The following is a 288,358-nucleotide window of genomic DNA, read 5'->3' as shown; positions in this document are numbered from 1 at the left end:
GGGAGTGGGATTTAAGTAGGTGTTTGTTTTCTTCACTGTCACTGTTAGTTTCACTTGTGTATATATATAGATACGGGCGTGTACCACCCTTTTATGTTTTTGTTCAGTTTAGAATAGTTAGAGTAGTTAGTTAGGTTCGGAAGATTTTCGGGTTTCAGTTAGTTAGTTTCTTTTATTTCTAGAATTGTTAATAGCTTATTTCTGTTTGTTATCTTCTTTTGTTTGGTACCGCCCAGTGTTTCCCCTCCCGTTTGTTCACTGTATAGGTAATTGTGTAAATAAACTTTAATCTTTAATAATCAGTCATTTTGTTACTCCCCTGTACCCCTAGACCACAACGGGGACATAACAATATATATAGCAATAAACTAGGACTATAATATGGAAAGTTCTAACATGACTTTTAATATGCAGTTATTTCAGCTGTTTGTGGGTGATATCAAAATGTACTTCCGAAACTTATCGTTGTCTGTGCCAAAAAAGTCCACTGCTTTACACATTTGCCATATATTTAATGATAACATCTAGATTAATATTCCCTATGCAAAAATGAAGTTTGTGAGTAAGACTGTTTCTAATTTTGTAGCAGTAGTGATTGACAAGTTGGAAAGGTGTAGGCTATTTGTCATTTTGCATAACCAGGTATGAGTGCAACAGAACTTTACTACTGTAAAATTCAGAAGTGATGTTATTTTTCTAAAATGAGTAAGCAAGCATTTTAGCTTCTTAGTTAATATTGCTTAAGCTATCTTCCATCTGCTTTCAATCATCACACAAAAGATAACATTAGGCTCCATGTCCAGGGTTCGATCGGATTCATTTAAACATGTTTCTAATAAGCTTATGTTAACTATGAAGAAAGCAGTCCACACATCTAACAATGCTTTAGGAAGTTAGCTAGATAGCTGTTATAATCACTGTCACTGTTGTAGGCAGCGAATGCACACTATGCTCTGCTTCACGTCATGCCTAAGATGAAGGCTCTAGTGGCATTATCACTTTGGACTTTGCTATGGCAAGTGTGTTATGGCAAATCTCATTTGAATGACTGCTGCTGCTAGATAGGGGCTTCTCCACCTGATGTTCATTGCTCAGTCAACCAGTTACGTTACCAGATGTCTCTTGGTTTCAAACAATATAAACACAGAAATTCAATAATTTTATTGGTTGATATTTACACTCTATAAGCCAACGTTTGATTTGTATGACATTTATGATTGGATTAGCATATAAATATTACAACTTCATTGCAATAACTTCTGTTAAGGGTTTTCAAATGGGGAATATATCACTGACTGGGTGTACCAGGTCAGCTTGCTAGCTGACTGGACAAACTGGATAGCTAGCTAGCTTGTTACTAGAATGATTTAGCAAGGCTATTTAAGTTACCAATATTCCAATATTATTTTCATGTTAAACACACTGTCAGAAATTCTCTTGATTCAGCAATTTTTCATCACGCTAAATGAGACTTGTGATGTTAAAAAAGCATTCAATGTTAGCTGCATTCTTTCTCGATTGATGAGGTTACCTCATTTTTGTCTCAGTTTCTTTTAATGGTAATCTTGATTTTGAATTTTAAATGTGATCCTAAATAGAAGTGCCCTTACAGAAAACTGTAAAAACCTATTTTAATTAAATATGTTTGGAATCTGTAATAAATCTGCAAATAAATAATTTGTTAGTTGTTGGGAGAAGCAATGAAGTAACTGTTGGGAACAATGCAATAGTACTTTGGGTACTGTAAAGGCATAACACTGATCACTTCACACTATTTCATGCATTGGCAAGACTAATGATATGAGCATTATTAATCATTAATAATTAACAAACACCTAGTTTATATATTTGCCTCATTCTCACTGAACACACTCGACATTCCATTCCAGCACTAGAGCAGCTAATGTTGCATACCTCACTTTTGATTCATTCCAGTAGTGGAAGAGGTCACTCAGTCCTAAGTTTCCCCCTATATGTGCTGACTTAATACAACCCATCACAGGGGTGATTGCACATACTCCTGTAAAGACCAGGTTGTTGCCTGGGAGAGATTGCATACAGGTAATTGTGCCACAGAACATGTATGTTATTTTGAATTAACTGTGTAAAGTCCTTTTTTATCATTCTTAGGAGCTAGTTATCCAGATTTTAATTAAACCAATAATGCCCTGCTTTCTCCCAGAGATTTCTTACATAAGCATCTATAGTCATCCAAAAAATATTCACAGATGGAAAAAGAGTGGTAGAGACTTTGGCAACTTTGGTTGCCTGCGGGCTTAAATGGGTTAATATCAAATCTATTTAAAAGGCAGCAATGATATCACATGTAATGATTAAGTGTAGTTCTCTAATAATAAGTTGATTATGTAAGACAGAGAATGTGGGACATTACTAAGGAACCATATTGTGGCAGCAATGTTATGCAGTAGTTTTAACATGTGGACTTCAAACCCAAAGGTTGCAAGTTTCAGTCAGTGTTGTATTGTGTAAATACAACAAATATATCCAGTCATTGTTGCTGTATTGCTGAATCCAGTCTGAACACCCTAGCATCCAAAATTAAGAGTGTCTTATGTATGCTGTCTGCGGTATTTTTAAGATATAGCACTCACTATAATATTTCAATATAATATAATATAAGTCTATAATATTCAAATTGAAGTTTGGCATGAGTTTACATTTTTACTGGATTCATTAAATATGACCAGCCGTGTTTTATAGAAGGAAATACTGAACTAATTAAAGGCTTGTTCAGTGACCCAATGGCAGTTTATACTGATCTTTCCTGACACATTGGCTCTCGTCTTCCGTGTTAAAGATTTCTATCACAATTTCAAATTATTCTTTACACTCTTTAGAAATTCTAATTGGAAACATTCTGCAGCTACTTAACTTAAATATTTTGAAGTTGACTTTTTGGTATATGATAAAATTGATGTAGTGTCAGGTTTTCTGACATTAAATACCTCATTGAACTTGCCTGGAATAGTCTGGAACATTGACCTCTTGGCCTGGCTGAATTCCCTGATGATAGTCTGACTGAAAGGAATATAAACGTCTTCTGCCAGAGCTCTTAGTTAAGGGAGAGAGGAGGCATCAATTATTAATAACTATATGATTGAAATTTCATATGCATTGCTGGAATAAAACACCTTGAAATAATTCATTTTTAAGAGGCCTAAGTATTTTAAATGTGCTGCTGAGATACAGTGATTTTGAGGCAACACTAAAGCAATTAGGGTTTTATCTGGAGTCATGCTCCATGTTGCAGGATAACTACATTGAATCTGACAATCTTCACAATGATTTGAAAAGCCTTACTCCCGAGTGGATCACATCCGCTCCGCTAAGTCCGCCACTTTCTCTTCTTCTACCCCTTTCCATCTCGGGAACTGGAGAGACTGAGAGAGGGGGGGCGAGTAGGATCAAACAGTTTGTCAGTGGCACCATAAGTCCCACGGCAAGAACACTGCTAAATTGAATATAACGCTAGGCCCCAAACAAACAAGCATGTAAATGATAGCATTCACCTGGATAGGCAGCGCCCTGACTGTGCTTTGAGTCCCTCGCCAGGGCTCCTGCTCCTGCAGAACCCCCGGAACATTACCGCGTGGGCCTGGCGGTTCACAGGAGGTCATGGCCATCAGTCACACCAAGGCCTGAGGGCGGCCATATACTCTTTCCTTTATGGGCAAATAAAGAAGCTGAAGTACTGAACCGTGCCTGATTAGGTGCTCTAATATGCTATTTGTGACTAATTTCAGAGCCGCTAAGGCACAGGTGACGCCCCAGTCCAATAAATCAACCCGCCCACCTCCCCCCCCACTACCTCCTGGGGCCAGACCATGGCCCAGCTGTGAATATTCAGTGGTAGTTTAGGTGACAGGCCAGATATAAAAGTAATGGATGGAAGAGAAAGCCACGCAGGCCAAACTGATGGGTGAACTTGAGCAAGGACTGGTTTGTTCTCTTTGCTTTTATAATTACTGTGTGCCTGCAGTGCTAATGTAATTATTTTACTCTCCAGAACAGTTTTTTTATGTTCTTAAGTATTTCTCTTAAGGATTTTTTTCACATCTTATGCGCAGTGGTGGGTTAATGTTTTGCAGAAAGTTGAAGGAGAAGTGGTTAATGGCTGACAGGTCCTGGCTGTTCCAGTACAACTGGACAGTACACTCTTAGTGTGGAACATTTGGTTTTGTGTGTTCTCTCTTCAAACAGGCAGATTTCACATTCGGTGAATGTTTATAAAATAATTAACATTTTAATCAAGGATAAATAGAAAATGAAATTTTATTTTGGTTTACTTTCAAAACCTAATCGATAACTTTTTGTTATTGATATAGGTCAAAGGGGTTTATTAATTAAAGAAGTGTAGTGCACAATTTACATGAACGAAAGAAGGCTAAGAATTCTATTCTGTGTGATTTATCTTTATTTAATCTATTTACCCAATTCACTGTAAGCTTTGTGCTTTAACATTAAAAATATAATTTTCTCACTATTGCATATTGTAAGTTCTAAAAGGTCCTGAATATAATCTGCAAAGAATCTAACAATACTGACGCAAATATAAAAACTCTAACTATTTGCATAAAGTCAGGAGACTTAAAATATTTTCAGCGCACTTCAGAAAAATAAAAGCCAGAGTGTTAAAGCGAAGGAGCTTCAGAGAGTGGCAGGCAGTGCGTATTTTTATTCCTGTTTAAATGTGTCAAGAGTTCCCTGTTTCAACTACTTTTCTATTATCCCCCCAAATGCTGTTTTCTTGACCCTCAGTTGAGTTTTGACAGGCGGGGAGCGCAAGGTTGCCTGGCTAATGCGGACGATGCGCGGGCCTGAGTTGGGGGGGCAGGGGGGGGAGGGCCCATCTGGGACCGGGGCCCGGGAGTTAACAGCGAAGGCTGGAGGGGAATACTGTCAGCCTGGAGGACACACAGCCAGCGCAGAGGTCGCCCGCACAGACACCGCGTGTCACGGGGGATCCGGGGGGTTTCAGCGGAGGCACTGATAACATCGCGCCATTTACAGGGAGGTGGGAGAGGAGGTTGGGGCCAGGTCCAGCGCTTTTAAAGCTGGAGGAATTATACCCTGCACGTGCGCACACACCTTTTTGCAGAGGGAAAAAAAGGCTAGGGTGATTTTCAATCTTAATTGCATGATCAATGCCCCCCTGATAAGTAAATGGCTACCGGGACATTTTTCGGCTTTCTCTTGGAGAACGCTTAAAAAATAAATATGGAAAATGTAATGTCGAATTGACTGCATCCAATATTTTTTCCCTCTCTGATAAACTCAATTGTTCACAGATCATTCATGGGCAGCCTGGGAAAATAGGAAACGGTAGCTCATAAACAAACTGGTTTCACACAATTAAACACCAGAGGTTAAAGAATAGTCAAAATAATAGTATGCAGGCTCTCGGTCTAGTAAATGAGTGTAAAATGCTCTTCCCCGCAGCCAAATTCGCTGCCCTCTGTGGATCTTTTGAAATCATAGACAGTCCTTTCCCATATGGTAATGAAATGCAAAGTGGTGTGCAAATATCCCATCCCGCCTTTTTCCTTGGAGGAGACCTCAGAAATGTGGGTCACATCACGCACCACAAACAGATCCTGTCAAAACCACATTAAAACCATTAGAAATCAGGAACCCAGAGCCTGGCAATTATTATACCTCTTTTTAAGCTAGGGCTACTAGAGCAGCAAGCTACCAGTGCTCAATGTCAATTTTTCTGGGTAACAAATATATAAAGGTCAAAGTCCCTTCTCTGAGGGAATAAGAAAGACTCAGTGGTGCTAAATGATCTGTATCTTGGAGAAATCCACACCCAGTCCCTCTTGTCCTAAGTCTGCACTGCCACCTACAGGCTTGGGTATGGACCAGCTGATGGAGAGATAGACCCTGCACTTATAAAAGCACAAATGTATTTGTACAAATATGACATTATATGCCATAATGAAACTTCAGGTGCTCAAATACTGAATTCAAATTCATCTAGTTTGCCAATTGGTTTACCATCACCTTCCAGACATTTATTGCTTCTTGGTGAAATGTCATTTGTTGTTGTTTTTTCCTCTCCTGGAAGGGTGCTTATAAGAAAAGGCACTCACTTCTGATTTACTAACACTCTTGATTTATTTTGCTTGATACAATCATATATTATACAATCCATACACCATATAAGGATGACAGACTACAATTGCTGATTGTGATATTAAACCAGGGTACCTCATAATATATCTGAAAAACAAACACATTTTTGTTATATTCAAGATCACACTCACAACACATAAGCAAAGCTTGGATCATGCCATGATTTTCTCTCTGTGTTGATTTACTAAATAATAAATAATACAATGCATATTTGAACACTTCAGTGTTGTGCACAGAACTATGGCTGTTTAACCATTTTAAACAGCTGAAGGGTATTTGTAGAAATTTTTGCAAACAGAATCACAGTGTAAATTGTTATAAAAGAAATAGAGCTGTGCCTGCTGGGAAATAATATTCTTCCTGCATAATGTCAGTTTATAGACTGGCATTAATGGTATACAATTTACACATGAAGCATGAATAAAATGGGGGGAGATATTCTGACTTGTGGCTCTGTGATAGTTCAATAATATGGTAGTGGGATTAAACAGATACTTTGTGAAAGCTGAATTTAAAGCTGGACTTTAAGGAACAAACTATCCAAATTTCTCTCATTACACTTTTGTATTAATTACATTAATCCATTTGGCAGTGAAACTGGATTTACAGTAACCACCCTAGTATATTTGCAAAACAGGTATCACTAGTAGTCTGAGCTAAAATTGTAGCAGCAGCTAACATTTCAGTTGTTACATTGTTAAACCTGCAAGACTATGAATACATGGGAGCAACAATCTCGTAATAAAAAAATATTTTACTCCTTTTAAATTATAGAAATGCTGAGGTTTTCTAACAAATCTACCTGCTACAATTTTAACTTGATTCAACTTGATTAATCAATTTTTCTTGGTGCCTTTTCCCAATTTCCCAAAATTTCTTGTCATTGTGGAAATATTTATATGCCAATGGATGTTAGTCTTAAAATATATATATATATTAAATGACTGTAATTGTCCATTTGGTAGTTACTTTTACCAAAGCTAATCAGTGATTGTTATCTTTGTAGCCTGTATACATTGTAGGAAAACAAAGATATGTGTGTGTGTTTGTGTGTGTGTGTGTGTGCGTGCATGTGTATGCATGTGAGAGAGAGAGAGAGAGAGAGAGAAAGAGAGGGGGAGAGGAGGGGGGTATTAATTATTTTTAAAGGAAGACGCTTATTCAAAAATGCTTCATATACACTTTGTTACAGACTTTAAAGAAAGCAATATTTTCAATATACCAATAATTTGTTATTAACGGCACCAGTGCCTGGGATAAAAACCAGAGACAAACTGAGCAGAGATATAATAAAATACAATAAAATAACTGTACTCCTCTTAAATTTTGGTCTGGAATTCCCAGTTTGTGTTTGTGTTCTTATCCCTACAACCCCCTACCATCAATTCAGGACAGCACAGACAAGCACACTCTTTCCTCCAAAACACAATGTCAGGCCACTGTTTCTCTTCACTCCACAGTTAAATTTGCACAGACACTGAGTCAGAGAAGCACACTTTATGTGTAGCTTGTGCAGGCTGACTGTGATCACCCAAGGAGGCCACTGCTGAGTGACGGGACACAGACGTCTTGTTGACAGATCCCATCCTCATCAGGTGATGCCGCGTTCAATTGTGCCCCACCCCTGCGAGGTTGGTGGTCCAGCCAGTACTGGCATGGTCTGGATGCAATATCTGACCAGTGTGTCACTGCTGTCATGCATGAGTATTGCAGCTGGAAAGAGCAACAGAAAGATAAGTCCATGTTAAATATTATCTGTCATCTTGGGGGGGGGGGGGGCAGTACTTGAAAAGAGAAAATGTATATTATTCAGTGTACACAAACGCATACATCTCATTTTCCCAAATCCCAACAAGGTCCACAGGTCCTTATCTGAACTTAGAATAAGCGTATCTCCATTTCCCAAGTGAAAACCTGGGCAGTGAAATGTGTGTAACTATTGCTCAGCTGCTCTAGTCAAAATCCCCATCTACAGAGACCAGAGAATTTTGAATCAGATGGCAATCACCCTTTGGAAGGAAGGAATGAAGAAAGCACTCTGCTTCCTTCACAATGCTTCTGCCAGTAGCTGCCTCTTGTGGTTCAAGTTTGCCAATACACTATGTCTTCAACATGATACACATTTGCCCATATGCATTGTCTCTTGTATATACTGCAAGCTGTCTTTTATGCTTTACTTCTTGTATATGGCACAAGCATTCACAATAAAATAGTTGTCCTTGATTAATCATTTTGTGATATAATACTAGATTGGTGAATGGCAATACCTGTCATTTTCTATTTGTGTTTTAAACATAAAACTATCACCAAGGTATTCTGAACCAAGAATTCTGCATACGCAGTCACCAGAGTTGTCAAGAGAAAGCCTAATGTCTGACCTTGGTAAAAATATAGAATATGAAAGTACCAATGTCAGTCCAATTAAAGAAATGGGATAGCAAACACAGTAATGGCACAGTGCCACTGATGTCACAATTAAAATGGCGCTCCTTCAAAAGAATTCTGTTAAACAATGCCTGTTGTAAAACAATATATTTCTGTTGTTGGACTTGCAGTAAGCAGTGAACTTTCAACTGACATTTGTACTGATGTGGTAAGGCTTAAAGCAATACTTTAATTAAAGCACTCACCCCAAGAAAAAGGTGATATTCTTTGTCATATTTTGACAAGGCCTCGAGCACTAAGTAAAGCAGAACAGTTACATGCTTGGTAGCAGCGGAGAGAAGAATGGCTCAATGTTTGATTGCCAGGTAGTATAAAGAATCTCTGAGCTGTTATTTTGCTGACAGGAACCCAGACCCCTGTGACTGACGTTTTATTAACTCCTTGTTGGTAGAATGAGGTGGTTTTTTAATCAATCATACTTATTTTATTTCACTTTATTTGTACCAATGTTATCTGATCAAATTGCCAACAAACTTTATTTTCATCTGCTGAAAATGAACACTTGGTTCCATTATTTCTTATGAGGTTTACATTTTAAAAACATATTTCAATTTCTATAATATTTCATGGGCATATTATAATAGTATCGTTGCATTATTATTAGTATTTCTTGCGAAAGCTGTTTGCTTCTCACAGTGCCTGATGGGGTATAATTAAAATAATATTTCAATTTCTCCCATATATATTTGTTATCAGCAGAACATTTCAGCCTATAGATTATATTAAAAACCTCTGTATGAAAACAGATTCCCAAATTATGTTCAAAGATAAGCTTTTAATGTTACAACCTTTCACCAGACAGTTTCTGTGGAAATCCAATATAAAAATGAACCTGTCCATTTTTTGTATCATTTTTTATGCCAAAGTATATTTTTATTAGTCTGATATGTTTTAGGTCCTTGTATTCTGCTGGGTACAACAAATATTGATATTTCATATCATTAATTTAGACCCCAGCTTAGACACACAATTTTTTAATTTACCATGAAAGTTTTAAGAGCAAAGAGATATAGAATTTGAGTCTTAAAGGGGAATTTTACTTTATAACACTTCAGGGGTCATTTTCACACCTGCCCAGGCTTTTGTGTGCACCCCAGACAGTTTATAGGTTGCTTGCTTCAATATTTAGATATTTAGATATACCCGTGTAAGCAAACCCCCCCACCCCCCCATCCAATAGAAGCCCATTCAACATCAAACTCCACATTAGACTCATTGTAAACACACGTCCCTGCTTCTCATGACTGATATTGTCTTCCTAATAAATGTGTAGGCCTTCATTTTTCGAGAACTCACTGGTTCATTCACATGTGGAATATTCAATTGAAATGTTATCTTCGTCAAAAAAGAAATAGATCACTTGTGTTGCATGTAAATAGCCTCAGTGTTTCATTTCTAATCCATTATCATGCTATTAAAGGTAAACACTTGATTTAGCTTTCTCCTGTTTCATAAAAATGGTTTGATCAGCTATGATTGTTAAGAGTTTTCATACCTACTGAAAAACTCATTCATTCACAATGAAACACCTCTACATAATCTATGATTTTTTCATGGTGGAACATAAACCATGTGTGCAGAAATGAAAAGAAAGAGGGAGGAAAAGATAGTAATTTCGAGAAACCGAATGGCAAAATTCTTTTAAAACGAGGGGGAGCAACATAATGCAGTCATAGCCGACTGTAGCTGACCCTTTGACCCACAGTAGCTAGCGAGCCACCTATCATAGCTTCTGTTTTTGAGTCAAGCTAACATTGAAAAGGGTCAAGAAAGTAGTTAATAAGTTGTTTAACAGCAGGTTGTCTAGTTTTGTAAGCAGTTTGCAAATCACATCAAGTGAATATGCTCAGAACTCTAAATTCCATAAATGTATCAGGGGCCCTCAGCTGTACCGCATAACGTAATAAATGCTACATTATAATAACAAATAACAACATATGAATTGCTAACTTGCCAAAAAATAATGGTTGTTTGCTTTAACACAATGTTAAAAACTAGCCACTTCCCTTGGCATGTGATCACTGTCGTTGGGGGAATGCATCATCGTCTGTGCGACTTTTATGGTGGGGCTATATTTTTCTCTTCATAAACATGAACCAGTATTTAGTGGTATTTGTACAGTAAAACTAATATACTGTATGCAATTACTCGTATACTGTATATTATTATGGTATGCAATATTTAGCACTCTGAAAACACTATACATGCCAAAACATCTCACTTTCGAACCTTGCAACCCCATGGCTTCAAAATTCCATTGTGGGACTTTAATCGACCAGGCTCATGTCTCATTTTTTACAGTAATTTTAAAAATACCCATTTGTAAAACTAAAGTGCTATGAATCAGACTGCAGACAAGGTGAAGATATACATGTGAAAATCTTGTTGTTCAAAGTAGGTTTCCCAGTGATTTAGCCACCATTTGGTGTTTTGACTATGGTGGTGGAGAGCGCTGTCTAACACATTGTTTCAAAATCTCCCTTAGGTGTTCAGCTACAGTAGGTTGAGCTCTGGTGACTGTTAAGGCCATAGCAAATGATTCACATCATTTTCATACTCATGAAACCATTCAGTTATCCCTTGTGCCCTATGGATGAGGGCATTGTCATCCTGGATGAGACCACTCCCATCAGGATAGAAATGTTTCATCATCAGAATAACTTTGTATTGAATGCAAGGAGCCTTTCCTCAAAGGGGACAAGTGGACCCAAACCATGCCAGGAATATGCCCCCCCTCCCCACAGGATAACAGACCACCGGACCCCCACACTGTAGGGATCAAGCATTCAGGCATGTACCGTTCTCTTGGTGTACACCACACATGCACTTGCCCACTTGTCTAAAATATGGTGAAGGATGACTCATCTGACCATATCACTTTTTTTCACATCTCTGTAGACCAGTGCCTATGGTTTTTGCACCAATGAACTTGCAAATATACATTCATCTTTGTAATAAAGGGTGTATGCACTGCAACCCTACTATAATATCCCTCTCTATGTAGTTGTTGACAGACTGTTCTTGCTGACCGTCTGATCAGGTCCTGCATTGACATTCTGTGGTCACCTGAGGAAGAGTTGCTCTTCTGTTTTTCTTTACATATCGCACTAATACATAAGCATCACGGTCATCGGATGTTCACTTCCAATCACAATTTCCAGCCTTATTTACTGATGTCTTTCCCACAGATCTACAGTAAATGCAGATGTCACTTTAGTCACTGTTTCTATTCAGAATACTAGCCAGCTGAGTAGTCTTTGTGACTGCCATCCTTGCCCCAATAATGAACCGTCTTTCAAAGTAATTTAGATCTTTTCCTATTGCCATCTTGATCTAAAATCCAGGCCAACTGGGCCTGCTCAGCATTTTTATACATGCCACAGAGCAGGATAGGATGTTAATTGCATAATTGAATCATGCAGTCCACCTGAATGGAAGCATCTGCATTCGTTATGTTTCTTCATTCTTTTATTCATGTTTTTCCTTGAATTTGTCACCCGTCTGTAAACAAGTAAAAATATTGTTGTTCAAACTATGTTTAGGTGTTTAGCCATGTCAGAAAACATTTTATAGTGCCTCTTGCCCGGCATGACAAATCGCAATTGAACAATCGGAATAATGTCAAGACACGAGTTGGCCACAATATGATTGCCATTTCCTTTCAACAATACAAAATCCCTTCTGGGGTTACAAGATAGTGAGGCACCATTTGTGATGGGTGCTGGAGAAAAGGTCCGCAAATCTTGCGCTAGGAGGCAAAAAAGGTTTTTTAATTTTAAAGTTAAAGTGTTGAAGAAGTCACTCAATAGAATAAACAACATTTTTAGGGTCACTAAATACTTATAATTTGTCAGCAAAGTTGGCTTGTTTTAGTGATTCTTACAGCCCGGTTTTGGAGGCGTGATGGGGGTGCAGTTTAATTAGCATGTTTGATTTTGTTGGCTATTGTCACTTTGTTTCAGTCAAGCCACCGCCCATAAATAAAGCCGTGTGGTAGTAGCCTATGTTTGTTTACTCTGTGAGGTTGCTACAATGGCGGATGCTCAATCAGTAGGTGAGAGTATAAGCTTTCTAACGATGTATAACATGTCTAATTTTGCTTTTGGAATAGCGTTTTATAGGTTAGCGTAACCGAACATTTTCTTACCATGGCATTCGCTCTATATATGGTAGCATTAAAAGACGTTGCACCTAACAAAATGTTGTCAACGATTTTTCGTAATTCCTTGGAAAATATTATTGAGGACTTCTGGGCATAGCTAAGCCATATGTTTACTGATAGACCTATCTGACATCGTTTTCTGGAGCAAAACAGAAGCGGATAGAACTGTCATTGACTAACTGTGTGTGTCTCCATCTACTGATCATAGATAAGATTTCATCATTGCTATGTGAGTATTACTGCTCAAAATATTTTGGTTATATACGTTATTTTAGAAATTGAGTGTCTTTAAATAGGTTAGTGGTATTATGTAATGTTTAAATTATATCTATGTTTCATCTTAAACCTTCATAAGGGGCTCATATGCTTTACAATGGACAAAAAGCATTATATTCCTTTTTGGAGATATTTTGGATTTGTTTCTGGACCCTTAGCTATTTTAGACCAGTGTTAATAATTTAGACAGTTTGGGTAGATTTGGAGATGCTGGGTACACTGCTTAGTTTTTGCTTCATAGATCTTTAGTAGTTCTACATATCCACCCTTAGATTTTATGAACTTGTGGTCAAGAAGTTTTTGATCCAGGACATGTATACTTTAACCCGCAATCTCACAGTATTTCATTGCGAACTAAAAAAGGAGCAAATTCATTTTAGATTTTTTGCCTTGACCATTGCATTTGTGGCACTTTATTTCTTACAAAATTATGAATATAAAGTAATCTAAGCTAGTATTATAAATGGTACAAATGTATTGCTTCATTTAAGACATTTTTCTAGTCTCTGTGGTGTTCACATCTGGAGTTATAAAGCTTTAAATAGGGCAATCCCTAAATGGACAAGGATTTACAGGTACTCTAGCGGGGGAGTGGTTGGGGTGGAGTTAACTAGCTATTGTTCCCACCCATTATCTCCCTGTGAGAAGTGTGAAAAGTTCAAGATCGTTCAAGGGGATTTTCTCTGCTACTTGATTTTAGGAGTACCAACATTCAAATAAGCATATCTTCTTCAACTATTTTCAATTATGACACATCATTTGAAAGTTTATAATCTGCACTTTCATAATCTGTAAAAAACTGAAAAATGACCTTGCCCTACTTGACGACCAAAACACCAGCACCTGTCAGATTTTATTTTTGGTGCCATTTTGCTTCTGAAATAGCAGTAGAATTCTAAGTCTCTCAGGACACTGGCAGCTGTAACGTATTTAGGACACCTAAACATATGAATGTATGAATAAATAATAACCAATTAACAGCTAAAACATTTCACTGTGAGTTTTTCTTGTGATAAAATGTGTAATAATGTATTCAATGTAGTTAGATTTTTTATAATATATTAGGACGGAGTGTAGCACAGTGGGTAAGGAACTGGGCTTGTAACCAAAAGGTCGCAGGTTCGATTCCCGGGTAGGACACTGCCGTTGTACCCTTGAGCAAGGTACTTAACCGAAATTGCTTCAGTATATATCCAGCTGTATAAAATGGATACAATGTAAAAATGCTATGTAAAAAGTTGTGTAAGTCGTTCTGGATAAGAGCGTCTGCTAAATGCCTGTAATGTAATAATGACCACATTCATTTTGGTGAAGCATTAAGTGCAGGCACAAATGCTTGTAAACAGTTAAATTAGAAAAATGATTTATTCTAAAGTAAAAAAGTAACTTTGCTGAACTGTCAGTGCACTTTTGAAATTATTTAATGTCTGTATCTACTCTACTTTTGGATATTTCCTTGATATATGTAGAATGACCTGTAAAAAGTGAGCCCAAATGCCAGTTTTGTTTTGTTTTATGGGTGGAATGCCCATTGTGATTACATTGAGGGCAGAACATTTGACCTCACAACCTTTATTTTGGTAGTAAAAGTTTGCAAATAAAAACCGTCAGCCTAAAATTAGTCTAATACAAAAAAAATTCAAAGAATGTCAGTGTAAATTGGTCATTGTTTCATTAGATAATGCCACTCCACATGAAGATGGATTGAAGATGGCATGGTTGAAAATAAATGAAAATGCTGATGGTTGATTATGGATGTGTTTATTATTTCAGTGCATGGATGCTGTATTAGAGTGCAGAAATCTGTTAAAACCTGTGGATGAAGAATATAACAGCCTGGTCCTTTTCACCACATTGACACATCTAGGGATGCGGTCAGTGCATTAAAGCAGACATGTACGGAAATCAAACTTTAATGTGAACTCTGAACATTTAAAAAAATGTATCTCCTTTCATTAAAGACATTAGTATAGGTTAGAGTTATGTACACCTTCCACCTTGCTTATAGTCAAATATAAGTAAAGTATACTAAATCACAGCCTGATAATTACAATGTGTTTTAAAATTTAAACATGAAATTGCCTTCTATTGTAAGTCATTTATATGCACCATGCTTAAGCCATCCCATAATCTGGGAGTTGTCTGATTTGGAAGATTTATCAATCAGCTGGCTACATTAAAAGGACTTATTAATGAAAAAAAGTCTTTATAGGGATTATCCCACCTCCTGCGAGGTGCCACCTGCTCAACAGCCGTAATTGGCAAAGATGGCACCATCGCTATTGGCTTAAAGAAAGTGAGCGAGGACACAGTAGTGAGATGCTTGACCAGCAAAAGCAATGAAAATGATGTCACTTTGTGTTTCCCTGTCCAAAACGGCCATAATGAGAATCCAAACAGAAGGTTGCCAGTCTTCAGCTCCAAGACCTTGACAGGGCTCAGCACTCCAACCCTCAGCTGCAGATGTACTGCATGCCTTCTAATGAATGCAGCTGTTATGAATCTGCATCATAGCAGAGTTTATTTTCATTCATCAAGCAAACTGGAGACACCAAGGCATCTTATTAAAGACGTTCTTAGTACACAGTTAAAATCATTTCAGATATTCATTGTGCATAATGCACTACATTAATGCAAAGGATGAATCTATTTGCTTAATGAATAGTCATTTTTCACAATAATGAAATGGAATTAATAATTAAATCTGAAAATGATGTGAAAACATCAGATTGATGATTCCCCGCTGACGGACTCAAAACATACTTGAATTTGACACAATCAAGAAGTCTAATTGACATCTTAACATGAGTGTCCCAGAACAACTGTTTCTGTGCTGCACAATTCTTTTGTGATCAGTGAGTGATGAGTTTGTTCCAGGGTTGTAACCCACTGGACTTGAAAGTGATTACATCCTATGTGCCAAAAGCTGGGTCTGTTGGCATGGTGAGCTTGTCACTCATTCCATGGGGTTCCATGCCACAGCATGCCAAGCCTTACACTGAGGACAGCCCACATGAGTGTACAGGCTGTCTGACCACTGTGCCAGTAGCACAATACGGAATGACTTTCAAAAATGAATTGTCTACATATCTACAAAGCATAATCTATTGTCCATGGAACACAGGAGTCAGAGCTGCTAACATCTGACATGAATTTGGATTTGTAGTTCCCTAACCATTATGCTGCCAACAACAGAACCAAATATTTCCAACAGCGAATCGTTTGTGTAGTTCTGTAAGTGTGGGGTCCATTTTCCTGGCGTGGTGTGGAGGCAGTCTTACCCTTACCCTTAATGGAAGGCTGATATCAGTTATTACTGTCACGGTACGGGGGTTAGGACCCAGGCGCAGAGTGGGAAAAAACACGAAACTCTAAAATGTAGATACAAATAAAGACTTTACTAGCAAAACAAAACATAACAAACAAAAGGCGAAGAGGGGCAATTCCAAAAGAAAACTAAAAAAAACCAGGAAACACGTAAAGGAACTCAAAACACAGGGAACAGAAACAGTACGGGAAGAACACAGACAGGGCAGAACACAGGCAGGTCCGAAAGCAGGCAGGACCACAGTCAGAAACACAAAAGAAACGCAAGGTACCAGCACCCAAGACAGGAAACAAAGAACTTAAATAGACATGGGTAACAAGACACAGGCGAACTCAAAGAACAATCAAACAGAAAAGGAGGGGATAACAAGACACAGGTGGGAACAATGATAGAATAATTAAAACCAATAATACAATTAACACAGGGAGGGAGAACGAACTGAAACACAAAACTGAAGTGCCACCATCTAGCAGCCAAAAGGGGAAAAACAGAAACAGAAAATACAGAACCATGACAATTACTCAATTGTTTTGAGTGATCATTTCACCCAATGCACAAGCATTACATTCCTGCAAAGGCAAGTCCTTGCCTTTCAATGTGCCTCATTCACGAAACATGCGTACCATCATATTTGATTGTAAATTGAGATCTTTCTTTGATCGTTCTTATTGTGTGTAAGAACGTTTCCATGAACATTCCGGATTTATCTTTTTTTTCTTATCTATATTTGTTCATGGCTGTTTCCTTATGCCAATCACGTGAACTGGATTGTGCATAAAATGTATAAATTGTCAGTTTTCATTATCTCATACACCTGGGATATGCACAAAAACAAAGGGCTGCCATGTCATGAATCCAATATTGGTTTTTCATAGGAAAGAACAAAAGTAAGAATAATTTAATAACGGTTTTGTGATTGAGGCCCAGTGCATTATTTGTTTGAATTCATCCTTTAAGTGATGAATTGCCATATGAAATAGGATATGCCATTGTACCACTGTATTTCACTTATGTGTGACAACTCTGGTGTAGGACCCATAACTAAGTTAAAGCAAAATGTATACTAAATGTATTTATTTATTTAGAATAGTATGGCACTTTAAATTTGATGGTAACTTTATTTTTTGATACTTTTATTTTGATTAAATGTATTTTTACTAACTGATGTCCAGGGATTAGAGTAAATAATTTTTGCCCATTTAACAAAGTTAGACCCAAAACCAAAATGATTTAGAGTTGAAATAGATATTCCCAGGATACAATAAAGGCCTCCTCACCATTTCCCTAAGCCTGGGTTATAACATTGAGGAGTCTGTGGAGGTTGTTCTTAGAGTAGCGTCCCATTATTAATCCAGTCTCTTCTGGTTGCCATATTCTATTATCATACTTATTCTCATCATTTATTCTCAGTCATATTCTGTGGGCTAGTGTCGATGTTAGTACTTTTAGATCACAATTGAGCAATGATAAGAGGTTATATGAATTTTGTTGGGTCCTTACAGGATTGAAAAAATCTGCCAGTCATGGGGGTGCCAATTTATGGTTGCAGGTAGCAAGAAAAAACAATGATATTTCACTTACCCAGGTGTCGATGTGCTGCTGAATTCAGTGTGTTTCTCCTGCAAATTTCTGTTTCTTCCCAGGACTTTACATGTTGGCTACTGATTTGAAATGAATGTTTGCTATGTCTTACAGATTTTCATGGTTGTGGTGTTAAGATAATGTTGGTATTTCTAATAAAGAATTTTAATGATTAACCAGATATGGTACAGTAGAGAATGTAAATTAGTGATTAATGATGCAAAGATGGCTACCATGAATAAGAGCAATGCCCTTATCGCCTTTCCCTTATCGTCATTTCCAAAGACTTCATATTGAAATTGGGATTCTCTCTAAACTTTGCCATAATTGTTGCCATTGATTTGTTGTTAATACTAGTATTTATCTGCAGATACCCTACTGTTAATTTTATCCAGGGGAACCAGGCTGAATTCAGCAGAACACCAATCTAGAAATCTGAATGAGAAGAACAGTGGACGAAATGAAAGACATTACATCCATCTGAACGAACTCAGAGGCTCAAACCGCCATCGACTCTGAAAGAAAACCCCTGCTGGTGGTGATGGTGCCTTTTCTGCTCTGGCTAAACTAAATAGTACACTACATGATTAAAAAATAGGCTTTAAGCATTATTTTATGAACACATAATTTCACACAGACTATTTACTGAAATTATTGTTTTCAGCTGCTCCACTTTTGTTTGTACTGTGCTGTGAAAAAGTATTTGCCTTATTTCCTTTATTATTGCATATTTGTCGCATTGAATGGTCTCAGATCTTCATACAAAATGTTATAGGCTACTAGACAAAGGAAACCTGAGTAAACACAAAAAAAACATTTTTTTATATTAAAATAAATAACCGTCTTTAGTAGCAATAACCACAACCAAATGCTTCCTATAATTTGACATCTGTCTTTTACATCGCTGTTGTGAAATTTGTGGCCCACTGTTCTTTGCAGAACTGCATTAAGTTCATTTTCAGTCACAGCATCTCTATTGGGTCAAGACTTTTACTAGGCCACTCCAAAACTTAAATTTTGTTTCATTTGAGCCATTCTGATGTGGACTTGATTTTCTGTTTGGGATAATTGTCTTGCTGCATAACCCAATTATGCTTCAGCTTCAGCTCACGGACAGATGTCCGGACATTCCCCTTAACAATGTTATGGTACAGAGCAGAATTCATGGTTCCTTCAATAATGGCAAGTCATGATGTTCTTACTTATTTATTTATTTATTTCTTGTTTATGCCAGACATAATGGGACCTGTGTCATCCAAAAAGTTCCACCATAGATCATTATTCCAATGTTCCATGAATCCAGTTTTTACCCAGTCTTTCTTATTGTGGAGTCACAACCCTTCAAACATGAACACTGACCATAGCTGAGGCTAGAGAGGCCTGCAGTTTTTTGGATGTTCTTCTGGGATATTTTGTGGCTTCCTGGGAAGATATGTCACTGTTCCAAGTGTACTCCATTTAGAGATAATGGTTCTCACTGTGGTTTGGTGTCCCAGAGCCTTAGAAATAGCTGTGTAACCTTTTCCCGACTGATGTATTTCAACAACTTTTTTCCCATCTCTTCTGGAATTTCCTTTGATCGTGGCAAAGTGTGCTTGTAGAAACTTTGTACTTCACTCTGATGGTAAGGTTCAATAGCAGTGAGGTTCAAATTAGGGCTAGCTGCAATCAAGCTTCTGTTCTATCAGCTGAATCTAATTTTCAATTTTATTTAGTTAATTAGTTGATTTGAGCAACTAAGGGGGCAATTACTTTTTCACATGGGTGATGTGGGTGTTTGATAACTTTTGTTCATTAAATCAAATAATTTTAAAAATGTGTTGTGTGTGATAGGGAAGATTTCCTTTGTCTAGTAATACATTTTGTTGAAAGATCTGAAACCATTTATTATGACAAAAATGCAATAATAGGAAGGAAGGAATAGGAGGAAATCAGGAACTTTTTCATGTTAAGTAGCCTATAGGCAGGCTTACTAGTTATGTAGACTCTGAAGTGAGTCGATGAGTCAGCCCGGCCAGCCCAACTATTTCAGGCCAGCAGCCATAGCTACAGCTTAGATGACATTTTCACTGCAAGACCTGCCTAGAATCACAGTGAACAACATTCACAACATAATCCATTCAATGACTAGTACCCTGATTAATAAAAAGGAGAAAGTAACTCCTGACAGGCTCTGCTGACATAGCAATGCATGCCACTCGGCCACTCTAGCCAGAGAGCCTAGCACTATATCCATTTGAAAAATGTTTATTTTGTCGATTTCAGTCATAGATGCATATTCTAAGAGCATCTTTTCATCAAATCAAAGTCCTATTCTTTTTGGGTAAAACTAATAAATAAGTAACTAAATAAAATTGATCTTCATAGTGTTGCTTTGAATCGAGGATGTGGTCAGATGCCACTGGAGACGAGCACAGTGCATTGCTGACCTTTTCTAGACACTGTGGATAGTGTGAAGACTCCAGAAGACATCATTTTAGTTGCAGATGCTGCGGCACCACAGGGATCATGGCTCATGGCAAGGGTCATTGAAACCATGCCAGACTCAAAAAGGGATGGTTCACAGTATACGTCCTCAGATGAAAACAAACCAACTTCAAAGACCAGTGAACAAGATATCTCTGATGAACATGGGTCTGGTTAGCCAGCTGACTTGCTTGTTTTTAAAAACAGTATTTACTGGCTTTCTCATTGTATAATTTATAGATATATCATTCTAGCAATTGACTGATGGGCAATAAAATTTGCCTGACTAATTACAAATGTACATGACACATGGATAGACAATAAAACTGGATGAACTCGCCATTTATGCCTCACTTGGTAGAGAGTTGCTCTATGCGTCTGCTGCCATCTCAGGCTATCAGCTGGAATCTTCATTCCTTTTCACAAAGATTTATGATGATTGGTTACATGTAGAATTGATCACATCCATGTTCTAGTCATTTTTCCATGGTGCTCTGTGCATTTTTGAAAGCTGAATTTTTAGAAACAGAATTTGTCTAAACTGATTTTGAGGCATTGGAAAAATGGAACCTGAATTTTTTGGAAACTTGGTTTTTTTTATTTTGGGAAGCTACCTTTTTTAGATGTACTGCAAATTTTGAGAACTTGCATTTTTTATAATATGATTTTTAAACATTTGAATGCACACCCAACAAATTCAAAAACATCTAATTCTGAGTGAATTAATTCAAATGTATAGCATTCAGTTAAAAGTTAAAAATCAGCTGAATTAAATGTGTTCTTAAATTCTAATCTTTTTTTATCCTTATTTTCTTCCATACATTCTGACCTGCCATGAAAAATTGAGGGGGGGCTTAGTTTTTTTGTTCTGTATTCTCTTTCCTTTGTATAATCCCTCTTGGGTTAGGCGTGGGCAAATTCGTGTCATTATACAATGACATTGATGTCCCCTTATGGTCCCAGTATTAGCCTCCAGAATTTCAAGCAAGATACTTGGGCTTGTGTTATTACAGGTGATCATCAAACAGCATCATTAAACTTCACACATACATTCTGGATGAAACATCAAAGTCTTTGTTAAAGTTTAGCTAACCAGTAGGAAACAGTAAACCCTCCTTTAACACCACAATAATTGTGCTCATGAGTGAATAAGAGGCATTCCTAAAAGGCCTGGAGTCCTTAACACCTCTGCCTGCTTTACCATTCATGCCCACACATGCCAGTGTCCTGGATGTGATAGCAATCCATGGCTTTGTAACTGAAGCACAGGTAGCAAGCTTTCAGTGAAAATCTCACATAATCTCTCCAAAAAAGTGCCAGAGGCTTGTGAGAGCAATTTTTATACTTACTAATTTGCTTCTTAAATGAGAGGCATTGTTGCATAAGTGCTTTCACTGCCGTATACTGTATGTATGTTGAGATTCATCCCAAATATGTTACACCACTACAATAATAAGGACCACCTGTTTTCATTCATGCCGTAATATTAAATGTTCTTGTCCACAAATTTTTGTTGACTAAATGTGCAAAAATGCTAAGTGTTTTTGAATGTGTTTCATAAAATACAATTTTCAGAAAACATTTATGTAGCTGGCCAGTTTCCATTTTAGTAATACTGAAAGTGTCTACACACAGTCATGAACACAGTATATCACAGACTACCTTAGAAATTAAGGAGAGAAATACTGCCGTCCAAAGGCTAAGCACAGTAACATTTTTGGTCGAAATTAAAAATGAACTTCTTGATATCTGTTTTATCTTGTGACAAAGTTTCAGAGTTCAATTTTGCTTTGTTTTAGTGAAAAAACTGTATACAAATTGCAGTAACTACAAAATCCGACTCAAAACCATGTCAGACCGCAGTAACTTACTACCGGCCGAACTTACTGCGGTCTGCTTTGGGATCCTACCGGCCGATTTCACGCTCTACCCATCTAAGTTACCTGCGACTGCTTTGGGATTCTACCACCAGCCGATTTCACCCATCTAACCTCACACAACAACTCTGTTTGAGATGGCACTATCCAGGGGAAAGAGGATGGTGGAACTGGCGTTGAAAAGAAAATACCCAGGTAGGCTAAGTAACGATGACATTAAGCGTTGAGAAACTAGCAATCACATTATAAAATACCTTACCTGCTCCCTGAAAGCTGTAAATTATCATCTGTAACTTCACATCATCGCCGATACTGTGTCATCTACGTTTTGTCGTTCACATCACAAAGTTAATCCAGGCAGTGGTGGAAAAAAATATATAATAAAAACTCAAAGGGCATCATGTATCAAGTTAACCCACAACAACCAAGCAGCCATGAGAGTGATCTCTCTCTTCTTCTAACATGAACAGCATCTTCATTTTCTTCATAATAATTCTCGGCGTTGTCCGGCAGGAAGATATTGTCCATATGTTGCCTATTTCAGTAGTATCCCAACGCGTTTACTTACATTTAAATGCCGATAATGTAACAAACTGCCCCGCGTCAAATAAGTTAAAAACATGCAGCGGTGACTGGTGAGCTGAAAATTGGTGGGGCGCCAAACTTTCCTTTAAACGAATCATTGATCTCAACCAGTTTCATTAATTTTCCTTTATTATCAAGCGTGCCAACGATCGGACTAATCAAGTGACGAGTAGCCTAACACACAGCGTCTTCATACCGTGTTGGGGGATGATAAATAAAATTTATCCGTTAAAAATCACCAAGTTTTAATCACCAAGTAGTCTATACTTAACAAACACCAGTCTGTTATCTACCGTGTTAGCTTTCAGAATAACCAGCAAAATCAAAACCTGCACTTCAAGATTGTTTACAATCTAGCCTATGCATTGCGGATATTTGCCATAAATAGCCTACGAGTGCGGAGAAAGAAGTGCATGTATCTGCAAATAATGTTGATTAAAAATGTGCACAATTTCGTACTGCAAATGAAGATAAATGTAGGCTACACTCCCTAGGCTACTCGCTAAAACTGCCTATTTGGGGAGAGCTGGCTATATGATAGTATTGAGTAGCCTATTTTGTGGATTAATTGTATTGATACTCAAGGGAAATCAGGGGAAGTTTCTGCCACTGCTTAGTGATTAAAACGGATTTTTCTAAATCGCATTTATCATTTAAGCTCCCTAACACAATGAGAAGAAGCTGTGTGTCACTTTCTAATTGATTAGTCAGATCGTTTGCATGCTTGTTAATCACTGAAAATTAATTAAAAGTTTGAGATCAATGATTAGTTTAAGCTTTCGGCTTTATTTAGTCAATATGTGTATTTTGTCATTAACTGGGCACATGGCTCAGTGTATTATGACACACATATAAAGTTGTGGTTTATCCTTAAGCAAGTGTACCTCTTAAATGTTCAATATGTAGCCTACTAGGATTCAGCACCCACACTTGAATTCATTAACATTGCTTCATATTAACATTGTTTTTTACTTATTCTAATTATGACATGTTATCAGATGATGATATGGTGATTTCAATTTTAATTTGTATGCATATGGATAGTTTTTTCTTCATACCTGCTTCATCTGCTAGCATGTATTCTCTGTGAACAAAATTTGAGTTGAATCTCTCCAAAACAGTGAGGCAAAATGATTGTGTGTAGCAGACACTGGTTCTCATTTCGTATTTTTCTAAATTGTGAGATAATCCCTGGATGATGAGAGTATAAACAAAGGTGGCATGATGGCTCATTTCATAAAGTAGAACCTGGCTCACAACTCTCCTCCATGTCTGTATTCTGAAACAACCCAACATTCACACTCTCCTCCATCTCTATATTCTAATGTAACCCTATGTCAAAACTCTCCTCCATCTCAAAATTCTAAAACAGCCCAACATAAAACATCTCCTTCATACCTATATACTAAGCCAAGCCTTTTTTATACTGCCCTACAAAGCCTAACTGCAGTAACTAGGTAAAGAGTAAAACCAGTGGCATTGCTAGGGGTCGGCTTCCGGGGCTGAAGCCCTGGATGTTTTTCGACCAGCCCCGGACCTTTTGACACCAAAAAAAAAATAAAAATAAAAACTTGACACCCGAAAAAAAGAGATACAACACCAAATATCATTCCATTGAATGGAGCCCTAACGTAAACAAATCACCCCCTTCAAATCGAGCAGTAAGTAATCTAACCGACTAGAAGGCGCAGTAGGTTGCAATCAGACGATTCAATGGCTAGCACGGGTACAGAAAAGTTCAGTCACAGAGTTCTGAGTGACAGACTGACAGTTCCACTTGTCTGACAAACGTATGCAGACTACGCACTAGTACGCAGCAGAGTTCTGTAAACGAGTCAGAATATTTCTCATTCAATAACGTTAGTGTCAGTGAACTGTCTGAAACAATGCATATCCGCAGATTTTTAAAAGAAAATATTGAAGCAGGTTGTTGAGGAGGAGATTCAGGAGAATAATGATGCAATTGAGAATGTAACTAACATTACAGCGGATGTTGAGAGACAGTCAGCAGCTCAGCCGGAGAGTGCAGAGCAGCTAGCTTTCAGCTAGTCTCCAGCTTGTGCAGAATGCAGCTGCTCGTATCTTGACCAGAACTAAGAAGTATGAGCACATTACACCAGTACTAGCGTCGCTTCACTGGCTACCCATTAAGCATAGGATAGATTTCAAGGTTTTGCTCCTGACTTTTAAAGCTCTGCATGGACGTGCACCTGTGTACATATCTAACCTGTTCCTACCTTATAAGCCCACAAGGTCACTCTGATCCCAAGACACAGGCTACTTGGTAGTCCCAAGAATTTTCAAAAACCTAAAAGGTGGTAGGGCTTTCTCCTACTCTTTTCTCTCCACTACTGTGGAACCAGCTTCCAAAATTTATAAAGGAGTCAGACTCAGTCTCAATATTTAAATCTAGATTAAAAATGCACCTCTATGCTCAGTCTTATAATCAGTTGTAATCTGGAGACAGGGTGCGAGAAGCCTGTAGTCATAGAGCTTTGTAGGTGGCAATCCTTTCCTTACTGTCACTTGTCAATCAGCTGTTACCCGACTTTACATAGGCTGGCTCTTGATAGGCGAGTATGGTTGTCTACCCCTCATGACTGCATGGGCTCTCCATCCCTGTCCTAGTAGCTATGCAGCCATATACTACTCCTGGCGGGGTCCCCCCAATACATACTACTGCCACTTTACCTACTGTCTGCTATATTGCAAATTCCCTAATTGCCGTTTCTACCTTCTTCCCCACGCTGCCGGCGGGGCTCTTGCCCCAACCCTCGAGAGTGTTTTGAGAGTCGTCTGGTCTCCCCCACCTCTGCGGTCCAGCCCCTCTTTCCTCATTGCCTCCACCCTGCACACATCTGTCACCACCTGCTGTTCCCCATCACCGCCACCCGGCCCCACCCATCATCTGAGCCACATCATAAACCTTATAAAACTGACTGACATGTTGCCAGTCGACTGGCACAGGGGCCCCTTGGGGCCCACTCCAAATCGAGGCCTTAGCTTGTGTGTAGCCAGGTTGTGTAAGCGATTGGAAACTCGCTGAGCCGACTAGAGGAGGATGGGTTTCCCCCTTGAGCCTGGTTCCTTCCAAGGTTTCTTCCCATCTGCCACAGGGAGTTTTTCCTTGCCACTGTTGCCTTAGGCTTGCTCCTGTGGGGGTTTAGGCCAGGGTTGTCTGTAAAGCGTATTGTGACAACTGCTGTAAAATACGCTATGCAAATAAAATTTGATTGATTGATTGATAGCTTCAGGTTTTGTGCAGGGCAGCACAGAATTGATGATACTGGCTATATACATGCAGCTAATTGTGATTAACTAAAATTAGGCTATTAGCGAGCTAAAATCAGATTCAGAAGTGTAACGTCAGCAAAATAATTATTTCTGATGCAGGCTCGGTAACGTTAGTACAGCTAATGTTAGCTAACAATGTTAGCTAGCTAGCTAATGTAACTGGCTAGCTAAGCCAGCTAACGTTGTTAGCTATGTATTCTTTTTAACTTGCCGGTCCAGTGCCTTGCTAGTTTACATGCTAGTATGAAAGATTAAAAAAAAAAAAATTTTTTAAAGCCATTACATATCATCACTCACAGGTGCATAGGATTAGCAGCCAGTTAGCTAGCTATTTATGGCTAGTATTTTGTTTATTAATTTAGTTACAGTATATCTTATACATATTCTGGTATGTGTGTTTGTATAGCCAGTTATATTGAATCACGTAGCTATTTACTCTGTTAGTCTGTTTCTCTGCTGTAACCAGTTACATTATCTACATCTAGCTGTCTTCATTCTGCTTTGAAATATAGCCACATAAATACATATTATATTCATTCAACATTATATCCCTATACTAGCCAGATTAGTATAGCACTGCCACTATTATTTTTGTAATCTACAGTAATGCTTGTATGTGTAGTAATATAATAAATGGGCCCCAAAAGTTTCCTAACTAAAACTCCCATTGGGGCTAAGCCCCTGATGTCTTTGAAGCATAGAAACGCCCCTGGGTAAAACTGAGAAAAAATGGCTTTAAATTGTTTTAACTGACTGGCCAAATGGGTTATAGGTATATAAGTGATAGTGCACTAATTGTACATGTATTCATGAGGTAATTTTTATGCCCAAAAACCATGACGGCTGATTTGACCTTTGGCCCCAAAAATTTAGTTACTGCACTCTGCCTTTGCATTGCCTTAAATGGTTCTAATATCAATGCAAAAGCAAAGTGCAGTAACTATAATATTATTGTTTTCTTTCAGCTTTTATATTGTTTTCAGTGAACAAAAACTATTTTGACATTGATTTTGTTATAATTGTATTTAACAGTATGTAATAACTCTACTTATGGATTTGTGCATGTTTAATTAAGTCTGGACAAACTGAGAATTTTAGATGTCATATTTTAGTCTTAATATTACTTCATTTCACTTTTTTACTTATTCACCTATCTAGATAATAATTTTCCTATCAATTGTACTTTGCATTATCATCTTCATTTTCATCATCATTGTCACCGCCACCACTGTTGTTGCCTTGATGACAATCACATTAATAATTTCCATTATCCTTGTCTTTACAATTTAACACAATGAATAAATACAAGGCTACACTGAATCACAATAAAATTTGTTCATTATATTACATGTTTTAAACAGCGGCGACTGGTAAGCTAAAAATTGGTGGGGCACAAAACTTTCCTTTAATCTACATTCCATTAAATTTACCTTTTTGTCAGTACAAGAAACATTAACACCTGTACAGTTAGCAGTAATCCTGAAGTTGTAGAAGATATATTTGCAAATTGCAATCAATGAAATTCCCTGAAACACTTTTTGAAAATAATTTGAGAGTGAAAATGATCCATGTCATTTTCATGGAATGAGCCCCTAGATGACTACATGAAACTGAATCTTTCATGCAGAATGGAGTGAATAACTAAAAGACTAAAATTTCACTTAAATAACATTAATGGGAAACTGTCAAGAGATCTACCAATCTAGTCAGAGAAAGGTAGTCATTTTTTTTAAGGAAATGTTTATTTCTAGCTTACATACAGCTGTTCAAATTGAGTTCAAATATTATGACATCCATGAAATTCACCATAATGTAAAAATAAACCTTAATTAATTGGCTAACTATTTATTTATTTCCAATTATATTAGCAATTGATTTTTGGACTTTTTAACAAATATGATTGCAGATGGTGAAAATGTATAACCTCCTTTGGGTCTTAAAATTGGCACAGAGGACAACATTGTAATTATGCCACGACAGTGTCTTGGCTTTATAAGGAGACTTAAAAGATTTGGCATGAACAAGATTTGTTTGAACTTTTGTTGTTGCGCTAGACTGTATTAACTGGATGCAGCACCATTTGGTACAGCAATTTGGCTGCAGAGGATGAAGGAAATTTAGTTTGTAGAGAGAGCACACAAGAGAACTACCACAAACTTCTCATCAATAGAAAGTATTTATTCTAGTAGGTGCCATAGCAAGTCCAAGACCCCAGCTGCTTTGGGACTTTTTACTCCTTCCAACATGGCGGACCATACCAAAGCTTTAAACCTGACAAATAGATTTCAACATAATCCAAATGTTGTGCGCCTTTTAAATATGTGAATTTGCTTTTTCAAAATGATTTAGAAATAGCTTTTTGGCTTCATATTACAAAAATGAAAATATGAAAGTTCAAACAGTTAAGCTCTGAAACTAGATATGATAAACCTTACATTTGTGAAACAAAAAATAAAGCAAAACATACAGTACATGTTCACTTAAATCTACTTTGATGATGATGTCATGCATGGGGTCCAATGCATGACACCCACATTTCTAAGACCTTGTGGAATTAACATTTCAAAGTAAGATTTCGACCTGTGCCTACAAACACAGGCTCAGTTAACACAATGAGGATTAAATCTTATGTAATATGAAACTTCTAACAGCAAAGCTACAGAAATGTAATTTGTTTTGATCTGAGTGTATCTCATGCATTGGTAGGAGATGTAATCCTCTTGTGTAGCAGTTAGGCTAATCCCACAATATGAAGAATTGCCCCAGGCCCTGAATTTTTTCACCCCTATTCTTTTTGTCTTGTATGAAAGACAAAGACTCCTGCCAACTACAAAGGCCCACAGGAACCCATCATGCAAAATCCTGGATTCCTGTGAGGACTAAAAAGTATGTGCGAGAGAGAGAGGCAGTGTGTGGGGGAGGAGGTACATTGAGAATAAAACTCAGTAGCTGTTAATTAGACCAAAAAAGGAAGTCATCCCAACATATTTTCCATGTTTTTTTTTTTTATTGGGGGGGCTTCCCAACAATAATTAATGTGAACAGGTTTTGGCCACAGCTGGGTATCCTACCACATCACAACTACCTGCCGTAACACCACCTCCAGTGTCCAGAGCCAGATATACCTGGGAAATGATCTACTAATTATCTACTAAATATGTTTGCTCATGTCAGAAGAACTACTTATTTAATTGCGAGTGCTATTTCCATTTTCCTCCAAGGGGGAGCTTAGCTGAGGGGCTTATCTCAAAGAGCTCATTATATTAATGCCAGTAATTATGTGTTTTGCTTACTTTTGATGTGCCTCTGTTCAAATGGGGACTTAATAAGAGGATGACTGCAAATATGTCAGAAGACCTTTACACTGTTTTTTTCATGTTGAAAATCCTGAGAGTGCCAGGGCACGCAAGTATGGTATTACACAGAGGTTACAAGAGCTTACGTTCAAACCGTCTCTTCTTTTCTTGTATTATTCATTTGTGTTCCCTCTTGCCCTCATCCCCCAGGCCCAGAGATCAGAAAAGGGTGGAGCATTCAGGGATACAGAGTTTCTTTTTTCATTTGTTTGTTTCAATTCACAGCAAAGTTACTCCTGGCAAGATGAGCCACAGCCGCGTCATCCCCAAGGAGGAATCTGACAGAGAGAGGATTTCGAGCTAAATAAATACACTCCTTAATGAGGGAAACAGGAAAAAAACAAGCACAATTTGCAACCAATCACATTAGTATGGAGAATTTCAGGTTCACAAGGTTAGATGTGACACTGTTAACTAGAATAGGCTAAGCTGCTTAACAGACAGATGGAGGTGTTCTCTCACTTACAGGGTATTTTCATTTGCGTTTTTAAAGGATGCATTTACCCAAAACAAATCTTTTATCAACGCATAAATCAGCAAATTCCCAAATTTAAAGAAGTTAATATTCACTACACTGCAGCAAAGAGATAAGGATTTGAATGCATATTCTACTTTTACCTTCGCTGCAATAAGTTTGGAGAGCCTGAGTGCAATGTGGGGTCTTATAGTATATGTGCCCTGAATGTATTGAGCAATTTACATTGCAATGAAGACATCAAAATTCCATTACCATTTATATAAGATGGCCAGTGATCCTTTATTATTGTTTCGCCACTGCCTCATTTTTCCAAACTTCAATGTGTGGTTTTTGTGTCATTATGGAGTGGATAGAAAGAAATGCATTATGGTATATTGTAGTTTCAGTGAGCTCACTGGGAAGCAGCAGAAAAAAACTATTTTTGTTCAATGTAGATTTAATGACTCAAACTTGTATATTGTATATGCTGTATTTGTGCTACACTTAAAAAAAACATACTGTAGAGCCAAATATGGTTAGAATTTTTCTTTAAGGCCATGATGAAACTGAAATAACAGCTTCCTTTCATGTATGACAGAAATATATCTCTAAATATATTAGAATATATTTCTAAAGTATGTGCAGGGACTTGACAGACATATACACCCCATAAATAAAATAAAGGTTTAAGTAGAGTATACTTCAAATACCAAATATAAATCAACATAATTGTACACATGATCCATGCATGTTTCATTTATACGTTTCATTTACAATACATCCCTGAGTTTCTTTAAAACCAAAATTGACAACATCCATCAGCAGCTGTTTCTGTCCCACATCCCCACTTCCCTGCTCACCTGGACGACCACCCCCATGGATCCCTCCTTCCTCATACCAAAGCTATTTTCCACTTTCAACCCAGTTACTACAGCACAGTAAATCCTCCACCTGCCAACTGGACCCAATGCCTACCCCTCTGGTTAAAGCTGCACTCCCTGCCCTCTTTCCACTGGTCACCAGGATTATAAACTCATCCCTGATCTCTGGCTCTGTTTCTTCCCCAGTAAACCTAGCTGCCATCACACCAATACCCAAAATCCAGCCATTGATTGTAACAATCTAAACAATGTATGTCCCATCTCCAACCACCCATCCCTGTCTAAAGTGCTTGAATATGTAGTGACAACCAAACTCCAAACTCGCCTGGACTCAATCCTCCTTACACCTTTCCAATATGGCTTTCAACCAAAAACAGCGCAGAGGCTGCCCTTATGAAGATCACAAATGACCTCCTCCATACTGCAGACTTTGGACTCCTCATCACCCTCTATCTCCTCTCTTTCAGTGCTCCTTTTGACACCATTTCCCACCCACTTCTCCTGGACCGCCTGGCCTACCTGAGGGTCATGGGCACAGTGTTAACCATGCTAATGACCTAACTTGACAGAGAGACAACAGTTTACCCAGCTGAAAAGCCGCAAGTTAGCTGCAGCTACCCAAGGTGTCTCCTGAGGGTCAGTGATTGGTCCACTACTATTCATTCTGTTTGTAATTTTATTTGAAGTTGTGTAAAGGTATGGTTTTTATCATGTATATTTTGTGACATTTTTGTATATTCTGTGTTTTTTTATTCCTTTTTAAGGTGACCTTGGGTGTGAGTTCTGCCTGAAGACCCAGTCCAGGAAAGCTGAAAGTAGCAAAATATCCTTGCTGTTACCAATGGTTTAATATATACTGTATATTGTATGTGTATTTTTGTTTTTTTTGTCAGAAAATGTACAGCTCCAATGTTGTGTGTGTCTCAATCTTTCAAATAGAAAAGGAGAAAATTTGTGAATTAATATGCAATTTTAGCAACTTTCCAGGGATCAAAGATGTAATTTGCCTTTCACGAATATATTGATACTTTTGTAGTATCAACAGTTTATTCAGACTGTATGGGGAATGCCTCTAGCAGTGCCCCTTTCGTTTCTGATAGCTTTTGCCCCTCTAAATGTCCTGTGTGCATGGCCCTGTCTGCAATAGCAAATTTTGAATACCTATAGCTTTTTATCCATTGTATATTTAATTTCAACACACCTCATATAGCCCATGATGTAATATTACACAGAGCTTCACCCTAGTATGACCTGAGGAAAAGTGTAAAAAGAAAGCAAGACGAGATGATCCTATTGGAGCTCAACATGGCTCAGTACAGATGATTTGAAAAGGATATCTCTATTCCTATTTCAGAGCTCAGTTGTTCTTGCATTCATTTTGCACAACTGAGTCTTCTTTGTATATACACTGCAGGAATCTGTTCTCTTACCTGGTGTGCATAATATTTTTTGTTGCCAGAGTTCTTTCCCTATCCACAGCATTACTTTTGGCTGGATTTCAAGAAACAGGTCATACAAAATAAAGTTGAATTCTAAATGGGTGAACACGGGTCTTGCAATCCTGTTTTTCTGATCATTTTTTTTTTTTTAAGTCTTGTAAAGTTTCAATTAGATATTTGAATGCTTAAATATGTATTATCCATAGAGCTACTGTATATCGGCAACAAAAAAACTTTTTAATGTCTATTTTTTACATTGTTATTTAAAATAATGAAATCATACACATCCACAAGTCATTTGGTTGTCAGTAGTCCATTTCAGTGGCAGGACATTGGAGTACATAACCCTTAAGGAGAACCTATGTGTTGAATTTGGTTTCAAGGTAGATGCAGAAGGAAATATGACAGAAAAGAAGTTACTCTTTGCTGTGCAAGAACACTAGAGCTAAACTTTGTATGAGAGCAAGTTCAGCATTCCCTTACCATTGCAAGAAGGCTAACTGAATTGAGAAACATTTATTTTGTGACGTATTGAAATTTCAGGAAAATGTGTTTTGAGCCATGTGCGATTCTATAATGAGTGCCAATGTGCTGGAATTTAATAACAAACAGCATAAAAATAACTAGAAACTAGAACATCAAATACACGAATGAATTAATCATATAGATATACGAATATGAAAAAATTAGATTGTTGATTGACTGACAACAAAGCATATGAATGCGTGCTCGTTGGCTCTCCTTTTCAAACTACTCCAATAGCAATTATTGTAGTGTATGTAAGAAATTACACTTTGTAGAAAAAAGTGCCTTAGTTTAGTTTGCAACCTGCTCTCAGTAGGGTGAGACACATCACATCACCCTCGTAAATCTGTCAAAGTAGCTCACTGTCACTGCAGCAAAATCTTATGCCACCATGAACAGGAAATGTTGACAGCTTTAGGAAAAACACTGTCTGAGCATGGTTGTCACAATAGCTCAGTTATACTTTTAAAAAGTGAACATTTTCCTCTCAATAGAGTGCAATGCAAACAGGCACCTGCATTTTAAACCTGAATTTTTATTTATTTTTATTCTTTACTATAATGCCAGTGTTACAGTGGCCCAGAGGTGCAATCCACATTCTAAAAAGCAATCCTTCTTTCTAAAAAGAAATCCTTATTTCTAAATTGAAATCCTTGTTTCTAAAAATGAATCCTTATTTCTAAATTGAAATCCCCCTTCTTGAAAGAAATCCTTTTTCTAAAAAGAAATCCTCCTTATATAAGAAATACTTTTTCTAAAAAGAAATCCGCCTTCTTAAAAGAAATCCTCCACCTTAAACCATATTTCTAAAAATAAATCCTCCTTCTTAAAAGAAATCCTATTTCTAAAAAGAAATCCTTCTTAAAAGAATGCTAAGCTATTGTTAAAAGGGTTCGAGTTATGTGGGAGCTGAGCTCCCATAAGGAGGGGTCTGAGCTCCCATGAAAGCAGTAAAATCATACATTTGTGAGAGTCGCTAATACATTACCAACAACCGTTATTTTAATCACAAATAACGCATTTTTCAATGAAATGCATATTATTTACGTTACCAAGATAAATAGGCTAAAAGGAACATGTTTTCCAAAAGAACTAAACGCACCATATTCTCTTGTGAATGGCAGTATGGCTGCACTTCACCACCAAGCCACCATGCGCAGTAGAATATCGCGTGAACTATGCCTGTTCCTGTTGAGAGCGCACGAGCCGCAAACGTTCAAACCAAGCGGCCAAAACCAGACTTCGTTTTTGAAGCTCATTTCCTGGTGTTGTAGTTCCTGGTTGCTCACTAGCGCCACTACGGATGGCTCCAGTATAGGTGTTTTCATATCCGGTTTACATGTAAGTCTACGGTACAAATGCGATCAAAATACAAAGTCAATAATTTTTTCTCACAAGAACAAATAGTCATAATAGGTGTATTTTATTTGTCTTATGACTATCCATGGGTCGATTTCATGATTTATTGCGTCATTTGGGCACAGTGCCAATATTTGTTCTGGACCAATGAGGTACAGCTTGCGTCACTTTCGGATTACTGCGGAGGACTGAGCTACAGTAGGGGCTACAATCTTGGCCTTGACATTGCGGCTCCGACCACGGTCCACCTGTGCGAAGTCAGAAAATGCAGGCATCCCATTTTGTAGTGGTTTCATTATAGCGTGTGCTATTTACAGCTGCACTAGACGACCATAAAATAATCCTCCTCTGAAGTTTTGCGGTAGCCGAGTCATTTTTACCATTTCCTTTAGCCCACTTAACCAAATAATTAGTTGGCAGAAAGCATAATCAGCTAACGCTTATTTGCTATATGTGGTAGTCCAGTAGCCTATGCTAAAACAGTTTGCAACTTCGGCTACCAAGCCATTTGACTAGCTAGCTAACCCTAACCGGCAAATATTCCATCTGTCAAACGTGTTTGATGGCTTTTCAGTCGTGTACATTCCGTAAATGTCTACCTGGGCTATGCTGCACGAATGTGACAAAGCTAGACGCTAGCAAGAAAATAATAATTAGAAATTCAATGTACATTATTTTTGTCTTTATGCAACAGGTGGAAAACTTGCTCTTCAAAGTGCGTTGTCATATTTACACGCCTGTAGATCAGTTATTAAAATACTTGGTAGATTTGTTAATCACCGCTGACAGTGTTAATTTTTATTCGGTAAAAAGTGACTTGCGAACGATCGGTCAGCTAGCGTCACCCAGCAAGTAAACACCACAAACGGCGATGGAGTAGTAGCAGTTAATGGCTCATTAACTGACTGTGGCGAAAACCTACGACGATAACTTGCTTGGTTAACAGCAGGTCTACCAGACAGTTATATGAACATTAGCCTAGTCAAATCACCAGTAGTCTACACATCTCTGATTGATTGACCATCAGTGCAGTCGATGTTCTTCCTCTGTAGTTCATATTGCTAATGCGTGAGCTAACCACGGATAGCTTACCTAGCTCACTGGCAAGCTGATATGCTAGCTAAGCATATTTGTTTTGCCGAGAAACATAAATTGAAGATAACTGAACATAATTGTATTATTAATGTCATACATATAACGTGATTACATGACACAGTACAGTCACGGATGGAAATTAAACTCCGTAAACATTTGATCATATATTTTAAAACATAACGGCAGACAGTCAGCTAGCCTCAAGTTCGTTCTGCAATCGTTCGTTCAGGTTGATGGGCTTTTCCGCACCGGACTGTCAATCACATTGTAAAAATCACAAGACCGCTTAACTCTATGGTTTTGGCTCCAAATCGAGAACATGGCCGCGCCCGCCATTGAGCTTCAAAACGTGTTTTACAGACCCACGGAGAGGCAATGGGTGACGTCACAGTAGCTTTGTCCATATTTTTTACAGTCTCTGGTTCAAACCCATTTGGAAGAAGAAGCCACTAGAGTGAGAGCACCTATTATCGACCACCTTCGTTCGACAGACAGGAAAATGTAAACTGATTTGCAAATATAAATGCAAAATATCGGTTAGAAAAATGTCCTCGTTATTCTCTAGTGGTTATTTTTTTTAAAGTAGGCTACTTTCACGATTTTTTATGTGCCGGCATATAACTCAGAGGTGGTCGAGCTCTAGCTTTTGGTTTCTAAGGGGACGTGTATCGACCACCCCATATAAATGAATGGAACTTAAATTTGCTAGCATACTGTATAAGTGTCCTGTCTTGCGTATTTGAGGTTGATATTAGAAAGGGTGGTCGCTATCAGCACGTCTAGGAATCAGTACATATTCACTGTAGTAACTCAAGTCGCAGGATGCAAAATAGCCATTACGAAAGCAGTTTGAAATTATGAAGCAAAATCTGCGCAATTGGATTTAATGGATCACGATGAGATAATTCTGGGAGTGTTGCTCGTCTTAAAGTTGATATAGTAAATAAGGCTGTATTAATATAACTAAATGTATATGTATGACGTTAGTTTTTTACATTTAGACACTGTATTGTGTGTATTTTTACAGGACTTACATTTTAATAGGTAACGATGTCCAGTTCTCTCTGATAAATACGAAGTAAATACACTGGAGGTTAAGGTAATCGATACATGTCCCTCGATAATATGTGCTTTCACTCTACATGTATTAGCCAACATTATCTTTATAATATATTGAATAGAAAGTAGTAGTGTAGACTAACTACCATAGAGACAGAGCGCAATTAAGTCCCGCCCAACCCGGAGGGAAAAATAATTAATTGCTCTCCATTGACTTTGTATTGCGTGAAGGTGCCCACTCCTTGTCATTTCCGTCTGCTAGCAAACAACAGAAAAATGCCTAAAAGCTGCTGTGTGGTGGGATGCACTACCAACGGGGTAAAGAACCCAGAACTAAGCCAACTGAGCATGTAATGCATAATATACATTAAGTTCGGAGCTAGCCACCTACATGCAGCGATCGGTAAGTAGGCTAGCTAGCTATAATGAATGGTGCATTAATGCTTAAAGGAGTAACATGGTGGTTTTCACACTTTCTCGGTTTTATGTGCTATTTGCACAAGAGGCATTGAAGAATGCGATGAGTGAAGTATTAAATATTTCCGTTCTTTATTTTTGGAGAAATATGCGTTTTAAATTTATCGTCCTATTTTCAACCGGTTGAGAATGTTACCCAGATAGCAAACAATCATTGAAATTATGTTAAATCAACGTTCCGCTGTCAACCTTAATTTAATTGAATCAACGTCAAACTCCGATGTTGATTCTTCATCACTTTTGCACCCTTGGTTAACACTGAAATAACGTTGATATCATAACTAAAGATCAACGGGACTTCATTTGTATTGCAACCATTACATTACATTATAGGCATTTAGCAGACGCTCTTATCCAGAGCGACGTACAACAAGTGCATAGGTTTCATGATGTAGAGGCGCAAAAGAAACAACCGATATTAAACCACAGCAAATTACTATTAATAAAATATTGTGAAACAAATATGTCCTGCTTTATCTACGACCAGGATAAATGTTATGAAATATATCTCAGCCCTATTAAACTATTAGATAAATTTGGCTTTATCTAATATCTTATCTTCAATTCTAATAGGCTACACAAATGACAACGGACAACTTTACATCAGTTAAAAAAAAAAAACAAGTTTATTTAGTAATTTTATTCTTTGCAAATTCACTCCTGAGCTGTCTGGCGTCCAGCCTCACCCATCCGGTCTGGAGCATAGCGGAGCCATTTTTGAACTACCTGGGCAAAGGCAAATTCAGAGACTCCCCCTGCCCCATTTGCTGAGTCAGGACATCTAAAACAGAAAACATAGAAGCAAAAAAATAGTTATAAATTTCAGATTAAAAAAAGGTTCAACAGAAATTGCACTTAGAAGTGGAATAGGCCTTCGTGTTTAGTAGCCTTAGGCGCGTTAGGTAAGAAGCCGGGCAACTTGACAACGCCACACTGAGCACATACATTACTGTAGCCTAAAGTGTGTAGTCTAATTACCAAAATAATCCAATAGTGGCGTTAATATAGGCAAGTGTTCGATGCCATTTTATATTTACTTTATTGCACAATATTCAAGCTCCATCGGTAATAGGATAATTTTGCTAGCATAAAAGCAAAATGCTACTTTATCATCAGAAGAAATAATCCTGCGTTGAGGACTGTAATTCATGAAAATAGCATGTATTTTATCTTTGTTCAGATTTTGGGTTGTCTACGAAATATATGCATGCCCCTCTCTTCCTCTCAACTGATCCTAGCTAACGTTAGCCTATATGTCATCTAACGCTAACTTTAAAGTTATCAGTTAGGCTACGTTAGCGAGCTAACATCTGCATCTTTCAGTCTTGACATTTTTATAGTAACATCCCAAATATTTAATGTAATTTGCAGCTACCACAAATATAATAAAACACAACAGTAAACTAAGGTTAGCTAACTGACTAAATTAACTTAGTATAGGTGTTTATGAAGCTGTAGAGTGAACTTATTATAGGCTAGTCTATGATGTCTCAATTTGCCAACTTTGACAGATGTTAACGTTTCAACGACATTTTAGAGGTGTCTAAATTATCGTAATGACCGTGGCAGGCACGAATGTAGGCTACGTATGACTGCATATAATGTTAGACAATGTAAATCAATTATATATTCAATTTGGTACAATTCAACATTCAAACATTAGATAAATAAATGCATGCTTACCTGATGGATTCACAAATGAGATGTGTGGGGTGCAGTACGTTGGTCTACCACACGATGGTCTCCCGGTCAACTGTAATTCGATGACTTTTCGATCAAGGCTATTTCCCGGTCAACTATAAATAGATGACTTTTCAATATCATTGCTATTCCCTGGTCAACTACACATCAATGCTCAATCAATTACAATCAGGACAACTATAAATCAATGTTATTCCAACGTCACTGTCATCATACTGTCGGGTTTCATCGGTATTGTAATGGTGGTCCAACATTTATTTAGCATTGAGATTTCAATCTCAACCATAATGACGATTCAGATGGAAAATCAATATTTTTTCGATGTCGTCTTGCTATCTGGGTTATCGTCTTAGTGCGTCACAAGTATAGTAACCACTCCCCTGTCCACGCCCATAAATAAATTTGACTGGACACAGTCTTGCTACAAGTGTGCTGTGAAGTTTAGGTAGCAAACACCAAGGCTGAATCCTTCTGACGTAATTTACATGGAAACTATGCGCTCAGATCGCCTAGTTTCACTTACTGTAGCAAAGCGGAATCGATAACGTTTCAGGAAATATATAACATTAAAAGGTTTAATTCAATCTTCTACTGGGACTTTTGCTGTTTATTGAGGGTGTGAAAGAAAATTTTGGTGCCTCTGTCTATAATCAAATGTTTTTCATATTTACCGTTCGATTGAGCAAGTACCATTCAAAGTACATTTTTATGGGTTAGTGCTGTCCGATTGTGCTAGCTACTTCACATTAACCTTGTACGCCGATCAGTAAAGGCTAACAGCACAGCTCCACTTAATTATTGTCATTTCTATAACCACTGTAATGAACTAAAAAAAGGCGACAAACTACCTTTTCTGTGAGAAATGTTGTCGAGCTCACGCACTGTTGGCGACATTCTGAAGCTCCGTTTTGCCGTCCCTACTCAGTCAGATTGCTGTGATAGCTCATTCCAAATCATATTTGGGGACCCATGGATAACTTGTGACCCATAGTTTGTGCCGCTGGCTTACAGACAAGACAATGCAAATATTTGACTAACGTTAGGTTCACTTATTAGAGTGCCTTTTAAGGACTATTAGACTATCACTGGTTGGTTATATTAATTTATAGCTAGCTAGCTAACGTTAGTTAGCTATGTAGTTTGCTTTTATAATGTAATGTTATCGATAACGTTAGCTAGCGAGTTTGCTTTCATAAGGACGTTATAGTTGTGGTTTTATCTTAACTTGGCTAGCTAGCTAGCAAAAATTATTATTGGATATAAGTCAATATCCTTAGCTATCGATACTTGATATACTAAGTTAGCTAGCCTGTAAAAATTCAGTCACTCAAGATAAGCGCATATCATGGAGGTAGCTATGGTAACGGGGCACGGTCTGTCAATCATAGCTAACTGACAGTTCTCATTACCACGCCCAGACAGTTCGGGTGAACCTTTATAGTGGGAAATTTAGGCTTAGAAAAATACATTTTAAAATTTTTAAGTACATTTAAATGACTGAATAAAATAAAATAAATTATGCACATTTGTTTTGTTGTTGCCTAAAGACTGGCAAGTGTCACATTCAACCACCATGTTACTCCTTTAACTAGTATCTCTGAGATGTCTATTTAATCAGTTTGAGTACATATGGTACATATAGAATGCAGTGTGTGGTGAATCTATGATAGCCTACATTAGTATAAAGCCGGTGGTCAGGCTACTTTCCAGTTCTGTGTTAACAGTAACCAAAATGAAGTAGCTAGCTAACCTACCACAAGATTACCACGAGACATTTTTGTAAGGGTAGAGCTAGACTAACGGTATAGCTAGCTAGCTAGCCAGTCATCGATCGGGAAATCTGGCCAATTTCCCGATAATTTCAGTTATTTAATGTCCCCAAGCCAGCTGGCTAGCATGTAACTAGGCGTGTAACAATCGGGAAATTGGTCAGACTCAGCTAAAATACACACCTAGGTAGCTGGCTAGTTATGAACAAAATAAATCCATAGCCAGCCATAACAGTTGCCTTAACTTCAGTGGGACACTTCCGAAGGTACGTCGTAAATTGGAGCTCTGGCCTTCACTGTGCTGCTGAAAAGTTTACCAATCGATGCCAAGTGAATTGATTGTCTCACTTGTAAAGGCTTATGAATGATGTTTTAATATAACAAGTGTTGTCATAATCATTTTACATCAATCTAATATTGCAGAAGATGAAGCTATGCCTACTAAAGATCATCTGCTAATCTCTTTAAGAGTCAATACAAGACTTTGTGATAGTTTCAATAAATGAGATGTTCCGCTTATTAAAAAACCATACTGTATGCCATTGGTAAGCATATGTATTTCCTCTTTCTAAACCTTTTCGAAAAGTACTTTTGTATGTCCATATTGGATTGCATACCATTTTAGATTCTGTATAAAATGTTTAAATAGCATCACCACTGATACCATTTATTGTGTAAGCAGTCTGTGTAAGCTGTTTTTTTAGTTGCATGTAATTGCGTCAAAAACTTGCCTGTGTTGAATATAATGATCCTTAGTACAAGGGTAAACCACAAAAATATCTCCAAGGTTCTTGATACTTTTTAAAGTTTATTTATTTAATTCATGGCCATATATTCCTCTTTAGCTATGATTTTTGCTTAGTGGCAAAGGACTGAGTTTAATGAGTTTCTTAGCTCCAGAAGTCCAGCCAGAGCCTTGGTATATTGCCTCAGTTTACATTTCTTCTAACAGTTTTCAAAGGTAGCTTATAACCATTAAGCCTTGTGGAATAAGACACAAGTCTGCAATGATTTATCTTGACATTGCTGCTCAACAGGGCCTCAAATGTACTTCTGTTAATGCTTGCTGTTCTAAAACAAACTGTTTGCTGGCAAAGGCTGTTATATGTCTGGTGTTCAATCCTGGGGTTTAGGATTTGAGTCTGGCAACAGCCTTTTGCAGATAAGATTGGCTACCTCTGGCCCAGGCTATGTACCTATGTGTCTATGCATTTTCCAAAGAAAAATACGTGTACATTTTCTTTTAATGCCAAACACTCGATCTCAATCAAAAATGTGAAACTAGCCTGTTCGGTTTAAAAAAGCAATTCTGGCAACCCTGCTCCCAGTTGCCAGATGGAGTCATTCATACTAATTTTATCATTGTAGCCAATCACCATCATCATCATCCAGTTAGGCAATACAGCAATTATCAGTTGGATTTGGAAATTCACTGGTTTATCAAGGGAATACTTCCAAGTGTATTCCGAAAACTGTAAAACCCAAGCAATGGCAATGAGTAATGTTATTTGAGTAGTCTTGTTTGACAAAAGCATTACATGGTAATGCTAATGCAACATTGAATAAAGACAATCAAAATTCTACATTGAATTCAATGCACAAACCCTTAAATAGCTGAAAAAAGCCACAAAATATATTTTTTTAAATGTTGTACTCAACTTTAACTGTTCTTTAACAAGATCTTCCAAATTAAAGCCCATAGTTGTCATCCATTGTCCCACAAGCTGGATGATGCCCTGATTTATTTATTTTTTTTCAGTTGAATTTTTCTAATGATTGTGTAGCATTTCATCTAGACAATTCAAAAGTGTCATTCTATCTCTGATGTGTTTTTGGTACTGTAATTTGTTTTATTGCAACATGAGGACATATATAATAAATATAATTTTAAAAAATTATTAAAGCATCTCGCCTACTGGATTATGTCCTCTAATTCTCATATTTATTAACTTTTAACAAGTTGTTTAAACTCAAGATAGAATTGAAGGCTTTTTATTATCGCAGCGCTAGGCTATTATTTTAACTGCATATTACTGTCAAAAGAGACAGAACTCCCCTTTACCTCCAACAGTGTATCAGTGTATACAGAATTTTACTGTGAAATAAAACAAGGAGTTACTGTTGGGATTTAACCTTGAATTTACAACAGTTTTTTTACATTTTAACATTTGTATATAAGACATCTTTATATTTTAAATCATATTGTGGTATTTTAATCATGTCCAGGTCATAAACCAACTTTTAATTTTTTATTCACTGCCACTTTTTTTTCTTATGAAGAAGTACCCTTCCACATATGGCCAGCTGTTCCAATTGTCTTAACAAGATTGTGCTTCCGATGTATGAACTGTGCTGTGAGCCAGGGCTCCGTTTCTCATCTCTCGTTGGAAATCAATTGTCTGGCCCTATGGAAAAACGTATTTGTGACATCACCCAGTAAATTTGACATGGGTGACTGGAAGTTGTCTTATCTGTCCCCAGCTGTTGTCTGCATCACACTCGGTGCATGGAAATGAAGAGCTGTGGTCACTTTAATTGGTACAGGGATGACATTCCTGTGTCTTGTTTTCAATTCTGATCCAGGCTGCAGCATGTAGCAGGGTTGTTATTGTGTCTGCACCCAACCTGTATTGATGGAGAATTTGTGATCTCAACAAAAATATCTTTGAACTTACAACAAATACCAAAAGTCATATTTTCACGTGCCTTTCGCATGCAAAAAAATTATTTTCAGATATCTGAAAAAATGTGTGAATATGTAAATGAAACTAACAAAATATTCTAATCACAGAGGATTGTAATAGGCCTTTTTTCTTTCATCGCTGTATGAAGACAATTACCAATATTTGGAGAATTTATCAAAAATTGCAAAGAAACCATATTGTCAGCATTCAGAGGCAGAATTGGTAACTAAATAAAAAAAACACTGTATCAGGTGAAATAGATGAAAGTTTCACTTTGAGATTTTCATGGACTCATTCATGTTAGCAGTACCCTTCCTATCCCAGAGAATGTACAGGACTAGAACTAAGTTTTCCTGTTGTGCCCAATAGAATCACCATTACTCTTGCAACTGGACTTTGTAGTGCTTTGCACAAAATCAAAAATAGGCCCAATGTGATAAAAACAAAGAGGCGCAATGTGATGAACACCTTCAGGTATGAAACCCAAAACACCTTTTTTGATGTTAACAGATATACAGCTGTTTCTTATGATATAAAACGATGATATTTGTCAATTTCTTCTTATTTTGAAAAGAAAAAAGGGACAAACATCACAGGATATTACGTTCTGCTGTACCTACTGTATGGTACTACGTAATGTATATGTTATTTGAAAATGTAAAATACCCAACAACATTTTACATTAAAAGTCACTTCAGTGGGGATCCTTGTGTGTAAGATGCCTTACAAGGCAATCAACAAAGAAATATTATTTTTGGAAGCAACTAAAACTTTTTGCCACTGCCTCCATTTTGCCACTGTTTAAATGAGCAAGGACTGTTTCTACTTGTGACCTATTTTATTGTCTTGAAGGCAAGTAAAAGTACATAAGAAAGCAGGCAATAGGCCTATTTCACATTTCCGGGTATGAAAACCGGATGTAGGGGTCTCTCATTTCCGGTTATCTTAACAGCCACCAAAACAATGGCAGCAACGTAGAGCAACCAGTTTTGTTGCGTTCACCTGTGTACCTTTGCCCTTTCACAGCTTTCCCACAGATGTGCTCCAAAATAAGAAAAAAACTTGCTAGGTAGCATGACTGTCATAATGTTGCAAACTAACATAAACTAACTCATTACGATAGCTAGCTAGTTAGCTACTGCTTTGTGAATAAGATTACACTCGATATTGAACGTTTCTCCTCACATACATTTGGGTCCAAAAGTCTGTGTCCACTATCAACTCCTTTGTTTTTTATCGTTCATTGAGAACTAACGCAGTTTCAGTCATGTGGTATTTGTTACTCAAGAATGTCATAAAATCAGTTAGCTAGCTATATTTAATGTTACGATTAGAAAATTACGTTTTAGCCAGCTAGCTTGTTAGCAAGCACATATTTGGATATTCAATGTTGAAACTGCAGATGCACGTTTATTTTAGTTGTTAATTGTAATTACAAAATGTATTGACAGACATCGCGAGAAGCCTACTTAAGATATATCAGCTGATTTAAAAATGTGTGGGTAGTTTTTATCAGCGATGAAAACAAACAGCTCGGTAGTGAACTGAACACCGGCATTACACAGGCAGTTTGACAAGCAATAAAAATCTTTATTAGAACAAGTACAGCACAAACAACATGTCACAAAATAGTAACGGTAGTACAAAACTTAGTTCAGAGATATTTCACTTCGTAATAACAAGTAATTTTGTGGAGCCTAACACATTGTACTTACATAGCTTTGCCTCCCCTGCTGACCGTCAACGTAAACAGAATCGCTTTTCCTCACAGTTGTCAGGCTCCCTATTCATTCATTTTTGGGACAACCGAGAGGAACAGAGACGCTGTTAACGAACAGCAGATGTTGCTTCACGCTACGAAAACACAATGGAGTTGCCTCCAGAAAATAATTTATGTTATGTAAAAGTGAAATATCTCTTTAATCTCTTGCTGTGGTTAGGAAGCTAGCTATTTAGCTTTCTGGCGAACCAGAGCTAACGTTATACTTACCTTCATAACCAAATATAAACTTCTCAAAAAATAATTTATAGCCCTTGTCTAGTTTAGACCGCTTAACGTTCACTGGCAATGCTTCGACAATGCGGATAACATCGGACAGTGAACTTTGGCAGAGCTATTAGGGACTGTGAGAACACACGTCGCTGTTTAGACTCAATTTTTCGCTGTCAGAAATGGACTTGCGTCCGTAGTAACGGTAACCGGAAACAAAGTATCCCTACATCCGGTTTTGGTCGCCATCTTGTGAAATAGGCCTATCAGGCCTATCCTCATTACACTTTGTATGAATATACAGTTGTAAATACTCAGACAAAATGTTGTTCATGACATATAGGGTCGTATTTACTAAGAATCTGTGGGACTTACATTGACACCAGCGAGACAAATAGCATTTGTCCATATTTATTAAAGTGCCGCAACGGAGATCTGCACTGGTGAAGTGAGAGAAAAGCAGCATACCTAAAATTTGTGTGTTTGGGTTAATACATTCTATTTGCTTTGTAAAAGCTTATCTGGGTGCTAAGAAACAAACAACATTCTCACAACTCACTTCACGATAAGTTACAAAGTTGCTTGTGTGTCTGTGTTTATGCAGTCTTCTTCGTGAATAACGCCCCATTCTTCATAATCTGAGGATGCAGCTGGTCTGACGTTACTATTGGAAATGTGTTTCCTTGATTAATAGCATGTGCAAGAAAAAATCTGCATAAAAACATAATAATATATTATTACGTTATGAATGTAATTGAAATAGTTAATGACTACTTACGTGTCAAAGCTGTTTGGAGTAAAAATTTCATAGTGCTAGGCTAAATATTTTCTGAGTAAATTAAAGAAAACTCACATCTTTTGGCAACTTCCCCTAATTATTGTGCAGTTTGTCTGAACCATCCCATTAATTAATGATCTTATTATGTGTGTCACCTGATGACTTGCCAACATTTATTTATGTCAATTATAGATCTTTTCAGGGTGGAAAGGTGGTGCAGTGGGTAGCACTGTTGCCTCACAGCAAAATAGTCGTGGGTTTGAATCTCGGCTTGGGCCTTTCTGTGTGGATTTTGCATGTTCTCCCCGGCTGCGTCCGAATAGTCAAAAAAATCACGTCCTATGTCTTTTCCTAACCACTTTTTCTTGACCTTGATGGAAAACGTCATGAGGTCAAGGAAAGATGTGAAGGAGAATTCATAAGGACTTAGGAAAAGACAACCACGGTGCTAAGAGAATCTGACTGCACTTACACTAGGCTAAGTAATTATGCGACGGCGGATGTTATTGACGTGGGTCTGCCGTGGTGAAACTACAATCTTCCGAAGATGGACTACTAAAAGCGCATCTTAGATACTTCGCCCTGTGCGTTCTTACCGTGTTTCATGCAGGTTATAAAAACGTGGACAACCCGGTGAAAAATATTACTTGATTACCAAGGTTGGAATTGAAATAAAAAAAGGAATATAGGCTACCAGTCACAAAAGTGAAACTAAATGGTTATCACATTGACAATTGAGGGTTGCTCACGTTCACCCTCCTGTCCACTCATATTTATCGACATGAATCCCAATTAGTAATCCCAAACATTAAAATTGAACATTGAATTAAAAACATCATCTGGCTAAAAACGTCTCATATCCCTTTTTCTTGAAAGACAGACTTCTGTGTTATGGTTAATACGCTGATTATGATCTGATTATAAGCCTATGCATATAATAGCCTAGCTTAAGAACCACTACACAACTCAGTCGTTGTTGTTTTTGTAAAGAATAATCCAGTGTACCCTATGCTAAAGGAGATAAGAAAGGAAGCAATGAAGCAACTTTCCTTAGCATTTAGAGAATTCGACCAGCTCTTATCATGGCTGCCACTTAGATACTTCCGGGTTATTTCACTCAGTTAGGAACCTTCCTAAGCAAAAAAGACTATTCGAATGCAGCCCCCGTGTCTGTGTGGGTTTCATCCGGGTACTCTGGTTTCCTCCCACAGTCCAAAAACATGCAGGTAGGCTAATTGGAGACTCCAAATTGCCCATAGATATGAGTGTGTGAGTGAATGATGTGTGTGCCCAGTGATAGATTGGTGGCCTGTCCAGGGTGTAATCCTGCCCAGGATAAGTGGGTATAGATAATGGATGGATAGATGTTTTCACTTCGCTGACAGTATGTACTTTAGCTGCAATTTCCGCCCATACAGCTTTTCTTCTCACTGGAACAACACTCCATGACTGCGGTTCTGAAATATGTTTAGTGGTGTCATCAAAACTTGTATTCTTTTACATTCCATTGCTTTGCTTTCTGATCCACAAGATGCATCTTAAATACAAACATGCGGCAACGAATAATTTCATGACCCTGACGGTAATTTGCAGCATGCTAAGTAAATACGGCCCATAAAGTCTGACAAGCAACAAGACTTTATGACAAGCATAGTACTCTGAATTACATCTCGCTTGACTTCCATCAAAAGAAACTACAAATGACATTCATCTCCATTCAGTTTGGTTTGGAGAAATATTGCAGTGACTTCTAGCAGTAACCTTTACTAGATGAGTTGATATAACAATCTTCTTAAATATGTAAAGTATATAATTTAAAACCCAATGAAATACCATGGCTTAAATCTAACACTCCTCTCTTGGGTATGCACGACATGGAGATCCTTTTAAAATCACTGCCTGATCCAAGAGTTAAAATGTGCTAATTATTCAGGAGAAAATTCAAACCTAAGATCCTGTAAGTAGAATTAAAAAGTTAGATTAAAAATACTGGCTGATATAGTTCTTCAGATATTTGAAGTAAGGAAACTTGTACACACAAGAAGGATAGACTTTTTAATGTAAAAGATATTCACATAGATCTGAAGAATCTGCTGTCTGTTCATATTAGTGAAAGTCCTTTGATCTGCTGTACCCTGTGTCCACAGTTTCCTTCCTGTAAGTGTGTCTGTGTACGTGTGTGTGTGTGTGTAGGTGTGCATGTGTGTGCGTGCATGCGTGTGTGCTCAGTTGATTATTCATAGGGTGTGCAAGTTCACAGGCTACCAACTAAGACAGTGGGGATTACAGTGGGAAAGGACTGAAGTTGTCATTAAGAAAAGGTAAAGTACTGGGTACACTTTAAGGGTGCCAAAGCGTATAGCCACTAGTGCTCGTTGGAAGCAGAAAATGGGTTTAAAAAAGTTTAATGCCAAATTTTAAAATCACATGGATGTTAAAAAGTCTTTATTGCACAGGTTAGGATATATTCAAAAGCTATTGTTGTGGCTATACAGCTTTCACCAGGGTGCTTGTGCACAGCAAGAATACGCAATTATATGTGTGGCAATGCAAACAATCAGCAGAATAATAAGTGAATACTATTATAGTCATCCAGTTGTAACACTGTAAAACCTGATGAGTTAGTTAAACTCAAACTGTCTGAGGAAACTGATTGCCTTAAACAATTTAAGTTTATTAACTCAAACCATTTAAGCATGAAAAATTATTTAATTTGCATACAAGTAACTCAAGCATTTATTATTAAGGTAACTTGGGTAAATAAAGTTAATAGTACCAATTCCATTCAGTTTATTGAACTTAAAACTAAGTAGTTTACACTCATATGTAGCATTTCTCCAAACGTATTAAAAATGTGTTAATAGAATTTATCTGAATTAAGTAAGACTAACTTAAATGGATCTTTACATAAATGTTACCACTTAAGTTTCATTTACTCAGTTTTCTTCCACTAAAGCAAATTATTACATTTTAGTTGTGACAACTTAAACTTTGTTGTAGCTACTTAATTCATTTGTGGAAACGGATTGCCTTAAACCTTTTAAGTTGGATTAACACAATATAAACACGTCTGACATAACTTAAACAATTTATTTAGTTGAATGCTGAACACTCATAAGTGAATACATAACATTTCAATGTAAAACATTTAAATGTTCACAGCTCTCGAAATAGTTTACTCCTCTCCACTTACTTTTGTTTTTCTTTAACCTATTAATGAAGTTTTCAGAAAAAAACACCCATTCAAAGTTGAAACTTAAAAGTTCAGTAGACTTCACCCTCACATTATCATCAGTATTTGCAGCCTCTGATCTAAGTCAATCAAATTGACATAAAACAATGTGTATGTGTATTGAACAGGAACCCAAAGGGGTCTATGATCTGTTATGACATTTTACTCACCAGCTTAAGTAAATATTTTGAACAATGATGACAGAGACCACAGATCCTAATCCTCAAACAAGTTTAAGCCTAATTAATCTTTTACCACTCACTTATAAAAACACTTAAAAATGAAAAACTACACATTAAAAAATGACTTCACACTACAATAAAATAATTCTGAAATGCACAGTCAAATTTCCCATATATATGTGCACACTTTTTGTGGTACATGGCCTTACATAAACTATTATGTACAATATAATTCAACTATAGTAATGATGCCAATGATGCTAGGAAGACCTTCTGAAGCAAACACCTGGTGGTTGTTGCTGGAGCCTATCCCAGTGTGCATTGGGCGAGAGGCAGGAATACACCAATCTATTGCCAATTTATCACACACACTATTCACTTACACACGTATGCTTTACCTATGTTTCAGTTATTCCCCCCAGTTGCCAGGTTTCCATTCAGGTACTCTGTAACCTTAGACCTTTGTGTTTCCCAAAATTTACACATTTTTGGTCAAGTTCTTTTGGTGCTTTTTAAATGTTAGTGTGTAATAAATTAAGCCAGGTAGAAGACATATTGGAGAAAAAGAATTTATTTGCACAAAGGGTTATAAACATTAAAATAATCATTGGTTACAGAAAGATGTTGGTTCTGTCTGAAGCTTTAAAACCAAGTGAATGCTACTTTAGGAGAAAAATGATTTGAATAGATGCGAAAAAGCTAAATAGAAAGTTCAACAAGCCTTATGAGTTTCTTTTTCAAGAATTTAAATACAGCTAATACAAGCCCACATAGTAAAAGTTTGAAACAAAAGGTATAAAAGATGCCTAATTTTAATATTTCATTCTACACAGTGAATGCAACTTCAGACACAAAAATACTTTTTTAGAAGAAGAATGAGTGAGATGTAAAATGCCTTCTAGTTCCAAGTTGCATGGATTTTGTGAAGGCTTTTGTCCAGAAAAAATGGCTGCCGCTGTTGTTCCCTGCAGAAGCTAAAATGCTACTCTAAGTGGGGACATCAAGAAAAGGGAAGCAAGGGGGCAGGCCACACCCCTGAACAGCCCCCACAGCCCTTGTCACAGCTCTGTTGCAATACAGCAACAAGTATCCTGCTAGGCTAATATCAGACATTTCCAGTGAGACCATTCAAGCCATAACAGTTGGGGGCTTTGTCAACCGGAAAACTGCAGAGCATGAGAGTTTCAGTGTTAGCAGCAGATACCCAGCTTAAAATAAACAAGGAAAGACCTTTTCTTAAATAAATAACAAATTAAAAATACCCACCATCATGATAGTATTTTTTTTTTCTTCATTCATATTTCTTTTCTTTCTCCAAAATCTCTAAATTCACATTGTGATCTTTATATGACATTAAGGTGTCTATGAGGAGTTTATTATTCATTTATTCATTTATTTGGAATGTACTCTTTTGAAAATTAAAATAAATGCTTACAATTTTGAACCCTTTGAGATTCATGTAGTATTTTTTTTCCTGATGATGAGATTTTCAAAAAATGGCTGAGAGTTGACCTGAAAACAGTTCAAGCTTGCAAGGCCATACGGTTAATCAGATATTACAAAAACCTCCACACACTATGGGATGCCATGTAGGGAAAAAATAATCCATATTGTGTACAAATGTTTTGGCTGCTTGGCATATATATCTATTGGTTTGATATGCGCATGTATTGGTTTTTCATTGACACATCTGTTGGTTTGTCACTGACGCATTTATTGGTTTGTCATTTATGCATATTGGTTTGTTATACGTATGTATGAATGAATAATTAGTACATATACTCGTTTGTTGCTTACATATATTTTAGTTTGACGTAGATACTTGCATATTGGTTTGTTATTTACGCATTTATTGGTTTGATTTGTGCAAATATTGTTTTGTCATTGTTGCTTTTATATTGGTTTGTTATTTACACATCTGTTGGTTTGATTGTCATGTATACTGGTTTGCTTCATGCATATATTGGTTTCCTATTTAGACATACATTATTTTGTTTGTTTATGTTTATTGGTTGGCTTCACTTTCATTTTGCATTAATATAGGCATGTATTGATTAGTCATTTGCGCATATATTGGTTTTTACTTTATGCATCTATTGGTTCAATTATGATGTATATTGGTTTGATATAGGCAGGTATTAGTTCATCATTTGCACATTTATTGGTTTATTTATTGGTTTTATTTACATTTAAATGTATTTGGTTAAGTTTAGGCAAAATGAAAATTTAAGGTTTACATAATGTCTAATAAACTATATGGCCTTATACACATGAAATATGGTCAGATCAATTATCGCTCATTATTTGGAGATGTTATTATTAGGGAAAACATTTTGCTATATACGTTTTAAAAGGTTCAGAAATGTAAGCATTTTTTCAATCTTTCAGTAGTAATCATTTTAATCAAACATTAAACATGGGAACATTAAAAGATATAAAGCTCCCAATAGACATCTAACCATCCTTTAAATGCTTAGTGTATTTTCTGTGACCTTGTAATGACTTTTTTATAGTATATTTAAACATATATTGTACAGTAGAGAATAATTCAGTTAAATTAATGTACCTTTTTTGAATAACAAACCAAAGTACTAGCATTTGTTTTTATTTCTACCTACAATTGCACAAAAAGATTACTTTTACTTAGAAATAATATTAAGACATGACCTCAAAATAGTCTTCTTTGTCTTTGGTTACAATTAAATTATTTTACAATGTGGGAGGTGGAGGGGTGGGAGAGAGATGGAGTGGTAGTTAAATTGACTGAAATCGTATCTAGCTTGTTATTTTTAAATCACCATTAGCCTAAAACCTTTAGCCTGTGTAAGTAAAATAGGCACTAAAGTTGAGAGAAATAGGCTTAGATGTGTGGAGCCAAATAAGCAGAGTGTTGCAAGTTTATTCCCAGCAAGCAATTTCAAAGAAGCTTAAGATTTCCAGGTTCAGTGTTCAGTACACACTCTGAAGGGTCCAGCTAATGGGCAGTAGTGTTAGCAGGAAAAGACCAGAAAGATCAAGAGGCACAATACATAATTAGTGATGTCTAGCAAAAGAAAGCATCATAAAACTGCACCACAACTACAAGAACTCAATGCAAATAGAGTTAAACCAGTTTCGCCATTACAGCGAAATGGCGACTTTGATCTGCTAGTCTAAAAGGATGTGTATCTGCAAAAGAGCCCTTTCTGTGTGCTGTTAAGAAGAAGAATTCAAGCACCATCAACACTGGACCAAGAAAGATTGTGAAAAGGCAGATAAACATCCTTTTTCACCAGCAGGTTGTAGTTGCTATTTCACTGTAGTCAGAGAAACTGGTTTCTCTCTAGTTACATTAAGTTCTTCATATAGTGCAGTTTTGTGATGGTTTATTTTGCTACACCACAAGATATTTGTCCAACTGGTACCTACTAATGGTAAACAAAAACAGAGCTCAGTTTACCCTGTCCAGAATAGGGTTACCGGGACCCATCCCTGGAGCCAGGCTTGGGGGTGGTGTCCGCAGGCGTTCACCTCGTGCCCGGGCAGCCCACGTACCTCAGCCAGGCCAAGCCCAAATAGATTTCGAGGGACAACCGTGTGGGCCCACTACCCGCACCAGAGTAAGAACTCAATGCAACTAGAGGGAAACCAGTTTCTCTGACTACAGTGATATGGCAACTACAATCTGCTGGTCAAAAAGGGTGTTTACCTGCCTTTTCACAATCTTTCTTGGTCCAGTGTTAATGGTGCTTGATTCACCGGAGTCTTTTCTTCTTCTTAACAGCACGTAGAAAGGGCTCTTTCACAGATACACATCCTTTTAGACTAGCAGATATTAGTCGCCATTTCGCTGTATTGGGGAAACTGGTTTAACTCTTAGTTGCATTGACTTCCTGTAGTTGTGGTGCAGTTTTATGATGGTTTCTTTTGCTAGACAACAGAAGTTATGTTTTGTGCCTCTTGATCTTCCTGGTCTTTTTCTGTTAACATTACTGCCCATCAGCTGGACCCTGAGTGTGTGTTGAACAATGCACCTGGAAAACGTAAGCTTCTTTGCAATTTCTCTCTGGGAATAACCTTTTTTGCCACAATATGTTTACTTACTCACATCAAGCCAACTGACAACTGCTCCTTATTTTTTATATTTATTGCAATTGTAGGGCCTATTTTAATTGCACTCGACGAAATTGGATATTGGGTTACCTATGGTTTTTTAAAGAAAACTAATGGTAGATAACATTTCACTCTTTCATTACCTCTCCACTTCCCTCCCACCCCTCCACCTCCCAATAAAACAATACTGATCAATTGTATTTGAAGCCAAAGGTGGCTATAGTCATGTCTGGGATTATTTTTTAAGTAAAACTAATCTTTTTGTGTTATTGCAAGTAAAATTAGAAAATAAATGTGTGTACATATAATCTAATGGTTTGTTATTCAATAAATTCACACATATTAACGGCATTCCTTTTTTAATACTACAGGTGGCTAATTACTTTTGGCCTGTACTGTAAATATATATACACATATATGCACATACACACACAGTGAGCTCCATACTGTTTGTGACACATTCTTTCATGATTAGTCCACAATTTTGGATTTTTAATCAAACTACATGTTTCAACATGTAGAAATTACAACACTTTTTATACATAGTCCCTCCATTTCAGGACACCATAATGTTTGGGATAAATGACTTCACAGGTTTTCTGATTAGTCAGGTGCTAAAAGGGCTGTTAGTGCTACAATGCTGACAAGCTGCACTTCAGTGGCATGGGAATTGTTAAATTGCAATTCTGAAACTGAGTACAGAGCCAAATCCAGAAATACATATATATGTCTCTGTCCCAAACATTATGGAGCTCACTGTATATAATACGATCATGATTGTGGGTATTATTAAAAATGTCTTTCCTTGACTGGGTATCTGCTGATGAAACACCAAAACTAACACAGCTTTTCAATTTGTCGGTTGACAAAGACCTCAACTGTTATGGCCTGAATTGTCTCACCTGAAGTGGCTGCTATTGGTCTAGCTGGCTTCCTGTTGACTTGTGGTAGAAGAGCTGCTACAAGGGACGTGGGCTGTTCAGGGGGTGTGGCCTGCTCCTATGCAAGCATTTTGAAGCAGACTTAGCATAATATCGCATCTTCTGCTGGGACCAAGAGCTGCAGCCCTTTCCTACAGACAGAAGCCAAGGAAAATTTATACAACTTTAGCACTAATAAGTAGTGTGCATTTCACTCACTCTCATTCTCAAAAAGTGTATATTGTTTAAAAGAAGCCTTCACATTGTATTTCAATTTACTCAAGCTTCATTCATTTAAGCATGTTCATTTTTTACACCTTTAATTTTAAACCTTGGTCCTTGTTTTAATTGTCATGTACTTTTTCTCAAAAGCATTTTTGTTTGTAAAGTAATATTCACTTTATATTAAAACCAGAATCCTTAACAACCAGAAACATTTGCCATGTTTACCTAAACCTAATGGTATTTCACTCTTGAAGTACATTTTTCTCTTCTATTACTGCAGGATAGTGATAATCACAATAACAAATATTCACTTTCTTAATCATTTTAATAAAAATATTTCTGATTCCCTCTACGGGCTCTGAAGGCTGGCTGTCTCTCTTGGCGGTATCGATCCACTGTCTTTCAATTGTAGGAAAAGGAGGGGAAATTCATGTTATTTTTTCATCAAATAAATCAACTAAGAATTGGAAATGAAACATTTCACAGATATTTAGTGTCAGACCACGCTAATAACTGACTAATTCAGACATCCAAATCCATTCAAATGAATATGTTGGTTCAAATGATGACTGCACCTCCAGTTGTGATGCACCACCAATTACGATGAATTATATGAATTAATCACAGTTATATTCACTGATACTGTGTTAAAAAAAAACTCACCGATCTTTCTGAATTATACTGAACACCTCCCTGAGCAGTGGAATCTGGAAGGGACAGATCATAAAATGACCAGGGAGAAGACAATAAATCTTAAATGACAATTTATTAAAGTATACGGGAAAGACTTGAGACCAATAACAGACTTCAACCGCCTGATGACTTGCATGCTTGCAATGACACCAGAATTATCCTGCCGACTGAAACCCGCCCTGGGTGACATTAAGCCCAGTTTGTTACTGCTCTGTGGATATCCCAGTACATGGGACACAACCACACAATGGAATCCTGTATCCTAGCAGGATGTACTATTCAACAGGGCCCAGAACTCACCTAGAGCCAACTTTTCATTCAGTGCATCCAGTCTGAAAACCAACAAATGCATTTCAGGCAAAACCCAGTATTTACTATGGATGGGGAAAAATTGATTCAGTTATGAATCAAAACCATGTTTTGGCTAATGTGATGTAAAGGTTTTTTTTCGCATGTTAACATGAGGTAATTGTTTGTTAGTGAAATTAAATTGCAATGAAGCAAAATTGCGTGTTTCAGCCTCAGATTCTTTATGTTCTTTCTGATTTCTGTCAATAGTCTTTACCCTACAAGAACTTTCAGCAATTTGGAACCCAGTCTAGTCAATTCATACTCGCCACCTGACTGATTGTATTCAGCCTCTGATTAACAGATTTAATCATTTGTTATTTGTCTCAGTATTGGTCACTATACAGTTTCAGTGGAATTCTCTACTGAACCCACCTTCTCTGCAGATCTGCTGTCTTTCTCCTTTCCCTGGCTAGCTGATTCTTAGCGTCTCGATAAGCCATCTGGAGGCATAGAGAGCGAGGAATTAACATCCGGCTATGGTCAGATGCATGAAGTAGCTAACCTGCTCATAAAAATGTGATCATGTCCGGATGTCTTACCAAATTATCCTGTGCTCTGCCCTGAAAATGTCTAATCTGAAAAGAGAGAACTCACCGGATTAATTCATTCTTGATTGATTGAATGTAAGTCAGAACATAAACCATGGAGATGAATATGGAAATACAAACTTCTGCACTTGGTTAATGTATACACTATGGTCATGAAAATCCCTATTTCATGTGAAAAAGTTAAGTAAACTGCTATTACACTGGAAAATATGAAACAAATGTTATTACACTGTCATACGGCTGTTAGTTCTGGGTAAATTTGCTCACCTCATTCTTCAGAAAATGTTGGCGCTCTTTAGTGACTTTGATTAAGTCGTCTTTATACGCTACGAATTTCCCATTCGCTTGGGCTGTTCTGGCCTCTTCTTCAGCCAGTTTCCTGTGACATACAAGAGTCCAAGAGATTCAGCAAAGCACAAATTCCAACTTTCCACTGTACAATTCATTTTTAAGGAATCACATTTCCTTAAAATAGCACGATGCAGTACACGTTACTCCAACCAAATTTTTGTATTTGGATAATGCCTCCAAACAGTTGGTGCTGTCTTTTATAGCTAGCGGTGGAAGTTTCGCACAGAAACATCAGCAGCACTCAAATCTGAGATTTCTTTGTACTCACTCAATTTCTTTATGTCACTGCAGCTAACATTATTAAAACGCCAAAACCTTTTTTTACGTCTGTCACCTCAAAGTCCATCTTGTGCATGGTCTTTTTGCTTGATACTTACTGCAGTAAAGCGGTCTCCTTCTCATCCATCTTAATGGTCATTGTCTCAAGCTTCTTCTGGAGGGTCTCAATCTCATTCTGATGGATGCTACGCTCCTGCATGGTGTTCTCCTTCAGCCCAAGCATCTCCTCGGTCGAATCTTTCACCATTTGCTGGAAGGCCTTGCAAGACTCCTTTTAAAAATATGAAATCACTTAGTTGCTGCATTTTTAGCACTTTTTGATCTTTTCGGGCATCTCACATGATAACAATGTTCATACAGCATTATTGAAAATGTTAGCATTTGGGCCAAAAAGCCCAAATCAGCTTCTTACCTTCAGCCCTTCATTTTCCGATTTGGCAGAGGATGCTATTTTTTGTGTGCTTGCCAGATGTTCTAACAGTTCCTTGATCTAAATTGGACAAACAAAGGGAACATGAAAACCAATAAATTATTAAATCAAATCCAAAATAACACACAAGTGATATTTGTACTGGAAGAAGTACTACACTAGCATTTTATGTCACCTGAGCCTTGTCTGATCTCTGTTTCTCTTCCCAATCCAAATCAGTTTCCTTTAATTTGGCCTCTGTCTCCTGGAGGAGGGCCTTCTCCTGAGCAAGTGTGCTAAGAGACACAGACCACAGCAGAGCAGGGAGAGTTAAGTGCACAATTATTATCAATGTTATATTGCTACTCCTGTACTCTCAAATACTTTCATTATGTCCCATAGCTAGTTACATCCTCCATAAATTTTTGAACAAATTATGAATTTACAATACGAAGATCCAGTTTCTAGAATTTTGCATGACAAATCTAGGATTAAGTCTGTTTTATCAGTTACTTTTAATAAGGACAAACAGGTTTAAATAAGAGTCATTACAACTATTATTATTACACCACCATTACCCTGGATTGATTTTTATGTCTATCACGTCAAAGTCCATTTTTTACAACAGTTTTACTTGATATTTACTTCTGTAAAGTCGTCTCCGTTTCCTGCGCCTGAATGGTGACCATGTTTAGCTGGGTCTTGAGGGCGTTCGTCTCTTCGTGGTGTGCGCTACGCTCCTCTTCAACGATTGTCTTGACCCTAAAGATTTCCTTAGCCGAATTCACGGCCATTGCCTGGAAGGCCTTGCTGGATTCCTGTTTTAAATATGAAATTGTGGAAACAAGAAATTGCTGCATGGCAAACACTTAACTTTCAGCCATTATTCACACGATCAGAAGGTTAGCAAAGTGCTATTGACAATGTTGGCTTATGAATTAAAGGCACATTTCAGCTTCTCACCTTCAGCATCTCATGTTCAAATTTAGTGGAGTGCAGCAGTGTTGTCATGTCAGTCCAACATTTTTTGAGTAGCTCAAACTGGAATTGGAGAAGCAAATGAAAGGACACATGATGATCGGCACTGTTCCCAAATCTTTTTCAGTATGTGTAGAAACACAAAAACAAAGCGATTCATGCAATGGGAAAAGAACTAGAGTGAATTTGGATTAGCTGGACTTGTTCACCTGGTTCTTGTATGAACTCTCTTTTTCTTCATGTTCCATGTTCATTTTCTTTATCTTCTGTTCAGAAGCTTTAAATTCTGAGTTCAGTTTTTCTTCTGACTCCTGACGAATCATCTTCTCCTGAACAAGTTTCCTAAGAAATGCAGACCACATCAGTTGTGTTGAGAGTGTTGAAAAATAGTGTTGAGACTATTTTTACAGATTATTCTTTAAATGCCTTTATTATGTCCAATAACTGTATATATCCCTCACCACATATTTGAACAAATAAAAAAATAAAAAATTCAGTACGGACACAGTTTCTGCCATACTGTAAGGCTTAATCCAGAATGAAGACTTATCTTATCAGTTAGATTTATATATTTACCAATATCACCAATATCATTGCAACTAAAATATAAAAACATTATAAAACCATTATCCTGTCACTTAAAAGCCTATCTCTTCCATGCTTGAAACTTACTGCTGTAGAAAGCCCTCCCTCTGTTGCAGCCGTTTGGCAGTCATCTTCAGGCTGTTTTTCAGGATTTCTGCCTCTGTTTCCAGGTCTTTCACCTTGTTCTCCATGATGATCTTCAATCCACGATTCAGCTTATCTGAAGCCAAAGTTCTCTCCTCGTATGCCTTGCACGATTCCTTTTTGAAAAGTAAATTTTATAAAAAGAAATGGTCATTAGATATTCAAATTTTGACATATATATATATAATTGCATATAATATACAATGCATACAATAAATTCAACTAAATGTCTAAATGATGAACACAATTATTTCAGCCATGAATTACATGTAAAAATCACAGCTATAAAGGTATTTCTGATATAAAGATTTTGCTGTAGCACAATGCTAAGTATTATTGGAAATCACAATGTTCACTCTACTTTAAGAAGCCTGTTGTCCATCGTGATGGAGGTTATGGTGTTCTGCATGCTCTTGAAATGGTCTTCACGGTCTTCTTTCTAAAATGTGCAAGTGCGAGAAATAATTAGTTTAAAGGTATACCCAAAAAATACAGCAAAAGAGATTCTGAAACTCACCTTTTTCTGCAGATCTAAAATTTCATTCATGGCAGCGTTTCTTTCTGCAGATAGTCTTGCAACTTTCTTTTTAGTCCCTAAACAAAATGAAAACCCAAGGTTAAAATCAAACCTTGTTATTCACAAAAGTGCTGACATGTATAATCAATCCTGTAAGGTGTTATAAAATATATTAATGTGCTCAATAAATAGTTTTGAACTTACATTGGTATATCCTGTTTTTTACCTGGGGACAACAGAAGGGAGACAGAAGAGAAAAAAATAGTCAATACCCTTGACATAAACTTCACTGTATAACAGTAGCTGAACAAGTTTTGATCATGTAATCATCGAGAAGGTCATAGGTAAGGGCTCTGAGACTATTTGCAGGCAGCAGACATAATAAAAGAACAGCTTACAGTTATCCCGGTGCTCCATATTGTCAACACCCATAGCAGGAGTAGGATGGTCTCTCGCAAGCTATGACCTGGTCTCCAGCCCTCTGGAAGGTGGGTGATGAGCTGAAAAAGATAAAAACAATCCAGGTAAAACCAACCTGAGTCAGTCACAATGCAATTTATACAACAACAAACTGAATCAACATTAATGATTTTACATAGCCTAAGCTAGGTATATAATAGGCCAATCCCCATCAGTTAAAATGAATATTGATACCCTTCATCACTAAGGTTTTTTGAGGAAGAAATTTCATGGCAACTTTGAGTGCGCATTTGACACCAATTGTTTTTTGGTAATATGAGTATATCACATAATATAAATACATGCTCTAATTAATAATAAATCCATTATAAGCTAGCATATTGTACCGAGTCGGACAGCTGATGAAATTCTTCCATAGAGAACGTAGGGATCACCGGGGAAATTTGCACTGGGGAAAAAATGAAAGAAATATTATTGAAATCGCAATTCAGAGAACAGCACCTTCTCCCAAATACAAGCAAAACAAGGTGCTGTACATTCCCTCAGAGGAAATCTTACTATTCTGGTTATTTTTGGAAAGGCAGGTTTCTTAAACCAATATGGGAGAGATGGTTAGATATTTAACATAAAACTTATTCTGTATAATATACTTATGCCAATACATTATTATTCATGACAGCTGTATTCAAATTTAAGATGAACAACAAATGTGTCCCGAATAATCTTGATAGGAAAATAATTTTCTCTGATTGTTTCTGTTATAATTGATTGCCTTCAATATTCTCAAGTAGCATCATACAGATATCATCAAATTCAAACAAATTCACCCCTCCTCAACTTACCGAAGTTGAAAATGGTCACAGGTGTTAGAAAAAGGAAAAGGGAAAGGGAAAAGGGTAGGCTAAGCAGCCGCCAGTGTGAAAACACATTGGCTGGCATGCTCACATGCTATGCTAAATATATTTTTTCAACAACAATTCCTGAAAAAGAAGTACAAGTAACTTAACAAATTAAACCAATTATGTAACCAATACAATATTTCAAATATTGTTAAGAATAGCAATTGTGTGTAATTGAATCAGAGAGTTGCATATATAGTGAAGTACATCCATTGTGATTTCATAATACACAGACCTAAACCTAATTAATAATCATTTAAAACATAATATTTACTGGAATTCTACAGAGCAGAAAGAATTTTTCAAATGGCACCTACTGGCATCTTTGTTGCCAAGGCAACAGTATGCACTGTATTCCATTAGGCACTTGAAATTCTATACTTGGAATATCAGCATTGTTCTCCATGGTGCTAAAGTTGAAAGACTGTAACAATAATGATTAAAAAAATTATATTGTTGGCTTCCAACTTGATGTTTTTGCCAGTTAAAAAACAGAATATGACTTTATTTGCCCTTTTAAAGGGAATTTGTCTTGCTCAGAAGAAACTTTAGAATGTGTCTACTTTCTGCATGTTTGGAGCATATATAATCCAAGTATCCTTGACAATTCTCCCAGTCTGGAAAAATGCAGATGCATCTCTGTTAATTTGACGTTTTCATCATGTGATCTTCATCAAAGATATATTTGTTTTATTGCATGTGACACACATACTGATCACATCTATTGTAATAGTGCATCGCGATTGGCTGAAGACTATGGCATAATACAGCCCTAGCCAAGTTGGGATCAAAAACAGAAATTAAATGTAATTTTGTGGAAGGAAATGTGGATGTTTTTTCATGTTTTTTGAAGTACTGTAACTAAGAAAACTGGTTGTACCATTTTTAACTTAACATTATCATGAAATGGTTATTTTAAGTGTCAATATGCTATGCCTTTTAGGCCTGGATTGTCTGTGAAGCGTATTGTGAAAATTGTTTGTATAAAAAACATGATGTCCCCGTCTGTATAAATGTTACAGCTGTTACAGTTATGCCAACTCTGAGTTGCTATACAAAACAACCTTTTTTCACTGTTATATGATCACAGAACACCATCTAAAGAGAAAATATAAGGGTTGGTACCCAGGGAGGTCATGGAGAGGACTTCAGATTTGGATGTTAGGGACACTAGATGGTATTGAAAGCCATCTAGATGTAGTGTCCTTTTGGGGAGACCTTAGGCATTTTAAATGGTGTTTAATTTCTTTAATGGATATAAATTTTACTCATCAATGTGTTTGACGTTTTAAGTTGGTTTAGTGTTTAATGTTAATTAACGCAGCTAATTTGCTTGCTGCGTTGACATAACATCATCTTCTGGATTATCAAAGTGATCAATGAAAATAACGGTACCTGTAGGCGATTTTATAGCCACGTCATTGGTTGGTTGGTCTTTAGGATTTAGATTAGTTGTGGTCCTTGAGAGAGATACAGTGAATCGTGCTGGCCTGGCATCCTCGTAATAAGCATCATAGCAAATGTGATTGGGCATTTTTAAAATCCCTGATACCTAAGATAGGCCTGACGTGCTCTATGGGTTCTTCTGATCACCTCTCACCTCCTCAGAAGAGACAACCACGAGCACAGAAGACTATATCAAGGTCATAAACCCTGCATGATACTGCCTAACATTTCCATTACTATAGTTTGAATTCAATCTTAGGTAGGCCAGTCCTTTGTTCTAATTTAGTCTGATCCCCTTCTTCACTCCGTACACCTTCATGGCATCACCAATCAGGCAAATCATCTCTTAATTTCCTATGCTGTGCAAGGTATTTATAGATTTCCAAGAAATTGGTTTGTTTGTTGGCTTCTGGTCCTGAAGAGTAAGTTTTTTTTTTATATTGTGGTGGTTCCCTGGTTGTGTATTTCTACTGTTCTCCTCATCCTGTGGCTGCTATGGTCGGCATACTTCTGCAGGTCTGGTTTATCGCTTTCCTTTCTTTTCTGGTATTTCATAATCAATTGTGTAATTTTTTATTGTATGTCATCTATTTTGTAATTTAGGTATGTCCTGCATTCAATAATATTGATTATTAAATTCATTTCTATTGATCTATGTATTGAATTTAATTTTAATCTTAACCTTATATACACTTGTTTTGACTTGTACTTATTATATTAATTAAATATAATAAAAATATATATTAAAATTTATTTGAACTAATAAAATCACTGTAAATCAATGTGTTGTGTAAAATCATTGATTTCATTTGAAAGGTAATTAGTCCTGTAATAAGAGGGATAATCCACTCCAAGGTGGTTTCCCCCCAATAGCTGACCACCTCATTGTGGATTACCCCTTACCTAATAACTTCTCTTTCACACCCTATTATGTCCCTCTCAGCCTTTCAACTATGCAGCCAAAAATCTGGTCACGATGCACCCTATCATGTCGGTGACAAATGTTAATATTAACTGGGAGATATGGGAACAAAGCTTAGAAAGGACAAATCTGATCAAGCCATGGCAGGTGTCAAACTCCAGTCCTGCAGATATTTGAAATTTCCTTTCTATCAGCAGCCACTTAAGGCCTTGAGTACAAGGTGTGTGGACTCTTTAGCCAATCAATGATTTAAATGAATAATCTGAAACTGAAACACACCAAAAACCAGCAGACTTTGGTCTTCCAGGACTGTTGATACTTCAACAGCTGACACTTCGTACTCGGCAATCAGCATCCCAGAAATGTCCCATTTAAGTTGACACATTCACAATATATGGAAAATATCCAATATAATTTTTGTAAATAATGAGAATAAAAATCATCATGAGCTAGCTTGTTTATAGGTGCTAGGACACAAAAAGCTGTTGTTGGAACTACGTTCATAGCAGAAATGTACGAAAATGCCTAAAATTCAATTTGAACATTATTTTGTGGAAGATAATGAATTGCTTTGGCACCTTTCACTGTAATTATTTTGAAACATTTTTAAACATTTTACTTGTTCACTGTGCATGTCCTTTACACATTGACTTCATAATTAAAGGAAAAATACATTCATTTGTGTTTAGTATTCTGTTAAAGCTTTCTGGGTTTGATTATTTTTTGTAGCGATCAAAAACTATTTGAGCTCTCCAAATCGTAATTATGAATAATTTTCAGCAGCAATGCCAATTAATCTGAGCAGAACACAAAGCAAAATCTTGACAATGGCTCTCCTAACCTCTGTCTGTTTAAAAAGTATTGCAATGTTTTTTTCATGGTGTTAGCTGCAACAGGAACTCTAAAATAACACTTGAAAACTTGAGTGCTGAAGTGAGAGAGAGAATAATCATATTGGGATCAGATTTATTTCAAAGAGGGCAGAGTGATTTCTTTTTGCTCTGCCCGTCTGATTGTGAAAGGAGACATGCAATGAGGTCGGGGGTCAAGCCAAGAGGAGACAGCATTGTGTAGAAACTGTCACGCTTCGCCACCTATTTTGACATGCATGGGGCCGTTTGTTGTCTGTCGAACATGCAAATTGTAGCCCTGCTGTCATAAGACAGCAGATAGCTGTGAGGGGAAAATGAGACCACCTGTAACCACTGAATAGAGTGATGGACAAGCATTCAAGGCTTGTCATTTCTAAAACGCCATTCACAGCAGCTCCTGGACCACATATAACATGTAAAATTCTATTCTTAATATTCACAAGCAGGAAGTGTGGGGAATTATGGAAGAAACCACAGCCTGCTGCTTCTAATGGGTTTCTCGGTGCAGACAGCTGTGGGTCACCCCTTGTAACGAGGTGTCTAGAAATACACCCGTATATGTTTCACAGGAGATGTTATTTCACATTTATTTCATATTTGTGTGTGTGTGAGAGAATGTGTGTGTGTGTGTGTGTGTATTTGCGTGCATGTGTGTGTATTCTCTGCATTTCATATGCTGTCAGTTCTGTAATGCCAATTGATTATATTGATTGTGGCAGACAGTAAGTGGCAGTTAGTGATTTGTTTCATTGATACCAAGACTGTCAGCTTTGAACACGAAACAGCCATTTATAATTAACTTATTAGCTGTTCAATGTTTAATTCTGTATCCTTAATTATCCATGAAAGGTTTAATTTGCAGTGAAGTTGGTGAGTCTGCCCATTTGTAAATTTGTGTTTTGTGATTTGTAGGTGCTTCATTACCAAATTTTAGTCATTATTTTTAAAAACATTCTCTGAAATGATTAAATGGAATTCATTATGTTTCTGTGGTTTGAAAAAGTAAACAGTAGAGGCTATGGTGACACCTAAGAAAATGGCAAAAAAATTAAAAAGTGTTGTGAAGGACTACTTTAGTCTCATTTTGTCATCAATCTGGACCCATAATCAATGCACAAATAGCATACATTTTTTCAGAATTATGGATATATCTGTACAACAGTGAAAATCAGAATTAACCTCAGAGAAGCAAACAGCAGCAAATGATGCTACAGATGGGCTCAATTAATGAGCAAATAATGCTTCTGTAGTATTTCCAATATGGTATGGGGGTACTGTACTATATAGAGAAAAGCAGAATAAACTGTGCCAATCAATCATTTTGCCAATGGCACAGATGTTGTGAAGACTTAAATATAGTAATTTTCCCATGCCAATTAATCCATCTAAAATGTTTTATTGTTATAGTGAGAAAATTCCTGACTTCACCGCAAGTAAGCAAGTTGTAGATTGATTCTAGAAATCTGCTGCTTTAATTGACCCATTAACAGATGGAGGTTTAAATCTGAATTATCATCATTTGATGTATTTAAATTTGATTAAAATTTTAGTTTATGGAAGACATTTAGGAAGTCATCCTTCATAGACAGCACCAATTACAGTGTAAGGCACAATTAATTGTAGATTGTAGCTGGATTCAGAGCTGAGTATGCTAAACAGTGACACCTGTAATTTGACATAATCAGCCAACATGACACATCAAGCTGTGCACTGTGTAAACTGAGGGAGGGGTGCCTGATTATGTGCGTGTGTTTCTACTGGAAAATTCTTAATGAATCATTTGACAATAATAATACACACACACACACACATACACACACATGCTCAGATACCCCTCCCTCAGTTTATATAGTGCACAGCTTGATATGTCATGTAGGCTGAAGGGGCTCAACCCCCCCACCCAGCAGAATATTCTTAGAAGTCACACCAGATAATAAGCATATCAATAGCAGTGGCTAGAGGGGTGTGAGAGGGGCTTTTTCAGCCAGACTGTCACTCGGGTAGAACTTCATATGCACTGAAATATCCTAGATTAATTGGCAAGGTCCATTACATTATGCCGTAAAATCTGAAAGGAGGGGGTGGGATGAAGCAGAATTGCACTTAAAGCCTGTTAGTTCAAGTTCGCTCCACTGTTGTTTTCAGTATTCTTGATACAGCATGTTTCCTTGTTAGAACATGAAATAATCCTATAATTTCTGACTGGCTATAGGCAGTAGCAACAGCAAAGTCTACAGAAGCTAGCTAAATACGTATTGTGGCTTCATTTGGTGTTGTGCGATTCTGAATCAGGAAAGGCTCATAAGTAGTTTCACTGAAAATAAAAATGTTAAAGGTCTAGGAAACTGAAATCTGTGAATTATTTTTTGGCGTGTTGTTTTAATAGTTTTTTGCATTCACAAATGACCCAGAAATTTAAAAAAATGATTTTTGAAAAATAAATTGGAACTTGCCTTCCCCCTTGGCTAAACAGCAGGTTTTCAGTGGGTGGGGTTAACTGGGTAGAATGTACATCACTATGGTGTGACCAGTGAAATTGTTTCTACTTGTAATTTGTAAATGATGCTATTGCCATTTTTTTGCCGGCAAGCTAACTTGGAAATGCCTAAGCATTGTACCTTCTATGGATGCAGAAAAAGCAATATGCTTCTTTTTTTTTCCAAAAAATTAAAAGACCCACAAGAAATGGGTTTCATTACTGGATGCCCACGGGCACTGCAATATGCAAAACTGTAATGGTAATAATTGAGTTAAAAACCTGAAAGAAATATTAAGAAGACAATCAATTGTCACTTCTGGAGAATATAACCACAGTTTGAACCCAATTTCCTGGACCTTGAAAAGGTAAATATAATGATAAAGAAATATTTTTTTATTTTGATGAATGGATGTATCTTTGTATTTTAATTCATGAATAGACTCACTTATGCAGGTACTTTTCAATGTATTAAATAAATGCATAAAGTGTAATAAGGTCTCAGAATGACTAAATAGTTAGTCACCATTATGACCTTTAAGAAAAGCTTAAAACTAAATCAATCATATTTCTTACAAAAATGGAAATGAAGTAATATCAGCACATTTTGCTGCCTCATTTATCAATTGTGCATGCTCTACTTTCCATGAGCTTTCATGATTATTCAAATTAAACTGGACATAGAAATATACATAACTTCACCTAAACTTTAGCTTCATTGGCTGAAACGTGTTACTACATGCCAGACATATTCTTTTCCTAACTCATGAAATTGTTGTTCCACTAAACTGTAGTTGTTCAAAGGAAGCCAATTTTCTTCAACAAATCAGGTTAAAAGAATCAATCAGCAGACAAAGGTGTGATGTCACATAGCCATAAATCAAAATGGTTATGTATGAATAATAGATCAAGCATCACAGTGAGAGTGTGGTGAAATAATATTATGCATCTTTTGAAATAAAAGCATGATCACGCGTGGACAACCACAAAGTAAATATATGGTAGGCTAATGCAAGGAACACAAATTAATAATGCGAAGTACACTTCAAATAAAACACAAATTCATCACTTGTAGCCTAATCAGGACGTTATCTGGCCAAAGTGCTATTATAGGTTACCCCAAGATTGCCTCATGACTTACAAAACTTTTTACATAGCATTTACGTTGCATATGTTTATACAGCTTGCAAAGCAATGCAAGTTAAGCACCGCAGTAAGGTCTTCCATACCACCGGAATCTTACTTCTGGCCTCAATCAACTTTTGTCCTTAATTTTGATTAACAATTGAAAGGAATATTTTATTAATATTTTATCAGTATTACAAACTCACCAAATTGAGTTTGTCAAGAAAAAGTCAAACACTTGTGTTAACTTGCAAGTTAAAAAAAGGATCAATGTCAATTGAATACAGGCCTTAGAGGGCATTATTCACTTGATACCAAAATACGCTGGGTTGCACTGCATTGCCAAGCATCAGGCTGTCATGAAGAGATAATCTGCAGAGCTGACAGGGTTTCCCCAAAGTCATCTGGGCACCATCAGCAAATTAATTCAATTATCTGAATTGGAAAAAATTCCATTCAATTAAAGTCACGATGCTCATATGGCATTATACATGTTGTTACCCAATGGCCTGAGTCTACACTAGATGAATTTATCCTCCACCACAGTAACATGGGACATCATCTCCAGGCTGAGGCTGTCAGAGATGGCTAGTGCCCTGGTGAGTGACTTGAATTAATAAAATTCTTAATGGAATGTCACTGCAGCCCTTTTGCCTCACCAGTGACGTGCACATTGTCTTTGCCTAGCCGATAAGGCATATCTCATGAGGCCGTGGTTGCTCACCCTATTCAACACCCCAGAGACTGCAGAAGTCATACTACAGTGTGATCCGTAGTCACGCACAGTCAGTTGTGAAGGGCGGTATATGTATGGTGAAGGTCAAGTGGCTTGACATTGATGCAGCAGGTGGGACACAAAAGGTAAGCAGTTAACAATTAAATAGGAAAGAGGATGTGCTTAATGGTTATGACATCTTTCTTAATCACTACACTCCCAAATATGTTTTTTTTTATGTAAAGCAAGTTTTTGGTTTTATATTATATTCATTTATGTTTTTGCAGCTCAATGACACAAACACATAAATGGCTGAAAGGTGCTGCTTATGTCAACCGATGAGTCACCAATATTTCGTAATTCTTTCACCGTGTTCTCTCAAGTTTTTTGGACCACATAAGGCAGTACCTTTCCAGGAGCTTTCAGCAGTTGTTTGCTATCATCTCCCAGGCCTACGCCTGACACCTCTGCTACCTCTGCCACATCTTTCTGGTACAGCCCTTGACAAAATGCACCACAATTCTCCTTCTGTTCAATTGTGAATATAAATTGACAACCATTTCCATTGTCATTAATGCGATTATTGTTTAACTTTTGGAACAAGTTGGTACGGTTGCTTATATGATTGTGACTGGCTTACAACTAGTATATTGTATGAACGTTACCAGCATAGCTGTTTTCCCATCTGGGATCATCCTGCCACTGCTGTCTCACCAATGGTAGACATGATACATTAGTCATGACGAGAGGGATCCAGTTAGCTGGTAGTTTACACACTGGCCCTAATTGCTGCAATGTACCTTTTAGTATCAACTTTTTTGGCAAACCATTTTCTTTCTACTTTAGTTATAGAGATATGTATGTAAGGTCTGATGATAATTTGAAGATATAACGTAGCAGTCCCTATAGCTGCCCAATAAGCTAGCACCCAGGTTTGAATCTGAGGTGAGCTGATATAGGTAGCCAGTGGAGAGAGATGAGAAGGGAAGTGACTTGGCTAAGTCTGAGTAGGTTGTAGATCAGATGAGCAGCAGCATTCTGGATGAGGTCTGTTGGCAGAGACAGGGTGGCTAGCAAAGAGGGAGATGCAGTAGTCTGGGCACTGATCATCTCCCATCTGGACTATTGCAATTCATTGCTTCCCTCCGTGCTCCCTCCCAGGCAAGCCAGAAAGTGTAAACGTCAGCAAGTGTCATAAATGAATGCATGAAGGTAGTGAAATGTGAAAATTGTGCTAATGTCTAAATACTTTCTTAAATATATGCAGAAGTCAAGGCTCTGGATATATTATATTTTTGTACTGGCAACACTAAAATAAAAAAATATTAATATTAAATATTAATGGAAAAATAATAAAAATGCATTTCGTAAACATCAGCCATAGTGATACATCTGAAGTCACCCATTCAGGTTTGCTGGCTGTGAATGGAAAGAAATTAAAGACATTTTATTGTACAGCTGTCTTAAACTTGTTAAAACAAGACCGGACACTATGATTTTCTCTATGAAAATTAAGTTTTCAAGTTAACCAAGTTGCAACAAGATGGAATTTACTGATTTTATCAGGTCTTTTCTGTAGATAATTCATTGACCTCTACTTCAGTTAGGTCGTTAATAAAGTTGAGTACCATTCTTTTGACTTCAGGATTGATTACTTTACACCAATATTGAGAACCATCCCCATGACAGTTATCTTATACTGTTGTCTTTTAATTTGCAGGTACTGAATTTGACGAACAAATCCACTGGTTTGGATACTTTTCAGAAAGGCATCTAGACATAGCCGTCATAGAAGAATCACATCTAAGATAATAATGACAACCAAATTTGCAGAAAGATATCATTACATGGTGTGTACGGTACCTGCTGTTTACAAGACCATTTGGAGTAATTTCATGTAAAATAATTGCTTTAAGCTTTTATGCCCCAACCACTGTCTGGTAGATCTATATCATGATATTTTTATTCTGTCCACATGGAAATTCACCACCTTCATGCCTAGAGGCAGGATTTACTTGAGAATCAGCTTGGATTCATATTGGTAAATGTTTCACAATACTTCAACTTCCCAACTGAACAAAATAGCCATCACTAAATGTAGAAATATAATAAAGGCTACACACCCCCATTGCATTGTTTAATTTTTTATTGTAATTTTTAAGTAATAACATTTTGTGGTTCAATTTCATATTGAATAGAATAATTTCAACATTCATGGCATCAAGGAACTCAAACTAGTCAAGTGTTTTTATAGAACTCTTACTTAAGCCCTTATTAACCCCTTACTGTAAGTTGCTCCGTATTCAAAATTTTCAGTCCTCACATGATATATCTTTTGAAAGTGTTGAAATTCAAAATTCTATCTCTATTTCATGATGCTAATGTTTTATGGTTCCTTATTTTGTAATGTGGAATGGCAAAACTTTGGGGGTCCTCACCTTCTATGCGTTTTTCACAGATGACACACAGTAAAGTCGGTATTGTTATAACAGCAAGGATCCAACAAATAAAATCGATCTTAATTTTTTGGCCCAAAAATTGTCCCAAACATCCATAGAATGTTACTTTTTTACTTAGCAATTCTCCAATGGAATTACCTTTGTTGAACATTTCACCATTGCATACACGCCAAAAGTAGTTCCTTAGTATAACCAATAGGACCTGCAATGACTCGACAGTATAAATTCTGCACTGTATACAGCCAGCCAATGGCAAGCTATTATTGTGACAACTGGGCATTTTTTGCATGAAGTATTTCAGCCTTTAAAATTACTGTTATAATGGTGTATAGGCTGTTAGCCTTGCATAAAAGGACACACATTGTTTCTCCTGCATAAACAGACCATAACTTTTTCAGTATGCATGCTGAAAACATTACACACTGGCAAAAAAAAAGTTCTTGAGACTATGCATAAAAAGGTTATTATTTTACTATAAGATGTATTTTACAATGCCTAAGTCTATGAAAGACTCTGCATTTGGAGGCCTCCGAAGAAATCCCTCGTCTGAGTGAATATATCTGAGGAGTACACAGTCCACAGCAGAGCCCATGTTCAATGAAGGATTTTATATCGGTGAGCATCTAAATACATTCTCTAAATATTTTTATTATTCGGTACGCTTATAAATAAGGAGTAGGCCTGATTTTGAATAATAAATGTGAAGAGAAATTGTGGGATGTGTTTTACATGTTGATTCAGGTGGAGTCCTTGATGAAAATATAATCAATGGACCTGTGGATTAGTAAACTAGATAGCTAATGTACTTATTTTCTTCCAGACCTGCTGCTGTCAGAGGGGAGAGCAAGGAGAGGGGGCAGTGGAAGGGAGGATGACAGGCAGGGGGAAAGCAACCTAATTTCAGCACACATCGTCCACGAGCATATAGTATATAATATACAACCATACGCATCTGTATCCACTCAAACAAAAAATAATTTTGGTGAGAAAAAAACCTCCACTTTCACTGTGTTTGAGCTTCTGTTACTTTGATTCAGTAATATTTTGAGTAATTTGGAAAACAAAGTCCTAAGGCTAGCCTTTCAGAAGAGACCAGGGTCATGACTACAGTCAAAAGGGTAGGGTAAAAGGTAAAATAGTAAATCGTAAAAAAAAAAGTTTTATTTGGGGTATGTCATTATTCAGGCTTGTGTTAATAGGGGGCGCTACAGAAGGGGTCAAAAATATGTTTTGTTGTGGTTTTCTTACACTACATGTCTATGATGAGTGCATATCACAGCTCCTATCTTGCCTACCTTGTCTATCTACTGGTTTTTCAGGCTGAGGAAAATGGAAAAAGCTTTTTAGAAACCAAGGTGGGAATAGGTACATTTTTTCTTTATCCTTCTATTCCACTAGGGTGGCTGTTTACACTCTAGACAGCCTTCAGTTGGTTAATTAAGGTGCCCCAACAGGTATGTCAGATTTCTTTGTTGACGGCTAAGGGAATAGGTCTCATGCTACCAAAGTAACAATTCTTTTATTTCACAGTTCTTGACCTTAAAAACAAACATATACTGTATGCTGTAGAGCCCAGATCTCATAAAAAGGCATGTGCCTGACAAATAATAGCATCTATAAATAAGGTTTACAGTATTATGTATGCTTATGGACTGCCTTGGGTAACAAACCTCACACACTACTCCATGCTGATAGGGCGAGTGGGACAGAGAACCTTGGTCTCCACATTCTTATAAGTCTTTAATAATCCAATTTTAGAGCTGATATCTGCCTAACATTGATTTACTCTAGGACATTATTTTAAATAATCTGCTTATCACTTCAAAACTATCCCATCTATTAATGTATGTATTTAATTCTCTTCAGAGTATTTATTTAATTCCAAGAAAGCACTTCTGTGCCAGTTATATGCTAGGCTTTTACTGTCCTCTGTGAGTTTTTGAGGTGTCTAAGGCTCATAACCTTTTGGCTCCATGAGTCTGACCAGGTCTGATGTGAGAAGTCTGCCCAAGTTTCAGTTTGTTCTTTTCTAATAAACCAATGGTTAGTGTGTACTTCTGATGAATAACGATCTGGGGTACTGTGCTCCAATTGGAGGTGGTTGTTCAAACAGCAGAATTTTTAGGTGGCACATCAGTAAACTAATTACCAACCACTGCTGGATATACTTGCTAGGACTGGTTTGCAGGGTTTTAGTGAAAACAAAACTCTGCCAAACTTGTTCTCCTAACAGTGACTTACAATTAAAGAAGTTTAAGCCGCCAATTTTTTTAACTTGTGCTTTTTAATGCAATCCTAATGCAATGTAGCCTTCAAAGCCAGCCTACTAATATCTTGTTTGTGGAGGAACACAATTAACTGTGCAAAAGGGTCATAGGTAAGACATGTAATGGCTGTGTAGGCTGGTTTGTGAGCTATGAGCTTGGTTTGAAGTGTCACTTCACCAAAGCTTCTCAATGCATGTGGAATAATGTAGAAAAGAAAGGCTAAATAAAAAGCAGCTGTCACTGGCTGCTAGATAATACTAAGTGAAATTATATCAACATAATGTGATATTTTGTGCCTTTGCCATCCACTTCTCTGTCAACCAACCACAAGTGAATTAAATATAAACAAGTTATTTAAGAGTATGCTGCATGGAGTAATATTTAATTTATGAATGTATATCACAGAAGTCAAAGAACAATTTTATACCCCCTTACACATCTGAACTTACGTAAGGGGAAAGTGTATAAAAATTTCCATTGCAAGTGCATTCAAGCCATATCTTCATGTAGACACAAGCTCAATAGTGTCTTAAGTTGTCAGTTGAAGAGGCATTCATTTTATGGAATGATCTATTAAAATGAGGGATTTGGCTTACTTCTCTAATGACACGAGTAGAAAGCCTCATTATATAATTTTAGTCCCATGGAATATGTATCAAAATGCCACCTTTATTACCCTTAAAGTCCTTTGCATATATTTAATAAATATATTACATTTTCTGTGAGACTCAAACATATCAAAGGTTTCCTGTCTTTGATGTGTGGTATGCTTTAATTCTAAACCAGATTTTCATGATAAATAAATGCATAATTTATATTAATCGTGAGAAAAAAGGACATGAAACACTTCAAGCTTCCAGCAGGGGGAAAATGTACTACGCGTTTCCTCAAACCCACAAGCATTTCATAATAGTTGGCAAGTGTGCTAATTAAAAATGCAGACCAACATGGTGGCACTGAAACAAATACTTATTTTGGCTCACACTTAGGCATTAAGTTGGCAGGAAAAATGGTCTGCAGTTATGATGCAGAGGTGATAAAATAGGGATAAGACTGTTAAGATGTCACCCAACCCAAAAAAACATAGGATGATTCCCTCCAATCACCGTGAAAATTGGTAACAACTAATAAGGCAATACCATCAGTGATTTGTGGATGTTTTCTAGCATACTAATTGGTATTAAATTACAAGAGAATGAATCACATACAGTTTAGTGGACCAAGCCATCCATATTTCTGCCAATGGGCAGTATGAAGCACAGGAAGTGTTTGCCTGTACTCATAATAAAGTACAATTACACTCCATTACAAGTCAATGTAAAATATTTTGACTAAAATACACCTCTCTCATTTTCTCAATCTTTTTTTAATATAATTTAAGCTTTGCTAAGCTAACTGTTAGTTGATACATTTGACTTGTCCTCTCAGTTCAGCTTTGTCATATTGTTGCATTGCATTTGAATTTTGTTTTTGTGTGTGCCTGTCAACTGCACTAAACACTCCACATCAGTTGTCTATTTTTCCATGTGTAATTTTATTAGGGGTTGTCTTGGTGCAGTAAAATGCCATTTTCAATAGCTATTAAGGGTTTGAATCATGCACAATACATTTAAGGAGTAGGTTTATAACTATAGCAAGTACAAGTCAATATAAGGAGTAGGGTGAGAAATATATATTGGCTTCTTGAAATATAGGCTAATTCAATTTCCAAAACATTGCTCAATATTTTTGAGTGAACTTAATATAATATATATTCTATTATTCTATATCCTCCAGGCAGATTTTCGACATAATAAGTGTCTTGGATGATTAAAAAACATGTTGCAGTATTTTAATGAAAATGTTTTTGAAAAATATTCATTTTATTTTTATTTACTGTCCATCATAGTGTAGGTTTCAGCATAGTACAAAATATGGTTCTTGAGATTAAGACCAGAGACTTTTGTCCCCTATTGGGGACAAAATGAATTGTCAGGTTTTTGGAGGACATAACATTTGAAGATCAAAAGCCTTAAAATAAATAAAACAGTTTTTGTTTGACCACTGACAGATGCCCCTCTTTTTCAATTACATGAAATTCATGAACATGATCAACAAACATAGGTTCCAAGTCCAACACAACATTCCCTACTTCTGAACTATTTGACTAGGGCAATACTCAACCCATCACATTTGACCAAGGGTGTATTTGTGAGGTGGTGGCACCTCTCTCTCTGATTTCTGTGGGTTAATTGACCCTGACGAGGGGCAGGTGTATGAGTTCTATGGTGAGGTGATAGCACCTCACAGGTATTTGTCTGAGCTAATTATCCCTGATGAGGGTCAGGTGTAGGAGGCCTATATGTAGCCCCTGATTTCTGGGGTTCAGCGCAGACTCATTGTTTGTCAGACTCTTAGTGTGTAGGGGTGTGAGAATCGGCAGAAGTTACCGTGTTGATCCTATCTGCCTGATTTGATCACCGTTTAGTTTCTTCTCGAGTTGGTTATCTCTCTGCGCTGTGGAGGACATTTTGTCCTCGTCTCTTAGTTTTCTTTTTGTTTTCTACCCGCCGGGCTGCGAATATCCTTTTTCTTTTGTAAGTGACCCCACTCTGTTTTTTCTAGTGGGTTTTCTTTTTGGGCAGCTACGCTGCGGCGGTGTTTAATTTCTTTTAGTTTTCTGAGCCCGCTGACAAGTTTCAGTGAGTGGAGAGAGCGATTACTTCGCTCTTTATTATTTGGTTTTTCCCCTTCCCTTTCTATCGCTCAGCGATTTGGTGGTTATCCCTCAGGGTTAACTTTTAGATCCCCTCGGTCCGCAATTGCGTCCCACCCTCCTCAACCGTGACAGTATTACTCTATTACAGTTTAAAATGTATTTGAATTTGGGTGGTCATTCATGTTTATCTTTACATACAGTATATAGCATTTCAATCCTTAAACTGGGAACATTCTTAATATTTTATTGTCACGTGTCTTTCATTATGTTTTTAATGACTAAATGATAACCATCATGAAATGTTTGTGTGACTTTAAAACTAGTTTGGAACAATAAATACATTCTAAGATGGCTGGGGAGCATTATCATCATAATGGTATCTCATAGCGAAATAAGAATAAAACCATGCTCTGCAAATGGGTTATGTTATCTGGGTGGATGTCCAAGGAAATCTGGAAAGTAATATATTAACATATTCACTGTACCAGCTACCAAAATATGCAGGCTTATATTCAGTACACCAGTGGTATGTCATCCTGTTTTATACAAACCCATGTAGCAAATCCGATTAAGTCACAGGAAATAGACAGAATACACTGTGATTGTTTAATTATCTTTCCAACCTTGTAAAAAAATATTTCTCATTACAGTGTTGTTGCTCTGCCCTGAAAGCAATCTAGAAATGGAAAGGAATAATAAGGATCCAAATGATCTAGGGTAAACAGAATGCAGTGTTTTAGAATGGGACCTGCCCCAGATAAATAATGGGGAAGCACCCCCGTGCGCGTTCGCTTAACCTGTGAACCGCAAGGTTATTTCTGTTGCTGTGCTGCGTTCTACCCAACCCGAGATGATTTATGAGGGAGAATCCGTCTTCATCATCTCAGCTCCCACCTTTGCCTCCATCAACATTAATTAAAGGAAGGTCATTGTCACCCTTGTGCTCTCTTTTACATAATAAATCACCCCTTTTCACAAAGCGAGCTTGTTGATGCAAAAAGAATGCGACAAAGACGGTGGCGAATGTTACCACACATCTTTTCATATTTTTGTACAAAACAAGAGACCCCTTCAAGCAATGTGCAGTGTTAAATTGATGAGGGTCTTTGAGCAACCTAAGTTTATCATGAAGTAAAAGCGCACACCTTTTTTAGCGTTTTACCTTTATTTTGCTGAGAAGAACAGTATATTGAACTAAGAATGAGGTGACAATTAATTAAAATTGTAAAGGTCGGGTGCATAAGCACATCTGTTATTAATGGGGACAAGTGCATCACACTCACAGTAATAGATACATAAGACCAAAAAGGCAAGTTATGCTACCATTTTACCAATTTGCAGCCTATTGTCATTTTTATATGCCAACAACCATCATCCAGAAAAATAATCTAATCTATAGCATAATATGTTTGATAAAATATAAGTTACAATCTACAATTGACTACAGCTAAGGAAGCAGGACTGCTATGCACAGTTCAAGAAAAATTATTGTAGGTATTTTGATTTAAAGGATTTCCATCCCATATCCCCCTTCATTTCCCTCAAGTAAGATGCTCGTATTTGTTGAAATAACAAAATTGATTATAACTATTAAAACAACAATAATATGAAGAATAGCTCTACGAACACAAATCAAACTCAGTATAACAGTAACAGTAGACAAGACAATCAGGTAAGGGGATTTTTTAAAGTGTGGCCTTGATTGGTTGCAGCACTTGGGTGCCCTAGATGAGCAGAATTGGGTCTATGAAAATGTTTCGCTCATTACAAAACAATAAAACTCCATATTGAGGCCACTCCACGATTAGAACATTTCAGAACTATCTCAGTGGGTTTACACTTTAGACTATGGCGTGACCCGCCACCTTCCAACTTCTCTTTATATTGGAAAAATTACATTATTTCATTGCTTAATTTAGAAAAAACACGGATCCTCCCTAAAAGGGTACTCCATTGGTGCTTCGAGCTGCTGCTGGCCCTGCGACTATAAGCAAAGCCCATTTCTAACCCTTTCCTTCATTTAATTTTATTTGGAGTGGGTGGAGATGGGAGGGTTTAAGGGCTGTTGTGGGGTAGGGTTGTTGTTGTAATGTCAAATCAAATGAAATGAAAATTTAAAAAACAGCTACATTTTATACGGCAAGTTTTATAGCTAGCAAACAAAATCGTCAGTATGCTAACTAATGATACTATAGTTTTAGCAAGCAATTAGCTATCTAACTAGTTTATCTATTTCACATTTGTTAACAACTGGCTAACTAGTATTACACAGAGGGTGAACGATTGGAACCCATTTTCTTAATCAGTTTGATTATTTCCACAGTAGCACTCCTAACTGTTTTGAGAGAGGTATTTGTGTTCATTTTCCATTAAAATGTTTTTTCAATGAAACTGTTTATTTATTATTTATTTAGTATTCATATAGATATGTGAATGATAATGTGATCTTTATTTTGGTTACAATCCATTAACAGTTCGTTGGAATTATTTGTGCTCAGTATGAATTTCAAGCAATATATTCATGTCACGCCAAGAAACAAAAATTGTTCCGTTTCTCTTTAGTCAAAGCCAGCTCACCTGATATCCAACCTACAATAGCAGAAACAAAGTTATTGTAGATTGTGGCCTGGAAACGTGAGGCAAGTGCCAAGAGAATGGCTGACAGTTGGTTTAACAAATTACATGAAGGTAGACCGCATTTCCTATTGGAAATAGCATGTTTAAATAGCCTTGGCAGCTAGCTAGATAGCTCGGTCAGCTAATTAGCTAGCTAGCCAGCCAGATTGTCTGGTCAATGAGCTTACTGCCCCAGTCAGTCCATCTTATTCCCCATTCACAAACAGTGAACACAGGCAAACAGGGATGTTCCGTGGCCCATGAGGGCCCGTTTCAAAACTCTACCATGAGGCCCCCTTCTCTCCTTTCACAAATACCTACAGAGTTGCGGTAGAGCAGCTAGTTATCCTCTCACCCAATTAAATCAGAGGGGGAGGGGGCTATGGATTCGTCTCCGTCAGTTTATTTGTTCGTTCAGCTACTGCTGCAGAATTAATATAATTTCTGTCCTGTCCTGACTGCAGGCTTCCTTGGGCCATCTTTGCTTTGCACATAGTATGGTAATCTAATAAAGAACAAGAAATCATGCGGCAATGTCCTCCTCACAGCCTACCTCAGTTGCAATTTTGACTGGCATGCATGTTTTGCTGGTAATCCTTACATTGCTAACATTTTAAAAATGAAATGATCTAAACATATTTCACATTTGAAACATTGCTTATGTTCTGTAACCAGCAAAACCATACAAAGGGCATGTACAGGGCATTAAAATAACAGCAGAGAGACAAGCCATATGACAGTGCATTGACGATACAAAAGATAATTAGTTTTGTGAAGGGTTTGTGTTGAACACACCTGTTGACAAGTGTGTTACCGCACCAGATTAACAAAAGCTGGCTTGTTTCTTTTCTAGTTCATATTACAGTTGTGTGAGCAGTCCACATAGTAAGAAATCTGAATATTTTGATGTTTAACGTCAGTTAATTTAATTTACTTCCTAGCCTAGGCTACTAATTTACAGATAGAAATGAACTAGATTGGACCTTAAAGGAAGTAGAAACTGCATGTACGGTTCTCATTGAACAAGTTCAGGAAAGTACCCGGATGTAGCTGCAAAAGGCAAATGCATGGCTGTTTAGGTCAAACTTAAAAATTAAAATCTTGCTTAACATCTAAACATTTTTCAAAAATTCCCCTCTACTCCTCTGTTTCATTTGAAACTACCACAGCCTGCTCCTGCTGGCAAACCATCTTCGTTCTATGATCAAATTTAGTTGTTGCAACACTAAATTATATGTGAATTATATGTCTGAATTGGGTGCACATAGTCAGATTACAGCATGTCATGTCTAGAAAAGGTACATTAAGGCACATAATCTCAAAAATGTAAGAGAGTCTATTTCCACTTACTTGCAAAGCTAATAGGCATTTACTCTAAGATATTTGATGCACACAGACAAAGTTGCTATATTCACATTTTAATCCAATCATAGATCAGTGCCATACAAATCAGGTGAGGAAGAGCAGTGAACACTCACCTGGACTCATCTGTTGTGAATAAGACAAACCAAGGCATGTCTTCCATGTATAGGGCTACATTGGAGTAACTTTGATTAACTCTGGTTATGTACGATAATTTTTCAGGAACCCTCTTTGAATATAGTACTCTTTTAGGGTACAAGCTGAAATGTCAAACATGGAAACATCTGTATATTGCACGCAACTCTTGTGTTACAGTAAACAGTTACATACACACAACACATTCATTCTTAAAGTGAGCTTTCAAATCTTTCAATACTAATATGCGTTTTGAAAAAAATAACTGGTTCAATCTTAATAGCAATGAGAAAGCAGCCAAACTATTCGGGAAGTATTCATTTCTATTTTAAGCCAAGCTATTGTGGCCTGGAGCACTATGCCCTATGGAAATACAACTATGCCACCTTGGACATTGCACCCAAGGAGAACACAAAACCCCTACACAGGTGCAATATTATAAAGGAGCAGATAAATTAACTTTATTTAATTTCACATTAAATCATTCTGCACAGGAACCACCATCTTGTCCAAGTTTATAATGTCCCTGTATTAAATGCACCAATTGTAAATGCATTTCAAAGGACAATTGCTGATACCTCCAACAGGAGGAAGCATTGGGAAGGAGAGGTGACTACACAAGAGGGCACATCAACAGGGAAGAACAGAGCTACTTACCACACCATGAATGCTTGTGTCCAGATATGACGCACACGTGACAAGTGTTTGGTGGACAATTTAAATATCACAGTGAGAAGGGGGAGGGGAAACCACGTATCATGTCACCCACTGCACATACAGCTTGGTTCCCTCCAGAAGCTCCCACCCATCACTACGTACACACTTAACATGAAAAGATAAAATGGTCAGTCAGTTGGTTCACCACAAATGAAAGAAAAGAATGGGCATTACAATGAAAACAATAAGAGCAGTTATTCAAAGTAACTAAGTTCTAACAAGCTGAACTTCAGAACTATTTTGTTCAACACATGCACATGCACCACACCGCCCGGACAGAATGACAGATAGAACAATGGTGCACCACTATCGCTGAGACCTGCAACAGCAGTCTAGACAGGGTTCCCATGAGTATGTCTACACTAAGATGATCTGGCAAGTGGCAACCATTAATTTCGGAAGTAAGCAAAATCAAAGAAAAAGGCAAAACAGCAGTTGGTATTGAACCTCACTCAGCTAAAGTGCTAAGGATCACCATCAAGATACCACCACTTCTTTATGAACACCTTCCATTAACAAGCCCATAAAGTGGTGACAGGAAAGCAGCTTCAAACAAAGGAAAGCTCCTCCACCTACCCAGTCAGCTAGCTATATATAGGCCAATGAACAGGCACCTGGTGAAAATACTTAAGATAATTGTGGACATTACCAGATTCCACAGGCTAGGTACAGGGTTTGACGGAAGCGTTTATTGACAAAAAACAAAATCTTTTTTTTCTGGCTAAGTATATTTAATTTTTTCAGTAAGTATATGTTTTAGTCAGACTCACTACTTACATTATTTAAAGAATTCTAACAGGTTACATAGTCAGAGCTTCTTAAAGGAGGCAATTACTTTAGAATTACTCAGTGGGTACATGCATACTTAATTCTGCTCTTCCAGTGACCTGCTCCCTTAGTCCCTTTTCACTGGGTAGCATGTGTGTTCCCATCGGGCAGACAGAGTAATTGGGCCATTGATATAATTGAACGAGGCCTAAGCCGACAGGCACAGCAGCAACTCAGCAGCTCAATAGCATATGCCCTGAGCACTCAGGACAGGAGACTATAGCGCACTGTTACCATGTCAATAAATTTCAATTCCACTAATTGCCCAGAATTCATTACTTGTATTTTAAAGATAACCAGGCCCCAAAAAAATTTTAGTTTGCAAAACCCAGTTGTAAAAGGCATTGCTACATAGAAGCCTTGTTTTTTATTCATTTGTTTTTGTATTTTAATTGAAATGTAAAGGAAATCCATTTCAGGCGTGTTAAGGGCACTTCCTGAGTGTACTATTCATTCTATTAGAGTGTTATAAACCCAAGCAAGTGGTGACATTTTGCAAATACCCCCATATTTGGAGGAGGATGTGATTTTTTCCTGTTTCCAAAACCAGAATCAAATGAGGAACAGCGTAGCCCGTGGATAGAACATAAAACTAAACCTCATTCACGAATGAAACACTTAAAGATTACAAAGCACAACTGTCCGCCCCAAGGTAATGTGGCTGCACCTAATCTCACCACCTCTGCAGAACTTGTACATTTAATAACACATTTTGAAAGAAAGCAAGTATGTGTTCCATTTGGAAAGAAAGGTAAGACAGAACAGGTAATAAACCAAGTGTTGTGTGGCCTAGTGAAGTTGTACCTGACTGAGTTAACGCTTGTAAGTGAGAGTCTGTGGTCATTACACTTATTCCTGTGGGAAACTCTAAAAAGTGGCAAACACTCAATGCTGTGTATGTGTGGCACATACTGTATGCCATCTGCTAATGTCATAACTGCTATATAAATGAGAACCACAGCACCTATAGTGGTTTAACTGATGTCACTTCCTCATAAATTCTTATATATCTTGTATACATCTCACTCAAGTATGTACTTGTCCTGAATGTTTTATTGTATTTTCGATATATTGCTCATTGAGTCTAGATTTTATAGATTGTCTTACCAACATCTTCACCTTTCTATACTTATTCAGTATCTAGATGCGACACACTTAACTCCAGCTTCCTACAATGTACTCTGCATGGTGTTTTCAGAAATGCTTGTTCAAATTTAGAACATTGTAGCAATGTGGCTTAAGAACCATTAGAAAACATTAAGTTCCATTGTTATTAGGCAACAGGGTATGAAACATTCTGTGAACAGGTGTCTTGTTAATGTGTCATGGACATGGTAGGTTGGGAGGTAGAGTTGTGGGAGGGAGGTGGAGGGGTACAGTGAAACAGCAACTAGCATTTGCAATGGGCCAAGGACCATCAATACTGGACCAAAAAGATTGGGGAAAGGCAGATGAACATACTTTTAGACCAGCAAATTATAGTTGTTGTTTCACTGTAGTCAGGGAAACTGGTTTCTGTCAAGTTGTTTCTGTAGTTGTGGTGCAATTTTACAATGATTTCTAATGCTAGACACCACAATAATTTGTCTACTGCCACTTGATCGTCTTGATCTTTTCCTGTTAACATTACTGCCCATCAGCTGGACCCTTCTGAGTGTGTACTGAGCACTGCACCTGGAAATCTTAAGCTTCTTTGAAATTTCTTGAAAGGAATAACCTTGCCACAATATGTTTACTTGGCCCCACACATCTAAGCCTTCATCTGTTCATATTTCTTGCATGTGTGTGTCTATATTTAAGCAATAGCTCACGACAGGCCATAGTATATGGTTATTATATCCGCTTTGCGTCGGGCCGAACAACGCCCCTTAGCTGTGATATAATAACCATATATCACGGCCTGAAGTGAGCTATTGCTTTTATAAAACGGTCACCAAGTATGGCACACTCCAATTTAAATAGTTTTTAAATACTGAATTCTGAATTGTGCAAAGTACAATTATTTTACCGTTGTCAAGCAAAACTCTGGTTGGTAGTTCTATTTGGACCATTGTTATTCAAAAACCTCTGGTTGTTAATTCTATGAAAACAACGATTCCATCGAGAAAAACAGTTCCTTCTCATTTTATACCATACAATTAGCACCGATTTTTGTCTTTTTTTTTTACATTACATTATTTTAGAAAACAGCATGAAACCATAACAAATCAATCAAATTAATCTCCCTAGCCCTGTCTTGCTTTTTCAAATGTTGCTGTCTCGCAGTGTAGACAGAGCGATTCTCCAAGACCCTCTGAAACCGGGTTTGAATGTCAGCTATCTTCATGATAAGTTCACCATCACTTGTCACCTAGCCAATATTAAAATTCTGGGTTTTAGGTCAAAATGGTCTGACGGCATGCTTGTTATCCCAACTAGCTAGCTAGCTAGCTGACTATTGAATTGTATTCAAAACAGGGTTTACTACAAACGCAATCGTTTACAAAGATACGGGTGAAAATGCATCCCGTAGCTATGACTTAAATACGGAAGGCCTATTCTACTGTCAAAATAAGGGACGATTCCGTATTTTGCGGTATGGTTGGCATTCCTAAATGAAGCCAGTAACTAGAACCGTGATTCAACATTCCCATCAATTGCGAAATTGGACATTGAAAAGGGGAGGGTAACATAAGGTGTCCCTTTATAATTAATTAATCACGGCCTGAAGTGGTTAATATGGTTAGATATACTAGTATGAACCTCAATAATGTTAAACTTCTCTCAGACTGATGATTTGAGTTAGACCACGTGGTATATAATATATATATAATTGCTATATATTATATATATATCGTGCAATATGTTGTGTGTAATACACTATGTGTTGAGTTAAATATGTGTTTCAGTGTTTATTCATTATCTCATTTTTTGAGCCATTTGCCTCACCTTTACATTCGTGGTGAGCATGTTTACCAAGTTTGATGCCAATAGACAAAATGGTCGCAGATATATGACTACTTTTCCTTTATAGTGCCTTCACCATTAAATTCATCAATATCTTGGCAAATATCTGCTGTTGTTGCACAGTAATCAACGTATACATTTTTATATATGTAGGGCCCCCAGGTGGCCAAATTTGGACGAAGGCCCCTTGGACAAAGAGTACAGAGTTAGGCATCAGTACAGCAAAGTATTGCAGAGACATGGCTCACTTTCTGGCACATTCACATTTAAATGTGCTTGTTTACAGTGGCCATAATGTTTGACTTGGCTAGTGTCTTTTAATAGCTTTTGGTCACTTTACTCTCAAGATAATGCCACATTTTGTGGTGATCTGTCAATTGCTTTAGGAGGACTTGTCTTTTAAATGATTTTCTAAATATTCTGAATGGTGAGAAAGCATTTGAGTTGTCCATGAGGAGTGACATATGTAAGTTGAATACAAGTCTCTTGCTGAAAAAGGGTAAGAGTTATGATTGCTTCAATATTTCAACTTCAAATGACAGTTATAGTGCCACCAAGTAGCCATTCAGTGCCAATATCTCTCAGTGGCCACATGGACATGCCCTGTATGAATCAAATGTTTAGGTCAAAATTGGAGAAAATTGAGATTGCTAATTGTATTTTCAAAATGGCACCAATCCCAAATGGCAATGATACATAAGGTACAGATATATGTTCCAGATGAGGAGTTTTAACACTACAGCAAGTTTTAAATGTCTAAAAGGCAACAATGATTTTTCATTAATTTATGAATCAAAAGAATTGTACTCTATAGCACCACCATATGGTTTTAATGGACCATTATTTTATAGTTGAGCTCATGATGTGAGTGGCAATCCCAAAGGTGCTCTATTGGATTGAGATCTGGTGACTGTGGAGGCCATTTGAGTACAGTGAACTCGTTGTCATGTTCAAGAAACCAGTTTGAAATAATTTGAGCTTTGTGACATGGCACGTTATCCTGCTGGAAGTAGCCATTAGAAGATGGGTACACTGTGATCATAAAGAGATGGACATGGTCAGCAACAATACTCAGGTAGGCTTTGGCGTTTAAACAATGCTCAATTTGTACTAAGGTGTCCAAAGTGTGCTAAGAAAATATCCCCCACACCATTACACCACCACCATCAGGCTGAACCGTTGATACAAGGCAGGATGAATCCATGCTTTCATGTTGTTTACGCCAAATTCTGACCTTACCATCTGAATGTCACAGCAGAAATCGAGACTCATCAGACCAGGCAACGTTTTTCCAATCTTCTATTGTCCAATTTTGGTGAGCCCATGCCAATTGTAGCCTAATTGTAGCCCATAACTACACATTCAATAAAGTTTCAATGCAAACAAGTAGTTCAGGTTCCGGGTTCTGCATGTTTACTACCGCATGTCCTATCAGACATAACCCAAGATGTCAATCATTGGTTTTGCAAAAGCATCTTCATTGCCTTCAAATATCTGGTTTCGTTTGCCGCATTTTGATACAGCAGGAAAAAAAGTCTGTTTATAGCGATAAGCTGTCAGATTGATCCAAGAAAGTGTTTAGGATTGATCAAATCACATTTGCGAGTTCCTTAATGCAGGCTAGCAGTTTTGACTGAATTGTATCGAGAGGGGTCATTCTAGGTTAATAAGGCATATTAGTGAATCATTGATCACAGCATTCAGAATAGGTCTGTGTCATCAAAAAAGTAAAATATCATCTAAATACATCAATAACTTTTTTGCTTTTGATAATATTTATTTATTTATGGGGGGGGGGGGGGGACGACTAAACTTCAGTGTTCAGTGATTAAAGTTTTGAATGTCATGGTGCCTCCTATTTGGAGGGCTGGCTTCTCATCATGTTTGATGACAGCAGAACCATATGCTCTTTTCTTCACTAGGGCTGTCTGCCTTTGTCTGCCTCACAGCCATTTGGCCCAGTGCCAGACCCAAGCCCATGGCATTATGGGAAACTGAGAATTGTGGGTGCGGTACTCAAGTGCAGGTTAGCTGTACATATAAATCTGTCATAAAAAAAGAACTCCACACTGGAGTTTGGAAATTAACATTAAAGTCATATTTTAAGATTAAACAATTTAGATACAGTATAGTGAGAAGATATGTGCTACCCTATGGAAATGACCCATACAGCATATGCAATCCTTTGTCTCTAATAAAGGGCTTCCTTCCTATGAAAGCAAATTACATTTAAACCTTTGAGAGTATTATATGCAGACATCATAGATTGGAGACATATAAGCTGGCCACTCAATGTGTCTCCATCACTGCCTCAAACAGTGCAGTATTTAACATTCCAGTGTCACCTTATTGGAATCACTCCACAAACATTGAGATTGGATTAGATTATGTTAGATTTTACTGTCCACCTTTGTGAAAATTTTGTTTTTGGCCTAACCAGAAGTATCAACTGATTATGATATCTGCTGTAAATCTATCACTTTTTGCCATGAATTTTAAACACATTTTGATGTAAACTAAAAACGATACAGGAAGTCCTCCTCAAAAAGGATGCTGTGTGACCCTAGCGTGTTTCGGCATGTAAGAGGAATAGAGAAACACTGCCCTCATCTGGTCACTTAAAGTCATGACAGTTCCTCAGATGCAGCTCCTCCAGGACAAATGGGGTAATTAAGACCCAGCCAGGAAGACACACTGAATTCTTTCATTTCCCCAATTTACAATGATAACTGTGAAATTTACCCAGCTCACAAAAGAAAAAAATAATTTCAGTAATAGCCTTAATGGGTTTAAGTGTCTTCTTTGGACAGCAGCCAAGTGAGACTAAGACATTGCTGTGTGGGCAGGGTGAATAAAGGCAGCCTACTGTGTAGCTTCACTGTCAGGAAAGGGGGGGGGCACATTTAACTGAACTCCTCTGCAAAGATAATGCTGCTGATAGTGACTATTTTATACAGTGGAGATTTGCTGAGATTTGCATGTTATTTTTTATGTGGGGGGTTCTGGGAGGGGAGTAATTACCATGCACTAGTATTAACAATGGGATAAAATGCTGGCAGATATAATTATAAACTGCTTATGCAGGGTCTGTGTGCTCTTTATGTAAAAGCCTCCTCCACACCTATGGTGGTCTACCATGTTACTGTGGATTTAATATGTGGAGCATAGACTGCACAACACTAACATTGATAACAATGAGATTTCTATTTTACCTTCTTCCTCCTGAGTACCTCAAGCAATCAGAGTAGGGCCTTTCCAAACACATACACAAACAATGCACGTACAAACACATGCATACACACATTCACATACACACGCATACATGTGTACACACACACACATGCATACACATGTTCATACATACAGACACACAAACACACGCATACGCATGTTCACACATAAAGATGCATGCACTCACATGCTCACACATGCACACACCAAGGAAGGATAATAAGACAGTCTGAAATAACTTAATAATAACTAATTCTACTATATTAAACCACTTATTCAATTATATACTGTTGCTAATAAAATAATATATACCTACTAAAACCAAATTGTAATCTTATCCATAAAAATTAATTTTTCAAAGAAGCTATATTAAACATATATTTTATATCAAATGTTTGTCTGTCATAGAGTATGTATGTTGCATTCCATAAATGCCAATTGGTTTTGATGAGGTGGAACTCTTTGTCAAGAACACCTGTTTATATTTGTTAAATTTATATAAGCATGTAAAATATTTTTAAAAAACAAATGTATTGTGCAACATTAACAGATGAATAACTAAGAATACAAAGCTTTGGGACTTCTACAGTAGAGATGCCCTCTCTTGTTCTAATTTCAAAGCCAGACAGAACACTGAATGACTTAGCATAATTTTTGTGATTATTCTCATTTGAATGGAGAAATCTGAGAATTATATTACCAAAATACTTTCACATGCAAACTGTTTGATAAGAAGTATGAGTTTTACAAATAAAATAAGTTTTGTATTTTTTCTGTGCCCCTCTGAAGCATCACACAGAAGAAAATAACTTTAATCGCAAATGGATGAGGAGAAAAGGCAAAGCTCATGAGTTTAGCACCATTTGAAAAATAAATATGAATGTGATATTCCCTCTGGCATTTTTAAGGGTAGTATTGAATTCATGAACACTTAAGGGTAGCTCTCGGCTGATTCTCTGAAGGTTATCTTTAGAACTCTCAAGAGAGGGTCCTCGTGCAACTGTGAGTCCTCTCCTGGGTCTACCCGTCTGGATTGCATGATCACTCATAAAAACCTAATGACGCTGCTCAGAATCCCATAAAAGCCTTGTTAGGCCTCTTGATACTTTAAAGAATGAGACTTGCTGGCTATCCTGAGGGTTATTTTGAATGAAATGTTAAGTAACATCTATTCAGAATATATGGTTTGAAGAATATTGAAACTGCACCTCTTGATAATGAATGGCTCTGGGAGGATGAGACCTAAACGAGATCAGACAGCTTTCTGCCATTTGCAGTGTGTTAAGGAACAAGCTGCATGCCATTCTCATGAGAATACTGTGAAGACATTAACAGTGAAAATTAGATTAAAGGAGTTCCACCAAAGTCTGTCATTAAGATGTGAATCGCTCTATTGCATGCAGGCAACAACATATAAAATGATATTGAAAATTGTATAAACACACCAAAATTATACCTTTTACATTTTCTGTTGATGCTGTCCTTGTATAATAGACCTTATAGCACAGACACTCAACAATAAAAGTAGACTGATGCAATATATAATTACTTAATTGAAGTAAGACTATTAAATAAAAGATAATATTCATATATTATATGAATATAAATATATATATAATCATCATCAAAATAAATTTTATGAATATTATCATTACAGTAAACATAATCCTTTTGCTTCTATTGTGTCTCACAGAAAGGTTAACACAAACTTTATTTCAGACACATGAACTCTACATTTGTCAAATATTGGTGTGGTAGTATTTTGAAAAGCTGCATATTACATTATGAATAATTCAAAAACTTTGGAGAATTTTATACTAATCGCACACATCTTTATAAATTATAGCATGGATTTTCAAATTCATGATAGTTCCTGCTATTTCTCATGCTTGAGAGGAATTTATTACTTCACAATGAATTATTAAGATGTGCCAGATAATGGAGTGTGTGTCGCTATCACACAGATTTGAATATGTGTTGTACATTAGTCTGGACTGACAAAATAGCTTGTACTTCTGTACATGGTGTGGGCACTAGGCTTGCAGAGGAAAGATGGTGGTGGGATTTGGAGACTATTGAAAATAAATCTATTCTTCTAAAGTTTTAAAAGAGAAAATAACATTTTTACTTAAATCATTGTGCATCCTCATAAAATGGGGTTAACACTTAATAATATGCCCAGCTATAACAGCATTGATAATTGTATAAAGATGTAAGCAATGCATTGTCCAACTGTAATAAATGTTAGTAAATATGTTATTAGGTAGCAGACCTGAATTTCAAACCCAAAAATAATACATAGTACTGTGACACTGATTCCTTTACACCTTTAATAAAAATTCAGATCATAACAAAAGAGTGATATGCATCAGTTCAACAAACCTCTAGTTACATCTGGACAGCAAAGTCTGGCCACTGGGGATTATTTTGGGGATTATTCTTGCGGATGGAATAATTCAAGAACAGGTTATTTAATTCTTTATCGCACTGCAATGGTCTTTGTCTTGTCTGATTATTAGACATTGGTTATTAGACATATTACATTCGCTTAGCAGATGTTCTCATGTAGAGTGACTTAAAAACAAGGAGCCCACCAGTGTTACTCTCAGGATGACAAAAGTGTGATATCACCAAGAAGGCACAGAAAGGCCATTTATAATCAGATTATAGGGTTTTAAAGTAGTGGTTTTGAAGTGGTATTTAGACAGTATAGGAACTTTAATGTGTGGCGACAAATGTGAGTTCAGTGCGTGCATGCGTGCGTGCATGCGTTTGTGCCTGTGTGTATGTGTGTGCATGCTCAAATGCATCGTGTGTGTGAGGAAGTTCATTCATACTGCAAGACTAACTTGAATTCCTTCTTTACTGCTGGAACCTTGTCTGTCTGTGGGAATAGGATTTAAATAAATGTAGGTGTGACCTTAGTATTTCCATCAATCTGTTTCAGGTAAGTCTGTCATGTAAATTGAAGTCAAATATTTTTGTCCATAAATTTCAGTTGAAGTGTCAATCTTCTGTGGACACACTTTATGTTAATCAAACATGAATCAAATACAGATTTAATCTGCACTGAAACTATATTTACACGCTGCCTTGTACATTTCCCTGTTTAAATAATTACTGTTCCCTATATATTTAATATGGATCCAGATTTGCCTGTATACAGTCTCAGCTCAAACACATTACACACATACTGTAAAGTCCTCCCAGTTTCACCAACAGCCATGTGCATTTGCATTGTTAAATGACTAAAATAGATTCAACATGCCTCTTTCTGATCTGCTCTAGCCAGTTCTGTATCTATCCTTAAGATGAGGTGCCTAATATTCTTTAACCATTATTAAATTAGAGTCATGTATTTGGACATTTGTGCCATATTTCCAGGGCATAATTGTAAAATACTTTTTTTGTCAAAACAGTTTTTAGGTCATTTTTAGGCAAGTGAATGTGCATATTCCACAGAGTTGAATATGCTAACCAAAGATCGGATTGTAAATTTTTACATGATAATTATTAAGGGCCAAATTCAGACCTGTCATTTTGTGCAATTTCCACTTAGCCCATCATTGTGAGTGGTGCATTTAAAAAATGCATTTAAGTACAGGCTTAAATTCAGCCCTAAGAATGTAGGTTAGTTTATTATGCTATATATATTGCCCCATACACTCCAAATTAAATACTTGTACCTGCACACCATTGTATATGGGGTAGCACAAATCTGAATCTGTTTCTCCATTTGATTATTCAATCAATCATGAATGACTGGAAGTCAGGAGCACACAATTTGTTCCAAAATTCAACTTACAAAAACTTGTCACAGACACAGTTTTGTGACTCATTTCAGCACTTACAGAACTCAACACATACAGTTAGTGGCATCATGCACATTCAAACTCAGATGTTTTATTTTGTGCCTCTCAGACAAAAACATGTACATTTTATTTAAATGGGTAATTTGTAATATTCATTCACGATGATTTCAGATTATACCAGTTGAAAGTATTCCTCTAAATATGGCACAGAAAATAATTTGTTGTGACATGATATTACCTCAGTGGGACAGGGTGGTACGTTCACCCAAAATACACATTACGAAGGGTTGAATAGACACCTTAGTGGTCAGACCATTCAATTAACTTTTGGTTCCCTTTGTAAAAAATGTAGTTGGCTTGATTGCTGCTTATATGGTTAGCGAAATGAGCTTACTCTAGCTCCTACCCTCTGGTAAAGTGGTTTACTAGTTTGGGGTTAATATGTGCATGTTTTGCATGGCCCCTGGAATTTGGCACACTGGTTTTCCAGTCATGAAGAACTGTGGAAAATTAGAAAAGTAGAAAAAATTGGTCAATGATGCCAACAAGATGAAGCAAAGCACTACAACGCTGGAAGTTTGGGGTATGTTCAATGACCAAATAAAAGTCACTCTAAAAGTAGTGTGAAAGGATTGGCGTTGTGAATCACATGTGGCAGCAGCTTTTCTAGCTAATGTGACAGGGCAGGGGTTTTTAGAGAAACTTGAGGAAGTGGATGCTGTGCTTAGTTTAGCTTTTTTCCTATTTTTTTCTGATGTGATAGTATTGCAGTTGAGGCAGAGAGGACCAAGAGATAATGAGGGATGCAGTCATATGGTATGGCAGGCACCTAAGACCCTACACTTAAGCCCCACACACACACACAGTTTATTATAAACATCATTCTTGCAGCTGTTTATCTTCTGGAAAGAAAGTATGGACTTGAGATGCAGAGTACAGTCCAGATCCACTCTTACTCTTCCCTTAGCTTTGCTAATTAATGTGAAATAAATATTATCATTGTTGTCCTCATGCATTTATTGCACCACTATTTAGCACATAATATGTTGTTGAAATATTTCCTGTGTTTTAGAATGTGCACTGTTACTGTTGGAAGTGTATTGCTGTCACTTTTAGTGATAAAGTAGGGGAAACAAATGATTGTAGAAAAAACATGAAGCATCCACATTTTGTTTGAGTTTGGACCCCCTCAAAAATTTTGGATTCATTGCACCGCTGCTTGCATTTCATTTATTTGTAAGATAAAGTTTAGGTCAAGTCTGACATAATCCAGGCCTGTCTGTCATGCACTTAGCGTTTACATGTCTCATCAGAAAGAAATAGGCATAAGTGATATAGTATTAGCACATTTCTCAGATTAACACATGTAAAAATGTATTCTTATGAAATCTCTCTACTTGTCCAAAAACATCTATTAAAAGTCTGTTGGCTGAGGGTGCTGTTTTTTAAAATTATTTTATATATGATCCATCTTTTTAAAAAATCTAAAACTAAGAAGCTCTGCCCACAATGGCAATCTGTGTACCTCAGATAACAAGTGAAAAATATTGGAGGCAATCCACTCTACCTCTGTAAGACCTTTCCGATTCCCCCACTTCATTAGAAGGTCTCTAATCTCTTCACTTGTGGAGCCTGATAAGCTCCTTCACAAATGCAGGGGAGTCAAAGTTCAAACAACATTCAATGTTTTGATGCTTAACTTACCAAAGTTCCTGTCTGTTCATTAGACGGTTTTATCAGCAAATTCTTCTCTTACATTCTGCAATACCCATCAAGATGGAGAAGCTGAAGAGCAGTGGTCTGGTGCTGATAACGGGTTACTCGCTTGTCAGAACAGAGTTGACCATCTCCTCCTGCCCTCTAAAGCTTATTTCTATTAAAGATTTACCCCTGACTAGAGTGTGCAAAAGCCCCTGTTTTAAGTCCTCCACCCACCCCCTCCCTGACACAAAGAAGCAGGAAAGCTCTCCGGCTGTTGTGACTCGCCTTGATGTCGTCGCATGGATACATCTCCATTTGCCTCACAACAGCGGGCCCTGTAGTCATCAATTTTGCATTGCTATTTAAAAAGCCCATAAGAACTTTCACAGATTCCACTGGCCCATGGCACACATTTAAAGGAACTATTTATACAAATCCCTTTCTGAAAATTATTTTTCAAAGGGAGGATATTATTTTTCATCCTTCTGGTATCAAGAGGTTGAGCTCACCCGGGGAACACTCACTATTATTAAAATAACATCTGGGCTTGAAGACAGTTGAAGGGACATTCTGTTTTATTTGGTAGCATACCAAATGGGATGCTCTCCTTTCCATTGTCTGATAATATGCCTGAGTAGCATCCAAACACAACAAACAAAACTCATCATTGGTCGGTGTTGATTGGTTTCATGATCATTTGAAAAAACATACTTTACCTACTCTCTGGCAAAGCCCATGTGTAATGTAATATTTGTAGAATTTAAATAGTACATGAAATGTATGTTCAAAAAGCATCCTCCACGTATAAATACCCGAGTACAAACATGAAATGTGGTTTATTTCTCAGCAGATCAGTCTGTGTTTGAATTATGTGCACTTCTTTATCTAATATGCTGAGAAATGTTTATTGTAAAGGGCTTTTTGGTTAGTGGTGCATACAGAACATTTGAACTTACAGCACCTTTCTGAATACAAAATAGATGCCAATTGACTCTCATAAGGCCCGATAATATAATATTCTATCAGAAAATACAGCCTTCAAAAGAGGTGTCATCCTATATCTGTAACGACTTACATAAAATCAAAATCCAGATGGCTTACTGTTCACATCTGTCACTGCTTAGTCTTATATCTGACAAACCAAACAGAGCAGTCTCAAGTAGCCGGACCTTCAACTTTTATGGCCAGATCTAGTGAGGTGAAAAATGCAAAGCAAAAAAAAAAGCAGCTCAATGCAGTCATTGTGATGTCAAGCAGGTAATTTCACGTCAGATTAAAGAAACACCCCTTTGATGAGTTAGTGACAATCATCCCTGAACAAAATGGGCAAACTGTTCCTTGGAATAAGTCATAATAGCACATGAAAACAAGATTGTCAGTTTAAAAAGTATTTATTGTGAAAATATTAACTATGAGAGCAGAAATTGGAATCTGGTCATGAATAAAATAAATTACTAAACCGAATTACAAAAAAAGTCAAAGTAATGAACAGTCTATGCACTAACAGAAAAATGTGTGCAGTCAATACAGTGACATAATGTATGTGATGTCATTTTATCCTGACTACTTTTGGTGTACTGAAGAGTCATTAGGCTGTTCAGAAATTCCAATTACCACACTTACGTGGACAATATTTAAACATATGTAAAAAGATCTGCCATTTACCGATGTACAGTGCATAAAGTGATATGTAATTTAAATGAGCAATAAATCGTAAGTCAGATAGGACTATCACATTAAATTAACACACAACATGGCAGACATTTGTTTCTTCTACAAGAAATCTGCTCTTTAGAACGATAATAGATAGCATATTGCAAGGCAGCTTTTTAAACTTTTGACAGTTTAGAGGCTGAATGTTTCTTTGCCAAGAGTTCTCATGAATTTTTTAAAAATTCACATTTATTTAGATAACTTAATATTCAGACTATTGAAGACTAATAATTCTAGAAAATTCACTTTATGAGATAAAGCTGCTGCACCAAAAGAAGCAAGTACTTGACATTGTGGAGTGTCAAATTGTGCAGAACTGTAATATCCAGATTTTATTTATTAACCAGACTTTAGACATAACCCCTCCTACCTAAGCATGGATGTGATTGCTGAAAGGTGTAAACTGTGTGCATACATGTGTGCATGCAAGAAAGACTGTGCAACTGGACTTGGATGTATGTGAATTAAAACCATGAGCTACATATAGCAGAGTACCAGCATTGAAAGGATGTGGTATCCAAATGACAAGAACCTGCTCTGGTTGTTGGCACACAGGACCCTCTTGGCAGGGTTTGCAGGAGTTCAGCATTGTGAGTCTATGACATGCAAAACCAAACAAAAAAAATATTTAATGTACTGTGGCACAGTGGGTGGCAAGTGGATGGAAAAGACAACACATAAACTAATTGGCTAATTAAACACAGGTTTTGTTACAGTAATTACTGTAGTAATTCAGGACTGATTACCAATTAAAGAAGCCCCCACGGTAACATCAAACATTTAAAAATTCCCCATGCCAGCATCAAAGTGGCTTACTTGTGGCTCATCCTGTTAAGGCACTGGAAGGGCCGGGATCGAATCCCAACCATGCCAGTGCCGACTGGCTGGTAGTCCCGCAGGGCAACACATAATTGGCGACAGCATCACCCAGGGTTAGGGAGGGATCAGTCTGCGGTGATCCATGGCTCATCGTTCTCTAGTGACTCCCACTGATCACTCGGACACCTGTGGGCTGCTTGCGAAAGCTGCACATGTATAATTTTCCTCAGATTCAAGAGCTTCACTTGTGGGCTATGGTGTGAAAAGAACCAGCGATGACATCACGCTTCTGAGAAAAGCATGTGCTTGCCTACTATCCCTTGTTTTGGCTGCAGAGATTGTGGCATGAGTGTGACTGTTTGCAATTGGGCATCCAAACTGGGAAGAAAATGGAGGAAAATCCTTTAAATTAACCAATACAAAAGTTATTTTCTGTATATTTTCTTGCTATACAATCATTAAATTCATGGTTTTAAATGACTAATGATGACCTAAATAACAGCACTACAAGCAGTTTGACATTTGGTTATATATATTCAAGAGCTATGTGTAAGTTAAACACACACCAATTAGTATTCAAAACTCTTACAAGTAAGAATATATCAAAATATCAAATGATGTGCAAATTGTACAAAATAAGGCAACTGCCAACAAGTCATAGTTCTTAGTTTGTATGCAACCATATGTCTCAAAGCAGTATAAATTAATATCAGCTGAGCAGTTGTGCTTAAAAAGCTGAGAATTAGAAGCTCATAATTTTTACCATTTAATTCTACTGTATGAAAGGCCTGCCTGCTATGATCAAGTCCTTGTTGGTTAAGTAGCCATTACCACAGGATAATGTGGTAATTAATGAGCATAGTCAAAGAAATTGTGGTGAACAATTCAAACTTTGAAACAGTATTTTTAAAGAAAAAATACCAAAATCAAGCTAAAATTTTATCATTCTGCCATTTCAGGAAATTAAGATATGGTTTCATCAAACTGACAATTTCAATGAATTAATGTATTCAATAGATGAAAAGTATCATTTCAAGAAAAATAAACCTTATGCAGTAGAGTCTGTGTGACCATGTTTGATTAATATTATGATAATCATCTAAATTGAACTGGATAACAAAAACTTTTGTGTTCTTCAATTAAAGTTTTTGTATCTTTGCTTGCCAGAATGTCCCTGCACAATGACTTTTTTCACTACTCTTGACCGTAACAGCATGTTGACAGTGTGTAGTCTGTGCAGCTGCCAAGAGACAAGCAGGCCAAAAGACATGTAGGTGTCTTTTTATAGAGTTCATCTTTCTCTCCAATTTTGAATGACAAAATGTGCCTCTTGAGCCATCACTGTCCCACATACACACCTGCATAAGGACAGCATGCTTGAAGGGTGTTAACTAAAATGGTGCACTCGCCTGTGACAAGTGATTATTTTCCATACTACAGGCTACACAGCACCAATGAGAGGTGTGCTTCTCTCAGTGATGACAGCTGCAAACCTGTAGATGCAGTTTGATTATGGAGCAGTGCTCCATAGGTGTACATAACCAACCTGCTCTTACCTTATAAGCCTACAAGGTCGGTCCGTTCTCAAGACGCAGTCTACTTGGTAGGCCCAAGGATTTCCAAAAACCTAAAAGGTGGTAGAGCTTTCTCCTACAGAGCCCCACTACTGTGGAACCAGCTTCCAAAATTTATAAAGGAGTCAGACACAGTCTCAGTATTTAAATCTAGATTAAAAAATGCACTTCTATGCTCAGGTTTATAATCAGTTATAGACTGGAGACAGGGTGGGAGAAGCCTGTAGTCATAGAGCATTGTGGGGTGGCAATCCTTTCCTTACTGTCACCTGTCAATCAGCTGTGACCCGACTTTACATAGGCTGGCTCTTGATAGGCGGGTATGGTTGTCCCCTCCTCACGAGTGCATTTTGAGAACTGCTGCAAAATACGCTATACAAATAAAATTTGATTTATAAGGACCCATAGCCTACCCCAGCGGGACAACACCAACTCTGCCCGACCAGTAGAAACTGCTGGTCTCATTTAGTTAATTACAGCTCAGAGGGACTGCATTTACAGGCTGATTCACTTTGGGAAGTCAGAGCATAATTGTTCAACACATTTAATTTCCTGATGATATGCTTCAGTGGTGTTTGACCCTCTTAATGTGAGATGAGCTTTGCATAATGAATACCCCCTGAACCACAGGAGGTGGCTACTGTGTTTAATTTCACCTAGTCTTATGGAACCCTCTGGGAGCCTTCATTATATATCATTAGACTTCATAAGGCTTTCATGAGGTACTGCGCATCTGGTCCAGATGTCCATGCAAATTTCAGGCTGCTTATCCAACACCAGACTCACAGTGCAATCATCCTGATGATTCTTTTCAACCCCCAAGGGTTTTGCTACACATTATCCCCAGAATATGCACTTGTTCCAACAGCACTCTCTTCCTCCTGCAGAAATAAGGAAAATACTCCTGATGCATGTTTTCTATTGAGGACTGCAGTTTCCGCAGCTGGTAGAAATGCCTAAAACAGGACACCTTGAAGTGCTATTAGAAATACAATCTGAGGAAGCTTCTTGTTGTCTCCTTGGGGCAAGGGGGCTAATTTCTTCATAACACGTTTGCCTTTATTCATTGTGAATATCACTGCTGATATATTTTGGAGAGTTGCATTGAATGCCTTTAAAACTATGATCTGCTCTCCAGAGTTATCAAATGTAGCTTAAATCTAATGCAAGTGTACTCACATACTTATATCTAAATCTCAACAGGATTGTGACTGCTATTTCATTTGTTAATATAACCAAGGAGAACCTGGAAAATATTACCAAAATGTAAGCCCATTTATCAGAATTTTAGTTATATTTGGCCGTACGATATTTGGCATTTAATCATCATCTTCATTAAATATGCCATAAAAATGTGCCTTTGTTCCTTCAATTGATTTGTTCTTAAAATATGAAAACATAGTTTCCTTTTTAAGCAATATGGCTTCCATGAGCTAATCTGCTTGCATATATTTAATAGTAGGACTAAAGGAGGACTAAAATTCAATATGCAGTTAAACCCAACAGTGATCTATCTAAGGTATAGCCACAATACATGATTTGGATTTTTAAATAATTTTTATTTTTTATTTTCAACATTCCATATACACCTGTTGTGTCTGAATATTGTTTACTTATAGTTAGTTAGTACTCATTGACACTTTTCCATCACAATCTCTGATTTAATCTATGAAAAAGTTGACAACTATAAACAAGTAATGACAACCATAAACTCTGAGCAATGGGTCAAAAGACTGCCACTCCTGGTTCCTTCCCAAGGATTACAATAGGAAATTGTAGGGGGAAAATAGAATAGAATTGTAGGGGGAAAATACAATAGAACATTTTGAAGGGGTCCCACACCCCAACCTGGAGAATTTTTCAGTTCAATAAAATTACAGCATTGGAGTACAATCGTCAAATACCACCACTTCACACTGGCTTTTAGCAAGGGCTTTGAGGCTAAGGGGATTATTATTCCTTATATGGAGCAATATTAGGGTCACCTACATTTCCTGTGAGTGCCAGAGAAGACAGGAGGCTAATTCCTTCCAAACCAAGACAGAAGGGGAAAGCAGTGATGCAGGTGGTCACTGTCCTGACAGAAGCCAATGGTCATAAGGCGGGGAGGCGACATATTGCTGGGAAGGTCAGACCTTTGCCAGGATCAGAAGACACAAGGAATAAGGAGACATTTTATGACACACTACCAAGGTCTTCAGAGGACATACATAGACACGCTGAGGAAACTGTCCAGGCTGGTGTCAGCAAAGCAACACAACTGTTGTATCTGACACATCACTGTCCCAAAACAGCAAGTGTGAGAGCAATCGCAATATGCACTTATCTTCAAGGTGTTTGGAGCTTTCCAGTAAAGGGACTGTACACAGATTGAGGAAAACACAATGCTCATTTAACTGTTTGATTTGAGTAGTTCCTGATTTTTTTCTTTTCTTTTAGATCTAAATAAGAATTAGAACTTTTCTTCCCCTACTTGTTTGTGTGCCGCCATTCCCCAGACAGATGGTGTCCTGGGTGACTGCCCATGTTTCCTATGTCTAGAATGGAATTTGGGGTGATAAAGTGATGTCATATACAGTACAGCGTGGATTAAATCTGCCGCATGCCAATACTGATCATCTTTCAGTATCCTACAGGGTGACATATAATTAGCCTTAATGTCACCTTGGAAGGGACGCTTCTATCAGCAGCACATCCCTCAATGCAAAAAGACAATGGGCTAGTTTCATGGACACAGATTAAGCTTAGTCCTGGACTAAACTGAGTTTTGTATGAAGAATCTCTATTCAAAACTGAATTTAGTGTCGGACTAGGCCCTATATGAATTAAACATTTGAGATGAAATTTCAATGAAGTTCACCCGCATATCCAATCCTGTTCGGACTGAAGGTGTGTAAAATATGTTAAAAGTTGGATAACTGGACAAAATGAAAAATAAGCACAACAGCAAAAGTGGCTTGAAAGTGGATTTTAAAAATCCTTGGTAAACATTCACTGATGGGTGCACTTTTTGGTTGCTGTGGTTATCAGCCCTCAAAAGAGTCTCAGACATGTCAGCTTTGCTATTATACCACCAATCACAAGTTATTCTTGAGAATGATCTAAACATTGAGGTGTTTTCCTTTGCTTTTTACAACAGCTGGGACATTTTATCACAGACATTGCCTGATTACATGAGCTAGAAGCATTGAATCATGTCTTCACTGTCATCCCACTGACATTGCCATTTGAGCTGCTATTCCACAGTAGGGAGAAAACATTCACATCCAAATGATGTCGGATTATCCAGAATGTCAGATGTACAGGTGTCAGATATGCAGCAGTATACTGTAGTATCAGAGCTTTACAGATAGGTTGAAGGAACATGCTAATCTACTCAGGTTCATAATGCTGCCTTTTAGTGCAGATTAATCAAATCCTTATCCAATTAATCACTGGATGACTGACTTGATAGTTGGTGATGTCGGAACTATTTATATCCAGACAAATGAACATCACTGCATAAACCAAGGTATTGCAGAAATAAATGTCGCCACTCCTTTGGCACCAGATATTGGCAATCGGGCTGGCCACCCACTGCCCCACCATTTGTCTGTGAGTGCCCTCTACCTGCAAAAGCCATAAAAGTCCAATGGAATCAGACATCTAAGGTTCAGAGGCGGATCGTCAAGCCTCTTCCTGTTTACAGTGTTGGTGACCTTCAATATGGGAAGGTCAGCAGAGAAGGAGAGAACAGTTTGCACACACTCCTCCTTCAACTGCAAGATGTTGGGGTTGCCATATCCCCCAATCATAGCCCTGTGCAACCTTCAGAAGTTCTCTTAATCAAAGTGCAGTACTCTGGCTAATCAAAGAACCTAAATAACTCGAGCTCCTAACACAGGCCACAAGAGGATTAAAAATCCACTGCAAGAACCAGGTTCTTCGATCCGAGCTTCAGCGCCTAATGAGAACTCCCCAAAGCCTCAGATCACAGCAAAGTCCTGGCCTACCAGCAAGCATGGTGGAAACCCTCTCTAATTCCTTTGGAGATCCTATCTGGCCAAAGGAAAGTAGATATTGGCCTGTGTGTTGGATGATTAAAAGAATGGCTAAGGATTAGGGGAGATGGAACTAAAAGCTTAGAAGTGTCTCATTTACATGGTATTAGCTCTGACAGTTAAGTGCTAACGGGACAGAATAACCTGAAGGCAGTGTAACATGTGAATTAGCCTTTTTTTTTTTTTTTACCTGACAGCACCTTGTTTACTGTACAACTAACACACATGCTGTTCAGGTCCACGATGACATAACTCAAATTATTACTCCATAATTACCAATATATCTGATATTCAAACAAATGGTTCCTAGCAGGTAATTATTTCACATTGTGTCATGTATAACATATTTCTTGTAATATCTACAGATAAAGGAAATTTTCATTTTTTCAGTATTGTCAACATCCTATGAAAATACCAAAACTGAAAATATTTCTGTCCAATTCTCAATGCTTTTCGTCATTTTCCTACCCCATTTAGCGTTCAACCAGGAAAGCCATTCAATTCATTCATTCATTCAATTGTGCGCAAAAGTAATTAAATACAGCTCAGAAAGACATATTTTAATTTTCAGAAAACGCACACAATTATCACTAAAACATGGACAGTGTAGTTTTTACCAAGTTTATTTAAAAACGGAGCAAATTGTCCATTTTGATGGGGACTACTTTCAGTATTTTGTTAGCACACCAAATTACTTTCTACATATCGAAAAAGCAATCGTCACTTTATGAAGTTTCAAGTCCTTCGTAATGGAGAATTATGTTAATCAAAGCAACAGTATGCCTCTTTGACTTGTTTTTATACTTTTTTGGACAGCAAAGGAGTTCTATGACTTCGGATATATCCTCATTGGCTAGATGGATAATAATTGTTCATAAGATACATTCATTGAGAGTTGGACAGAAACATTATCGTTTTTGATCATACTGAAAACAATGATAATTCTCGGTGTGATTCTTTAAGCAAGTAGGACTTCTTTAATCTCAAAAAACATTGCATTTTAGTGTTGCTGCGCATAATCTGATTGTGTGAATGACATAATATATTATATAAATATAAACAACTGTATCAAATAAAGAAGTTTAAATTTTAATCAACTAATAAAATTCTATTAAAAATGATTATTTTTAAATTCCAGGAAAAGAATTACAGTGAAACTGACGAAAGATTTAAAATCTGCATTTTGAAATCAGGAAACAAATCAGGAAAACCTTCAAAATGTGAACTCTCTTGTGTGCTAAAACTGCTACGTAAAAATATACGTATGGCTGAAAATTGTGTCAGTATTAATAACAACAAAAGTTGTAGGATGACAATTAGTCATTTCCTTTCTCCAAAAGTGGGGCAGGAAGAAAGGGGTTTAACTAGATTCTAATGGAGATCTGACAACAAAGGTTTCTGTCAAGTTGTAACTATGTAACTTTAACATTTTCACATCTACTTTGGCAGCTTATTAAAATAAATGAGGGAGCTTTGGACTGCTATGGCACTATAGCCTAATGGGAGATGAAGGATCTGTAAGCCAATTCCGGTAAACTGTCTGGTGGTGAGGGCTGAAAGGAGCTGGTTAAAGCGGACAATTAGGGTGAATATTCTTGCACAGCAGAATGAAATATTTCTTGTTAGTTTAATAATGCAGGCGCCAGTTAATTTCCACAGCCTGATTTTGTCAAGGTAATGTGCTTCATGCCTGTCCCTATGTCAGTCAAGCCCAGCCATTCCTATGGCAACCTAGATTACAGTGAACACTTCACAACAGGGATGAGGAGAGAGAAAGATGTTTTCCCTGACTCTTTTGGTATTTACATGAATGAAATACAAATAAGAGGGAGTCATTCTACTAATGGGCTATTCCAGTACATTTTTCAGGAACTAATCTGGTAAACATACATTGAATAACCCAATAGAATGCTATGAAGAACAAGGAGGCAGATAATATATTTTTTATCTTTGTGCAAATATTATGTTATTTAAAATGTAATGGGTAACTGCTGGGTAGTTCACCCTGATAAGCCATGGTTTGAGTGAATGGATGAGCCCCACAATCTAGTTTTATATCCAGACCATGCCAGTGCCAACTGGCTTACAGCCCCACTTGTCAACACACAGCTGGCCAGAATCGTGATATCTCATCAGGCTCAGCAGAACTTTCATTCCACCATAACAATATATTTTGATTTGAGTATGTGACATGCTATTCTTAAATATGTCTCAATATCAAACAATGTAACAAAGAGTTATGATAAATGGTGCATATGTTTCTCATATCACAAAATTAAATGACATACATTATATGACTAAAAGTACGCAGACACCCCTTTGGTCTGGGGCTGTTTTTCATGGTTTGGGCTAGGGCCCTTAGTGCCATTGAAGGCTAATCTTAATGCTACAGCATACAATCACATTTAAGATGACTGTGTTTCTCCAACAGTTTGGGGAAGGCCATTTCCTGTTTCAGCATGACAATGCCACCGGGTACACAGCGAGGTCCATATTGAAATGGTTTTGTTGACAATGGTGTGGAAGAACTTGACTGGCCTGCACAGAGACCTGACTTCAACCCCATCCAACATCTTTGGGATCAATTGGAAAGCCAACTGTGAGTCAGGTCTAATTGCCCAATCACTGCCTAACCTCACAAATGCTCTTCAAGCTGAATGGAAGCAAATCCCTGCAGCAACGCTCCAACATCTAGTATAAAGCCATCCCAGAAGAGTGGAGGTTGTTATAGCAGTAAAGGGTGGACCAACTCCATATTAAGACCCATAACTTTGGATGAGATGTTGGATGTCAAGTCTCCACAAAGTTTTGGCCATGTAGTGTATACTGCAAGATTTTGCAGTATACTGCAAGATATTGGCAAATGCCTTCCTCTTCACTTTTTGGACCATCTCTGAGGTTAATAAAATAGCTTCTGAAAGCTAATCAGGTTGTGGAGTTCATGCACATGCATATTGCTGAAGGTTTAAAATGAAGATGACCAGCATGAATTATCAACATCAAATGTATGTTCATTATTAAATGCACATATCTGACTGTACATACACACACACACATTTTATGTACAGTAAGTAGCTTTTTCTGAAGGATAGAAATGACTCCCACAGGATATATGCATTCACACCTCAAAAGGCCTGTAGGTTGGTCAGATACTTCAGGTACTGTAACCTCTTAGAGGAAAAACCCTCCATTGACCTTTTCTTACAATAAGGAATATTTACTTTTTAATGCAGTCAAATTAGCTTCACGGTTACATTTTTAGGTATTAGGTGCAAATTGTAGCGTTAATACCAAATTTGTGAGAAGGTTGTGAAATAGTAAAATCACATCTGGAAGCTCTATGAAATTACAGACTGTGAAAACATTGAAGATACTCTTGTAGTTGTTTTGTTATGGTTCTAATGAAAACAAGTTTTACTATGCAACACATGTAATTTATTATCCTTTTCTAATAGCCCCCCTCCTCCTCCCTAATATACTAAATACATCCACATAATTGAAAATTCTAGGACAAAAGTTTTCCTAAATTTCCTAATTTTCCAGCTTTTGATTTCTAAAGACCTGATTTACTAAGAACATCAGCACGTGCAAACAAGCAAAACCAATAACATGACCAATGATTTGTCATGGTTTTTTTTTTTTCACCAATCATTGGTTGTGTTATTAGACCCTAAGATTCTTAGGGTCTTGGGGTTACAATTACTTATGTATGTGTCTTGAAAATCATACTATCATACCAAATCATAATATTTCTAGAATGGAATTTTCACTTAAAAAGTGTTTAAAATTTCCTCTATCAGCATAAAAGTGACACAGATTCATGCTTTTGGAACAGATGCATTAGGCTGCTGCATTGCCTTTCTATCAGGCTGCCTGAATGTTGCAGGATCCTAACAAAGCAAAAAAAAAAAAAAGGTATTAGACAGACATAGGGACAGGTACCATCTGTGCAGACATAAGGGGAAGTACCATCTACACAGGGCTGGGGAGATGTACAGTGTGCAGATATAGGGAGCACTTTTGTGCATAATATTGCACAGTACCACTGTGTAAAATAATGCCTTTACATTTACCCTCGGCAACACACAACCACATGCTGCTTTAGTAATATTTCCTGGATCACAATACCATATGTGAACCGGAATAGCAGAAAACGCACACCCCAGCACAGTGCAGATAGGGACATTGTGCAATAGATGTTGGCTCTAGCCTGCTTATAGCAAAAATAAAATATGGCAATATGACCATCCATAGTTTAAACATCTCAATAATTGCAACAATCCACTACATGATTACATGGTGAGTGATCTTGTGCAAAATGGCTACTGTGCACAACCCCTACCTCCCTCCTTTAGTGTTAGGTCAGTACTAACTGACAAATGAATCAGAACAATTTACTGACTGAATCATTAATCAAAGGATTATTTTGAAAGAGGTTAATCAGGGTTTTCTTAAAGTTCATCCAATATATAATATTCGTTATAGAGAAATATTGGCAACACAAAATATTTTTTTTTTAAAGGCCATTTAAAATAGACCACAAACACCCAGTGTCATGGATCAGTTCCCTAACAAAGCCATGTTCCGCCAGTGGGGTGCTGTCAAAAATTGGACTTTTGGCAAATTGGTGAGCTTGTTTACTTTAGCAAAAAGGTTGAAATGATCTATCCTGTGAATAAAATATTCCTCATCTTTCAAGGAGGGCCAATAAAGTATGTAGAAGGTGTAGAAAATACATAAATTGTCATTAATTCATATAGTACCAATGGTCTGCAAACATTTTGACAGATTTTCAAGCATATAACTGGGTGGAGAACAGATGGGTAGACATGTCCTTGAGTTTAGAAAATGGAAAGAAAACACTGTTGTTAGCACACTAACATTTTAAAAAAACTTTTTTGACAGTTTAAATTTTCAATAAAAATGTGCAGTGTTCTGTGAACCATTAGTATGATTCCATAATCAATCAAATGCCCATTTGGAAATATTTAATAAGAACAGATTAAATAACACTAAGAAAACAACTATATCTAATGAATTTACTAATTAATCAAATGAATAGGCAAAAAAAAATGAATCAACTAAATTGATCAACCGACAGCCCCAAATGTATTCATCATTGGGATCCTTCAGTATGTAACATTTCTAAGCTGTGCACATCACCTTTCAGTGAATGCAATTGGAACCCCTAGATAGAAGCAATATAAATACCACTTCAGGTATGAGGAATACTGGTGGAGACATAATATTGACCTCACATTGACAAAAATCACCTCAGTTTCACCTCCTTTAATTGATTATGGGTTTAAATATTAATGTGTCAAAAGTAGGGTCACCATTTTTTTCTAAAGCCGTTTTCTTGCCTGCATTTCAGTCATCCCACAGCATCAGGTGAGTAGAGACTTCATTGATTACAGGTGTTGAATAATTATCATATTGCATCTGCCAAGACATCCATATTGATAAGCTAATTGCTGCTTAACAATGATTGGCAGCAATGATCTCACAATGCCACATGTTGTATTCATTGCAGTTATCAGAACTACTAGAACTGTAGCAGCAGCAGATTTTCATAGTGCATTGTTTTTTCTTACAGAATGTCTTACATGTCGTTCCATGTTGTTGTATTATGATGTTAATAATTATTTGGTACTAGAGTAGTTGTATGTCTATCCTGTCAAAGCTTTGGCCAAATAATTAATCAGTAATATATTGTTACCTGCTGTCATGTTCCTTTATCAGTGAACTTCATGCATCTTCTGATAATGCATTTTAATTTCCTTCAGATAAACACCCCTTACCAAAAAATAAATATTAAAATTAATTGTATTGTGAAGAATGCACACAATGATTTAGTGATCTGAGTAGGAATTACAGCCCTGTCTATATACAGTCCCCCCATTTTAGGGGAGCAAAATTGGCTGGTTGACTGTTTCTTGGCCAGCTGTTTGTCTTTGCATTATTTGTTCATGAACAAGAAAGCTAAAAACAGGTCTACAGATGATTTTGGGAATGGAATTTGCATTTGAAGTCTGTTGCTGTTGTCCCTCCACATGAGGACCAAATAAGTGTCAGTGAAGAGGCCATCATGATGCTGAAAAATCTGACCAAATCGGTACACCATTAGGAAGCAAGAATGTACTGGTCAGCATTAGAAAACGACCTGGTAAACCACAAAAGACCACTGTAGTGTATGACTGAATAATACTTTCAATTGTGAAGAAAAAAACCCTTTCCTACTGTTGAACACATCAAGAAAACTCATCAGGATGTAGGCATAGAAGAGTCAAAGACTACCAGAAAGAGAAGACTACACCAACATAAGCTCAGGGGGTTCACCACAAGAAGCAAACTACAAAAACATCTCAAGAACAGAATGGCCAGGTTCTTGAAACATATTCTTCAGACTCTGTAGAGTTCAGGACAGATGAGATGAAAATGAACCTGAACCAAAGTGATGGAAAAATAAAAGTCAGGAGAAAGTTCTTGATTTTCTTGATTCAAAGTACCCCACAACCTCTTCTGCGAAACATGGTGGATGTAATGTTTAGACTTGGGCAATTACGGCTGATACTGGAACTGGCTCACTTGTCTTGACTGATGATGTGACTGCTGACAGCAGCAGCCGGATAAATTGTGAAGTGCACAGAAGTGTACAGAAACATTTATGATCCAACCAAATGCCTCGAAAAATATTTAATGGTGCTTTACCTAGCAGGACAACGTCACCAAACATACTGCTAAAGCAACTAATGAGTTTTCGGAGCCAAAAAGCGGAATGTTATTCATTGGCCAAGTCAGCCAACGACATGAATCCAGCTGAACATACATTTCACTTACTGAAGGCAAGACTGAAGGCAAAAATCCCCAGAAACAAACAAACTGAAGATGGCTACAGTACAGTAATGCCAGAGCATCAACAGGGAAGGTACCCAGCGTCTGGTGATGTCTATGGGTCACAGACTTCAGGCAGTCATCAATTGGAAAGGATTTGCAACATTATAATTTGTCTGACACGGGTCTTACACAGTATATTAATTTGTCTTACACGGGTAATGCTTTAGATTCATAATCAAACAATTCACATGTGGTTTTAGTGCATACTCTCAGCTTTTATTTACATTTTTTTCATACACTTTGGTTTCACCATGTAGAAATTACAGTGTTTTTCAGTCCCCTCATTTCAGGGCACCATAATGTTTGGGACATATTACTGTTATGTAAATGAAAGTAGTTATGTTTAGTGCTTTGCTTCATATCCTTTGCATGCAATGACTATTTGGAATCTGTGACCCATAGACATCACCAAATGCCATAAGTTTTTTGTTCAGCATATGAAACGTACAATATGTTCAACTGGATTCAGATTGGGTTAATGTGTTGGCCAGTCAATAATTTTCCAGTTTTTGGCTTTAAAAAACTCCTTTGTTTCTTTACCAGTATGTATGGAATCATTGTCTTGCAGTAGAATGAAGCGCCGTCCAATGAGTTTGAAGGCATCTTAACTTGAGAAGATGCTTTTGTACACATCACAATTAATTATTCTGCTGCAATCAGCAGTTACATCATCAATGAATACAAGTCAGCCATACATGCCTGAACCATAACACCCATGCCACCACATCACTGATGAGGCTGGGTGCTTTTGAGTTTGGGCAGTTCCAATTGGCCACATGTTGCTCTTGCCATCACTCTGATACAAGTCAGTCTTGGTCTCATCTGTCCACATGATCTTTTTCCAGAACTCTGCCGGCTCTTTTAGTTAAGGTACTGCAACCTAGCCGTCCTGTTTTTGTGGTTGAAAACTAATGGTTTTTATCTTTCAATGCAGCTTCTGTAGTTCTATTTGTGAAATCTTCTGTGGACATTAGTCACTAAAACATCCACACTTGCCCCCCGAAGAGTGGTTCTGATCTTTCAGACAGGTGTTTGGGGGTTTTTCTTTATTATGGCCTACCAGTCCAGCCAGGACCTTTGCAATTTCTGAGCTCATCAGCGCTCTCTTTCTTCTTAAATGTTTCTGTACACTTCTGTGCACTTCACAATTTATCCGGCTGCTGCTGTCAGCAGTCACATCATCAGTCAAGACAAGTGAGCCAGTTCCAGTATCAGCCGTAATTGCCCAAGTCTAAACATTACATCCACCATGTTTCGCAGAAGAGGTTGTGGGGTACTTTGAATCAAGAAAATCAAGAACTTTCTCCTGACTTTTATTTTTCCATCACTTTGGTTCTATTTGTGAAATCTTCTGTGGACATTAGTCACTAAAACATCCACACTTGCCCCCCGAAGAGTGGTTCTGATCTTTCAGACAGGTGTTTGGGGGTTTTTCTTTATTATGGCCTACCAGTCCAGCCAGGACCTTTGCAATTACTGAGCTCATCAGCGCTCTCTTTCTTCTTAAAGATGTTCCAAACAGTTCATTTTGGTAAGCCAAAGGATTGGCCTGTTTTTTTTATTATTATTTTTTCTTTTCTCTCTCATTTTTCTATTATTCCTCAGCATCATAATGGCTACCTTGATTTTCATTGTCACAACTCTGGTCTTTATGTTGACAAATGCCAATAACAGACTCCTCAGCAATCAAAAGCCCAGAATCAAGACTAGATACTGAAAGCTGTCTTATACCTGCACTAAGGAAGCAATTGAACACACCTATTTTATGTATCTTTTTATCTTTGTACAGCACTTTGGTCAACTTCTGTTGCTTTTAAATGTGCTTTATAAATGAACTGACTTGACTTGACTTGACGAATCAGAAACACCTGTGAAATCATTTGTCCCAAACATCATGATGCCCAGAAATGGGGGACTATGTATAAAAAGTGATGTAATTTCTATGAGGTGAAATCAAATTGTATAAAAATGCCCTTTAATAAAAGCCAAGAATCTGCATATCTTTATAACCACATGTGCATTGTTTGGTTATAAGTCAATGTCCCAGTGTCTCTGTGGCACATACAAAAATGCTGAGCAGGCTCAGTTAAGCTCGATTTTGGATCAAGATGGCAAAAGGAAAAGATCTAAGTGACTTATAAAGACGGTTCATTATTGTGACATGGATGGCATGAGCTTCACTCACAAAGACTGCTTAACTGGCTAGTGTTTCCATAGGAACATAGGACTGAAGTGACATCTGCACTTATACCTATGTGAAAAGCCACGTTTCCACCCAAAGTACCCAGAACGTTTAGTCACAGGAACTACTTTTCAAGGAACTAGAAGATTCCTTCAGCCCGTTGTTGTCTGCGTTTCCACCGCGGTCTAAAGACCTGCAAAGATTAGGCAAATTAGCCCACTGACGTATGAAAAAACAACATCGTCGTCGGTCCATCTGTCGTATGATTTCTTCTGTAACCCCATACCACGGAAGTAGGCCTACATTATTTTCCAATAACAGCACGAAGGGGTTTATTCAACTTATACAACAGGTTACCAACAATCACTATATATGGTTACTTTAGTATTTATGGAATTTTATTGACTTAATCACCTGAAATTGAAATATTCTTCCATGGCCGTTTGGGCATATTATTTTACCGTTGTCAAGCAAAACTCTCGTTGGTAGTTCAACTTGGACCGTTGTTATGCAACAAATAGGATATAACAGGCCAGTATACAGATTGTAACTCTTTTATATATCCTCTCAAACACATTCATTATGTTTTTACGCGAACATTCACTTTCATGTCTTGACATCCGAGGCGACTGAATGCATTCACATTCCACAAATAACTGGTAACAACAGCAGAAAACATGCACATGATATAAACAATTTGCTGTTGAATTGATTAATTAGACTCATTCCATATAGGCTAATCGCAAAATGACAAAAATAAATAGAATGAAAACTCAGACTTGCGTGAAAATTTAAATTAATATTGCAGTGGTACAGCCACCGTTTGCTTTCCTTCAAAGTTGCTTGCGGAGCAGCGAAGTGTGCCCTCCATATGCGAACCTTGCACCGTAAATTAGTCCCTAGTCTTCCTGGTCTTTTTGTGGAATTGAAGAATCGCAGAGTAAAATTATGGCAGTCTGAAAAAGCAAAAGGGACGATTACTATAATTAACCTGTTATTTTACCCTGACAAAAAGTGTGGAAGCAGATTTCCAGTTTGCTTTTACTGTATCCCCATGGTAAATTACGCAGAACTACCACATACCTCACATAAATGTATCAAACGTTTTGAGTCAATATAACAGGCTAACAAAGAAAATCCGGAAGAAAATATTCAGCAGCCGAATTAAACTGTTTGAATGTTTTGGTAAGTAATATGCTGTCCCAGCACAAATGCTTAACATTTTACAAAACAAATACTAAAGCAAGAAAAGAACAGAAGAGCACACGTTATAATCCTCAATCTTAATTTCTCATCTGTTCCAAGACGTTGGCAGGCTATAACCAAAAGTAGGCTACTGCGCCGCATAACATACAAGTTTGAATTCAAGTTATTATTATGAAAATAAATCGGTTTGCGGCTGCAGATTTTTAAAAATGGCGGTTGAAATAAAATACTGCGAGTAGTCGACCAATCAGAAATATTCAGCGCTTGCTCCCCACCCCAAAAGTTCCGGTACTTTTGGAAAGTACTACCCCCAAGCAGAGACTTTTTTGGGGGTAAAATAAAGTCCCCGGAACTTAGACCCTGGTCCCTGCGGTGGAAAAGCACTGAGTTCCTCAAAAGGTTCCTAGTTCCTGGGGACAGTTCCTGCGGTGGAAACGTGGCTAAAGACATCAGTAAATAGGGTAGAAAATTGTGGTCAAAAGCACACTCGTGCATTAGTGCGATATGTAAGGAAACATAGAAGAGCAACTCTTTCTCAGGTGACTGAGAATGTCAATGCAGGACATGATCAGACGGTGTCAGCAAGAACGGTGTGTCAACAACTGCATAGAGAGGAATATTAGTTTAGGGTTGCAGTGCATAAACCCCTCATTACAAAGATGAATGTATATTTGCAAGTTCATTAGTGCAAAAACCATAGGCACTGGTCTACAGAGATGTGAAAAAAAGTGATATGATCAGATGAGTCATCCTTCACCACATTCTCGACAAATAGGTACGGTACAGGCCTGAATGCTTGACCTCTACAGTGAGGGGGTCTGGTGGCTCTGTTGTGCTGTGGGGGGCATTTTCCTGGTATGTTTTGGGTCTACTTGTCCCTTTAGAGGGAAGGGTCACTGCAAATAAATACAAAGTTATTCTGAGTGATCACCTTTATCCTATGATGAAACATTTCTATCCTGATGGAAGTGGTCTCATCCAGGATGACAATGCCACCATCCACAGGGCACGAGGGGTCACTGAATGGTTTGATGAGCATGAAAATGATGTGAATCATATGCTATGGCCTTCGCAGTCACCAGATCTGAACCCAATTGAATACCTATAGAAAATGTTGGACCAACGTGTTAGACAGCACTCTCCACCACCATCATCAAAACATTAAATGAGGGAATATCTTTTGTAAGAATGGTGTTCCATCCCTCTTGTATAGTTCTAAAGACTTGCAGAATCTATGCCAAGGCGCATTGAAGCTGTTCTGGCAGCTTCCATCTGTACACACACACACACACACAAACACACACGTACATATATTTATATAATGAAAATGAATTTGTGCCTTTGTAATTGCATTTATATGTACATATAAACATGATGTATATCTATTGTATGCTCTACCACATGTTTTACTCTCTGTTTCATGACAGAATACAATTCAGAATTTTTCACAGAATACAAAGATGTCTGTGCATCCATGTTCAAAAATGTAGAGGCTGATTTTTCACATTTTTAGCTTAAAGCTTGTTATATAATGGCTTTCCAAGGTATCCTTAACTGAAAGTTTGACAAACCAAGGCACATTTATTTTTGACCTGCTCTACCATAATTATTTGTTCTAACTGTGGTAATCCCTGTCCACCCTGCATGGTAATGTCATAACAGCATTCAAATAAAGTGATTATATCTACCAGACAGCACAGCCACAGTACAGCTGATGTTGAGTATCATTATTGATATTGTATCTCCTCCCACAACCCAGCACTCACTCAAGAATGCAACAAAGCATTTCTGCATTGTGAAACATTGTCAGCCAGAGAGAGGGGGCGTCACCTCCTGAGCACGTATTTGAGATAATGACCACCATTTCCTCTTACCAGTCAGTGATGACAGCTTGAGCTAACCGATAATGGCATGCCAGCAGTGGAGAGGGCCACTTATGTTATTTTTTCCTGACAAGGCTCGGGGGAAGGCTTCATTTTTTTGACATTTGACCATGCAAATTTGGTTCTGCTATAGTATTCCACATTTACATCCTCTTAGACTCGCCAAGCCACCAGGAGCCCCACTAATAACAGCCTGGAGTAAAAGGCACAGTTAAATATGAATGTAAAAGGTGATCTAAATGAAGGGCCCCGTGCTCATTTCTCTCACGGCTAAGCTTTTCAGAGGGAATAAACTGGTCAAACGGAAACCTGTTAATGCACAAGATGAGGTAAATATAAGGTGGAAACCACAAAATAATTAATCACCAGGAAATTATGTTTCTATGTTTTTCCATTAATATCAAATGCTCACAAATGCTTGTAGACAACAGTGCTTTCAGGGGAAAATCACTCAGGTATTTCAAGACTGATTAAATGAAGTGGAGAGCAGGTAGGATGTGTTTTGTGGCAGAGGAGAGTGCATAAAGTGAGGTGTGACGGTGTGCTGCTGCAAGCAGCTGCAATACCCTAAAACAGAAGCAGAGTCTTTTGCTTGTGACAGTTTCACTTTTCTGTGCTAATAAGGTAACTCCTTACGTCTGGTATTTATTTATTAATCAAGTGTGTTAGCAGCATGTTCATTTATTAATGCTGTGTCTTCATTGCTTGTTTGGGAGAGCAGCTGTCTTGGGGGCTGATAGGCGGAGACGTGAAGCTGTCTAGGTCCTAATTGGATGGGTCCTGGTGGGTCAGCACACCTGCTGAGTGTACAAGCAATCTGGAATCACTAATGTTCCAAGGGCTGACAGGACTCCAGTTTTATGTCTCTTCCAAAAAAAGATTGCCCTTGTAACTGCTAATAATGTGCCACACCGGGCATTAATAAGAGAGACTTTGATAGGTTGCTAAGCTCACCCCACTACCTGTCTCCTGTTTTACCACATGACCGTGGTCGTGGGGGAGAAGGTGAGGAATCTCTCTCGCATTCAGCTCGAAATACAAACGCAGCACCCACTGCAGTGCTATTCTGCAAAAAAATTACTCTTAAACAATGCCAAACCTGTCAGGAAGAAAAATTATGAATACAACACTTTGTGTGTGTGTGTGTGTGTGTGTGTGTATACAATAGAATCTCATAGACACTAACCTCAGCCTACTTATGTATTTGTTTATTGATGCTGTAATACATATTTTAAAAAGATCAAAAACAAGATATACGAAAAATAATTTTTTATGCAGATGTGAGGGCAGGTGGGGGCATTCCCGCTCCCCAAATCTTTGCTCTGACCCCCCAAACTTTGTCCGGTCACTTCAATTAACTGGATCACTCCAATCAATTATTTTGATCCATCTCTAGAAAAAATACAACTTAATATATAATAATATTTAATAATATCAAGTTCATATTTTTCACTTTACTTCCCACTGTTTCTCTACTCAGGCTTAGCCAATCATAAAAACTCAAAATAACAAATAAAATAATTTAATGTCTGATAGGTTGGTTGGGTACGAAAAAAACTTGGAGACTATACCCTGCCTCATGTTGCTCACAGCAAAACAAAAAAAAGAATATATAGGTGATTTATATGTTTAGATTTAAGTTTAGATTTATTTTTGAGTCTTGTTCTGTTTTTGTTTTGTGCTTCAGTGTTGTTAGTTTACTGAGGAGCTTTGCTGGAGGTGGTTTTATGCAATGTTGCTAGCTAACGGTCCCAATTTTAAGCAACAAACCTTCTCTCAGTAATAGCACCTCAGCGTTGCTGCTGCTAATCTCAGCAATGATTTAAATAATAGTGCAGTCATTGAACATGGGGGAGTGCCATTCCCCTTCTCAACCAAAATTGAAAATTCCATCCCTCTTCTTAAGATTGGCAATTCGAAATTCACATAAAAGGAAACACTCTTAGCAGAACAAAGCAACAGCTCAAATGTTCAATGTCTTATCGGAAGGTTGAAGCTGGTGGGGGGGGGGGGGGTGAGGGGTGGGGGTGCGTGGAAATTGTTACTACTAATTTTATTTATTTATTAATTTATTTGACAGGGACAATACACATTGATCAACATCACTATTATGTGATCTAAATGTGGCAGATTTAGCTAGATCGTTAATTTCTATCTGTTGTAATTTCTATCTGTAAGGGATGCTGCAGGCAGTATATCTTAAAGTGTACTTTAAGTTCAGTGCATGCTTTTGATTGTCAAAAGCCAGTTTGGTAGGAAGGGCTATAATGTTAGCTAGCTAATTGCTAAGGCTGGTGTGGGGCACGGCCAACAAAAGAATGCTGAGGGACCAGGAGTTTATTCAGGTCATCATTAAAACAGGAGATTTACAGGTAATTACAAAGGATTATTTTTTTGGTATTGGGAATATGCTGCATTGTCCAATGCCAATGTTTGCTAGCTGGTGTGTCAGCCACAAATATGTTGATATAACTTGAACTTTTCAAATTGACAAATTCAGCAATCTGGAGTTGAGATTGCTCGGGTTAAATTGTACAATATGTTATGATACAGCAAGCAAGCTCATTTATCTGTATGGCTTTATTTTAAATAGGGTGAGTTTTTGGAAATTAAATGTTTGCAAGTTGTCTGTCAGTGCATTACGCTAATGATAATGCAGAACATTAACCTAAATGCTTTTAAGTGGCCGTAATCGATGTTGGATTAGTAGTAAGTCACTTGATTTAATAATGTCTAATTATCTAATTTTAGTTCTTTCTTTGGTGTAGTGACCTGTGAGCCACTACAGTAATACTTAAATTGAGCCACATCTTTTTGGAAGAGTAATTCAGTTTTTAACTGCTTGTATCCATCTAACTGTTACGTATTTAAGCAATATGGCACAAAAGGCCATGCTGTATAGTGAATACAGTTACAGCTGCAGAGTTGTTGTTAGGCACAATGCAAAGCTCCTTGATAGAGGGTGATGTCTCTCCTACTGAGGAGTTGTCTAGGGTGAGAGGCACTGGGCAAGAGTGGGGATACTCACTATGTCCCCACAAGCTGGGCTCCACCAAGGGTGCACCTCGTCTTCCCTCCTGTTCCTGGGATTGATGGACAGGATCTCAAGGCGCAGCCAAGGTATGGAGTGTGTCCAGTTTGGGGACATAGGGGTGGCATCTCTGCTGTTTGTGGATGATGTCAGCCTTTTAGCCTCATCATACTGTGACCTTCGATGCGCACTAGAGCGGTTTGCAGCTGAGTGTGATGCAGCTGGGATGAGGATCAGCACCTACAAATCTATGGCTATGGTCCTCTCCAGGAAAAAACTGACGCACAAACATGCATAACAAATACAACCACAAAGTCTAATGGACAGGTTCACAGGTAAATCTCATGTATGCAAATCCTTTTTCAGGCACAAAAAGAGATACAGAATTCTTGTACAGATACTGAATTGTATCATTAATGTCCAAATGCAAGTAAAATTAATCAACAGGCTGGTGCATTTAACCACTTCAGTCCATCATGAAAAGAAATACCTTTTTTTTTTTTGCCTCAACAAAACGTAGTCTGAAACAGATCCAATCAGGAATTAAATTCATTCAACTAAGCCTTAAAATAGGCTAGCCTATCTTGAATCATGATATTAGCCCATGTATTGCTTTCAAGAAAAAAAATTTATATATGCCTTGATGTTTGGATAGAATCATTATCTGTATAAGGTTTGTGCAATTAAGGTATTTGGTTTTGGGCACACCACTAGTGTGGAGACAACTCCTTTATTGTGGCAGACAGAAATATCCATGTTGTGTCTTTTTATTGAGATTAAATGGCAATTTACACATAAAAGCAATTGCCAACATGCATACCATAATAAAGCTTATGGCAAATAATTCCAAGGAAAACAGAGAACCTGCAGAGAATCACCAACATCACTGCGTGGATCATTGTTGTTGTTGGCAAGGAGGAAATTGGCTGTTGGGTGTCTTCTCATATATGAGCAGCTACATGGACTGAAAGCTAATACTTGAGTTGTCATAACAAGAGTAAACTGACCTTAACATCAACAATGGATCTTAACTTGTTTCCCTAATACTGCATCGTTGATATGGAGAGGATAAAGAAATCTGAGGCCAAAATCCAAACTATTATTTAAAATATAACAATTTCACAACATACTATGAACAATAAAAAAGAGAAGTATTGCTAAATGCATTATGCTTGAAAACATCTTCATACTGAAGCTAATCCTAATGGTTCATATTTGATAAGAGTATTTTTATTAGAATTTGTATTAATTTCTTGTGATATTGAAGCATCAAAAGTACCCACACGGTTGGACATTTGAGTGCTAATTCAATGAGAAATTCTGAATTATGGTGTGCAGAAACAAGTACAAAGCCTTGAGGATATGTTAAATTCATTTACATTGAATTGGTTCAATTCCATAAATCAGTTGAATCCAATAAACCTGTAGCTCAATAATTAATGACTAACTGGAAAAATGCTTTGGACAAACTGATAGATTCCTGTTGTAAATGAATTGCTGTTTAAAGTATAGGAGCTGCTGGATAGCACATTCATCTGAGGCACCACAACGTAGATGAGCCTCAAGCTTTGGATCGAATCCAGACTGTGACTGGAGCCGGTAGCTCCATTGGGCAATGGACAATTGCCGGACAAACTGGGAAGAATAATTTCTGTATAATTTTCCAAGTGTTTTCAATTACAACACCGTTTTCTGACTCAGCAAACTTATTTTGGCAATAATGGCTTTTGGCTATCTTTGTAAGATGGTAAAATTTATTTCTGGATTTAGTACACCTATTAAACCTTTTAGGCAAGGGTTTTATGAGGCATTGTTTATACAGCTAGCAAATTATCTTATCAACACCTAAGCCAAACTTTGGTTTGGTATGGAAATGATTAAATAAAAAAACATTGTCAGATTTTCTACTTAATGCCAAGAGAATCCAGAAAGACTGCCAATAAATTTGGTGACATAATGAACAATTTACCATAATGTGGGCTTTTTTAAGTAGAGTGGGCGGTGAATAATCCTGGAAGTTAATGTGATGTCTGAAAAAAAGAATCAGATTCCCCTCCTCACCCAAACTGCCAAAAAGGCAGACAGATTCACAGGCTGTTTTCCACAAATGTCTAAAAATCCACCTTTCAGACTGCAGCTGGATATTTTTTTAAAGAAATGAATCCTTCTGTCCCTTTATTTCACAGAAATAAATTTTTGTCAGATATTTGGCTAAAGAGGCCTGCCAAATGACTAAATTGTACAGTAAGTACTCGCCCTGTAAGTCTCCCTGTCCCAGAAACCACAGCACACTGTACAGAGGTATCCAATCATTCTCTACTGTGCAGTGGTCACACATTAAACCTATTTTCAGAACTCCTCTCTGAATCCAGTACCTGGCCCATAAATACATTATATTATGCTCATCACCTCATCTAATTCAAGTCTAAGTTAAAAAGTAAGATATGAGGTTAAAGTGAGAAAAGTTTAAAAGTTAAAATAACAATGGTGATTATATTTACAGTATTACAACAGCTCTATATTGTGATTTGTAAGAACAAAAAAGTAAGCTCTCATTTCAGTCAACTGTCATTGTTAATCTTACAGTTTCTATCAGAAATATTTCTCATACTTATCTGAGAGGTGTAGAAACACGTTTACAGATGATGACACAAACAAAAAAGCTTGTTGATTACTGTTCTTAAAACAACAGAAAAACATGTTGAACTGTTGTATTCACCAAATCATTCATTATTGGGGATAAAGACTCACTTTGCTCAATGCTTTAAGATCAGTCAAGTAACAGCTTTCAAAATTCAAAATTGATATCTGACCTATGAATAAAACATATTAAAATACTAAAATGCTGCTTCTGAAATTATCATACAAATGGGGGAATCACTGCTTATGTTCTTATACAAACTTCCATAAGACCTTTTAAAAAAGTGGTGTTTTTTATGAATACCATTTTAGTATGATTTTTCTGCATTAGTGAACTGTACTCTTGTGGTTTTTCTGTTGTCACTAATGAGCTTATTTTGCAATCTGCCGATGGGTGGTGTCCCTGAACAGGAACACCCAAATGGGAATTATGTCCCATGTTCTTGTAAAAGCTTACTCTTTGATGCTTATGGAATTTTGTTGTCCTAAACAAGTACATTAACCATTGCAATCTCTATAAATTCCCGTACGGATGCTGGTGAAGCTACACTTGTGGAATTAAAATGGAAAACATGTAATCATCCTTTTAATATTACCACTTTTGTAATAATATATCTTACTTTTATTTAAACTGATGATTTAATGATTACTTAATGTTAATTTTTTTTTTTTTTTTTAAATGTTGTTTCAAATGACGGAGTGGTTAATAAAATATAAGGAAAATTTAATCTCTAATGTGATCTCTTGACAGTACTTTTTTACCTTGTACTCTGCATGAAAACTATTTATGGGAGGATGGGAGACACTGAAAGTTGTTTCAAAAGTTATGGTTCAAAAACAATAATAGCTTCAGAGGACACTGTTGTGGGCTATATTTCTGCCATATTTTAGGCTACACCATCTGTTTCTACCGTGGTAAAATAAGGATACAAAATAAATTCAGCACTTACAAATGAGAATACAGTGAAAATGTACATACAGCAACATTTACCCAGAATGTCCATGCTTTTCTGCAATTCATGAAATGGGCACCACATGCCCTCTCGTGGTCAAAGTAAGAAATTTGTGCATCCTTTTTGGGTGGTTCAAACATTCTGCTCTTACTAACTGCATTAGGCATAAAAGAATATCTGGTGGTGACTATGCACTGAACTGTATTTACAAAGGTAAAAAAATATAAGTTGTGGGTTTTTCCCCCATTCATTCAGTGACCAACATATGATTCTTACAGCACAAGTCACAAACAAACACAAACAGCACACTTTCCATGCATACTATCTTCATTTTTGGAATGCTTTTCATCTTTGTATTCACAAGCTACAAGACAACACAGACAAGCATGCATATCTAAAGCATGTGATGTCAGCCAGTTGGAGAAAGACCTTAGTTTTCAGCTTCAGCAAGCAGATTGATTTGTGCCTGATTGACCAGCAGAGGTCACTGATGTATTATGAGAAGGTAATCCTCACCAACTGAATCACTCTTCTTTGGTAATGCTATGGTCCATTTTTTATTGCCCAGTGGGGCTACCAGCCATAGTCGGCTCTTGGACAGTTCAGATTCAAAACCAGACCGTGGTGCCCAACATACTGAAACAGTGCCTAAACAGGATGAATGACCCAGCAGTCTCCATACTAATCTCATGGACACAGTAGTCACCAGTATGGAAGATCTGTGAGAAAGAAAGACCTGACTGGTGAATGGAAAGTAAAGCTCAGGTAAAAATATTCTCTGTAGCGGTATTTTTCAAAGATGTCTGTCTCTTGAATTTGAAATATTATTTTAGCAATGATATATTATTTATTCTTCAAAGCAACTTAAAACTGTTATCCAGGACCAACACAACCGATTTTCAAGTGATACATGTCAGCACTGGAAATATGGCATGAAATAAGGCATATAGAGCATATCTTCCAAGAAAATGCCCAATGCCCACTATGGGTTCTATGTTGACGTTGTAAAAGCAGGTGCCAAACACAATGCTGGCGTAGATCAAAAAAAGGTATGTCCATTTCAGTTTCAGTACATTTAAGGACACTAGTGCACAAAGCACAATGTGGGTATGTTTCACATCAAGGTGATTTTTCAGTCTCTACTGAGTTTCAGATGTTGGAGGTGTGACTGTGCACCTGCCAATCAGGGAGCTTTGGTTATATCCTTGTTTTCCATTTTTTGATTATGTAGTGCATGCTCAGCTCCTACAGACTTGCTACTCTCATTCAGTACTCTCATGTTTATTTGTTCATTATGGCACAACATGATGATTCAAATGTTTTTGCTAAAGAATTACGGATAAAGATTGTTAGTTATTATTCATTTCTACAGATTTTTTACATTTTTTTATTCCATTCCCTAAGCCAAACACAAACTTGGAAAAGGGTCTGTCCTGGACAAAGCTTTGTGGACGACCACACTTATAGTTTAACGTCTATACCAGTGGTTCTCAACCTCTGTCCTGGGGGCCCAACAATTTCTGACAAAATGTGGCTTAAGAGGGTAAATAATTCCTCGTAACATGAAAAGCACCTAATTAAGAAAAACGATCAGCTTGTTAAAATTCTGATATTGCAACTGTGGTTGGAGCAAAAACCAGCATACACAATGGGCCCCCAGGACCAAGGTTGAGAACCACTGGTCTATACCATAATGTTTTGCTTCAAAGGCAACATATAGTCTGCCTATTAATAACATCTATTAGTCTATTAGCTGTAGTTAACTGTTAAATGATAGCTAAGAGATTAAATCAAATCAAAGTTTATTTGTCAAATGCATATTTACAGCAGATTAACAATACAGCAGACAGGCGGTTGTACTGAAAATTGAATGTTAGCCTGCAAGTGTCTTTGTGTATGCAAAAGGAAAACCAAATAAAAACAAAAAAAGAAATAATGAAATAAGAAAAGATAATAGTTAGTATAAACAGAGCTGCCAAAATAGGCAGATATTGCTCGTGATTAGGCTATGCAGATTCAATATCCCACAGTGGTGTAACGCAGTGGTCTCCAACCCTGGTCCTGGAGAGCTACAGGGTCTGCTGGCTTTCATAGTGACTGCACTTCATGAATCAATTAGAGCAGTTGATTACACAGTTAATTCAACTCACCTGGTGTCTTGGGTCTCAATTGGGTGCTGATTTTAAGGTGAAAACAAAAACCAGCAGACCCTGTAGTTCTCCAGGACCGGGGTTGGAGACCACTGGTGTAACGCAAATGTGTCATAACCCTACAGGTAATGAAAGTTAGACTAATATTAGCTCACACTAGCTCTAGAAGCATACAGTATCTAACATTATCGAGTGCTTCTTGGGCTAAAATTACTTTTTTGCAAGCCTTGCAGTAGTATTATTATTCCAACAACTGTTCAGTAGCTAATGGCATATAATCTTTTCCGGTACTTTATCAATAGAAGACCAAACGATACCTTCCCCAACCCTGTGAATAAGAAGAATGATCGCCACACCACACCATCAAACAATCTTAACCCTGTTAAAAGGTGCATAATCGTTTTTCAATATGTGGCAGGGCTCGGTTTGCGGGAGGAATTTATGGCAATTAGAGGACCACACCTACTGGTTAAGTAGGCACACACCTGGATGTTGTTAAAATTCACTCCAGGATTTAAAAGTGTGTTTCTTTCCACAGTAGGCGTCTGAGACCGAGATCCCCCACGACGGCGAGAGAGAGCAAGTAGGGGAGACCGGGGGCAATTGTAACATCTCAAATTGCACCAATCAGAAACAAAACAGAACCATGAAACTCATTATGCACATGGTCTGTGATGATCCCTGTCTGCCTGCTAAAGGACAAACTGATGTCTCATACTTGTCAAAGTTTTTCTGCCAAGACTCATGTTTGAGGTATGAAATTAATTTTTTTCATCTACAATGTTTTCCTCATACTGTCTTAACCTTTAATGTCTATAAATTTAAATCTGTCTAGTTTTGATGACCATTCTGTTGTCTAACATTTGATATCTTTGTCAAATGTTTTTGTTGTTTCTAGCCAGCAGGGTAGATTCTGTCATGGGTGGTACGGTTGGGGGCAATTGTAACGCTGTGTTACAATTGACCCTGACACCATCAAAACGGTGTCCGGCTTAGTAACAACATCAAAATAATTGTTGTTTTCTAATAATTTAAGAAAAGTGTTTTATGTTCAGTTTAAAATGTCTATGTATACTCTATTTATTATATATTTTGTGGCATAGTCCAGTGGTTAAGTCTTTTGCTTCTCAATCTGGGGACCCAGGTTCAATTCCTGCCAAGAGCTAATTTCTTATGCTTTCAAAATCACTAGGTTTTTTCTGATATTACACTGGCTTCGAGGTGTGTTAGCTGTTGATAGCATAGCCAAGCCAGTTAACTAGATAAGACCAACTAGCTCATTAACAGTATGAACTAGCTAATGTTAGCTTCACGTTAGGAAGCAGATAATTACATGTAAACAGATATGACATATTTGCCTATTTGTTTACAAATGAAATGATTTGTAATAAAGAGAAATGCCAATATAAACAATTTGAAATAATATTTCAATTAATTCTGTATTTGTTCATTCACTCATGCTTTAATTTATTGTTGAGTTCAAATTGAACAAAACAAACAAAAGATCGGTCTGATGGGTGTCCGCTCCAGCACTCCAGTACACAAGTTATTTCGTATTTAATGACATAAATAGCATTTGCAATGCTTACAGTGCAAATGCTTAAAAAATCCCAGTTCCAAGTAGGCATATGCCTGTTGCTTACATTTAGATAATTCTGTCTACTGTGTCTACCCGACTTGGTAGTGCAAACTCATTCTGGATTGATTGTGTGTTGAATGCACCGAATGACTCAATTGAACAAAATGAACTGTATGTACTGAAAGCTCAATTTACAAAAATGAACTCATTGTGCTGACTGTACTGAAAGACTCAAATGAACTGAAAGATTAAATTGGTACGAAAACTTGAAAAGCAGCCTACTGAACGACTCGCCGTGTGTATAGCATGGGCCTACTAATGCCTCATGCGAGCAGCAGCAAGACAAACAGTAACAGGAAATGCTATATGTTTGGCGAAGAAGTGATTTAGATTTGTGAAAAATAATGTCACAAGGATGTTTATAACAGTGCGGGTTATTTCTCTAAACAAAGCCCAATGGATGCAGCCTAGCAGGTTATTTTGTGCTTAATTATATAATATGAACAAATCGTAGCAACTTGTATGCAATTGACATAAAGTGATGTTGGACTTAACTGGAAGTCTTTATGACAACAACATATCAAAATGAACAGAAATATATGAATATAAAATATAGATCAAATCAGAATTGAAAGTAAAGGTAGACTATGACAAGATCAACAAATGAGAAATTAGTCAAAAAAGGAATAAGAATATGAATAAAGAATAAGAATTATTTAAATAAATTCATAAATAGTAAAATAAATAAAATGAAAATACAAAACCCATCTGGGACTTGAGTTGTTTACACTAACAAATGACTACAGCGCCTATATATTTTACATACTCCGTAATTTGCAAATTGACACTTCATGGGTGCTTTTTAGGTACCTATGCACCAAGCGGCCAAACCAAGCTTCGTTTTAGAAGCTCACTTCCTGGTCTTGAGAGACGTTGCTCACTAGCACCATTGCGGTTGACTCCAGTATAGGTGTCTCCATATCCGGTTTCCATGTAAGTCTACCGTACAAATGTGGTCCAAATACGAAGTCAATACATTTTTCCCTCAAGAACATATAGTCACAATATGTGTTTTTTGTTCGTCTTATGTCTGTACACGGGCCGATTTCATGATTTATTGTGTCATTTGGGCACTTTTATGTTTCTGTTAAAATTCTGGCAAAGTATTGTGAGAAGCTTGTGGAAGGCTACCCCAAGCGTTTGATTCAAGTTAAGCAATTATAAGGCAATGCCACCAAATACTAACAAAGTTTATGTAAATGTTTGACCCACTGAAAACATGATAGTACATGAACGCTGAAATAAATCTGTCTCTTAGCTATTATTTCTTATGGAAATAAAGTAGATACCATACATTTCCTGTGTTAAGTCAATTAGGGTAACCTGAAATGTGTGGAGTTGTTAAAAATTGAGTTTGAATGTCTTTAGCCTAGGTGTATGTAAACTTTTGGCCTTAACTGTATATATATATATATACATATATGTGTGGAGAGAGAGAGAGAGTCATCATAAATGCAAGTGTTCCTAGATTTAGCTTACTTACTCAGAAAATATTTAGCCTAACAATATGAAATATTACTTCAATTAGCTTTGTCAGTAGTCATTAGTTGTTTCCATTACCTTCATAAATTAATCTAGTTGGGTACAATGAAAACCAAAGTCCCAAAGTCTGATGTTACATTCATACGACCTAGTCAGTGTGATTGTGACAGGTGCAAAATAATTGTAACAGTAAATGAAAATTCCCTATAATCTGCATAGGCTGTTTTTTTGTGTGCACATACTAATGTTAATCAAGGAAACACAAGGAAAGACCGCACGTAAACACTGACATGCAAGCAACTTCCTAATTTACCATGAAGTGAGTTGTGGTGATGCCCAAATTGATGAGTTAAGCTACTTCTGTTTGTTTTTTTAATACCTAGGTAATACACATATATATGTGTGTGTATGTTGTATATTTTATACATATATATATGTGTGTGTGTGTGTGTGTGTGTGTGCTCCTGTTTTATATATATATATTTATAGTACATGCGCACACACACACACACACACACACACACACACGCCTGTATACATGAAACATGATTTTGAACATAGGTAATGCCATTAACAGTTCTCACCGTGAATATTCAGTGGCTAGTGATTAACAGTGGCTCCTTATCCCCCTTCAGGGGAAAGAAATGCTTGACCATCAGTGCACTACCAACCCTTTCTGATTACCCAGCTAGATTGCTGAGACGGCCTGCAAAACCAAGGATGCAGGGCTGTAAGATGAGTCTTAATGCAGAGGTAAGTGGCTCTACAGTTCCTTCTTTTAAGTGTTTTCCATGAGATGACAAGGCTTCACAATCCAACAAAGGTATTTTAGCAGTTGATCACAACAGTGTTGTCATGATGAAGGATCGTTTCATCTATGATTCCTAGGTTGACAACATTTATGTGGCAGCTGATGAGCATGTAGATGTTGGTAGTGAGGCCAGTTGGTAGTGAGGCCAGTGGTGTTTCAAGTGGTGTTTGCAGAAGGGAGATTGTTGGAAAGAGAGATCCAGTGGTGTTACAGGATCATGACTACTCAGCCTTACCAATCAGCTGTGTTGATGATCACTGTCACGCTGTTGTGGGGTCTCCAAACACACTCAAGTGGAAAGCAGAAGCAGTAGAGGAGATGCTACAAAAATTTCAAAACAAGTTTAGGATGCACTCGCAAAAGACCAGGTGACTAAAGAGAAAAGTGTCCTCTTTGAAAGACATCAGTGTAGTGCTGCAGAAAAAAACTCCTAATTTCAACTGAGTGTGCTGCTGTACTGGAGTCCTTCAGTGAAGTGCCAAGATAAATTCAGACCAGGATACAACAGAAGAGGTCAGACGTTTTCTCTGAAGAACTACACCAGTCTGCAAAGGTGTATGAGTATGTCAGAGAGAAGTTCAACTTTGCTCTGCCACATACTCAGACAATACAGAACGGGTACAGTAGCATCTCATCTGATCCTGACTTTACTGTGGCTTCCTTTACTGCTCTGAAGAACCATGTCGCAGAAAAGAAGAAAGAGGGTAAGGAAATGGTCTGTGCTCTGATGATGGATGAGATGTATATACATCAGTAAATGGATTTCGGCTCAGACCAGATCTGTGGTTATGTGGATTTTGGCACTCGTGAAATTGACAACACAGTAGCCACAGAGGCCTTGGTAATCCTGGTTGTTTCCATCAATGAGTCCTGGAAAATCCCCTTTGCCTACTTCCTCATTGCTAGCATGACCAGACAAGAGAAGGCCAACATCATCAGGGACAGACTTTGTAGACTTCATACCATTGGTGTGCGAGTGGTCTCACTGACATATGATGGACCTTCACAGAACATTGCAATGCTAAGGGAGCTTGCTGCTAACCTCAACATCTTGGACATGAGACCTTAATTACCCCATCTGGAAGACCCAACTCTGAAGGTTCAATGCCAGTTTTGAGAAGCCTACAAGTGCCTACTACAAAAACTCTGCAATCAACTCATCGCAGGCTTTGTTGTGAAAAAAATTAAGGAGAAGGTTACCTGCATGCCTTGCTCACTGGCATTGACATCAGTGATGGCACATCCCTTTGTGGCTTTGAAGGACAGAGGTGGCCAGCTGACACCTTCACCAGGCATGGTTGTAGTGTGCTAGGCCACTGAGAGATGTTTTCAGAGGCTGCTCAGAAAAAGCCACCACAGGGCCGTGGAATAACATTGGCTGTAGTCACTCAGGTTCTTGGAGATTGTGCAGAGAAAAATCTCTTCCCTGACCTGCACAACCACATGTTTGACGTGTGCAGAATAGGGCTGTCAAAAAATATTAGAAGTTCGAAAAATATTCGAAAATCTTTTTTTTTTTTTTAAGTTCAAACCTAAATTTGAGCATTCGAATATTAGTTTTGGATCCCGCATTTTGTAATGAACATGAATATACAATTTATTTAAAAAACTAATAAAACCAGAGTAACGATAACAGCGTCTTTTACTGCTACCAGAGTGAATGCGATAAGAAAATTTTCGGTTACGCTGACCTATAAAACGCTATTCCAAAAGCAAAATTAGACATGTTATACATCGTTAGAAAGCTTATACTCTCACCTACTGAATAAATGAATTGTCAATCAATTACTACTAAAGGGCGACACCGCCGTAAACGACACGTGTGGTATTACACACAGCTATTTTGGAAGGTACCCAGGCTATTATCTTAGATAATAGCTTCCCTTCCTAGCTAGCCAGATAGCTAGCGATCTCTCACCATTGTTAGTAACCAGCAGAGAACGCATGGTAACCACGCAGGCAAGGTGGTGAAGTTGACGCTAACTTACGCATCAAGGAACGTAACCAGAAACGTACTCCTGGAAGGGAACAGGGGGGATGAAATTTGATGGGGGGATGAAATAGCGCTCCATGGCGGAGCTATTTTTAGCTCTTCAATGGAACGTCGATGACACTCAATAACCGGAAGTCAGACAACAAAGCAGTCGTGTTTTTACATACGTCTATGGAGAAGGTGCCAGAATTGGTAACGATACAAGCTTCAAGTAAGAAATTTTGTAAGAAATCATGGTTTATATTAAACATTTCTGTTATGCGACATGCAATAGTGACACTCGGTACACAGACCAACCGTTTATGGCGGGTGTAGGATTTATAAACTTCCCGAAACCCAAAACGCAACTGGAGAAGTGTCAGCGTTGGATTAGTGGCCGTGCAAAAGTGCAACTGAGTGTGGAAAAGGTGAATAAAAGCACGTTCATTTGCACAAAACCTTTTGTTGGCGGCAATGGACCAACTGATGATCACCCTGATCCATATCCCTGCAAGACATTAAATCGAACAGGCACAATCTGAAATATATAGCCTAACCATTGTGGGAACGGCAAGAAGAGCTGATTTAATTTGACTTATTTGACTTTCATTGATTTATGAAAGCGTCAGATGTTTATGTGACTAATGCCCACTTAGAATAATTATGTGAAACAACACCGAAAGTCATTGATGCTGTTTAACACTAAAACCGAAAGATTGACAGTTGTCAGTCACTCTCTCTCAACCAGCGGCGACTGATGAGCTGAAAATTGGTGGGGTGCAAAACTTCCTTTAAACTAATCATTGATCTCAACCTGTTTTCTTTAATTTTCCTTTATTATCAAGCGTGCCAACGATCGAACTAATCAAATGTCAAGTAGCCTAACACACAGCGTCTTCATACCATGTTAGGGGGATTAAATTATAAATTCAATTCAAAATCAGTTTTAATCACCAAGTAGTCTACACTTAACAAACAAGATACACCAGGCTTGTTATCTACCGTGTTAGCTTTCAGAATAACCAGCAAAAACAAAACCTGCACTTCATGATTGTTTACAATCTACGCATTGCAGGTATTTGCCATGAATATGAGTGAATATGAGAAGTGCATGTATCCGCAAATAATGTTGATTAAAAATGTGCACAATTTTGTACTTCAAACAAAAATAAATGTAGCCTATAAGGTCTAGGCTACTTGCTAAAACTGCCTATTTGGGGAGAGCTGGCTATATATGATAGTATTGAGTAGCCTATTTTGTGGACTAATTGTATGGATACTCAAGGAAAATCAAGGGAAGTTTCCGCCACTGCGTAGTGATTAAAACAGATTTTTCACATTTATCATTTAATCTCCCTATCACAATGCAAAGAAGCTATTGATTAACTCATCCTTCTTTCCACGGCATTTTAACCATTGTTTCATTGCACAACATGAATGAAACTCAAGCTCAGCAGTAGGGCTGTCAAAAAATATTCGAAAACTATTCGAAAATCTTTTTCTTTTTTTAAGTTCGAACCTAAATTTGAGCATTCGAATATTAGTTTTGGATTCTGCGTTTTGTAATTAACATGAATTAACAGGCTTTAATTTCATGCGGAGAATCATGTTCATGCAAGCAAAGTTCATTTCCTGTGCTAACGTTACTTCCTCTGTCAACAAAAAGCGTTCTGCCCAGGACCCAGAGCAAGTGGATCATTTGGTTTTCCTCGCCAATAACCTCCAGTGTTACTTTCAGGTCCATGGACACCTAACGTTACTGGTCAGCTAGCCTCGCGAGCTAGTCTCTTTTTCACTTCGTTCAACAGATCTGGTCAGCTAACAATTTAGGCTAAATAATGTTCCAATGGCAGGCTATGTTTCCTTTCTGTTCTGAAGATTTTGATTAAATTGGATGATGAAAGAAGTTAAATTCCTTACTCTGTTTAGTTTGTTTATGTTGTTTTATGCTACAGGTATTGGCTGTTTGAATTGTTTTTGTGTTAAGAAATAAACAGGCATTTTCTATTAACAATCATTTCCCTATTATTGTGATTAATAAATGCCGAGTTGTGGCAAATTACATACACGAGAAAGTGCTTTATTCATTTGCGCATTAGGCTATAGAAACTGCAGGGGGCTCATTTATAAAATGAACTTGCGTGCATACGCCAGTGAAGAACTGACGTAGAGCCACAACCGTTTCCACGGTCAAATCGAGTCATGTTGAAATTTTATAAATCACTACTTTGGCGTGATTTTCTACATACGCGCCACACAGTTGATCTAAAATACGTTTTATAAACGAGGCCCCAGATGTACTAACCTACTATGAAAGTTCACCGATGTCCTCTATTCTACTGCCCGCTTGTGGAAAATAACGTGCGGGCCAGTTTAGAGGGAGCGTCACGTGCATATTGCGCCCAACAATAAGCATCTTATTTTTGTGTATTATATGCAAATGATACTCCAATATATTCGAACTCTAACTAATTACAAAAGCTAATATTCGAACTCAATTTCATGGCACTTTTGACAGCCTTACTCAGCAGTAAATTGTGCCCCTGGTACCTCATCGGGTGTTAAAATTGTTGGATTTATATTAGCAATTAGGTTGGAAGTTGGTAGAACAGCCATTATGACAATAGGCGCTAAGCCAAAATGCGCATTTCCATGTCTGACTTCCGTTCCGCTAGTAGAAATATGACGTCACCAGTGATGTTGCCACCGCGGAGCGCTATTTGGCGTGACAGCAAGATGGCTGCCACAGCCCGGAAATAGAATTATATGATGAGGCAACTGCCATGTATTTCCAATGAGAGTTTTATAAATTCAACAAACTTGCTCCTGCGCGAATTAGACGCCAAAAGCTTACATTGAGGTAGTCAGTAGAACCAGGCAATAACATCATATTTTTCTTGGAGCAAAAACTCCAAAATAGATGAGATTTGAAAAAGGGCCTTGAAAAAACCATCGCTTCATCACGTGATGGGGCCTAGTAGCTTCTTCACAGAACTGTGGGTAGGCCCAGGGCTGTAGAGCTCTATCAATGGCTCTGGGTAGGCCTAGTACAGTTACACGATAACTACTTGATATCTAACAGTTATGAATTTTGCTAGCTTTGCTGGCTAGCAACTGTTGCCTATGTGTGTTTACTTTGCTCTTAATAATACGTTTCAAAGGCTTTGAAGTGAGTAATATTTCCCAAGACAGAACATCTCAAGGGACATGTTGTCACTGTTAACTGTAATGGGGAACAGCATCTATAACCTGTTGGCTACACGGTAGTCTGCTAATAGCCTAGTCTAACTATCTATATAGCTAATGTTAGCCAACAGTTATAAAGGCTATTTCGATGATATCTTGTACATAATAATGTTATGGTTTCATATCTCAAGTGTTGTTAGACTTTAACGTGACGATGATGAAAAGTATACTGACCATATAGTTAGGATATTTAATTTGGGGCAGCAGGTTTGTTTGCTAAATCGGTTACGCCAAAAAAATGAAATAGTCTACAAGTTAAGCTGTTTAACTAAAAAAAAATTTTTTTAGCAACTTGCTACCCCTCGGCTCATTTCTCCCATATCATGATATCGGCATTTCTGAATACAGAACTGAAAACTTTTTTTACTGAAAATGAATTTTTATTTATGTCAGATACATATTGCCATTGGCACAGGGACGGATCTGGCAGTCGCTGGTTAGCTATTAGGCCCCTGTCTCTGCCATGATTTAAACCGTTAAAATCAGCCTTATACTCATTTACAAAACCGAAACCAAGTTCCCCATACCAAATGTAGCCTACCTATCATGAGTGGCTTATTAAGCTATGCCTGTTCAGCTATTTTAGCATACTCAGACAGTTCTCCATCATGGTGATAGCATTCATCAGAATCTGCTGGCTAACTAGCACCTGTCTTCCTGCCTAAATGGTTTGCGCAGGTAAAATGAGCCTTTATAGCCATTTAAAGAAGCAAAACCAAGTTTCCCCTGTGAAATAGGTTTAGGCCACTTCAACTGAGAAATATCGCAATGTCTGGGATAGGCTACCAGCAAAACATGCATGTCAGTCAAACCTGCATTTAAGGTTGGGTACTGATTTAAACATAGGCTAACCCCGCCTGCAGTAAACTACAAGATGATAGTTTATTCTGTCAATAATAAACTTGTGGGTAGCCTGTTCAGAACTACCAAAGACGACTGATGGATTACGAAAAATCTACAAGGATTTCTAGTCAGAAAATTGACGGTATTCATGTATACTCGTTTTAAGTGACCTGTGAGAGGGTAGCTATATACTAGCGTTAAAGTTTGCGGGTAGCCTTATATACACAGACGGTGATGGTTAGTTTGGCTCATTAAAGTGTCTGGAAAAAACCTACAGTGATAGATTACTAGCAGCAGATCCGTGGGACAAAAAAAGTGCACACTTGTGATTGACTGACCGTCAAGTAGTTTGTGGTAACCGAGTGATATTCTGCCCTATGCTACAGTGCTAAGCGTGAACTAACTGACTTAGCTAGCTAACAAAGCTTGCTAATCTATTATAAATTAGCCGCTTATTATGAATTAGCCACTGTCGCTAGCTGGAAATTACTTGGCAGCTATGACATTATGCAAAAGACACAAGCTGACCATGTTCACATGAGATGTCACATTGGCCAATCAAAGAATTAACTATGGGCCGTGGAAAAAGCTCCATTTTGAGAAGGCAATTTCCCTTCTAGTTCTTATGTAGTTCATTGTCTGGCATGGACTTCATAACCATAGAAGGATACTTCCTTTTCCCTACTGCACAGTCTCTGGCTGTGTCCCAAACTGCATACTTCCATGCTCCGAGTGCACATAGCGAGCACACCTCCATCTTGGAGTGCGAGTCCAAATGGCAGCGCGGTAGTGCGGAGCAAACAAAGTGCACTCTGTTAAATCAAAATTGAAAGTGTGCATCTGTGCATGCTTCGACTGGGAAAAATCCCATCATCCCTTTCAAGAAAACTGTTGGAAGAACAAAGGTAATAGCGAATAACAGACGTGAGGTCATCTCTCTTGAGGCCTTCTACAAATGTAAGTAATTTATCAACAGTTTGTATGCTAAAAAAAAAAGTTTGAAAACGTGGTACAGCATAATTGCTGGTAATATGTAATATTAATAATCTGGCTAACTATCAATCTCCAGTTTTCTAACTAGCTAGCTCACTATCTTATCCATATAATAATGGGGTTACATGTACATCGAGAAATAACACCATTGGGGCAAAAAAACTGTATTTAGATCAAACCTACTATGAATAAAAAATTGTAAATCATGCTTAACCTGTGTATAATGCCGTAATGGCGTGGTGTGTTTAAAACCGTACAGTGCTGCACTCCTTTAGAAAAAAAAGTTCAAAAGTAAACCAAGTAAACTTTCTTTTAAGAAAGTATGCTATATTATTGTTTTTATCGGTTCTACCAAACCAAGGATCCTGCCTAAAAACGGTTATTTAAGTGGTAGACCTGTCATATGATACCATGAAAGACATCCCAGCACCACTCCATCATATAATTCAGGAGAATTCATAATTAGTAAATAAGAAAACTGAAGTGAGCCTCAGTCTTGTTAGCAACTTACTTTTTAAAAAGCACAGAACAGCTTCGAAATCCACAGTGGCAGCACCAATGGGTGCAATCCATCTCCCAGAACAAAACATGAAATTCTCCCAGACCCACGTTCACCACAGACTTTATTTCGGCAAAATACGAAATCCCTATGGGGAAAATGCATTGAAAATCTGACGAGGGAACCCATGGCTCAAAAAAGTGAACTTACTTCTGGGTTTTAGGACTACAAACCATAAACCAGCTCTCATGAGCTCTCATAAATAAGTTTGTGTTTTTTCGTGACCGGTCAAATATTGGCACACACCCAGTTTTCCATGAGTCAGTTTTGAGTGGAAGCAGGACTTCTATCACCACAGAGATGACCAGTACCGTTAACAGTAGACCATACCATATTATTGTGTTCGGAGCCTCGGGATTCACTGAACAGTTTGCTGTTGAAGAGGTCACACATTGCTTGTCTCTTTAGGTGCTAAACCCCACAGGGTTAGCACTGAAAGGGGTGAGACCACTGCTGCATCCTGGCAGTGGTTTGCCGTAATGGAAGAGGCAATCGGGTGGAGGTCGTCCATTACGCCTCCTGTCCTAGTTGCCTCAGACAGTGGCGAAGGGGATGCAGTGGTGGGCTCCCCTCAAAGCAGAAAGCAGGCGACAGCAGGAAACGGAGGAACTCCAACCTGTTGGAGTTTCTCCAGAGGCAGGCTGAGGTGGAGGAGGAGAGAGAGAGGGAGGCATTAGAGAGGGAGAGGCAGAGGGAAGCGGAAGCCTTGGAGAGGGAGGAGAGAAGCCCGAGAGAGAGGAAAGGAGGGAATTTCTGGGTCAATCTCTGGCTGTCTTTGAGAAGTATGTTAATAAAAGATTTTAAGCAGTTGTGTCATATTGTCATTAGTACAAGGCTAAATTACATTGTATGCTCGCTGTAAACTCCTGTCCTCATAGTAGTAATATAACCTGTTGGAAATTATTGTTTTTCATGTCACACAAGTATAGCTTCTTTGTCAAATATGAGTGGTTAGCATATCACGTGGCAACCATAAAGGTAAATTCTAAAAGTTTTTAATTTGGTAATTAAAAGATGTGTAACTTCTGATAAGCAAACATATAAATTAAATGAACACAATACTTAGTTTTTGACAATCAAGTGAACTGTTAAAAACTATTTAATTATTGTTAAGAGAAAGAGGGACAAGGACATGGATGGAGAGATGGAATATTTTTTTTGCAAAAAATAAGCTATATGGCAAAAAAGTATATAGAAAATAATGCAATAACGTGCTTCAGGGAAGGTACTATTTAAAAAATGTATATAAAAAAACAAGCAAATTGAAAAAAACATTTCACATCATATCAGAGCGCCAATAAATGTGGTCTTGCAGACTAGCAGGACAGGCGTCTGAGGCTGACACCTCCTCCGCCAGTCTTGCCCTTAGGTGCTGTCCCGGCATCTCCCGGATGGGTACTGGGTCAGGGTTGTTTTCGTACAATGCTCTGTCTTCCTCCGGGACATCGTCAGCAGCCAGGCAGATATTATGGAGGACGGCACAGGATGCAACAACCTTTGGCGCAAATGTAGGGTGCACCTCCAGGGATGTAAGGAAGATGCTTCTCCATCTGGACTTCATCAGTCCAAAAGCTTGCTCAATTATGGAAGCGGGGCTCCACCAGCCCCTGGACAGGCTCCCTGTAGGGGGTATGAGGTGGATTGGATCCTCCAGGCACGGGTACCCTCCGTCACCAAGCAGCATGTATCCACGGGGAGGATAAAGCTGCTTCACGTAGATGGGTCTGTTCCGCAGGACCCGTGAGTCATGAACAGTCCCAGGGTAGTCCACAAACACATCAGGAAATTTCCCTGAGGAGTCACAGACTGCCTGCAGGATAATTTATGGAAACAATTTCCTGTTTATGTAGCACTGTCTTGTGACTCCATCTCTTCTGATGTGGTACCCATCAATGGATCCCACAGCCTTCCTGAAGGTAGAATGTCCTGCCAGCTGACAGAACCCCTCTCCAGTGGTTTCCAGATCCCCTGTTTCATGGAGGTGGATGACTCTGGGTAGTATGGCAATTAGATCATCTGCGATGGCATGGACCATCCTATGTACTATGCTGCATGGGACAGCAAACACCTCTGACACAATGCAGTAGGATGTCCCACAGGCCAGAACACAAAGCTGAGGACATCCAGCGTGCAGCCCCAGCCATGGTCCCTCAATGTCCTTTTCAAACTCACAAACTTTTCTGCTTACAATGGAAGCCATTCCGTTCCACTCGCCTGTCATGGCTGGCGCTCCATCAGTGGTAACTCCACACAGCTTGTCCTATGAGAGATTGATGTTTTCGACGGCAAGTGACTCAGATTCCCATTGTTGTAAGCTCCTTAGATCGAGGAGCTCCTCCGAAATGCAAAAATCATTGTCAACCCCTCACAAAAATTTTTTTTACAACTGAGCAATGTCTGTGGAATCGGTACTCTCGTCGCACGCGATTGAATAGAAATCAAATGGACATGCTTTGCCTGAAAGCTGCTGCTTTAGGTTACTTGACAAATCTTTGATTCGCCAGGTGACTGTGTTTCTCGTAAGACTAACATTGTTAATCTTGTTTCTTTTCTGGACACATTATAGCAACGACTTTCGTGAGGCACTCCTTTTCCGTTGAGCCACTTCGTAGCTAGCCCATGTAGCACTCTCTTGAGCTTCGTTAGCACGAGAAATCTGGTTTTGTTGAACGGATAGGCTAACTGGCAGTTTTTAACCTTCTATTCTCGCTTAGCACCAGTGTATGACTTGAAACTGATGTTTCATTTCATAATGTCTTTTAACATTATAGTCCATTATTACAGCAACTGACTCCTGGCTAATTAAACAGCCAAACTTCCCTCTAAACTTGGTGAAAAAGCATTCATTCAGCGTGGCTCAAACCTCCTGCATTCACTTTCTATTTTTCCTTTCTTTGGTGCTGCCATTTCTAGCTATAAGCTTGCTAAAACTAATGTACACTGTACAGAATTAAAGTTTTGAACACAGGAAAGAGGAGGGAGAGCTGATCCGTTTTTAGATGAGGTTTTATGTGATAGCAACACCCAGTGTTCAAACTAAGAACATCTTTTTTTTTTTTTTTCTTTCCTAATAGCGGCCAAATTAGATTTTATTCCTAAAATAACTTGAGGGCCGCATGGTGGTGGGCCACAGATGGCCTGCAGCCACCCTAATCCTATGGCCTGCAGACATCCCTAATCTAATGTTAGTTGTTCTGATAGTCAACGAGCGTACCCACACAATTACTGTATCACGTCGCAGTTGATTGGTGGCTAGCTAACTAACTCATATCACAGACTGGATGGTAATTGACATGCGAGTTCAATACAAATTAATAGTATTTTTTTGTTTTTTGGTGAATTAAACTCAGACCAGACATTATTGTATGGTGAAGATCACCATAGTTAGTTAGCCTAGTGCCATGTCTGTGCTAACATTAGCTATCTCTCCTACTAGTTAACTGGGATGTCGCTAGGTAAACGTAAGCTTTTAGATGCAGCCTCTTTACAATGTTAAGTCAACAAACCATTGTCATAGTAAAGTAGCTCTCACTAGCCATCACAAGTCCAGTTCGCCACAGGTTCTCCTCACCACAACTTAATCTCCTGGCGTGCCCCATTGTTTTTTTTTTGGTCATCCTTGGCTGTTCCTGGTCCCTTGGGTGCGTTGCAGGCTGGGAAATATAAGGCTGTGTATTGGCAAGATGATTTTATACCTCATTGGTCTCCATGATGTCAAGATTGGGATTCATCCTCCTTGTTACTGTTGCTTACTTTTCCATTGATCGTAGCTCTGTTCTGACTTCCCTATGTTACATCACGTTCGATTTTCTCTGATTTGAGGTGGGTGTGGCTGATCGCGTTACAAAAGCAAGCACATATGCAGGGTTGCCAAATCTCACACTTCTGGCGTGTGACTCAGGCTTTCACCTTCAGTCTCACACTCTCACGCTGCCCAAAAAATTCTCACGCCAAAACACTGACAGCAACAGAGATGAACAGGCGAATGTATGGTCAAAGTCTTTCTGGTATAATAATGGTTAAACCAGGTATTTGATAACCAGGTGTTTCGTATGGGTGTTTCCATGGAGCTGCATCTTAAATTACTCTCTGATTGGTGCGCGATGCTTATCTCCGTGTTGATTGGACAGCTGCTCAAGTTCACAGCCAGGAGCCCAGTAGGCATTCAAGCAAGCCAGCCACACTCCAACTAACCTGGCATGAACCAAGGTAAGTGACTAGGACAGCTATCAATCATGGATGAATTAACAAACCCAGGGTGTTTGTTATAATCCAACAATATAATATTTGTTTTGAATAAATGCTCTGTAAATTACAGAGTAAGTTTAAGCTAGCTTAAACTATGCAAACAGCTAGCAAGCTAAACATTAGCATTCGGTTTTTCTATGCAACTAGTTAGCTAGCTACTATTTATGTTTTCAAGAAAGACTTATCAACTGTTATTCCACATGCGCTTATTGAGATATTTTAAGAAGGCAAAAGAGAGAGAAGGAGATATGATAACAAAGGGAAGCTAAGCTGGAGAAACAAGGGCAGGGCTAGGATGGGGGACCAGTAGTTCTTTGGCCTCCAGGAGCCATGACATGCAGATATGAAAGAAAAATTATGATATGAATATCAGTGAAAGTTTTGTTCAAAAATTGTCAGAGAGCTGCAGCTCTCCAATGGTATCTAAATGGATTTATTGTTTGTTTATTTATTCATTTTTTTTACTCATTTATTTCAAACATGTAATTCATTTGCAGCTCTGACCCTTAATTAGGGTGACATGGCCTACCTTACATGCATTTATACAACATAACATTTATAAAAGTAACTCAATGCTACGTAAATGTATTTGCAGCCAATAAGTTCTTCACCAGGCACAGAACATGCAATCTTCTGGACACCACCCTAGGTCCCTAACACTAGCAGCTATATTGCTGTTGAATGTATAAATGTCCCACCCAACATAAATGTTTGTTGTTGGGTCCTGTTCCCTGTTCCCTGGCATGTTAAACATTTAGAATGCAATTAATCATGTTATTTTATTTAGGCTATGGTGGTCCCCAAAATGCAGATCTATAACCAAATTCCCCATATACAATCCTGTCTTTAATAATTGTGGCCTACTGTGATTAATAATTGCTTTCAGGCTCTTCCATCTGTGTTTCCTTTGTTCTGTGGCTTGACTGAACTTGGCATTTTTAATTTTGTCTGCTGCAGCCTTAAACAAAATTGCCTTAGTTTTTGATGTTTTTCTGCCATCCATGTTATCACATTATGATGCATTTAATAATTAGATACATACAGAAGAAAATTAACACTTTGTTGTCCTCTTTCGTCATTAAGTCCTCCAAACATTTTTAAAGTAAACTAGCTGGCTGACTTCAAGACACCTCATGAATGAGTGCTCAGATTGGGCCTCATTCACTAACGTTGCGTACGCACAAATCTGTGCTTAAACCCTGCGTGTGCACGTTTTAGGCACAATTGTGGGATTCATCAATATGCTCTTACTTGAATTTGTTCTTATTGTGCGAACAAATTTAGAGCTGCCTCAGACCACGCATACGCAAAAATCATGAAGGCCCCAAGTCTTCAAAAATTATTTAAATTGTAAATTAATCTTATTAAAATAGTAGAAATGGGTAAATATTCAATATTTGAAATTGTATATAATTTTTACTAACAATACCTAATAATGTACTTAATAAGAAAAAAAATTAATAATCTTATCATAAGTATTACTTGTAATAATAATTAACTGTATAAGAATAAATTGAATAATAATAACATAGTAAAAATTTGTCTTGCTCCCACTCATAACCAACAATAGCGTACTCCTTAATTCCCGAACCCCCCCCCCCTTCAGCCAAACTGTGTCCCTCAGCAGACACGGCATTCACTGCATCAGTTATTGCAGCCCGAGCCTCATTTTTCTTCGCACCAGTCACTCCAGTGGAAACGCTACGAAAAAGAACGCCTTTTCTGGCTTCAACTTCTGAAACAATCACTTCTATCTCTGCATTAGTAAAAAAATAATAATAATAATTTTTTTACCTTTAGGGGCCATGGTTCACGTTTTCTCTTCACTTCTCTATCTCTCAGCCATGCTCTGAGCCTGCAACAGGACCGTCCCTACATGGAGAAATGCGGCGTTGCATTATGCAAACAGAAAATTGCGGGCACGCGCCTATAAATTAAGAATGATCCAGATTCACCAACATACGTACGTGGGTAAGAACAAAAGTAACTGGTCCGCACTTGTCTTGAATTCGGCGGTAATTTTCCTGCAAACTTTTTCTGCGCACAAAGTAAGAACATTTTTACGCACATATTAGTGAACGAGGTTTGTTTTAGATGTATCAAAGTTTATTGAGGGATTTGACTGGGAGACCAGTGAGCACTGAGTTACAGTAATCCAGATGATATATGATGAATGCATGAACTAGAGTTTCAGCATCATGAAGGCTGAGGCAGGAGCAAAGACAGACAATGTTGTGTAGATGAGTGTGAGGTTGAAAGTAAATCCAAGGTTACGAACAGCAGTGGAGGGGGCAACTGTGTTGCCATTAATGATAAGATGGAGATCACAGACCTTCGAGAGCAGCTTTGGATTCAACCAGCATGATTTTTGTCTTGAGCTTGAAGAGCTTTGATGCCATCCAATGTTTAATGTCCTGTAAACAGTTTATCAGGGAGAAGGGTGGGAGAGGAGCCTTAGGTTTGGTACTGAGGTAAATCTGAGTGTCATCGACGTAAAAATGAAATTGCAAACCATGTTGATGAATGATAGAGCCGAGGGGGAGCATGTAAACAAAAGAGGGCCGAAAAAACTGAGAAGAAGAGCTACTTTCCATCCACAACAGCTTGCAGGACAATGGAAAAGGGACCCTTGTAGTTGTGGTAAGCACACCTAGGGTGAGGTGGAGCCTATATTACTATGTGTTTCCCAACTATGGAGCCCACATAGTTAGCAAAGTTCTACCAGTGACAAAATCCATCAGCAATAGCACACCAATCCTCCCTTGGCACAGGCATATGTTCTGCCACCAGACTGCTCCAAATGGCCTCAGCGTCAGTAGGGACTATGGAGGCCACAGATGAGACCCCAGTCCGGTAGTCGCTGGCAATGGTCCGATAGGAATCCCCAAGTGCAAGGAATATTGTTTAAATCAAACACATCAGTCTAAATATAAAGAATGGCATATGCAGGGGGAAAAGCAGCATATACATCTTATTTCTGTGTGCCCAAGATCAATGGCATTTCCTCAGGTACTGTACCTCTAGCCTCATTAAAAAAAACATTAACACTCACCTAAACATTGCCTAGCTAGGCTACATGGGGTTAGCAACAGACAAACAGCACTGATTTCACAATCACTGACTATCTGGGTTATTACATATTATCATTATATAAGTATTAGTGTCATAACACAACAGAGTATGCTAATTATATGGTAAATATGTGCCAAAATCATTTACATGGCTAGCTATTGCTAGTGATCTCCATTTATCTGGCGAGGTAGCTAGTGAGACATGGACTGGGCAATAGCTGGTTAGCTAGCAAGAACAAATAATAAATCACAAATAATAATTATCAGTGTTATTATATGACAATAGAAAGTTAAACAATGATCTGTTTTTTCACTTCATCAAAATATTTTGATGTTCACTTGAGCAAACAATCAGCCAAGTTGCTTGCAAAAACACGTACCCAAAATGGCTGTTATGCGTATCCTACAGTCATTCAGAGCATCCTTTGTGCACATCCTCAAAAATTCATTCTGTCTGTAAGGTGCAAGGGGCAGTATACATTTCATGCCTAGTCATACTTGGAAGCTGACAAGCCAGGAAGGATGGCAGAATCATTTGAAGAGAAGCCATGACCTGCCCCCTAGTGGTTGTACCTTTTAAACTTCCAGTCAGACAAAAAGTAAGCAGGTGAGTATGTGAACAATGTCGCCGAGGAGGCAGCCACTTCACGTGCATGTGGCGCAAGATTGTTCAAGTATGTTTCCAGCCTTAAAGATCAGACCCCATCAGAAGCAGTACTTTGTACAGTTCTCACAGAAGTGGAGGACATCTTGAATGCCAAACCTCTAAGGATATCTGTCCTCAGATGTTGCAGACCCAGATCCAAATACCTGGTATCCTACTCAAGGGACGTCATGACTCGTCCCTTCCTCAGGCGATGTATGATTCCAGCGACCTCCAACGGAAGCACCATTAAAGTCAAGTGCTGGCTGATCAGTTTTGGTGCCTAGCCTCCAGGAGATACAGAAGTGGAGGAAGGGTGGTAAGGGCCTGGAAGTGAATCAGGTGGTCCTTATTTTAGACCCAGAACTCCCACGTGCACTTTCACCTGTTGGAGAGGTGACCAATACTTTCCCTGGAGCAGACGGGCATATCAGGACAGCTGTCATTCAGGTCAATGGAAAGACCTATGTTCACCCAGTAGCCCGATTGGTCCAGCTTCCCAGTCTCTGTGATAACGACCATTGGTGAAATGAAATGTTTTTTGAAATGTGAGCAACCTGTCTGGACATCATCTCGATTGTTAAATTTCCGATTCGTCCAAGTTATGTCGGCAAAGAGATGCTCTGAAATGTTTTCAGACTTGGCTAGACCGGTAAACATTGTATGAATTATATTTTTACTTGTAGATCTTCAACATGTAGATTTTTAAATGTAGATATTCTCCACTGCGCATCAGGCTGAACAACACCCCTTTGCTGTGATATAATCACAATATACCATGCCTCTTGTGAGTTATTGTTTAGTTATTTCCCTCATGCTCTCTCATACTCCCTGAACACTGAACTTGGTTTCGCTGCTGCCCATCAAACTGCTGAAGCTGCAGGGTCCCCTCTATCCACTCCTGTTCTCCTGCCTTCCCCTCTGACCTCATTTCCATCTAGTTTTGGCTTTAATTCTTTCTTCTTCCTTAGTTTGTGTTTGTCACTATTGTGCTTCTGTTGTGTTGCTACTGGTGTGAAACCCTGTCAAATCAGTTTAATTGTAGATTCTGCTTGACATTATTGTGACAAACCAAAAATAACTTATCAGGTTCCATAGACATACCAGCCATTTATAAAGGTTCACTCCTGTGATTTGATATTCTAAAACTTCTGACTTTATAGAAGAGAGGATAAATAATATTGTTTCTGGTGCATATATAATGCTTCTGTTCATTCCGTCTTTTTTAATTAAACAGAAAAGTGACTATACCTAAATGTTCATAAATGTTAATTTTGAAACTTTCTATATTCACTTGACCAATGCATTCCTTTCATTGTTTATGTTGTGAAGTATTACAGCCATTTGTACACAACATCACTATTCTATTATTCCTTGGACTGGACATACATGTTGCTGTGGTTTAGAATCTCCAAATCGATCTGTTGCCCTATATTTCAATCGTAATCTCCACTAGATGGAGACATTACCCTGATTCACAGAGTTGTAGGTCAATGTTACTGTGCAACACTGTAACTTGCAAGCACCTTCAAAAAATGATTAATATTCATTTAAGTGCTTTATTGGACACAATTAAAATATCATACAACCCAGCTTTGAACTGTATTATAAACACTGAGGTTTTATAAGATGTGTGAATGCTTGCTGAGCACATTGAAAATATAGTTATTGTGAGATTTGCCCTTCAAAAAGAAGGGATTTTTACATAAACATTAAAGTCCCATGTGGAGGATTACCCCATGTGGAGGAATTGCAAACTAAACATTTTAAGAAAAGATAAGATGGTTCTCACATGCCTGTGACACCCCTGGCAGCGAGATGTGGAAGTTCTGGGTGTGCACCACTGTGTGCCACATGGAAAAAGAGCGCACCCACACCAACACAAAAACTAACACTTTCCCCCTCACGTGTTCCAAGCAAAAATAATAAACTGAAACAAACTAAAACAACAAAGACATAAGCAAGCAAAACTCAGCGAAAGGTTTTCACCTCGCTGGTCACAGCTGACCAACTTTCTAGTTGCCAGCTCCGCCACTTTTATCTTCTGTGTGCCTACAAACAAAACTGACTTGCTCTCTCAGCACGTGCTCTCGGTCTTGGCCCTATACCATGGAGGCGATCACACCTTTACGCACCAGAGGGTTACTTCACGAAGCAGGATTACTGAGTTAGCTGGATAACTGCACTGAGTAAAACTGTTTTACTCAGTACAATTATCCAGCTAACTCAGTAATCCTGCTTTGTGAAACACTGGGCTAATTAACCTATGTGCGTTGATATTCTCTCCACCAGTGGGCGTGGTTGAGATAAATCCGGTTCCCAATTGGACTGTGGTAAATTGGATTGGTTTAAAAATGCGGATGTGTGTTTGAAAACGGGATGCAACATATTACTGTTTCTGCTTCTCTATCACCTTTGATGTAAACTCAAACAACAAGAATCCATGCTGGATACTACACAAATTGTTTCCACTTAAAAAAAGAAATATATACATATACATTTTGGTTTCACCATGCAGAAATTACAGCACCTTTTAAACATACAGTAGTCCCCCATTTCAGGGTACCATGACATTTGGGGCAAATGTCTTCAAGTGTTTCAGCTATATATACACACACACACACATATACTACAGACCAAAACTATTAGGCCACCTGTAGTTTTTTCAAAAAATCCAGTTAATATGTGCACATTTATTAAATAACAAACCAATAGACTTTGTCTATTCAATTATAATAAAAGCCAAATGAGGCTATATTGAGGAAAGTCGTATCTAAGATTATTGTTAAGTAAAACTCATCTTTTTGTGTTATTATAGTAAAAAGCATGAAAAGCATATAAAGACATCCTTAAAAGCTTGTTGCCAAATTCAGTCCACTTAACTTGCAATGCCCACATTGTGGCACTAGTGAGTAGCGTTTGGTCAAGTAAGTTTTGCCCACTGCCAAGAATAATTTTTTAAACATTATCCAAGCCAGAAAATGTGTTACATGGAGCATATTAGGAGCATGATTACTGAGCAAGATTCTTCTGTGTCAATAAATCTCTCCCCTGAACCATGTAAAATCATATGGGGGAGTTGGTATTCTGCTGTAGAGTACCATTCGAAGTATGTCCATTTTTATCCCATATTAGAAATAGAGATAGATATCACACCAAACACCATTGTGCAGACAGATCAAGGCATTATTGAGAATAAGAGTTTGGAAATAGCTATTGTTATTCACTGAAAATGGCAAGAGTCTCATTGACATGATCCAGTGGTATAAAAGTCGTGACATCAGAATCCATGAAACCTATTGAACAGCTTACAAATGAATATTGTGCACTTGCTCAGCAGACACATAGCACAGACAAAACAATAAACCACTAATTCGTCAAAACATTCAAAGATGCAGAGAAACTCATAATGTATTACAACTGTGATCAGCTCAAAAATAAACCATGTTTATATCAACCAGCTTGCAAATTTCTGAAGGCTGTTAGGCCGTTTTTGATCCCAAGCAAGTGTGCAGACTTGATGTGTCAACCCTCCCACTACACTCAATTCCGGGTATTGACAAAAACTAGATCCAAGTTGGGCAATTATAAATTATTTCCAGTTCCACAAGAAAACAGCACTGCAACGTCACTGGGTGAATTCTGGGATAAAAAAAGAAATATTTCCAAACCTTACTCAAAAGGCAAAATGATGTGATGGCAAACTCAGCCAATGCAAAGAGATGTGTGTCTTCCGATGGAGAAATTTTCTCCAAGCATTGTGAATCAATGACAGGTGATATCACAGAGTTTTCATTTGAACTTTGTACATGACATTCACCAATTTTATTTCATTTATCTTTATTTTTTAATATACCGATGCAAACTATTTTCTTATTATTACTAATATGATTTCTTATTTAACTTTTTTGTGCAAATTAAATGTTACACTAAATTCCCAAAAGTAAATGGTAAATGGACTGCATTTATATAGCGCTTTTATCCAAAGCGCTTTACAATTGATGCCTCTCATTCGCCAGAGCAGTTAGGAGTTAGGGGTTAGGTGTCTTGCTCAAGGACACTTCGACATGCCCAGGGCGGGGTTTGAACCGGCAACCCTCCGACTACCAGACAATCGGTCTTACCTCCTGAGCTATGTCGCCCCTTTTATGTGAACACCCCTTCTAATTACACACCCATTGCTAACAGGTGCATAAAATCCAGCATACAGTCATGCAAACTCCATTGACAAACATTGGCAGTAGAATGGGTTGTACTGAAGACCTCAGTGACTTTCAGCATGGCATAGGAAGCCAAATTTCTGCCCTGCTAGAGCTGCCCCAGTCAAATGTAAGTGCTGTTATTGTAAAGCATAAACGTATAGGAGCAACAACAGCTCAGCTGCAAAGCCACACAAGTTCACAGAATGGGACCACCGAGTGATGGAGCGTGTAGTGCGTAAAACAAGAGTTCCAAACTACCTCTGGAAACAACGTCAGCATAAGAACTGTTCATCAAGAGCTTCAAGAAATGGGTTTCATGGCCGAGCAGCTGTACACAAGCCTAAGACCACCATGCGCAATGCCAAGCATCGACCAGAGTGGTATAAAGCACACCGCCATTGGACTCTGGTGCAGTGGAAACATGTTCTCTGAAGTGATGAATCACGCTTCACTATCTGGCAGTCTGACGAAGGAATCAAGAAATGCATAGTGCCAACTGTACTGGCATGAATAGTGCGAACTGTAAAGTTTGGTGGAAGAGGAATAATGGTCATGGTTTGGGCTAGGCTCCTCAGTTCCAGTGAAGGGAAATATTAATGCTACAGCATACAATGACATTCTAGAGAATTGTGCGCTTATAACTTTGCAGTGACAGTTTGGGGAAAGCTCTTTCCTGTTTCAGCATGGCAATGCCCCTGTGCACAAAGCAAGGTCCATAAAGAAATGGCTTGCTGAGTTTGGTGGGGAAGAACTTGACTAGCCTTCACAGAGCCTGGACCTCTACCCCATCAGACACCTTTGGGATGAATTGGAATGCCAACTGTGAGACAAGCCTTACCCCCAACATCAGTGCCCAACCTTACTAATGCTATTGTGCCTGACTGGAAGCGAATCCCCACAGTTATGTTTCAAATCTACTGGAAAGCCTTCCCAGAAGAGTGGAGGCTGTTGCCCCTGCCTGTAAAACATTTTAAAATACTGGAGAATATCCATTATAATAAGGAATCAAAGTGAATTTAACATGTGAGTGTTGCTTGTAAACATCACCATCAATCGTCATCTTTGCTTAATTAGTGTAATTACTTCACAAACTTTGATGATTAAGGGAGAATTGTTTGAGAACTGACTTGATAAAGAGGTTATCACAACCTCTTATTGGCGGAGGACTGAAGCAGAGACTATGCAGAAGCAGTTACGCTGTTTGACTGAAGCATAATTAAAACAAGGGGAGTTAAAGTGGTGTCCCTTATATATACAGTATATTGAATATATACAGATGGATGACAAATTGAAGGAAAAACCAACATACGTAAAGTGTCTTACTAAGGTGTTGGGCCACTGCGAGCTGCAAGAACAGCTTCAGTTTGCCTTGGCATAAATTCTACAAGTCTCTGGAACTCTACTGGAGGGATGGAACACCATTCTTCCAAAAGATATTCCCTCATTTGGTATTTTGATGATGGTGACGGAGAGCGCTGTCTAACACGTCAGGCCAAAATCTCCCGTAGGTATTCAACTGAGTTGAGATCTGGTGACTGCAACGACCATACCATATGTGAATTGGGGCATTGTCATCCTGGAGGAGACCACTCCCATCAGGATAGAAATGTTTCATCATAGGATGAAGATGATCACTCAGAATAACTTTGTATTTGACCCTTCCCTCTAAGGGGACAAGTGGGCCCAAACTATGCCAGGGAAATTCCCCCCAGGGCGTAACAGAGCCCTCATTGTAGGGGTCAAGCATTCAGGCCTGTATTGTTCTCTTGGTGTACACCACACTTGCACTTACCCGCTTGTCCAGAATATGGTGAAGGATGACTCATCTGACCATATCACTTTTTTCCACATCTTTGTAGACCAGTGCCTATGGTTTTTGCACCACTGAACTCCCAAATGTGCATTTGTCTGTGTAATGAGGGGTCTATGTAGTTGTTGACGGACTGTTCTTGATGACAGTCTGATCAAGTCCTGCATTGACATTCTCAGTCACCTGAGGAAGAGTTGCACTTCTGTTTATCACACAAATGTAGGAGCATCACAGTCAATTTTCTATCCTATTTACTGCTGTCTTTCCCATAGATTTAAATGCAGATGTCACTATAGTCACTGTCCCTTTTGAAACACTAGCCTGTTGAACAGTCTTTATGACTGAAGCTCCTGCCACCCATGCCCCAGTAATGAACCCTCTTTCAAAGTCACTTAGATCTTTTCCTCTTGCCATCTTGATCTATAGTCGAGGTCAACTGGGCTTGCTCAGCAATGGTAGGATTTTAATTGCTTAATTGTATCATGCAGTACACCTGTATGGAAGCATTTGCATATGTTATGTTTCTCCACTCATTTATTCAGGTTTTCCCTTTAATTTTGTCACCTGTCTGTATGTGTGTGTGTGTGTATGCCACAATTTTAGATTTCTAATCAAACAATTCACATTACATTTATTTGGCAGATGCTTTTATGCAAAGCGACATGCAATAAATGCATACAAAAGATCATTGGAACAACTACAAAACACAAGTCCGATAAGGTACTGTAATACTAATATTGTACAGGTATTCATAGTCATGAACACATTAAGTCCAGTACACACAGTGAATATTACTCTGACCTAACCTATGCTAAGTCAAACTAGGAAGCATGACAAGCTACAACAACAAGACAGTGATACAAGGCACAAATAAGTGCTGGATGCAGGTACATGAAAGTGGCACCGGAGGTGCATGTGTAGCATGAAAGAGGGGGATTTAAGTTATAGAAATGATCCGCAGAGTGGTGATAGATAATTAGTCCAGGTATAGTCTGAAGAGATGAGTCTTCAGACTACGGCAGAAGATGGGCAATGAGGGAGTGGTTCGTAGAGGAGCAGGGAGTTTGTTCCACCATTGGGGAGCTAGGGTGGAGAAGCTCCATGATAGGGACAAGCGAGAACCCTTTACCCAGATGGCAGGGGATGCAAGGCGCCCTGCTGCCGCAGTGCGGAGTGGTCGAGCAGGCATATAGAATTGAATCATGTCCTGTAAGTAGACGGGGGCCGTCCTGTTGGCTGTAGTGTAGTCGAGGGTCAGGACTTTGAGCTTGATCCTGACAGCAACCAGTAGTGAGGCTCTTGCGGTGGCAAGTGCCTCCGTCACAGCCAGGAGGGCAATTAAAGGGGGCCACAACTGATCACATTCAGATTAAGTCAAAACCAGTTTATTTGAAGCATTTGTTGTTGTAATATTTAATGTATGTGGATAGAAATATTAAATAGATAGTATGTGCTCTAGTTAACACCTGCTCATATGCAAGTACACCTTGCCAATGCCCTTATTACCATTGATGCAAAGTGTGAGCATTAGTTTATTAGTTTGATTATTTTTGCACTTTGCATTTAAAAAATACACAAAAATGACAAAGGTAACAAATAATATACAGTGTAGGGAGAGGCAGAAAACCCAGAGGGCTTATTTGAAGCCTCCACCTAAATAATGTTAAAATTTCACAATGTTATAAAGAACATAAACTTCACATACAGAAAATAATATAACTACATAAAAGTGATGGCAAACTAAGAGTAACAAAATATAAATAACAACAACAATAATAACAATAATAATATCAAAAATAAAAGCAGAAAATGTGAGTGTGTGCTGTGTATGAGTATGTGTGTGTGTGTGTGTGTGTGTGCGCATGTGTGAATATATGTGTGCGTGTAAGTGCGTACTTATGTGCGTGCGTGTGTGTATTTGTGCGTGTGTGTGTGTGGGCACGCGCATGCGTATGTGAGCGCGTGCCTGTGAGGGGGATATTGATTTATACACATGTATTGACTACTGAGCAATAGTAATGACAAATGTCAATATGAGTGAAACAAAAAACATGGATACATGGACAACAATACATGAGGAAAGCAGTTACAAAACAGCTGTTAAATGGTATTTTAAGCATCGTTTGTAACATTTTATAGAGGAACAGTTTTTTGCCAGGTGGGAAAAGCCATTCCATAATTTGGTACCCCTAAATCTTATCGAAAATTTACCTCTGCAAGTGAGAAATTTAGGAGGATGAAGATCTGAAGATTGACGAGTTGAGTAAGAATGAACCTGTGAATTTGCTTTAAAGTAAATCTGGAACTGCTCAGGAATATTCCCTTCACTTGAATGTATCTTATATATAAAAACACATATTTGAGAAATATTGATGTCATAAATAGTAAGAATCTGGAGTTTCTGAAATAAAGGAGCAGATGAGATGTGTGACTCTGATCGTGTTGCAATCCTAACAAAATGTTTCTTGAGGACCAAAATTTTGTGGAGAGTAGTAGGAAAAGTACTCGCCCAAACTATATTACAATATGAAAGATAGGGATAAATTAGACTGTAATAAAGAGTAAGGAGACAGTTTGTGGTGACAAGATGACTAACCCTCCTTATTATACCAATAGATTTATTTATTTTTCTGCTAACCCAGTTAGTATGTTCTCTCCAACTCAAACTCTCATCAACAATAATTCCCAAGAATCTTGTAGTTGACACTTGAGGCAACTCAACAGACTCAATTGTATTTTAGATAAATCCTTAGAGTATGATTTTTTGCCACTGAAAATGATAAAGTTAGATTTTTTTATATTCAAAGATATGAATATATTTAATTTATTTAATCTGAACCATGTAGCGTAGGCAGTTAAACCAGCATTAGCATCCTTTATCAGTGAATTGAAATTTGAATGAGAGAGAAATAGGGTTGTGTCATCTGCAAACATTATTGGAGAAAGGATATTTGAGACATTAGACAAATCATTAATATAGATAAGGAATAATAATGGTCCAAGAATGGACCCCTGCAGAACCCCACGAAGTATACTGGCCTTGTTGGAATAGCAAACAAACTGTCTTCTGTTGGAGACATAATTTTTTAACCATTTGTACGTAGTATCGTGAAAACCATATTTATGCAACTTTTCCAATAAAATATGATGGTTAACTGTATCAAAAGCTTTTGAAAGGCCTAAGTAAATTCATTACTGTCAAGTGCAGAGGTAACTTTGTCAATCAGGTGAAGCAGAGCCATATAAGTAGAGTGATTTTTTTTCGGAAACCGTACTGATGTTTGTAAAGAATTGAATTAGAATCTAGATGAAAAAGAATCCTTTTGTATATAATTTTTTCTAATATTTTTGAGAAACATGGCAAAATAGATATGGGTCTATAGTTATTAAAACAGCATGGATCATCTGCTTTAAACAGAGGAATAACTTTGGCAACTTTTAAATCCTCTGGCACGACGCCTGTTTTCAAAGAAAAAGAAAAGATGTGAGCAAGTGGCTGCAATATTGACTGTTTCACCTGTTTGATAAGGAATACAGAAATATTGTTATTATTATTATTGTTATTATTATTATTATTATTATTATTATTAATAATTACGTTTATATAGCACTTTTTCCAAATGATCAAAGTGCTTTACAGTGAAGGGGAACTCACCTCACCCACCACCAATGACCAGATGAAGATGTTTTTAGTTCATCAATTATGTCACTTATTTCTTGGATATCAGGGGGCTTAAAAGTAGAGATAATATGAATATTTCTTGGAATAAAATCCAGTGAATTACCATGACAAGCAGAAATGTCATGTTAGCTAATTCATAACCAATATTAACAAAAAAATCATAACATTTTTGAGCCATATCAAATGGATTGTTGAGAGAATTTTCTCCATCCAAAAAGACTGAAGGTAGCTCTGGGTTAGTCTTTTCTCTTTGCAACAACTGGTTTATTACTTTCCACATAGTTTAATATCTTTTGAACACCTCTTAAATTTTTCACTGAAAAATTATATATATATTTATCTTTTTTGCAGATCTGCTGGAATGAATATATTTATTTCTATAGGATTTATAAACACCATGGGTATATTGAGGCCATTGAGACATATTTTCTGTACAGTTTATTCTTTTTCCTCAACAGCTTCAGTAAATCAACTGTTAACCAAGGCTTATTGAAGTCTTGACTGTATTTCTTGGTAGGGGTGCCAATTGGAGCACATTCATTGAAACTAAAGCTAATAACTTTTATAAAATTTTGATATGCAAAATCAGCATTATTTTCCTCATATAGATCATCCCATGAAATACTGGTAAGCATGTCTTTAAATTTAGAAATATTTGACTTGCCCATAATTCTTTTGTGCATTATTTTCTTGATATGATTGGCTCTATTAACCTTGATTAAATAGTACTGGAATATAGGAAAATGATCTGACAAGTCTGAATACAAGACCCCAGATTTCATTCCTTCACTCAAAGAGTTAAGTTAAGATGTTATCAATCAAAGTTGCTCAATTTTTATTAACTCAGGTAGATTTATGAAAAAGAGGGGAAAAGTAACTAGAATAAAGATTATTAAAATCCCCAGTAAGGGTATCTAATTTTTAAAGAGGTTTATATTGAAATCTCCTCAAATGTAACAGAGTTTATCCTCATTGTTTATCAGGTCAAGAGAACTGGACAAACTTTCATTAAAATCTTTGATGACAGTCAGGTGGGCGATAAATAACACCAACAATAACATTTTTTCCACCTGAGACACCAGAGAGCTCTAAAAAAACTGATTCCACTTCAGCCCTATCTGACTTCAGAGAGAGATCATCCCTAATTTTAAAATCATAGTCACCATGAATAAACAGAGATAGTCCACCTCCAGATCTATTCTCTCTTACGTAGTGAACCGAATTGTATTTAGGTAATTTAAAGATTTCTCTAGAGTCCTCTGTAAGCCATGTTTCTGATAAAGCAATAACAGAAAAATCATGTTTGAGTGAAGATAAATAATGAATGAATTTGTCATAGTTGCTGGAAAGACTCCTTATATTCAAATGACAAATGAAAAGTAGAGAATATTAGGAGGCATAAAAACACATAAGTCATTAAACTGGGTTTCATTATAAAAACTACAGAGGTTAGAGGCATCAAATGATGAAAAAAAATGTAGGTCTGGGTCAACATCAAAATTATTAGAGTCAATTGTAGAGGAGTCAAAGGGCTTAAAGATCTGGCCTTCAAAACACAAACAAGTCACACTTTACATGTTTTTTAAAAATGAAAGCGGCATATCTCTTGTCTTTGCACTATTGCAAAAGAGTGCAATGTGGAAAAGGCAACAGTGACTGTAGAGAAGGGTGAGGACAAAATCAGTTTGCAAAAAATGGCAAAGACAGCAGGCCACTGAAATGCTGATCTAGAAAAGAAATAATGAATGTCCTACTGAGACTGTTACTGTTGGTTTGATTGCTGGGTATTCAGTAATGGTTTATAGCTACAATGTGGGAGAAGCCTATTTTCAAAAATGATTTAAGTGATTTAAGTGATTTAATTCACGTATTCCAATTCCAATCCATAACGTATTATAATTAAATTTGATGTACTCTCATGTTACTTTCCAAATCACAAATGTTTGAGTTCTGAATGCCTTCCTTTCCTAAGCATTCTTACCTTAGAGTTTCTGCTGTAAAGTTTGTTTTAGCTCAAGAGGGTATGTTTATTTTGTAAGGCTTATTTTTTATACAATTGTGAAGAATTCACACTAATGTGCATTTGTACTGTGGTGAACTTTTGGCAACAAAGATGGATAGATAGCGAGGGGAACTAGTATAGTAAGATAGCTTAGAGTGGTTTCTATAGAGGGCTTTTGGAAATTCCTAGTGTTGCTCGATAGTTACTGCTGTACCACCTGGGTCTTGAGATTTGACGCCAATCTTCTACCTCTACCCCTTCCCTGGAACCCGACAGTGGGGTCTCGTCGGTGAACAGGGAAGTGGGATATTTTAATATTTATGTAACGTGTTTAGTCTAATCTTTTGTGGGTGTGTGTTGTTTTAATAAAGCTTTTAAATAAGTCCCCAGCAGACAGGCAGTTTAAGTTCAGTTGCACTGAAAGGGGTGGGGTGGGTTCTTTTCTTCACGAATGTTGTATAGCAAAGGAAACTGAATGTAGACTACCTGCGTCTGGGGATTGAGATTGTGTGCAGTGCTGTGCCTCGTGTGGTGTTATGTGGCCCTTGGTAGTGTTAGGCACGTGTGTTTTGTACCACCCCTCCACCCCCCCCCCTTTAAACCAGTGCTTGCTCTAAACCCCTACGCGTTGGTTGGTTGATTGTGTCCTCTGGGTTCTGACGCTGAACCAGACAAGTTGAAAATAAGGTGGTAGCAGTTTCTCGCTACTTTGAATCAATCCATTATTGCTGGGGATCGCCTACGGGTCATTCTAGGTCCGTTACAATACCTTACAAAAATTATCCCAATTATAGTATCAAATTGAATTCGGCTCATACTTTAGATTGTAGTCAATCATGAGCAAATGAATTAGTGAACTATACGATACAGTCAGCTGTATCAACTACAACCATGACCCATCGTAGGCTTAATTTTTATTTATTTTGCTTACAAAATGGAATTTGAACTAACTCATGAAGAACAAGTATCTAACACCTAACTATTTTAAAGAATGCCTTCTATTTGTATACCATTAACATAACTTGCATTTTTATTTGTTTTGGTTTGATTTCAATAGATGTAATTCTTAAATATTCTGGAGCTTATTTCAAGCAGTGTTCTGTGTAACTGGAAGGTGTAGAAAGACCTCAATGCACTGTTATTGTCTTGTCCGTGTAAGGGCCTAATAACCGTGCATAATCTCTCACTGTAATTGAGCCTTATACATCAACCGCTGCCTTTTCATTGGTTTCAGTTGTGATGGTGTGGGAAGTGTGGATATCAACATGGACATGAAAGTATCTAGGCCTGGATTATGTTGCCACTCGGGTATAAAATGAAGTTCAAAGACAAAGTTTGGCTGGTTTAAACTGCGAGCTTGTGGGAAATAAGAAGGATAAAGGGTAGCACCTATTATTTTCCATAAGCCTAATGGTCATGAAACTATTTAATTACTCACTTACTGATTTTTACCAGCACACACTGTAAATTTATAATATAACCACTGAAATACAGTACGAAATAAATGCCGCAGAATGTTGACGTATTTGTTGCAAAGCACAGTGGGTTTTAATGTAATTTCTTCCAAATTTAGGGCTATTGTGCAAAGGGAAACCATCTACTGTAATTGGAAGGGAATTTTATCAGGTGTTACTGGAGATTCAATGGAAAGTGACAAGAATTAACTCTTGACAGGTAAGTAGCTCCATGTCTGAAATTATTACTCAATTTTATCTCCAACTGGATTTACTTTGGATAGGAAACCTACAAATTTGATTAATTTTCATCAAAAAACTAAGATTTTCGATTGAAAATAGTCTAGTTCCTTACCAAATAGCATCAAACCAGTCTTGACGCACGATTTTTAGGATTTGCGTGACCAAAAATTAAAAGGCGATTCATCACTGAAAATTATCACTAATAGTTTTCCCTGCTCAGCATCAATATGTGCATTTGGTAAATTTTAAATATTAATTTAAATAAAAAGCTTGTGAAATTGTGAACTTTTGGCAAGTCAAGAGTTATCGACTTCATCTTGCTTTGCTTGGATGTCTGTCAGTATAGCCTACTCTAGGGATGCAGAGCGTCTTTTAAAAAATAATTGATTAAGACAAAATTGAGGCAATTCATATTTAAACCAAATATCTGTTCGGCGTGTTCGATTTCCGTACGCCGAAACTGATTACGATTCTACACGTAGCATAATAACAACTGATTTATGGATTGTACAACGTTAAATTTTCCAACCGCGGACCAGCTGTCTCTGACATCAACCAATTCACTGAAAGGGTTGACATCCCGAGTCCCGCCTCTACAATGTGAAGACCAATGAGAACACACAATGTATTTGAAGAACCTATTAAAAAACATCACCATCGCGGTTATTACTTCCCTGTGGTAGGACTTGACAATGTAGCCTGGTCTACTACCGAGTATAGACGGTTCACTCGTACGGGTGAGGATTTTAATCCCTGGCCGCCAGGACTGTTCATTTGGGGTTTAGGGTAAATAGAAAAAAATAGTGGTGAGCATAGAGTGGTGTTCTACCTTGGATTTTCTTAATTTTAAGGCAGTGAGTGGTTGTCCGAAGTGACAAATTAACAATGGAAAATAAATAATGAAGTGGATGCGCCAGGCCTGCTGTAGTAGCTGTAATAGCTAGCTAGTAGCTAGCAGCAGGACAGGAACAGCACAAAACATCTGCAGCCGATTCCAGCGCTGGAGGGGCACTGACCTGAGGGTAACCGAGCCTCATACGAGGTCCGATTGATAGCATTAGCTAGCTAACTTTGAGTGACTAGCAACACGATATCATAATATGCAAGTCTATTGCTCGCTAAATCCCATGATTGCAAATGTGCATCAATAAAGTGTTTAACATTGCTGTTTGCTAGTTTTCCGTCTTGTGGAAGAAAAAAGGAAGTTGGTGGCTAGCTAGCCTGCTAGCTTCTTCAGGACCAGTATCCAAATAACTAGCTAGCGAACGCTGCGCTCTTTTCCGAAGTTGAAATAAGACTGCAAGCCAAGAGTTCATACTCTAGACACTTCCGAAATTAGGTGGATTTAATGCGATCCTTTGTTCCGATTTGCTGGAAGGACTTAGTAAGACCACCAACGGTAACCAAACTTAACAAATTTGCGGAATACTCCGAGAACCAACAATGGGGGAAAATGACAACATGGACTATTTTTACCAGCAAGTATTACAGAAGGACGTGACTCGGCGGCTGCAGGTTGGCCAAGATCTGATTGACTACCTCAACGATCCCCATAGGTCGTCTGATGTCGACCAGGAAAAACCTCGTTTGGATAAAACCATTGATGAGCTAACGGCATGGGTAAATTCAAGCAATTATAAGGTAATTATAAGATGTAACTGAGATTTTCGCTTTACGGATCGAATCCGTTTTGAGTATCGTGATAAAACGTGTGGGTTATAATGTGCTCATACGCGACGAGACTCCGCATTCCTTGCGAGGGCTTCGCTTTGCTTGAGGCCGGTGACATGTCAGCATTGTTGTGTCGGGGTGGTCATAGCTGGGCCATCTTATAAAAACCAGCTTGAAAATACTGCTTTTGAATAACAACGCTCTGTTATGTGCAAGCCTTAAACCTTAAATTAGCTGACCTACCAGTCTGCTTTTTCCTCCTGATTGCAGTCCTGTAATTCAGTGTTATAGCTATAACAGCAGTTGGCACGCTAGCTGTTAGCTAGGTGTTCTTGTTTTAAACATTTTTATAGTATAAGCATAAATCGTTGACGCTTACAAGGCTAAATGGGAAGTAGAGTAAGGGAACAAATGTTTCTGTCAAAATGTGTCGTGTGACACCGGGCACCGAGTTGTATTGCCATAACAACTTGGACAGCTGAATGTTATGCTTACTGCCGGTGTTCTAATGATGAAAAAATGTCCTCCATTGACCGGAGGATGGGGGTGGTGGGCAACTCACTGGATCGACGTGGTCCATGCTCTTTCAGTGGAAAAATAAGCTAAATGTCGATAACAGCGCAAGCGAACGAGCAGCAAGCCTGAGTGATGTTGTCAGCATAACCTCAGCAGTGTCATTTTGGTGCATGCATATTTTTAGATAGCTAATGTATACAATCATATCATGACGTTGCCAACTTTTTTTTTACATTTACCATGCTATTGATCACTATTTTATTACTATTAATTAATTAATTTTAATGTTACATATAGGCGATTTCTATTTTTTATTAGCTGTCAATTTGAAGGTTTTTCCTCCACACAGAAATGTATGTAGGCCTAAATGGGAGTAAAACGCATTATTGGGGTACGGAGTGCATGCATTTTGATTTCCATTGTATGTCCCCACTGTATGCAAAAGTAGGCCTGCTTCACTGTTATTTAACTGGTGTGTTTCTTTGTAAAGGATGTCTTATCTTTTGTACTTTAATTAGTTCATCTGATGAAATCTGCAGCCTAAGTTAAGGAAAGAATTGAGTAGTAATATTGGTTTGGTTTTGGGTGAATTACATTTTAGCTATCGGTTGAGATTAATTTGATCTGTTGTTTTAGGTCCAAATTTCATTTTTATTTCCATTCTTTTTTTGTTTTAGTAGGAGTTTACTACAGGAAAGTTTTGGAACGGTGAGATAAATAGCCTAATTCTTTGACCACACTGAGAAGCATGATACCAAGGCAATTGGCATTTGTTAATTTTATTGATTACTTTTTTATTATCTACAGAATTATAAGAGATAAGCATTTTGTCAACAGTTCATATCCAGCAGTGATGGGGGAATAAATGACTGTAAGCTTAGGGAGGTAACTAGGTAGCTGTTTCGTAGGTGACTTAGTTAATGCACCTGTCTTAACTATTGCTTGTATTTTTCCATAGACTGCGTTGTTGCTGTTCTCGTTTGTGTTAGTGTTAATCAGTTTAACCTTCAGGGTCCAAGTTGAACTATGCGGTTGTTCCCTGCACTTGGACTGGTACTTCTGTCTAGGGTTTTCATCATACTTGTTCCTGGTTATGGTTATACACATTGTTGTACGTCGCTCTGGATAAGAGCGTCTGCCAAATGCCTGTAATGTAATGTAATGGAATATAAGCTGCCAGTTCTAAGATAGTTTTTTGATGTTGCATACCATGGGAAACGGAGAGAAAGGCCTATGATTGTATATCTCATTGGGATACAAAGCTATCGTGAGCCATTTCTCCAATTTCACATGCTCCCCGTGTCTTTCTGGTTCTATTTTACCTTATGAAAGTCCTAATCTTTAACTGGCCCAGGATTTTGAGTAGGACTAACTTGTTGACCTCAATCAGGGGTTTTCAACCTTTTCTAGTCCAGGGACAAAGGCATCGCGATTGTGGACCAGGGGGAGGGGGGGTTCTATCTGTGCAACTGCCAGCTGGCCCTACACCCCTTCAATACCTATAAGGACCCCCAGGGAAAATCCTGGGAAAATTTGTTTTTATACATTTGTTTAGCCTAATAAAAGTAAAGATTTTCTTCCTCACATAACTACTCAGAGGAGTGTCTCATTACTCTTAACTTTCCACTCTCCACTGATTAAATTTTATTATTTTTAAAAAAATATTTTGAATTCAGTGTCCCCAACCTAAGGCCTTGTCTAATATGACTCCTGAATAGGTTTTTCTATTTGTCAGTCTTTTCACTGCCTCAACTTCTCCATTTCAATTTTGACACATACATCAGGTAAGGAATGTAGGCTGTATGTGGGCTTAGTATTGGCCTGGGTTCCTGACGCTGGCATTTCCCAACCATGCCTGACTTTGTCCAATATTCTTGCAAATCGGAAGTTGTGAGTAAAGGTTACCTGCATTGTCAGCACTGTGCTAATCTCAAATATTTTTTATTCATACTGTGTGTATATGTGTGAAATACCTTGTATTGCCCTTGGCCATAAACAAAACATTGTATGGCTGACAGGAACATTTTCTGGCAGTATTTACATATAATGTTCTTGTCCAAAAGGTCAAAAGACACTGATCCAATTAGACAAAGTGCTTGGTACTTTAGACTGTTGCAAATTCTTTAAACATTTAGCTTGAACTGTTGAACTGTTTGATTATCTGAACACTTCAAAGGTATCTTAGCTTGCTAACTGCTGTCACAGTGCTAGTCTGGTTAGCTTGCTGTGTAGTGAGCTATATGTAGATAACATTATCTATTTACTTGTTGGGTAGGCTTGTCCCATTGTGCTTGTGTGTTGTTATTTGAAAGGCCCTAAAAACTGTCTTGATTGGTGATTCATCTTCTGACTTCAGAAGCAAGTGCTGTCCATGGTCCCATTGACTGCATCACACTTTTCTTCCATGGCTTATATTTTCTACCCAGACTTTAAGTTGCCATCCGTCCAGTTTGTGATTTCATGTCACAGTGAAAGCTGAAGCAGCATGTTTATAATGGATGTAAAAAAATCTTTTGGTTGGCAGCTATTATTATTTCACTATCGATCAATTTTCAGTTTACAGCGTAAAGTACAACATCGCAGATGAAAATCAAATAAATTGGAGAGTTTGTTGATGGCTAAAATGTAAGATTATTATCTTAAATGGAACCAACACCAAGCATCATTTTAACTGGAAACACATGGATATTCAGTGATACACAAATATTTCTTGACCTCAGATGTGAAAGTTTCAGAAGTGGGGCTCCTAGGGAACTGTAAAATGTTCATAACTTTGAAAGTGAAGTCATTCAATTTTGCATCATTTATTGGAGTAGTTACTTGCATTACACTGGCCTTTTTTGAACATGCTCTCATGTTGGTATAAATTATAAGATCGTGACCAATAATCAAACAAGCTGTAACCTGGATCTCGTTTGAACATAATTTTTAGTTTTTCCAAAAGATGCGGTCTTGTTTACGGCTGGCAACAAAAATGCTTATCTCGCACTTCCAAAAACTAAAAATTACAAAACCAAATTGACATTTTAACGGATGTAGCCAATGTGTTACAAAAGCCGTTGACCGAGAAAAGCATGCGAAGGGTGCGTGGGATGAACTGTGAGTCCCATGCAAGCTTAGGACACCGCAAGAAATACCCCTAAGACATCAGTGGGAGAACACTGAAAGGGGAGCAGCCTGTCTTTTGGAAACTTGCTCCCTTTAATTTCCTCATCTTTGGAGGCTAAGCTGTCCTCACAGTTTCTCTTAGACTGGCATTTATTGGTGTCTTTCTTGCTCAACAGGCACTGTAAAAAAACTTGTCACATTTGCACTTGTATACATACACACACATATGTATATATATACACACTTGAGGCAGAAAATGATTTTTAGTGTCATTACACAATTAAAACACTTATTTTCAAAGACTTTTTTGCAGTGGGAATGGAAATCCTTTAGCAGTTGTGTGTGTGTGTGTGTGTGTGTAAACCATGTGCAAGCTGTTGCATAGGCATAGTCCTGTGGAGTTGTTTTAGAAGTCCATGTTGTAGGCTTGTCTCTGCATGGAAGCTAGCCTACTTGATGTTGTAGGTTAAGAAATGGAAACTCGACGCAAAGTAATGCATATTGAAAATAACAGTTTATCACTGTTATTGCAGCAGAAATTATTTTGCCGCTCAACCTTACTTGCATCCCTTTTATGAAGTCATCACAATGCTTTTTCTAGCTTGGTTTCATCAGCAGTGATGGGGTACGCACAATCTAATGTGTTGAGTGAAGTGTCTTATTTGCTTCCCTATTTCAGTGGGCAGGGGGCTGTCTGAACACAAAAACCAGAACTTCGCATGTTCTAAGGAAATCAGGGGTGTCATTGCGGGAATGCACGTTATTTGTTGGGATTGCTGGCTCTTGATAGGTTGTGGGTGTCGTGGTTATGCAAAACATGTCAACGGCACAGATTTTTACAGATTTTAAACGTTAAATGCTGAATTTTCTTGATTGTTTCATCAGCGGACAGACAGATTAAATATTAAATGATTATTTCTGGGTTAAGTTCCCCTAAAATAAAATGGCACTCAAAATGTGATCCTCGTAAAGGTATTTGCAGGTAACTTGCGACAAACATCAATATCAACCAATACACAAAGTGGCCAGTGTGATACGACATAAATTCAGCAGAGGCAACACATTTGATGGATCGCTGTTGCTGTACTAAATGAAGTGACAATGTCATGCTGAAAAAGGGCTGAATTATTATTTGAAAATTTTCTGTTTGTGATTTTACAGATTAATCCTATATATGTTTCATAATTTCAAATAACTTCAAATTATTTGCTATACAAATGAAGTGTGTTATGTGTTTCCTTCTTAAGTTATGTTTGTGCTCACCAGCATAGGAAAGTTTGTATTTGTGCTATAATGTAAAACAGGGAGGTATCTGCAGTGGTATCAACCATATACTCTTAATCAAAGTTATCACACAGGTAAAGTGATTCATATTCAGCAAAATATTACAGAATACTTTTTTGTACACATTAGAACTTTTTTTCAAGATGACAGGATGCCACAGTCTGGTATTGAATCTGGATTGTACCAGTGCACATGGTTGACTTCAAACTTTCCAAATTGACTATGGAGGTGTTGCAGTGTAAAGAAAATGGTACCATTATTGATGTGACCAAAGTGTGTATGCAATAATGAAATAATTATTGTCCAATAAAAATCATCATAAACTGATTTAATATGTAGATGTATGAAACCACACATGAAGTACTGGAAAGTGACGGAAAAAGGATCTTTCACGGAGGACTACATTTAATACTATATACCCCTTCACAAAACTTAAAAAAAACTTTTAAAAAATTGAGTTCTTTACCATCTGGTGAATTCACAAGCTTGTACAAAAATGCATTGTGGGATGTATATCATAATGTATCCCACTATTTTTGTTGAGTGAGACAGTAGAGGCGAGGACAAAGGCATTGGGGTGCTTCTGCAGTGAATGAACAGTTTACAGATCCAAGAAGAAAAGGTTATTTTCATGGGAAAAATTCACTGAGCTGTAATTCCATATGCCAGCTGATAGGTTTGCCCTATTTATACCCGCTTTTGGTGTGAGCAAAGGCTGTGAAGCTAGATAAAAAGAATGTTTCGAGCTAGGATTCTAGAATTCAGTGAGAGAGGAGGGGGTGAACGGTCAAACATCCACTTTTAGCTAAAGTTACAGTTCCTATCAGTTCCTATCCAAAACAGGAACTCACTTCACCCTACATTGACACTTGCCAGTCTCTTCCAACAGAGGACTGATGATTTACTAATCCATATCCACATCCAAACAAGTTTTGCAAAAGTATTATTATTAGCTGTCTGTTAACTTCCCGGAGCTCTGCCACTTGTACTGAGGCTTTAGGGAAGTTGTTCACTTACGCGCAACATACAGCTAAAATGTTTTTTTGTTTGTTCCTTTTTTCACTTCAGTTGAATCATTTTGTAAATGTTTCCTTGGTCCAATTATTATTATATTCTGGGCATAAATTATGAAAATATTTGTGTGTGTTTTGCGACAACGGAGTTTTAATTTCGGCCTCATGCATTATTCATGAGTCAGATCTCCCCTCCCAGCCCTGATGGTATGTTCTGTCTTTGTGTGTCACCTCCCCCTCATGGAATGTCCCATTATGGTGATTTCTTGAGAGCAATGACCCATTTTGTGCCTTTCCACAATAAAGCAGAAATGGCTAATGTCATCCATGAAAGAGCAAAGTATTGGCCTTCACTTTAAAAATGGCAGCTAAGGGAAGTTCCAGACGTGCTCTCATACTGAAGTTCCTGGCCACTGCTTGTTGTTCGAATGCAGATCACCCTTCTTCAAGTACCCTTATACTTCATTTTTTTTGGTTAGGCATAATACAGTGACCTTACATATGGAGCATATGTTTGTACCCTTACCAAGGCTCTATGTTTTGGTGTAGTTAAATTTGCCTTCTCGTAACCTGGCTGATCCTGTTGACTGACTGCTGCAGTTTCTTAGCAGTAGGCATCTATGGGAGTCATTAGAGACGTGTGTATAGCTGAACTGAATCACACAAGCTCCTGCATGGCCCTAATCTGTGGCCTCTAACTATTTTCCCTGTGTCTCTGACCAGGGAGGGAAATTGACACTATGACATCACAATTCCCAAGTCAATTCATGAGCCAGGCAATGTAAAAAGCACCCCGCGTTTAAGTGCATCATTAAGCACCACACAGCAGCAGAGATGAGCTCTGTACATCTCTGCAAATCAATGACTCTGCTGCTGTGTAACCATTTATAAATCAAATGTTTGCTCTTTCTCCAGTTGCAGTAGAAAGCAGTTCTGTTGGTATTGATGGCTTAAGTGAACTGGGTCTTAAACATAAATTACAAATTAGTGTCCATAAGATGCATTGTGGACTGGAAAATTGGTTCTTGTATTACAAAAAATGTGGTTAAATAACAATTGCAGTAATGGAAAAGCTACTTTTTCTTGAAATAACAGACATTCACTTAATTGCATTGTGCATTTAGTGCTAGTAGTTTTCTGGAAGTAACAAATGCGCTACTGCGTTTAATGTGCTCACGAGCTCCAAATGACACAAAATGTGAGGTATTTTCTATGTGAATCGGGATGAGACCTCCAAAGCACCCAGTATGTTAGGCAGCAGTCTTTGTTGGCTAGGGCATTATTTGAATGTAATCTTCAAAGAGCTCTGCATGTTTTGGCATAATCTTTGCTTGCAAGGATGCAATCCGCTACAGAGAGAGAGGCTAAATTCTGTCGTCAGAAAAAAATAAAAAAAGTGTGACCCTGTAATTGAAGCCATCTTCATCCCTACAACATCCAGTCATACAACATCATAGTACTGGACTATAAAGTACAGTAGTTTAGGGTACAGTACAGCACTGGTATCATAAAAGTGCTCTGCTCGGCACCCATTTATGCTCTTAATTTCTTATCTTCCTTACCTGTTGAACTGGCTAGAAATGACGGCATGTGAGCGTGAGCAGTGCGAGGAGTACAGTGGACATAATTTAAATGGATCGTGGAGGGGGTTTCAAAAGGATGTAGCGTTTGTCTTTTTTCTTGCTTCATTTTCGTTACAGTATCACTCACTCGCAAGCCATGCACATGAGCCGACTGAAAACCCCTTTGAATGAATGAATGAATCATTGCATTTATATAGCACTTTTCTGAATGCTCAAAGTACTTTACAGTGATGAGTGGGAACTCTCCTCACCCACCACCAATGTGTAGCACCCACCTGGGTGCACGGCAGCCATTTTGCACCAGAACACTCACCACACATAAGCTAAGGTGGAGAGGGAGAGAACATTTTTAGCCAATTAAATCAGGGGATGATTAGGTGGAAAGTTTGAGAGAGCCAGTTTCGGAATTTAGCCAGGACATCGGGGAACCCTCTACTCTTTGCAACAAGTCTCATGGGGTCTTTAATCGCCACAATGAGTCAGGACCTCGGTTTAATGTCTCATCCTAAAGACGGCATCTCCTACAACACAGTGTTCCCGTCCCTGCACTGGGGAATTTGGGCATTGGGATTTTTTTGACCAGAGGGAAGATTGCCCCCGGCTGGCCCACCAATAGGCTACCAGCAGCAACTTAGGTTTCCCAGGTGGTCTTCCATCCAAGTACTAACAAAGCCCACATTTGCAAACCTTATCAAAATTTATATTCCTCAGTTGATTCAAAGACTCAATAAATCTTGTTTTGTTGTAATTGTAGCCAATTAATTTGAATGATTAGCTATGTTAATGCTGCCTATCATTTCAAGTGTTAGCCTAATTCAAGAATTAATGTTATGCTATGGCTCTTTGTTTCCTTATTAGACCAATTTAATTGTCAAATTATGTTTATTTGTGTACTTGTGTTTATTAAAGAAATGAATGAACTATTGTACAAATAACTTTTTTACTACTAGAATCAATATTGAAAATATTTTCGTAATTAGAAATTCCTGGTAAACGTGATGCTTTAAAACAAAAAAGAAGAAAAATAAACAGAGAATTTTGAGCAACACCTTTTTCCTTTGAGCGATGAGCAATTTTGAAGCGGAGGGAGTAAAAGGACGTGGAGCTGGGGGGCGGAGTACAAACACAGCTCATGAGCAAGGCGGAACAAATTCTACCACTTCGCTGCGGTCACATGCTATGCTAGAAATAAAATTGGAATATAATGTAATTTTTTAACAGACTTTTTTAACAGTTTTGATAGTCTGACAGAGATTTTGAATAGTTCACTTTTTTATTTTACAATTTATTGGTGAGAAGAGAATGATCAGAAAATAAGGAATCTTCTGGTTACATGAAAAATTCTCATTTAGCATGTCATAATTCATGTCTGCACATATAACGGCCATTTGAGACACATTGGCGTGCTTGTGAAGTCTTTTGGTAGACCTAGTTTTGTAATCGAGTTTTATATCTACACTTAGTTTGTAAAATAAAACAATGTTATTTTTTTAAGATGTTTTTCTCCAAGGCACATTCTGTTTATGAAGATTGTCACTTTATAGTGTATAGCTATGTCTAGTCTGTGGTGTGGTTACAGCTTGACATTTGTCCTATAAGGTGAATTATCTTGTAAGTTCATTCAAACTATGTAAGGTAACTAAGCTAATTGAATTAACCACAGTAACATTACTCATCAAATATGCATAGCTGACATGATGCAGATTTCTCAAACCTCACACTCAAAATATAGAGGTGAAAGGCGATGCGTTTCATTTCAATGGAAAACATTCCCTTCGGCTATAATTTAGGCAATTTTTTCATTAAGAGTGGTTTAATGTGGAAGCCTGTATTTCATGCCTACTGTGGCATTCTGTTTTGGAATAACAGTGGAGACTTGGAATGCTTGTGATGTCAATCACTTAAATGGCCCTTTGTCGTGTCAGAATTATTTAGCTGCTTGTGCTGGGCTGGTTCAATTTTCAATTCAAACTGGGTGGACTCGATATGATGCCTTTGGCTGCTTGTAGGCAAGCAAGACTGCAGCTAATGATTAGACGTCCATGATGGTCGAGGTCAATATCTACTGGTTGAAACATGAAGACTCATGAATATGAAGATGCACATTTGTGTTGTTTTCAATCGCGATGAAGCTAACCTGATAAGTTGATAACTTGGCTCAGAGACATAGCTTTCGATGCATAGCTAATAAAAGTTAATAATTGTGTACAAATGAACAAATTAATAAGTGAACAAAAAAAATCATGATGCGAATATGAACAGTGAACAATAGATAGTGAACAGTACATACATTCTTATTTAACAACTTCTCTTTTGAATTGTGCAAATGTACTGTATGTCTTTCCTGTCTGATAGGAAGAGTAGTAATGAGAACAGCAGAGAATGTTAGTGACTTATTGCTTATTGGCACACTTCCTGCTTTTGTGTAGCACTTAGCTGTGTGTGGAGACTGCCACTCAAGCAGGCAATAGAATTAATTAATTTTAACATCAAGTCAGTAAGTGAAAGAATGACACTTTCCTGCACTCTAATATTTGCAAAATGCAGTTAAATTACCAGCGACCAGTGATGGATCATGCTATGGAATTTATTCGAGTCCAGCTTTTACGTACCTTGCCGTGTCTATCTTGCCTGAATTCATCAGTGCATTGCCTCTCTGATCTGCTGATTCTGCTCTGTTTTCATGTGTAATGTCTGGATGAATTGCATGCTTCAGCCAGCATTCACTGTGAATTGCAGGAACTAAACATCTGCAGTAGAAGGATCTACCAACAGAGCCGTGCAGTGAAGGGATCTACCAACAGACCCCAACAATGTAGGCAGTTACCATGTGTAATGATGAAGGGACTTATCGACAGAGCCCAACAGCAATGGGATTTACCAGCTGAGCTAAACAGTGAAGGGATTTACTGACAGAGCCCAGAAGCAAAGGGATTTACAGATAGATCCTGATAATGCACTAAGCACAGAGTAATAATGAAGCTACTGGAATCAGTGCATTTTCTTTTACTGTAACTACTGCTGTTTCAATACATGAGTATTGTGACCTTTCAGCCACATGAATGTATCTTGCTGTAGGTCTCTAAGAGGAGTTGTGAAAATCCTGTTAAATATCTGTGGTCTTTTGTTTCACAGGTGGCATTGGTGGGTCTGGATATTGTCAGCGCATTCATAGACCGACTGGCAGAGCGCTTCAAAGGATATGTGGCAACAGGTTTGTGCTTTTCCGTCTCTCTTTCAGCTGCAGGTGACCTTCACCTCAAACTCTCCAATAAACTGCTAAGCTATTCAGACCTGCTCAGATCATCGGGCTCTTGTGTCCTGTTTGGGGACAGATGCCATGAGAACTTTTTTCAGTACGACCAAAACATTTAGTCGGTGGCACGTGAGAAACTCAGAATTTCCCCTGCACAACCAAAGATCAAGGGGACTATCATATCTGCAGTAAACTGGTCCCTGTGGACATATATGTCAATACTATTGTGGCATCGAAGTTTACCCTCTGTATGGGATTGTTGAAGGAGCTTACTGTGTGTGGTGGCTGGATAGAGAGGTACACCACTAAATACTATTTGTATTATATTAAAAATTTGACACGGCAAATGCTGGCCTTAAATTTGCCATCATGTCCCATAGTTTTGCCGAGTCCCACATGATTTAAATGCAGTTTTTTCTGACTGTTTGTTGGTGTCACATCTGACCCCATGGAAAACTGACCTAAGGTTCACTTTTTATATAGAAAAACAACCCTTTGGGTTTTGGGATTTTGGCATGAAAAATTGTCCCATGTATTATAATGTGGGTTTTGGGATACGGTTTTCAAAGCATAAAAACCATTTTAGCTTCTGAAATTGAATGAATACTCCTATTCTATCAGTGGGATCACTTTTCTATCAGAAAAATGACCCACGGGGCACATTTCCATGAGGGTCACTTTTCTGTCGCACATCAGAATTCTGTTGGATCTTTCCTGAATCTGAGGAAAATTGTTCATGTCTTGAAAATGTGACTCTACATTCTTGTCTGAACTGTTATACTCATGCAGATGTTTTCCACTTTTGGTGCTTCAGTCTTAGAGGGAGTGCAGTGCACTAAAATGAAATATTTCAGTTTTAGTTTAAGTTTTTGAGGGGCTCAGACCAGTTTTGTGTGCAGGCTTTACAGGGACAGGTATAGGGACATTCACAGATTTCTGATCTTAAAGCGAGAAAATGCAGTTCAAGTAACTCCAAAGCAGCTTGTGCACTGGCATTGCGCATCTAGAGGTTTTAAATGTGTATATTACTCAATTGTTGAGTAAAATTGTTTAATGTTATTTTATGTTGTAACTATTTTCTATGGCCATGCAGCCAAGGAAATTGTGGAGTGGCTTCTATATCAACGTTACTTCATAGGTCCTTGGGAAGGGAGTGCTTGCAGTGCTTGAGAACTGAGAAGGAGATATCAGCATGACATGAAAACCATTTTCATATGTATAATTGTGAATAAATTGTGTTGTAAAATTAATCTTTTCATTTGTAGTCTCTGTGAATACAACATTGCTGCACAGGTTACTCTGCCATTTAAATTTGTTTTCTTGCTATAGAATAGACCACACACCCAGAACACCCTGATACCTACGATCATAAACTTCTATATCTAAAAGTTTCCTTCATTGCGCCAAACAACTGCCAATCAGAAGCAAGCACAGTATACTGAAGTTACACATGGAAACTGTGAAGTCAAAACTCACAGCCCCTGGTTCAACAGGCAGGAGTGATGGAGGAAGCCTGTAATTTACCCATTAACACTTTCTTCTGTCAGCAAATCTGCAGTCAAACAGTGGCTGGGGATGAAGGATGCTGGGAAAGATCACTGGGAATCTCACAGCAGTAGGCTGGGGATGAAGGATGCTGGGAAAGATCACTGGGAATCTCACAGCAGTAGGCTGGGGATGAAGGATGCTGGGAAAGATCACTGGGAATCTCACAGTAGTAGGCTGCGGATGAAGGATGCTGGGAAAGATCACTATGGGAATCTCACAGCAGTAGGCTGCGGATGAAGGATGCTGGGAAAGATCACTATGGGAATCTCACAGCAGTAGGCTGGGGATGAAGGATGCTGGGAAAGATCACTATGGGAATCTCACAGCAGTAGGCTGGGGATGAAGGATGCTGGGAAAGATCACTATGGGAATCTCACAGCAGTAGGCTGCGGATGAAGGATGCTGGGAAAGATCACTGGGAATCTCACAGCAGTAGGCTGCGGATGAAGGATGCTGGGAAAGATCACTATGGGAATCTCACAGCAGTAGGCTGGGGATGAAGGATGCTGGGAAAGATCACTATGGGAATCTCACAGCAGTAGGCTGGGGATGAAGGATGCTGGGAAAGATCACTATGGGAATCTCACAGCAGTAGGCTGGGGATGAAGGATGCTGGGAAAGATCACTATGGGAATCTCACAGCAGTAGGCTGGGGATGAAGGATGCTGTAAAAGATCACTATATGAATCTCACAGCAATAGGCTGGGGATGAAGGATACTGTGAAAGATCACTGGGAATCTAACTGCAGTAACTCGCAACACTAAGCCCACCTGGGAACAACCTGTGCGTCATACGCATGGTGTTTGCGGATATTCAGAAGAGAAAACTGGCAAGACCGCAATATTATTGAGCAATTATCTGACCAAGTGCAAGATACGCTTGTGTAAGTGTTGAAAGTAGACGTTCAAGGCGGAACTCTGCTTAGTCCTTCACAGTGTGTGATTTATACTCCACTTGGTGACAAAGACTGAAAGCATTTTGCAATCAGATTGGAAAGGCAGAAGTGATACTGGGTGCTTTCCAATACGCAATAAAATCCATATAGAATGTGCTTTCTGATGCCACCAATCCTTCCAAACATGCTGCTGCACAAAAATGATCACCTGCATTTGGGATGCAATTTGGGTTTTAAAATTGGCAGGAGTGGAATGTTTACGATGATGGCAGTGTGTATGTACAGTATGTTTGATTGATTTGCACTGTGACAAAATTTAGGCTAGCATGTATACTCTTGACCCAGTTAATGGAATCTTGGGTCGAAAAGCCTTCTTGAAGGGGATGTGGTTATAGGGTATGCATGATCAGCTCATAAACTTCATGCAAACATTTTACTTGCCACACATTTTTATAGTGTTGGCCAGTTTTGGCCAAATCATACACTGACCTTGGGTCTGGGATCTAACCCCGTTTATCTTTTTATTGAGGTGGGGGTCACTGGTTATAAGAATGGCACTTCTTTATCAATCCCAGTAAGGAACATAATGTCCATTCCGACTGGACACTCACTTGCTTTGTTGTGGTGTGAGATATGAGCACTGCAGAGAGTTGCTTTAGTATGAGGTACTGAAGTGCTTCGCTGTGTTGTCCCCCCTACTGTCCACCATGCACCAGGCCCCGTGAATTATTTTCCCTCTTCGTACAGCTAGCAAGAATTAGCACTAACATATGCTTGTTATTTCAGCAGAGAAAGGATAAATCCAAGTGAGGTGTATTTTGAACTGGTGCATGGGGAGATCTGATTGAAGCAGATAGCCAGGCCTTCTGCTGCATGCCCATCACATGATTTGCATCAATGTTGTCTACAGTTGGGCAATTGACAGCTTATTAGCTCATCCTGCTGGTGTGGAGGTGCCATTAGAAACCTTACTAAGCCTGAAGGAAGTACCTTGATTGCTTTAGGAATAAAAGGAATTGACATTTCTGAACTAAATTAGGCATATGGGGCTAACTTACTAGCCTACATTATATTGTATGTTGTCTTTATTTATTATAAGAATATAATCTATTGAGCAGAGCATGCCTAATTATAGTGGTAGAGGTACTCCTAACAAGCTGTCAGAGGTAGCAGCAAGGAGGAGTGCTTTCTTACCTTCGAAGAAACCGATGATTTGCTAATTCTGATGTAGTGGTACAGTGGAGACGGACAAGGAACTATGAGTACCAGTAGCTGAGACTGAAACATAAAGTAAAATGGATAATTAAACTGACTGATAATTAGGGCTGTATTTTCTTGACAACATGAGCACAAATGCTGCTGGGAGCAAGTCACATGCATCAGGTTAGGTAGTTCCATGGTCTGCAGTAAACCCGTTTGTGTCAACATTGAGACCAGAACACATAGTCAACTTTCCTTTATTTGTGCGTTTGTCATGACTATTTGTGCATGATTGGGCAAACCTTTGGAATGTTAAAAATGCATTTCAGATGTTTGTGCTGATCGGGTGGTACAATACACGTAGGTTCAGTTCCCATCTAGGACGCTCCCATTGTACCCTTGAGCAAAGTTCTTAATCTGAATTTCTTCAGTACGTATCCAGCTACATAAATGACTTTAAGAAATGCAAAAGCTGTGTATAAATAGATGCAAAAAATGCATAAGAGAGCAGGGACTGGTTGGCTAATGGCTATAGACCTGTTTCTTTAGTGAGTGTACATTCATCTTATCAAGTGCGTGTCTGAAATGAATTAGGCCTATACCTAGTTGAAGTAGTGATATTTCAAAAAGTAGTGGTATTAAACAAAAATTACAGCAAAGAAGCATAAACAAGAATTGACATATAATTGGAAAATATATTTTCTTTGAGGGGGAAATAAATATGAAAATTAAAACAATTCAGTCTCATATGTGTTTTAATATCAAGAGTAATGGTTCACTGAGATGCTTGGAATGGCGCCTCTCATAACACACTTGCTCTTTGGCCATGGCGAAATTAGCAGTCAGTTGTGGTGCTGACACGCTGTTTTTAAAGGGAGAGAAATGGGGCGATCTGATTGGCATACCCCTTATTACACCCACATTTAATTTATTCCAGTCAAACCAGCCTCTTTTACACCTGTGCTGTAGCCTAGTGAAATTACTGAATTTTACTTGTACACGCCCTAATTTACCAGCGCCTTGAATTACCGTTAGCATTTCACAATTGGCCGTGACTGTTAAAATAGAACCCATAATGTGCTCTAGTTGGGTGTGTGTTATTACCCACCAGCTAACTAGCTAGCTAGATACAACTGAAAGATTAGCTAGTTAAAGTTAGCTGGACAGGAAATGTTTTTCATCTTCTAACATTAGACTGCTAGCGAGCAATTCTATCTAAGGGTAGTCTACTGTAGATACAATGTTTTTTTAATAATTCTCTGGCTTGCCAACGGGCTCTAATATTATTGTCTCTTTTTGGCTGGACTGCAACAGCAGGGCCAGCCCTGCAAACGCGAATGTCTGTGACTGACTGAGTGAGTGATGAAGTTACACCATTGGTCGGCCGGTCCAGCCATATACTAGGTTTTGACCTGGTCTTGTTTCTGTAATGTCTTTTACATGGTCTTATCAGAGCAAGACATGAGACTCACTGGTGTTTGAAAAAAGAGTGATGGGGTTGAAAGCAGAGGAGCCATTGGCCCCTTGGTCTTCCTGATTACGGCAATAGTGGCTTAGTAGCAAGTTAAACTAGCCCTTTTAGGCTAATTACATGTAACATGTTCTTGTTTAAATACCTAAATGAGCTACTGAAGATATCATGCTTTAATATTATACCACGTCATTAGCCAATCATTGTTCTATTTTATTTGAACAAAAAGGGATTATTTCAATAATTATGTTTGCCAAAGTGCGCTTAAGATTTTTTGTTTGAGTTATTATTTTAAATTTGTGTGTCATACTTGCATATCCTCTTTCTACCCCCACCCTTGCATATGGCTGACTTTTCCCCTAGTTTTAAACTGGAGGTGCAGTGAAGGAGCTCCGCACAAGCACTAGTGTGTTGATTTAGTGTGAAATGCTAACGCTACAGTATGTACTTTAAATATCAGGTTCTAGGATAATGGCGCATTCCTTTGCATGTTGAAAGTTATGGAAATAAGAGAATGACATTTAACAAATCTCCTTTCCCACTGGTTAGCTGAAGCAAGTTTAAATGCACTAAGATGAAGAGCAAGTGACTGCAGGTTTGATATTTTGATAACAGGCAGACCGTGGATTCCTGGGGGTCCCTTGAGGTATTGTAGGGGGTCCCTGGCCAGACGTGATGTGTAATGACTGTATGTAGATTTGGGTAAATATTTCAATATATAAAACCTCCTGTAAATATAACCCATTTTAACCTACGATGGGGGTGTCCTGGATGTCGTTGTGCTTGGGTGGAGGTTTCTGGATCAGAAAATGTTGAAAACCTCTTTCCTAAATTTGTATGTGAATAAATGCAGCTGTTTGTTCCTGAGAGAACAATAAGAGAAGACTAGCTCTCTTGCCTCCCAGGGCTGTCATTCTACGGCTCTGTGCTGCTCAGGGCTGGTCGGCAAGCCGGCCCTCCCAGGGCCCACCGCTGGAGCTGGGGATGATGTCACGAGCGAACAGTGCGCCTTTCTGAGCGGGGGAATGTTTTCACTGCGGCTGCTGATGACATGGTGTCACAGCCTTGTAACAATGGGACAATTGTGTGCGGCCCCTTTACCTAGAGAAGCACCCCTCCCCCTTCCTGTCACCCGGCCTGTTCATGGACGTCCCACCCCCCCATCCATGTGGTTATAAATGCACATTGTGCCAGTTTCCTAGGGAACAGAGTGTTGTGATTGAGGGTTGAGGCCAGGAGTTTGGCCAAACATATGTTCAGTGTTCCTCCTTTTGCAGTCCTCTGGGAGCACCTTACTTAAGGCCGCAGCAGGGCAACAAACCCCACCCCTCCACAATATAGGGTTGTTTGGTTCCCTGCAGCTATATGTTCAAACGTTTACCCCTCCAAAAAGGCATTATGGCATTTCCATTCTGGTGTGTGGGTGTGTGTGTGCGTGCGTGCGTGCGTGCGTGCGTGCGTGCGTGCGTGCGTGCGTGCGTGCGTGCGTGCGTGCGTGCGTGCGTGCGTGTTTTTGTTTCATTTCACTCACTAATTACATCACAATAAAACCATTCATATTGATATACATACAGTTATCAGCCTTCGTTAATGAGCTTACTAATAAATGTGGCCAAAATTGTTTGGTCATGCACATAATTGAGCTGGTTAAATTATTAAGATCAGAGGTTGGCATGAGATCCTGAATGGCTGATTGAGATATGGCGCCCTTTGCCCATTCCTGCCATATAGGTGTGTTTGTCCCCTCGCATAGCCCTATAAATATGATTGCTTAGGAAAAATTATAGTTTTTTAATATGGTGTGAAGGCACCAAGATGAAATTGTCATTTCCAGTGGCACCCAGGAATGGACAGAATCTGCATTTTATGTTCTCAAGGTATAGCTTTACTTGGTTTTGATTTGCAAAATGCATGCAATGCCAATAATATGATTACAAAGCACTGATTAAAATGGATAAATACTGTATATGGATAATATATATGGATAAAAAATGGATAATTGTTAAAAATGAGATGGATAAATAGGAAATAAATCTCTGGAGGCACTCACAGGGTGACACGGCCCTTCCCAACTTCTGAGAGCTGTGCGTTTGATGAGCTCAGTGTGCTTTGGCTGTGTGCCCTGTCTGGTCTTTTGCACCAGGGGCCTGGGTCAACACATTACTGACTGATCCCTGAGTGGAATCTGACCTAACAAACACATTACACATTTCTGATTGATCCCTGAGTGGGGATGGATCTAAACTAACAGACACATTACTGACCTATCCCTTGGCGGGGATAGAATCTAAACTAACAAATCCAAATCCTCCATCAAACCGCCTCAGCATCCCATCAGAGCGCATCACTGTCACATTTTTTCAGATTTTTCCAGAATTCCTGAAATTTGCCATAAATAATTTGGTAGGATCTAGAAGATTGATTTCATATTATGTAAAATAATTATGTGCCCCATGGTGGAACAGTTAATAGCACTGTCGCCTCACTGCTGGAAGATACTAAATCCTGACTGAGGCCTTTTCTGTGTGGAGTGTGCATGTTCTCCCCGTGTCTGCATGGGTTTGCACCAGGTACTCCGGTTTCCTCCAACAGTCCAAAGAAAAGACATGCTAATTGGAGACTCTAAATTGCTTGTAGGTATGAATGTGTGAATGAATGGTGTGGGCCCTGAGATTGATTGGCAGCCTGTCCAGGATGTATTCCTGCCTCTCGCCCACTGCATGCTGAGATAGGCTACAGCGATTTAAGAAAATGAATGAGTGGATGGATGATTGTAGGCCTTGTTTGTAGCTAATCAGGGTCCATAAGACACTAATCTTTATACACTTATTACAGATACAATTAAATCTTGGTAAAGCTGTACTTTAACTATATGCCCTGAAGCCTATGTAGCGCTGCCGTGAATATTTCATAACACTTCTCATGCCATCATTCTGCAGATTATGTCTTGGGATTCCAGTATATCAAGGGCACATGAGCCAAAATTATGTCAACATTTTACCATCTAAATCCCTCTGGGGTCACTGTAGGCATTGCACTCACAGTCACCTGAATAAGTATATGTTTAGTTATGAACCGTGATCATTATAAAAGTAATTACTTGATGTAATAGGCCTCGGGTCAGAGAAAGGAATTTGACATGGAATGATTAAAAAAAAAGGTTTGAGTGACTGTGGGTGCCAACAGTACCCTACAGGTACGCTGCACATCGACAGAGTCTATTATTATTGCGCAGTTTGTACCTGATCCATACAGGCACAAAAAAAAACAGCTTAGCATTTACAGACGAAAAAAAAACATAAATCGTGGTGAAATAAAGAACAATTAGTAATCCTTTGTCAGCGAAAAAAAAGTTGAACATCTGACAGATGTCACCCAAGATTCGATGAACACATTATCGAGTGCAAACGTCCCACTTTAAAAAGTTTACAGTTCTAAATTAGCCTGCGTGCATTTTTAAACAGCCATGTAAGAAATGGCAGGGAGATTTCCGGAAAACAACTTTGGCAGAAGTGTGTGCCTCAGGCTGCTGACTCGTACGTTAAAGAAAAGACGGTCACAGATGAGGCAACAGATGGCACTGGCAATTGTGCCAATAAACATCTTATTTATTCTGCAGGGAAAATCTGTTGCTTCCCATTTGAAAGTTGTAGTCACGGATGGCATCAAACAACACCTATTGAACTTAAAGGTTGATTTAAAGGGGCAGTTCACCCAAAAATGTAATGAAGGTATGTTTCCACTTATCCGGAGTAGTATGTGTCCATTGAGAATTTCACTGAAATGTGATGAGTTTTCTAGATATTTGCTGCAGCTCATTCCCATTCAAATGCCCCTTGTGGGTCCATCTTAGTATGGCTTCAAAGTGCTAAAAATGTACATTAAAAAAAACTTGACCGTAAGGTCTCCAAGTCTAATGCCATGGTTATTCATGAACATCCACTGAGCTTATTTTTGGAATGGTTTCATCAAACTATTTCGACCAAAGTATAGCTAGTCTACAGTGTAGTCTACAGTATAGCCACCCAAAGTCTTGTGCAGGTGGACTAGAATGAAACCTGTGTGATGGTAACATGAATGCTACCTTTTATTTTAATATCGCAACTTGTTAGCAACTTACTTCATTAAAGCACATAACAGCATAAAAATTCATGTTTGACATATTAACAGGTGCAATTAAATTTTTTTTAAAAAAGGCCTCGTACTCTCCAACACTATAAATGTCTGCCGCATGTCTATATTTCCCTAAAATCAGTATATGACAGTGTGGCAGTATTGTTGTCAATCCTCACCTGTGCTCAATTAGTAGCAGTCGCTATAGATTACCTGGGAGGGGCAATGTGATAACCTCTTGCTGGGGATGATGGAATTATAGGTGAGGACATTCCTCTAGAATGGATGAACTGATGTGATGTCCCTATTAGACATGTCATAAGACATGCAGCAAATATTACAAAGCAGATTTCAAGATAGCCATATTGAATTAGCACCCACTATATTATGATACAGTTTTGGTATCCTGAGACTACTTGACAGCTGCTCTACTTTCGGCAGTGTAATCTGTGCTTTATGGCCGGGGTGTCCAATCTTATCCAGTGTGGGTGCAGGTTCTCGTTTTAGCCTAGCGCTAAGACACCAGATTCAACTAATTAACTGCTCATACTTTAGTCCCCAGTGAATACTTTGATAAGTGGAATCAAGTGTCTTAGTGCTGGGCTAAAACAAAAACCTGCGCCCACACTGGCCCTTTCCAGATAGGATTTGGCACCCCTGACGTGAAGTATACTGCCATACACATAGCAGCTTAAGATTGGACATGCTTTATGGTATAGAGTTTAAGTATTACCGATATCTTTTCAGGTGTTGCAAAACACAAACAAATTATTATTTTGTGTATGATGCAGGCACATTAATTGATTCAATAGGAATATCAATTTCCTCAAATACAATTTTTGCTTGTGCGTTTTTGTTTAAAATGCTGTTTTTGCTTGTGGACTGCATTATATAAGCACAGACAATTTCATAGTGATCTTTTTTGTTCCTTTTCTCGTTTTCCCCCTAATTTGGCTTGCTCATCCGAAAGCTACTTTGTAGAAATGATTGCCTATTGTATGTTTGTGAGGATGATGCACTGTATTCAAGTTGGAGCATTTCAAGCTAACATCAGAGTGTGAACCTGTCTCTCTTTGCCCCTCTCCCACAGTGGTCCCAGCCCTTGTTGACCGACTGGGCGACTCCAAAGACCAGGTCCGGGAGCAGGCTCAGGCGGTGATCCTTAAGCTTATGGAGCAGACTGCGCCAGTCATGGTGAGTACTGGTCAGGTCCTTAGGCTGCGCATCCTCATTGTACTCACAGAGCCCAGTGTCCTCACCACAACACCACCTGGTCAGAGCCCAGTGCTGCTGCCACTACCCTAGGACAGTGCCCCTCGCAGAAATTAATAAAGATTTCAAGTTCTCTTTATATTTGTCAACAGTAGTTGGAATGAGACATTGCTCTTACTTCAAAGCAGAATATCTAGGTTTTGCTGTGGTGAGAACACCACACCAGTCTGCTTCTCCATAAGAGCTCACCCTGTTTCCTCTTTGCATTTTATAGTTTAACGTTGCAGTAAAACACATCAGCATTGGCTTATCTTCTCAGAAAAAGAACATGAGGCCAGGCTCTTCCACAGCCCCATGGTGGTATGAGGGCATTTAGATTTGGCTGTGTGAGATAATCAAGTGTGGTTCCCCAGGCTCTGAGGGAGATCACAGTACAACACTGGGAGGCCTACTTCTATTTAGCCCAGAGAGAACGTCTCTGCCAAAAACATAAAGCTCATAGCCGGGGGGTCGGAGGAAGGGTGGGTAGCCAAATGCTGACTAATGCTGAGCCCCAGTCGGCTTCTTCATCAGGGGCCACCCTGTTCCCAGCTGAAACCTGAGCCCTGAGTTTTTCTTCACATAGGGAAAGGGTGAGGTGTGAGGTTTCCCTCTAGTGGACGATACTGGTAGTGCTTTCACACAAAATTCTTTCAGCAATGAGCATGAAACTTCTAAATTGATTTTAATCATTTCATAAAATTGACATATATTTTAGATACATTTTAATGAAAACAAGGAGAACAGAAAGCAAGAATTTGTACATTAGAAGAAATGGACTATGTAATAAGATGTCCTGAATGGATTATCGCCCATTTCTCTTTGATTGGTAGAACTGTTACAAGTGAGCCTCTCCCTTCTCATTAGAACCTCTTTGCCAGCAGGGATGTACATATTACCCCATCTATTTTACTGTCCCCTAACACTAACATATTATGGCTTATTTATGTTTCTTGTGGAAGTTGGTGCCATTTAGCCACTTCTGATACCAGTTACTGCATATAATACATAATAGGTTGATGCTAAGTACAGATATCAATGCTTTTTAAAAAAAAAAAAAGAATGAATATGCAGTTTTTCATAAAATTGGGTAAAATTCTCTTTTGGCTGCCTGCCCTGCCACCAGCTATTTCTCATTTAGGTGACAGACATCCTCTCCCATAGGAAGTCATTGTATTTTTATATCATCCCCCTGCTGTCTATCACCCACCAGCCCTCTGAGCTGATCACATGAAAATTAATTATTTAAAACCTCTTTATACCGCCAAAGAAGGGACCATATCAACCACAAAGGCACACGTCTAATGCTGGTGTTCTGACAAACTGCCCTGCCCATCTGGATGAGCTACCTACTCTTGTGGTGTAGTTTTTCTCCTCGCTGAGAGATGTTACTCTCACTAATAATTCTGCTACCTTGCTGTAATGAATCTGTAACTCAGCTGCGTCAGCTAGTTGAGGGTCTTTACATTAGGGACACACAGTAGGACTGTTTTACTTCTCCGTAGTCTGCTGGACCAGTGCAAACTGGATATTTGAAATAGTTTATGTATATATACATGGATTATCACTTTCATAGCAACCTACCTTATTTTAACCACTTTTCACAGATGCCAAATCTGGCCAATCCTCACCCATTTAGGGGGTGTTCTGTTTAAGGCTTTATAACTCCAGATGTGAGCATCACTTGGAAAATGACTTAAATGAAGCAAGACACTTACAGTTGAGGCCAAACTTTTACATATACCTAGGCTAAACATATTAAAACTCAAACTTTTCACAACTCCACACATTTCATGTTACCATAGATTTCTTTTGGCAAGTTAGTTAGGGCATCTACTTTGTTCACATCAGAGGCCATTTTTAAACAGTCGATTAGAGATTTATTTCCGCTTTAATTCACTATATCAGAATTCCAGTGGGTCAAAAGTTTACATACACCAAGTTGACTGTCTTTTTAGAAGCTTCTGATTGACCAGTTGTCATAATTAGAAGTTAATTGGGAGTTAATTGGCACCTGTGGCTGTATTTAAGGGCCTATCTTTGGAGCCACTGCCTTTTTGCCCTTGATGCCTTGATGGGGAAATCCAAGTAACTCAGCCAAGACCTCAGGAAAAAAATAGTGGACCTCCATAAGGAGAGATTTCCTAACAACTGAATGTACCACAAGCATGTGTACAAACAATTATATGCAGAAAGAAAACTTGAGACCACACAGACCCTGCAATGTTCAGGAAGGAGGCACAAATTAACTCCCAGGGCTGAACGAACTTTGGTCTGAAAGGTTCCACTGAACCCCAAGACAACAACAAAGGAACTGGTGGAGGAGTTGGAGGTATCAGGTACTAAAGTATCTACATCCACCATTAAGAGAATCTTACATCGCCATGGCCTGAAAGGCTGTCGCGCAAGGAAAAAGCCCCTACTCCAAGACCGGCATAAAAAAGCCAGAATGAAGTTTGCAGGTGATCACCAGGAGTGTTCTCTGGTCAGATGAAACAAAAATTGAACTGTTTGGCCATAATGATCAGTGCTACGCATGGAGGAAAAAGGGTAAGGCTTTTCATCCAAAGAACACCATCCCAACTGTGAAGCATGGAGGTGGCAGCATCATGTTGTGGGGGTGTTTTGCTGGAAAAGGTACTGGTGCACTTCATAAAATAGATGGCATCATGAGGAAGTGAAAGTATTGGAGTGGCCATCACAAAGCACTGACCTGAATCCCATAGAAAATGTGTGGACTGAACTGAAAAAGCGCATCCGAGCAAGGAGGCCCACAACCTGACTGAGTTGCACCAGTTCTGTCAGGAGGAGTGGGCGAAAATTCAGGCAAAGTATTGTGAGAAGCTTGTGGAAGGCAACCCCAAGCGTTTGATTCAAGTTAAGCCGTTGGCGGTTAAGACAATGCCACCAAATACTAACAATATGTATGCCAACTTTTGAGCCACTGAAAATCTGATATAGTACATAAAAGCTGAAATACATCTGTCTCTTAGCTATTATTTTGAAATGACCTCTTATGGAAATAAAGTAGATACCCTAATTGACTTAACACAGGAAATGTATGGTAACATGAAAAGTGAGAAAGTTGTGAAAAATTGAGTTTGAATGTCTTTAGCCTAGGTGTATGTAAAATTTTGGCCTCAACTATACTATTTGCAGTAAAAACTTAGATGAGTATATTCATAATTTAGATAGAAATACAGTGCCACAAATGCAATTATCTGACTAAAATGAAGTTCTCCTTTAGTTTGAAATGAAATACTGAAAGATCACTTTTATAAAACAGGGAAAACTATACGTATACGTATTGGATCATAAACTCCTTGACCACAAGTGTGCAAAATCTGAAGGTGATATGCGGAACTACTGAAGATCTATGAAGCAAAAAGTAAGCAGTGTACCTAGTATCTACTAATCTGTCCAAAATGTCTAAATGGTGCATTGCTGTAACTTATAGCACAATAGTATATTTCACTACAAATCAATTGTTTTGACTCATTAAACTCACTTTTGCATCATTATCATGTGGGAATTATTATCTTTTCATCAGTATAGGGGTGTAAGATATTTAGAGATCCAAAAACATATCCAAAGCCGCTCCAAAAATGAATAAAATGCTTTTTGTCCATTTTCAACCGTGTAAATTCGCCCCTTATGATGGTTTAAGGTGAAATATTGATATCACATTGAAAAAATTGACACATACCTATATATATGTAATCATTCACTCTTGTATGTTTTATGTTCATCTAGCCCATATCAGCACACAGTAAATTGGAATGAGTATACGATACAAATACCCCTCAGAATGCACAATAAGATTACAATAAAATAATATTCCATCATCATAAAAATGTTGGTGGCATTCTAGCTTCAAGGTAAACCGATGCGTCAGGCATAATATATGACTGAGCCGCCTATGAACACTTACTCTACGGCATGTGAAATGGCCGCATTAGAGAATAGTACAAGACTCTTGAAAGACACTCAATTTCATAGTGAGTGGTACAACAAATCATGACCACAAATTCATGGGCCAAGCATGAAGTTCTGGAAGGCGATGTCCTTGTGCTCGGTGAAGGTGTTATGGTGGCCTGAGGTGACTGCTGTTTTGTTTTTTCTTTCCCCCAGTTCATTTGGGAACGGCTGCTCCCCGGCTTCAAGCATAAGAACTTCCGCAGCCGCGAAGGAGTGTGCCTTTGCCTCACCGCCACGTTGAACATGTGAGTGTGATCCACGGGGAGAGTGCACCCCACTCCAGCCCTGTCCCATTGTAGCTACCGTAGCACACTAGACACCTTTCACCCAAGTCTTTTCTCATGTTTAGCATTTTCCTCTATAAACAGAGACGGCTGAAGGAAATTTAAATACCAGTGACGCTGGGACTATGTTTAAATGTGTGTGGTTTGTTTATTTTTAATTGTACATTGTTAGAACTGACCTCACACTGTTCACAGAATAGCTTTGAATTGGTTTTTTGTCAGCCCTGTCTGAACCCCGGTGTGGTTGGTAGACAAAACATACTTTGAGGACACAGTAGGTAGGAGGCTGATTCGGACACAGCCCTAGGTTTTCTATGCGACAAACAACTAGGGCAACAGAGTTATTATATTGCCCCCTACTGGAGGATTTTCTGCTTGATATTCTAAGTAGCATTATGACATTTAACACTGGATAATTACTTGATCCTGCAACTGTCTAGTACGGTTTTCGAATGTGCGCATTGCCACCTTTGCTACACATTAATGCAAACCTGGCTGCTCCTCAGTGCTGGATGTGGTCTGTCCACGAATGTAATCCTCTTACCTGCGCAGAGAGGTCGGCTTGAGTGGCGACCTCGCTCTGGCGGAGTGCGGAGCCTTTTCTCTGTCAGTCTCACGCCATGCTGCAGCGCGTGTCTCTCCCAGGCGTGGGCCTCGGTTCCCCCAGAGTCTCACGCCTTGCACTCTCTCCCCGCGTTTCTCCCTCAGGTACGGGCCGCAGCCTTTGTCCCTCAGCAAAATCGTTCCGTTCCTCTGCACGCTGACCGGCGACTCCAACGGCCAGGTGAGTGTCCCTGAGCCGGACTGGTCCACAGTTCATTTTTATGCGAACATGCGTGTCTGAATTGTCAGTTGTCTCAGGTTACTGTGCTTCACTACTAAAAAAAAAATACTTGAAACACGTGGCAAGAAAAGTGTAATTAAAACTATGGAATTGATATCTGTCTTTAACTTTTGAAGATCAATTGCAGGTATTAGTACTGCTCTGCACAACCATGGTTTGGAGAGTTTAGGGAGTTAAGCAGGGCCCAAAAAATAGCTTACAATACTACGCTTGTGAGGAAAACGAATCAAAAAATGATTTTTGATTAAACCCAGTCCTGTAAGGCTTTGGAAATTTAACTCACCTCAAGTTTGCCTTGCCTTGAATAGTCCAGTGTCAATAGGTAATACATTACTGGCATGTGCCGAGTGCTATTCCTGCTACACAGTGAATGGACATTACATTCAGGGTTTGGTTAACTTTATTTCTATTACCCCCAATAGCTTTAGAAGAATCAGTTTAGCCGCTGACAGTACTGTAGTCTGGGCGCTGTCAATAGAAGATTAGCAAATTAATTTAGATGGAGGAACGACCGCTGCCTGCACTGCATTAAGGGATTATTTCTAGTAGTTACCATGCATATCATTGCCATGCACACAATGCGCCCAACTGGCCAACCACATCACCTCGTAACCTGGTCATCACCATCACTGCTACACCAGGCTAAGCCAATCGGTGATATGCGTGCTGTAGGCCCAGCCACTTATAACAGCCCTACCTAAAAGTTCAGTCGATCAATCTCAGCCCTTCAGCACACCTAGCCAGTCACTCTCGGCTCTATTGCACCAGGCCCAGCCAAATGCTTACAGCTCTGTATTAGTGCCCAGCCAATCACGGCGACTCACACTTCTCTGTCCATAGTGCTTAAGGTGGTGAAGTTCTGTGGTGTGACAGTTCACTTTAGTACAGCCTTAACTGTGGAATCTGTGATATCCTAATCAGGAATTTCTGGATCATTGGCTCCCTCTGCCTTTCAGTGGTGCAGATAACATAGCACTGACTGTGCAGTGAGCTCTCTCACAATGCACAATTCTACAGATACCAATTCAGTGAGTGCAGGGGTTACCAAGGCACCCGATGAAATAACATCACAGTGGAATTATGTGAAACAGGGTTCTCTCAGAGTGCTGCAGTACTGGAGAGCCACTGTGCATAATGACCAATCAGAGCCTGGGATACTATCACACCCCCTTTAGGGTGCATGAACAGGGAGCACACCTCTTCTGGAAAGGTGAAATTCTCAGACAACTCCACACATGCTTGCAAATGTGCTACAGTGAATAACATGAAGGGAACCAAAGTGATAGTTCCTAGCTTGTCGAACCTAGAAAGAGGTCTGGGTGTTCCTATATAATTACTACCACTGTGGTAAGTGTATGCAGTGTTGGACATCATTAGCTCCTCAGTGGTTAGCTCTTATGCAGTGCATGATAATAAATCTATGCAGTGTTGGATATCATTGTTCCCTCTGTGGTTAAGCCGTGTGTAGCTCCTGATATCACTGATTCCTTGGTCATTAACTCCCTTGTAACCTTGGATGATATTAGTCCCTCAGTGGAAACCTCCTGTGTTGCTGGATATTGTTTGTTCCTCTCTGCGTGAAGGCCTCTGCATGCTCTCCCTGCATTCAGTCTTCTGACTCCTGGGCCCTGGAGTTAAAAACTTTTCATCTCAATCAGATCTGGTCAGATTAGGAAATCCCATTTTTGTGATCCAGGATCAGACAACTTAGCCAGATTTTGTCCAGATATTTCAAAGCAATTCAGGACAGAATCACCTTCATCTTGATTTAGACTTTTCAAGATTGCCAGATCCTGATTATCAGTGGTTTAAAGCCCCCTAATGGAACATTACTAAGAATAATAATGTTACAGGTGTGTATTCATTACTAAATGACTAATTACAGAGACTCCTCATTCAGAGAGTCTTAAGACACTGCTTGAGGGACCACTGGCATGGCTGGTATTGTTCACATCCGCTATGCTGGAACTGCGAGAGATTACCGTCAAAGGGTCAATGCCAAGCGTCCCAAACCTCTTCAACAATACAAAAAGATTAACTTAATGCATGTATTTTCTTTGGGCTTGCTGATTTTGGCTACATTGTAGATCTTTTAAAGCCACAACTGCAACACAGAACCCTACGGAGTCATGCTCTGAGTGTGGAAGAACAGGTCTTCATTGCTCTGCACTTCCATGTATCTGGAATATTCTATTAAATCATAGTTGACAGTACGGGAGTCCACAGAACTACTGTTGGTGAAGTAGTACAAGCTGTGTCCTCCACATTGGCCAGACTAATCGATCACTTTGTTTCAAATGATGGCCAAATTGGCCAGTTAAAGCACACGTTTCTTTTTGGAAACATGCCCAACACTATTCGGGTGATAGACCACACCCAAGCACATCATCTGAGGGAGTGGGAATTTGTCAATAGGAAGGAGAGGCACAGTATCACCATTCAACTTGTAGGAGATGCAGACCTTGTAATCACCAACTATGTTGTGAAATGATCTGGGTCTGTCCATGATGCGCTCATCTTTAGGGAGAGCTGATTATTCAAGGTCCAACCCAACAGACCGGATGGCATAATATTAGGTGATGGTGTCTTCCCACTCATAACATGTTTGATGACGCCTTTTCCCACAGCAAACACACCCTCACATACACGCTATCTCAATGCACCTATAAAAAAGAGGTGTGCCGTTGAACATCTGAATGGGATTCTGAAGAGCCGCTTTGCGTGCTACAACTACCTGCTCGTGAAACCGCAACGAGCGTGCAGCATAATACTGGCTTGGATTGTCCTCCACCGCATCACTACCCGATCACATTGTACCTCACTGTGATGACATTGATGATCCTCCAGAACCTTACTCCTGTTGACAATCAAGGGCCACCTGTCAATTTTTCTCTAAATGAGAGACTCTGTGGTCGTACAATGAGAGATGCTATTGTCAACAACTTCTTTTGAAGTTGAAAGTTGATCACAGATGGACGAGTGCCAATTTAGTTGTAGATAATTGTTTGATGATTCAAAACGAAATTTCTGATTGATATCTTTTTTGTTGTGATAATTCTGTGGTGACAAACTGACCTGAGAGGTTGGCCTTTAGACAGGGCCAGCCCTAGGATTTTGGTGGCCCTAAACAAATAATTTCGTAAATACGTTATTTACCTTAGATAAACATTGGATCATGTGGCCCCCCCTCGTGGTCATGTGGCCCCTAGCGGTTGTGGCTCTAAACAACCGCATAGAGCGTTTATGCCACGGGCCGGCCCTGGCTATAGAGGCCACTGTAAGGGCCTGTGATGGAAAAAAGTAAATAACTATTTAGCATCCATTGAGGCTACAAACAATGTATTTTAATCTATAAAATTGACATCTTGCTTATATTGTATACTACATTTTGTTCCGGTAATCCACTCTAAATCCACCCTACTGGGATCAAGGTGATCCAGATATTTTGGATCAGAATGATCCCAATCCTATGTTAAAGTTTTGAACTATGTATTTTTGAATATTTGATCAGGATTAAAGCTTGGTTTCGCTTACCTGATCTGATCGGATTTTAAATAATCCAAATCCTGTTTTTTGATTTTAAAGTACTCATTTGCAGGATTTAATCTAATCCAATATTCAAATTCTGATCAGATCACATTGGAACTCCTGGGCCCTGGTCCAGAAGTCCAGATTCCAAGGTGTGTGTGCTAGATCCGAGCCAATTTGTAGGTCACACGTAGAGCTCCACGGTGCTTTCAGTCCTCCCTACCCGCACCTATACCCACACCCACATCTGGGGCTTCACACTGCTGTCAGGCTAAGGTTGTATAGGCGAGTGATACTTCTTAAAGATATCTTGTCTACTTCTTGTCTTCTGCCCATCACAGGTTCGAGAAACTGCTACAGCGACTCTTGTGGATGTGTATCGGTACGTAGGGGAGAGGGTGAGAGCTGACCTGGGGAAAAGGGACTTGCCCAGCGCACGGTAAGCCAGTGACCCATCCTCCTCCCCAACCCTTCTCCATCCCACTCTCCTTCCCCTTCCCCATAATGGTCCCCCCCCCGCATAATATTTCTATATTTAAATCCATAGTTAAAGTCATTGTGCCCTGTAAATTAGGCTAAGAGTGATTACTACTGCCGGTGCACTGACGAAAATATAAAAGGTCACAGAGCACGATCAGATTCCCTCTTTGACTGTTTTTAAAACATCTAGTCCCCTTCCCCATCCACCTCCCCTTCCACGTCCCCTTTCCCATAATGTTTTGGTAGTAATTGAAATATAATTTCCCTGTTAATTTATCTGCTGGTGCATTAGCATAAAAAAACCCATACTATTATGGTTGTCTCATCCCCTTCCACTTCCCCAGTCTCATCTTCATCCAATTCCCCTTCCCCACCGCCTTCCCCTTCCACATCCCCATCCCCTTCCATATCCCATTCCACTTCCTCATCCACTTCCTCATCCCCATCCCCTTCCCCTTGCATATCTCTGCCCCCATCCCCCTTCACATAATGGTCTGGTAGTAACTGAAATAATATGTTTAAAACCATGAAGCTAAAGTCTTTATGTTGTATAAATTAGGGTAAGAGTGATTACTACTGCTGGTGCATTGGCAAAAATAAAAAGGTCACAGAGTACGATCAGACACTTCACTGTGACTGTTTTGAAAATTTGATAATAGGTTGTCTTAGGTGACCAGTAGTTAAAGATCTGCTTAAGAGCTGATTTAATTTGGGAAGTCTGTTTAGGTATTCTTTAATGATTGGAGCATAAGCAGTGCTTGTCGGTCTGCCTTTACTCAATGCCACTTGTTAATGAAACTAAAGTTTCATGCCTTGCAGTCAGATCCAAGAGGCTTTGTAAGCCTCACATAACTCTCCCCTGAGTGGATTTCAGTCTAAAAAGGCTTCTACTTGCCTTGCCAGTAGTGGGGAGTTTCTCTGATGTGGGCAGAAATGAGGCTTTTGGGCCATTCAGTACTGCTGATGGAGGCGTACGACTTACTCCTCTTTGGCATGTAGAATTCTGAATGTAGCCACATGCTAGTGAAGCTTCTCACACAAAACCAGGATCGCTGCTCCTCAAAACTTGTGAGATGTCAGATGTTTGCTACAAATGTGGCGCGTTACGATCATCAGTGCCTTGCATGAACATCACAGGGTCATCCATTGTAATATTAATTTATTAAATTCCAAAGGTTGTATTGGGTTGTACATTGAAATGTAATCCAGGTAGCAGCTCAGCTTCAGCGGAGGGCAGTGGATTTTCAGTATACATTGGGTAGGGTAAGTTTTTTGACACCTGAGAATGGATCAGGTTTGATTTGGTGGGGAATAGAGGAGCTTTTTCTGGATAGTTCTCCTGTGAGACTGCAGTCTGGATTCACTCTGCACCTCCACCCCCCCCACCCTCACTGGAGCACCTCTGCAGTTTAGAAAAGGACATCTGTTTGTTTTATGTTCCTTAGTCTCCCTTACCCATTAGAAATTGGATTGGCCTTGCTGTCGGATTATGCTGCCTTTATGCAACCTAATTACAAGGGCTGTTTATTTAGTGCACACAAACAGACTTACAGAGTGCGTACACACACATGCACACACGTACACACACACACCCTCACACACATGCACACACACACGCACACACACAAAAGCTGTCAATTTTGCTGCTTCAGAATGCACAGCAGGCCAGAGTTAGAGAGGGAGAGAGAGAGAGAGTGAGAGAGAGGGGACGGGGGAGGGGCATTTCTTCTCCTCCACACAACAGCCGACTGCCCTCTGGCTCCCTTCTTCCTGAATGAGATTTGCTGCAGCTGGTGCGCGCGCACACACGGACACACACGCACACACAAACTCGCGCACTTCAGTCAGGAGGTTACGTAAAGGGGAATAAAGCGTTGCTCTGTCATGCACGGCCAAGCCGCGCGCCGTAGACGCTGACATCACGCACACACACACACAGAAACGGAGCGCGCGCAGACACGCACTCGCACACACGGCGCAGACGTTAACCTTTTTCTGTGCGGCGGACGGCGCATCGGGGAGGACGGGAGGCAGTGCGCGCCTGCGAGCCGTTTCTCCGCTGCATCGCTCCATGTGGGAAATGGCCACCAGAGTGCCTACATCCATGGCAACCGCGGAGGGAGCAGCCGTGTGTGGTGATTGATTGTTGCAGGTGCTTTTTGAGAATCGTCAGGAAGGCGATATTCAGCCTGCTTTAGACAGGAGGCTGAGAAGGTGTGTTGCTTTTATTCCCTCTCTAGGTTTTAGGCACATGAGTTTAAACGGGGAGGACTTCATTTGGGGAATTGTCTGTTCCTGTTGCTGATTCTCAGAGAGAACTTCTCGCGCTGGGGGTGTGTGAAGAGATGGCTGTGCTCTGCACTAATGACTTTGGGCACGCTCTGTCAGTGGTTTTGACTGTGGCATTACAACTCCACATTCTAAGCAAATGCGATGTTGCTGTCAGGGTGCTTGATATCGCAGGAGGGGGTGAATTAAAATATCTGCCCCTCCAGTCCTTCGCACTGCCATAGTGACATTTTGTAGGTTGTTTTAGGTACAGAGCATGTCTGCTGTAATGTAATGATTCTTCTAATTGTGGTTCATTAATGTGGGTAAAGGTTTGATAATTTTAGCCGTAACCAGTTTATAATAGGTTGTCTTTTGTCCTTTTTGTAATAGGAATACAATGGTGTTTACTAAGGCTGCACCAACAGTGAGGCTTAGCTGATTCTAATGACCGGTATTCTCTTGTCTGTGCCAGTGCTGGTGACGATTCTGATCGTGGAAGGCATTTGTTTCAAAAGTGCATTCGTGCAGATAGTTGTGCCTTTGTAATAAGATGAGGAATTTGTCATGATAATCAAGGACAAACAAATTGATTAAATTTCATGTTATGTCTTGTAATGAGGAACATCATTGTGCTGCAATTACCTGAAATATAACTTAAATTTATCTGTTTAGTGCATGCCTTTTGAGCATTCTGTCACTTATAGAGTTAAGTTCTCAAATAAAACCTAGTTTATTTTTGTTGCCTATACAGCATAGTTCAGTATAGTCTAGTATATCCAACATACAGGATCATCTGTACATCATTACGATGTGAATCTGTTCTCCTCACTATAGAATAAGGGCTTAAATTCCAATTCTTCCATGATAATAGTTAAGTGCCCTTCTTAAAAAGTAAGAAACTGCTTTCAAATTGCAATTGGCTGCTGTTCAAATTCTCTTAGTTTACAGCCCAAGTAATCAGGTGAGATTAACAGTAAAATCTCCCAGCTGCTATTTTGACATGATTAATTGCAGGCTAAAAACAGCTTGTCAAAGACGCTCCATTATACAAAACACTGAAAGGACATAGAATTAGAAATTAGTCTCAAAAACTGCCCAACACTGAAACCTAGGCTAAATTGTGCTCCCCTAAAATGCATTGTTGTCATTAGCCAAATTGAGTTAATCTGTGGAAGTTACATTCAATTGTGAAACAATATTTTTATTATCTATATTTGATAACCATCAGCCATCCTTTTCAAAATGTTTAAAAATGTTTTTGTGCCCACAACCATGCAAAAACCACACATTGCAGTCTGGAGAAATAAGCCAGTGGGAAAAACATCCATTTAGATTATGGATCACCATTCACCCTGTAAAATGTTCCTAAATATTGATGCCCGTTGATGTGATTTTGATTGCTTCATACATCCAACAGCATTTAATGCCATGAGACCCAAATGCACTTTGGTTCTCTGAACTTGTTGCAGAGAAGGTGAAAGTAGAACACTCATTGAAATCCATTTTTCTTTGCTGGTGTGAAGGGTGATTGTGGTATGATCCTTCTTTGAATGGCGTAGTAACTTATACAATATCATTAATTGACAAAAATGAGTTTATGATAAATTATCCTATGCAGGACACTTCACCACTAGGCTGCTTAAGAAGTAAACGCTCAACTGGATAGAACTGGCCATATTCAGGGAGGGAAAATGTTTGACCAAGAAATGAACTTGATGTGTCTGAACATCGCTGAATGCTTGAAATTAGTCACACTTTTGTTGAATGGATTTCATCAACAGAATGGAATGAACATTACATTCTCTTGAAGGGGAAAAAACTCTAAAGAAATATTGTATTACTTGGTCTCGTTTTGGTGAAGTTGTGCTATTATCATGCACAGTGAGCTAGCTAACTAGCTAAATAGATAGCCAGGCCGGCTAGCTAGATGGCTTCATCAGGTCAGCTAGCTAACCCAATAAACTTAGCCCGATCTGTGATACATTTCCGCATTCAAAACAACCTGAGCATAACAGTCTTCTTTCTACTTTACTGTATCTGACTTTGTTTCATTGTTACAAAACTATTACATAAATATTCCTGAAATGAGCATGTACATTCTCAACCACTGGTGGAGAAGATGTACTACCCAAACTTCTTTGGCTTGCGATCTACTTCTTCCAATGGCTAGCACAACATGATCTTACCAACCAGTATATTGGCAATATTTGTTCATATCACCTGAAAATACTAGCTTGCCAGGTAGATAGCTTGTCTAAATGTATTGAGATGGGGGCATAACAAGGGGAGCTGATAGCTGACTAGCTCTAGCAGAGAATTTAATTAGACGTATTACAGTTGGTGCTAGCTTGCCTCACTAGCTAACGCTAGCATGCTGTGCTAGCTTGGCCCTGACTTCATATGCCAACCTAGTTAGCAACTGTGGCCCATAACTTGCTAACATTGAACACAATATTATTAAGTAGGCTATGACAAACTTAGTTGGAGACGTCACATAGCCTATACTTAATAGTGGCTGCAACAACTGTCCATAATTTTATAAAGTAAATCCAACAAATTTCTTTTGATGTCTACTAAATATATTTTTTCATTGTAGCAGTGTTCTATATATCTAGTGCTGGGCAGTGTTACTAGCTTAACTTCATTTTACAGTACCATTTGTGTAGTTTAACTGTATTCTACAATTCAAAAGTAGAATTGTTCCTGTATTACCATAAAAGTAAAATCATTAGACCAGTATCATATCTGAGCAAAGAAAAATCCCACCTTTGGTTTTAAAACACCATTATCCATCGGATATTGAAAATGAAATCCCTTGCCTAAAATGGACCATATTTACGTGACCATAACATGACATTTTGTGTCCACTATCATGTCTATATCATGAATGGCATGCTTAATGTAACGAAGTTCTTGACAGCAGCAGATTGGCCTCATTTCATGTTGATCAAGTGTACCTGTCTGTCAGGCAGAAACTGTAGGGAAGAGGGATGAAAATGGGAAGAATAAAGATGTTTACTGACAAATTTCTTTAAATAACACGATCGATATATTGGGCACCCCCATTTCTACTGTGTTGTGTGTGTATGATAATGTGTTTCATCTGGATATGACGACGTCCTTTTCAGTGACATATGTCAATATAAGGCAGCCCTTTACAGGGCTGCATGTCTGGATGTCTTGCTACGTTTTATGGTTTTGTGTATCTTAATTTTGTCTTCTCTGGTTACTCTGTTTTAGGCTGCAGACAATATACAGCAAGTTTGATGAAGTGCTGAACTCGGGAAACATGGCCCTAAGCCTCAGTCAAGGTAAGCGTGCTTCAGGTTTATTTTTCCATGCAGGAGCCACACAGTTCTGCAGCTGGGATGCTCTGGTGCTGAAAGGAATTGATTCTCCTCTTGGCCTGATTCTCCAGACAAAGGGGGACTGATGCTACCATGGCTGGGGATGGCATCACAAGTTATTGTGTGGGCTATGTGCAGATTAACGGTCCCAGGTGTTGGATATGTGCAGTGTAACTGCCCAGGTGTGGACTATGTGCGTTGCAGCGGTCCCAGGTGTCGGTTATGTGCCAAGGCACCGTCCTTGTTGTGGGATATCTGCAGAGTAACCATTCTGGGTCTGGGTTATCTGTAGAGTAACCATTCCGGGAGTGGGTTATCTGCAGAGTAACCATTCCAGGTGTGGGTTATCTGCAGAGTAACCATTCCGGGCGTGGGTTATCTGCAGAGTAACCGTTCCGGGCGTGGGTTATCTGCAGAGTAACCATTCCAGGTGTGGGTAATCTGCAGAGTAACCATTTTGGGTGAGGGTTATCTGCAGAGTAACCGTTCCAGGTGTGGGTTATCTGCAGAGCAGGGTAGGAAATTAACTTTTTTTAACAAGGGCATTTTTTGCCCTTGTGAAATATGTTTTGGGGGCATTTTGTATCATTTCCAGGACAATTTTATCAAATGTTGGGAAATACCTTAGTTCTTCTATGTTACATGACAGACCAATATTCAATGACTCTTATCCAAGCATATTTTATTTCTAAAAGTTCATAAACAATCACAGTTAAAAATCCTCCTTTCCTATCATCTCAACAACACTGTTGATTGTCTGGCATGTTAGGTAATGTAGGCTACTTGGCAAAAAAGTTTCAAATAGCATGCCCTATGGCAAAAGACAAAAAACATATATCAACATATACACATATACTGTATCAACATGTCAGTCAAAATAAGATATAGGCCTATACTAACATTTGATGTTACAGTTCAACGTCCTCCTCTTCTGTCATGTCAACAACATCAGTTGATTGATTGTCTTTTGCCATATGGCATGATTGAAGGCCTTTTGGCTCTATGTCCTGCAATAAACCACCGGTCCACTGCTGGCTGAAGGTTCACTTGGTCATCAGGTGGGCCTTCGAGTGAGTTCAGCATTAGTTGGTTCAGCGTGTCTGTGCTCAGCTGGTTTCTCCAGTCACTCTTTCCACGATTCATTAAAGCGAAGGCCCGCTCCACCTTGGCTGTGGCTAGAGGCATTACTTCTGTGATCTCATAGAGATGGGTGAGGTTGGGGAATTCCTCTGCCCAGGAGGACTCAGACAACTGGGATCTCAGCTGTTGTCCATTTTGCACATTGCGTCGTCTTACCATTTTCTTCAGACGTGACCACTCTGCCATGGCCAAGTCCATATCACAGCCTTTGGCAGTGATTACATCCTGGAAGTGCTGAAGGCGGAGCCACACATCATCTTCCCCATAGGAAGTATCCTCTTCTGGCCAGTTGCTTGGGTCCAGCACACACATTGCATTGAACACCTTATCGGTAGAGAACTCTCCAAGCAGTCCAGCACTGGCTGAATCAAACTCACTACTGTCTCATCAAATGTTCGCTGTATGTCCAGTCCTGTCACTTTGACGCTCTTGTATTCTCCATTCTTGCATTCCTGTTGCATGGACCGGGGCTTGTAGCCATGATTATTTTGCATATCATTCAGCACCTCCATGGAGGCATGAATGCCACTTCTCACACCTGTTAATGTTGCTCCATCCCGTTGTAAGAGGAGCGAGAGGTGGGATAGTTCCTCTAGGACGTCGATGTAGAGTGCCAAGTGGAGGAGGAACCTGTAGGAGGTTATCTTCTTTAACCACCCACAAACCTTTGCACCATCAGTGCACCATCTGCTCACCTGCAACTTCCTCCATGTGGGCAATTACCACTAGATAGTTACTTTCCAATCCCTTTAGTGCTCTGCATCTGTGGCTAAGCCATCTTGTGCCCTCCACCCGACCTGGCACGACAATGGTTTCCTCTAGCATATCTGCCATCTGCTCATGCTCTCTGACATGCTTGGGTGATCTCTGGTAGAAGGAGGCATAGGCGGAGAGGAAGTCATCAATCTGAAAAACATTTTAATCATAATAAAGTGATTTAATATCAATATTGATTTTAAAAAAACTGCAGTTGTGAACAGTTTTATCTGTGTAAATTCTTGGTGTGATTAGCCTTATTGATATTGTACATGTCTAATGTATACAGAGAACTGAAGTATTAAGTGAGGAAGGAGGGGGGAGGGAGACAAAATGTCACTGTCCAGACACTATTGGGGCTTAGTGTATAAAAAACATGTTCCCTTCACTATACTAACCTCGGTGAAATAGGTGCCTTTAAAAGCATCTTTGCAGGCAAGTTCCAATCTGTGTGCTACACAATGGATCCCTGTCAGCCAAGGCAGGTCAGCAGCAAGTTTGGTAAAGATGCCATTCTTCTTCCCAAAATTGGTTCTGGCACCATCGGCACCAAAACCAACAAGGCCCTCTTTCCATTGTGGAACGCCATTGGAGTCCATGAGGGAGTTGATTGATGCTAGGATTCCGCTTGCCGATGCATCCGGGGGCTCTGTGATTCTATGAAAAAAAGAGGATGTAAGTGACAAATGAAATGAAATGGAGTGTCAATTGACTACCTACTACCTAAGACAGCAAGACACCCACATTTTTTTCTTACCCTAAGAATCGCATATGTGGTATGCCCTTCTCCATGTATTTCACATACAGCACCTCCTTCTCACTTGCCCTCCTGTCTGTCCTGCCGTCAATGAGGATGCTGATGTATCTGGCCTCCTGCACCTGCTCTGCTATGGCTCTCTGGATCTCCTCAGCAAGAAATTGTGTGAAAACCCTGGCTTGCTTGGGGTTGCTGTAGGTGTCTCCCAGGTCGACACCTTGCCTCTTCTCTAAACTAATCAATGATGAGAAATACTGGAAGGGCTTCTCATGCTTCGCTATATGGTAGGCTATATCAAATAGCTTGACTATTTTGGCATTCACCTCAGCATTCATTTTGAGCACTGACTGAACTATGGGCTCCCTGTGCTCCCTTTTGTTCTTCCAAGCCTCTGCAAAGAATATAAAACTCAATTTTACATATACTTCAATATATCTGTAACATTACCAGCCAGCCAACGTTACTGCCCCTGCCCTGCATCTGCTACAGCTACACAGAGCTAGCTAGGTAGCTATCTACCTACATAGCTAGCTCTGTGTAGCTGTAGAATGTGTTAGCTACGCTAGCATCAAAGATCTGGCTAATGTAGACTCACGGTGTTCCGAACAAAACACGGGGAAACGGCTACTTCCACCAGAAGTTAATGTCCGTTCAATGTTAGTTTTTCTCCTGAGGAATGTGGTTTATGATTATGGTTGCTTATTGGCTATCCCAGACACTAAAACACTTTGATTGATGTGAATTGGACCAATAATTATAGAGAAAATGACAAAAAACTGCACTACTTCCCTGTGTTCGGAAGACCGTTGCACAGGGAAGCCGTTAGCTCCCGATGTTCCAAGCACCTATTCACGATGTTCCAAACAGCGCAGCTGAAGCACAACTACTACAGTTTTGCACTGTTATGCCGGCAAATCTCTATTAAATCATTATCTGGTTAATCTTAACATTAATTAAAAACTGATACCATTTAAATAAAACGATATTTGGACGTGCGTGAACAATATTACAAGGAACACTTTTGGTTGAGCAGTATAAGCCTCCCCGTTTCGTAGTCTCTCGTTAGCAACAGCTTCCCCACCAAACTGTCACAAGGGAGCACCATTAGCTTGTCACAAATAGAACAAAATCTGGACACGTAACGTTAAAATACAGAAAGTTAACTGTTTATTTTACGGGGGCATTTAAAAGCCCCAGTCATCCCAGTTCCAAGGGCAATTTTAAATTGATGCAGAGTAACCATTTTGAGTGTGGGTTATCTGCAGAGTAACCATTTTGAGTGTGGGTTATCTGCAGCGTAACCATTACAGGTGTGGGTGTATGCAGAGTGACTGTGACAGGTGTGGGTTATTTAGGGTTTGTTGAGGCATTGAGGCATTGTCATTGGTGGATAAGGAAGGTGGGTAAGTTCAGTCTGAAGGACCCAGTGATGTCATCGTCCCCTGTTTCAGGCCCAGTTCTATAAGCTGGGCATGAGTATACTGAGCAGGACTGTAGATTAATGGATGTGTCCAAAAATTATGAGAGTTGTTCAATTCCCTGAGTGGCCTTGGAGCAAATCCAGGTATTTTTTATTTTTTTTTTGGTTTGTCCCTATTCTGAATTTGCGGGTTACACACAGAACATTCAACACAGTGGAAAATCGATCGTCAGGCACAGGACTATTTGCATGTAGCAACACGTTGGCTGGTTTTATTTAGGGAAAACGAATGGATCATTTACATAGATTCATGTTTCTCTCTGATGTGGGATATACCGCTTTGTTAGCTGTTTAGACTTTACTTGTGAAAGGCCAGCGAAAGGGAAGGTCAGGTAAGATGCATCTGGTGCAGGTGACTATACTACACAAGTGGGAAAAGGGGCTATTGAATCCAGTGCTGCCCCACCCCCGCTAGGCACTGGGACTCCCTAGTGAAAAGGGCCCTCAAACCGTGAGCCAACGGGCACATCCATGACCTGAATAGGGGACAGCATACAGCCCACTGCCCGTACTGCCGCTGCTGAAGCCGCCTGACGATAAGCCAAACTGAAAATGAGCAGGGGGAAGCCAAGTGGAATAATTATGCAACTAGTCAAGCCCCTCCCACCCTAAGGCCAGTGCAGGGAGATCACAGCGTTCTTTCATGTCTTTGTCTCCTTGGGACCACTGATGTCAAGTGTTGTACAGTTGGGTGTTGCTGCTAAACTTTTGTAAGCAAAAAGAAAATAACTGAAATGATGCTCTCCAGGCATTTTTCTCTTTACCCTTTGCTTTTTGTACAGTTTTGTTGTACAGGTTACTTTGTAGTTGCTTTTGTTTAATTTTGAATGCATTTATTTGCATGCACCTTCCTGCTAGTTGTGCTGTCATATCTTCCCATTTAGCCATTTGCTGTGTTACTGCAGTTCAGTTTTTCAAAAACATATTCATATAAACTTCAGTACCCCGTTCAGTGCTACCAAAGGGAACTATTAACCCTCCTGTTATGTTGCGGGTCAAATTGACCCTTTTTAAAGTTTGAAAATCTAGGAAAAATACTTTAAATTATTTTTTCAGTATGAAACTTCTTCTACTGGCCTTAATTAGTGTAATCAACATTTTAAATGAAAATGGTTCATTTCATGTATTTGCAAACCCCCCCTGTATGGGGATTGACCCAGGAACATTTTTGCTGTACCTAAAAAATGAACAGAACAGGAGGGTTAAATTATTATATTGTTATACCTGTATATGGATATTGTATGGTGATTATACACATGCATGTGCAACGTGGGAAGATTATACACATACATGTGCAATGTGGGAACATTATACACATGTATGTGTAATATGGTTCAATTATACACCTGTAGTTCCATTTCTGGTAGATTATTTCACGTATGTGTGCAATGTGGGTGGTCTGTTAATGTATGTGCAATGCAGTGCAAATACAGTAGATTATGCACATTTATTTGCAGTTCTGGTGGATTAAACACATTTGTGTACATATGAGTTGAGTCTACATGTATGTGTATGTGCAATTCTAGTGGATTTATACATATATATGCCGTGTAGATAGATTATACACATGTATTAGCAGATCTGGTGGATTATACACATTTGTGTGCAATATGAGTGTTGTACACCTGTATGTGCAATATGGGTAGATAAAACACCTATATGGTGGATTATGCACATATTTATGTGCAGTGTGGATGGGTAATGCCCATATAGCAGTTCTAGTGGATTGTACATGCATTTGTGCCGTGTAACACACTTGTGTATGCGCAGTGCTTAGGCCTAAACCAGTCTCGCTCTCCCTTGCTTGGGCTGCCCCCCCAGTTTTGTTCTGGTTACAGGCCCAGTCTTCTGACCCAGTGAACAAAGGGCTCTTTTCCTTAGTGTGCCTGACTCTGCCTGATCCCGAAGACACACCCTAATGGGGACCGTAACACCGGTCAGCGTACGGAGCTGTGTAACAATGTCCCCACAAACTTCAGCACTGACCAACCTGAGGACATGCATGAGATTTTCAGCCCATCAGCATGCTGTGCAGTTGAATGTGTGTACGCTTTTGTTTGTGGGTGTGCGTGTGGTTCTGGGGGTGTGTGTGGTGGTTGTGTGGGTCTGGGTGTGTGCGTGTGTGTGTGTGTGTGTGTGTGTACCATGTGCACGTGTGTATTTAGATGGCTTGGCCAGGCATTAAAGGAAAGTGAGTGAAATATGACATTCCCCATTCATCTTTCAATTAAACTGTTGAGTAGGAGAAGGAGGCAGAGATTACATGTTTATTTATTCTGAAGAGTTTATGCCATGGGGCGCCTTCCGCTCTTAGTGGGGCTTTTATTTTGAAGTTGCGGTCACCGATTGCTGTGCGGAGACGAGGGAGCGCTGCCTCGATCACAGCTCTGTGGGGGGGGGGGGGGGAGGAGAGGAGAGGGACAGAGCGAGAAGGAGAGACGCACACGTTTGTTTTCTCAGCCAGCCGAGAGATCCTGCCTCAGTGACGGGCTGGAGTCATGTCTGTGGGGAGCGACGGAGAGGGTGAGTGCTTTCTGCAGTCTCTGTTTGCAGTTGCAGGAAGCCTTTATCCTTCAGGATTTTTATTATGTGCTCCGGTCTTAAGCACGTTAGTCCTCAATTTTCCGCACTGCATTGTGGACTGCTGCAGAACCTGCGCAGTGGTAATGTGCACGTTTGTCTGTGTGAGCATCTGTGAATGCATGTGTGTGGGTTTGTACTTGCCTGAGAGCAGTGGTATATTGTAAGTTTAATGGGGCATCGCAGTGTTTTGGGGAATGGCTGGTTGCAGAGGAATATGACGTATGGAGTGTGGAGTCAGAGAGCTTCAGTAGTGCGAACACTCAGCAGCATGTGAATTATATTCATAGCTCCTAGTTAGAGGCTCCGAGAATGCCCCAGCATTCCAGCAGGCTTGGAGGAGAGTGGGAACAGACATGGGAACCTACAGGGCAACGGGTTCTGAGTGTAGGGGAACAGACAGGAGGACACAGGTTCTGAGTGTAGGGGAACAGACAGGAGAACAGGTTCTGAGTGTAGGGGAACAGACAGGAGAACAGGTTCTGAGTGTAGGGGAACAGACAGGAGAACAGGTTCTGAGTGTAGGGGAACAGACAGGAGAACAGGCTCTGAGTGTAGGGGAACTGACAGGAGAACAGGTTCTGAGTGTAGGGGAACAGACAGGAGAACAGGTTCTGAGTGTAGGGGAACAGACAGGAGAACAGTTTCTGAGTGTGGGGGAACAGACAGGAGAACAGGTTCTGAGTGTAGGGGAACAGACAGGAGAACAGACTCTGAGTGTAGGGGAACAGACAGGGGAACAGACTCTGAGTGTAGGGGAACAGACAGGGGAACATGTTCTGAGTGTAGGGGAACAGACAGGAGAACAGGTTCTGAGTGTAGGGGAACAGGCAGGGGAACAGTTTCTGAGTGTAGGGGAACAGACAGGAGAACAGGTTCTGAATGTTGGGGAACAGACAGGAGAACAGGTTCTGATTGTAGGGGAACAGACAGGAGCGCAGGTTCTGAGTGTACGGGAACAGACTGGGGAAGAGTTTCTGAGTGTACGGGAACAGACAGAAGCGCAGGTTCTGAGTGTACGGGAACAGACAGGAGAACAGGTTTTGAGTGTAGGGGAACAGACAGGAGAACAGGTTTTGAGTGTAGGGGAACAGATGGGATCAGGTTCTGAGTGTAGGGGAGCAGACAGGAGAACAGGCTCTTGAGTGTAGGGGAACAGACAGGAGGACACAGGTTCTGAGTGTAGGGGAACAGTCTGGGGTAAACAGGTTCTGAATGTTTTGGAACACACTGGGGAACAGGTTCTGAATGTTGGGGAAGAGGTTCTGGATGTTGGGGAACAGACTGTGGAACAGGTTCTGAATGTTGTGGAACAGACAGGAGTCCAGGATCAGAGTGTAGGGGAACAGGTGCTGGGTGTTTAATGGCACTGTGTGTGAAGCTCAACTGAGGAGTAGCTGATTTTAGTATTTAAGTTCTGAATGAAGCCCATCTCTGAGCTAAGCTGTAATGTGAAATATATGAACCATTTTTGTGACGCAGTTAGATGGGAGTATGGGGTGGTGCTTGGCTGGGTTTGTAAGCAACCCCTTTCTCAGCAAACACAGGCAAGGATGGACAGCCTCTATGGAAGCTCTGATGAGCTGCACTGTGATGACAGAAAAGGGTTTTCATTCTGTCCGACTGTTTGCACTGGAGGGATTTGGGTTAATGGCTTTCTCTGCCGTCTCTTAGGAAACAGGGGCTCTGTGTTAGACAGGAGGCACTGGTGAAGTAACTTAAGCTGTAAGAGGTTCAGATCGGCATCATTATAGGTTTTCTGCCTTGCTGCTTTTGGCTTTACAGCCGTACAGGAGAGTGTAAACATTTACTAGGACAGTTCAGTAGAAACACTGGGAGAGATGGACAAAGGGAATGTTTACTAGGACAGTTCAGTAGAAACACTGGAAGAGATGGAAATGGGAATGTTTACTAGGACAGTTCAGTAGAAACACTGGAAGAGATGGAAATGGGAATGTTTACTAGGACAGTTCAGTAGAAACACTGGAAGAGATGGAAATGGGAATGTTTACTAGGACAGTTCAGTAGAAAGACTGGGAGAGATGGACAAAGGGAATGTTTACTAGGACAGTTCAGTAGAAAGACTGGGAGAGATGGATATGGGAATGTTTGCTAGGACCCTTCAGTAGAAAGACTGGGCAGAGGGAATATTTAGACAGCAGCTTGCTTAGTGGTGCTTTTCCAGGGTATGGGGTATGGGGGAAGCTGACTGGAGTTTTTGTCGAGCAGCGGTGTCCTTGCCAACAGGCAGCAACCCCTCTCCGTTGAGGGATGTCTTTGTTTGCCCTTCGCTGCTGCCCCCCGCCCCCCCCACCCTCAAAACTGAGGGGAGAGGATTGCAAAATCGCAGTGCAATAATGTGATGATGTATTTGTAATCCGTACACAAAGCTCCACCCCCTTGCACGTGTCTGATGTAACACATTGCAATTCTTTGCCATCATTCTTTATTGACTTGTTTTGGAATGTGGCAAATGGGAATAAAAACTGGGTAAGTCAGGATGACAAATCATGCTCCATTTTATTTTAACAACCATGGCAATAGTGAGCTGCTGCTGGATTCTTCAGTGAGGGCAGAGGTCAGATTGAGAAGTCACATGACACAGGCGCACAGAGGCCCGGGGCTACAGTCTGATGCTCTGCGGGGAGCATTCAGTCCGAGAGAACCTGTCAGCACAGACTAACATTTAGAAAGGCCAGTTTGTGCAGCTTGGATGCATTTGTGTGTCATTCAGAGCAGTACTGCAATGAACAGGGCACAGAGCACAGGGCATAGGACATGCGACACAGGGTACAGTGCATAGGGCACAGTGCATTGGGCACAGTGCATACAGTGTAGGGCACAGGGCACCAGTGCATTGGACGCAGGGCACAGTGCCTAGGGCACAGGGCACAGTGCATAGGAGATAGGGCATAGGGTATAATGCATAGGGTGCAGGGCACAGTGCATAGGGCACAGGGCCTGCCCTGTGACAATATCTCATTGCATTACATTACATTTATTTGGCAGTCCCTTTTATCAAAAGCGACATACAGTAAGTACTTACGCACTCTGGAGCTCCTGATAATGAGCACAGGTACAAAGCAGCAAGCCTACAGGCACTATGGCTACTACAGCAGAGCAGGAACCTGGCCAGGCCTAATCTTGAGAACAAACCAGCTTGCTTCAAATCCTTGAAGATGTAATGACTGACTATGAGTTGTATGTTGTTTGATGTGAATATTATCTATGACACACCTCAGGTGATTATGAATGGGGGAAAATAATGGAAATTGGGAAGGCGGCTTCAGGTAATTGGCTAGCCTAAGGGCATGTTATCTATCTGCAGATTATTTAATTTAGAACTAGGTAATTGTGCCATAATTGTACTGTACCAGTCACAATTTCCTATTTTCTACAGCCTAATTTTTGTACATTTCTATTCGCTGCAGCAGCGCACTTGCACCAAGCACACAGAGACGCTCACGCACGTGTACGCACGCAGGCAGGCACCAGGTTTTTCCCCTTGCTGGGTTCTCGTCTGCTTTCTAAGCGCACTGAACTCAGGGCTGTTCTGAGAGAAGGCTGAGGTAGCCTGCTGTGTGGCTTTATTCACTGGTGGATACTGACCTCAATTGAGCGTTCTGTTTGGCTGGAGTGCTTTCCTGGCTCTCCACTTTACTTAGCGATTCTGGGCTGCGAGCTGTAGTTTAGGATTTCAATGCAGGGGGATTTGAACTTTATTACCCCCCCCCCCCCCATGCTTTTTATATCACTTTGTCGCCTCTCCCCCCCCCCCCCCCCCCTTTGTGTTTTCTTTGAAAAACGGATGGGACCAAATCGTTTTTACAAGGCTGCCGGATAGGTCACTCAAGACTCACCCATGCCATTTTATTAAAGGGTGAACAACCACCATCATGCGACTATTGCAGCATTCCCTTGACTATCAAGCACATTTTACTGAACTGCCCTGCCTTTAATGCCACAAGACAACGGTTTTATTCAGAAAGTTCCATGAAAGATGTTTTTAACAAGATGTCACCTGAAAGAATTTTAGAGCTGTTATCACAAGTACATTTGAAACATCAGGTTTTATTTAATTTTCTGGTTTTCTATTGATCGATTTCTACTTTCTGTATATTGAAATGTTATCATTACCATGTTCTTGCCATGAAATGGCCTTAGATGCCGACATGGCTCTAAATAACAAAAAAAAACAAACCCCCCCTCTCTCTTCCTTTCTCCTTTCCATCTCTTTGTGCCCCCCTCCCTTGAGATGAGAGCATGGTTTCTCCGTGAACGTGCATGCATACACATGCACACACACAGGACGCATGCTCCGCCGGTCCCTGCTGATGGATTAGCCCTCCCCCCGGTGGAATGTGCGCAGCATGACGATGAGCTGATGCTGCTCCTTCGCAGCGGCTTTGTCGCCACCCTCCACGCGGCTGGATGAGACAGACATTTTTCACTGGATTTGTTTTACAAGCAACGAGAGACCCGCAGGCCACTCCCTGGGATGCTCGGGGCGCTTGATGTGGGTGCAGAGTTTTAAATGGTTGCATTTAACTGGAGTGTGGCTAAATATGGCGGTCAAAATCTGTCCTGGCTACTTGATCTGCACCAGCTTAGACAATACCCTGCAGCACCCACTTCATATAGCGCCAGCCTTATACAGCTCTGTGCATAAACTGAGCTCAGCTTCATACAGCTTCATGCAGCCCCTGAGCCCAGCTTCATACAGCTCTGTGCAGCACCTGAATCCAGCTTCATACAGCTCTGTGCAGCACCTGAATCCAGCTTCATACAGCTCTGTGCAGCACCTGAATCCAGCTTCATACAGCTCTGTGCTGCACCTGAATCCAGCTTCATACAGCTCTGTGCAGCACCTGAATCCAGCTTCATACAGCTTCATGCAGCCCCTGAGCCCAGCTTCTTATCTGACAGATGACTAGTACACTGTAACCAGTGTAAGTACATCTTAGGATGAAATCAAGTATGGATGTCGTATGCGGATAATTTCCTGTCATTTGTTAGGTTGTAATATAGTTTATATAGTATATACCAAAAATGGTAAATGGAGAGAAAAAGATTTAACGGTGTAAGATCTCAATCAACTCATTGTTCATTTGGATGAATATCATAATTGCAGTACTTGGTTCTTCTGAGTTCCAGAAACTGCGTTGATACTGCCTGGACATTGTTTAACAGGATACAGAATTTTTTTTTTCAGGTACAGAATGCAGTTCAGATGATCATATTGCCAATGTTATCTTGCCACATGAAATGTTTTCACATGCAGACTAATATTTTGTGGCAGATGTTGTCCCTCCAGTACAGTAGTCTGAAAAACAAGCACATATCCTCTTTCCTTGCATTGATCGGCTATACATTTCCTCTGACCCACTGTACATATGGCCAGAAAGTCAGCGGTAGCTGAACTCAGCCAAAAGTGTTTTTAGGAAATTGACCCAAGCTGACAACGTCTTGGCAAATCCCAGGCGTGACCACAGTTTCACCCCTAAGCCCAGGCAAATCAGGTAGAAGAAAGTGTAGTATTTGTAGAATATCACAGCCAGACAGCCAATCGCTAAATAAATCAGTCAGTCTATTCTCATATTCATATAGTGCCATTATATATGCTGTAGGTCGCACAGCACTTCACAATGGAAAAATTCTTTTCAGTACTGAAATAAAAACAGGAAATCCTTGAGTATGTATATCAGTAGGTGGTATAGTATAGCATTTGGTGGTTTAAACAAATTTATTGTTTAAAATGTGTACATTTAAAGCCGAATTGCATTCAATTACTGTTGTTTTGTTTGGCAACATGGCAGAATCTAACAGCCAATCTGTTATGTTTAGCCGCGTTTCCACCCAAAGTACCCGGAACTTTTAGTCCCAGGAACTACTTTTCAAGGAACTAAAAGGTTCCTTCAGCCCATTGTTGTCTGCGTTTCCACCGCGGTCTGAAGACCCGCAAAGATTAGGCAAATTAGTCCGCTGACGTATGAAAAGGCTACGTCACCGTCTGTCCATCTATCGTGTGATTTCTTCTGTAACTCCATACTACCACCGAAGTACATTATTTGCCAATAACGGGACAGCCCGGTGTGGCTTATTCCACTTACACAATGGGTGACCAACGATGATATATAGTTACTTTAGTTGGCTATTTATTGATTTTTATCCGCGGCCGTTTGAACATATTATTTTACCATTGTCAAGCAAAACTCTCGTTCGTAGTTCGACTTGGACCGTTGTTATGCAACAAACAGGATATAACAGGGCAATATACAGATTGTAACTGTTTTATACCCTCTCAAACACATTCATTGGCTATGTTTTTATGCGAACATTCACTTTCATGTCTTGACATCTGAGGCAACAGAATGCATTCACATTCGTAACTGGTAACAACATTCATAGCAGAAAACATGCACACGTAATTAACAATTTGCTGTTGAATTGATTAATTCGACTCTCATCATCATTTCCATATAATCGCGAAATGACAAGAATAAATAGAATGAAAACTTGGACTTGCGTGAACATTTAAATTAATATTGCAGTGGTACAGCCACCGTTTGAAGTTACTGCTAGCGGAGCAGCTAAATACATGAAGTGTGCCCTCCAGATGTGAACCATGCACCTATCGATGTCTAGTCTTTCCTGATCTTTTTGTGGAATTGAAGAATCGCAGAGTAAAATTATGGCAGTCTGAAAAAGCAAAAGGGACGATTACTAGAATTAACCTGTGTTATTTTACCCTGACAAAGTGCAGAAGGTGATTTTTTCCTGTTTGCTTTTACTGTATCCCCGATGTAAATTCCGCAGAACTACTGTAACTGTGTCAAGCATTTTGAGTCAATTATAACGGGCTAACAAAATCCGGAAAATATTCAGCAACTGAATTAAACCGTTTGAATGTTTTGGTACGTAATATGCTGTCCCAGCACGAATGCTTAATATTTTATAAAACAGACTTAATGCTAAAGCAAGAAAAGAAGAGCACACGTTATAATCCTCTCTCTTAATGTCTCATCTGTAGATGTTGGCAGGCTATAACCAAAAGTAGCCTACTTCGCTGCATAACAGAAAAGTTTGAATTAAAGTTATTATTTTGAAAATAATAAATCGGATTTGTGGCTGCAGATTTTTAAAAATGGCAGTTGAAATAAAATGCTGCGAGTACTCGACCAATCAGAAATGTTCAGCGCTTGCGGCGCACCCCAAGAGTTCCGGTACTTTTGGAAAGTAGCCTACTACCCCCCGAGCAGGGACTTTTTTGGGGGTAAAATAAAGTCTCTGGTCCCTACGGTGGAAACGCACTGAAAAGGTTCCTAGTTCCTGGGGAAAGTTCCTGCGGTGGAAACGCGGCTTTTAAGTCGACCTGTTCAAGCCCAGCTTCCCATAAAAGTTTCGTTAATTTCAATCATGAAGGAGATCTTTATCTGGCACTGACTGGAAGATGAGGATATTCAGCCCACAAGTCTGGCTTCCTGTCTGTGTGCAGAGCTTGGCCTCCACAATGAATGACTCATGAATCATAATAGTTCAGAGTCCTGAAGGACAACCAAACATCCCTTTGGATGAGTGCTCCCTCCTTCACTTAACCTCCTTTGCAAGCATTGTTTGGCTCCAAGCCAGTCTGCCACCTACACCTCTCACTCGTGAAAGCAATTTGAGAGCAATATTATATAGCTTGCTAGCCTAAACACTAGCATTTCTTGCTGCTAGTTAGATAACATGTTCACCTTGTAGACAGTTAGCAAATGGCCATATGGTTGTAATGGAAAACACTGTGGACTGGAATTTTTTGTGACTTGTTTGAATCCCATAGTTATAAAGTAAAGAAGTGTTGCATGAAATCTGTGCAGACCAATGATCAGTTTAAAAATTGGAACATGGTAATCTGGTTTCCTGGTGGTTTTTGACTGGTAGCATAATCACAATTAATGTACAGTAGACCCTGCCTACAATTAATGTGTCACAAGCCTTACACAAAAGATTTCATTCTCAATAAGAAAATTATTTTCAAAATGTGCTCCAGGAAATTTTTGTTTGCTGTTTGCAAGAAATTTGCTTCTACTTCAGGTTTATCACACAGACCAGCTTCCCCTTTGCCAACTGTTCATGTTGCTTACACAGAGAACAAAAGCTTGCTTTTAGCCTTATTGTTCACCTTCTGTGTGCTTTTTCTTTCTTTGTCTTATGTGCCAGTTGCTGCACGCAATGATTTGAAATTTTCTTTTTGCTCCTCTAATTATTATGTTCAACCTCATGCCGTATAATGAACGAATATGGTGGAGTTTCCTTTGTAATACCCCTGTAGTTCCCAAGTTAAAGAGGTTTTTATGCACTTTTATCAAATTACACTGGTGCCATAATAATGTGTTAAAATGCCATGAAACACAAGCTGATCCACTCCAATGTTGTCATTATCAGAGCTCAATTACACAGATACGCATGACACCAGTGCTATAAAATGGCCTGTTGTGCATATGCTACCTAACAGAGCTTGCTCACTCATACTCCATGGTACTTGAAAGGTATTTGGCAGAACTTGTATGAAATGGTCACTTGAAACCTGGAGAATTGTATAAAAGGCTTGAAGCATAAAGGTTGCATAGAGTGGTTCATCATGTAAAGCGATAACCCCGGGTGATTATCAGTTTCAGTACAAGGGGCTGCTGTTTTCTGTTGTCTTCGCACCTGCAGAATTCTGGTTTATGTAGCGTGACCTGCTTTCCAGACCAGCTGGTCTGTTTCCGACCGATTGATATGAGTTATTATTTTCTTAGTTAGCTGTCTTCTGTTTCCACAGTGTTTATGAGCAATACAGGAATCACTTGGCTTGGTTTAATTTATTTTGTAGACAGATTTCTTTCCAGTCTTTTTCAGATGGTAAAAAGAAACCACAGGGCCAGAATATATGAAAGAAAATAGTAAACATAGTCCATGTGACCTAAATGTGGCCTAAATTGTTAAAATTAGTTTCATATTGATATCAAAGCATTGAATAACACATTTAATTTTGCAGTTCTGTTTAATAGTTACTAAATAAATGATTAATGCACATGTCGTGACATATTTGTGTGCTTAATATGTTCTGTTACGCTTTTTCTCCCAAATTTGGAATGCCCAATCATATTCATCAGCACTCATTGCTACAACAGACAAATGTGCTCTCCTCCAAAGCACTTGAGTCAGCCACCTCTTTTGACCCCGCAGACTTGCGAGCATCCAATCAACCAACGTTGAAACACTGTCGTCCTTGCAGACAGGAACCCTGCCATCCCTGGGTGACACTAGAGCCAGTGCGTCCCCCTGTGGGGCTGCCAGCCGCAGTCGACACTGGATCTTCTTCGATGCAATTCATATGGAAGCCTCAATTAAAGGGGCGGTTCACCCAAACATCAAAGAAATTAAATGTTTTCACTTATCCATAGTGCTACCTATCCATCCAAATAGTTTTGCTGAGTTTTTCAGATATCCTCTCACCCTTATACAATGGACCTCAACGAGGCCAAGTTTTGTGGCTCTCAAAGTGCCGAAAATTAGAATTTGAAAAACTCCAATAACGTCTGGGTTAGCAAGATGGGTTCGTGCCTAATAGGGGTCGAGGGAGATGCCACTATTTGTATTTGTATCTGTATTTGTTTAACCAACAAAATTATTTGTATCTGTATTCAGATAAACCGGATGTGGGCGTGACATAAACCGGGAGTGGGTGGAGTTTAACTGTATTCAATCACTGGCACTGCTATTGTTGAGATATTAAAGCATTAAATCATTGTTTTACAATGACATGAATAGTAATTTGCTTTTTAAAGCTGTATTTAACAAACAATGACCTGTTTGTTATATTGCCATAACGTGGTTTTATAACACTGAGGTAAACAAACAGCCAAATCAAGTTTCAAACATAGGCAAAATGTTTTTATCAATCAAAACATAGTTACTCTGAACTGCATCGTACAAACTGCATGAACCCTACCACCACCCCTACCTGAAGGACACTGAAGTCAATTATAAACTGGAATAAATGCTTTTATGATTAAATAGTTCCTCATCTTCATTATGAACTAGGCTACTGTATGCTAGGAACACCAAATGAAATTTTTTAAAATCTACAGAATGTAATGCTAAAATGTTTTCTTGTTTTTGTTTGTTAATCATTTATCGTTCCCCTTTGCTGAAGCCCCACTTTACCTAGGCTATATGTTTGATTTTGCATAAGCTTAGCTAAAGTAAAGAAAAAATTGAAAGCTTCCCTAGGTGGAATACATCTTCAGCTACACTGCCTGGCCAAAAAAAAGTTGCACACTAATATTTCGTTGGACTACCTTTAGCTTTGATTACGACGCACATTCGTCATGGCATTGTTTCAACAACCTTATACAACATCATGACATTTATTTCCATCAAAAATTGCATTAATTTTTGGCGGAGATCTTGTATTGACGACGGGAGAGTTGAACCACTCCGTAAAGTCTTCTCCAGCACATCCAGAAGACTTTCAATCGGGTTAAGGTCAGGACTCTGGTGGCAAATTCATGTGTGAAAATGATTCCTCATGCTCCCAGAACCACTCTTTCACAATTTGAGCCCGATGAACCTTGGCATTGTCATCCTGGAATATGCACGTGCCATCAGGAAAGAAAAAATCCATTGATGGGATAACCTGGTCATTCAGTACGTTCAGGTTTTCAGACTTCATTTTATTTCTGCATAACGTTGCTGAGCCTAGACCTGACCAATTGAAGCAACCCCAGATCATAACACTGCCTCCAGAGATTTGTACAGTGGGTACTGTCCAAAAAAATCCAAATGACGACTTTTTTTTGACCAGGCAGTGTATTATGCTTTACTCAAACTTCCCGAAGTTGTATTTTGTAAAGACAGGCTCCTGCATGTGAGCTGGGAGTGGTGTGCGACGGGGAGACTCGACATCCCTCGCTATGCTGAAACATTTCTTGAAACAGTCGTTGGGGGGCAGGTCAGATATTTTAGAGCCACACAAGCCGTGCTGGGTGTGTCATTTGCCAACCACCTGTGTCTGTAATGTTTTACCATTAGAAAGGACACGTTTTTTACTACAGCATTACAGCATCGATTTCTGCACCAGCAGCGACCTAATTTCATAAAGATTGGGGAACCACATATTGCAAAACTATCGTCTTAAGATAAAGGACACAACCGAATCAATTTCAATGTTTGTATTTCTAAATTATAGCGGGGTTGTTATATAGGCTAAAGGAAAATGTACTGCAAAGTGCAATATTTTAAAAAAGTTATTTCTTTCGTCATTCAGCACATTTCTTCCTCCCTTCTCCTGGGAGTGCACTTTTAGCCTATGCACTGTTGCTCTCCTCTTATCAATTTCACAGAGAAAGTGCAGCTTTCGTGGTTTGCTGGGACCGCACGCACATAAAACGGTTAAATTTCACGCAGTTGTCATGTAGCTATTCTATTCAGTTTATTGATCTGATATATCTCTGCGGAGTTCTAAGCCTTTCTATAACTTTATAAAACTACAGCATCTGCAATTATTCATCCCCACCCTAAAGGCTTTATCACCTTCATCACAATTGCAGTGAATTAATTTTGTGTGATTATATGTGTGAAATTAGTTTTGATAGTGCTTTATTGGGAAATTTGTATCAACGCACCAGTCATTCAATTGTTGAATAGCGTGCCAGAGTAGACACCTGGGTAAATGCACCTGTTGTTGTCTATTGTCTGGTGGGGGGTTTTGTGAAGAAAATGGCACAGGCTGCCTGTATTGTTGATTTTTTTTTTCTCATTTTAAAAACGCTTTTATTTAAGCACAAATATTTAGGAAAGTCGTAGAAGGAGGATGATATAGCCTAGCATTTACAGCAATGGAGTAATTTGAATCATAAAGTCCCCAAAGCCCCATAGCCTCGCTCTGACCTATTTGTTTTTAAGAGAAACTGTTACTCGCTGTCTCTCTGCTGTTGTGTGTGTCTAATTGAGAAACTTGGTGCTGACTTCTGAGTGAATCGCATCAAAGAGGTAAATGGTAAATGGACTGCATTTATATAGCGCTTTTATCCAAAGCGCTTTACAATTGATGCCTCTCATTCGCCAGAGCAGTTAGGGGTTAGGGGTTAGGTGTCTTGCTCAAGGACACTTCGACATGCCCAGGGCGGGGTTTGAACCGGCAACCCTCCGACTGCCAGACAATCGGTCTTACCTCCTGAGCTATGTCGCCCCTAGGTGGGAAGAAAAGATCCAAATCCAAATAATATTTGCCAAATTCGGGAGGAGGAAACTTTTGGAGAGAACGCATTATTCTAATGTTGCCAAATATGGTATTTGTATTTGGCACCATCCCTAGTGCCTAATGTGCATATTATGCACAGACAGCAGAAAATGGTTGGGTAACTGGGGCCATATTTTCTTATGAAAACCCAATATTTTATTCATTTTTTAAGATGAGAATCCTAAGATTGCATCACGGAATGCTGCATATGAGCTGATTTTGAGAAATGGTCTCAGTGGACTCATTTAAGTGTGGTACACAAAATCCAATATGGTGGAGAAGCCAATACTGCAAATATAATACAATCTGAAAAAAAATGTTCTGCATGAGGAGGTACGTATGCATGGAAATTTTCCCACCTCTGCAGCATACCAAATGGTTCTTGTCATTTTAAGATCTCAAAACAAGAAACACTACTATACTGCCACCATGAGGACAAATCAATGCCCTGTGTGGCTGCGTTAATGTAAAAGCTCTTCACAGTACACAGTCGTTTTTTGTGAGTGTTTGTGAATTCTATATTTGTGTTAGTCAAGGGGAAATTAAAAAATCTGGCGCTTATTTAATGTTTATTTTTCATTATTTTGATTGATCTCTGAATTTAATCACAAGTTTTTCACAGCCAGTTAAGTTATGTATAGTATGTATTGGACTACAGCAGCTACCGAAAACACATTGTGGATTTAATTTGAACTGCAGGCGCTGCAGCGTCTGGGCCCTGATGGTGATGTAATGGCAATTACAGTACAATGAAGATGAATGAGAAGGCGGCCTTAAATCGTTTAGTGTTGGACCTCCATTTTGTGGCCATGAGAAAATGTATCTGGGATCTGTTTGTCAGAGAAATTAGATGGTAATGATGTTTTTATTTTGGGTGGGGGGGGGGGGGTTGTAAGTATTCAATTATCTGGGTCAATGTGCATCTGAAAGAAACCCTTAAAAAGGTTTAAAATTTTCGTGCTAAGTAGATTTGTCAGCATGACAATGAATCTGCCCTCCAACTGTGCACAAGGTATGTGTGAGATGCGACCGCATTGCAGCTCTCTAGATTGAATGCTATTGAAGAACGCATCACCTAAACCAGCTGTTGTCAGTTTTCCACTTCACACCATTGAGGCTTTTATTACAAGGGCCTCTGTGTCCTTGACTGACATCCACCATTGATACTGTTTGCTGATTACAGGCTTAGGATGCTTTGTGTGTCTTCCAGTGCCAGTTCATTAGATTGGATTGCTCAATTTTATCAAATAAGCAGAAATAATTTATTGGATGTTTCTGAGTCCTCATTTGAGCCCTCAGTTGATGTGAAGGTTTAAAGCATGACTCCGTAGCACAGAAAATTCACCTCAATGCTACAACTGATAGACTCCTCCTCCCTAAAAGCAAGGTTGGATTTCTAACGCCCAAAAAAGAGGCCTTTCATTCAGGTCTTCCAAACTGCCCCGAAGCACGTTATCCATTTAATATCTCTCTAATTCAAATTAGTCTGGTCCCGGCTGGGAAATTTGGCTCGTTGACCGTATTACATATAGCCAATATGTTAATAATGTTGAAAGCGGTTTTTGCGTATCTTGTACAAGTCTGACCTTCAGGTTCTGCAGATGGAGTGGCAGGGTACAAGCCCTTTTGATGTGTAAATGAAAACATTCTGGCAGACATGGAGCAGCAGCCATCTTGCATGTGGCAGGTGTGAACAGATGTATGGGAAAGTCATTTCTTGCGCTGTTTAATTGCAGTTGTTTTGGTGGTGGTGTGACCTGACTTGACAGCAGTGATGCCATGGTGATTGCATTGCGATTTTGCCGTTGTACTGTGTTTGTTTTTCAGATAGTCGTGTGTGACATTTTGATCACTTTGCGTAATAGGATACTTGGGCTGCTGCAGCATGGGTAGATTGCACATGGTGAATACATAGGGTACGCATTTTTATGCAGTTCTGGATGCAGTAAATTTATTCATTTATGTAATTGTGTTTAGTAAATGCATCTCTATGTGATATTAGAGGTTGCAAATCTGCGCTTTGTAGTAGTAGTACTGTGTGTGAGTACATCTTTTTGCAATATTCTATATGGTGAATGTGCATATGTAATAACATTTATGTCAAATGCTTGTTTATGTAATATTGGTGTCACAAAATTCATCTGTTGCCGTATTTGAAGCTGCAAACTGTGTTGCTGTGCTGTGTGGTTCCATAGGCTGTGTTTAAAGATGTAAGGTGACATTCTGTGTTCTTGTGCTATAGCCTAATTGCACATGCTGTGTTTAAAGATAAAAAACACAGATTCTGTGATGCTGGCTGTGTGGTTCCACTGGCTGTGATTAAAGATAAAAGACACTGATTCTGTGTTACTGTGCCATGTGCTTACACAGGCTGTTTTAAGATAAAACACACAGATTTTGTGTTCCTGGCTGTATGGTGGCTGTATGCACAGGCTATGATGATGAAAGGTGACATGTTCTGTGTTGCTGTCCTGCTTCCTCTCTGTTCTGCCTGATCATGTTTCTAGCAGCTTAACCTTCGTCCTGTGGAGAATTTGGATACCATGCGCTCCTCATAGCTGCTCTCTGAAATGAATATCTTCATCCCCCTGAGCCACGCTGCAGTTTGGCTTCTGAATATGCAGTTAAACCCCCAGAATCCTCTATTCAGACCAGTGCAGTTAAACCCCCAGAATCCTCTATTCAGACCAGTGCAGTTAAACCCCCAGAATCCTCTATTCAGGCCAGTGCAGTTAAACCCCCAGAATCCTCTATTCAGACCAGTGTAGCTTACCCCTGTATGCATCCACTATTCAGACTAGTGCAGTTTAACCCAGTGTGAATCCTCTTTTCAGACCAGTGCAGTTTAACCCAGTGTGAATCCTCTATTCAGACCAATGCATTTTAACCCAGTGTGAATCCTCTATTCAGACCAATGCAGTTTAACCCAGTGTGGATCCTCTGTTCAGACCTATACAGTTTAACCCAGTGTGAATCCTCTGTTCAGACCTATACAGTTTAACCCAGTGTGGATCCTCTGTTCAGACCTATACAGTTTAACCCAGTGTGGATCCTCTGTTCAGACCGGTTAGTTTAACCCAGTCTGAATCCTCTATGCAGCTTACTGTGCAGATAAAATATGTTATTCAAATCACTGCCATATAACAATTTAGATAGAGCAAAAATAAATTATAAAGAATATTTTACAGTGACAGTGCAAATAATTTAATAGTTATACAAAAGCTCCATGTTGCAAACAGCTTTTCCTGAATTAACACCAAGGTTTAACCATCGGTGTTCAATATGCGTAAAATAATACAGTAAGCTACAAAATAAAGTCAGCATTTTTCACTAGCTAAGTTTCGGTCATATGCTGCAGAGAACTCCAGCATAACCAGCCTCAGTGGGAGCAGAGGGAAGGCGGACACATGAAAGGTTGGATAGACTGATGAAAATTAAAATAAGCATGGCAGCTGATGCAAATTCAAAATGTGAATATGCAAAAATTAATTAATTCAATAAACTGTTTTGTTCCCATTTTCCTATTTGTACAGTGCGGTGAGCGTTTATACAATCCAATCTATCACACACTATGGAGGAGATCAGCAGTTCGAGCTTGTAGCTAGAGCGAGAGTATGGATGCACTGTTATAGTAGTGAGCTGGCATTTCGTCAGGCCATTAATCTCAATTAAACATTAGCTTCTAAACAAAAATGAGCTTTTAAATGAGAGGGTCAGATATTCGAGTAGGTCGCTTATGCAGGAGGGGGTTACGTGTGTAATTTCATTTCACTGTGCAATACACCATACAGGGACATGTTTGCTATCGCTGTTGTTTGGTATCGCAAAATTCTTCTCATGGCGAGTGTGAATCTGCTATTCAGACCAGTGCAATTTAACCCAGTGCTCAGTGGTGTGTGTGTGTGTGTCTGTCTGTCTGTGTGTGTGTGTGTCTGTCTGTGTGTGTTTGTGTCTGTATGTGTGTGTGTTCATCTGTCTTCCTGCATATCTATCTGTCTGCCTGTCTGCGTGTGTGTGTGTGTCTGTGTGTGCTTGAGCGTGTGTGTGTGTGTGTGTCTGCTTGTGTGTGTGTGCGTGTGTCTGTGTCTGCATTTGTGTCTGTTTGTGTGTGTGTGTGTGTGTCTGTGTTTGTGTGTCTGTGTGTGCGTGTGTCTGTGTGTGTGTACTCTTCTGCAGTGTGATCTTGCTGCAGTCATTAGAGGAGCACAGCTGCAGTATCACTGTTACAAGGACAGGGACAGCTCCATCCTCTGGCATCAAAGCCTGAAATGAACCAGAAAGCTTTACAGTGCTCGTGTTCGCAGTAACCTTGCTTTCTCAGAATAAATGAGCATGGTATCAGGGTAGCAGGAGGCTGGAGAGGTTACTTACTGGCTTGTGTGAACCAGTATTTTTGTGCAAGAATTGTAATGTATCTGCAGGTCATAATATTTAAATCAATATTGGTGATACAGAAGTGTGTGTTACTGTAAGAGTAATGGGATAATAGCTTAGTTCTTAGATTTATAAGGTAATGTAAAATGTAAAAATCTATTGAAATTATTGACAGAACTAAAGTGATAAGATTATGTAATTTAGTCACCGCATAGTCACTGGATCAAACATAAATATATTTTATATGTCCCAAAACCTGTTTCCTATTCAGTGCACCATCAGTGCTAAATGAGTTCTGAGTGAGTAACCGTGTCTGCCGTGCAGTACATTAAGTACATTAAGTGCTGTTTAATGCCTGCCTATGGAGGTCGTGGAAGGGTATCACAGACAGCCAGCCTCGTAGACACACCTCACTCCCCCACCCACCCCCCCCACCCCCACCCCCATACATGTGCATGGGCCCGTGGCCATGGGCAGAGCTCCCTGATGGATCAAACTAGGTCATCCTTACACACAAAAACAAACATTGTCTCTTTCTTTTTCTCTGTATCTGTCTCTCATATTCCATCTCTCATTCCTTGTTACCATGAGTAGCTTTGATGACTTACTGTATTATTGGTGCATGAATTAAACAGACCAATTTTTCATACTGGTATTAAGTTTTATCTAGTATCTAATTTCATCATAGATTTATAAAATAATAAATGGTCATGATGTCATGCAGCCTGGGTACTCTGCGTAATTGTCCGTCTTGGAAAGCGGAGTCATTTTTCCTTTTTACATTTCTGCGGTTCACATACAGCCCAAGTACCTGCCGGGAGACTCATTATATGTTCTGTCTGTTTTCTGAGTGGATTTGATGACAGTTATAACTACGTTTGTGCATTTGAAACACCTCAGCTTAAATGATGAAAATGCTGTAGCTTTTTACCTTAAGTAGCCTATATGAAGTGGGAAAAGAGTGTATATGAGCACCCCCCGTTTAGCGCTCTTTATTTATCTCTGGGTGCAGGCCTGTGGTTTGTGAGGGGGGTTTCATTTCCAGGCTGAGCACAGACATGGCCGCAGCTCTCTGCTCAGAGCCTTTGTGTCTCCCAGCCAGACCTGTTTCTGCCACCCTGTGGACACACGTGGCAGTGCAGTGTGGGTGGATTGTAATGAGGTGCTTTGAGGTTTTTACATTCAGTATTAATGTCAAGAAGTGGTTTTGTGCCATACACTAATTGCTTTCAGAGGGTAGAATTGATTTTGGTTTATGGAATTATTCCTGCTGTTGTGATATTGCTGGAAATGCTTATATCACCATTTTGACGTAATTAATTTGAAGCATAAATATTCTTGGAAAAACGTCTGAAAAGAAATCTCTGTTCTCTTAAAGCAGTCAAAAAGGCTGTTGTGTACACGTGTGCCAGTGTGTCTGTTTGTCTGAATGTGCAAATGTTGTATGTCACAGTGTGAGTGTGTGTATGTGACTCAGTGTGTGAGTCACATACACACATGCGTTTTCTATTTTTAATGCTTTTCTCCCTAAATTACCAAAATGATCAGTTTTACACAGTCAGTTAAGTAGAGCACAGACAAACACAGGCTCTCCTCTGGAACAAGTGAAGTCTCAGCTGCTTATTACTACACAGTGTGTTACTGAAAGTCAGGGTCACAAAGACTTGAGTCAGAGGAAGACATTTTGTGTCCGCCAGCTGAGAAGACAGACAGAGCACCTGATTGATTAGCGGGGGTTCTTAGTGCGCAGTGATATGCTGTAATTTCATCCCATGGATGCCGGGCAGTTGGCACTGGCCTGGTCTGGATTCGTTAGCCACCCAAAACCCCTAAATGATCTGTTTTGTTTTAGGAAGAGTATGATCAGAGTGTGGCCCAATCAGTTGTATTGTTGGCTAGTTTACATCATTTCAGTAAACAACATGAATCATTGCATTTATATAGCGCTTTTCCGAACGCTCAAAGTGCTTTACAGTGATGACTAGGAACTCACCTCACTCATCACCAATGTGTAGCACCCACCTGGCTGATGCACGGCAGCCATTTTGCACCAGAACGCTCACCACACGCTAATGAGAGAGCATTAATTAGCCAATTAAACCAGGGGTTGATTAGGTGGCAAATGTTTTTGAGGGCATTTAGCCAGGACACCAGGGAACCCCCTACTCTTTGAGACAAATGTCATGGGTTCTTTAATGACCACAGTGAGTCAGGACCTCGATTTAACGTCTCATCCAAAAGACGGCATCTCCAACAGCACTGTGTCCCCATCACCTGCACTGGGGCATTGGGGTTTATTTTACCAGAGGGAAGATTGCCCCCTGCTGGCCCACCAACACCACTTCCAGCAGCAACTCAGTATTCCCAGGTGGTCCCCCATCCAAGTACTAACCAAGCCCACCCTTGCTTAGCTTCAGCCATTTAGCAGGAGCAGGGTGCATGGTGGTATGGCTGCTGGCAAACATCTTCATCTTCAGTATATTTGATGATGTCATCAAGATGTCATCTTAAGTATATTTGAATTTGTGTCATTTTGGATTTTTGGGATTATCCCTCAACATCTGTGAGATTGTACTCACTGATTGTTTTGCCACTTTCTGTCCATCTCAAATATAGTGTTCAGAGTTTGCAATGCCAGAAATTCTGCCTGTAGTGAATCACCAATACACTAGCAGTCAAAATGTAGGTTGTCTCTCCTCCAAGCTGTAAATGTTTTCAAGCTGTTTCACAGTGTAGAATATGCTTTGTTACAAACTAAGATACACTTTCAAGTTTGGATAATTATATTATACCAGGAAAGAGATTATTTTTATTGCTGTTTCTTTAACAAATGATTATAAGTATACTGTTGAGTATCAATGTTTCCTTTGTATTAGTAGTGACTGTTGGTACTTATAGTATTCTCAAATGCAAACTGAAATGATCATGCAAATTGTTAAGTATTAACAAACAGTTAACTTGTGCCATGCAGATATTTGCTAGTTCTGATTGGATCATACACTGACATGTGCCATCAGCTGGTCTGTACAGCATGAATCTGCTTGTCATGGCAGTGACCAAGCATTGGAGTAACAGTGTGTAGAGCTGGGCGTTAAATCCCTCTGGGGTGTGTGATGAGCCTCAAAGAGCCGGCTACATCCCTGCCTTTGTCACAGGTTCAGCTGTTAGTATAGAAGGGTAGCAGCACAGAAAACGAAAGTAATTAGCATGTGGCTCATTCGAGCCTCTTGTTGCTTCTCTTAGGACCTCTGGAATAGATCGTCTCTAGTGGCTAGCTAGCGGCTCCACGACCGGCATGGATTGTCACTTGCTTATGGCACAGCAGACGGCAACAAAGTGAAGGCTCTTTGCTACTATCGCATTTTACATCTGAAGCTACGCTGACGCGTGCGTTTTTATATTTCGTTGTTCGAGAATCATTTTCTTAATTACGGGATTTATGCAGGTGCATTGCATCAGGAATGTCTGATGTTCAGATACAGCGTGAAATAACCGCAAGAGGCTGGCGGCCTGGAAGCTGCATCGCCATGTTTTTATCCGAGTTATCTCGTGTCTGAACCACGGCGACAGCGCCTGTTCTCCACATGTTGTCATGGCAACAGAGCCACTCGTCCTACGTTGCATGACCCTGCTCTCCTACAGATCTATCTCTGGATTAAAAACAAAACCTTATTGCCTGTGCTGTTCTCCTTTTGTTGTTTAAAATATAGCAAGGTATCCATGGCTTTACAAATTGTTCATATGTTTATTACTTTCCAGACCTTGCAGAAAGCCATTTTGATTTCATAATGATGTCATACCAAAATCAAATTCTATGCAAAATTTTACTTGACTTATTAAACCATTGATGAAAATTAATAAATGTGTACTAGAAGGTATCACCACAGGACTGAACAACTGGGCACAACCTAGAACTTTTCTTTGTCGTCACAATTCTAGGAACAAACACTTTTCTCTCTGAATGGCATTTGTAGTGCAACCCTGATGCACCTACATTAGGTGCTCGCCCTGCACTGCTCGCACTGATTAAACAGCACTAGGGCTAATGCTGCATTATCATCCCTAGATTATCATATTTGTAGCAATCGGCTTGAAAACTGACAGAAACGTGTTGTGAATGTCACCCTAGTTACACTTGTGGTTCAAAGGCTGTGATGCATGAATGGAGAACATCAGTGACCCATTTTTTCCACGTCTTCACCTTAGCGAAAAATTCAACATTGCCCAGACAGGCCCTGCTCTATTTACAAACATTGTCTGATCACTGGCCAGCTTCAGATGCTGTTGTGTACAGTTTTGTGTTTTGTTGGTCTACGATTGCTCCATGTGTTTTGTGGCATGCCTATAGTAACTCTGTAGACATAAATATTTATCTGTTATGTCTGTGTTCATTTGTTTACAGGCTTCAGTTTCTGATTATTTTCCTGTTGTGTATTTTTGAGTGACAGTTTGTATTTTCTTGTTTGTGTGTTTAGGTTTTACATAGTTGGTAACAGGTCATTGATTCTTTAAATGAATGCCTTCCTGTGACAGACCTCAGGCAAGCACTATTGATTCACAGTAGTGCTAGGCTATAGGCTTTTACTAAAGGTTTGGTTTTTGTTACTCTTGTCTGTTAATATCAGTTTGTAGGCTTAACTATGGTAAACTAGTGGTCATTGTTGGCTAGTATTTTACACATTTAAGCGAATAGAAATATTTTCCTCAGTGACAGTACATTTGTGAGTAGGGCACTTGTTTTGATGTCTGCTGAATTATGTGTATATCCTGCAACATATGTCCTTGTATTTTAATGAATCCAATTGCCAAATATTGACTCTATATTGTATTGCCATTTGTCTAAACGCAATGAAATGCTGATAACCTAAATCTGTGGGTTAGGCCTATGTGATTAGTCCCTTCCATTGTGGAGTATGTGTACAAATAGGCATGTTTTTGTCCATTTTTCCTTCTCTAGGCTAAATCTGTGCATTTGAGCACATGATCCTGTGAACTCTAAAACATGGGTTATCCAAGCATGTTTTCTCTGTATACAATTTAAAGTGCTGGAAGTAATTTTAGAGAACATTCATCAATGTTTAATTATCAATAAGAACTTTTAGAATTTATAAGTACTGTATCACATTTCATGTAGTATTTTTATTTAGTCTTTTTTATGTAGTCTTTAAAAGCCTTCAGGTAACATGCTGGGCAAATGTAGACCATTTAAAGAGAGACTGATTTATTTGCCTTTTAAAAATATTTGTCACTGATAATTCAGCCCTTTTTTACAGCAACATTTATGCAGTGATAATGATTCACAAAAAATCTAATGTAATCATGCAGCAATGAGGTTGATGTTTCCATCATGTTTATAAATATTTTATTTCTGAATGGCCTTACTATATAATGGTAATAATAAGTGCTTTGAAGAGCCTGTGCTTTCACATGTCTGTGTTTCTGTGCGTGCGTGTGTGTGTGTGTGTGTGTGTGCATGCGTGCATGTGCGTGTGTGTGTTTGTATGCATTTGTGTGTGTGTTTGTATTTGTGCGTGTGAATATGTGTGTGTGTGTTTGTATGTATGTGTGTGTGTGTGTCTGTGTACATCTGTATGTATCTGTGTGTGTGGATGTCTGTGTCTGTGTGGGTTTGTATGTATTTGTGCATGTGCGTCTGTCTGTGTGCATCTGTGTGTGTGTGTGTTTCTATGCATTTGTGGGTCTGTGTGTGTGTGTGTGTGTGTTTGTATGCCTTTGTGTGTGTAGGTTTGTGTGTGTGTGTGTGTGTGTGTGTGTGTTTGTATGCATTTGCATGGGTGGGTCTGTGTATGTGTTGCATGTGTTTGTTAGCTGCAGCCACCATGAGCTCTCCACCGTGCCTCGCCCACACAGGGCTGAGAGTGAGGCTGTGCACAAAGGAGCCGCTGGGCGTGTCTGACGGCTGCAGGGGGAGGAGGCAGCGCTCTGCCTTTGTTTTTATTCTCGCTGATGTGATGCCATCAGGGTCGGGCGCTCCAGAGGCAGGAAAATTCACCCCAAACTGGCAACCCCATTCTGCTGCTCCCAGCCACATTCATGTGGGGTTCCTCCGTCCATGGCGATGGGCTCATTAGCATTCGGGAGGGATACGCTTTGCTGGACCAGCACTGGCTGCAGAGTGATGTCACCCAGTCGCTGATTGGCCGTGCAGCCATGGTGGGAGGGCTGTGAAAGAGGAAAGAGCGAGAGAGAGAGAAAGGAGAGCGAGAGAGAGAGCCATTGAGAGGAGGGGGGAGAAAAATGCCGGCAGAATTCAGGGCGGAGGGTTTGTCGGCCAGGGATCTATGGGATTCTCTCTGCCAAACAGCCGCGCGCCAGGCCATGTAAAGTGCATTTTGGGGGGACGGCGTCACTGACAGGGGGCCCCCTGGAACCCCCATATCTGCTGAAGGCATGCGCCGCCTTATCTGCAAGAAGATCTGCGACTGTGAGTGGGGAGGGCCATGTGTGCGTATGCATATATCTGTGTGTGTGTGTGTGTGTGTGTGTGTATTCACAGGGGTGTGTCAGGGATTTTATTTGGGTCGCGAAGCGGTTTGAGGTTGCCTGGTGGACGGGAGGGAGTTGTCACGGCGACACGAGTGTGTGCATTCCCCCCTAGCTGTGTGATGGATGGTGTGTGTGCAGTCATTGTTTCTCTGGCGGGTGGGGATGGTTATCGCTGCAATGCTTTCGCGCAGATAGCGGTACAGGGCTACGTTCAGGCCCGTTCTGATTGTCGCTGCGTTCTTCCGTCCTGCCCTCGCCCTGGCGCGTTACTGGAAAGATGGGGCCCACTGTCATGTGAACGTTCATTAAGAGGACCGTTCCTTTTCCCAGTTTCCCAATAGTTAATTGTAAGACATATTGTTAACCCTTTAAGGTGTAAGATCACAAATATGTCATTAGAATGTTATTATAATGCTGATGTAACAATCACTACTGGTAATTTAAAGCAGTGGAGTTTCAGAACACTGACTTATAATTTTGAAATTACACTCCAAAAATCCTACTTTTAAAAGGGTTAATATTGATTATTCTTTCCCCCTTGTGGTCACCAAGCAAAGAGTTTTCACCCCTCACTCGTGTGCGTTTCTTCTCCCCAGACAAAAGCTTTGAGGATGACGAGTCCGTGGACGGAAGCCGACCCTCTTCCTCGCAGTCCACTTTTAAGGTTCCCACCACCAAGAAGCCGAGCAACCCCGGCAACAGCAGCCGACGGCCAAGCGCCACTGGGGCCGCCAAAATCGGAGGTACCATGTTCTGCCACAGCACCGAATCATCCTCAGATGCCAGTTTGTCTCCATAGACAACACACACACATTTGCATACATATGCCACATCTGTGCTTGTGCACAAAACCCTGAGAACACGTTTTGCTTTGACAACAACCTCAAGTCCTTTCAAATACTCTACAAGTACTCGATAACATGATCCTAGCACCATTTCATAAACATGACATGTTTGCAAAATGTTTAAAATGTTTACGTGCTATGTTTACAAAAATGTATCTGTAAATGATCCCATAGCCGTAGCCATTGAAATCAATTGAATAGTTGTAGTGTGGTCTGCTATTTATAGATTTAATTGTTACAGTTCATGCTGCATTAGGTGATCTTGTGATGATCTGGTTTGTGGTAACTGCTGAAATTTTATTAAATCCCGACTGATATGCTATTTTAACAACAAACATGCTGTTTGTCTGTTGTTCAATCTGTTGTTGAATTGCTTAAATATATTTTTTAAAGTCATTTTTGAAACTGTTGTGCAGCAGTTAAACGGTTTGTTTCTATATTATCCGGATGCAGCTGAAGCTTTTTCATACCGTAACTACAGAAAGGTCTGCTCTTTTGCAGATCATTACATTTGCAGTCAATGAGTGTGCATTTGTCTCTGGGACTGCATCAGTTCCTTTTCCTGTTTGTTTCATTACAGAAAATCTGATTTGGATATTGCATTCTGAAAAAAACGCAGGATATGTCACAGCCTTTCTGTGATGGTACTGTAGCCTGCGGACCAAAAAATACAAGAGCATGTGTATTTTAGTATATTGCAACCTATATGCAACCTTTATGTTCGTTTCTTAAACTGACATATGCTTGATTTTATAGACATAGCTAGCTGAGTTATTCATCCATGTTTCTGGCTAAAGGAGTAATGTTTCCAGTAAGATGATGCCACGGTACATGTGGTGATTTTAAAATATGTTGAAAGTGACTGTATTTACTATATATGTAGCTACTGACAGCAGTAAGCTAAGTGCAAGATTGTATGGTTGAGAATTGTAGTTAGCGTTATATTATGTTCATAGCCTAAAACTAGCTAAATGGGGGAAAAGCCATACGCATACTTGTAATGGTAAATGGTAAATGGACTGCATTTATATAGCGCTTTTATCTAAAGCGCTTTACAATTGATGCCTCTCATTAACCCATTCACACACACACTCACACGCCAACGGTGAAAGGCTTCCATGCAAGGTACCAATCAGCTCGTTGGGAGCAATTAGGGGTTAGGTGTCTTGCTCAGGGACACTTCGACATGCTCAGGGCGGGGGATCGAACCAGCAACCCTCCGACTGCCAGACAGCCGCTCTTACCTCCTGAGCTATGTCGCCCCTAATGCATAATATAGTTGCTGAAATGGTTGTTTGATTCTTGTAATAGCGAGAGCAGGTCTCAGATTAATTGTGCTTAAACTTTCTAAACTGCAATATTCAAATACGCTGGCCTCATCAACACCGCACACGGCCGCGGTGCGTATGCAGCGCATAGAAACGTCACAGCATTGTTGCGCCAGTGTGTTCACATCGGTTCCACTTGCTATGCTCTCGCATTCTCCCTCCAGGGTGTATTCCATTAGGGTAAATTTTTGTATGATTCTAGTTTGCTTCAGTCATGAGCAAGGATTACTTTGTGTGTATAAATTATGAAATAATTGTAAGAAATTTTTGTATTGATGCTGCTTAATATGTCTCGCTATCATCACAAAATTACAAGGGGCTCCATGGAGATGGGATTTCAAGCAACGTTTTTAAAAAGTCTGAACGGTTCCTGTTATAAATGTTTTTAAAAAGTGGTTTTATAGATGGTCCAGCACCTTTGTATTGGATTCTCCTGACCAATGGTAGTGGACCAATGGGTTTTCACATCTACCATATGAAAGCTCTTCTCCCTCGCCCCTCTCCAAAGTACCTTAGCTCTCATCTTCTTTTGGAATAATCAATCCCCTCCACAATGTCAAGTGTTTCTGTCGTATATTTGTGTGTTTAGATAGCTCTTCCCCAAACATATTACTTCAGGAGATTGCTGCCTTCCAAGATTATTTTGTAAAAAATGTAACATAAAATTGGTCCATTTTTCATATTTTAGATTCACTCGATAGAATACAGCCACTCCACAGAAAGATGGATTAAGTTGTCATTTATGGTTTGGGAACCATTAACGCAGCTCACCTACTGCTTACAGTAGCTCATGAACTTTGAACTGTTATTGTTTAAAAGCTCTTGTTGCAAACACTGGAAAAAGAACAGATGAGAAATCAAACAGGCTTGAGAGCAACAAAGTTGATGGGGCAATATGCGTAGTCTTGATAAGACTTAAGGCTCACCTGCATTTCATTAATTGCAGCTGTGTTGTGGCACCGCGTGTACTGTGACCATTGGTGACGCATACCCAAACCATCGGTGAAGCATACCCAAACCATTGGTGAAGCATACCCAAACCATTGATGACGTATACCCAAACCATTGGTGAAGCATACCCAAACCATTGGTGAAGCATACCGAAACCATTGGTGACGTATACCCAAACCATTGGTGACGTATACCCAAACCATCGGTGAAGCATACCCAAACCATCGGTGAAGCATACCCAAACCATTGGTGACGTATACCCAAACCATTGGTGAAGCATACCGAACCATTGGTGAAGCATGCCCGAACCATTGGTGAAGTATACCGGACCATTGGTGAAGCACACCGAACCATTGATGAAGCATACCCAAACCATTGGTGGAGCATACCGAACCATTGATGGAGCATACCCAAACCATTGGTGAAGCATACCCAAACCATCGGTGAAGCACACCGAACCATTGGTGAAGCATACCGAACCATTGGTGGAGCATACCCAAACCATTGGTGGAGCATACCGAACCATTGGTGGAGCATACCCAAACCATTGGTGTAGCATACCCAAACCATTGGTGTAGCATACCCAAACCATTGGTGGAGCATACCGAACCATTGGTGAAGCATACCGAACCATTGGTGAAGCATACCAAACCATTGGTGGAGCATACCGAACCATTGGTGGAGCATACCAAACCATTGGTGGAGCATACCCAAACCATTGGTGGAGCATACCCAAATCATTGGTGAAGCATACCGAACCATTGGTGGAGCATACCCAAACCATTGGTGGAGCATACCGAACCATTGGTGGAGCATACCCAAACCATTGGTGTAGCAACCCAAACCATTGGTAGCATACCCAAACCATTGGTGGAGCATACCGAACCATTGGTGAAGCATACCAACCATTGGTGAAGCATACCAAACCATTGGTGGAGCATACCGAACCATTGGTGGAGATACCAAACCATTGGTGAAGCATACCCAAACCATTGGTGTAGCATACCCAAACCATTGGTGGAGCATACCGAACCATTGGTGAAGCATACCGAACCATTGGTGGAGCATACCGAACCATTGGTGAAGCATACCGAACCATTGGTGAAGCATACCGAACCATTGGTGAAGCATACCGAACCATTGGTGGAGCATACCAAACCATTGGTGGAGCATACCGAACCATTGGTAGTGGATGAGGCGGTCTACACCAGAAACGAATGTGGCGCCAGGCCGATGGGGACCTGATACAGCATAGCTTTGCAGTCCGTTTTCAAAAATGTCAGTTTCCTGCATGGCACAGAAACACGTTTCTACATATAAAATTTCTCTGAAATACTGTATACATATGATCTGATGTATATTGGCATCTTTTTATTACTACTGTTCATCCCTTATCCCCCTCTACACCAGCTGAGAACAGCAGATAAAATGAAACCACAGATAAAATAAGCCATTTCATTTTCTCAGATGACATCTTTCTCAATATTTACAGCAGTGGATTTGTCACATTATCTTTATGCAGATTAAACAGTTTCACTAAATCGGACTCTGTTCACTTATTTGGCGTCACTAAGGGGATGCTGCCATGTGAGGTGAAAGGGAATTTCAAGTGGATAAGTGTGTTATCAGTATATTCAGTATGTTCTAGCGCAACATTCTCTAATTCATGAGCGAGCCACTGGAACTAGGTGAGCTGAGACACGTATTCCCGAACCACAAAATTAAACAATTTTTTTGTCTGAGTCCATTGAGTGCATGTAATATATGAAAGACTGACTGGTTTTACATTTATTTTTATAGAATGTTTAAAAGCTGGAATGTTTTTAGAGAGATGCTAAGTGGCAGGCATTGGCTGTTCTGTCTTGCGTATGAACAGTATAAACTCTTGATAGATGTGGAGGAGAATACCTATTCCCAGAGAAGATGGGAGATAACTTACCTGGGAGAGGGGAGAGGGTGGAGCTCTGAAAATAACTACCTACCAGCTACCACCATACATGATTATTAAATATGAGAAAATGGAAGGAGAAGAGAAATACTAGGAACTCATTCGATAAGAGCATTTTTGAGCATCTTTTAAGTAATTGTGTAATAAAATATAAATATAGTAACAAAAACAAAACTGTATTTTTTTTACTGCTCACCACTAGAGTAAGAATTAAAGGGTGAAGCTAACAGAACTGGTGTAGTCCTGCTGTGCTGGCTCTGCATGGCTCTCACTGTGGCCTGCAGTGTAGCTGAGGCTTTAAATTGAGGGCAGTGGTCTTGTTGCTGGCTGGGAGTTGTAGTAAATTTACTGTACCAGCATAAAGTTTTCTGTGAAACGTTATTGTTGATCCTTTACTGTTTTAGTGCCCCTTGTAATTGGGACTAAGAGTTAATGGGCAGCTAAATTAATACAGGACCATTAATACAGTACCTACCGCAGACAAGTAAAATGTTCACTGCATTTGAATTTAGCCCCCAGGAATGTAAGTTGAATTTCCGATTATTCCTTTTAGCCCCCAGGTTCCGATTATTCCTTTCTATCCCATTCTAAACCGCAAAAAAAAAAACAGCAGAGGGTTTGTTGTAAGTTAATTTTTGTGAAATCAGTTTTGTGCATGCTTAATAAAATAGTCATATTGCACACAGAAATAGTTGGGTGCAATTAGGTCGAATCAAATTGTTTTTTCCGTGCCTGACACTTTCCTCCCCCAGGCAAGCTGTCACTATGCTGCAGGGTTAGAGGCAGAGATGCAGCTGCGCTCAGCACTCGTTCTTTAATGGCTGTAGTGTTTTCCATTCAGAGAGGCATTTAACTTCCTAATCCCAACCGGCTGCTGGTATAAACACAGTCATTTAGAGCCACAACCAACCTTAGGCAATAAAATTAACATGTAATAATAATAATTTTTTAACGGTTTGCTGTCCCTTACGCAGTCCCCTTACACCTCTGTCATCACAGTTGACACCCAATTCACCCCCAGATATTCTTGTTTAGATTTTCCAACTGGTGGACTCCCTTGTTCTCTAGGTAATGGTAGCTGGCTAGCACATATGAGCCCTGACAAGTGGATTAGAATCTTAATCTCTAACCTTAAATTGTTACTTTGTAAAATATCAGACCCTCAGCAAAGTCTTGCACCATCATGGCCAGCCTGCTAACGTTGGCAAACGTACTTGAACAAACCTGAACACTGGCCAGCCACTTGGACAGCGTTAGATTAGCCACCAAGGCAACCCTATCTCTCCATCACTAACCCAAGTGAAAACGCACCACTCAATGTAGCCAATCGATACACGTTTCCTTTTTCTCCTTCAGTTTGTTGCATGCTTTTTAGATACAGCAGAAAGAAAAAACGACCACACCCAGAAACATCCTGGACACTATTTAGAATAACAAAGACAGGCAGACAAGCAAGTACTGTCCAGAAATGCACACAGAAGCATATTACCAGTGCATCATAGTAATAATATTTTCAAAGTGAAAATCCTGAATAGTGTTCCTTTAACAAGAAGGTGCCCAGTAGTGTGGGGTTACTCTTTGCTCCTCATATGGTGGGGTAATTGTCCATTCAGATGCCTTTTTACATTGCCTTTCACCTCAGAGTAGCCCAAAAGCCCGCTCTGCCAATCCGGAATGATCCATGTCAGATCCTGAATGTATAGACTTCTGCCTCTGAGTGCATCATACCCCTGGGTGGCCTGGCAGCCAAGCAGTTTCTGTCATGTCTGGCTTTTTCAATGGCATCCTTTTTAAATGCCAGGTTTAGCTCTGCAAACTCAAAATCCTGTATGAATTCCACAGAGCATGTGGGGAGCTCCCATAGTGTGCTGGGGAGCAATGCCTGGATGCAATGAAATTTTTGTAACTGTGGTGGAATCCCCCCCCCCCCCCATATTAAACAATTGGAGGAGATTTCGGATAATAGTCATTTAGATCATTTTAAAACTGTAACATAAATACAGTTGCACACATATTCAACCTGCTTGTATTAAACTTTAAATTGACTCTTTGCTTTTCTTCAACACCGGTTGTCTTCACATTGTTATTTCATATGTACAGGTCGATTGCACAAAAAACATATATATATATATATATATATAAACCACAATATAGTGGGGCTAGGCCACCATGTGTGAACAGTGTGGCCTCTACACACCCTGGCACAGTCTACCACTGTCTGGAAAGGGACATAGAAAACCGCACTTCCTCAAGAAAATCGATCAACCACAATAAGTCGATGGAAGTGGAAAATGCTGTCTCAGGCATCATTCCAGAATTCCCCATAAAATCTCAGATCTGGTGACAGAGAAAATTAGTGTGTGGATAATATGAGTGTCATTCACCCCAAAACATGGGGCACTACTCTGTGGATGTAGGCATTCTCATCTTAAAAGGACCCACCCTTCTGAAAGAAATGTGATGATTGACATCATTGGCTTCTGTGAGTGTGCCAAAGCCATGTGAGGAAAATGTGAACTATCGCAATCCTTCACTGTTGGAACTACTTCCATTTTGTTGTTTTGTTGCCATTTCTGTTCACTACCTATATCTTGCATAATTAATTAGATTTTTGCTTTTATTTATAGCTGTTGGCTGTATCACAAGGCTGACTTTCAAAGATGCATCTCACAACTATGTCATACATCTCCCCTGCCCATTTTCTTCAGACATATAAGCCACAGCTGTGTACTTCACTTACTTTTATTACGGTGCTGCAGAAATGGGCATTGCATTTGCTTTAAAAATACGTAAAATTAACATGTACACACTCTGAAATTAACATGAAATTTAGTTTTGGTGTGGTGCTTCAGTTTGCAAAATGTGTTTTGCTTCCTTGTGGTCAACTAGGATTTATATATCCTGGCAAATGAGCAGAGATTAGCTTTTCGCTGCACATTTTCCAGTTCAGTGCTGAACAGGGTTGAGGTGATTAAACGTGTTTCTTTTGATCTGATGAAGCAGCCATCCATAAATGGAAATAGAATTGGAAAGAAAAGGAAGTCCAAAAAATAAAAATGTCCAAAGTTCTCTTAGAAGGTGAAGATCACATCCCTCAGGATCTGGTGAGCTCAGTCCAGCAAGAGGCCTTAGCAACATTAGCAACTATAGGCAACCATCACAACCTGCCATTCTTCCAAACTGACTTTTTAACAAAATAAGATGCACCAGGGCACATTTGCACAAGCAACAGTTCCCCTGGTGGAACAATGCCTCTATACAGCTGCTGGTGACTCTACTCTACTAATGACGTCGCCACAGGTGTCTTCAGTATCTCAGCCATAGGCCCTTTTTGGACTCACAGCAAGTGCATTCCCCGACATGTTGTGGAGCCTCTATCCCGCATTGCTAAATGAAATGTGCTTATGTAAGTGGGGATAGAGTTCTCTGGGCTGCTCCTATCTGCTTTAACAGGACTGTTGTTTTCCCAGTTCCCATTCTCCCCCTCTGAAAGTACAACTTTATGGTTGGACATCAGATGTGATCACGAGCGCACTCAAAAGTGTCAAAAGTCTCATCTCCTTTCCTAACCAACTGATACAGCATTGCTGTATTACAATTTGAAATGCACTTTTGTAAGTCTTTGGCTAAAAGCGTAAACTGGAACAGAAATGCAGCTCCATTTGGAACATATTTGGTGCCTCCCTGGCCTCCCGGTACGAGGTGGGGTGCCCAGACACCCCCCAAGAGGAACGGTGTTGTCGGGATACCAAGTTGTTATTCTTTGGAATGGTTAACAAGGCAATCCACTCTGAATAAGAGGCCCAGGCAAGGTTATGATAGTATACATAGCATTACATGCCCAGGAGTGGATTTAGGTATTGCCATTCAGATAAAATAATATGAGATAAGACCATATTACTGTGTACTGGGTATGACATTACAGCCTTCAGTCAACACGGTCAGTACTGCTGTGTACTGGGTATGACATGACAGCCTTCAGTCAACACGGTCAGTACTGCTGTGTACTGGGTATGACATGACAGCCTTCAGTCAACACGGTCAGTATAATAAGATTTATATTATGCAATATGTTCACTGTCCCTATACTTCTCCTTTCAATCAGTTCCAATTCATGTATCGTGTAATGTACCAGAAGCCATCGATGTGTGATATTTCAGTCTGTGTGGAGGCTATAGTATTACTGAGTAAGAATGGAGGTGACTTTGTGAAGGGTGAGCGGTGGTTGCAGATCCGGAGTATCTGGGTTCTTTGGTTTCTTTCCTCCCTCCCGCCGTTCTGCTGTGGCCCCAGGGGAGACGGGAGGACGGATGGGCTGGTTTACCTTGGAGGAACCGCAACAGGAAGCGCTCTGTACTCCGTCTCCATCTGCATCTATTAATGCTCCACAGGAAATGCACATTGCGCTAATGCAGGACCTGTCAATACCAGAGCACACAGCTGTATTTATCAGACAGAAGCTTTAGCAGAACAAAGCTTGTGCATATATACTGCACACGCACGTATGAATGCGCTACATACAAGCTTATAGTGCTATTGTGATACCAGGAAAAAAAGAGATATCACATGTGGTTCAAACTTCCTCCCTGTTACTTTTATGAGTATACTTTATAATAATGCAGCAATAACTAATTGGCTCATACCATGAGAAGCATAGCAAGGAGTGAACTATTAAAAAACAATATGTACTATTAGGGTTTTACAAAAATTAAAGTTGGAAGGAAAGAATGTACAGGTATTTTGGTAGATACAAGTGCCTGATTGAGCGGGAGGGAGGGTTTGGGGGATGTTGTGGGTCCCAGCTGAATAGGTTAGGGGCTGGGGGAATGTTGTGTGTGTGGGTGGAGGGTTTGTCTGTTTGGTCAAAGTGGATTCACCTTGCATCTTGTGGTGCATAATGGTCTAAGTGCAGTGTGCTTAAGTACAGTGGATAGCCTCTATCGTGTGACCTTGCATCCCTGGGTGCTGTGTGCTGGGTGTGACATGGCAGCCTCCAGTCAGCACGGTCAGTACTGCTGTGTACTGGGTATGACATGGCAGCCTCCAGTCAGCACGGTCAGTACTGCTGTGTGCTGGGTGTGACATGGCAGCCTCCAGTCAGCACGGTCAGTACTGCTGTGTACTGGGTATGACATGGCAGCCTCCAGTCAGCACGGTCAGTACTGCTGTGTGCTGGGTATGACATGGCAGCCTCCAGTCAGCATGGTCAGTACTGCTGTGGCTGGGTATGACATGGCAGCCTCAAGTCAGCACGGTCAGTACTGCTGTGTGCTGGGTATGACATGGCAGCCTCCAGTCAGCACGGTCAGTACTGCTGTGTACTGGGTATGACATGGCAGCCTCCAGTCAGCACGGTCAGTACTGCTGTGTGCTGGGTATGACATGGCAGCCTCCAGTCAGCATGGTCAGTACTGCTGTGTGCTGGGTATGACATGGCAGCCTCAAGTCAGCACGGTCAGTACTGCTGTGTGCTGGGTATGACATGGCAGCCTCCAGTCAGCACGGTCAGTACTGCTGTGTGCTGGGTATGACATGGCAGCCTCCAGTCAGCATGGTCAGTACTGCTGTGTGCTGGGTATGACATGGCAGCCTCCAGTCAGCACGGTCAGTGCTGCTGTGTACTGGGTATGACATGACAGCCTTCAGTCAACACGGTCAGTACTGCTGTGTACTGGGTATGACATGGCAGCCTTCAGTCAACACGGTCAGTACTGCTGTGTACTGGGTATGACATGACAGCCTTCAGTCAACATGGTCAGTACTGCTGTGTACTGGGTATGACATGGCAGCCTCCAGTCAGCACGGTCAGTACTGCTGTGTGCTGGGTATGACATGGCAGCCTCCAGTCAGCACGGTCAGTACTGCTGTGTGCTGGGTATGACATGGCAGCCTCCAGTCAGCACGGTCAGTACTGCTGTGTGCTGGGTATGACATGGCAGCCTCAAGTCAGCACGGTCAGTACTGCTGTGTGCTGGGTATGACATGGCAGCCTCCAGTCAGCATGGTCAGTACTGCTGTGTGCTGGGTATGACATGGCAGCCTCCAGTCAGCACGGTCAGTGCTGCTGTGTACTGGGTATGACATGACAGCCTTCAGTCAACACGGTCAGTACTGCTGTGTACTGGGTATGACATGACAGCCTTCAGTCAACATGGTCAGTACTGCTGTGTACTGGGTATGACATGACAGCCTTCAGTCAACACGGTCAGTACTGCTGTGTGCTGGGTATGACATGACAGCCTTCTGTTTTCACAGTCAGTGCTGCTGTACACTGTTGTTTCAGTGCTTGTCACATACAGGAGCCTTCCTGTAACACTGCGCTCATCGCTTTTCACTTACAAAGAATATGACCAAGTATGTCCTGGCTGAGTTCTGCATTCATGTGTGCATGGAATAGTCTGCACTGGTGAGAAACACAGCAGGACTGCACGGGAACAGAGCATGCACGTCTGCCATGATTATTCATGCTGCTGCAGCGACTCGATGAATGTCTAATTACACATATAAGAAAAATCCTGTTAAGTTCATTACGCGGGAGCCTGAAAGAATGGTAAATTGACTGCTTTTATATAGCTCTTTTTCCTGCAACTACGGCTACACAAAGTGCTTTACAATTAATGGCTCTCATTCACCCATTCAAACACACACACACACAGCAGTGACGAAAGACAGCCATGCAAGGCAACAACCAGCTCATCAGGAGCAGTTAGGGGTTAGGTGTCTTGCTCAAGGAAGCTTCGACACTATTTGCCCAGAGGGCCAGGGATTGCCAGACGGCCGCTCTACCTCCTGAGCTAATGCTGTCTTTCAGTGCCTAATGCTCAATTGAGTAGGCAAGGAGAAATAACCGTTCCATTATACAGCCTTCATTAGGCCTTAAATGGTTTATATGTACTCTGAATATGTATCCCTGTAATATTTTTGGGGGTACAGTTGCCATGGGATATTTTTTGGGGACTGCATTTGTTTCTCTTTTGACCCTTTTCTTTGCTGATCACCCAGGTCAAGAAGGAAGGAAAGAAGGAGCTGGGGCGATCGATGAAGAAGATTTCATCAAAGCTTTTACGGACGTCCCCACTGTACAGGTACAGTATGCTCCTTCACAGCAGTCAGAGTTACAGTGAGATACAGGGGTGCTCCATCATGTCAGCTAGAGTTACCGTAAGATACATGGACCCTCCATCACATCAGTTAGAGGTACAGTGAGATTTCGGGACACTCCTTCAGATCAGCTGGGCCCAGGAGTTCAAAACTTTTTATCTAAATCAGACCCGATCAGATTTTGAAATCCCATATTTTCTGATCCAGGATCAGACAACTCGGTATTTTGTCAGATTTTGTCCCGGTATTTCAAAGCAATTCAGGATAGGATCATCCTGATCCAGATTCAGACTTTTCAAGATTACCAGATCCTGATTATCAGTGCTTTAAAGCACTGGAACATTACTGAGAAAGATTACAATTTTCTAACCTTCAAATTATATATAATATTCGGAGGGCTTTAAAGGTGCAATATGTAACTTTTTGAGTGTCAGTTTTTATGGCCATACAAATGTAAACAACCTTTTCTTTTTTTCTCTTTTTTTTACATATAAAAAGTATTTTAGCTCTGACAGCTCTTGATACAAAGCCATAAAAGGTTTGTTTCTAAACATTAAAGCAAAACAGGCTTGTATTTTGATAAACTTATTATTTGGTTAAATGCGCTGTTCTGAGAGGTAGGCTAGAGGCCACTGCAAATTTGACAGAAAAGAGTAAATAAAAATTTTGCAGCCATTGAACCTAAAAACAATGTATTTAATTTACAAACTCTACCATCTTTTTTATATTGAAATGTATTTTGAAATGAATTGTATACTATATTTTGTTTTGTAATCCACTCTAAATCCACCCTTCTACTGGGATCAAGGTAATCCTGATTTTTTTGATCAAAATGATCCCAATCCAATGTTAAAGTTTTGAACTACGCATTTTGAAGATTTGATCCAGATTAAAGCTAGGATTCGATTACCTGATCTGATCAGATTCCAAAGTGATCCCAATCCTGTTTTTTGGTTTTGAACTACCCATTTGCAGGATTTGATCCAATCCGATAGTCAAAATCTGATCAGATCAGCAGTCCCTCCCTGTGTAGTGTAGTAAATAGTATCCATTAAACAGGGAATATTCAACGAGTGAACCTTTGAGCCATTTGGGACACAGCCATAGTAACTGCGTCTGAGAATCAGGTTTGAGCAGTCATTTAGCCCATTGGTCAGGTTTACTCAGTCTGTATGAATCAGTCCAGAGCAATCACACTGATCCTCGGGAAGTTTTACTCAGTCTGTATGAATTAGGCCAGAGCAATCACACTGATCCTCAGGAAGGTTTACTCAGTCTGTATGAATTAGGCCAGAGAAATCTCTTAGCTTCTCAGGCAGGTTTATTCAGTCTGCATGGGCTCTCCGCAGATCTATTCTTCTCGTGACCTGGAGGACAACCTGAACAAGATCCGTGAGGTCCTGTCTGATGACAAACATGACTGGGATCAGAGGGCCATTGCGGTGAGTAGCTCAGACCTGTGACTAATGACAGTGTGTACCTTGGTCCCCTGACCAGTGACAGAGAGTACCTCAGTCACATTGTTTGTTAGACCAATAAGGTTTAGGCGCTGCTGGCTTTAGAAATCCCTTTTTATAAAGGAGAATGGATACATTGCCCTCCTTTTATATTTTTTCAATGAATTCCGACAGGGAGAAAGCAGGTGGTTGCAGATGTAGATGCGATCACTGTAGAGGAAGTGGCATGACTGGGGAGCTGTTTCTGGGAAAACTTGAATCTTGCATCTCCAGGGACAGAGCTGGCCATACTTGCTGCTAAAAAAATTATTTGCCATGGCAGTGGTATTTTCCCACATCTTAATCTCTGTTAACAGAGGATTGTGGTGAAGGATAGTGAAGCTGAGTTTGTAAAGCAACGGTGAAGGATAGTGAAGCTGAGTTTCTATAGCAACGGTGAAGGATAGTGAAGCTGAGTTTGTAAAGCAACGGTGAAGGATAGTGAAGCTGAGTTTATTCAGTGGCGGTGGAGGATAGTGGAGCTGAGTTTCTATAGCAACGGTGAAGGATATTGAAGCTGAGTTTGTAAAGCAACGGTGAAGGATAGTGAAGCTGAGTTTATACAGCGGCGGTGGAGGATAGTGGAGCTGAGTTTCTATAGCAACGGTGAAGGATAGTGAAGCTGAGTTCATACAGCAGCAGTGAAGGATAGTGAAGCTGAGTTCTAAGCACGGTGAAGGATAGTGAAGCTGAGTTAGTACAGAGCAGTGAAGGATGTGAAGCTGAGTTTATACAGCAGCAGTGGAGGATAGTGAGCTGAGTTTCTATAGCAACGGTGAAGGACAGTGGAGCTGAGTTTCTATAGCAACGGTGAAGGATAGTGAAGCTGAGTTCATACAGCAGCAGTGAAGGATAGTGAAGCTGAGTTCATACAGCAGCAGTAAAGGATAGTGAAGCTGAGTTGAGTACAGTAGCAGTGAAGGATTGTGAAGCTGAGTTTATACAGCAGCAGTGGAGGATAGTGTAGCTGAGTTTCTATAGCAACGGTGAAGGACAGTGAAGCTGAGTTTGTAAAGCCACAGTGAAGGATAGTGAAGCTGAGTTTGTAAAGCAACGGTGAAGGATAGTGAAGCTGAGTTCATACAGCAGCAGTGAAGGATAGTGAAGCTGAGTTGAGTACAGTAGCAGTGAAGGATAGTGAAGCTGAGTTCACACAGCAGCAGTGAAGGATAGTGTAGCTGAGTTTCTATAGCAACGGTGAAGGATAGTGAAGCTGAGTTTGTAAACCCCCAGTGAAGCATAGTGAAACTGAGTTTGTAAAGCAACGGTGAAGGATAGCGAAGCTGAGTTTATACAGTAGCAGTGAAGGATAGCGAAGCTGAGTTGAGTACAGTAGCAATGAAGGATAGTCATGCTTCCCTAATTCATTCTTATATGTAATCCTCCCTGGCAGCTGAAGAAAGTGCGGTCGCTGCTGGTTGCCGGGGCAGCAGACTATGACTGCTTCTATCAGCACCTGCGTCTGCTGGACGGGGCCTTCAAGCTGTCGGCTAAGGACCTGCGCTCCCAGGTGGTGCGGGAGGCCTGCATCACTGTAGCGTGAGTATTACAGGGTCAGGGGTCACACAGCAATAGTGTATAATGGACAGCACAGCTACAAAATGGATGCTACATTTAGGAGCAATTACTCCTCTTAGTGTAGCACAGCTAAAATGTAGCATGTTCCATACAGAAGCATAGCATGCACTGGAGCTGCATTGTCGTACACAGTGTAGCTGAAATGTAGAGCACAGCTAAACTGAGCATATAGTTGCATTTTCAAATAAGGGTATCGATTTGCACTTTGTCCTGCATCTCTCAGTGCACATTGCACCCTGAAGAGCATACACTACGAAAATATGTGAACACCTGACATCCAACATCTCATCCAAAATTATGGGCATTAATATGGAGTTGGTCCACCCTTTGGTGCTATGACAACCTGCACTCTTCTGGGAAGGCTTTATATTAGATGTTGGAGCATTGCTGCAGGGATTTGCTTCCGTTCAGCCGGAGGTACATGTGTGATTGTATGCTGTAGCATTAGGATTTGCCTTCAGAGGAACTAAGGGGCCTAGCCCAAACCATGAAAAACAGCCCCAGACCAAGGGGTGTTCAGATACGTTTGGTCATATAGTGCAAGGTGTCATCATGCGTTGTTCATGCTGCATGTTGGTCTCAGATGAGCAAAGCTGATCTGGGACCGTCTGTGTAAATTCCCTATTTTTGTTTGTGTTCACGTAGCCATCTCTCCACTGTCCTGGGCAACAAGTTTGATCACGGTGCAGAAGGCATTTTGCCTATCCTCTTCAACCTGATTCCCAACTGTGCCAAGGTGATGGCCACGTCGGGGGTGTCGGCGATCCGGTTCATTATCCGGGTGAGTGGCCCCCTCCTGCATGCTTGTGGATCAATTTGAGTTAAAGCAATCTGACCGACTAATCGAACCTGCCTCACTCTTGTAAGGTTTTTCTGTAATCCTAACATTGCAACATTGTGATCCTTTGTGTGCTTTTAACCACTTGATGATCATGCTCCTGTGATCTAAATGCGAGAACTTAGCATGCCATTTCCATAGGCGCACAGTCATGGTTTGTGATCTGATCGGAGCTGGAACAGTAGCAATAGATCTGCACTCAAACCAGCAGCAGTAATAACAGTTTGTTTTGTCTCCTCCTCAGCACACCCACGTTCCCAGGCTGATTCCCCTGATCACCAGCAACTGCACCTCTAAATCTGTGTCAGTGAGGAGGTGAGTCATCCTTCTCGCGCCTCTGTTGATCTGGAGTACTCAAAAACATTGTTTGCAGCACGTTTCTGTGCCTGTGCAGTGCAGTGGATGTTCTTGTAGTTAGTCAAGTTATTTATTTCATAGTGAAGTTTGTTGTGTCCAGGTTTCAGATGCACACACATACACACACACATGCACACACACACACACGTGCACACTGCATACCTGTGTGTAAAGGGCAGTTTGGTCGGTCTAATGCCTGTGTGATTGGCACCATGCTGACATGTGCATTGTTCTTTTTGCTTTACTTGGTCCATTTGATACATGCACTTCTGAATTCAAAAATATTTTATGGTGATAACACATTTTGTTCACACAGAATTATTGTAAATCTGTAAATTAACCAATGTAAAAATATGGAAAATGGTTGTATTGAATGGCAACAGAACACAGGCTCACAGCAATGCAGCTTTGTTAAGAGTATCACTGCAGTATACCTGCCCTGCTGCCATGAACATTTCATTGGTCTATTGGTCTGGTTGGTAAAGTCACCTACAGCTATTCAGTGAAGAAATCCAAATGTGTCAGTTGTGTCACTGTGGATATCATGAGTAAATGAATTAACAGTAATGGTGCAAATCATTTCATTGAAAAACAACTGGCTAGTCTCTTGGCCTTGCTAGGCCTTGCCTGCGGGTGACCTGTGCATCTCCATGTTCCCTGACAGGCGTTGTTACGATTTCCTGGACCTTCTGCTTCAGGAATGGCAGACACATTCCCTGGAGAGGTAAGCCAGCAAAACGGACTATGCTGCTGTTTGACGGATGTCCTCACTTTTGTGGATCTCAGTCCATTGCTACGTTGTACAGGCAGGAATCCTCCATTCCCTGTGTTAGGCTAGCACCAATTGTGTATTGCTCTGTGTGACATACTGAGATGGGATCCCAGTACAAAAATTGCAATGGCAGGGAATTGTATATGGGTTGAGAGGCAACGAACCGCCTAAAAACTGTGCCACATGTTCCCCCTTAATACATAACTTCCAAAGAAGAAGTAAATGCGTAAGTCTACTATATGCAGTTATGTGCCAGAGTCGGAGCAAGATAGAGACTAAGAATCTTGTGTTTTAAGGTAAAAATGGGTTTGAGGATATAGTTTTATATTTTGCATCTGTAAAGAATTATAGATAGTCAGTTAATTCCTGCTTTCTTAGTGCACCTCCTAGATTATTTTAACTCATATGCATAATTCTGCAGTTCCCTCTATTATCATATTTCATGTTCACTAAATGCAGATATACCAGTTTAGTATTCATAAATAGCAAATTATTTATGTGTGATAATGGTTTTGCATGTGTTTTACCCCCCTGAAATGCTTATTAAAACTGACTTCCCTTTGGAATATATAATATAATATATTATATTAAACATAAAAGCAAAATCATGGTTATTGATACACAACTTGTTACACTTTACTAAAAATGTGTTAAATTTTGCGAAAATGGCAGAGGTGGTTATGCTTCTTCAAATTGAGTTTATAAAATTGAAGCCAAAAACAGCCACGTCCTCCCTTTTTGTTTCTGTTTCCTTCCTTTCTCCTTATCCCCCCTTCCCTCTTCTCTCTCCCTATCAGACACACAGCTGTTCTGGTGGACAGTATAAAGAAGGGCATCCGAGACGCAGATGCTGAAGCCAGAGTGGAAGCTCGAAAGTAAGTTACAGTTCTGTTAGTGGCTGCGTTTGCGCTTTTGGTGGCAGTTTATTTATTAGCGGTTTTGTTTAGGCTTTGTAAATGAGGCTCACTGCAGTGTGTATCAAAGATATATGGAAGTAGGCTGAACAGTAGATTCAGGTTATGTATGCATTAGTGCACCTAGCTACTCTCCAGGTACCTTTAGGCTACCTGCAGTCTACAGTGAGAGATGCACCTCTACTCCATCACCTTCTCCGCTGTAGTCCACTGTGTGGTTTGTAGCATAGGGCGGGCACGGTGACATAGTGGTTAGCACTGTTGCCTCGTAAGAAGGAGGTTCTGGGTTCGAATCCGGGTCTGGGTCTGACCGGATCCTCTCTGCGTGGAGTTTGCATGTTCTCCCCGTGTTCGCGTGGGTTTACTCCGGGTACTCCGGTTTCCTCCCACACTCAAAGACATGCATGTTAGGTGCACTCCTGCAGTTGCCCTTGACCAAGGCACTAGCCTCAGAACTGGAGTTGGTCCCCGGGCATAGTACAGAGAGGCAGCTGCCCACTGCTCCTAAGTAACTAGGATGGGTCAAATGCAGAGGACAAATTACCCCATGGGGTTCAATAAAAGTATATCTTATCTTATAAAACAGTCACTGGCTCTTCTATATATCTGATAATGGTGAATATTATATTTATACGAAAAGGCATGCCTACTTTGTGTGAACTGAACAATAACAACAAACACTCATTTGAAAGAAAGACATTTTTCTACGGCTAATATAATGCTTATATGCGTTTTTCATTGTTTCATCCACCAAGGCTATGGCGTACCTTGTGTTCATGTCATTGCCCTGCGTTTTCCTCTTTGTGCATGCGATTAGACGTGTCCAAGGACACTACTGAGCATGTGTAGTGACCAAAACTATTACACTTTGTGATGCCCAGTGTAGTGTTGTTCCCCATATGTTTCTATAGAGCTCAAGTGATTTGATTTGTTGACACCACCATGCTGGCAGGTAAGCTGTCAGGCAAAATGAGTGCAAATTAATGGCAACAGTATCACATTCAAACCTTGTGAGTTCACCACACACAATCAAAAAAGACATTGATCGGTATATTAAAAAGCTTGTCAGACTAAATATCACTGACCCCTACCATGCCCCTGCTTTTTACAATGATCAAAACCACAGAAATGGAAAAAGTTCCTGACCTGCAATATCCTTATTTTTTTAACTACCCGTTAAATTTTCTCTCCATGGGCTTGGGTGATTCTTCAAAGGTTTACAAAAGCCAGGAAAGCTACAAGTGAACAAAGCATGGATTTTTCATGAAGATTCAGCTGTGGAGTATTCCTTCTAAAAACTGTAGTCGTTACTGGAAGATTAGCTGAGGGTAGTGTCACTTGGCATTAGCCAAGGAAAGCGGCTGAGTAAGGGCTGTGTCTGACAATCGGCTCTAGCTTGATTTTAATGTTCATGCAGTCACAAGCTCTGTATTCAGTTAAACATGGGTAAAACACATGTTGTTGGTGTAAAAATTTAACTGAAATGAATGGCTCTGAATTAGTGGCGCTCCCAGATTACTGGCGTTATGGCATCGTTTTGACCAAGGCATGCTGGGATTGAGTGGCATCAACTACCGGAGCTCTATTGGCATCGCTAACAGATACAAGAACTGGACACAGATTCCGCTTACCAGTTCCATCGATTCCTATGGGAGCTGCTCAATGGCACATGAAGCCAGTTCATGGAGGCTATCATGTTTGCATGCGCACAAATGCCTGTAATGTGTACCAAAACGTGAAGGATCACAGTACATTGGTAAACACAAAGCAATCGCTTGAACCACTGAGCACTGCAGGGGCGCGGCCCAAGAGAATTGAGGACCGAATCTTCCAAGTTGTCTGCCAATTGCATTTAGCAGCTAGCTAGCTACAGGATTTTATAGAAAAAAAAGGTTTCTAACCTTTCTGCTAGTTAAAATAATAAATTAGGGAGTCAATATTTGTATAGAAGCATTTGGCTACATTTGACTGAAATATTACCTTAGATAGCTACTTATGGAAAAAGCTACCTGATCAGCTAGCTAGCAAGACTTTGAATTACAGTTAAAAGCTGCGGTCTGCTAGCTAATTATGTTTGAAAACCTGGCTATTGCGCTTCTGAACTGACTAGCTACTAGCATATGTAGCATATATATATATATATACATTTATAAACAATACTAATATTACACAGTACCACAAGTAATTAATTCATTATAGCTGGCTAGCCAAAACTGATTGACTGCTGACAAACTTCTGACTAACCAATTAAATTGTCTCAGTCTTTCCACCCACCAACCTCTCAGATTGTCTCAGTCTACCCACAGACCTTGAAACTGAGTGGAGCCACACCTTTCCTTTCCAGCTCACTACAACTGATTACTGCTTTCCTTTTATGGTTGAGAGGTAGATGACTGTACTTATGGATGTCCCACATCAGTGAGTGAAAGTTTGAGCTTTCCATCTTCCAGGATCTACTTTACCGAACTGAGTGAGGATGCTGTGATTGTTCGAGAACCCCTTGACTAAAGAATCCTTCAGGACTTTGTAGCCTATATCCTCTCAGACTCAATAGAAGCTACTCAGAGCTCCATTCCTCAGAGGCCTCTTCAGTTCATGTCATGAAGCAGAGCGGGCTGTGTAAGAGGAGCAGGCCTATTGAAATGACTGGCTGCTTGGTAGAGTGCCATTTATAGATTTAGAGATGAGAGCTTCCTGTCATCCATGAGCAGTCTGCTAAAGTCTCCTGCAAACCCACAAGGAATCCTGATACTTTCCCTATTGCCTTACTGACCAGTGTACCAGTGTACAATATCTTTTTTTCCTGCCTTTTTTGTTTTCTCGGATGGCACTTCATACTCTGAGAAAATGAGATGTTACTCTTGGCCTAGCAAGGCCCTGCTAGCATAAGGCAGAAATGTATTAAGGTTCATGTAGGAGCTCATATGGGTAAAGAACATTAGTATGACATTTACATGTGAGTGACCCTGTCGTATGCTTAGACAGCAGAATGTGCATATCACACCAGACCACCATCCTATAATGTTCAAACCAGAATTATCAGGCAAGAAGATTGTAACCTGTCTACAGAAATGGGACGTGGACTATGGTTCTGATGCTTGTGTTTAATAATGACTCACAGACCTTTAGATCATTTCAGGAAATGTGGGAAATATTTATCTTGATCCACAGCTAATTGGAATACCTTCAGTTTAAGAACATCTTATCAGTGCTTTTTAAAAAGGACTTATATTACCTATGAGGTTCACATTTATGTTGTATTAACGTGGGATTGCAGTTAAATTGTACAGCATTAAACTAGATAGGTGTTTTGTAATGGCTAGATCCATTCTATTGTATTAAACTAATACTCCAAACTAATCATTAAACTAACAAAACTATTTAGGCAAGGGTATAGTTGTATAATTGTATAAAAGGGTATAATTGTATAATTGGGTTAGAACCTAGACAGTAGTGTCATATAGAGGGGCTGCTGGATGGCACGTTTGGTTTATGGACGAGCCTCACAGCCTGGGATCGAATCCGGACCATGGCACTGCAGACTCTGCTCTGTGCTAGCTTTTCTGTAGTCTGCAGTATGAAAGGAGGCAGCTTGCGCTGCTTGTGTTTTGGAAGAGAACTGTTGATGTCAGCACTCCAGAGTCGGCAGTGGGGGTTCACGGCATGACCATGGTTGCAGGCGATTGGCCATTACAAATCGGCATGGGAGACGCTCAGCCCCTTTGGTGCCACATTTATGAAGAGAAAAGTGCCATATAGTTGGAGCCTGGACTAAGTCATTATGGTATTATTATATAGGCTAAATTGCAATAAACTAAATCATTATAAGTTTAGCACCTTGACAAATTGATAAAACACCCCTGATCTAGGTTAAATTATCACAGGGTGAGAAACTAGGCAGTTTTATCGAAGGGTTAGTGCTTAGTCTAAAATTATTATAGAGATAACATCTAGTCTTAATGGTAATAGGGTTCGCAGTGTTATCACGGTATTGGCACGCAGACTAAATGATAATGGGGTTTGTATCTGATCCAAATTAACATAGTGTAAGCACCTAAAGCAGCGTGGGGTTTCCTGTTACCAGTCCAGTTCGAGCAGTCATTTCAATTGAGTGAAACGTGTTGTGTTAGGTGTGTGGTAACAGGTTTGGGCTGCTTCTCTCTCTCTCTTCACAGGACGTACTGGGGTCTGCGGAACCACTTTCCTGGCGAGGCCGACGCCCTGTACAACTCGCTGGAGCCCTCGTACCAGCGCAACCTGCAGTCCTGTCTGCGCAGCTCAGGCAGTGTGGCCTCCCTGCCCCAATCTGACCGCTCCTCCTCCAGCTCCCAGGAGAGCCTGAAGTAAGAGCAGTAGCAGCACACGCTAACAGCACATACGCTGGCAGTACAGGGTATACTGAACCGTTCTGATCTGAACCCTTATTAGACCGCCATTGTAGTATAATAATTAGGGAACTGGCCTTGTGACTCAGAGATGGGAGGATACATTCTCAGCAGGGGTGCTGCTGTTGTACCCTTGAGACTATGTAACCTGATTTGTTCAGTAAAATCGCTGAATAAACTAATTGTTCGTAAAAATGAAATTTGTGTAAGTCACTGTATAGGAGTGTCTGCTAAATACCAAAAGCTAAAAGCAATGTACTTTTTGTCTAATTTTTTTTTTAAAAGTACATTTGTTGTCTCTACCTAAAGAACAAAGCAAGATAACATGGAATAGAAGGGCAAACATTTACAAATCTGTCTCTGTTCAGAGTCTTCAACTGTGGAAGGTGCCTTAATTAGGACAGCATAACCCTACAGTGAGTCAGTGAAGTGTGTCCTTATGAACGAAAGATGGAATTCCAACAATTTAATCCAAATATATTACTTTGTATTTAAATTCCACTTCAGGCTGCAGGAACCCTGTTTAATGTGTTTCTTAGTTGCTGACTGTTTGCTTTTGCTGGACATCTGATGTATTGTGGTTTTGGAGAGGAGAGTTTGTTGCCTGTGTTTGGCAGGCGGGCATGCTTTATAGGGCATGCTTTAAGCTTCCCGCTGCATCAACCTCATTTCCCCTGATAAACTATGTGTGAATGTTCCATCATACTGGGCTCTTCGGGGCATTGTGGGAAGGCCACTGAACAGCCTGGCAAATCTCCGCCCTCCTCACTCAGCCCTGTATCCTTCACGCAATTCACTGGCCACTGCTGAGGCTGTATTAAAGTTAGATCAAGATTTGCTAAATTGAATTGCTAGAATGGCAACCTGCGATGGGTACTTGAAATTTGGCCAGCCTTAATACACACAATGTATTTTCTGGAGATAACTCGCCCGTCCCAACACCTGTGGATGAGGTGGTGAGCACTGACATGGCTGCTGTAGTTCTTGCTGGAAGGAGATATCGTTGGCATCACTACTCATCGATTTGAATGGAGTATTGTCAACACAAACATGTCCCTAGGAGTGAAGACAAAACAATATTAAAACCAGACACATAGTTCTGGAGATATTGGATGAAATACAAAGATGACCTGGAACTGCTCAGTCGCATACATGCCTTTCCTGAATTACAGTAAAAAGACTAAATATCCTTCTGCTTCTGGCTGCTGCCTTTCATGTATGCAGTGGAATGGAACCTCAGTGTACTGCTTCTTGGTCTGAACTTAACTGCCTTTTGTCTTCATGTATTACTTGTGAATTCTTGTCTAGACACACTTGAAATAAGCTAGATGTAGGAAAAGTGGTAGCATTATTTAAAGTATATTTCAAGGCTGTGTTCATTTGTCCAATTACTTTATGTACATACCCAGAAAATCAACAGTTTGCACAGGCATTTTTCCTCAACACTTTCTGCAGTGTTGGTCTGTCCTGCTAAAGGTGTTTTTTGGTTTTGACTGTGGAAAACTTTGAAAACTAAAATAGATTTCATGCTGTCAGTCTTTAGTGAAAATAGAGATCGCACAGTGTATGACAGTGTTCAATGTAAATAGATATTCTGATTGTGACAGCATATAGTGTAAATGGATATTGGACAGAGTCTGACTGTGTTCTATGTAAATAGATACACTGATTGTGACAGGGCAGTGTAAATGGATATCATATAGAATATAGCGGTGTTCATTGTAAGGGATATATGGATTGTAACCTTGTAAATTTTAAATGGATATTGTACAGGGTCTGAGTGTTCAGTGCAACTGTGTAAAATGCCAATTGGATATCCTACAAAGTCTGAGAGTGGTCAGTGTATATAGATATTCTAATTATTAGTGTTTGTGACGGCATAAAATATATAAATAGATATCAGTGGCCAGTGTTTCTGTGATGATTGTTACGGGTTAAGTCTGTGTTCTGACGGTCATGGATTGTGTTTTTCTCTGTGTCACAGCCGCCCTCTCTCATCTAAGTGGTCTGCTGCGCCAGGGAGAGGTAGGTTCGAAAGCATCCTGTGACAAAACTCGTTTCACCTTCCTGCATTTCTTCATATGAAGCAAAATATAATTAAATGTTTCATTCATTTGCATGTAGCCCATTTTCATACTTGTGTCCAATTCTAAGTAAGCAATGTGTTCACATCATTGGTGTCAATATCTACATTAAAAATTGTCTCATGAAAGTGATTTCTGCATGTGTTACCTGTACATATGTGACACTGAAAAAGCTTAGTTAGTACTGCCAGTGCCAGTAGCTCCATAGGGTGACGCGCAACACATGGGGTACATGAACACATCTGCAATTGAAATAGTTAATTGGACATTCCAAATTTTGGGGGGAATGGACATGTTCAGTTTTTTTTAATAGATTTGTTTTCCTGACTATTTGGGAAGAAATATGGGTGGGGTATTTTTAGAAAAGCTTTTTTTAAAAATCTTGCGGCTGAATGCAGCATATGTTTAAAATTGCTTACATTGCAAATATATCTCAGTCACAATAAAACTTGTTATTAAGTTCAGTGAGTTCACTGACTCAATATTTTGTTTTTCTGCCATATTTTGTGTCCAGATACCATCTGGTGGCCAGTAATGGAATCATATTACATACTAATCAAACAATTTACAAATAAATTTACAAAATAAAATGAATAAATGGACATCACTGTACGTTGACAAATGAGCTCTTTCACTGTCACGCGTGTAGTTGTTTACCTTCCCCCTTCCTCTGAACAATTTTGCCAACAACAGAATGAAAAGCCTATGGGACCCAGCAACACTGGTGCATTAGATGGTGATGGGTGCCATCTTTGAAAGGGCCCAAACGGCAGGCTAGTACACCTGATCTGAGGGTCTCTCCTCTCCCCCCTCCCCCAGTTCCTGCCAGTGCAAAGCCCGTAGGCTCCTCTGGGTCTCTGCAGCGCTCCCGCAGTGACATTGATGTTAATGCAGCCGCTGGCGCCAAGGCGCGTCACAGCGGGAAGACGGGGGCCACCAGCCGGCTGACCCCGTCAAGCCGCCCCACAGGCTCCTACAGCTCACTGGGTAAGAGTCAGGGCCCCCGGAGGCTCCTATAGATCTCTGGGTAAAAGTCAGGGGCCCTACAGGCTCCTACAGCTCTCTGGGTAAGAGTCAGGGCCCCCATAGGCTCCTATAGATCTCTGGGTAAGAGTCTGGGGCCCCACAGGCTCCTACAGCTCACTGGGTAAGAGTCAGGGCCCCCGTAGGCTCCTATAAATCTCAGGGTAAGAGTCTGGGGCCCTGCAGACTCCTATAGATTACTGGGTAAGAGTCTGGGGCCCCACAGGCTCCTACAGCTCACTGGGTAAGAGTCAGGGCCCCCGTAGGCTCCTATAAATCTCAGGGTAAGAGTCTGGGGCCCTGCAGACTCCTATAGATTACTGGGTAAGAGTCTGGGGCCCTACAGACTCCTATAGATCACTGGGTAAGAGTCAGGGGCCCTACAGGCTCCTGTATATCTGTGGTAAGTTTGCACACCCATACTTAAGAAAATGCAAAGCAACACTATGAAACGCTGAGATAAACTTGTGGACCAGTAGCATTATTGGATTTTTGCACAGAAATGCATCAGCAGCCATAATGTGGCAAAGTTTGATGGGTGACTATCACTCCTACCTCCCACCCCATAACCCACCTGTCACCTTTCAGACCATTGTTCAAAGCATTGTCTGTGTATTTCCTATTCTGTGCACATGCATGCATGTTTGTCCAGAGCATATAATATCTGTCTGTCTCTCTCTCTGTCTGTCGGCCTCTCTCTCTTTTTCTCTCTCCCTGTTTCTCTAACATGTTCATTCTGACTTTCTCTTCCTCTGCTTCTAAAGATGAAGCGTCTGATAAGACAGATGGTAAGAATGCCTCACTCTGTCAACATTTAACCTACACCCTTCCACACACGCAGCTTTATCGGCTTGGGTTCAAAGCGGTAGGGGCGTGAAAGGGTTAACCCCTCAGCTGTTCCTGTCTAATGCAAATGACTGTGCTTGCCAGCGGTAAGACTGTAACACAAGTAGCGCAAGTTAATTTTATCGTCTCTGGACCCTGTAATCCTGCTGGCAACACATGACACAGTTCTGTAACGCTTGTTGTCTGTAATTGCATGCTGTATATTGGAACAAGAGCCCTGTATGGAGTAAGATTAGCAGCAGTGCTGCCTCGCCTCACTCCTGTCCGCCTGTAGCACAGTAGGCCTGCACCATAGGAGGTCCTGGTGCAGACCCACCCAGAACACAGCCTGGGCTGACCAAACCACTTTTGAGTCTGTAAACCTTATTCTGTGGAGTCTGTGGACTTACTACATATTGAAAGTTAGTTTGTGACTTATCAATTAGTATTACTGTATACAATAATACAGTGTCGTTGTTAAAACAGAAGCCTTTCCTACTGACATTGGTGTTTTTGGTTGCATTGTTTTTATGTGTGTGTGTGTGTTTTGAGTGTTACTTTCCCGCTTGATTGGCATAGAACTTGTAGTTGCTGTACCACTGTAACACTGAATGCAATTAAGACTCAAGACTCTTTCTGTTTAGGGTCCATGTCAGATGATGGTAAGACTGGAGCTTTGCTAGAAGTAACTGTTAAGCCCAAGTCTGCATTTAGCCCCTTAATGCTGTTTAACCAAACTGGAATTTCATAATTTCACAAAACCATAAGGAAATCCCAGTAACCTTAATGTGTGAAAAGCACCATATATGCTCCAGCCCTAAAGGGGCCATGTTTGTCTGTAATATATTTATACTTCAGAAGTGTTATCATCTGCTTTCTTATATGTAGGACACTTAATTGCATCCTGCCTGCTTCTTAACCTCTTCTGGCAGATCTAGTGCCTCCAGTTCCAAACCAGCCTCTGATATTAGAGATGTGCTTAATTTCATCTTCACTCTAAGATTATGCTGAAACTAATTTATATGGAGCCTCACAACATGGTGTCTGACATGAATTTTGAGAGGTGTTGTGGTGTGGGAGGTGTTGGTGTATGGGAGGTTTGGGAGGTGTTGGGGTGTGGGACATTTGGGAAGTTTGGGAGGTGGTGGTGTGTGGGAGGTTTGGGAGGTGTTGGGGTGTGAGAGATTTGGGAGGTGTTGGGGTGTGGGAAATTTGTGAGGTGTTGGGTATGAGAGATTTGGATGGTGTCGGGGTATGGGAGGTTTGGGAATTGTTAGGCTTTGGGAGATCTGGGAGGTGTTGGGGTGTGGGAGGTTTGGTAGGTGTTGAGATGTGGGATATTTGAGAGGTGTTGGGTTGTAGGAGGTTTGGGAGTTGTTGGGGTATGGGAGATTTTGGAGGTCTGGGAAGTGTTGGGGTGTGGGAGATTTGGGAGGTGTTTGGGTGTGGGAGGTTTGAGTGTTGTTGGGGTGTGGGAGGTGTTGAGGTATGGGAGATTTTGGAGGTTTGTGAGGTGTTGGGGTGTGGGAGATTTAGGAGGTGTTGGGTGTGGGACGTTTGGGAGTTTGGGTGTGGGAGATTTGGGAGGTGTTGGGTGTGGGAGGTTTGGGAAGTGTTGGGGTGGGTATGGGAGATTTGGAAAGTGTTGAGGTGTGGGAGATTAGGGTGGTGTTGGGGTGTGGGAGATTTGGTAGGTGTTGAGGTGTGGGAGATTTGCGAGGTGTTGGGGTTTGGGAGATTTTGGAGGTTTGGCAGTTGTTGGGGTGTGGGAGGTTTGGGAAGTGTTGGGGTATGGGAGATTTGGGAGGTGTTGGGGTGTGGTGGCCAGAAACAGGTTGGATCAGAAGAACACAGAAACAGTTGTGGTAATTTGCGCCCCCTGCATGAACTTGAGGGACTCACCCCATTATCCTTGATGTCTGTAGGGCGTCTGCGTACCAAGCAGACCCTCAGCACGGTGTCCGGAGGGGCAGGCAGCAGCCAGGTGGACTCACGCGGACGCAGCCGGTCCAAGATGGTCTCCCAGTCGCAGCGTACGTACCGTACCGCCTCTCTCTCCGATATGTGTGTCCCGTAAACTTTTCTCCCTGTTGTTTATGCTGGGCATTGGTTGTCCAATTTCTATATTACAGCAAAATTCCTAACAATGAGCTTGCGCTGGTTTTGTGCCTCTAGGTTCTGAAGATTCCGATTGCACGCCAGGTATTTCCCATCACTGTGTCCTTGTTCATTTGTCAGTTCGTGGCACGGGGACTCGCGTGCCCTGTGTGTTTGTCGGTTGACCGCAGGGGATTTGTGTGCTGTTGCATTTGATGTTGTGGATTTGAATTTTATTTTGCATGCATTTTTTTCCAGCCAGTGGGGTGTTGATAGTGCAAGAGTTAATTTCTGGCTGTGGCTGAAGTAATAATGTGCTGTGATGTGGTGTAGAAGTAACTGCTGTCAGCACACATTTAGCATTGAGCTGCAGCTGGTTACCATGTAATGCAAATTGAGCCAGGTGGTCTATAAAAAGCCAGATCCTTTCCGTTTGCTCACCCACAGTGAAGAGGAAGTCCTCTGGGAGTGCGGGACAAATACATTGCTGAACTGTCGAGCAGGGAATTTAGGGTGGTGGTGCACCAATACAAGTGCGTATCCAAGTCTCTGATTAAATGATGGACACTTGTCAAACTTGAAGATTATTATTATTATTTTTTCAATATATTTTTTGGGCTTTTTCAGCTTTATTTGATAGAACAGTGTAGAGAGACAGGAACAATTATGAGGAGAGAGAGGGAGAGATGTGCGACAAAGGTCAGCGGCTGGATTCAAACCGCCGACGCCGCTGCTCGCATTGAGAATGTGGATAGCGCTCTACGGGCTGCGTCACTAGAGGCCCCAAACTTGAAGATTTTGAGTAAATTTGACTTGGGGTGTATCACTTGTTGAAATTTTTATAGCGAAGACCAGGAGTGAAGTGGACATTTGAAAAACCGATGCAGCGCAGTCTTAAGCAAAGATGCAGACAAATCCATCAATACAGCCCAGCTGGACCTTCATAATGTATACAGCATATATTATTTATTTCCTATTTATTAGACTTGGTTTAGTGGTTTCAATTCAAATTTTTCTGTACGCTAATGATTAGCTTGCTGGAAAATCACTGAAGCATTGGATTAATATCAAGTAGCCTACATGGTTGATTCATTTTATGACAATAATTAAGTGATGTGAACTGGTGTAAATGATCAAACATCCAAATTACACCAAGATACTATAGCATGAATACGTTCAGAAGTCTTTGGCTTTTCTGTATTTTAAGTGTTTAAGTTATTCGCAATATTGCAAATATTTAAAAAGATCATCTGACTTGAATATAATGATTATAAATTATACTATATAAAGTTAAAGCCTTTGAAATTTATGTAGAATCCTAAAAGGTGTGGATTTATTTGTTCACAGATCTGTCTTTGCAAAGTACATTATAAAAATTAAATGTTTATTTGGTGGCTTTTATACTCTGATGCGTGGGTGGATTTGTCTCGATTCTTAACTGCCCGGTACACTGACATGGCCCTTCTACGCAACCTAGCTAGCATGACTTCTTTGCCCTGTGTCTAACAGCATCAAGGCCCTTTATTTTTGCTGAATGCTGTGCAGCCAGCGCCCATATCCATAATTATCAAATAAACAGGAATGAAGAAGTAGAGGGGTCGATTGTGTATGGACCAGCAGTGATTGGACACAGCTGGGCTTGTGCAGCAGCAAACGATTAAACGATTACAATGCAGGCCGACAAACTTTTGGGAAAACTGGAGAAGCCGTGTGACACCTTTGCTGTGGAAAAATACCACTGCGTCCCTGCAGGCCTTGTTTCAGGTGGATTGCTGTTGATCTTCTCCCCTGGGCTTGTGACCAATTGAATCAGCGCAGCATTCTGTTCATTTAAAGGAACAGATTTAAAAGCCTCCCCCAGACGTGGTTGCTTGTTATTTGCGTGTCACAGGGGGGTGCTCTGGGAGACCCACTCCCAACTGTTTTCCACTCCCCTCTGCAACACCAACAACCAATCACCAATCACGAAATACAGCATCTGTGTGCAGAGTGCTGACCTCAGATCAGTTTGTGGATGAAGCAGGAAGCAAGAGGACTTCCCAGTGTAGGCCTTGCATCTGTAAGGTGGTGTGCCACCCAAATGAACACAGAGTGACCACTGGGGAGAAAATTGTAGCCGTTCTCACTGACCAATCTGTGTACAAGTTTTGCATTAACACCGCAGTTCTGGCCAGTACAGTGTTTCCCAAGGTCTGGACCCCCTCCCCTGCGTCTCTGTCTGGGAGTGCACAGCACACCCAGTATGGAGACCTCAGCACACGTGCCTGTGATTCACACAGTTTTCAGTTACGCAGGACTTCGCTATGTTCCGTCACCATGGTGCTACGTGTTTCTCTGTGTTCTGACTTACTGTGAAGCTGAGAGTGCTGGCTACAGTCGGGTTTCATTGTCTCTTGGTGTGTGTCTTGGCTTCCACATGGTGTGTGTGTATGAATACTATTTCCACAGCTTTGCTTAATCTTTGTTTGACATCAGCCATGTGTTCTCCCATTCTTCACATTTGGAAAGTGAATGTGTGGCAGGCTATTTGCTTCCTTTTTTCCTTAGTTTTTGTAAGTCCTGTATGCTTTTTATGTGACTCGTGTGGCCTAGTCTAGAATCTTCAATGTGTGCTAAGACACGACCTTTGACACTACCTCTGCAGCACACCCACTCATCTCTCTCTCTCTCTCCCTCTCTTTTTCTCTCTCTCTCTCTCTCTCTCTCTCTCTCAAGCACACACACACCCCCAGTCCTGCCCCATCCACCCCAGCTACTCCAATATGCTACCCCTGGCAGGGCAGGGTAACATTCCAACCCCCTCTCTAAATCTGTCTGTTATCCGTCGGACTCCTCACTGCATGCCCCGCGTCTCCCTAATTACTCTCACTCATCATTCTAGTCACACTCACTCACCACTCCCCCCCCCCCACATGCCTTCTCATTTTTCTCTCGTCACTGTCATCCCCTCCCTGCATCCCTCTCTCATCACTCGTCACCCTTCACCCTTTATTTTACACCTCCCTCATATCCCCCTTTCATCAGGCTCTGTGCCTCTCTCGCACCCCTCTCTCATCACTACATCATTACATTACAATCACTTGGCAGATGCTCTTATCCGGATCATCGCTCTGTCACCATCTGCACTCCTCTCACCACTCTATCACTTTATCCCGTCCTCTCTCCCTCCTCATTCTCTGTCAGGGTTCTCTCCTTTTCTCTACAATTTCTTTATAGACTGAATTCCCAGCCTTTTTTTGTTCTGGTTATTTTGTTATTATTTAGCAGCTAATTCTGCCCTTTTCTGATTCGCTGTGGCCATGTTTATTTTCCACCTCTGAAAAACCAGTTTGGTTTGAAGTTAGCCTCAGTGCACTGTTACCAAGCAATACGGAATCGTCCCTGAGAAATACCATTCAGTTAGGATTTCATACAGCCAAGTCTGATCATTTTTTAAAAAATTTTAAATATCTGACCACATCACGGCACACTGCACATGTGCATTTACATTTTAAATTACATGTACATTAGATCTTGCCCGTTTACCTCTCACTCTTATCCAGAGGCACATATTTTTTCAACTTTTGCAACTTCAGCCAATTAAATGTGATTGTGACATTGAGTCATAAAGGCTCAAGCTAGCATTAGCTATCTTTACAAAACAAACATGGCTGAAAAACTCATTGTCGCTGTCAGTGTCTCCATCATTGTTGTGTTAGCGATCGGCTGCTGGTGGCTTCTTGCTGGAAGTGTCGCCATAGAAATGATTGGACACGCCCACTGAGCAACTACCTCCCTACCTCATAAATAGAAAGCCGCTTCTGGAAGCAAGCAACTGCGGCCTGTGAGAACGGCCCAGAAATCGGAAAGATCTGTTCATGTGCAGCAGCACATTAAAACGTACTGTAAGGCTCAGTGTCCATTTTATGCAAGCTGTGATATTTCCACCATAAAATGAAGTCCGTGCAGCTTCATTAATCAGTTGGTCTCGTTCATTAATTTGTTAGTCTCTTTTGGACCGGCAGCTCATGCTGTTTGTGTTGCCATAGGTTCTGACCCAGTATCTTACTCTCTCTGTGTCCCTCTGTCCCCCCCCTAGCGGGCAGCAGGTCGGGTTCTCCTGGCAGGGTTCTGACCAGCACGGCCCTGAGCACAGTGAACTCGGGGGCCCAGCGGGGACTAGCGGGGCCCGGGGCATCCTACAGAAGGAGCCGAATCCCACGCAGCCAGGGTTGCAGCCGCGACTCCAGCCCCACCCGGCTCTCCGTAGGTAAGCACAGCCCTTCCTCCAATCCGCAGCTCCACCCACTTTTCACTCTTTGCCCCGCCCCCTTTATGTCTTGCATCAGCTCCGCCTCCACCCTTTGTCTGACCTTATCTATGGGGCTGACATTTTGTCTTGTTTGAAACTGTATGAGTTTGAAAGTATGTGTTACAGGTAATGAAAGTAGCTATTTTTTGCTTCTGCTTCCTTTTATCATTGTTTTCTATTTACAGTGCAGTGGTTGTTTATATATATATATTACCACAGCACAAAAATATGTTTTTTAGCACCAGAGTAATTTACAAGGCCCTGGTACTTAATCATGTTTTTTTTATACCAGAGTCAGATACAGGGTTGTGGTAGTTCAGGAGTTTGTTCACAAAGGAATTCATAGTCATAATTCATAATGAAAAGTGTTTTGAGCAACTATGAGAAACACTGTATGAATACCTGGATTTGGAGCACTGGATTTCATTTTCAAATGTACTTTATAACATTTCTTTCCACTATTTGAAGTATAATGCCATTTATGTTTTAAAAATGACGCTGGGTAAATCACAGATTCTACTGACTTAACCAGATGACCAACTCCTCCTGCACTCCTTCCATCCTCAGGAGTTTCGATTTTACAGTGCAGTATTGTACTTGGCCAATACATCTTTATTTGTAGTACATGTCAACTTTTCAGCTTCTCTATAGGCTGATCTTTCAATGTTAAGAATACTGAGCTGAGTATCTAGTTAGTCTGTAGGAGCTGTTCTGCCTGTCTTTGTGATGGTTTGTTAACTAATCCTTAAGTGAAATCTGATTTCCTTTGGTTACTCACGTACCAACTCTGAGGCACTGTGGCTCACTTATTGTAGATTTGTATATTCTGTATTATTTTATCCTCTGTTATATTTGTTGAACTATGTGTTTAGGAGATTCCTATAGATCTGTTTCCTAACCTGGCCTATATTTAAATTTCTTCTCTTAAGCCCCGTCAACCCACAGTCAAATCTACAATGGTGGGAGCAGAGGAGGTAAGGCCTGTTGCTGTGTAATAAAACAAATCACCTTCCAGACTACCCGTAGAGTGTCACTGTTCCAATACCTGAGCCATTAGACTGTAATCCAAACTGCACTCACTGCCTCAGCCAACAGACATTAATCCCAACTGCAAACCACAGGCTTACCCATATTGTGGTTTGTTGGTGATGATGAAACTTCTGATTGGACTGTCCCTTGTTGTTGGCTTAGTTATTAATCACTCGGTCTCATTTACAAGTATTAGTGATTAATTGGTTATTGGCTGATATTTTATCTGAAGGGCTAAATACGAGCATTTCATTTTTAAGTCAATGGTAAGGGTCTTGTGGCCAAGCCAAAAATGGGACACCAGTTTGGTGTGCAGTGATCATTTTCAAGATGTGGCAATATTGCAGATGTAGTAGAAGATACTGGACAACACGATGACCACGTTTCATGTGCTACATCCCATATGTTGTGTGGTGCCAAACCGTGTGTTGAAGAAAGCCTTTAGTTATTAACAGATGCGGGTTAACATAGCTTTCAAACTAAACGTAGTTTCCCTCATTAACCAGGATATTTATTCAGACATTGTGACATTGACTATATATTTTTCCTGAAGAATCTTATGTGCTAGACCCTCCTCATCTACAGAGAACAATATAACATGAAAATCTTATACGTGTTTCACAAATGAATTTTAACTCAAATATGCATGATAATCCTTTTTCATGACAAATAATTCCTCACAGTTTCTAAGTATTGGAGTCTGTTTTGAGACAATTTGTGAACAAGATGTATTACCACAGAGTGTTATAGGCATTTATTGCATATGATGAATACACATTACTGTGCAACATCATAAGGCTGTATTGTGTATGTTGAATAGGCAATGTGAATTTACATAACACTCTATTGCGAATTTGGAATAGACATCATTGTATCATAAAATTCTATTACGCATATAAAATGGGCATCACTGCACAGTATCATAAGCCCCATTACAAGTGTGGAATAAGCATCACTGTTCAATATCATAAGCCCCATTATATGTGTGGAATAGACCACCAAAGTATTGTTATCAAATTTGTTGTTCCAGATCACTTCCGGTTCCTTTTTTTCCACCTATGGCTAAAATGAATAGGTTTTTTGTTTCCCGTTAATGAATTATTTTGTCCTTTAAATATGTGAAACTGTGCCATTGTAAATGCTGCATTCATTATATGTGTGATCAACACAATCTAGTAAAATAAATATATTTGCTAACAATCTTGGTGCAAACCGGTTACATACCCACTATTTTAACAAGTAAAGACATCCATATTAAATCCAAAGATCGTAGTTTGAGGCAATAATTGTTTACCCATATTCCAATTTCTGGCAAGGCAATGGAACCAGAATTCCTTATTTGGGTGCAAAATTTACATTACACTTCGGTGGTCCGTTGACATCACTGCACAATATCATAAGCCCTGTTACATGTGTGATGTGTGGAACTGGCATCAGTATGTTGTATCAAAATTCTATTACATGTGTGGACTAAGGCTCTTATATGAAGGGAATCTCTATAGTATCAAACCTGGTATACAGATCTGAAGTATCATATGCATACAACCAGCTAAAACCTTTTCACAACGCTGACATTTCTGTTCCTGCTATTTCAATCTGCTTTATATGTTTATGTGTTTCAGTATCTTACACCTTTAATATATAGTGACAATTATATATAGTGACAGTTATGCAAATAAAAATAAATACCAGTGCAAGTTGGAATTAAGCAGGCCAAGAATGATACCACCTCAATTGTATGTATATCTTTACTCTCATAGAGTATTGATGTACAGGACTGTGCGAAAGACCACCCTTTTGTTTATTAATTGCCAGTCGAAACAAAACAAGCACGACTGACTAATTACCCAGATCCATTGAAAGTGATTTAGAAGTTTTGTTTTAAGCATCTCCTATACCGCTGCCTTTCTTTATGTCTCATTAAAGAAAGTAAAGTTCAGCATCAAACTTTATTTTATTACAAATGACAAACAATAGCGTTAACATAATAAAATGAATTACTCCATTAACTGCCGCATTATCTAAGAGCGCAATGTGAAGTCTATTGTACAAACTTGCAGTGTCAGTGCTTTCAGATGTGTCTGCTCTTTTGTCCTCACCCCAGCAGTTGTGTTCCCCCTTGTGAAAGCAGGATAGTTTTCCTGCTGTTCCCCGTTACAGTTCTCCCCACTGGGGTTTTGTTACAGGGACATTGTACCCTTTCACTGGGACGGGGGATACAGACCTCTTGGGGTAGATTTCATGTTTCTTTTCCTGTCCGCTGAGTGAACCATATGACTGCTCTGTGTCTCTCTCTCTGTTTTTGCGCGCTCTGCTGCCTCTCTCCACGCCTCTGTCGCTCATACCCGCATAGCGCGGGGAAGCCGGATTCCCCGGCCTAGTATGAGTCAGGGCTGCAGCCGGGAAGCCAGCCGCGAGAGCAGCAGGGACACGAGCCCTGTGCGCTCCTTCCAGCCGCTCGGTGAGTACTGCAAGCTCCACCCAGATTCCCATAAGCCCCGCCTGGATTTTCACAAGCCTCGCCCAGATGATTGCAGTCCACACCCATAGCATTAAAAGCCCGGCCCAGTGGGCCACAAGTCTCGCGCACAGAGGTGCAAGCCCGCATTTAAAACGTGGGTAATTTACCCTATATCTCGTTCACACTTCTAGCGCTGTCATCGGATGATAATTTCATTTTACAAGGTGCCAAGTGCCATTTGTGTATAATCTTAACCTGAATTAACCTGTTACACAGCTCTTAATAATTAGAGTTCAAAGAAGATGTCCATTCCATTCCTCTGTCCTGGTATTAGTTTGGCCTTTAAACTTAAATATTGTGCTTAATGTAGATTGAACCAAAATGAATATGGTCATGGCCTAATGGAATATAATTGTCAATATATTTATTCAGACAGAAGGGCAGTCGTATTTCAAGTCCTCTCTTGTTTTGAGGCATTTTTCAATTCCCAGCTACCCCTTAAAGTAAATGGCAGATAGAGTGCCTCATCATCACCTTGAACTGAATTCAGGGTCCTGTAGAGGCACTCCTAGTCTCCTTTGGCTGGTTTCTCTCTAAAGAGATTACACATCCTTTCCATTGCTCCAACCTCTAAGTGGGTGTCGTTGTAAGCCTATAATTTTCCTCCATGCATAGTAATTTAAGTGCATCCACTGATGTGTTGAAAGCTCTGTAATTTACAGCCAGTTCCTTGTCCTTTTCCTGTCTAAATTATCTTTCCTTTAGTTACCACTCCCACATCAAAATTGTCTGGGCAGCTTCTGTTGCGGGATTTTAGCCATTATGAGATACCTCAGCTCTGGTGTCACATACATGGGCACTGCTGTTGCTTGCATAGGCAGTGGCCAGCGCACATTCTTCATTTGAAATTTCAGTGGCCTTTCAAATGTATTCATTTCAGTAGGTTTGTTAAATGTGAGCACTTAGGGAGGAACACTTTGCATTTCAGGTGGAAAGAGTAAACAAATTAAAAAGAGGCCGTAACTTCAGCATGGTTCTTTGCTATGCATTTTGCCTCTAAGAGGGAATTTGACTGAACAGTATTTGTATTGCAAATGATAAAATACAGGACGTAACTAAAATTCAGTGCAGCTAGACTAAAATGGACACGTCAGCAGTGTGTATTTCAGCTCCTCATCTTGCAGGTGAACTGAAATGAGTGTTTCAGCAGTGGGAGTTTCCAGCCCCTGCCAAGGGATCTGTGTGTGTGGTACTGGCTCACTCTTCTGAGGGCTCTCACAAGCTTGGGTTCCACGCCGGGTTCTTACAGGGGAGGGTCTCGCTGGAACAGGCTCTGGCTGTTTCTTGGGCTTTTCCTGGGCTGGGTTCTGTGTAGCGGGATCTTATTAGCTTGGGTTTCGTGTGGATCTCTGGGCTCTCTGCTGGTTGGGCTCCCATTGGGCCAGGTTCGATGGGGTTCTTCTGGCTCTTATTGGCTGGGCTCTTGGTCATTCTTTGGGCTCTTATTGGCTGGGCTCTTGGTCATTTTTTGGGCTCTTATTGGCTGGGCTCTTGGTCATTCTTTGGGCTCTTATTGGCCTGGGCTCTGCGGTTCTCCATTCCAGCTTCGCGACACCACTCCAGGTCCACTGGAACACTCCACACCCCCGATGCCTTTGGGGCGGCAGGTGAAGGCTGAGTAGCACCCCCACATTCTACATCACGCTTCCCATGCCACCACCACCCCCTCCCCCCTCCTGATTTAATATCCCCTCCCAGAGTCTACGTCAGCAAAGCATGCCTAGTCAAACCACTTCTCTTCTGTTCAGAGCTGCTAGATGGCGCATTTAAAAAAATTTTTTTATTATTTTTATTTATTTTTTTCATCATCACCCATTGATTTTCTGTTCAGTGCTGCAGAAAGCCGCAGCTATGGGAGAGACAGCGGTTCACTTTCATTGAAAGGAAGAGCATATGGCCATGCGTGCTGTAGCTTTCTGCAACGTGCTTCTTCATCTCCATCTAAAGGGTTTAAAAGTGCAGGCAGTGCTCACATCGCACGCTAGCCTTTCGTTTCTCTCTGCAGCTCTCGGACCCTCTCTTCCACTGCATGTTTCATGTCCATGCTGATTTACGTTGAGTCTCCATTCTGCTGGCCCAGATCTTATTTGGTTCCTTTTCGTATTTGTGTCTTTTTTCTTTTTCATTAAATGAATTGATGTCACTAGATGGGGAACCACTGCGTGGGCTCTTGTCCTGCTGTGTCTACATACCAGGCCAGGTGAACAGCTATGAAATGCAACAGAAATTTTACTTCGGGTTTATTTCTCTGATTCGTCTCTGAGTGCTGAGGGCTCCCATTTGGAAATTAGACTAGTGAAATGGCTTGTCCTGCAACTGGATATTTTGGCCTGAAACATTGTTGGTGTGGATGCATTTCCGAGCTGTTTTCCATGGAGCCTGGCGTGGAGACATAAGTGTGTGTGTGTGTGTGTGTGTGTGAGTGTGTGTAAGTGTATGTGTGAATACAGGCATTTAAAGTGTGAGGTGTGATCTGTGAAATTGTGTGTGTGTGTATGTAAGTAAGTATGAGCTCAGTCAGGTGAGTAGCACGCGCCTGTGTGTGACAAGCGGTACACTGCGTGTTGTGTGTGTGTGAGCGCAGGCAGATGGGCGGTACACTGTGTGTGTTTGTGCGTGTGTGCGCACGGGCGGATGGGTGGTACACTGTGCGTGTTTGTGACCCGCGCCGTGATCTGTGCTCCTCAGGGTATGGCATGAGCCAGTCCAGCAGGCTCTCGTCTTCAGTCAGCGCCATGCGGGTCCTCAACACTGGCTCCGATGTGGAGGAGGCCCTGGCCGACGCTCTGGTATGTCCCACCGGCCCGCCCATCCTGAAGCCCCGCCCACCCTCCTGCAAAAGCCCCGCCCCTCATCGCCTGAGCTTACTAAATCGCATGCCCGATCACACATTGGTCTCTATTCAGCGAGCTGCGTCTCTTTGGCCTTGATGATTTGTAATTAATAATAAATTAATAATAAATAATGAATCCCCCAATGCTCTCGTTGTCCCTCCTATTTTGCTGTTTCACACACTAACACTGCGCTTCCCTGCTCACAGCCTAATGTATCTTCCCTCACATTTATTGTTTAAAGGGCAGTTATTATGATCCTACACGTTCTAATGCACAGTATTATTGTAATTATACAAACGTGGATTTAAATGTATGCCTGTATTTTCATGAAGTCATTTTTCACGGCGTGAATTGTTTGAACAGCTAGTCATTGTTTTTAGTTGAAGTGCCTAATATGTGACTAACTTCTTCCACTGACTGATTGTGTTTTTTAATGCTGTCAGCTGTTAGGAGACATGAGGAGTAAGGTACAGCATTTTCTTGCTTTCCTGCTTGCGTATGGATGATGTAATGTGGTGCACCCTTGAACACTCATGCACTAGCACCACTGTCTGACGCAACAGCACCCAATGTGCTGTTGCGCAGCTGAATTAATCCTCTTATATGGGCAGCAGTGTAATATAATGGGTAAGGAACAGGTCCTGTAACCTAAAGGTCACAGGTTCGATTTCTGGATAGGACACTACTGTTGTACCCTTGAGCAAGGTACTTAACCTGCATTGCTTCAGTATATATCCAGCTGTATAAAAGGATGCAATGTAAATGCTATGTAAGAGTTTTGTAAGTCGCTCTGGATAAAAGCATTTTCTAAATTGTTGGAATGTAATGTATATTGTAAAGTAGCATTCATTTTCTCTGTTAAGTCTCTCTCTGTAAATAAATGTTCCCATTTGAAATACTTCATAACAGGCTATCCTGTAAATAACCTAAAATGACGAGTCTTTGTCACTCCAGGCCCTTTTCTGTGACTCTTCCCCTTTTCCCCACCCCTAAAGGTTATTGGTCATGACTCCTCCCCCTTTGTTTGGTGCCAGTGGTTTATTGGTTGTGACCCCTCTCCGTCTATAGAAAAAGCCGGCCAGGAGGCGGTACGAGACGTACGGGATGTACTCGGACGACGACGCCAACAGCGACGCATCGAGCGCCTGCTCGGAGCGCTCATACAGCTCGCGCAACGGCAGCATCCCCACCTACATGCGGCAGACGGAGGACGTGGCCGAGGTGCTCAACCGCTGCGCCAGCTCCAACTGGTCCGAGAGGAAGGAGGGTCTGATTGGGCTGCAGAGCCTGCTGAAGAATCAGAGGACCCTCAGGTACTCTGCGTGGCCTTCCTTCGAGTAACTAGGCATTGAGTAATGATGTGCGTATTGTCAATTGGTCCAGTAGAATTTAACTGCCAGCACACCCTTGTGTGTTAATTTGTAGTTTTACGAAGTTTTACATAAAGAGAAGTGGTCTTTTAATGACCAAAACCTATGCGCTAGTAGTATTTTGCAGAGACACAAATGTTTTTTTGTAGATATTAATGTTTTAATGTCTAATTTATACATCCAGGTTTTTCTCTGTTATGTGTTGGCAAGTAGCCAGGTACTTTGGTACAGAACACATATTTAGTACTTCCATCAGCTGAAGTTGAATAGATTTAAAGCAAGACAGAGGAAGTGGATATGCAAATAATATAGTAGAAAGTAAGGCACAATGCAGATTTTAAAGATCAAACCACAAATGTAACTACTTAAAAAAATTAATGATTCTTATAGTTGCTGGTTGACTCATTCAGTTAAGGCACCACACTTTGGTACAAGGATGAGCCCCATGGTCTCAGATCGAATCCAGACCGTGTCAGTGCTAACTGCAATTGAATGAGAGTGCTCAGTCAGTTAGAGGTCAATTGATTAATCAATCATATTTATTGGCAAATTTGGTCTGCTGCCAAGTACAAATACACCCTTGATTCACACTCACAATAAATAAAACAATACAACAAATAAAACTATTGGAACAAAACAATAGGATAGGACCCAGTTTACCTAAAAGACTTAACAAGTGTCACAGGCACAATAATAAAATCCTAGTTAGTGGCATTGAACTTACCAGTGGCCATGGAGACAAAGGAGCCTTTTTTCCACCTCTGTCTTTATGGCACACACCCTGAATCGACAGGCAGAGGGCAGGAGCACGAACTCATCCCATAGTTGGTAGTCAGGAACTAACTTGCTTCCGAGGATCTATTGTAACAGGAGCTGCCTGCTCAGCCCCTAACCTGTTGCCACTTTGACGAGGCAACCATGTGTAAAAAGTTAAAACCGTTTCAATAAAAGTGCAATTTTAAAAGGCGTCATCATAAAAAACTAAAATATTTAAGAATACAACATTTGCTCAAAACAAAATCCATTATCTAAGACAGTGCCTAGATATTTATAATTTTCCGCCAGCCCATAGAGTCTGATACCCCTGAGGTCTGCATTTCATTGCTTCTGGACCTCTGATCAATGTGCTGTGGACTGACAGAGCCACATGGAGGTCTCTCCATTCCACTCTGTGCAAACTGGTATGGACTAAAAGCAGCTAAGACTGGATTATGGAGAGAATCACGATTTTTATAAATTAGCAGGAATGCACATGAGCACGGCTACAAATAGCCAATTAGATATTCTCAATTAGGGTGGGAATTGGACATTCTCAGCTCCACGTTGTATACAAAATTTATTTATTTATTTAGTTATTTTATTTTGTTGATGACATACAATGGAACAGTTTGCATTTCTACTGCAGTGAATTCCAAGCATTTTCTGATGAGAACTGAAAAGCAGACTTGGAGCAAACTTTAGGAATAACCAGGTTGAGTGTCACTAGAGAGATTGCACGGGGAAAGCCCTGGAGAGACCTTTTGAAATTAGAATGATGAGTCAAGTGTGATCGTGTACCTGAGATTGTACAGGAACGGGACAGCTTAAAGTTGGACATGTAAGGGGTGGTTTTGCCTGTGAGGGTTTTGTACTCCAGGTAATGGTAGCAGCTGGTGTATTTATCCTTGAGATTTTTGTGTTGATTATAATGTAGAGTGAGTCTGATTGCTCCTTCTCCCACAGTCGCGTGGAGTTGAAGAGGCTCTGTGAGATCTTCACCAGGATGTTTGCAGACCCGCACAGCAAGGTACAACCCTGCCCAGGACTGTTCAATCACTCACCCCAAGGCTTGCCAGTCATGTGCTGTGAGACTCACAAATCACCCAACAGGAAACTGTTCAATAACCCCACCCAAAGACTTTCTATTAACCCTACTGCAAGACTGTCCACTAACTCCACCCCAAGACCATCCAATAACCCTATCTCAGGACTGTCCAACAACCCCACCAAAACTGTGCACTAACCCCACCCCAAGACTGTCCAATAACCCTACCTCAGGATCATCCAACAGCCCCACCAAAGACTGTCCAATAACCCAACCCCAAGACCGTCTGATAATCCGAACCAAAACTGTCCAATATCCCCACCCCAAGACCATCCAATTACCGTAACCAAGACGTTCTGATAACCCCACCCAAGATGTTCTGGTAGGCCCAGCCCAAAACCTGTGCTGGCTGCTGGCATAAACACTCTATGCAGTCTTTTAGGGCCACAAGCATCCCTGGGCCACACAATTCTAGTTTTAAAATTAGCTTTGGAACACATTTTAATTGTACAGTAATTTACGTGTCTGTAGCTATTGGTTCCCTGATTCGTGATCTCTTCTGGAACCCCGCCCCCTGGTCTGAGATTGCTTCTGCCACCACTTGCGCCCGTCCGATTCGTGCACTCGGTTCCAACAACATTCGTGTTTAGGGCCACCAAAATCCAAGATCCAAAGACTGTCCAATCGCCCCCCAGAGACCGTCCAGTCATTGGCTCTGAGTCTGCCCAGTCACCCATCCCAAGATTGTCCAATCACCTGTCCCATGACTGTCCAATCACCTGCATCGCATCTAGTCACGCATTTGTACATATACCGGATTCTGCCGAAGTAGACTGCGCTGATTTAGGCAGCACCAACACCCCACATTAACGGTTATGTATTGTAACACCTGCAGTCAACAGGTCACACCTTAACACCCCGAGGAATGGGGCAAACCCTAATAGCATGCCAGATTGGAATGTACAGGAATGCCACCGTTCGGTGACAGGTCCATTAAACGTACACACCTGCATCACGCGCTGTTCTGCCAGAAAGCATGAATAACGTATATAAACTACTAACAAATGATGCGTTCCTGCTGACCAATCACCGGCCCACAAGCTGCATGGCACCCCATAGTGTAGATGTGTGAGTGGCTGGTGAAGGCAGCAAATGAGCAGTGAAAATTAAAGAAATTTGAATTCCAGCTAGAAGTTGTGAAGGGGCATCTCACAGGCCGGGGGTTTGGCTCGGCAGAATCCGGTATAAGCTCAGCCACGTTTAAGGTACAATTCATTTTACTGTTGTCTCTTTCTACTGTCTGTCATTCTCTTTCAGATACGCCATTTCAATGCAGTAGCCGAGCACTCACGTTTCTCTTAATTACTGTTTTTTTACACTCAGGTTAAATGTGCTTTTCTTAATGATGCGATCATTTCACTGAGACTGTATCACGGTGTTTATCTTGTATTTGTGACACCTTGAATTTCTTGCACATACGTGTTTCTCCTTGAATGATATTGGCACAGTGTTTTAAACTGAGACTGGAACAAAGCTTAAGGTGTGCATGACAGTGAAGGACCAATAGTCTACAAGCCGTAACCATAGCTATTCTTAAGGGAAATGCAGGAAAGAATATCACATGTAACAGTCCTATGTCCCAACAGATTGTTAATTGATGGGATGCTTTTGTCTGGATTAGGCTGATGCATATGCCATGTGTCTTTCTGAGGGAACGTTTCATGGGGAAGGCCTTTTTGTTTTTTCTACATTAATTTAATTTGCACACAATTAAATATAACTGACACAGTTTGGTTAGTGTCAGATAAACACTGTGTTCAGTTTGAAAGGGAAAAATAAAGCATTGCCTTAGAAATGCTGATCCAGGTTCAGGTTTCCCCTTTGAGATGAAGCAGTTGTAAAGGGCAGTACTGATCCTAGAATCTGCACCTACAATTTACTTCCACTAAAACTATAAAGTTAGTTTAGCGGCAAGCTACATATAAAATATAGTGTGCTAGCCAAGGCCATCCTCTAAAAAATGGAAAGAGTACTGAAATTAGTGGCAAAGAGTACCTGTGGATCCATGCTTATTCAACCCCAACACAAAGGTAGAGGCTGACATGAAACACCAAAAAGCCAGTCCATCAACAAGCAAACTGCCTCTGCTGAACTCACTGAGGTTATCATTGTGTTGAGCATCAGTAGTCGTATCTTTCTGCCAACTGACCGTTGAAACCAGTTTATTGTGCTCACTGCAACAAAGTAAGTCTGAATTTATATAATATTAGATGGGCCCATACAATTTATCCTCACTTGCTGCCTTTCTGAAGCTGCGATGTTTCTCCCCTACTCATTTAGTGGCAGCATGTAGAGGAGTATGTTTAAATTTTTTCAGTTCATGAAATTGCAGGCGAAAGTGTTTATGTCATCAGCGCACCACCTGTGCCCTCCTCTTGATTGTTCACCATCTGGCCATCCTAACTGCAGGGTACGGGCTGCGTTTCAGGCCACACCATGATGAACGGGCACCCGTGCCTGGAACAAGATGCATACGCTGATGTCCGGGTTGAACAAACAGAAAAGACAAGTTCACCCGATATCTGGACATTCTTTCAGGGCAGTCACCCGGTGATACGCTTGTGAAGATAGGTGTCCTGTCACATTGCAGTCTCTTTGGAAATAGCTAAGAATTTCTGATCTGTCCTGCTTCCTGATTTCAATTGGTCTGACCTGCCGCCACATCCACACCTGACTTAACGGCATTGGAATAAGTAAAACATGAGGCACCGAACAAACTAAACATATGTGGTGGCTGGTATATTCTAAAACAAGAGAACATGTACGGTATATGACATAATTGAAAGCTGAAAATGTAAGAGTCAGATGAATGCATTTTGCACTGTGGGCTTTGTTCCATTGTATGTTTAAAGCAAACGTGTCCTTATCACTTGTCACTTCTTTCTTTGACGAGGCTGAAAGAACTCCCACAAACCTTTATATCTTTTGCACTGATTTTGTTTCACAGTTTGTGTCATTGTGTCTCACTGCCAGAAATTAATGCAGGGCATCACACATTTGAAGAAAACTGGACGATTATTTTATTCATTTATTTTTGTTTATAGGTTTGTACAGCCATAAACTAATTAGTGTATTTATCTCTTTTTTTGCATGCTCTCCCCCTGTTGTGGAACTCTATGTAGAGAGTAAGTTTGTTAAATATTTGTCATCCCCTTGCATGGTTGTGCAATTAACTGTTTGTTCATCTGGTTGCATCTGGAAAGCCTTGTGTGGCTAATGAAATGCTGTGTGCTTCAAAATGAATTAGAACTGCTTACTAATACACTGACATTTCATTGCTCAGAGCAGCCACATGTAGTCAATGATGTTTGGTGCAATAAGTCAGCGTCACAAGACAAGTGTGACGCGGTTAACCCTCGCTGTGGTATGTATCTGTATAACTACTACCTCTTATCTTTAAAAATAATATGCATTCAAAAAAAATTATTTTGGGCTCTCTATAAAAGACAAGGTCCCAATTTTACCAGAATACTTTTTATGTTACTTATGTTACCTTTTGATAAATATGTTAAATATTTGAGAATTCTGATAAATTAACCATTCTCCACTTATGATATCTAACAGACACGTCTATACTTATTGTACTACACCAACTTTTGCTGTGTAAGATAATATCATACATTGTCTTTTAATTTCTACCAAAATTTAACTGCACCCTAACAGTATCTAGTGTCCACATTTTAAGAAGGTTTTTATGGAGAAAAGGAGTGAAGAGGCAACACACTTAATAAAATTAACATTTATTTCACTTTACAAAAGGTTTTTTTCCATTTAATTAGCTAGCTATGATAACCACTAAGCACTGCTATATCATAATTCTCTCACTAATTTATCTCTACCATTTGCTGAAATCAAATGCGTTTTGGAGCCATGGAAACCTGTTATTCTGACGGGTTTTTTATGGAATTGTTTTGTTGTTTTAGCAGCCTTCAGTTGCTGAAAATGGACTAAATGACTAAATGCAAGCAAGTACAATACATTTCAGAATTATTATGGAGATAAATACCTGGCAACTTACAGTAGTCCATGTGTCCACAGTAATAATGTGTATTATTTGGCTAGCTATCAATTTACTGTAGCTACCAAGGTGAAAATAAATAAAAATTTCCAACACACTTCATCAATGTCAATCTTAAGAACTTGCAAACTGGCTACAACAGTTGGAAATTGACTGATGTTATCTGAGTAATACAGTTCATTAACTAGATAAGCACACATGCACAGCTAAAGGTGGCTTCTGCTTGGTTATTTAAAGCTGACCATGACTGTGAATCTCTTTTGTTGGAGATCCTTTGAAATCCAGTACCTGACTAGCTAACTGTACAGTCCCTACATCAGGTGTGAGGTGTTTTTTTAGCCACAATGTGATATTGATAATGAATTATTTGTGAACTAGGACCGTATTTGAAGATAAAATGTTTCTTTCAGTTCCAATCTTAACATAATTTCAAGAAGCAAGAGTTGAGAGAGTGGTGGTTTTTTCTGTTTCTGCCACCTCTTCCCCTGACTTCCAGACCACACATTTATTTTAGCTGTGCTTATGTACAGGCTGATTTCGCATTCACTGTCACAGTCACAAGTAACACACAGTCGTACAAGGCATTAAATATGTTTCTCTGCATTTACTAGTTGTGTTCTTTGCAATATAATTCATATATTGACAAAATATGAAAATCTCTAACCAATATGCATTTAATGTAGTCAGTTGTTTAAATATTTATGACTAGCTTTTTATTTTTTCCTTAAATATAAGCCATTTCCATACATATATTGTCATATTTATGGGACCAGTCACTAATGTTAATTTATTGAAGTACAGCTTTTTTGTGGTGCTTTGGCACACAAATTACACACCAAACATCATGAAGGTATTTTTGTATTGACGTCGGAATGGACTTTCCTGCATGTACCGCTGATTTAATGGCAGGCTTTTTCTGCAGGTGACTAATGCTGATATCCGGGCTGTGGGATGGGAGGGAGAGAAGGGTCTTGTGGTTTCTCCAATTATTTGCTTTGCTGCACCGCATCGCCTTCTCTCTGTATGGCTGTCTCTCTGTCAGCATGCGTGGGCGTCCAGGCGTGTGCGTCTCGGTCACTGTGTGTACCTGCTGCCCCTCCCACAGGTGTTCAGCATGTTCCTGGAGACGCTGGTGGACTTCATCCAGGTACACAAGGATGACCTGCAGGACTGGCTGTTCGTTCTGCTCACTCAGCTGCTGAAGAAGATGGGCGCTGACCTGCTGGGCTCTGTACAGGCCAAGGTCCAGAAGGCCCTGGATGTTACCAGGTTAGCTCTATAGTGGTCGTGATACTTCACTGTACCGTGGACAGGACAAGTAGCATTACACCACCAGGTTAGCACTACTATGTCAGCAGGTCAGTACTGTACTAGTAGCATTATGTCATCAGGTTTGTACCTCAAGAGTAGTGCTGTGTCATCAGGTTAGCACTAGACAAATATGCCTTGAATTAGGTAAGGCTTAGTGTCAAGGCTACTCCTTGAATTAGGTCAGGCTTAGTGTCAAGGCTACTCTTTGAATTAGGTAAGGCTTAGTGTCAAGGCCCCTTCTGGATCGTGGTAGGAGGGCTCACAAGTCCCTGGCTGGTGGCCACTCAGTTGGAGTTTACTGCAGTGGACGAGAGGGTTGCCTCGATGCGACTGCATGTGGCAGAGAGGAAAACTTTGATTGTTATTTCCGCTTATGCGCCTAATAGCAATTCAGAGTATTTGGCCTTCTTGGAGAAGGTGGGAGGGGTGCTGGAAAAAGCCCCACCTACTGACTCCATTGTCCTACTGGGAGACTTTAATGGTCACGTTAACAATGACTGGGAAACTTGAAGGGGCGCGCTTGGGAGGAACGGCGCCTCTGATCTGAACCCGAGCGGTGTTATGTTATTGGACTTTTGTGCTAGTCATAACGAACACCATGTTCGAACACAAGGACGTTCATAAGTGTACATGGTACCAGAACACCTTGGGCCAAAGGTCGATCATTCAACTTTGTAGTTGTTTCATCAGACCTGCGGTCATTTGTTTTGGATACTCCGGTGAAGAGAGGAGCAGAGCTGTCAACTGATCACCATCTGGTGGTGAGTTGTATCAGATGGCAGGGGATGCTGCCAGACAGACCAGGTAGACCTAAATATGTAGTGAGGGTCTGCTGGGGATGCCTGACAGAAGAGTCCATCCGGAATGATTTCAACTCTCATCTCCGAGAGAGGTTTTCCCATATCCTGGAGAAGGTTGTGGACATGGAGTCTGAATGGACCCTGTTAAAAACCTCTATTGTGGAAGCGGGTGCTAGAGGTTGTGGTTAAGGACCCGTTGATGGACTCCAGCAGTGAGGGAGGCTGTCAAGCTGAAGAAAGAGGCATTCCAGGCCTGGTTGGCACTGGGAACCTCTGATTCAGCAGACAGATACCAGCAGACGAAAAGACCACAGCTGCGGCAGTGGCAGAAGCAAAAGCCGGGGCATAGGAGGAGTTTGGAGAGACCTTAGAGAAGAACTTTCCGTTGGCCCCAAAGTGGTTCTGGAAAACCATTCGGCACCTCAGGAGGGGAAAGCAGGACACCTTTCAGGCTGTTTTTAGCAGGAATGGTAAAACTCTGACCTCAACTGGAGATATTGTTGAAAGGTGGAAGGAACACTTTGAGGACCTCTTGAATCCAACAGACACACTCTCCTTTTTGGAGGCGGCGCTGAAGCAAACCAAGGGATCAGAGTCCATCTCTGTGGCAGAAGTCACTGGGGTGGTTGGAGACCTCCTCAGTGGCAGAGCATCAGGGGTAGATGAGATTCGTCCAGAAATGTTGAAAGCTCTGGATGTTGGTGGTGTGTCTTGGTTGACACGAATCCTCAATGTTGCGTGGAAGTCAGGAACAGTACCTCTGGAGTGGCAGTGGTGGTCCCCATTTTTAAGAAGGGGGATCAGAGGGTGTGTTCCGGTTATCGGTGGAATCACACTTCTCAGTCTTCGTGGGAAAATCTGTGCCGAGGTGCTGGAAAGGAGGCTTTGGTCGATAATAGAACCCCAGATTCAGAAGGAACAATGTGGGTTTCATCCAGGCCGTGGAACAACAGACCAGCTTTTTACCCTCTCTCAGATATTTGAAGGGGCATGGGAGTTTGCTTATTCAGTCTACATGTGTTTTGTGGATTTGGAGAAGGCATATGACCATGTGCCCCAGGGTATCTTGTGGGAGGTGCTGCGGGAGTATAGGGTGCCGGGGTCACTGTTGTGTGCCATTTGGTCCCTGTATACTTGAAGCGAAGGGTGTGTTCGCATTCTCTGCATTAAGTCAAGCTTATTCAAAGTGGTTATTGGACTCTGCCAAGGGTGCGCTGTTTCCCCTCCTGTTCGTGGTATTCATGGACAGGATTTCAAGATGCAGCCGAGGTATGGAGTGTGTCCAGTTTGGGGACACAGGAGTGCCATCTCTGCTGTTTGCAGATGACGTCATTCTATTGGCCTCATCGTACTGTGATCTTTGATGCGCACAGGAGCGGTTTGCTGCTGAGTGTGATGCGGTCGGGATGAGGATCAGCACCTTCAAATCTGTAGCCATGATCCTCTCCCGGAAAAAAATGGTTTGCCCTCTTCAAGTAAAGGAGGAGAAACTGCCCCAGGTGGAGGAGTTCATGTATCTTGGGGTCTCAGTCACGAGTGAGGGAAAAAGGGATTCAGAGATTACCGGCCATCTAGGTGCAGTGGCCGCAGGAATGTATCAGACGGTGGTGGTGAAGAAGGAACTGAGCTGAAAGGCAAAGCTCTCAATTTTTCAGTTGATCTTCATCCCTACTCTCACCTATGGGTAGTTACTGAAAGAGTGAGATTGTGAATACAAGTGGCCGAAATGGGATTTCTCCCTAGGGTGGCAGGGCTTGCTCTCCTTGATAGGGTGAGGAGCTCAGTTATCTGGGAGGGCCTCAAAGTAGAACCGCTGCTCCTCCTCATTGAAAGGAGTCAGTTGAGGTGGTTTGGGCATCTGACAAGAATGCCTCCTGGTCGACTTCCTCTGGAGTGGTTCCGGGCTCAGCCACCGGGGAAGAGACCCAGGGGTAGACCTATGACACGCTGGTGGGATTATATCCAAAAGCTGGCCTAGGATGGCTTGGGGATCCACCGGGATGAGTTGGCGGAAGTTGCTGGGGAGAGGGTTTTCTGGGCTGCTCTGCTTGCCCCTTTTCCAATATGACCCTGACTTGGACTAAGCGATTAGAGAATGGATGGAGGATAGATGGATTAGTGTCAAGGCACTACACAAATAGTGCCTTGACTCGAAGTAAAGACTATACAAATCTTGCTTTGTCACAAAGTTAGCGCCATACAAGTTGCAATGTGTGACCAGGTTAGCACTATATGACTAGAGTAGTGCTATGTCCAAAGTAATATTGTCCATAGGATAACACTGTACTGGTAGAAATGTCTGCAAGTTACCACTCTACCAGTCGTGCTAACTTTCAGACATGATTCTACACGTATAACATTACATTACATTACAGGCATTTAGCAGATGCTCTTATCCAGAGCGACTCACACAACTTTTACATAGCATGTTTTTTTGTTTTTACATTGTATCCATTTATACAGCTGGATATATACTGAAGCCATTCAGGTTAAGTACCTTGCTCAAGGGTACAACGGCAGTGTCCTACCCAATAATCGAACCTATGACCTTTCGGTCACAAGCCCAGTTCCTTACCCACTGTGCTACACTGCCACGTATTGTGTTAACATACTCACATACTGTAGTTCTCCTGAAAATTTTCCCAGAATGCGGTAGTTCTTCCTGGAATGATTTAGTTCCACTATGCTGTTGTGTGGTTTTTACTGAAATGGAACTTCAATGACAGTGTTAACCGTCCTGTGTCCCTGTAGGCCTAGCTCTGTACCATTCAGTCTACTGTACCATTCTCTGTCTGACCATTCTCTTTCCTCCCCCACAGAGAGTCCTTCCCCAACGACCTGCAGTTCACCATCCTCATGAGATTCACTGTGGACCAGACACAGACACCCAACCTCAAGGTGCGTACATTCAAAGACGAGGCCCTCTGTCTGCGCCCTCGTCCTGCTTTGTGAGGCAATGGTGTCCGTTTTGGACGGGGTTTAAGTGAAGGATGCATCGATAGGTGTCTGTGTGGAGTTTAAGTGAAAGATGCGCAAACAGATGCCTGTAAAGTAGAGTTTCAGTAATGCACAGTCAGGAGTCGGGGGCAGAATCCAGAGTGAAAGATGCAAGCTGCAAGATGCAATCTGTTTGAGGTAAGGTCAGTATTAAAGATGCACAGGGTTTGATTGCAGTCACCGTGGAGGGACTGATCCAACTTAGAGGATGGTCAAAGTTCAGTTTTAGTTTAACTCTGCAGAATTGTCTTAAGCCTTAAAATCCATCCTTACCTAACTTTTCTTATCTCTAATAGTAAGACACATTAAAGAATTTGCTAAAGCTATGTATGTGTGACTTACGTTGTCAATAGGAGTGCTGTGTTACAGTCACACATACTGTCGTTCATGACAAATGTGGATGCAAAACTATGCCTACCTAGTTGACATGGTGAGAATATGGTTTATTTCAGTTATTGGCACATTTGCACATGTGTAACATCTATACACTAACCAGAATCTCAGTTTCAAACTGATTCCTTGCCCAACTCAATCTGAACATTTTATCAGATATTCTGTCTGAAATCATTTCTGAGCTTGGTGTGGTCTTTTTTTTCTCTGACAGTTCCCAGGCATTCATTGAGCATCTGGAGATCTTATGATGAGGAACTTTTGAATGATTTGAAGTGACTGTAGTATGAGGGTTTGTTGGTCAAAGTGTATGTGACTGATTCTTACTCTTAGTACAAGGTTATGCTTAAATTGCATAAATTGTCCACATTTACTTGCTGTTTTCAAGCTTAAGCAAAGTCTGTGTGAAGGAACTTTCTTTGTGTGTGAGAGCCTGTAAATCACTGGTAAATGAGTCACGAGTACCACGTTTGACAATGAAGTGTGACTCTGTGACTGTCCGACAGCATTAACAAGAGAACATGTGACTTTGCAGTTCTGCGAGAAGAGATTTGAGGGGGGCGGCGGGGGTGGGGGGTGGGGGTGGAAGTTTGGTGATGGTGGGGCTGGAACCTTGAAAGGAGACTTGTGGTAATGGGTCAAGAGTTTTGATACTGGATACCTCATTGTCTTAATTAAATGGAATTTACATGAATCTATGTCAAATACATATCTATTACAGTAAGTTGGCTGCGTGTGTGTGTCCTTTTGCTCTGGGTCGTAAGATGTAATATAGGATGCTTAGTATGGGAGTCTTACTCTGGCTTCATTCTTAGAGATGTATTTTTTGAAAATGTGCAGTCCGCATTTCCTGTGGGACATTGCACATATACTGATTAGGTATTGTCATGTGACATACTTATGTAGATTAATCGGTTGGTTGTTTGGCTGCTTGAGTTGAAGACATTTCTGTCCATGATGGTCATGCAATATTTTTATAATTTTCAAATTCTGAGAATGTACAGTTTTCACTCTTTCATCATTGTCTTTATATTTAATCCATAAAAATGATATTTATCTTAGATATTTAGCCTTGTTGGCACTAAAATCATGGAAGCATTTATGGCATTCAACTGCATTGCTGAGCCAACAAACTATTTGTTAGTAACCACCTGCAAGTGAAAACCATCTATGAGGAGCAATACTTATACTTTTGGTACCGAACAGATTCTATCACTGCGATTCCTAAGCATTTGTTTTGATATATTTGTTATTGTCTTATGAAAATCGCTGGTGTTGAAGGAATGATGAAATAATTGTTTTTCAACAAGGGAACAAATACAGCTGTAAACAGCTTTTACTTATCTACTGTTCTTAGCAACCAAAACTTAATTCCTTTCCTAAATCTGAGCTTTCTAATCCTGCCCTCGGCATTACAAAACAAATGCAAGGTGCACAGGTGGAGGAATTTTGCAAAATCCATACCCACGTTCACAGTGGAAGGAAAACATTGTTTTTCTCGTCCTGCAGTTGGTGTGTTTCTGCCGGCCATACTAATGAGCAGAGTGCTGTGGCCCCTCCTCCTGTGAGGAAGCCCCTCCTCCCCCAAACAACAGAATCTCTGTCATGCTTTACTCTCTCCGGCTCTTCTGCGCGGCTGTGTCTCCTGGCTGGCTCGCCATGGTCTTCCATTCATCCTTCCCCCTCTGTTCTGTCTGCTCTTGTGTCTGCTGGTAATTGATGACCTCTCCTCTCTCTTTCTGAAGCCTGCGCGGAGGTCTTGTTGCAGGCATGGGGCCGGTATAAAATTGCTTCCCCACTGCCACAGAAACCCCAGACGCCATGCTTGCACACTGCAGGAGCAAATCCAAGTGTGGAACCAAGCGGCACAGGTCAGTGGCGCTGCGGGGGAAGCAATTTTATAACGCGCTCATTTAATGGAGGAGACCGTAATTAAAGAACACCCAACATACGAGGAAAAAAAGGCAGTCTGTTTCAGAAGTAAACAAAGGGCGGAGGATTTCTTTGGATGGGGGTGGGATGGGATTTCCTTCTCTGCTTTTTTTCTTGATTGGCTTGCTTTATGTTCTTTTGTCTTCCATTCAGAAATTCTTCTGACCTCTTTCTCCAAACCAAAACTCTGTCTAAACCCATTTTCCTCATACATGTAACTACAGCCTGTGAAAATGGAATGCAGCTTAGTTCTGAAGTTGGCTCTAAGTGACCGTTTCGTTGCTTCTTGGTTGTGTCTTGCTTTTTTTCCAGCATGAAACTATTGCTTGTATTGATTTGATTATAATTTGCATTTTCTGTTTTGTTTTAATGGTACAGTTTTTGTACTTTTGGAGTCACAGCTTACAGCCTCTTTCATGCTAAGAGTGCAACAAGCCTTAGCTAACCAGCAGCATCATGCAAAAAGGCTGAACCAGGGCTTTATTTGTTAATTAACCTATGTCTCAAATGTTTTCAGCTCTAAATTTTATTTTAATAGCAGTATAGGGGATCATAGATAATCACCATGTGGTAATGCATGTGGAGTCCTGTGTGTGGTTTGGAGTGCTGTTCAACTTGCAGCCCATCGGGGCTTTGCCTTTGAAATGACATTTCAGAATTGGATTTCAACCTTTCTGCTTGATAAATATTGCTTTGCATCATTGCATGTTTGTTCACATTATTATTCCCTCTTTTACCAAATGTAACTCCTTTTATTCAACCCATTGTTGAATAAAATATCAAACGATGTACTATGTTCTACAGCATGCATCAATTTTTTGAGTTTTTTCCTCCAGGGGAGTAAATTAGGTGTTGCAGACCATTCAAATTTCTAACCGCTTTCCATTCCTATAAAACAGGTGTTTCTCAAACCGCTTGGCAATAAATTCGGTAGTAAAAAATAGACCTTGTAGTTATTGTAACTCATCACTGCATCCATAAATGCATCTATACTGACTGTGACCCTCTTTCTGGCAAAAGTGAAGCCCAGCCAACATTTTTATGATTGTTGTATCGAGTAGTTGTTAACAGATTCCCTACTACCTGTGAACCCTGTGGCATTTGATTCATTTCACCATTAATTCATTCCGGTTTGGAGGTATCTGTAGGTGGTATGTATTGTAATCAGGGCATCAGCATTCCAGCACAGAGCTGTTCTTTAGTAGGAATTGCTTTTCCCTGATGTTTATGTGCAGAGAGATATATTGAGAGGGACAATTACAGTCTCATGGTGTGAAGTGAGGCAATGTCAGGCAGGTACTGTGTGTGGCTCTCAGTCTTGTGATCTAGTTGTTTGGGACCTCTTGCAAACAGAAGGTAGTGGACTTGAGTCCTAGAAGGGGCCCTGCTGTTGTACACTTACCAAGATTTTTACCGTGACCTGCTTTGCATAAAATCTTGTTTTATGAACTGATATATAGATATGTTTTCTGTAAGTCTCCCTGATAGTGTAGTAATATAATGTAATAAATATGTTGTAATTACTTGTTTGCGTGTCGTTGCAGGTGAAGATGGCCATCGTACGGCAACATAACACAATAAGTAGATAGTAATAATATGTTTGCATGTTGTTCCAGGTGAAGGTGGCCATACTCAAGTACATAGAGACTCTGGCCATGCAGATGGACGCTCCGGACTTTGTCAACTCTAGCGAGACCCGCTTGGCCGTCTCGCGCATTATCACCTGGACCACCGAGCCCAAAAGCGCCGAAGTCCGGAAGGTACACCTCCTCTTGCCTCCTCTCCGATTTGCTTTTATTCAAACTATTGTCTTGCTGTCTATCCCGTATGTTCTATATGGAAAAAAAATGCTGCTATTTTATTGTTGTCATGTACACTAGTGACATAGCCAGGAACTTTTTTTTTTGGGGTGGGGGGGGGGTGTCAGCTGAGCACAGTTAGTCACCGGCACAAAACACACACACAAAATGTCCCAGCTCCCATCTATCATGTTATAGTTTAGTACAGAATTAGTATAATAATAATCCTGTTTCCTACCTCCCAAATCCAAGCTGAGCTGCCTCGTCTTTTTGTACAGAAATGTCCATTGCCTCTTTGACTGTCATCTCCTGCTCAGCCTTGAAAAACCGCCATCTTTGTGTGGGCTGTATTGACAGAAAATGTTAAAAATGTTGAGAAGTTGGAACAAATTCTTCATTGCAGACATTTCACAACATATGTTATTTTCACAACATGTGATTTTTATATTTTTTATTTTATTTTTATTGTGCAGAACTGGTTGTTAAGTGATGGTCTATGATTGGTGTCCATTGGTGGGAGGTATTGAATGCAGTTAATTGGCTGATACTGATTATTTCTGAAATCCGATTGGTTGCAGGCTGCCCAGGCAGTACTGATTGCCCTCTTTCAACTCAATACCCCGGAGTTCACAATGCTACTGGGGGCGCTACCGAAAACGTTCCAGGATGGAGCCACAAAACTTTTGCAGAATCACCTCCGTCACAGCGGCAACTCGTCACAGGTAGCTTCACTTGGAATGTCTGACATCATGTGTAGATAACATCGTTACTCTTTCAAGGATGTGTCTCAGGTAGTACACCAGAATCACCCCTTATTTGACCTTCCATAAAGAACTGTTAATATTCTTTATTTATGAAGACACAAAACATTACATCAGAGTTTACATTCATTTCTTCTAAAGTAGTTAATTAGGTCAAAAGTAGCATGACTGATAATATAAATGAACTATAAATTTGGCACCAACATTTAAATTGTAATTCCAATGATGTAATTTGATATGTTCATATAATGATTTCTTCTATTAGTGTGAAAACTGGAATTCAGGGCTTAAACCTGGGTGTGTTGCCTTTGTGTTTTCCGAAGTTGTGTCTGATATGCTGTGTTTCTGCATGGCAAGCGGCATAATTCTCTAGCCGGGGTTGATGGTTGATGTGGTCATGTAATGTTGGCGCTGGTTGATGTGATTATTTTCTCTGCTGGTGTGGTTGATGCCGTTGCATTCTGGTTGGCAGTTGATGCGGATGTATAACGGAAGTGGTAGTCGACAGGATAATGTTCTCTCTTGGTGTGGTTGATGCCGTTACATTCTGGTTGGCAGTTGATGCGTTTGTATAATATTAGGGTGATTATTTTCACTCCTGGAGTGATTAATGCAGTTGCATTGAGGTTGACGGTTGATTCAGTTGTATAATGTTGGCCGTTGATGTGATCATTTTCTCTCCTGGTGTGGTTGAGGCTGTTGTGTTGCGGTTGGCGGTTGATGCGGTTACGGTTCTCTTCTAGCAGACTCCCACAGGCAGCCCGCTCACCCGTCACACCCCCCGCTCTCCTGCCAGCTGGTCCAGTCCCCTCACCTCCCCCACCAACACCTCGCAGAACACCCCCTCACCAAGGTAAGACTGTACACACCCATGTCCTCTGCATCTATGCTAACTGCCGAGTAACATGATTGAATAGCACATGTATTGAATACCACATGCTGTAGTGTGTCTGATTGCTCTATGTTTTTGCCACATGCAGTTTATTTGACTGTGCATGGTTCTTGCTCCGTGTCTGTGTGTGGTTCTTGCTCCACGCAGTGTATTTGCCTGTGTGTGGTTTTTGCCCCATGCAGTGTATTTGACAGTGTGTGGTTCTTGCCTCATATATGTTTGACTGTGTGTGGGTCTTGCCTCATGTATGTTTGACTGTGTGTGGTTCTTGCTTCATGCATTGTATTTGACTGTGTGTGGTTCTTGCTCCATGCAGTGTATTTGACTGTGTGTGGTTCTTGCTCCATGCAGTGTATTTGACTGTGTGTGGTTCTTGCTCCATGCAGTGTATTTGACTGTGTGTGGTTCTTGCACCATGCAGTGTATTTGGCTGTGTGTGGTTCTTGCTCCGTGCAGTGTATTTGGCTGTGTGTGGTTCTTGCTCCGTGCAGTGTATTTGAGTGTGTGTGGTTCTTGCCTCATACAGTGCATTTGACTACGACACGGAGAACATGAATTCTGAGGACATCTACAGCTCACTGCGGGGGATGACAGAGGCCATCCAGAGCTTCAGTGTGCGCAGCCAGGAGGACATGAACGAGCCCGTGTCTCGCGACGCCAAGAAGGACGGGGAGAGTGAAGCGGTATGAATTCTGGGAACTCTAAGAATGGCACTGCCTAAGTTGCTTTCTGAGCTCTGAAATCTGGTGCCTCCAGTTAAATATCTCAGGCTTAGATCACGCTGTGATGGAAAGGTTTCCAGATGTTTCTCAGAGGCAAAAACACCTGGCATCACAGGACTAATCTCTCATGGATGCCCGCTGAGTAGCTAGAGGGCACTTAAGCTGTGGTGACCCCAGGATCCCTGGCCAACTTCTGCCCACCCTACCATAATGGGTGAAGCAGGTCACTTGTAGTCATAGTCACCAAATTATGTAGTTTAAATAAACCACTGGGTCCAAATCAATGGATTCAAGTGGTTGCAAATCAGGGGGTTCATTTAAGTCCACCAGGCTTTATCTTGACATCTTGATTTTTTCCAGGAACATTCCCAAATAAGCTAGGAGTTTGTTTATGTTTCATTGCTGTCTGCTTTTTTTTATAGCAATGTGAAGATGTGATTGTGTGTGCATTTGTTTGTGTGTGTGTGCGTGTGCTTGCATGTGTGTGTGTGTGCATGCACTAATGCCTTCACTGTACATGTGTGTTCACAATAAAGTCTCGTGTGTGTGTGTGTGTGTGCACCTCCTCTGTGCGCTAGTACCTCCTCTGTGCATGTGTTTGTTGTGTGTTTGTTTGCCTGAGCACAAGGACCCCTCCTCTGTGTGCGTATGTGTGTGCATGTGTGTACACACTAACGTCTCTTGTGTGTGCTTCAGGGTGGAGTAGGTAGCAGTAGTGCTGACACTCTGGATTCTGGACGCACGGTGCTGGACAATAAGACCTCCCTCCTCAACACCATGCCCCTGCTACACTCCAGCCCCCGTGGCTCCCGTGACTACAACCCGCTCAACTACTCGGACTCTTTAAACAAGTCAGCCCTGAAAGAGGCCATCTTTGATGATGACACAGAACAGTTCCCTGAAGGTACAGCGCAAAGTTTTTGCATGAGAGTATGACTGTTCTGCTGCATGCGACTCCTCTGTTGTATATAATTCTACACAAGTTGCACATGATGGTGTGGACTTTTTGTGTGCCTATGACTGAAAATGCAGTATGGTTGCATAGCATTCTGTATTGTTTGTAGGCTGTTCTGTCTCTGAGTTTCTAGCAAGTGAGTGACGACCGAGTGAGTTCAGTTTGCTGTAAGTGATGAGTGCTGACTGCTGTGAGTGAATGCTGACTGCTGTGAGTGATGAGTGCTGACTGATGTGGGTGATGAGTGCCGACTGCTGTGAGTGAATGCTGACTGCTGTGAGTGATGAGTGCTGACTGCTGTGGGTGATGAGTGCTGACTGCTGTGAGTGATGAGCGCTGACTGCTGTGGGTGATGAGTGCTGACTGCTGTGGGTGATGAGTGATGACTGCTGTGGGTGATGAGTGCTGACTGCTGTGGGTGATGACTGTTGTGAGTGATGAGTGCTGACTGCTGTGGGTGATGAGTGATGACTGCTGTGGGTGATGAGTACAGACTGCTGTGAGTGATAAGTGTTGACTGCTGTGAGTGATGAGTGCTGACAGCTGTGAGAGATGAGTACAGACTGCTGTGGGTGATGAGTGATGACTGCTGTGGGTGATGAGTGCTGACTGCTGTGAGTGAACTGCAGACCATAAGTGATGAGTTAGAGCAATGTGAGTCATTCATACAGGGCATGTGATAAGCACTGCAATTATCCTCTTGTTTGCTTCCTCACTAACAGGCGGTAACCAGTCAGAGCTGGTGGCAGAACTTTTGAAGGAGCTGTCCAATCATAACGAGCGGGTGGAGGAACGGAAGGCGGCACTGTCAGAGCTGCAGAAATTGATCCGGGAAAACCAGCTGGTGGTGTGGGACGAACACTTCAAAACCATACTGCTACTTCTGCTGGAGACGCTGGGCGACCGTGAAGTAGGAACATGCCACATACGCCACTTCACCACCGATGTGCACGTCCGCATCCCTAGCTAGATTATACACAGTCGCATCGACACGCCAGCCCAAAGACACCAAATACACCCCACTGCAGTGAACCAAAGTACCTGCATTTCCACCTGGAAAACTCCCAAGAAGTACATATTCACCCCAGCATCTCTTACCTCCACCCAGAAACACTTTGCTGTTGTCTCACCATTTCCCTCCACCCAGCAGCTCCACCCCTGTGGTACTATCACACATGTAATACTTTAAGGACTGGGGTGTCAAACGATCCTGAAGGGCTGTGGTGTCTGCAGTTTTTGTGGTTTCCCTTCTTTCTGCAGCAAATTAAGGCATCAAAAAGAAGGTTCTGCCTATTCTTTAGTAGCCAACAAGTTAAATGAATCAGTGGTGCTGAAACACATTGAAAACCAGTAGACACTGCCAGATTGGATTCTGGATTTGAAGGAACCGCGCGAAAGATGATTTGGCAAGATGAACAGGGCCAAGTTACCTAACTGAATGTAGGAAAGCATGGGCACAGTATTACTTTGAAATATGGCTTGTTTAATTGCTGTGAAACATTGGTGAAAGTTTAATTGTAGATTTTTGGTGGTAGTTTTTTTGTAAAAATAGTGGTAATACTGTTTTACATCATTGCTGGTGATGGTGTTGTCAGTGTAAGGCGGTTTACAGAAGTGGGCCCAAAGGAAAACAGACTCTATTTACTGTGCTGACAGTGAGTCAGCAGGTTCTGATAAAAAGACGGCGCTCAGTTGCAAAACGTCCTACTGGATTGGCATTATGTAAAACTTCTCCATAATACAGTGTAATCATGTTTTGCATTGTTGGAAAGCCGATGTCATGGGAAACAAGTTGGTGCCTTTGGTGGTGGGGTGCTGCATAAAGATCTTGATACCTATGTGTCAGTGCCCAACCAGATTAAACCAGTATGGTATTCTTGCACAACCAGGATCGTTAATGGACTGTTTTGTTATCGTTGTGTCTTCATTTGATGACTTGATGTTTTGCTTTGATCTTTGAATATAAAAGGTGAAAGGTGCAATGGTTCGAGGAGACTCCTCAATACAACCTCCTATGCATATACCTATAGCCATCTCACTACACACAATTTTGTATCTGTTATCATCATCATTACACATACTGTAAAATAAACTGCATTCACTTTAACCTGCTATTCCTTTTTGAATTTCCGCTGCACACGCAGTTTCAGGGTCCTGACATAAGCATAGAACTCAGGATATCTGCACCTCATAGTCACTCACCTATACATTAGTGCCGTAGCAACGTGCACTACTGTACTTACGCAGGCTACACACACTAGAGGCACGTACACATGTACTACCTACGATAGATAGCGATCCATATGGGAAAACACTACTGGCGGATCACTTGCAGTCTACTTCTATGCATAACTGCTAGCACAGAGGAAAGGTTAAACCTTTATTTTTTGGAGTCAAATAACTGAGATAACATTAAAATTAATCCCGTTCCAGTAGACCCGGGTAAGACATGTACCTTCGCCACTCTTCGCCACAATATTTCTGCTGTTTAATGTATCCAAAGGAGTTCTTACTTTAGTGGTAATGCAATTTTACATCAATGCGGGAAGTGAATTATGAGTGGTAGTGCAGTATTTTTTTGCATTATTGGTAATACCTTTGTTAGAGGTAATGCAGGTTTGCAATGTAACGTTCTCTCTCAGCATGTGATCAGGGCCATGGCTTTGCGAGTGCTGAAGGAGATCCTGAATCGGCAGCCTGCACGCTTCAAGAACTACGCTGAGCTGACCATAATGAAGGCCCTGGAGGCGCACAAAGACCCGCACAAGGAGGTGAGACCCCTCTCCTGACCTTTGGGGAACGCCCCCGGGCCTCAGCACCTCTGACCCTCCCTCGCCGTCCATGTACACAGGTGGTGCGAGCGGCAGAGGAGGCGGCGGCCATGCTCGCCACGTCCATCAGCCCAGATCAGTGCATCAAAGTGCTGTGTCCCATCATCCAGACGGCCGACTACCCCATCAACCTGGCCGCCATCAAGATGCAGACCAAGGTCATTGACCGCGTTCCCAAGGAAGGCCTGAACCAGCTGATGCCTGAGATTGTTCCCGGACTCATCCAGGTGGGGTTCCTCGCGGGGAGGGCCATGAACGTGGGTGGTGCTGTCGTGCCTGTACTGAGCCTGTGTTTGACGCTGACTTGCCCTGTGCCACAGGGGTACGATAACTCAGAGAGCAGCGTGAGGAAGGCGTGCGTCTTCTGCCTGGTGGCCATTTACGCAGTCATAGGGGAGGAGCTGAAGCCTCACCTCAGCCAGCTGTCTGGCAGCAAGGTGAGTATTTAAAACCTCCCAGTCTCCAGATGGCGCTGTTCTAAATATCTTTTGAAGAACTCTCAGAACTTGTGCTTAGCGCAGGTCTAATTCTCTCACTCTGCCCCCTGCAGTTGAAGTTGCTGAATCTGTACATCAAGCGGGCGCAGTCGGGCTCCAGTGGCAGCGATCCCACGGCGGACATCTCGGGCCAGGGCTTGTAAAGCAGGAGCAAGAGGAGACTCCTCCCCTCCCCACCCTGACTCGCCCCCCCCCCCCCGATCATGCATGCTACCCACTGTACCACTCAACTGGGACTTTGGAGGGGTCCGTAGGGCTAGCCCCCTTTTAACATGGAGATATTGCTAACGGCCTCACTCACCCATCCACCATCAGTGTTACAGATCAATTGTTTGTTTTTTGTTTTGGTAATATGAAACCTAATTTATGTTTTAACTTTATACTACCACAAGAATCAGATTCAGATTCAACACAGCAAAACAATACTGTTTTCTCTTAACTATACTGCAACATGTAAACTTAGAATAATTGAAGTAAATACTAAACACCTATTGTCAGTTATATACTGTAAGTTTATCATTGGAATGATGTGTTCACTGACTGTTATTTCAATGCTACTAGAACGGTAACATGCATCAACCATTTCTGTTGACAGCCATTCACCATGCTAATGGAACAAGTGTGCTACCATGGCAAGTTTTTTGCCACCATGACTGCTTGAGTCATTGAATATGGTGGTTAAGCCTGTAAATATGGATTGCAAAGCTTTTAATTCCAAAGTGGAGTTTATGTTTTTATTCATGATTACAGCATACTGTCGACAACTAATGGGCTTAAAGACTGAATTTATTTTTCTTTCTCCAAAAGATGTTGCTTGTTATGGAAAATGATTCGTTCTTTTGTGTCATTTTGGAATGTTGATGTCCTTGATGGTTTTGTCTTTAATTTGTCCTTTACAAATTTCTGGATTTTACATCAATCAGTGTCATCTTCTGAATCCTGAATACGCAACACTTGAAGTAGTCCAGGGTCTTCCATGTTAGTGTGGGTTAGACCGTGCAGGGCCAGGCTGGTCCTCTGGGCCAAAAAAGTGTGTTCTTTTATTCTGTAAAGTCTTATTTACTCAGCACTCACCAGGTTACCTGCCCTGTGGCCCATTTGCCATGTGCTAGACTGCATTTAATGTATACCCAGCATTCAGATCTCACAGATTCTTTTGGTTAACAAAGTGATGGAACAACATTGTGTGATATTGGATGCATGCAGCTCAACTACATTTGCCCATGTTGAAGTCATCTTACACTGCAACCAGATACACACACACAAACCAACATGTTCAGCATGCATCTCTGAATTTATAGATTAAATTATGGACAGAAGAATTTTGTTGCTTTGGGCTTTTTTTACCCTTATACATGCTTGGGGAAATGTTTTTTGAAGGAAAACTGTGGACATGTTGTCTTCAGTGTCCCACTAAAATTGTAGTTTGGCCAAGGTGTGTCAGATTTTTATTTAGTCTGCGCATTTTCTCTGTCTCATGGGAGTAAAAGGATCTCAAAACAGGAGACACTGTTCATTATTTTTGCATGGGCAGAAGTTGGGGCCTGAAGCAGCAGGGCAGTGTCAGTTTCTGTGGATGGTAAGCAGTCTCCATGGCTACCCAGGAATTACGGCCTCCACCCTGAGATGGTGCTTTATATAGGTAATGCGTGTTTGTCACTTGGGTGACTATGAGCAACTGCCCTGGATCTTTGGCCCAACTGCACATTCACCACCAGGCATGGAAGTTACAAATGCTCCTGGTTTTACTCCAGTGTTAATCTGCCCTGCTTCATGTCCTGATAGTGCCGCTAGGAATTTGTCCTGATCTGACCACTTGTTTGCTTTAACCAGATTTAAGCGGAAGAGGTTAGTCGCTGTTAGAGCCACAGAGGTACCAGGGTCCATGGATTCAATTTTGTGGGGGTGTTGTGTGCACCACTTGCTCCCATATTGCCCCAGCTGTGTCAAAACACTCCTCTGTCATCCCCTTAAGTGGACGTGATCTTCCAGCTTGATCTGATTGGCCGCTGTGTCACATGACCTGGCTGGCTGAGGTTCCCTGCAGCTCCATTTCACTGCAACTCCGGGTTAGATTAGTGAGGCCGATACGTGCAGTCCTTTTTAAAGCGTGTATGTATATGACATGAATTCAAAGGTCAGTGTGGGGAATTTCACCTGTCCCGGAAGTAAAAGGGACAGCATTGATCTTGTTTTCTTTCGTTGCAAGAGTAGATTCATTTTTCTTCATTGGGAAATTTGTAGAAATGTATTTACAGACTTGAATGGCAAAACCCTGTCAGTGTCACCATTTCCCCCGTAATAGTGTCCAATCTCTCCCCTTGTGAGTGTAACATTCAAGTTCTCACTGTTCTGTTACTGTGTATTTATAGAGCTGTGCTTACAGTTGTGCATATACCTGCAATAAAATGTACAGAACATTATTACTGAAATTGTCCTTATTTACAGAAGATTCCTGTTCCTGTTCAATCTGATGCTGTATGCATGTTTATATGCATGTGATGATTGTGATGATCCATTGCTGTTATCAGTAAAATGTCAAGACTTGAATTAACACTGAACAGAATATATATAGTCCAATAGGGACCATATGTACTGTGTAAGAGCTGATTTAACACATTTTTACAATGATGTTCTATATCAAAACAATTATGTAAAATAGGTGCTAGATTATATTACAGCAGGTACATGTACAAGAAAAGCACTCGTTAAAATGAATGACTTTTATTCATGCATTTGAAGGGTATATATTTACATATACAGTAAGCCCATAATGTTTGAGACAAAGGCATATTCTTGATTTGGCTCTACTCCATAATTTTAGGATTGTAGTCAAACAATTCACCTATGGTTAATGTGCTGATTGTCAGCTATTATTAAATGGTTTTATGCTTCTTAGTTTCAGCATGTAGAAATGATAGCACTTTTTATACATAGCCCCACCCCCATTTCAGGGCACCATAATGTTTGGGACAAATTGTCAGGGCCCTGTGTCTTCCCCCTGTCATTCCTGGTTGGGCCGCCAGATGGCGGCACCTCTGATTTGTGTCCTGTTAATTGTTTTATTGTTTCCAATTATTCCATTATTAGTTGCTTATTGTCTCGTGTTCCCTTCCCTCTCTGTGGCCTGATTGTTCATTGTGCCCTCCTGTGTCTCGTCTGCGTCAGGTCTATTTAAGTCTCGTCTTGTTCCAGTCCAACGTTCTCTCGTTCCTGTCCTGTGTACTATCTCATCTAGTCTTAGTCCTGTCCAGTGTGTCTGCCTCGCCCCTGTCCTGTCCGGTGTGTTTCCGGAGTCCCTGAGTCCCTGTTTCCTGAGTCCCTTGGTTTCCTGAGTCCCTTGGTTTCCGGAGTCCCTTGGTTTCCTGTTGCTGGTTCTGAGTTTCCTGTTGCCGGTTCTGAGTTTCCTGTTGCCGGTTCTGAGTTTCCTGTTGCCGGTTCGGAGTTTCCTGTTGCCGGTTCGGAGTTTCCTGTTTCCCGAGTCCGGATCCTGAGTTTCCTGTTTCCCAAGTCCGGATCCTGAGTTTCCTGTTTCCCGAGTCCGGATCCTGAGTTTCCTGTTTCCCGAGTCCGGATCCTGAGTTTCCTGTTTCCCGAGTCCGGATCCTGAGTTT

The 288,358-nt window shown here is 40.0% G+C and overlaps 2 protein-coding genes and 1 pseudogene across 28 annotated transcripts; 2 read left to right on the top strand and 1 right to left on the bottom strand.

Moving 5' to 3' along the window:
* Window positions 1-57,209: 57,209 nt before the first annotated feature.
* On the bottom strand, window positions 57,210-59,276 carry LOC135239100 (uncharacterized). The gene is made up of 6 exons (XM_064307538.1): window positions 59,247-59,276; window positions 58,673-58,845; window positions 58,210-58,342; window positions 57,986-58,063; window positions 57,668-57,840; window positions 57,210-57,318 (listed from the first exon to the last, which is right to left on the bottom strand). Exons 1-6 carry the CDS (start codon window positions 59,274-59,276, stop codon window positions 57,210-57,212), a joined length of 696 nt encoding a protein of 231 aa, XP_064163608.1.
* Window positions 59,277-155,553: 96,277 nt separating this feature from the next.
* Window positions 155,554-287,167, top strand: LOC135255916 (CLIP-associating protein 2-like). 27 transcript variants are annotated; one of them, XM_064337727.1, is made up of 42 exons: window positions 155,554-156,522; window positions 167,192-167,270; window positions 177,631-177,734; window positions 181,923-182,014; window positions 182,762-182,837; window positions 186,767-186,864; window positions 192,417-192,487; window positions 222,985-223,138; window positions 234,476-234,545; window positions 235,911-236,003; window positions 237,451-237,596; window positions 238,281-238,416; window positions 238,718-238,788; window positions 239,495-239,554; window positions 240,400-240,477; window positions 244,692-244,859; window positions 246,886-246,926; window positions 247,805-247,972; window positions 248,773-248,796; window positions 249,478-249,495; window positions 250,759-250,866; window positions 251,009-251,035; window positions 255,009-255,179; window positions 256,151-256,195; window positions 258,604-258,711; window positions 260,316-260,378; window positions 261,460-261,560; window positions 262,049-262,072; window positions 262,674-262,918; window positions 264,698-264,761; window positions 269,963-270,126; window positions 273,788-273,866; window positions 277,904-278,047; window positions 278,665-278,808; window positions 279,594-279,700; window positions 280,266-280,422; window positions 281,158-281,365; window positions 282,139-282,326; window positions 284,059-284,187; window positions 284,268-284,474; window positions 284,568-284,684; window positions 284,798-287,167. In XM_064337727.1, exons 1-42 carry the CDS (start codon window positions 156,325-156,327, stop codon window positions 284,885-284,887), a joined length of 4,635 nt encoding a protein of 1,544 aa, XP_064193797.1. In that variant the 5' UTR covers window positions 155,554-156,324; the 3' UTR covers window positions 284,888-287,167. The 27 variants fall into 27 exon arrangements, with proteins under 27 accessions (XP_064193797.1, XP_064193786.1, XP_064193876.1 ...); XM_064337716.1 differs by having other exon boundaries at window positions 279,591-279,700; XM_064337806.1 differs by lacking the exon at window positions 247,805-247,972 and having other exon boundaries at window positions 279,591-279,700.
* Window positions 184,939-186,001, top strand: LOC135239094 (putative nuclease HARBI1; annotated as a pseudogene).
* Window positions 287,168-288,358: the final 1,191 nt, after the last annotated feature.

Source organism: Anguilla rostrata, chromosome 1 (assembly GCF_018555375.3).
Source record: "Anguilla rostrata isolate EN2019 chromosome 1, ASM1855537v3, whole genome shotgun sequence".
NCBI classification, from domain to species: domain Eukaryota; kingdom Metazoa; phylum Chordata; class Actinopteri; order Anguilliformes; family Anguillidae; genus Anguilla; species Anguilla rostrata.
The sequence above is the reverse complement of the archived record's forward strand: the minus strand, read 5'-3'. Positions and strand labels throughout refer to the sequence as shown.

Bases quoted from the DNA above. Each gene is read 5' to 3' on its own strand.
- LOC135255916 (XM_064337716.1), top strand. From the start codon at position 156,325: ATGGGGGAAAATGACAACATGGACTATTTTTACCAGCAAGTATTACAG. The intron at 238,417-238,717 runs GTGAGTGGCCCC...TCTCCTCCTCAG, and splicing joins CGATCCGGTTCATTATCCGG to CACACCCACGTTCCCAGGCT. The intron at 256,196-258,603 runs GTAAGGCCTGTT...ATACCCGCATAG, and splicing joins CAATGGTGGGAGCAGAGGAG to CGCGGGGAAGCCGGATTCCC.
- LOC135239100 (XM_064307538.1), bottom strand. From the start codon at position 59,276: ATGAATGAAATTTTAGATCTGCAGAAAAAG. The intron at 57,841-57,985 runs GTGAGAAGCTGA...TATTTAAAACAG, and splicing joins TTGAACATGAGATGCTGAAG to GAATCCAGCAAGGCCTTCCA. The intron at 57,319-57,667 runs GTAAATATCAAG...TGTGTCTCTTAG, and splicing joins ACGGAGACGACTTTACAGAA to CACACTTGCTCAGGAGAAGG.